Genomic DNA, 288,358 nt, shown 5'->3' on the forward strand with positions numbered 1-288,358 from the left:
CAGAGCAGGAATATATATGCAGCTTGCGGTGAGATTAAAACTACCCGCAGGCTATTCTGCCCTCTAGTGGTACGTTAAAAGCGGCGCACCGAGTGCGCACATCCTGAACTTAGGTCGTGAAAACTCCACGGAGAAACGCGTCTTGGTTAACGACCCAGGGGCACAGACTGGAACAGCCCGTTTCAACATAAAATGAGGATATCCTGTTACAACCGTCATTTTCATCTTTGAGTTTCACTGTCGTCTGGAATGTTTCTAATACATCATTTTATTATTTATTTCAATTTAATCAAATCGTACGTTTTGACATCTATACTTTATTGTTGTATCGTCACCCACCATTGCTTAACATATGATTTGGTTGTCATAATAAATTCGCAATTTATTTATAGCATAATAATATATTAGACAATCATTTCGCCTGGAGAAAACAGTGAATCTATTGTATCTAATGAAAAGCGGATTTTTAAAAAGATTCTTGTTATGAAACGATTACAGAAACTTCTCACAAAACAATTGAAATAACTGAAGAAATATTTTATCGCCGTAACACAATTGACTAAAAAATATATTTTTAAATAATCTTTATATTTCCTGCACTCAGGTTCTTGACTACTAAGATTTGTTCGGTTATGAAATGTAATGACAAGTTAACGAATTAATAAATGAAACAAAGTATTATTCGGTTTTACTGGGAGAAATTGTACGAAATATTTGTAAAAATATGACCATTCTAGAATAGAAAACTAGTACAATTGGTCATTTTAAGAACAAAAGTGTAGGCCTATTTTTAGTGATTTTAAATTTACTGAACACTGAATAGCGAGGTGTTACATTGTACTTCTTGTGAAATAAATGTAGTGTTAATTTTGATCCTCGAGCTGTTAAAATATTTCATATTTCTGTTTTATATTGAAATGTATAAATGTCTGTATGCAGAATACCGCGTTATGTATTCGGATTAGTCATCTTAACAAGTGAGTATCTATGAAGACGCCGGTTACCGTGGATGCAATCGGTTAACCTGAACTTCTCTCCGTGTCGTTACACCTTCTTTTCTCAGCCGTTTGCAACCGCGTGTTTTCTTGTTGGGCGACGGATCGCCGGTTAGCGTTTTATATTCCATCCATCCAGTTTCTATATCCGCTCTTTCAGATTAACTCTGCGTCTTGTCATCACACAAAAATGGGAGGTTCGATTAACGTTCACCTTAAATATACTTTAAATGTTAAACCAGTGGTGTATCGTAATAAACGTGCAAAGGGAACGAACCAATCACAAGTAATCGTTTTACTATACTAAATATGCAATAATCCCGCGGAACGTATATGAAAGACCGAAAATTGTGTGAAAAATGCTAAATGTTATTCCCGCTGATTTCCCCACTCGTAGCAACAAGTAACGACAATGGGTACGGTACCAACATCGTTCCTACCGCATTGTGCTTGTTTATAGAGCATAAAAAACTGCCGGTTAGCGCAAACGTATATCGGTAGGTGACAAATCACCGGCACAGTGTTACATCCAAAGACCGAACCCAGGAGACAGATCACGCCAGACACAGCAGTGTACAGTTAGAGTCTTTATTTACAGCCAATCCTTCGCCCTATCAGACGACGCCTTTAGGGTCACGTGACCGGGATCCATGCCGCACATATTCTCAATTTTTTTATTTTTATTCCGCGTTAATTAAACAGAGTCCATTGAAATAATGGCGATGTTCCAGAGCTGGTGCCCTCTGTTGTGAGGATGGGACGGAGTGTAACGAAAAGCCTAAACTATAGCACAAAGACAAAGTGAGAACACAATACAAATAAGAGTTTTTTTCTTTAAAAAAAAAAAAAAATCATTTTAAAAAAAAATCCATATCTTTATTTTGTCATTACAATGCCTACTGCAGTGAGAGTCCATATGTTGTTCCCCCTCCCCCACCCACTTCTGGAGGCCATGACAGCCAGTGTGCAAAGGGCTCCATTCGCAAAGCTATGACCCAGGCTTAGACACGGCGAGCGGCACACACCCGCCCATGACTGGGGCGTGGCAGGCGGTGGGCCGGCAGGTCACGCCTGGACAGGGACAAATTCTGATGACTGGCGTCACCACTCACTCCATTTGGCACCCCCCCCCCCCCACACACTCCACACACGCACACACTTTTTTCTGGTCTGGTTCTCTTTCCAACGTCTCCACGCCGCAAAACGGCTGCAAAGCTGTAAAGGGGCTGCGGAAAGAAAGGGCGGATTCAGCCACCGTGGTGCTGCTGCTGTCCCGGGTGCGAGGCAGACGGGCATCACGTGACCCGCCACATCCTTCGGTCCTTGTTTGAGCAGCCGAGGCCACGACGCACAGGAAGGACAAGCATTTGGGCGGGCCACCCACACAGCACGCTGCTTCACTGCACATACGAGCACAAGCACACACCTGTGCTCCAGGAACAACATCGACTAAATAAAAGGGAATTATGAAAAGTATCTCAGGAGGAGTGTCATGGAAATGTTACAGAAATTAAGTTGTAGAAGTTCTGCTCTCCTGAATCCCTCTGCTGGTCCCTGACACACACACACACACACACACACACACACACACACACACACACACACACACACACACACACACACACACACACACACACACACACACACACACACACACACACACACAGCATGGTCCCACTGTCAGCTCAGCCTGGAGCACGGCGGTTAAATGGGGAAGAGAAGAATAGCAAAATTAAAAACACCCCAGTTGCGGCCGGTCCCACTGACGTCCAACACGGCTGTCCGAATGGCCTCCAATGAAAAACAAAATGTATATTTACTTGTTTTTGTTTGGATGAAGGGTGGGGTTTATGTCTGAGGATGAAAACTCCCCGATTAGAAACTGACTTCCGGTCAAAGTGACAGTCACACACCAAACTGATGACACAGGGTGGATTAAGAGGGGTGGGGCATCCAGTCGTCAGATCCACGTGCAGGGAGGCGTCCTGCCCAGGGAAGGGGCGGGGCCCAGGGGGAGCCCCACCCAGTCCGTCTCTCCTCTGTGCACTCCCAGAGATCCTGGACGCCGGATCATACCTCCAGGAAGCGGGAGTTGCTGCTCTTTGTGTGGAAGGGCTCCGACCACATGCGGCGCAGGTCCCCCTGCGTGCACAGAGACACAAGTCAGCAACACTGCCTGCCACCAGGAAACATTTCACTACGCTACTGTGCTGCAGATGCACCTTCAGGTAGGCCATGGTGAGCAGGGGCAGCAGGGTGAAGGGCACGAGGTACAGCAGCGCAGGCTGGGCGGCTCGGTGGATCCTGGACGCCACGGTCGCAGTCAGGAGGCCTGGCGGAAGGAGAGAGAGCGGCATGGGAAGGAGGCGCACCAACACAGCTCCCTGCGGTTCTGACTGTACTCTTCAGGACACATGAAACTGCTTTGAGGGACAGGGCAGAGCCTTTTCACAGAAATGCTATGATCATGGCCAGAGCAAATCCTAATACTCCAAACCACGTCCTTCTGGAAGGTTCTCCCCTCTATTCATTCCTCAGCAGCAGCCCTTTCATAGATCGAACAGCAGCAAGATGAGTCTTAAACAAGCAAGAGTGCTGATGAACCCGCGGCGTTACCCTGGCGACGCTCCCCTCCCTCCACAAACTCACCCACGAAATATCCTATGAGTGTGCAGTGGAAGTAGGAGACGCGCTGCATGCGACCCGACATGTTGGGGGGGCCCAGAGGATCGCTGCCCGCCTGCTTCTTGTAGTTGTCGTAGCGCAGAACGAAGCAGAGGAGCAGGCCTGGCATGACAATGTCCCCGATGCCCAGCATAGAGAAGTGGCTCCCTGTCGAACTAGGGGGCGGGGCAAAAGTCAGAGGGCGGAGCAACAAACCGAAGAATGCATCTGACTGATCCCCCAAAGAGCGTTTTGTGTACGAATTAACCCTAAGGTATGAATGCGTGGCACAGACATTTAGCAGTGGATACAGTGGATAAACTGGGGCAGCGCTTACTATGGCTGAGTGATGTGTGTGTTCTCCGTGTTCAGTGGTGTTCCTCAAGGTTTCTCCTAAAGCCCAAATTAGATGCTGGTAGGAGAACAAGCCTCTAAACAGGCCATAATGTGTGAATGTGCTCAGCATCCTGCCTGGGGCGTCCCTGGCCTTGTGCCCGCTGCTGCCCTCTACTGGGTGAACGGCCGCACGGTCGATATACAGACTGCAAAGCGAGGCGAGAAACTGCGACGTCTTTCGGTCACGGCCGGCGAGGCCGGGCCGGGCCAGAGGCGGCTGCCTCTCCTACCTGGGGAAGACCAGCTTGCCGGGCAGCGAGAGGCGGGGCACGTCCCGGCCCACACTGGGCCCCAGGTGCAGCTTGCGGGACAGAACGTCCAGGGGGTTGTCGGCCGGCTGCGTGGCCACCTTCACCATCACATTGCTGTTGAAGATGTAGGCTGAGAAGAAGACCTGGGGGCAGAAGGGGTGGTCGTTACCCCAGGAGTGTGGCTATCGGAGCCAAGGCCCCCCATTTCCCCACGTCTGACACCCCAGGTAGTCTTCAGCACAGCCTGCAGGCTGACACCGCAGGACAAGCTGAGGCCTGGTCCAGGCAGCCCCGCCAGGCTCCTCCCCCTTCACGCGCATGCCGCATTACCCATCAGCACCCATTGGCTGCAAATGGTTGCGGTCTGTGCATGAATACAGCGGTGATACTCCACCAGACCAGGAGAGGGCAGATGTATTGCAAAAACCACAAATACAAGCAGTAAAGTAGCGAAACGATTAAACTTTGAACAGTTGTAAAGGTATTCAAGGCTTTGGTAGTATTAAGGTAACTCCGCATATCAAGGTATTCTGAAATCCTTACGACAAAATTAGCTGGGAAGACCCCCCCCCCCCTCCCCCACAGCTCAGTGAAGTGTTTCGCCAAAATATTGGATTGCCGCTGCTTTTTAAAATAGTGTATAGCGTGGTATAATATCTGGATAGTATGAGAAATTAGATATGTGGGTAGCTTCGCACCTCCACAACTACTACTATAACTACCTCTACTCTTTCTTGGTTGACCACTGCACTGTGAAAGTCAGTGCTGCCACCTAGTGGAAACACCTAGTCAATTATTTTGCACACGCGCAGTCGACTCGCCCGGACGTGCATCTCTGCCGGACAAAGTTCTCGGCTACACAGGCACCGCCTACAGCTATCTGGTGCAAAACCCGGATGCAATGTGTCACGTCACCCTGTGTGCGGCCAAAAGCACATGAAGTATGAATTGGCCTTCGCAGCGCTATGCGTTCAGCTACAGAGGCCTAGACGAGGATGGTCAGCCATTAAGATGGTGGGGGTTCGGTAAATTAGAGTCAAACATGCTAATAGGCAGGCTAATCACATTGCTAACTCCTGCCGTTAGGATGTGCGCATGCTTTCCATCACCTGTTTATTAATACAGTGATCCCCTGCTATATCGCGGGTCAGCTATCGTGCCCCCACTATAGCGGATTTTGATCCGACGCGTCACTGTATATACATATGTAGATACTAGGGATGCAACGGTACTCGGTAAAATACCGGACCGTTCGGTACGCGCTGCACGGTCCGGTACGGCCTTGTGTACCGCGGTATTTCGTTTTTGCACTTCCTTTTGAAAATTGGCGATTAATGCTTATCAGGCTCCAGTTAAACAGTAAGCGCCAATGAGCGAAAGCCCTCCACCGTGAGTTAGTGTCCAATCACTGGTGTGGCTCCACCCACTCGCCCTCTCACACTGACGTAACTGGAGCTGAGCTCGCAGCTCGGTACGCAGACGCAGAAAAAAAGAAAAACAAACAAGTATGGCCAGCACTAGCGGAACAGTTGAGAGGCAGAAGTTTGAAGAAGCACCGGCTTCGTACAAATGTCCAGTATGGATTTTTTTCGGGTTCGCTGTAGAATACAACGACCAGGGAGTCAAAACAGTTAATAGAAATGTCACTGTTTGTAAACATTGCCTAACACGTGTCCCATACGCTAATGGAAACACGAGCAATATGGCTAAGCATCTCAAGCGTAGTCATGCTGATATAACGGTTCCTGAACGGAGGACAGATGAAAAGGTAACTGCAGGTAAACAAGTGTCTATCGAAAAAGCTTTTCAACAGACATACCTGCCACATCCGAGACACATAAGAAAATAACCCGTGCAGTGGGAACGTTCATTGCTAAAGATTTGCAACCCCTTTCTGTTGTCGAAGATGCGGGGTTTTGCCACTTAATTAAAATGCTTGACCCACGTTATGTTGTGCCCTGCCGTACACATTTCAGCGACGTTATAATTCCCGACCTCTATGACAAGCACAGAGCCTCGAGTGGAATATAGAGTGTTTAGAGCACTTTAACATTTTTAAAAGTGTTTTTGTTTACATTTTGTAAGTTTGAATTTTATACATGTATAGATATTTTATACATAAATAAGAGGCAGTTTATTATTTGTTTTCTTGTGTTATTTGTAGTGTTGTATTTAAACTGAACCGAAACCGTGGCCCAAATACAGAGGTACATACCGTACTGTGGGATATCTGTACCGTTGCACCCCTAGTAGATACATATACATTACATATTATATTATTATTATTACTCGTATCCTTAGCCCGACATCCACATATCATATGTGTTTACAAAGTGTGTTTTAATAAGTGTACATGTGTTTAAAGCGTGTGGAAGGAGTATTTTAAGGCTAAACTATTTATAAAATGTTTATTTATATGGTCTTTTTATATCGCGGATTTTGACCTATCGCTGATGGGTCTGGAACATAACTTCCGTGATAGGTGGACAGGATCACTGTACTGAAATCTGTTAGGGAACTTTATAAAGGACACCAAACGAAGACATTTATGCCAAGACAGGAACCGAGCAGATCTTTGTAGGTCTTACATGTCGCGGTTTCTAATCGTACTGGTTTTAGTGATCAATAAACCCTGGTTTTGGGGGGGGGGGGGTGACGTACCCAGAAGACGTCGTAGATGAGCAGCCCCGAGAGCAGGAGGCAGGACACCTTGAGGCTGGGCAGGCGGACGAAGGCGATCATGGCGACGCAGAGCCCCATGGCCAGAGCTGTGGACACACTGAAGGATCAGGCACTGCCAGCGGTCTGTATTCTGCAGCTTGTTCTTTTGGGGACAGCTAAACCTAAGTGATGGACTTTGACATTTCAGACCTGCTACATATCACACAGCCGAAGATACACTCATATGTAGATAACCAGCAGGGGGGTGGGGGTTTATCGTGTGCATGCGGGGGGAATCGTCACGCACCGTCCATGAGCAGCCAGTGTCCTGTGAGCACCCAGATAAGCACTAGGGTGACCGACAAGGAGAAGGAGAGCAGCTCTGCCAGGGTGAAGCGTCCGCAGCAGCCGAAGGAGATTCTGCGGTACAAGCAAAGGGTCATGTGCAGAGCCCGTGTGAGACCAGCGGAGGCGCTCAGCTTCACACAAGTGCATCCCCAGACTCCCGGACCGGCCGGAGGCTCACGCGACTATCGGGCAGCGTTCTTACTTGTTCTGCGGGGAGCAGGGCCGGGTCAGGTACTGGCACATGGGCAGCAGGAGGAAAGCAAATGCTATCGTCGCCAAAACTACAGAAAGAAGGGGGAGGGGGGTCAGATAGATTCCTCCGGGGGGGATAGTGACAGGCCGGGCGGCATCACCGTGTGACTGAGGGGCTGCCGGGTACCTGCGGTGCAGATGGTGAAGACCACCTGGACAGAGTCGAAGAAGAAGAACATGACGAGCAGGGAGACAGAGGCACCGATGGGCAGGAAGAGGGCCTGCGTGGAGTCGATGGTCTGAATACCTGCAAGGGCCGAAACACAAAGGGAGAGAATGCTGAGAATACACACACACACACACACACACACACACACACACACACACACACACACACACACACACACACACACACACACACACACACACACACACACACACACACACACACACACACACACACACACACGTCTTTGTGGGGGCTGCTCAATCATCTATATGGGGGAAAACCCTAATCCCAGCAATGAGGACCCTAACCCTACCCAACCGTAACCTTAACCAAAAGTAAACAAAATACAAGACTTTCTCTTTTAGTCACAGATTTTCATAAAATTGAGTTTCCCATTGTGGGGACTGAAAAATGTCCCCACAACACCAGAATAACATGTTATGATCATATTTCGGGGACATTGGGTGTGATGCAGGCACACAGGCAGACAGCATAATGTGCAGGTCCTCAGCTGCCCCCCCCCACACTCACTGTTGCTGTTGTTGTTGCCGCCTGTGGTGCTGAAGCCCCCAGCTGCAGACCCCCCGTCTTTATCCTTCTCCTGGTTTTCACAATCCATGTTTAACGACCTGTGTGCAGCGGGAACACGGCTCAAGCGGACCAGTCATGGACCACGCCGCCCCCCCCACAGCGTAGGGCTCCCACACCAGCAGAACCAGGCTGTCAGTGTGAGCTGCCACGACCTCCCCCCCCCCACAGCGTAATGCTCCCACACCAGCAGAACCAGGCTGTCAGTGTGAGCTGCCACGACCCCCCCGTTTGGCTTCTCATTCAGGCCCGGCACGACGTCATCACACCTGTGTTGATTCCGTTCCCACATCCCAGTGATTTCAGTCCAGCACAAAATGGAAAGTCTGAAAGGTGCTTACCTGAAGCTGCCGTAGACGATGAGGAGGATGGAGATGAGGAAGGTGGAAACTTGGCTGGAGTCGACGAGCGAGTACGCCCTGCGGAGAGATGGGGAGGGGGAGGGCGTAAGTCTCAGGAAGGGCAGGGAGCCTCAGCACAGGCCGACAGACACACAGAAGCTGAGCTCAGAAGCATCTGCCTTCAGAGGCCGTTTTCAATGGATTCTTTAAAAGCCAATCTGGCCGATCGATGGGTTTCCAAACGGCAGATCTGAGAGGCTGCCTTAGCTGCAAGCCGTCAGACCACCATGTCCTCACGGTTTTGCAGGCAGGTAAAGGCGAACACCTCCGGCGATCGGTCATGGCGCCTGCAGACTGATTAAATCGCGTCTTTCAGTCCCGAAAGACTGGAACGTGCCTGACACACAAACGCCAAAAGCGGAACTAGCAGCCAAGTCCGACTGAGCCAGGCTGAGAGCATCCAGGTGCTTAGCCACCGGCATTCTGTCCCCCCCCCCAAACAGCCATGCCACACGAAAGATCTGCGTGTGCTTGTTGCCATAGAGACAGAGTCCGGCGACGGGTCTGATGCTCCTCCCCACTGCAGCAACCCGGCCAATGCAGTAGATGCACAACATACAGCCTCCATTCACAGCAGCCCTCCGGCACACAAGCAAACATTTTCTAATGATTAATTTGTATCTATTGTACTTTTGCAAAACAGGCAGTCCTTGGATTACGAACGAGACCTATTCCTAAGGGCCAGTTTATACTCCACGCTTGCAACATGTATGCTTACGCACGCTGTCACTCATACTTGCACGTAGAGGTAACTTTTAGTCCTCCAGATTTATGTAATGTCCACCAGGGGGCAGTGCTAGAAAACCCATCTTGGTCAGCTCTTTTGACTTCAGTCTTTCTTGTTTGGACGAGGCTGTGGCATGAAATGTTTTACACTAGCTACCTTCACAGCAAGTCACTAATTATGCAACACCGCTGCAGCATTCTCTGTATTCTAACCACTGCTCCACTTCGTACAGTACTTGTACTTTGCTCCGTCACATATCGCTTTACTGAATGTTGCATTATATGTTGAGAGATCTCTCACAGTAGCCAGTATTGCGTAGTTAGTATTACAGCCACACAACATTGGCAAAAACTGCAATAATTATGAAGCAAAAAGGAGTTCAAAGAAATATGTTTCTAACAAACACTTGAGTGAGGAAACGGCAAGGAGGAAATGGATTATGATGGACCTGCAAAGCACATGCAGAGCTCATGCATGAGTAACAGTAAAACTTTATTTTTAAATATATGCTAGATAATACTAAAAAGAAAAAAAAAATCATTAAATACCTTCATAATGCAGTACAAAGTATCCTTAATTCTTATACTGATCATTATAATGCATTAGGAAAGTATTTATAGTGCATTATTGATGAGAGCTTCATAGAGCAGTCATAATACGTAATAGACAATGTTTTAAGCATTTTAAAAATATTTGTAGCTGTCTTTATATTACTTTATGAAGGCATCATAATGCATTATGACGGTATGTATGCTTTAAGTAAAGTGTTACCTCTCTCTCACACACACACACACACACACACACACACACACACACACACACACACACACACACACACACACACACACACACACACACACACACACACACACACACACACACACACACACACCTCCGCGGCTGTGCATTTAAAAACGCATGATAGCTCCTTAAACCATGGTTGTTACACATCTGTCTTACACATTTGTACATAAAGACTGGCCTTTATGTTTGTTTGCAATTTCCAAACTAACGACTGGCTTATGGTCGCACCAATGGCGTACATCCGAATTTAAGATGGTGGCTCAGCTCATATACAACCAATACATTTAAATAGTAGCAGGTAATGTCTAATGCTTGATGACACCATGCAGACATGGCCACAAAATGCAACTAAATGGTCTGTGTGGAGCTCTGACTTCCAAAGACAGTGGAACAACATAAACGTATAGAGTACATAACAATAATACAGTAATAAAGTAGTAACTACATACAGTACAGACTCGTTTTACAAAGTTCAAATTCAAGTTAAATTTAAGTTGCACATTATCAGACATAGAGATCAGTTAATGTGCTTTACAGATTTATAACAGAATCTAAGACAATACAGATTAAAAAGGACAACAAAAAAAAACACGTGTTAAAATGATACAAAGTAAAACTCGTGTAAACAAATCAAAGGCTGTTAAAAACAGGAGAGATTTCAAAACTAGCAAGATTTGGGGCACATCTGATATCCAAGGTAGATGATTCCAGACTTTGGCAGCATAATGGCTAAATGCCATTTCACCTGGTTTGGATGCTACTCTGGGCACCACTAGCTGAGCAGCTCCTGTGGATCTAAGGCTTACAGTCAACGAGCATTTCAGAAATATACTTCAAGGCTGACCCTTTAAGTCAGGGGTGTGCAATCTTATCCGCAAAGGGCCGGGGTGTGTGCAGGTTTTTGGGATAACCTGTAGGTCAGCTGTTCAAACCCAGGTGTGAGGACTCTTCAGCCAATCAGTCCTCTAATTAGTAATCTAATTAGAGAGTTGCAGCGAAAACCCGCATACACACCGGCCCTTTGCGGATAAGATTGGACACCCCTGCTTTAAGTGATTGATATATAAATAAAAACTTTGAAACTGATTCTGTATCTGACTGGAAACCAATGCAAGGATCTAAGAACCAGAGTGATGAGTTCTTTTCTTGGGGTAAGCTGTAACTCTGACAAATACTAACTGCTAATGCTATAACTGCCTAATAGTCTTATTGGGAAGGCCAGCGAAAAGAGCATTACAGTGGTCAAGCCGGCATCTTACGTAATCTTACTTAGACAAAGTTTTCAAATTTGATCTAAACTATGGAGATGCCAGAATGCTGATTTAGGGCACTTCTCCATTGCACCGGTCACTGTACTTTTGGTACAGTACTTTCAGTACTTTCCCTTTTCCCACTGACTTCCGGTCGAGAACCTGTGCCAAAAGTTCCAGGACACAAAGTACCAAAGCAGCTGGGGTGCTTTTCAGGACTTTGGACTTGCAAATGTGTTCAGTGTCAATTGGTTATGCAATTCTCGTCACTTTCAGGCATAGTAAAGCAGCTGCGGCCTACATACTCTCCTTCTGAGTGTTCCTTCTCGTCTCCTTAAAGATGTTTTTGATACCGTTAGGCCGATTGTACTTCCTTTGATAAATGCCAGTCTCAGCTTGGCCCCTCTCATGGTTTCAGTCCTACCCAACTGGTCGAAGCATTTCCGTTCATTTGGGTGAATTCTCTTCAGCTACGCCTCCTCTTACTTCTTGAGTCCCCCAAGGCTCTGTCCTGGGCCCTATACTCTTTTTACTGTATTTATTGCCACTGAGGTCTATATTCGAAAAATATAATATTGCCATTCACTGTTTTGCAGATGATGTACAAATTTATCTGCCTTTAACTCTTAGCAGGAATGATTGTATTCAGCAATTGTTTGATTGCTTGGACGAGTTAAACCTTGGATGAGCTGTAATTTTTTAAACCTCAATGATAGCAAGACAGAGATTATTCTATTTGGCCATAAGTGTATGGATTGCTTTTCTGGTCTTTTGGATCCTCTTTCTCCTTATATTCGCTCATTTGTTAAGAACCTAGGTGTGCCCTTTGGTAATGCTTTTAAATTTAATAATCAGGTGAGCTCTGTCATTAAAACAAGTTTTTATCAATTGAGACTTATACAGTAGCTAGGGTTAAAGGTTATCTCCCCCTTAAAGTTCTTGAGAAGGTTATCCATGGTTTTATAACCTCCTGGTTGGATTATTGTAATTCATTATATTTTGGAGTCGATCAATCGCTAATTCTTCATCTGCAGTTAGTGCAAAACGCAGCAGTTTGTCTCCTCGCTGGTAAGCGTAAGCATGATCATATTTCTCCAATATTGGCCTCACTTCACTGGCTACCTGTGAGGTTTAGAACTGAGTTTAAAATGTTGTTGTCTGTTTTTAAAGCACTGAACGGGCTGGCACCTGAATATCTCACTGAACTGCTACACTTTTATACTTTGAGACATTAAACAAAAATGAGAAGCGAACAAGAACTGGTTACAAAAAGACATTTGTCTTCCGCTCTATGGAAATATTCAGTGTTCCACAGAGATAAAACTGAACTAAAAGCAAGTGATTTGTCAGCACTGCTGTGTATCCATTGGCACAACTAATGGCCATACTATATAGCCAAACAGAGCTTAATTTTAAAAACTCTTAAATACTGCAAAAATGTTAATATCACAATGTGAACTTTTTTCCCCCCCAATATCGTTCAGCCCTATGCAAAAACACGCAATAGCTCAAAACATCTGGTTATGCACCATATTACGAAAAAAATTTGGCTAAGTGACAGGGTTATAACCCTGGTTTTAGTGCTGATTATGTTGACATAGAGATTGTAATTTAAGCAAAATGATAAGTCATGAGTGATGACGAAGACAGGGTAGGCTACACCGAGAGTAACAGCACACATCTATGGGTAACCTCACATTACAGGGCGCGTCCGTCGAACCAGAATGTCTTCTTTTAAGATCTATTTGTAATGCAGTAGTGCTGGAGTGATATTTAAAGTCCGCTCCGCAATACTGACAAACGACTGCAATTTCATTCACTTTTAACGTGAAATGCTTTCACACCTGATGCTTTTGCTGTTTATTTGGACCCTTGACCGCTTTGCACTGACTGTCTTCTGCCATACTGGTGAGTAATCGAGAAGGAAACTTTTAATTGATGCTTTTTAATAAATCGGGTAAAATCGAGCTAAGAGTAATTGTGACAGCTATAATATGGTCCCAGTCCCAAAAGCAGACAGATCTATAGATACCTGTATTTATATATCCTTGAGCTTGGAAGTCAAAGCTTTTGTAAACAAGCTGAGAAACAATGTTGAGCGCAGGCAGAATCTGAAGAGACAGATGTATGAAGGACGAAATGTGACTTAATTCCTTACATATGTTCCACGTAAATAAATTAATTAATCAATCCTTGGCATACATAAATATTTTTTTTTCTATTCCTTTTGTTCATTTCAAGTTGAAAATATCATTTCTCTTTTAGAGAGCTTTGACAAGGACAAATGTAAATGTATTATAGCAGGTGTCCGTTACTTCTACATACAATTCAGTGTTTCCCCTAGGTTTACAGCTTTGGGGGTGGGGGGAGGGGCAGGGGGGGCAAACGGACACCGACAGGATTCATGGTGTTCATGTGTTTTCTTTTAACAGCAGTCAATATAAACAACTGAACTAAACATCACATTTCTTTTTATGACAATTTATGACAATTCACCTCCCTGGGAGCGTTTAAGAAACACAGCTATTTTTGTCTGCTTTTCAGGTGGTTGACGCGACATATTTTCCAACGCGCGCTCTCTGTCCGCTGGTGGGGGTGTGCTCACCTGTGTGCGCGCAAGTGTCTGTGTGCGCCCATCGGGCCGGAACTACGCCATGCGCGATACAGAGAGCAGAGGAGGATTGTAAACACGCGACCGTGTAGAGACAAAAATGACAAGCTGGTGTGTAAATAAGATAAATAACATACGGCTATTTAGTTTGTTTAATAAAAGGACAATGTATAGACATGTTCTATCGGAAAGGTAACCTTAAATGGCTTCTATTGTGAGTTGGCGCTATATAGAAAATAGAATTAAATTAACTTGACCTTCGAGGGGGGGGGGGGGGGGCGAGGTGCCCCCCTAATATAATGGTAGGAGAAACACTGCAAATATGTTTTAAATTAATTCATGCATTCTAGTTTTTAATGCTTTACCTAATCAAACTACCAGTATGTGCCGCCTTTCGAAGCCAGACCCCCAGGTCCTTCAGGGAAAGGGAGCCTGGCAGCCGACTCATACTGATAAGCAGAGATACCTCTGACCATGCAGCGGCTACAAGGCGGGTTAGCAGGCTGCAGGGGGTGATTAGGGGCCAAAGGGTACGGGATATGAAATTTCAGTCCAATACATTGTAGATCTGATACCAATCTGTTCATGCTATAGGTGGTGTCTCTAGGATTAAAGGGTACATGGGGAAATTAAAAAAAAATATATATATATATTTAAAAAAATAAGGTCAGATCTGAGGATATAGAGAAACAAAACTTGCCACATACAAGGCCAGTATGACTGCAACTATCAGAGGCAAACCCACATCCTTTTGCAATATCGCATCAGCATCACAGATGACTTGCATATTAATAGAATGAAATGGCTTTCTGTCGAGTTAAATACCTTAATTAGAACTCATTTCATTACCTTATGTGGACAAGCATTCGTTTTACCTAGGGAGGTTCAGTATGTAGTTTAAGTGATTTGTTTGGCTGATTTGGACGGGATAAGAAACACGTCATTTCCGCAAATTACCAGAGATAGCAGAAATAAAAGAATTCCCGTCTGCTGATGTTAACGTCAGAGTTTGCACATCTAGAAAGCAAATAACCGAGTTCTATTTTCTGTGCGATATAACCCTTTAACATACTAAGGAAACTAAGAAAAACTTTTTCCCCCTCCAACACATATGGTAGCTTACAAGTCGATGTGTGTTGCTCTGCACATACAGAAAACCTTCACGCAGAAGGAGGTGTAAGTTGGCGGACATATAGGAGGAAAACCCAACACCCACAGAAGCTCCATTTTTAGCATACATTTCCATCTTAAAAAAACTGGCATATGGTTACAGATGTCACTATTATCTAGATGACAGTTCATACTGGACTACCATTACCGAACGCGGTCCGTGTTCGTTGAAATACAGAAGAACCTACTCCTGAATTGTTACTCTGAAGGCTTGTAATAATTATAGGCATGGAGATTCAGGACGGATTAAAATTACAGATCTCTTCGGTAATTGCTTCAATTACATTACGTCCCCAGGTAAAACTAATCCCATCCAAACAGTACTAATAGCGGCATCTACTGCTGTCTGCTATATGGTTGTGCATTTGATAAATAAACTTTGGTTCGAGTGCCATTAAGTAATGTCAGTGCAGTCGATTGCTCCGATCACTTTAGGAAAACCGGATCTCACTGCAAATGCAGTTATGTTTGCTTTATGTAGGTGTTCACCCACAACGTAAGGAAACATGCAAATATTGCAAAACAGACAAAGTGCAGAGACATTAAACGTAGTGCTAACTTCCATCCATTTCCTGAAATCGCTTGTCCTATTCAGGGTTGTGGGCGGCCAGGAGCCTATCCTGGAAGCTATGGAAACAAGGCAGGGAACAACCCAGGATGGGGCGCCAAACCATTGCAGGACACACTCGTACAGTATTCACTCACATATGCACACCTATGGACAGTTTGATAACTCCAATTAACCTCAGCATGTTTTTGCACCGTGGGGGGGGGGGGGGGGGGGGGGGGGACCGGAGTACCTGGAGGAAGCCCACCAGGACACGGGGAGAACATGCAAACGCCACACACACGGAGCCATGGCAGAGACTGAACATAGTGCAAACACAAGTAAAAATAATCATGGTGGTCCATGAAAACTCGTTCCCGAGGGATTTCCTAGTTAATCTGCAGTTATTCAAGTTCTTTTCATTAAGTTTACTAATTCACAGCTTTTACATTTCTTCCTCTTTCCTTCCTTTTCTTGCTAGTTGCTTCTATCACCTATTTGTTCCTCACATAATGTTCTTTCCATTTTATATGCAAACCACTCTCAAAGCCATCTGACCCCCTGGCTCAAGGAGTCTGTACAAAGACCATACATAAAGGGCCCGTTTCTCTCAGGGGGGGGCAGAGGCAGACACAGACAGACACTGAACCGGCCGTGTGAGAACATCTTCCTGTGACATCTTCATTCTCTCTCAATAAACTGCTTAAGGAACCTGCCTCATCATTCGACTCAAAGAACCTGAGGTTTCATTGAAGAAATCTATCAGGCCCAAATCTTCCTGTTTATATAGTCACTAGTAAGAAAGCTGTATCGCATTTTCATGAATATAAGGCTAATTTATATGTGGATCCATTAAGGGCATAATGATTCTGCAAATCCACGGTTCGGTTCATACCCGTTTCCGTTTTGCAAGAAACAACAGGGGAAAAAAAATTCTGGGTTTTATTAATCACCAACAATCTGGAAAACTAAACATAACACCACTAAAGAACACGTGAAATTTACATTTTTTAAAATTAAAAATACTGAATAACCAAAATGTTGCCACACTGCTGACTTTCATGTGCCTGGGGACTCAAATAAATGGACAAAATAAAAATAAATCAATTATTAGATTTACTGGTTTTTCGCGTGAAGGCACGTGTTCATGGTACGAATTGTCAGCCTGCAAATGGTCATTTTGCTGCTTTACCTGCAGTTCCCTGCTTTACAGTGGGTGCCGCCTTTTCCCAATTTGTGCAAAACATTGCGTACGCCTTCCCGTGAGCTTCCTGTTAGAGATGCACCGATTGCAATTTTCCTGGCCGATTCGGATTTCTGATTTTTTTGCAAGTGTGATCTGCCAGTACGGATTTGCGCTGATTCCGAATTTTATAAAAGAAACTTAAAACTTTGCAATTATCATTAAACCGTTACAGGTTGCTCTGTGACTGAAAGAAGGTACAAATAATTAATTAACTGAAAATGAGCTGCTGTACACCCAACTTTATCTGACATATATTTTACTATACCAAACAAGAGCAGGTGCAACAGATTTAAATAACAAAACAAATGTCCATAGGTTACAAACCTCCAAAGAAAACTGAAGTGTAGTATTCTCTTCCAAATAATAGGCGTAGGGTAATATTGTTAATAGCAACATTGCATGTTATGCAAATATAATTCTTACATCGCTAGTAAGCTAGTTTAAGATCAGGCTTTTTCCATACCTTCATACTCTACAGACATTATAGCGCAGGGGGTCAAAGTTTCACTAAAACGTTTTTACTATGCTCACAGGAAAAAAACCTTAGCTAGCTTCGCAATTTTAATGATCATTACATTTCAAGATCACCTAGTATATGTTTAATAATCAGTTTACCTCTGATGTTTCACCACGTTTTTGCGGCGGCTCCCCCACGCTTACTTTAGTTCACATTAGAGCTGGGCGATAAATCGATTTAATCGATTAATTCGAATTTACAGTTCAGGACGATGTGTTTTCATGAAAATCGATTTTATTACTTTTTTTTTTTTTTTTTTTTTTTTTTTACACACGAGCGCCACATGCGGAACTAATGCGACGCACCATTCTTCACGGGTAAATTAGCGCGGCGCACCCAAACACTGTAGCAGATTCACTAACAAACATAGCAATGACAGGGGAAAAGCTGGCGCTTGTGCCCAAGAAAGGTGTTGCTACATCTGTAATATGGAATTGGTTCGGTTTTGCGAGGTCGGACACAGACCAAACAAGTCCTCGTTGCAAAGATTTTAAAAACTGTTGCAACCAAAGGAAGCAGCGCGACTAATGTATTCCAGCATGTAAAGCAGAGGCGCGCAGCGCAGTGGGAGAAGTGCCGCTCCCAGCGAAATTAAAATACCCGCAGCACCAGCACAACAAACAAAGATAAGCAAGCAACCGTCCCTGACACATTTTCGAACTATGTGCCATATGATAAGAATCGGGCACGATGGAAGGCGAAAGCAAACACTGTCGCGATGTATAGTGCAAAAGTCATGGTGCCCATACATACTGTGGAAAAGCTGGGATTCATTAACATGCTAAAAGTTTTAGACCCGAAGTACGTGCCTCATTTTTCTTAATTTTTCAAAAGCTTTCTTTTGCACTGTCAAGCCCAATGGCATAAAGTATTTACTTAATACCAAGCTGACATGATAATGATGAGTGTTTTTTTTATTATTATTATTACAATATTACTTATTAATTTTATTTATAAGTTTGAGGGTGTATTGTGTTGTTGCCAGTTTGAAAATAAGCTATAGAGAAAGCTTTCTAAAAGTTTTTACAATGGCGTGGTCTGCCATCTCACAAGCATCTGGTCTGCCATCTCACTTACAAGCATCTTTTATGGTTTGTCAGATTGCACTTTAACCCTAAAGTAAAAAAAGCTAAATAAAGTTAAAACTTGTTTTGAACCATTTTTGTCATCTGTAGTTTGATCTTGAGTAGGGGAGGGGGAAAAAAATCGATTAAAATCGGAAATCGGATTTTTTGTGAAAAAATTGGAGATTTTATTTTTTTAGGCCATATTGCCCAGCTCTAGTTCACATGTATTACGAATTGCAAGCTTTGCGTCGTCTTCACTCACACTGAAGAACTTCCATGCTGAGGACATGCTAGTGAGTGGCTGCGAGTTTGTACGCGGCTGTGAGGTAAAATGGACCAGTACGGTACCAGAACTATGTGAGACTGACCACAGCACAGTCCGGTCCGGTCCCTGGCTGGTCAATAGGTGCAAAGGACCAAAAACACCAGAAATGCGCATATGCGACCTTAATAACTGAGGCCCTCGAAGCGCAAATTACATTCGCCAGCACGCCCATATAAACCAAGAGAGAAAGTGAACACCGGAGGGCATACAGAATCAACCAGTCTCAAAGTGCATCGCCCGTGTGCATTACTTGCACCATGCTTCAGTACACCACCCTGCAGGGCAGTACATTTCCTGCGATTCTGCAGTTGCTACACTGTCAGCTGCGCAGCTCCTCCCGGGTCAGTAAGAACGGCACTGCAGTCTGCATTCATGCCTCCGACAGCTTGCCGATCACCTTACAGCCAACGTGTTTGGTTCAGTTTCTGTGCAGTTCACTGGCTGCGCATCACTGCATTTGTGCACAGTGATGCGCGGTTAGCATCTCTCTCTGCCTGGGCATTCGCCCATGCGCCAAACCACACAGACAATCCATTAATAAACCCCTGCAAAATTAACCGTCAGCCAGCATCGATACTCAGGTTAGGGGTGCGTGATTTGATATTTGATCATGAATGATTAAAATGTGTCCACAATCTGCCTTTATGGAGAGATCGCTAGTATTGCGCTATAGTATGCACTTTATCAGTTGCAGTTCTGTTGTTCATGCATGCATCTTGTCAGCCCAATCCATTTCAACACACCGATAAACCAGTGACAGGAAACAGTAGGTAGTAGGGATGTTACCAGAACTGATACTTACAATATCGTTCGATACCAAAATTCTAAAAAAACATGGCGGTACGAGTGCCAGTATATTTACTGAGGCTGCAATTCTTCCAGAACTGACGGGGGGCAACATATACTTCTGCAGGTGTTCTAGTCCATCCTTACATGCTGAAGGATGCTCACAAGGCCAGGAAAAATTATATATGGCTAATCATTTACATTTAGCTTGATGGTACAACCAACGTTTTATAAGACTGATGTATATTTAGCGCAATGGCGATGTTTTATCCCAGAACACAATTATCTAACAAGACGTAATTGTATATCAAGCCTAATGCAAATGATTTCTTAATAAATTAACACGTAAAAAAAAAAAAAAAAAAAAGCACATTTGTAAACATTTTATTGATGTGAACTGTTGCTGCAGCAGTAAGGGTAAACATATTACTATTGAGCTAAATATACATTAACGATCTAATAAAAGATTGGTTGTACTATCAAGTTAAGTGTAAATGATTACTTAGTAATAAAAACACTTTAAAAACAGTTGTAAACGTATTTTAGTGATGGGAACTTGCTGTAGCAGTAAGGGTAAACTTGAAACTTAATGGACCGGGTATCTTCACACTGCAGCATCACAATTGTGTGGTCGGCCTCAAAGCGGAGTGATACGTCACAGGGGGAAGGAAGTCAGACAGTGGGAGAAATCTGCCATTGCAGTTCTAGCCCGTCTAATTGTTAGCCATAGTTAGCAATAGCAGTTGATAACACATTATATGGTATTTTGCGCATAAAACTTTGTATGACAGATGAGCCATAAACAAGACACAAGTGCTAATAAAAAGACTGAAATCTACAGCTTTCAACTGTTCAAAAAGCCATAAAAAATGAATCTACGAAAAATTGTCACACTACTAGCACATACAGTATCTTACAAAAGTGAGTACACCCCTCACATTTTAGTAAATATTTTATTATATCTTTTCATGGGACAACACTGAAGATACTAATACAATGTAATCAGTATACAGCTTGTATAAGTGTAAAATTTGCTGTCCCCTCAAAATAACTAACACACACATTAATGTCTAAACCACTATCAACAAAAGTGAGTATACCCCGAACTGAAAATGTCCAAATTGTGCCCAATTAGCCATTTTCCCTCCCCAGTGTCATGTGACTCGTTAGTGTTACAAGGTCTCAGGTGTGAATGGGGAGCAGGCGAGTTAAACTTGGTGTGATCGCTCTCACTCTCTCTCATACTGGCCACTGGAAGTTCAACATGGTGCCTCATGGCAAAGAACTCTGAGGATATGAAAAAAAGAATTGTTGCTCTACATAAAGATGGCCAAGGCTATAAGAAGATTGCCAGCACCCTGAAACTGAGCTGCAGCACGGTGGCCAAGACCATACAGCGGTTTAAAACAGGACAGATTCCACTCAGGACAGGCCTCACCATGGTCCACCAGAGAAGCTGGGTGCACGTGCTCAGTGTCATATCCAGAGGTTGTCTTTTGGAAACAGACGTATGAGTGCTGCCAGCATCACTGCAGAGGTTGGGGGGGGGGGGGGGGTAGGGGTCAGCCTGTCAGTGCTCGGGCCATACGCCGCACACTGCATTAAAATGGTCTGCATGGCTGTCGTTCCAGAAGGAAGCCTCTTCTAAAGATGATGCACAAGAAAGCCCACAAAGTTTGCTGAAGACAAGCAGACTAAGGACATGGATTACTGGGACCATGTCCTGTGGTCTTATGAGACCAAGAGAAACTTATTTGGTTCAGATGGTGTCAAGCGTGTGTGGCATCAACCAGGGGAGGAGGACAAAGACAAGTGTGTCTTGCCTACAGTCAAGCACGGTGGTGGGAGTGTCATGGTTTGGGGCTGCATGACTGCTGCCGGCACTGGGGAGCTACAGTGCATTGTGGGAACCATGAATGCCAACATGTACTGTGACATACTGAAGCAGCATGATCCCCTTCCTTTGGAAACTGGGCCGCAGGGCAGTATCCCAACATGATAACGGCTCCAAGACGACCACTGCCGTGCTAAAGAAGCTGAGGGTAAAAGTGCTGGACTGGCCAAGCATGTCTCCCGACCTAAACCCTATTGGGCATCTGTGGGGCCTCAAACGGAAGGTGGAGGAGCACAAGGTCTCCAACATCCACCAGCTCCGTGATGTCGTCATGGAGGAGTGGAAGAGGATTCCAGTGGCAACCTGTGAATCTCTAGTGAACTCCACGCCCAAGAGAGTTAAGGCAATGCTGGAAAATAACGGTGGCCACATAAATATTGAGATTTTGAGCACAATTTGGACATTTTCACTTGGGGGTGTACTCATGTTTGTTGCCAGCGGTTTAAACATTAATGGCTGTGTGTTTAGTTATTTTGAGGGGACAGCAAAACAACACTAATACAAGCTGTGCACTGAACACTTTACATTGTACCAAAGTATTATATCTTCAGTGTTGTCCCATGAAAAGATGTAATAAAATATCTACAAAAATTGTAAATACTTTAAATCATATTGCATACCGCATTCCGTTCTGTACTGTTGTTGCTTTCATCTACAGAAGCGCCATTTTTATATGTTCAAATGTGTTTAATAAAGGAATAAAAGACTGACTGCTACATTTCTGGTATCATGACACCCCTAGTAGGTAGGGCCTCAGATTTCTTCCTCTCTCCCTTTCACACATGCACAATGGGTGACACATTCCCAATTGGACAACATCGCGGCATGGACGACGTGGAGGAGTCAGTCCCTAAAAAGAAATCGACATCAGTAATATGGAACTTATTCGGATTTTATGTAAGTGACACGGCACAAAGTTATATAGAAAAGATGTGAATACAAGTTTCACACGTTGAATGGCAACAGCAAAAAACCTTTTTAACCCCCAAAAAGTATGCTGAATATGAATCTTTTAGGTTTTGTTACCTTATAGGGCTGTATTTTTTAAAACAGGGGAATTAGTTTGGTTGTACAGTTCAGTAACTTGCAAAACAGCCATAAAGACCAACATGAAAAAGAAATGTACTAAGATCATGGATGGTAATCCTACTTGAGAAAAAAAATGTGAAAATATTTTTGCCATATCTCAGGTGATATGTAACTTCACACTGGAGAAGGGTGGGGGGGCACGCAACACAACCGCTTATCCGTGAGAGCCTTTCCAAAAATGTCATGGCACCTTTGAACTGAATTACTCCATATTGTATTGAATGGAACCTGATACTATGAAAGCTGATGCCTTTGTATAAACGCTGCAACATGTCATCATTAATTCACACCTATTAGAGACACACTGCTGAGCACTGTGTTCTGGCCACTGCCTCCACCTCATTGGTTAGCTATGACACAGCTTAAAGGCTAAAGGCCTGGAGGCCTTATTTTAGGAACCCTTAATACACATAACCTGAAACTGGGGATCCACCGACACTAGTTCTTTCGGTACCAGGTGTGATACTGTGCACAAACTCATCCTCATGACAATACAGCAATACCTATAACCAATTCTAAGTAATGACAGATCAGTAATATCAATATAAAGCCAAGTAAGCCAGACAAAATATGCGCTAAAGGAATGCTCCAATAATGAACTATGAAAAAAGCATAGGTGGACTGCAATCAGTGCTATTAAACTATGAAGAGGTACAAAAGAAGGTTCATGCAAAACTAGTAATCTAAAAACAATATATAAAAGAGTACGACGAAATTGCCACCAGCAGCACTGCACAACAACCAACTGTGCAGCAAACACCAGCACGGAAAGAGAAAATGTCAAATGATAACCTTTGTGCAATGAAAATAACAAAAGGTCTTACCAGTATGTTGTTCTTGACAATTAAGAATGATGTCGTGATGGTGGCATGCAGAGGGTGTAATACTCTGATGTGGTACATGGTGCAAAAACTTTGTGATCCACCGCTTTAGACGGCTCACTACATGTTCTTAAATTGTAATTAAAACTGGCCCAGCGGTCCACCGTTTACCACATACTAAAAAACAATGAGGAGCAGTGCTAATTAGCTACTGCCCCAAATTAATGCTGGCTGTTCAACAGATAAGTAAACAAAAGAAAAAGGAAAACATGCACCGTTTGCTGCAATTAAACAAAAGGAGACATGGGCTGTGGGGAGCGCACAAAAGCTGCGAGTGAAAGATGGAGCGAGGTCAGGCATGCGAGAATGAGGTACACAGCTCTGGCACACATAAATGCATGCATGCATGCATGCACGCACGCACACGCAGCGTGATGCAGCCCCCACCCAATGCCAAAACAATAAGCCAGCTGCAATATTCCCACCTCCCCACCTTGCACTGACCCGAACCCATCCCCTTTCCTAAAAGTGGGTCAGTGAAACCCACTGGGACTAATCCCAGGTAGCACTGGTGCCAAAGCAAACTGGCACAGACTCAGACACACTGCAGAGACAGGGAAGGGAGTGACGGTAATAAAAAGCGAGAGGAATCGTGGATGACATTCTCGCTACACCCTCAGATTAAACGACAGAAACACCTCTGACAAAGTCACATGCCTTGATTAAGAGACCGGTTGATGCAGTCTATCGTCTATCACACAGCTCCGCAGCTGCTTCTCCTGCAAAACCATAAAGTGACCCACCCACCCACAGTAAGCAGCCATTAAGCAATGCAAAGCACAGCCTCAACAACCTGTCCCCAATGCATTATTCTGTGGCCAAATTCATAAAACAGCATATTTCACTGACGGGGGGCGGGATACAGACCCTCAGTGCTGGTTCTCATACCTCAGAGCTGGAGAAACTCACTACCCTCATTGTTCCAGTTAGAGAAAAAAAAGCATTTCTGGTTTCTGAAGTGTCATACAGTTCCAAGACCCTTTCTGCTACCCTGCCCACTTTTCTGCCTTTTCAAAACACCAGGGACTGAGGATAATAAACCAGAGAAGAAGGGGCTGAGACGGCCCCCATTTAATACAAGCTTCAATTTGGGTACTCATCAAAAGGTGGAAAATGGACAGGAGCGCAAGGGGCAGCTGTTAGGGAGATGGGACCAGCACTGAGGGGTGTAATTCTACTCCAGCTCCTGACACAATCAGGATAGAAGTGCTACCGACTCACAATAGATGTTTCACATGGGGTTTAGTTGATAGTTCACACAAAAAAAATGTGTCAATCTAATGACCTACAGTATGAATGACATTTGGGGGGGGGGGGATTTGTGCACATGTCCAGTCGACAGGGGACGGCCCCCTGTGCCCCGCATCGGCCAGTCCTTCCCTTGGCTCCTGGGGCCCCTTAAGAGCAGCTTCTTGTGACGCCCCTTCGCCTCCCTGTTTGCCTCCCTGCTTATTCAAACATCCAGGAAATGTGGTTCATGGCTGACAATGTCAGGTCCCCTCTGGATCGATCGAATTCTCCTGAAAGGGGAACTGGTGGGCGATCATGAGGGGCGTCCCAGGATTTGCACGCGCGCAGAGAGGTGCCTGAAGGACCTCGAAAACCATGCCCTCTGATCGAGCTCCTGAAGTGCTAACAGGCAGCCGGGGTGTCACCTTCCTGAACACAGGAATCCGGTCAGTCCGCTCCGCCTGCCAGCAGCAGGCCCTCAGCATTGCTAATCTTTAAAACCTCTCTTGTGATGTAACAGGCACTGCACTGATGTTATTAATAGCACTGCACAGGACTGGAAAAAAAAAATCACTTTGCAATATGTAACATTTTTGCAATTAATATTACAATATTTATAAAAGTTAGTTGAAATTTACCTAAAATAAACTATAACCAAATAGAGTTTATTATCCAACAGTAGAGAGTACCGAAGTCTGACTTGTCTGTTTGGTTCTATATGCATGTTCATCTATGCACCATGTTCTTACTACTGTATGCCGCAGAAATTTCCCCCGGCATCAATAAAACGCATCTTAATCTTAAATAAGTTGGTGGCGTTGCCACAAGTGCCAACAGACACAGAGCAGGGTCGACAAATGCCCTGCTTTTGGTCAATATGTTCTCTACGGAACCCAAAATATTTTCATACAGCAGAAAGCAAATGTCTTTTGTTGACCAATTCTTGTTCGTATTTCTTTGTTTTTGTTTCTCAAACGCTACGCTGTCTATGGTCAAGTCAGACGGCAAGGACGAAAACGGTTATGATGAGCTCTGCATGTGCTCTCCGAGCCAATGCAAAAACAGAAAACTTTAGATTGCTTTTTTAGAAACATATTATATCATATTATATATAATGTTGAAAAGGACCCATAATTAAAACTGCAACACTCACTTTGTTTGCTATGGCAAAGTAAAAACGTTATTGTCTTAACTCAGCTGACTACAGCAATGCTTGCGATTTGACAACTGCATATGCATAACATGCGATGATGATATTAATATCACATATTTTGCGGCTCTTGTCCTTAAGCCCAAACACATCCGACCAATGGGTGGCCTGGTAGGAATAATCACTGGGGCTTGAGGGCAGGATCATTAAATAGTGTGGCCAGAGCAGTTGGTGCTTTCCAACCAGTGCGAGTCTGAAATCCAGCTGGGGCTCCTTCTGGCAATGCTTGTCGCATGCTAACGACATTCCCACCCCCCACAAAACGGAGACACCCTGTACAACTGTTCTTCGATGCTCCTCAAGATCGCTCACTAGTTCCCCCTTCAGGAGAATCTGACCGACCCAGAGGGGACCTGACGTTGTCAGCCATGAACCACATCTCCTTGATGGTAAGAATAAACGGGGAAGAAAAACACCAATCAGGTCCTCACTCTGTCAAAGATGGTTTTTAAATGTTCTTCAGATGTTAAATGATCCATCACCTGCCACCATCACCATATTAGCATAACATCTCGCTCCAGCACCATAATACCCCATGTGTGTAACCACTTGCATCCATTTCAGCTGCCTGGCAGCCTGGTCTCAGACATGGAACAGCTAATACTCGCTCCACCGCAAGGCCAGTCACATGACGCGCCCCTACTGATGTGGTACGACCACAGGATTCGCTCACAGCTAAGCTGCTCTCGGGCTGCGCAGGGACCCAGCCGACCTCCAGCTTATCCTGTTTCTGTTACCGCAGCAACACCTGTGAAATTACAACGATTATGATCGCCGGGAAGCGAGAGGCTTAGAAAAATCCAGAGTGGGTGGGATCATTGTGTTCCGTGAATCACTCCCTGGCATGCAACAGAAATCAACAGTAACCAATGAGAAGCTGGTAAAACTGATTGACAGCTGACAAAAGCTCCACCCACCATGACTCCTAAAGCTCAGATTCTTTTCAAACTGTATGTGACCTATATGATGCAGTCACAAGCTACACCTTGCAAGACAGCTAGAAACTAGTGTGTCGCTCAAACCAAGGTACCTAATTATCTCAGCCTCACTAGTATCTCAAGGTCCCTGGGATCGCAGATGGACACCAGCATCCCAAATTCAATGCAGAGCCATGACAGGCAACCATGAGGTCTTCAGTGATGTTCCTGGAAAGTAAGTCACAGCAGGACTGCTGCCGAAGTTTTGCCATCGGATGAAAATAGGAGGATGCTCAAGTAAGTCTGGCTCAGTGGAGATACCCAGGCCAGAGGGCTCAGCACCAGGCCCCCAAAGCATTTGCAAAAATTTCCTCCTGCCAGTGTCTGCCAATAACCGTAAACAGACACAAACAAAAACTATTCTTTTAAAGGAAGTTGAAAGTGCTGGTTGAAGGCGAACACTACAGGCCCAACTCTGAATGGGCCCAAAACCTGCAACTGTCCTGCTCTGAGGATGAGTCAAGGAGGATGTCAGAACAGCCTCTGTACAGTTTGTACACTGCACACACACATAAAATGCAGCATTTCCGTGACTCTTTCAGGAGCCGACTGAATTGGAGAAGCACTTCTTCTGTGAGAGCTCAGCAGCGCTGCCCCCTGAGGAGAGGAAGAGGGGGAATTCAAGACAGCGTTGCGCCAGACGCCCTGGCTTCTGCGTGGCGTTTAATCTTTGCGCCATTATTTAATCACAGCCTTGCTGCCTCCAGTGTGGGAAAAATCAGAGATTTAAGATGGTGAGGAAAGGGAGCACCCCAGACCATCACAGCCCTTCCAGGACCTGTGTCACACAGTGGTCAGCGCCGGTCACCACTGGAGACCACGGGAGCCGTGACGAAACGGCGTCAACCCAGTGCAACCTACAAACAAGGGCAGAGGCTCCCTTTCAACCGCAGGGCCTCAGTCATGCAGACATCCGCAATTAAGAGTTTGTTTTGACTCAATGTTGTTATTGAGAGTGGTTTGCAATGGCAGCTTGATAGCAGCCTTGGTGCAAACTTTTCTGGCCGACATCTACTCCCAAAAAATGATGTCAACCTTTCAAAATACTACAAAATCAATGGTTCTTTTTCCTGGCCGGAAACAAAACAGGATACAACTATAATAAAAATGTCAGAAACCCGTTTTGTGCCCATTTTTTATGCCACTCACACAGACGGGATCAACATCGAAGAAAAAAAATACGGCTTCTAAAATGTCAGAACCATTCTTCTCGTCTCTTCAAAATGTCACCTATGGCTAGGATCTATGCGCATGGGAGACAACAAAACCCAATCTATTTCGGGTTGGACGGTAATTAACTGCTGCAATGTGAGACGGGGGCTCTCCAAAGAGACCAATTTCACCTTTATTTTCCACCAGGCCCCAAAATGTCTCCCCTCCCAAACTGATAAAACCAAAAGCCGGGTTGGTCTACTATTATTTAGCTGCCAGCCTGTCTTGCTAAGGACAGGGGATGCGATATCTTCACAAAACTTTAATAACCACGGTAAATAAACACGCAAACAGGAGCGTAGTCACAGAAAACACTCCTTAGTGTAACCACACGTCTTCGTTGCAGATTCGATCAGCGTTTAAAAATGTAGAAACAATCCCCATTTCCAGCCTGATGGACGAGAATACAAAAACTGCATAGTTTATAACCTGAAAGAGAAAACCGACCGGCTCGCCAAGAAAAGGGAGTATTTATCGGGCCAAGGGAGATGTTTCAGTCTAAGTATACGGTAGTGTAGCCGTGCTTAGTAACAAAAACTCTTACAGTGCCTGGACTTTTCAAATACAATAAAGGGATGCGGTCAATGGCCGTTATGGACATTATGCCATTAATTGCACAAGACAACGAACCTGGAGGCCGAATAACATGCGACGGGCGGCGGGTTTCTTTTTTTTTTTTTTTATTTGACAACATTTGTTTGTCATTCTTATACTTTGCACTAAACATAATACACAGGGAGGACTGGATTACCTGCAAGAACACCGAGAGAGTGCTAAAAAAAACCACATTTTTAAAGTGTAGAGACGCGTGCGGTATGAACGCGGCCGGTCCGGCTCGTCGCCGTCACTACGCGACCCCGCCAGGGCCGGCAGCCCATAATAATAAGTGCCGAGCACTCGGCCGTCGCCGCGGACGGGCAGCGACCTCATGTCCGCTGTATTCCGAACGGTTTCGCCCGGTATGCGCTCACTCACCACGACGAGTAGCTCTGTTCCGCCATGTCGCCGTGCAGCTGGGCTTCCACACGGCCTCGGCGCTGTGCTCCGGCTCCCCCCGCTTCCCGGACGGCGGAGGGGAAACTCCGGTTCGGTGTGAGGCGTCGGCTACTCAGCGGGCGCCGTTCGACGGCGACATGGCAGTTTGGTGGCTCGCCCCGGCTCACGGGCGTCGCATAGGCGGCCTTGCGTGCGCCGGAGGAATGGCAGCGATGTCCGGTTAGCTAGCCAGCTAATGTAACAAAGCGCTCCAGCGGGGCGCAGAGAAACTCAAAAATTCCTCCGATTCTGGGGGTGTCTTGCGGTACCAATGTCCTCCGTGCTGCCACCGGGTCTCGACGGCACCTAATATCGTTCTATATCCATAATTATCCTCCTTTTCTCTGCCCTTGTCTAAGCAGCTCTCGATGAACCTCTCCTCGGTTATAATAGAAACCACGCAGTTAGCTTTGTTTTCAATGGCCATGAGCACGGGAGCGCGCACCCCCCCTGTGCCTAGACGCGTGCACGCGGAAACGCGCACGCTGCCGAGCGTGTCCCTGTCAGCACGCTGAATTAAATAGCATTATTTATATATTGCGGTGTTCACTTTCTATATTTACGTTTTTAATCATTTGAGGGGGCAGTAATAATTACGTAATTTACGTAATTTCTGCCATGTAAATTTGCAAATGTGTGGTTACACAAGATAACGTGATGTTGCCATCTGAAAAGAACAGGAGCAAACGTGATAAACAATCCAAAGTACATGTCTTAGAGATTTAAATTGTTAATTGAATATGCTGGTGGTGCTTTTATCTAGAAGAATGCCATGGAAAAGAAGGCCCACACAAGAGTTAGTGGGTCTCTGGCAGTACCAGCCAGGATTACAATAATCCACAGGGATCTATTGTTATTGCAGATGATAAGCAATCTGTTTAAGGGCAGCAGGGTCATGGATTAAAGGTAAAAGGCTTCCCTCGGAGAGTGATAAATGTCAGCGAATCACAGTCTTGCTATAATCCACTTTCTTATGTCTTCACCAATCAGGACCAAGCGGGTGGATGCTGTCAGCGTGGGGATTTGGGTTCCTCTTTGTGTGTTATGCTGATTGGTCATGGTCACTTGGAGTTAACTCAGGAGACAGGCGAATCAGTGCCAGTTGGTGCAGACCGAGTGAAAGACCCATCGCTTAACAATTTACAAAGCATGCTTAAACACATGCTAATTGGGCCTTAATAAATTGAATGTCACCCTTGTGTATATCAAATATAGGTCACCCCCTTACCAGAAGGGGCTGAGGGCATCAGCTCCCCCTATTAGAAATCCCAGCGATTTGTGATGGTATGAGTGAAGCCTTGTGTTTTCAGCATGCTTTGACCACTGTCTGTCAGTAGGTGGCTGTAGTGAGTCCATTGTGTAAGCACAGCAGCTGTAGCCTGAGTTAGAACTGAAATTCAGTAAGACAGGAACCACTGCAACACAGTAACCAATGGGAAGTTGGTGAAACCACCGTGAGCTCTCAGATAAGATGTGCTTTTGTGTAAAGCATTGTTCGTTTTTTGGTTTAAAGTTTAGCTTTTCTATAAAGAACACTGGCAATATTTTAAAACAGAAGGCTGATTCTTAAAGGTTGGAGGCCTTAAAACCCAAGGGAGATGGATGGATTATCCTTGTGCTGTCAGTCACACATAAGTTTAACTAAATTACTATTGGCTGCTTTGCTCTTGATTGGATTGAATGAGCCAGTGATTGACTGTACATGGTTGTTCCACCCTCCACCTGATTCGTATCTTAGCCATTACAAGGCTAGCCTTTGTGAGGCTGAGCTTTGCTGTTGGGTTGAATTACCATATTATCATAACTTGTGACTGATGGTGGTCAGACAGTGTGAGATAAAAACAGTATTATTACATGGCTGGAGTTAGAAATACTATGAAGTAAATATTGTTTTTAGATTGGAAAAAGCCTTATGGGTGCTCAGGGCTTTATTGTGTGCATTGCCATTTCCTGTTTTGGTTTCCTGTCTGCTGATTACCCCCCCCCCCCCCCCCTCCAGAAAAACCCCTCACAGACTCTGTCGGAATTCCTTCACGAATGCTCTTTGTTGTATCATTGCCTGTCCGGGTATTCTTACACTCACAGACAGTTTCTGCTACAGGCAGGGAAATGTCTGCAGTCCTCTCTCTCAGGCATGGGGGGCAGGGAACAGTTTTTTTCTAGTCGTTTTATAGAAAACCTTGTTCCTCCTGCCATGACCATGTCCCTTATCCCTTATCTAGGGCAGGCACCCCCAAAATAAAATAGACCAGAACTAGAGACTCTCCCCCAGGGCTGGACTGGCCATCTGGCTGGCAGAGGGATATGGGGGACGGGAAAAATAATTGTGGGGGACCCCCTGGTAGGCAAAATTAATCTTTAGGCTAAAATTATCACAGGGAACCCCTCCCTGGCTCGACAAAATGCATCGCTGGGGACCCCACCCCAGTTGGCAAAATTAATTGTGAGGAGCCCCCCCCCCCCCCGTGGAGAACCCCATAGACTAAGGCTGATTTGAGTCCCAGTCCAGCCCTACAATAATATGTTTTTCTCTGCTGGGGAGGGGGCCATCTGATTATTTTTTGCTCTGACCGGTCCCTCTGTAGTATTTCCATAAGCACCTGCTATGACTATTCTACACTCCCCCAGGGGGTCATGACCCCCCAGGTAGAAAATCAGTTCTAGGGAGTGAACGTTTTGTCCATCAAACGTGTCTTCACTTGCAGTGGTTTGGCTCAAAAAGTCCAGGAAAAGTTGAGCTATTCATGTCATTTTAATTGAAACCAGCCTGTAGTTGTACCCGGGTACTGTGCTGTGGAGATGAGCCCAGCTTTCCACCATTTTGGTTAGTATAATTTAATCTGTCTGATGATGCTTTAACATGTAGGGACCAAACAGGCTATTCTGCATTACTTTTACTACAAGGGTAGAGACATGCTAATCAAGCTATCAGTAATTTGGCTTGTTTACATATTACATGCCTTGTGTTTTTCTTTGCACCTCTTAGGGAGTTGCTAACTGTTCTTGTCTTGTACATTGACAACAAAGAATTGAATCTTGGATCTTGTAGAAGATAAAGAGCTGCATCACTTGACCAAAGCAGAGAGGAACACCTCTTCCAGAAACAAAAGAATTTAGTAGAAAGGTAGCCATAAAAACTGTAAAAATGAGTACCGGTATTTGTACTTGTACAGTACTGAAGGGTATCCGTTTTCTGTTTTTATTATTTTAACTGAGTATATGTGACAGTTTTCCACGTTGTTTTGGGATTTTCTGGGAATTGATGGTCCACGGGGTGACATGAGCATTTTGCAGGAAACACACTCTAGCTGTCAGTGGCCAGCAGTGATTCGCTTTCACAACCCAACAGCCAAAACTTTCTTCTCCATGCCACCAGAACCCCCTGGTGATTGTGGTATCTGGGATGCTCTGGCCTTCTTGACATCTCTCCAATCGTAGGGTCACCGTACAACCAGGTTTCCTCAGATACGTCCTCTTTTTGGACCCCTGTCCGGGCATCCGGGCGGGTTTCAAAAACCAGCGGTCTGTCCGGGTTTTAGCGCTGCAACCCGCATGACCCTGTGTTGCACGTTACAGTGCAGTACCAAGTGAAGGAAAGGGCAGCAATTTTCAACATACGGCAGCCACTCAGTATCATTGCACGGCGTTCGCAAGGCTTGTGTACACATTTACTTTAAAAATTAAACGATGTGCACATCCCTACGTGTCACTCTGCTCACGAATGACATCAGCTTCTGGAAGCCGTTGACACTTCGACACTTTGTTTTTATTTTTGTGTGAACAGTGAATCTTGAGCCCGATGTCTGCCAGATGTAGTAAAAAGGTGGAGTCCTGGTATACTCCTTGGCATACCCATTTGACTGTGAGCCAGCACCCTGGCACTCCCTGCGGGCAGAGGCTGGTTTTCCGGAATGCACTGCGTTGTGTTAGTGTACTCAAACTTGGCTCAGTCGCCTTGTATTGTGCCCAAGCAGGACTGCTTACCCTCCCCCCCCCATTCGCTCACTGCTCTGCGCTCACGTTGCACTTAATGACACTGCCCTAAGGATGCTTTCGTCATCACCGGGCGACTATTTTGTGTTCTAGAAAACAAAGGAAGGAAAGTGCTATCGCACAATATAATGGAATTCATGATTTATGTCCTTATTTTGCGGCCTATTTGGAGCCATTTTGGGCTTGATGACAAACATACACTATATGGACAGAAGTATTGGGATACCTGGCCATTACACCTACAGGAACTTTAATGACACCCCATTCTAAATCCATAGTCATCGTGTATGGTGTCTGTGGGAATCTTTGCCCATTTATCCGGAAGAGCACTTGTGAGGTCAGGCACTGATGTTAGACGTGCAGTCCTCACCTGGAATCTCCATACTAGTTCATCCCAAAGGTGTTTAATGAGGTTGAGGTGAAGGCACTGGTTGGGCCAGTCAAGTTCACCAGACACACCCAACCATGCCTTTATGGACCTTACTTTTTGCACTGGGGCACAGTCATGCTGGAACAGAAAAGGGCCTTCCCCAAACTGTTCCCACAAAGCTGGAAGTATAGAATTGTTCGAAATATCTTGGTATGCTGAAGCATTAAGAGTTCCCTTCACTGGGACTAAGGGGCCTCGCCCAACTCTTGAAAAACAGCCCCATACCATTATCCCTCCTCCACCAAACTTCACAGTTGGCACAATGCGGTCAGGCAGGTAACATTCTCCTGGCATCCGCCAAACCCAGACTCACCCATCAGGCTGCCAGACAGAAGCGTGATTCATCACTCCACAGAGCACGTTTCCACTGCTCCGGAGCCCAGTGGTGGCGTGTTTTACACCACGCCTGGCATCGTGTTTAGTGACGTGAGGCCTGCATGCAGCTGCTCGGCCATGGAAGCCCATTCCATGAAGCTCTCAGCACACAGTTTTTTTCCTGGGGTTAATGCCAGAGGAAGTTTAGAACTTTGTAGTTATTCAGTCAACAGAGCATTAGCGACTTTTACGCTCTATGCGCCTCAGCACACGGTGACCCTACTGTTACTTTACATGGTTTGCCGCTGTGTTGTTCCTAAACACTTCCACTTTGCAATAATACCACTTACATGTCTTTGAAGATTCTCAGTCATCCAGGTCATGGTTATCATATTATCCCTTGGTTATTCCACTTACAGTTGACCATGGAATATCTAGCATGGAAGAAGTTTCACGACCTGACTTATTGCAATCCCATGATAGTACCACGCTTGAGTTCATTGAGCTCTTCAGAACAACCCCATTCTTTCACAAATGCTTGTAAACTTGACCGCATGGCTAGGGGCTTGATTTTATACTGCTGTGGCAGTAGGTCTGAATGACCATATTTGTCCATATTTGTCCATATTTATCTTTAGCGATTTTTATTTACCTGTTCTTCACGTATAAAGATTTTTACCAAATATTTTAACAAATATTACCAAGTATTTGTGTGTGTTCCTGGATACTCTTGTCAGCCCAAATTTCCAGCAAACACTGCATCTCTGCCATAGACTAAAGTGATACTTCATAGTTATGTTTGTAAAATTTTTGTTGCTACCTGATCTGTACACATCATCATCTTTGCAGAACAGGTTTGTGGAAAAAATGACATGAATCATGCTACGTACAGCCTAAACGATCCGTTCCTTCCAGGTCCAGTTCATGTGTAGTGTACATGTGCGTATGCATGTGTCAGTCACATTGACGTCATGTCCGTGTTCCATACTCAGGCACGATTAGCAATCACACTAGACACATACTGTATACCCGAGTCCAACTAACCATGCTCACACCCACCCCTTCAAGCAGGCCCCAGTGCAGGTCACCATACTGTGCTCAGTAGAGATCATACCAATCACATGAACTGGACTTTGGGGGTTAAATGTGCTTGGGCACAGTATGGATCACCTAGTGTGAATATACCCCCTCACTAAAACCCTGAGAAAGATGTGTCTCTATCTATGACTCCCAATATCCATAATGTGAAAATATAATTTTTCTATGAACAAATGGTTTTTCTTTTAGTGTAATTTTGCATCTTCAATCCCATGGTGCATTGCAGTGACTGCGAGCCGGCTGACGCCCTCACTAAACACTCCTTGCAGAGATGGCCTTCTTAATGCTACGTCGTTCGTTAGTTCTATCTTTTAACACAGAACTTAAGAACGACGTAGCGTTAAGAACGCTTCGGGAAACTCACCCCAGTTAAGTACTCTGTAACTGTGACACTAGATTCAAGTAGTTGGTTGAAACAAAATCTTGGTCTGGATTTTTACTTCCTGGACCTGAACGTTCCACCTCTGATGAATTGAGCTCTTTCACTGAGTCTTTTCGGTGATTTGGCAGGAGTGATTGCCACAGGTGTAAGACAACACACCATCCACATGCCTAAGTGCTCCCAACACGTGTGCCCCAGGATTCTGTGTGTGACAGGAGACGCAGGCCATTTCATGTACACCCATGCAGCCTGGAAGGGTGGCACCTCCCCTGGTCTGTTGAAAAGAACATTCCAGAAGTCACAAGATAAGCCTTCCGAAGCTCTGGCCTTAATAAGACTATTATGTCATTAGTAGTGTCTGTGGGCTCTCTCCCTGCCGCGTGGGCACGAGGGTGCCTGCCATTGGGTGCCTGCCATTGGGGCAGTGCCCCCCCCCCCCCCCCCCCACTTCCTCACGAAGTTATCATCAAACTGCAGTAATAAAATACGAACTGCATCCTCCCGGGACTTCCACATTCGCACCATCAGTTATGAAGTGGGGGGGATGTTTTATTTTACGATGTTTTTTTTAAAACCCCATTCATCTTTATTACTTACTATCAAAGCATTGGCAGCAGATCTCCTATCCTGTAATGGCTCTCCGCCATAGTCCCTGCAAACAGCATGGGCTTATGCTGCTCCACCATGCACAGGTTCTATTGGTCCTTACAATCAGAGCCTTACATGGCCAGGCCCCGCAGTACATAATGGACCTGGTACCTCCCTATGTGGCTGGTCATGTTCTAAGGTCCTCTGATTAAGGACTTATTGCTGTTCCTCTAACAAGACTTAAAACACGGGCATTTCAAGTTGTCGCCCCAGGATTATGGAATGATCTTGCTCCATCGTTGCGTCTTGCAGATTCTAGTGAAGGTTTTAAAGGGCAGCTTAAAACTTACCTTTTTTCTCAAGCTTTTGGTACAATGTGAGTCAATCCTGTGTAACCGTGTTTTGTTATGTGTTGTCTCTTTTTAATAGGTTTTATTCGTTTTTTGTTTTATGCATCTTAGTTTTTTGCAACGCTTTGTGACTGCTTTGCCTGTGAAAGGTGCTTAAAAAATAGTTTACTTATTTACTTGCTTTCTTACAAACATGTCAGCTTCACTTTTATTAAGTAAATTTCGCCGTTAGCAGTTAGTTGTTCTTTATTGGAATAATGGCCAGCACCTCTTAATGCGTCTCCCTGCCACAGTGACTTCTTCTACCACAGTGTTTCTCAACCCAGTCCTCAGCGAACCCCAGCCAGTCCACGTTTTTGCTCCCTCCCAGCTCCCAGCGCACCTGTACCAGCTATTTGGTGTTCCTTATTGGCTGGGAGCTGGGAGGGAGCAAAAACGTGGACTGGCTGGGGTTCGCTGACGACTGGGTTGAGAAACACTGTTCCACCAGATCCCCCGACGGATGTGGAACGAGACCTTTTCAAAGGCATAGATAACACACTTCTCTTTCATTGTGGTTGCTTTATTGCTGGGAAAAAAAGAGCACTAAAATAAATCTAGTTTTTTTAATGTAAATGTTTCTCATTTTTAATGCTGTTTCTTTGTACTTGCCTGACTTTGCATAAAACAACGTGACCTTCATGTGCAACTATGGACTTTGATTAAAGTCGCTCTTTTCTGCTAACAGCCATTGAAGCTGCTTCTGAAGTCTTACTTGAAGGATGGCATCTCAGTCTGTGAGATCCTGACAGGCTGAACCCTCGACATTGTTTTCACTTCAAGTGACAATCAAGATAACGACTCCAAATATTTAGCCACGCCCACCACAGCCCATAAACTAATAAACTAAGCTTTATTTAGCTCATGTTTGCTAACAATGTGTTAATTAATTTCTAGAGCAGAGTTTTTTTTCCTTAGACACTTCAAATTACATACCCGATTCACGGGTACTACACCAGAGCTCTCCTTAATCACCGTCATTCAACACCACTGCAAGACTGTGGCAGAATCCTGGATCTATTGTGACATTACTGTCAGCCCAGTGTCTGGATTTGTTTGACGATTTGTTGGATCAGGGTCATGTGGCCCCAAGCAGGAAGGACAAAAGATGATTATTTAAGACAGGTTTATGTAGCTGGAAGTTATTTTCTGAAAGAGCTTCACCAGATGGCGCCATTGTGCCAACTTTAAAATGTGTACCATACTCTCTCCTCCGGACCTCCTAGGGCGTATGAGGCCTCTTCAGATCTGTTGTTTTTCTGTACATCAAAGGCTGGCATAACAGTGATCACATTGATTTGCTGTGTTGGTTTCTGCTGGTACAACTTTTGCTATGGTCTTATGGATACATTTATTACTTAAAGACGCCAATATAAAATGTTGTACCATAATTGCTTGATGTTTTTGACTGGCCCACACAGAACCCTGAACTCAACCCCATCGAACTCCTTTGGGGTGAGCTAGAATGGAGATTGTGAGCCAGGCCTTCACATCCAACATCAGTGCCTGAGCTCACAAATGCTCTTCTTGGATGAAAATTCCCACAGACACACTCAATAATCTCGTGGAAAGCCTTCCCAGGAGAGTAGCAGCTGTTATAGCTGCAAAGGGGGGACCATCTCCATATTTAGAATGGGATGTCATAAAAGTTCCTGCAGGTGTAATGACCAGGTGTCCTAATATTTTTCATATACAGTAGTGTATATCATGCCTACTTGATGCACCGAGATAAGTTGCATATTCTAACTTAATTCCTTCACTACTAATCCTGATTGATTACTCAATAAGCAATGGAAATTCTGTACTAAGACTTAATAGGTACAAAGCATTTCTATAATAAATGTACCTCCATTAGTCCATTATTGTGAACTTCACATGGAGACATGGTATTAGACCCAAAATAACAGCCCGTTCTGGCCTAGTGACTGGAAGGATGTCTTATATCACACACATTACTCCCAACACAGCAGTGTTGACCAAACAGCCTGTGTTTGTTAAACTACTCTGTGTTTATCTCATACAGTGAGCTTGAACCAGCAACAACCTGATCAGGGGAACCAGAACTGGCTGACACTTAGAGCCGGCAGTGAGATGCACGATGGAAGCTCAGACTCAGAGGCCGAACACTTTGCCATTTTAAATGTTGCCCATTTAATTTTTTTTTTCTATAATTGTCACTCTCACCCCATTAAACGTGTTCAGGGTTGAGCTGCCGAGGATGTGGATTTAGATGCTGTGTTTGTGTGGATTGCTTTAATGAGAATCCAGCTGTGACTGACGATGTAAAATTGTAATCCGTGTTAATCGGCCTCGGTTTGGAAGCAAAACAAATCCTCAGCAGTGATCACGCCAGCTGTCGGGGGGGGGAGAGAGAATTTTGGACTGTGACTGTGCCGGTCGCCCTCACTCAGCGCCGGTAGCCCTCACTCAGCGCCGGTAGCCCTCACTCAGCGCCGGTTGCCCTCACTCAGCGCCGTTAGCCCTCACTCAGCACCTTTAGCCCTCACTCAGCACCTTTAGCCCTCACTCTGCACCTTTAGCCCTCACTCAGCACCGTTAGCCCTCACTCAGCACCGGTTGCCCTCACTCAGCACCGTTAGCCCTCACTCAGCACCGGTTGCCCTCACTCAGCGCCGTTAGCCCTCACTCAGCGCCGGTAGCCCTCACTCAGCGCCGGTTGCCCTCACTCAGCACCGTTAGCCCTCACTCAGCACCGGTTGCCCTCACTCAGCACCGTTAGCCCTCACTCAGCACCTTTAGCCCTCACTCTGCACCTTTAGCCCTCACTCAGCGCCGTTAGCCCTCACTCAGCGCCGTTAGCCCTCACTCAGCGCCGTTAGCCCTCACTCAGCACCGGTTGCCCTCACTCAGCACCGTTAGCCCTCACTCAGCACCTTTAGCCCTCACTCTGCACCTTTAGCCCTCACTCAGCACCTTTAGCCCTCACTCAGCACCGGTTGCCCTCACTCAGCACCGTTAGCCCTCACTCAGCACCGGTAGCCCTCACTCAGCACCGTTAGCCCTCACTCAGCACCGGTAGCCCTCACTCAGCGCCGGTAGCCCTCACTCAGCGCCGGTTGCCCTCACTCAGCACCGTTAGCCCTCACTCAGCACCTTTAGCCCTCACTCAGCACCTTTAGCCCTCACTCAGCACCGTTAGCCCTCACTCAGCACCGGTTGCCCTCACTCAGCACCGTTAGCCCTCACTCAGCACCGGTTGCCCTCACTCAGCGCCGTTAGCCCTCACTCAGCGCCGGTAGCCCTCACTCAGCGCCGGTTGCCCTCACTCAGCACCGTTAGCCCTCACTCAGCACCGGTTGCCCTCACTCAGCACCGTTAGCCCTCACTCAGCACCTTTAGCCCTCACTCTGCACCTTTAGCCCTCACTCAGCGCCGTTAGCCCTCACTCAGCGCCGTTAGCCCTCACTCAGCGCCGTTAGCCCTCACTCAGCACCGGTTGCCCTCACTCAGCACCGTTAGCCCTCACTCAGCACCTTTAGCCCTCACTCTGCACCTTTAGCCCTCACTCAGCACCGGTTGCCCTCACTCAGCACCGTTAGCCCTCACTCAGCACCTTTAGCCCTCACTCTGCACCTTTAGCCCTCACTCAGCGCCGTTAGCCCTCACTCAGCGCCATTAGCCCTCACTCAGCACCGGTTGCCCTCACTCAGCACCGTTAGCCCTCACTCAGCACCTTTAGCCCTCACTCTGCACCTTTAGCCCTCACTCAGCACCTTTAGCCCTCACTCAGCACCTTTAGCCCTCACTCAGCACCGGTTGCCCTCACTCAGCACCGTTAGCCCTCACTCAGCACCGGTAGCCCTCACTCAGCGCCGGTAAAACGGTGCATGCGGTAACACAGCTGGGCTGTAAATGTGAGAAAACGGTGTTAATGAAAGTTAATTATAATGACTGAGAAGGATCTCTTGGTGTCCTGCCTTGAGGTCGTGCAGGGGCTGGGTCCACTGAGGTTGGTCCCTGTCAGGCACAAGGAAATGGGCCCCATGGGAGTGGCTGTGCTGGAAACCGGCCTGATACTAAAGCCTGATCAAAGCAGCCTCTTTCCACCTGACACATTTCACAGGATTTACGGATTAGAGAGGGCAAGCCAAGGGAGCGAACGGGGGAAACAGGGAGGGGGCAGCTGGAGGGGGCGAGAAACAGAAGAAGCCCAGAGCACATGCACAGGTCCCCATCACCAGAGGTGGAAAGTTCAGATCCAGAAAATACAAATCCAGACCAAGGTTTTGTTTCAACCAAACAGTTGAGCATAAAGAGTCACAGTCACAGAATACTCAAGTGGTTGGTTGGGGGAAAAACGTGGACTGGATTTGTACTTTTTGAAACTGAACTTTCCATTTCTCTGCCCATCACCACCATGATCTAAACAGAGTCCTGGTTACCATCAAAGTGCAGGTAATGTTCTTTTGCTGTACAGTTGCGATTTGGTAGTAAGAACATATACAACAAAAAGATCCAGATGGTATGACAAGAAATGAAAAAGTATTTACCGTATATAGCATGCTGTCCTAGCAGTGTGTTTTTGTTGTAATAAATATTGGGGTATTTATAAAACAAAAAAGGATTTCATAAATTTCCCACAAACTCGTCTTTGTGCGATGTAAATGGCAAGGATGAAAATGATTACGATTGTCTCGGAAAACGCATGCAGTGCTCATGTAAAAGCAGTGGAGGTAAACTTTAAACTATTTTTTATCCATAAATTAGATAGTTTATAAAAGGAATAAAATTAAAATTGCAAACCTTGCTAAGATTTTTTTTCCTATGACAGATTAACAGAGTAAAAATATATTGATCTATACGGAGTCCAGGTTATCACCAAAGTACATGTAATGTGCTTTCGCTGTGCGATTAACATAGGTCACCAAGGTCTTTTCTGACTGAATGGCCCCTGTCATTCTCACAGGGGATTGGTTGAACCGTAAGCATTTACTTCTGCCAATTAGTTGCCGAACAAATGTTTCTGGGATTACCAAACGGGGCTCTATTTTTAACTCACCCACATACCAGCCTAGACCTGCCCTAATCTCCCTTCTAAGTTAGACCTGTAATTATCCTCATCCTTTCCTTCCTCATCGTCAGGTTCCTTATCAGTGACTCAGCTTCTTCGGTTCTCACGGTAACATCTCCTGTGGTAGATAGACAGTGCCCATGTGCACCTGGATGTTTTGAAGTATCTTACGTAACCTGGGTCTTACACATGTCTCTATTTCAGCAGCACGTACCTTTTATCTGCAAGCACAATCAGACAGCTGCTCTCCCAATGATTTATTACCCTATCGAAGTCTGGTATCATGTCTACGAGTGTTGGCACAGGGCCTTGCAGATCCAGGGCTGAGCGTCTGAATCCTGCTTCTGCTCCCTGTCTGTGTAGAGTTTGCATGTACTCCCTTTGTGTCTCTGAATTGCCTATGACTGTGAGTATATGTGCCCTGTGACGGACTGGAATCCCATCCCTGCCTTCTCTTTCCCGCCATAAGCTCCAGACTGACCCCAGACCCTGAGCTGTCTCAGTGCTTAGAAGTTGGGTGGATGTTGGATTACATCGTAACAATATATACAGCTTATCTAGCTACAAGCCCTACTAGTCAGTACGTCCTTTAGTGTCTGAAAAGCCTTTTCCTGAATAACCTTCCTTACAGATGTGAGTAAAGGTGACAGTATGTTAAAAAGAACAGTAAATATGGAGATTTGTCACTTATCTTGTTGAAGCTTGATGACTGAAGTGAAGTTGTTTTTCCACTAGAAAACCAGTTAGCTGGACAGATCAACAGACAGGGAAGGCCGATACTTTAATATCACATGTGCAGCTATACTGGGAACATTTTATTATTCATTATAATTGATCATCAAATGCAGTTTTAAGGATTGTTACATGCTGGGCTTATTATAAATTTTATCGAGGACAAAAGCATAGGGACAGAAAGATCTGCAGCCTTTATATACCCCCAACAAGGACAAAAAAGTGGTACAAGTGCACACTGTCAAAATGATTGCAGTTATATTTCAGGTTCGACCCAGTGGCACAGATCAGCATTTAATATATTATCTCTGCACTTTTTGATGCCATACGGGGCCCTTGCAGCTAATGTGCAGTGAGCACTTGATGCGTGAAGCAGATCGGGGTGTAGATATGAAATGTCAACTGACTGCCTTCCCCTTTGGTAGCAGGCTGATGCGGTATCTGCAGGCATTGAAAATCCCCAAAGCTGAGCCAGTATTTCAAAACGACAACAGGAAGCCTTGCAGCTGTCCCCCCACCCTGATAATGCATGACTGCGCATATCCGCTGCCACTGCGGCAGTTTCTTCACTGTCTCCCCCCTATTGGTGTTTGCTGTGGACGATTGTATCAGGTGAGCTCGCTTCTCATGGCATGTGACTGCGTTCCAGCCTCATGATAACGCTGCCCATCAGTGGGGGGTGGGGGAGGGGGTATTGGTCAGATAGGTATGTGGCACGTGTGGCACATCACTGAATTGACCATGCAGGGATGCCCCCACCAAGTTTCAAGATGGAGGATCTACAGATAACCATGACCCTAACTCCCTTCCAGTAGAGCCTTGCCAGGATGCCCCATGCAGGCTGCAGGGAGATGGGGGGGGGGCTGCACATCTCTTCTTGTCTGTTCATCCCATCCATCCTTGTACATCTTTATCTATCTCTCTGTATCCCTGCCCATCCTTATGCATCTCTGCTTATCCCTGTGTATTCTAACTCATTCCAGTTCCTATCTGTCTAGTCATATACATCCCATCTGTTCCTATGCATCTCTGCTTTTCCCGATACATCCCTATGCATTCCTTTATGTCTTTACATATCTCTGCTTATCCTGATGCATCCCTATACACCTTTGTATGGCCTTACACATCTCAGCTTTTTCCAATGCATCCCTATGCATCATTGTATGTTCTTACACATCTCTGCTTCTCCCAATGCATCCCCGAATGGCTGTACACATCTCTATTAATCCCTATGCATCCCTAAGTATCCCTGGATATCCTACCCCTCTGCTTTTCCCAATGCATTCCCACGCTTCTGTTTTTATGCGTATCCATCTCTGTTTCTCCAAGGGCATCCATAAGTATCCCTTTATGTCCATATACATCTTTCCCGAAGCATCCTTATGTTTCACTGTATTTCTGTACACATCACTGCTTCTCCTACTGCATTCCTAAGCATCCCTATATGTCCTTATTAAGGCTTGGAAAGTTTTAAGCATTAATGCATAGTGTTCATTTTAAAGCCATACCGCCTTATTATTTCTTTGGTCGCATTAACGCATGCAGTATTTTGATACACAAATGGGAGAATGACCAATGATTTTTAGAGAGACCTGTAATATGCATTTCTGGTTGCAGGCAATGCAAGAGCTTCAGTTGCGATGTTTCACAGAATCCCGGAATTCACAGCATCTCACGGGAAATCTGACAGAGGGAGATGGCGAGAAACCATTGTTATTCCGTTCATTTCGTTTACAAATTGCCAGATGGAAGCATAAATCGGATAAAAATATTGTAACTTGCAATATTTGTTTTATTTAATTGAAGGCTAATGCCTTAAAAGGAGGATTCTTCCAAGTCCACTTTCAATGGTTGTCAGGCTTCCATCCTTAAAAACAATTTGCAAAATGCATCTGAGATGTACATGACTGTATAGGCCAGGGTTTCCCAAAATTCACCACATAAAGACTGTTAGTCTAGCACTAGTTTACAGTTAATTATTAGCTAATTTTGTGATATATGTATGTGAGACTGATCATAATTAAGAAATTAATCATTAGCACTAGTCCTTTTACATCTGTACATGGTACATGCATCCCTGTATATCCCTATACATTCCTATATGTCCCTATATATCCCTATACATCCCTGTCTGTCCCTATACATCCCTTTATGTCCCTATACATCCCTATACATCCCTGTCTGTCCCTATACATACCTGTCTGTCCCTCTGCATCCCTGAATGTCCCTATACATCCCTGTATGTCCCTATACATCCCTGTCTGTCCCTCTGCATCCCTGAATGTCTCTATACATTCCTGTCTGTCCCTCTGCATCCCTGTCTGTCCCTCTGCATCCCTGTATGTCCCTATACATCCCTGTTTGTCCCTATGCATTCCTGTCTGTCCCTCTGCATCCCTGTCTGTCCCTCTGCATCCCTGTCTGTCCCTATACATCCCCGTCTGTCCCTCTGCATCCCTGTATGTTTCTATACATCCCAGTCTGTCCCTCCTTGGGAACTGAAAGTCCTCCTTATGCATAAATTATGCAATTTTGGGTCATCGTGGACAAAAAACTTCCTCTCCATCCTCTGTGAGGTTCATAGGACTGATTTTATGGGCTTTTCGTTTGGCAGCCCTGTATTAAGGTCACTCCAAGCACTGATACTCGAAGATCTGACTTTGTGGAGGAATTCTATCTACTTGACTCCTAGCTCCTTGTTAGGGGTAATTTTTACTCAAACAGAACTAATTTGTTAGAACATAGATTTAAGATGGACCATGGACTGATTTATGAATTTCCGAAGACATCCAACGTTTAAGACCAACACAAACAAATAAATGCAGCCGAAACCCTGGAGTGCTTCCTGTTTCCAACTTCCTGCTTCATACGTGGTCCGCAGTGTCACTGCCCACAAAAACACATCTGAGAGTAAAGTCATGTTTGCATCATTCATTTTATTCATTATTGTTCTTTTTTAATTAGACCATTTCTCAAGGTGACCCTGTTTGTGGAGGCTTGGCAGAGTAGCAGGTGGAGCCGCCCTGGTGGACAGCAGGAAGAAAAGACACCTGAACGGTTCCCCTTCTTGTACACAAATGGCATCACACAAAATGGCCACGGGAACGACACTAAGAGATAGAAGGTTGATGCTTGTCATTAGCATTTTTGGTTTTGGTCTCTATCCCCCCACCCATCCCGAACCCCTAACCCCTGCATCTTATCATGCTTGGTTTTGGAATGACACCATTTTCCTGTGATGCCTTCAGTATTCTTAGATCATTTCAGGAAATCCTTTTAAATCCCACCCAGCATCAGTCTCATCGTTGTACATGAACAACCAACGACAAAGTCTTCAGCATCAGCATCTATACAGATACTATTACTGGTGTCAGTGATGGAACCAAAACCAAATATCAAAACGTGTCACAATACTGCCATCAGTATCAATGTCTATACTCATTGTCAAGCTCAATACCAATATATACCTTTCAGATTACAGCTGTACAATTCAGTGTTTGTTTTCTGATATTACATCTTCAGGACAATTTGTTAAAGTAAAACACAACAAACCAAATTAAAGGGTAAACGTCTCAACTGTAAGACATCATGCATCCCCCCTCCCCCGTCCTGCCTTATCAGATTAAAAAACGATTTCCGGGACGTTTGTGTGGCTCCCTCTGGACGTGGAAATTGGCACTTCTGTCTGGTATGAGCTGGAAAGCACTAGAAGAGGACAACAGAAAGTCAAAATGAAACTGAAAAAGGCAGGTCTGATGCACATCTAAGTAAAAAAATTAAACAAAGGTCAAAGGATTGAAAAAGAAAAAAAATCTCCCAGCATCCTTTGTAACCTTCCACCCAAATACGTGTCCGACGGTCGGCTGCTCTAATTCTGGATTGCCACGGATATAGGGGGGGGGGGGATGCGGTCACATCTGCAGGTCTGCTTCAGACCTGCCCCCCCTCCCCCGTGCACCATGACAGCCTGTCCTCCTTTGCCACCTGAAGTCAAACGAGATGTCCGACGTTAAACAAAAAGAAGTCCTGTTTTTCTGTAAGGCAGCACTGATTTAGTGAGATGACCCGAGCTGCAGGGAGGGCACACGGTCGTCGGCTCCCACTCCATCCAGCAGGATGAAAGGTCAGGCAGCATGTGGCTGCCTTTTCGACAGCACTCTGACCCCTGACCTTTGACCCCTCCAAAGCCCAGTCAGCCTCCACCAACCCAACATTCATTTACAGACAGGACAACTGCATGTGACACTGTTTAACCTCTGCTTCACTCCCCCCCCCTTGACCAGTATGATCCCCCACCCCCACATCAACCTGCCTGCACCAAGGCCAGGCTGGGGCTATTCCATTTCCCCCCCACTGTGCTCCTGTCCTAGCAGAGTCCAATGTACTTCAGATTGTTCTGGATGATGACATCGGTGACGGCATCAAACACAAACTGGATGTTGCTGGTGTCGGTGGCGCAGGTGAAGTGTGAGTAGATTTCCTTGGTCTCCTTGTTGCGGTTCAGGTCCTCGAACTGGCGCTGGATGTAGACGGCCGCCTCCTCATAGCTGTTCTGGCCCTTGTAGTCAGCGAAGCCGACCGTCAGCGGGATCCGCTTGATCTTCTCCGCCAGCAGGTCCTTCTTGTTGAGGAAGAGGATGAGCGAAGTGTTGATGAACCAGTTGTTGTTGCAGATGGAGTCAAAGAGCCGGAGACTCTCTGCCATGCGACTCTGCGGGGGTGAGGGAGGAACATAGGTCACTTGTTGCCACTATTCACTTCCTGTGTCTTTCGATGATACTCAAGGATTATGGTTAATGTAGTATTTCCCTCCCTGCAGGGTAAATTTCACACATGGGTCATGATTCAAGATGCTCAGTAAAATCTAGTGAACCTGAACTTCTTCAGTACATTATCCAGCTGTATAAACAGGCATGCACTTGTAAGCCATCAAAGCTTTGGCTAAACCATGAAATAAAATGGGATTGGAATTTATACAATCATACATTCATCTGTCTTGTGCCCTGGGCTTCAAGGGATAAAGCTACGGACTCAGAATCTTGGTGGGATGGGTGAATGGATGGATTCAATGCCAATCACTGCTCCAGGGTAATACTTAACATAGGAATTTACCCTAAAAAAAAGGGACTGTTTAGCCAGCCTTTATGGCAGTGTTATTTAACCCGGCCCTCGGGAACCCCCAGACAGTCCATGTTTTTGCTCTCACCCAGCTCTATTCACAAAAGCTAATTGGACGAGTGTTAAATACAGCCCCAATGAGAACAAAATAAAAGAGATCCATCCATCCACTGGGGGGTTGTGGGGGAGCTTAGGGTCTGCCCAGGGTGCAAAGGGCAGGGCTACACCTTGTACGGGATGCCAGTGCATATCACACACACACACACACACACACACACACACAAAAGAGATTAAATGGCCAAATCAGCAGCAAGGATATTCCATCAAAAGTAAAAAATGAGATTAAAGTATGAAATATGTTTTAATGACTGTCACAGCTAATGAAAGGCCATGCGAGCATGCTCTGGTGTCACATCTGCGGCGCCCAATAACATAAATGTTCTTCAGCCATGAAGGAGATGCAGGCCTGGTCCACTTGTACGCAGAGAGGTGCCTGCCGTCCTGCTTCAAAGGCTACAAGCACGACGAGCCTCCCTGCCCACAGTCCCCCCCCCATTTGCATTTAGACCTTCCAATTAGCCTTTTTTATTTTCAGGGGAGCAATTCAATCAAATTCTGTCTCGGTTTCTAAGAGAACAATAGATGCAAAGATGTATGGGATATATTCAAAGCGTTTGTGTGTTTGTGTGTGTGTGTGTGGTGTAGGTATACCTTATGTTGTGGGGACCAAACGTCCTCACAGTGTGATAAAAACCAGTTATTTTGATGTTGTGGGAACTGTTTTTTCAGTCCCCATAAGAATATCCTCAATTTTATAAAAATCGGTGAGTGTAATCAAGAAACTAAAAATGCCAAAAGTCTCATAGTTTGTTTGGTTACTTATGGTTAAGGTTAGGGCTGGGTAGGGGTTAAGGTTGCCATGTTGAGATTAGAGTTTTCATCATACAAATGAATGGAGAGTCCCCACAAAGATATAATTACAAACCTCTGTATGTGTGTGTGTTCTGTGATGGATGGCACCCCCCATACTGATAAGCGGCGGGAGGATTGATGGATTTAAAGCACAGGGCCCTAGAACTCACACAGACACCTTCTGCTTGTTATCTTTCATAAAATGAAACATATTCCTTTTAAATTTAGAACATTAAAGCCACAAGCCATTTTATTATACAGATTAACATCAGACGATGCTGGGTAATCTCTATGAATAGACCTTTCACATTACTGGAATATGCACTGAAATCAATGGCCTTGTGGAACTTGTCCTGCAGCTGTCTTGCAATGAGCCCTGAGTCCTTAGCTCACAGTGAAATAATGAGAACAGGCTGCTCGTTTCCATACTCATATATTCTTGCTTTTTATTCATTAGCAATGTGTCTGGATCTGATGACAATTCATCCAGCAAAACAGGCTTCGAGTGAAAATAAATTAATCAAGACGGCATAAGTATTATTGAAATAAAGCGGTGCGGAGTCGGGGTTAATATCTGTCCACATCACGTCTGAGGCGGCAGCAATGTACACAGTCCCCTGAAACCAATTAGCCGAATTCCAAACAGAAAAAACAGGAAGGTTATACACCCAGAGCGAAGAGGTTTGAAACAAGTGTGAAAACTGATTACTGTGCTTCACCACATTACCTAGCAGCAGTAGCAGTAAATAACGTTGTTATAGAAACAGAGGATTTCATTTAACAGCATTAAACTCTGGTGTGATGCTTAGTTGTGCTTGCCCTGTTTACCTGTCCATCCATCCCTCCTCCAAGCACTTATCCTGCTAGTCACAAAGCTGGGGTTCGCCCTGAATTAAATTCCTGTGCATTGTGTACTAAATAAATACTGCTTTGCTGTAAATGTGTCACAGTGACCCTCAGCAGGAGTCCCTGTGTGCACAGAAGCAGTGTGGCGGCTGTGTGCTTTCACCCCAGCCTCATCCATCCCACTGCTGTCCACACCCTGCCCCCCCAGTCCCCTCAGCTAGAACGCCATGGCAACATCGCAGAGCATCGGGCCAGCTAGCTAAGCTGACCGCTGTTTTGTGGTTTATCAGAGCTGCTAAATGTTGACTCTGTGTGGCATGACCACAGCTTCAGAAATGTGCTACCGCCCCCAGCATCACATGGCTACACATGTGATTCCCGTGATGGGTGGACCCTTATCTGATTGGTCGGTCCCGCCTCCTGTAGTTGCTTGGACCCACCTCCTCTACAATCTGATTGGTCATCTCTCTGAACCAATGACTTTTCGTTCTGCCCTCAGAACATAAACGTAAAACTCCCATGAGCGAATCGCTGAGAGACAAAGCTCCCAAAAACAGTTAGAGGATGGAGAGCTTGGAACACGACTGGCATGAGAACAACAGCAGGTTGTGTGATCAGTGCCCTCAAAGGCCGGCTGCGGGGACTCTGGATCTCCCATACAGGAGGGGAAGAGCTGCTATTCATGGCTGCTCAGCTCTTCGCCTCTAAGTGGCGCCGCTCTCTTGGGAACCATGCCCCTGCTTCCCTGGAGTTCATCCGTCTCACTCGGAAACGGGGTCATCGATTTCCTGTCACGCTCTCTTACCCCCGACGTACTGTGTGGCGTGCCCATAAAACCACCCGGCTGTCCCTGCTGGGAGAGGCGCAGGCCGCAGCCGGCCCAGCACTGCCGCCGCCGTTTGGGATGGGGCCATCTGCTCCCCCCTGAAGCCCCTCCTGGCGGGAGAGAGGAGAACAGGCCCGCTACCCCTTAACTGACCCCTCCAACCACTAGCCCTCCATCCATATCTACGCCAACACTGCCTGCCCCTGCGCTCCCGGTCCACTCCCCACTCCCTGATCTCCTGCGGATCCAGACGCTGGGGTCGCTGTTGCAGCATCAGCACCCTCCTGCTCATCATGGCCCGTTCAGCTCCTCTAGCTTGATGTCACAGATCCCGGCTGCTTCGCCGCATCTTAATCAGACAAAGTTGCAGTTAACAGTGTGGTAAACGGAGGGCCATGCTTGGAAGATGTACTCTCCTCGGTGGACGTGGACCAAATCATCCCCGAAAAGCGAGCTCTTCATCACCTCAGCTGTCCTGGGAGATGCTTCCACATAATATTCACATAATATTAATGGGCATAATTTGGAGAATTAATTAGTAAGAAACCAATTAGCTGAATTAAACTGGAGAGAGCACTAATTTTATTGCGTAATGAAATAAATTATAATGCAGTCCAAGAAAATAAAAATTATTGAAACACAGATAATAAATGGTAGTCAGTTAATGTTTCAGCTGTTCTATGGTTAATTATCTCCATAACATAAGATGTTAAAGTGGTAACGTGGTCGTAGTCGTAATTAAAAAATGGATACCGCTGTGATATTTCTAGATCGCTGTCTGAATTTAAACTACGTTAATCTGATAACAGCTGATGCGGACACATTTGTTCGATGTAGACGCCTATTTGCAAAGCTCAGGGTGCTTCACCCACGATGAAGTCATGCTTCTCTGTTGTGAATATTTATAACATCACCACTGCTTCCTACTGGGTGCCAGGGTAGCGGTTGGAGTCACATGGTGGCTTGTGATTCGGGGGGGGGGGGCTCGCCTTAGGCCTAGGGGGGAGCTGTTTGAAAGGTTCAACAGACCAACATGATTCTCCAGGGGAATCACAAGATCCAGTGACTTAGTGCTACCACTGTCTGACTGAGCTTCCCAGAGCCAGAAGGGCTGACATCACTTTAAGATGAACACAGCGCTCCTGCCTTGGCAGGAAACGATGAATCTGCACTCCCTTCAGCGCAGACAAGGGGTGACTGCCATGGAGCCCCTCGCTGAGCATTATGGGATAGCATGCAGCCCGAAACACAGCCCCATTCTCATCAGAACTGAAGAGGACAGCCCTGGGCATTCACCAAGGACACAGACCAAGCCCTGTGAAAAATCCTTTTCTAGTTTCAGTGGCTAAAAATAATAGCAAAACCATTTCGAAAACTGCTGCATCGATCTATTTCATTAACCTTCACAAGGACGGGCCCTGCTGTTGTACCCTTATGCAGGGCATTTACTCCCTTGCCCTCCCTGCAAACCCATCAGCCGTGAACACAGAGAGCAGGGTAAGCCAGCCTCCCTGTAGCAGTGCCAGGCACAGGATTTGAACCCACAACCTCCTGGACCCTTAACCTACTTGCCGGCTTATATGTTATTTATTTAGCAGCCAGTCCCTGAAGCAATCAGGAGTTAAGGGCCTCACTCAGGGACTCAACAGTCACATCACTCTGTCAACCATAGAATTTGAACCAGCAACCTCCTGATCCCAGGCACAGCATCCTAACCCACTGAGCCACATCACTGCCATCACATGTGAGTGAATACTTAATAAATAAAAGGAGAATGCAGTGCAGGGAATAGTGGAGAGATGGGGGAAGTATGCAGTGAATTGTGTGTCTCAGTTCTCTTTACCTTTGAGTTGAAGAAGAAAAGAAGTAACAGAGAAGACTGGCTACCCCCCCAAACCCCCCCCCCCCACCAGTGTCCAAGTGTCCAGTTAGCAGGGGGGGAGGGCAGGCCATCTGCATCAAACAGCATGTTAGTAACCCCCCCCCCCCCCCACACACACACACACACCGTGCATGTAATTCTCTCAGCTACACTCTCTGACATTTCACGTCTCTTGTATCATCCACTTGGGGGGCATTTTCGACAGATGTTGCCCCCTCCCCCTCCGACACTGTATCCAGATTCCATTCATTTATTTGCTGTTAGCTTCAGAGCACAACGATGAGGCTGCAAATCATGTAAAAGACGACAAGAATCTGCTATGAAATCATTTAAGAGCAGAGAACAAAAAGGTAACCGGACGAGTGTAAGTGAGGGAGATTAATCAGGGTGAAGATTTCATCGCTCCGCCGACATTAGCGCTCAGACAGGCACTGGCATCCAGAAGGACCCCAGACGCCGTCATTTCCTGCTAATTCCACCCTCCATCCTGCATCATTTCCTCTACATCTCCAGGAAACACAATTCTGAGGAATCGACTTAATGAAAAGCTGATATAAATAATAATATAGGGTGAAACGGCAGGATGTGGAGGGCACCCTGAACATGCGTGAGTGCGAGGTTCCGCCCGGCCGACACGAGCCCCACTTCCTGCTCTGAACTGACATGTTTTTTTTAAGCTGCGATGTGGAAGTTGTAATTTTGGCTACTTCCGCTCTGCATTTGCAGAGAATCAGCTCAGCCCCCAGGTATAATAATAATAATAAGGGACCCCCCCCCATGAACCCGATTATTCAGACAGCGATGCGAACCTACGGACACACGGTCTTAAATTAAACCCCTGAAGCTAATTAAGCTACATGCTAGTCCTCTCAGTCCCACTCTCTCTCCATCTCTCTCTCTCTCTCGCCTTCATTGCCATGACAGCAGAAGGCTGCACGCCCTTACTCTCTGCCCCCCTGCCCTTCTGGGTTGGAAACCCCTTATGGCGGAGGACCGGTCCTGGAAATCGGCCACAGAAGGATGGCGAGAGTGAGGCGGTCAGGCACACGTGAGTGTGAGAGTTACGCAGGGGGAGTGCAAAGCCGACCTATGGGGAGCAGCCAGTGACTCTCTGTGTTCCTACATCCTCCGAAGACGCTTTCATGGAGAGAAGCCTGTAGTTGTTAGCTGGGCCGTTCAGGTTGGGCTCCTCAGCAAACCCCCCCACTTTCAGAGTGCGTCCCAGATCACCACAGCGACCTGCTGCCATAATTACCCTAATCACTGCTCCCAGAAAGTGAACGTGCCGTGAGAGGACAGGTGGGTCCGTCCGCCCGAAACGTGATGGCGGGCAGCGTGGCAGGTTTGCCGGGTCACCTCTGCCGGGTCACCTCTGCCGGGTCACCTCTGCAAACACTGCAGATTAATAACAGGCCCGTTTCAGGATGCGGCCCAATTCCGTAAGACTTTCATACAGATGCACGTCCCATGTCAGAGGCACACGTCTAGCTACTGGGGAGAACCTCAGCTGTAGGAAGCTGCCCCCCCCCCAAGGCAGTGATGATGGGGCAGGGTAGGGCCACTTCTCACCTTGGCCATGTGTTAGTGAAGGTGCTAACGCAATGTAGACCCCCTCCCTGAAAGCAGCGTGATTGGCGGGGTGGGGATTGCTGTTTCAGCACTGGGTCTGTGCAACTTACTGTCAGCACCTCCCAACTCCCCCCCCTCCACCCCCCCTCCCCCCACCCTGCCACCACCCTCTCGAAGTCAAATGAGGACAGTAACTGTGACCCGCAGAGAGATAACATCTCGTCTGCACTAAGCGCTGGCGGCCGATGGGAGGTGAAGCCCCTGTGTGTGTGTGTGTCTGTGTGTGTGTGTCTGTGTGTGTGTCTGTGTGTGTGTCTGTGTGTGTGTGTCGGTGTGTGTGTGTGTCTGTGTGTATCTGTGTGTGTGTGTGTGTGTGTGTGTATCTGTGTATGTGTCTATCTGTGTGTGTATCTGTGTGTGTTTCTGTGTGTGTGTGTGTCTGTGTGTGTATCTGTGTGTGTGTCTGTGTGTGTTTGTGTGTGTGTGTGTCTGTGTGTGTATCTGTGTATGTGTCTATCTGTGTGTGTATCTGTGTGTATCTGTGTGTGTGTGTGTTTATCTGTGTGTGTATCTGTGTGTGTATCTGTGTGTGTGTATGTCTATCTGTGTCTATCTGTGTGTGTGTGTCTGTCTATCTGTGTGTGTGTGTCTGTCTATCTGCGTGTGTGTGTGTCTGTACAGTATGTGTGTGTGTGTCTGTGTGTGTGTATCTGTGTGTGTCTATCTGTGTGTGTGTGTCTATCTGTGTGTGTCTGTGTGCGTGTGTCTATCTGTGTGTGTGTGTGTATCTGTGTGTGTGTGTGTATCTGTGTGTGTGTGTCTATCTCTGTGTGTGTGTGTGTGTGTCTCTGTGTGTCTCTGTGTGTGTGTGTGTGTGTGTAAGCCTCAGGGCTCCACGCACAACCTGCTGCAGTACTCAGCTCCATGCTCGGCTCTGGATCACCAGTTCCAGCCGCGCCCACCCTATACTGCTGGGAATTCAGCCCAGGAGACTCCATGCAGAATCACGTAGAAATGCTGCACACGGCGGGGGGGGGGGGGGGGGGGGTTTAGCGCCTGGGGTGTATCCATCCTATTGCTCTAGATAGCAATATCACCATAAAAATGATGGCAATAATTGTGCTGGACTAGGTATGAGATCCAATCCCCAGACACCCCTTTATGCCCCAGGGTGACGGACGGGGGGGGGGGGCTCCCCAAAATCTTTTGCCTTTTTTCTGTCCCCCATTGATGGTACACTCATCTCATTTGCTTGGCTCCCACACCCCTTTTTCCACATGGGGAGGCTGTTGAGTAAGTACAGCCCCCTGCTGCAGTCTGCTGAGGGACCTGCCCCTCCCCCCTTCTCCCTCCCCAGTTCATTGTCAACAGGATCAGGTGCGTGTGTGACTGGCCTGTTGCTAGGCAACGGCCTCCATGGAAACCTGCTCAAATTGAAGAGAGGGATAGGGGGAGAACACACTGATGGGGTGAAGAGGGGAAAAAAGACAACTTTTAATGAACGTCTTTTAAATAGGATGAGGATGTGTCCTTCGGTGTGAGACCGGGTCTGTCTCTTGCCGTGTGACAGCTCACAGTAATGACACTTTCTTCCTGTTGCTCGAGACCCCCATCACCTACTGGAGAGTCAGTGTCAATGTGCACCCTAGCGACGAGACTCCCCACGTCAGGAGGAGAGCCGGAATAACGCTGAGTCGCGCCCTGGTCCCTTGCCCTGGTCCTACCCAACATCCGGGGCGATGAAACCTCAGGCTGTAAAAATCATACCCATGACCTTCCTCCGGAATTACCCTGCTGCCCCCCCTCGCCGGTCCTTGGAGGCGGAGTCCTGGTGTTACTGGGAAGGAGCCATGGCATCTGGCTTTCCAATTACACCGAGTGGCTGTCAGCGGATGCAGGGGCCCAGTATGCTGACTGCCCACCCCCTGCAGCCGCATTACCCCCCAAAAAACCGAGATTCGACCTAAACAGTGTTAGTGATTATTCAAAAATGATTCGTCAACCAGGATTTTTGATTGAAGAAAACCAGATGATGATAAAAGTATTTATGATGCCAGAAACGACGAAATGTACTTTCATCAGCAAATAAAGACAAGACGAAAATGTCAGAAAGAGTCAAATTTGAATCAGAAGCAGAATCTTTAGTTAGTGTTGCCGGTCGTTGAGGATGATTGGAAAATGTTGATGTAATCAGATTCAAGCACGTAAACTGTGCAGTTCTGCCTCTAATGTCTATCTGTAATCTCGTTATGTCTGTGCTTGGCTTAAACGACTTTTATTGTTGGCGACTATATAATCTCTACATGGTATAAAATATTACAGTGGTCTGTGTCACGATCAGCTTTAGGTAGTAAAAATCATACAAAGGTATGGATAAATTTCTCAATAGATGCAAAAGAAAACAAGACTCTTGTGAAGTGGAGGGGATAAGCGACACAAACTTGAAGCACAATGAAATGAATTGGAAACAAATACTTGTTTTTTCTTTTGATGTGTTTGAAAAGGTCACTGTCATGAACTGAACAAGATGCAGAATTAAACACATCAATGTGGGTTTTCACTCGTCTGGTATTTGTTTACATTGTGTAGAGGTCACTTGAGTTTTCATTATTCAAGTTCTATGCACTGGTATTTTTCCTTATATGAATGCAGATGTGTCATATGCAGTATTTTATTTGCGAGTAATTATTGGTTTTATTTATATTTTACCTTATTTTATTTTGTTTTATTTTATTTTATGATACATGTATGATACAAGTTTCAATAAAGCCACATTTGAATTAGCCTAGTGTGATGTTTTGTATTACAAGCTTTACAACAGTTAAATTTGTGTCCCTAAAGATTGTATGCTCAAACATAATGCCATGCCAGAACAAAAGCTCCACATATGTTTCCTTCAGGAATCTCAAGTGGATAGAGCTAGATCAATCTATATCTCTGTGAATACAGATAATTAAATGAAATTTACAAAGAGACTATGATTAAACCTGTTACTTTCATTGACAGTATGTACTGTATATTAACTAAACTTAGGTAGGTTTAGATCACTAAATATCCTGTAATTTTTGTAGACTAAAACTAGACTAAAATGAAAATAAAAACATATGACTAAAAGATGACAAATTAAATTGCATTTTTGTCAAAGGACTAAGGACTACGATTAAATCAAAATGCGCTGTCAAAGTTAACTGCCCCTAAGGTGCTGCTCTGTATGTTATCCTGGAAGGTACCGTTTTCCTTTTCTGGTCTCACACACACATACACACACACACACACACACACACACAGGCCCATAGCTGCTCACCATGGAGGATTGTTGTGCATCCTTGGTGGGCCGGGTGGTGCTAGTGGTGGTATTTGAACCCACAACCAACTGTCTGGCCCTTCTAGGAATGTTGGGCTCTCATCTCCACCCATGTGGTAAATATAAAATGACTTTGACATTTTTGTCTGGTTGGGGGGGGGCAGGGCTGAGCCCTTTGCTGTATGGCAGAGATTTACTGCAGCCCTTTCATCTCCCTGCCAGTGCTGTTCCTCCACCCACAAGCCCCCTGCTGGCGGCCGCTGCGCCTTGGCTTCGGCGTGGCCGCATTTGGGTGGCTGCTGCCACCGGAAGAGCTTATTACCCACGCAGAAAGGGCGAGAAAAGCAATTACAGCATCTGCGGGACGCGTAGCCCTAAGACCACCAGGGGCCTGTTTCCGAAACGCTGATTAAATATTCTCTCCAATTTATTAAAATGCTCCACGTAACTGTGAGAGTCCTGCAAGCCCTGGCCTTCAGGTTCTGCAAAATTATCTAGGTGACCCCCCCCCCCCACCTCCCAAAATGGATTTACTTCATTTCACTGTGCAGCCCAATGCTGGAGACTATCGCTGACTTATTCTGAACCCTGGACCTGCTTCATGAAGTTAACCTCCCAAGCTGAACACTGTGGCTGTTTCACTGGCACAAGAGCGTCTTGCACGTTTGCACATTTCTCAGTGCAGACCCAAGGAATCGCCTGACATACATCTGGTGCATGGTACCATCACAAAATAGATCGTGCGTGAGCTTTTTGGCAGCCTTTCCCAGAACGCCGTCGTAGACAGAACGACCTCAGGGGTACAATCAGACTGAGAGAGCAAACTGCGAGAACCTGAGACTCAGCGATCTTCAAAAAATGTATCAATTTCTGCCTCTATAAGGCTGCCTGTGCTCATTAATAGCTCTGCTGTGAACAGGGCCTCACTGTCCATAAACACCCTCTAACAGCTTTCTGTCAATCTAGCAAGCTAAGGACCGTGGTGGGTGTACCAGTCAGGTGATCATTCATGTGACAAGTCATGTGACAAGTCCATTCATTTGAGTGTCATATTTTTTAACTCAGCTACCATCCCCAAATAATGTCCCCGTTCCCTCCATCCTCCCAGTCATGTGGTTCTGTCCACCAACCCACCCACAAAGAGTCTTACATTTTATACAGCGACAAATAGTGTAGAGTGTTTAAACCATTCATACAGGGGATCTATTACCCGTTTAAAAAAACAAAACAGCTATCAACCATGAACAGAAAATTTTATATCAGGCAATATAAAACTTTTTTGCTCTCAGAAAAAATATTCCTCCACTGTTTCCAGGAAATGTTTGTGCTTGTGTGGGCAAATTTATTATTATTATTTATCATTATTGCCAGCAGCATCACCCTGAAATATGCCAGTTTTATTAATCACAAACACTAAAGCGTTAATGAATGTAGCCTGCTAATTCTGTAAATGTGGCCACCTACATGAAAAAAATATGTGCAAATTACATATATGATTTCATTTTCACTGGTATAAAAATGTAATGTTCCACTGTTAAAAAAATGTTACTTGGAAATAATAGCTTCACTCACGACTCAATTGAAGTTGGGTGGATCTTATTGTGTCTCATTTAGGTTGAACTCCTCTTTAAGGGATGGGCCTGTAGCACTACCCAAGCCCCACCCTACACCCCACCCTAGACCCCACCCAGACCCCACCCAGACCCCACCCAGGCCCCGCCTCTTACCGTCTGGTTGTCCTCGTACAACTTGAGGTCGTAGCCGCTGAGCTCCACGCAGAAGATAATGGCCGTCACGCCCTCGAAGCAGTGGATCCACTTCTTCCTCTCGGACCGCTGGCCGCCCACGTCCACCATCTTGAAGGTGAGCTCCTTGAAGGTGAATTTGTTCTCCACGATGCCCGTGGTCATGTCGCGTGAGCGCAGGATGTCCTCCACAGTGGGGATGTAGTCGAGGGCGGCGATGCGGTCCAGATCGTTCAGGTAGTAGGCGGTGTTGTCCTCCAGGTGGTACTCATTGGACCGACAGAAGCACTCCTGGACACCGGCGTCGGCCCAGAGGCGCTTCATGACCCCCAGCAGCTCGGGCGTGATCTCGCCCTTGCTCTCCGCCGGCCCGGTGAGGGCAAAGAGCTGCACGGCATCATAGGCGCGGTCCTGGTTGTGGAAGTCGATCTTGAGCGTGCTGAGGGCGCGGATGATGCGCGTGAGCGAGTCGATGGCGTTGTAGAGGATGAGCGGCTTGTACTCCTTGCAGGCCTCCAGGTTGAAGCCCCCGCTGTGGATGATCTTCATCTGCTTGACGATGGTGCTCTTGCCCGAGTTGCTGGTGCCCAGCAGGAGCAGCTTGATCTCGCGACGCTGCCGCTGGCTCTCCGAGCGTAGGTGCCGGTCGATGCGGCGGGAGCGCCGGGCCGCCTCCTTCTCCTCCGAGCTCTGCCGGCATCCCATGATGCTCCTCTTTATGGGGAAAGGGGCGTGGCCAACAGAGCACGGTGGTGAACAGTAGATCAAAACAAAAAAGTTTTTATTTATTTTTTTTTTAAATGATACAACTATTGCTTTTCTGGAGGTGTGGAGCACTTGGGAAAATCAGCAATTCTACCCAGACTCCTCTTACATCTGCTTTTTTCACCCCTTTATTCCGTTTCTTCCGGCCTTCCGGGCCAGTGTAGGAATGCGGTCCTACTGGGATAGGATGGGCAGCTTGGGTGGCGCTCTCTGGTGGCCAAAGGTCATATCAGCGGCCTGCGCCCCGTCAGAGGCCTCTGGTTGCCCTCCCGCATGGCTCCTCTGGTGCCGCTTTGGGTCGCCCCCGCGGCGCTCATCTGCTCCCCTCCCTCCTACCCCCACCTCCACCTCGGAGTGCTTCAGAACGCCGCCTTGCGTGGCGATGTGGAGGATCCTGGGAGTCTCTCCTCACAGGGCTCCTGCGATCTGGGTCCCTGAAGGTTGTGGGATCTGCTGACCGAGAAAGTGGGAAAATTTGAAATTAGGGACAAAAGGACTGGATTGGACCACCCCCCCCCCCACCCCCCCGTCTTCCCTACGGAGGTCACTGGTCATTCCTGCCCTCATTTATTACAGTAGCACTACGTCCAGCAGGTCACAGTTTCATTACAAGGTCACGCGGGGGGGGGGGTAAGGGTCAACCAGCAAGCACCTCCCTAAAGCATGCACTCAAGTGACCTCAACCGACCCACTGGCATGATCACATGATCAGATAAAAGGGGCAGCCCAAGCTGGGAGACTCCACGACAGCCTCGACACCTCTGCGCAGGTTTGGGAAGGGCATAGAGGCTGTATAACCCCATAAAACATAAAATACATCAGAATAATGAGAAGATTAGATCATGCTTCCCTGTTCTTTGCCTGCTGCAGGGCAGCCAAACAGTACGGTTCCTCTCAAAACAAAGACTGATCTGCAGAAGTGCCCTGCAGGGAATGCACAATAGTCACATGAAGTAATACAACATGTAACATCCAGTGTGATTAAAGAGAAACGCCAATAATGACACATGCTCAGAACAGACATTCCTTGTTACGTTAAACATGTTTCATGTTTCCCAGGGGGTTATCGCTTGTCCTGCATGATAAGCTGCGAGGCATTTTTCTTGCAGCTAAAGGGTCGCATTAAAATCATTCCAGGAATTGCTGGCCCATGCAGTGAAGAGACCGCTGAAATGCATGCCCCCTCGACCACGGTGTGTGTTTTTACGGCATCTTACTCAGCCGTCCTTATGCTTTCATGTACAGCGATGCCATTCCTCTTCTTTATTAGGTTTCAGACTCAGCATGTCCTGCAACGTGTGAACCAGCACCTGTTGGTCAGGCATCCAAACCTTGGATCAGCTTCTGCGATAATTGATCTGCTCTAATTCACTATCATGGCACCGGACAGAGTACAATTACTCTGAATTACCTTGAATAACACTGCTCCTGTCCAAACTGATCACCCGCCCCCCATCTCACGCTCACATTCCACTCAACAGCGTCATACGATCAACTAGTTCAGACCCGGTAAGGCGACCTCCTCGCAGACTGGAAATGCACAACTGCCTTTAATATCGCAGACATTTTTCAAATTCCCCATTCATCTTCCCGAAAAGAGTGTCTGCGGGTCACTTCGCAGCAGAGAAAGCGACGCCCTCGGATTCAGCACATTCCTACGCAACTGCGACTTCCGGAGATCCAGGCCAGCTAGTAGGAAACATGCCCTGTCATGGAAGCAGGAGGCCCTATGGAGGGAGACAGTGAGCGTCTGCAGGACTTGGGGCTGGTATCAGTTTGGACTCGCCATGCGGTTCCTGCCCACGCTGACTGCTTTTTGACCTTCGCACATTCTCTCTACTGCCTTTTAATAGCAAACCCATATAATAAAAAAAAAGGAAAGAGAAAAAAAAAATAATAAAAAATAATTAAATAAAAGCAAACCCATCATGTGTGAGCTGTCCGAGAGCAGGGGCCTGATTCGCCAAGCAACCGGACCAGACCATCCCAAAATCTAACCTGTTCAACAGCAAACAAACACCCTTGTCCCTGTTACTCCTCTGACCCCCTCTGCTTGGCCCCTCAGCCCCACCCCCCCACGATCAGCAGCCAGGTGAGTCACTGTTTATAGCCAACTTTACCTCCTAAGCATGCGGGTGAACATGTATATCTGTGAGGGTATATCTACAAAAGCACTGTAAATATCCCTGCTTTAGGACTGAATGGCTGCCTCATCACATGACAATCAGGAAGGAGTCAACCAGGGGAGAAAAAGACCATCGAGCTAAATCAAGAAACGATGCTTTGTGGATGTCCGATTAGTGATGGATGAGTGATGACTGTACAGCTTCACATTTTGTTTGCCCAACAATTATTTGGACACACCTAGCTAGAAAAGGCCACTCCTCTCCTCATAATTTGTAGAACTTTGTACACCACATTGTGCAGCAGGCTGTGAAAATTCTGCAGAGACAGAATGAAGTCTATGCACGAGGTGTGGTATCTGAACCCGGCAGGAAGCCCCCTCGCAAAGGTCAGCAGGAAATCAACCCCCAGATTAACAAGAAAGCTGACGCAGCTGAACGTGGGATTATTATAATTTTTTGCTAATTCTTGCCAATTTATGTGACCTGAAAAAAATCTTAGCTTTCAGAAAATATCAGAACATCTAATAGTCCTCTGTCGCATGAACAACAGCAACTCTCTAATAACACGAAACTGTAGGTCTGTTGAAAACAAACAAACAAAAAAAACCCAATTATTAGTACCCAAAATAAGCTGGGATTTGGTGCGAGGTCACTCAACGGTATTTAAAGAGACTCACCCACACTTAAGATGTCTAGACAATGAAGCTGCACCTGAAGCTAATTATCCATTTAATTCACCAGCCTGGGAGAAATAGCAGCATGGCCTGGACAGATATGTGATTAAGCAAACCAGAATTAAACCAAGACACAATGAATAGAGGAGAACATGGTTACATCTGAGCGCAAAAAGGGTGTAATTCCTATATGCAAATGGAGGAAGGTTTAACTGTAACAAACGACCTAATCATGGTTAATGATAGGTGGGGATTCTCGGAAGGTACGGATAGCCGTGACGAGCCTTGGGGTGGGACCAAAGTGCACTGCTGGTGACACACTGGTTTAACCCAGTTCCCAGTGGCACATATGACTGGCAGTGTGGCTTCTCCTGTCACTGGGGGAGCCTGATCTAATGGTTAACCTTCCTAGAACAAAGGTCAGTTTTCCAAAACATGCATCGACATTGCGGAATGAACAAACCAGCCAACCAGGACGTGGAAAAAGAGAATCGGACATTAAAAACGCCAGATGGGGGCGCACTGTTGGCTGGGATGGACCAGTGCTTTGCCCACCTCTGCCACCTCAATGTCTTCTGAGCACCAACACTGCCCCCTAGAGGGTGGGGGGGGGGGGGGCTTTTGTCTGCAGGCTGCGCTGGGGGCTGTGCATGGGAGACAGGCCAGGCGACACAGTAGGTAAATGCAGGGCAGAGTTTGATTTGTGGGTTTGACTTTAAATACTAAACCCATTCAAGTTCCATTTGCGATCTCCTTATTCCCCTGTAAGAGATTATAAGAAGAGACTTCAATCAAATAAAAGGATTTCAAAGAACAGAACAAATTATATAAAGTACATTTTAGCTATAATATTAGTCCCTACATGCAATTTTTAATGATTTATGTGTTTTTACAAACCATTTACTGGTATGTATAAATGAGGCATATATGGACGTTTGAATACTGTCTCTGTGCTCTAGACTTGCACGGCTGGTGATTCGATGGTCTATCTCGAAAAGTGACAGAGGCCCAGCTGGGAGTTGCTGGGAATCCTGTACACTAGTGTTTCCTAGGTCCGGTCCACAGGGACCCACAGACAGTCCATGTTTTACCGGGAGCTGGCAGGGAGCAAAAATGTGGACTGTCTGGTAGGGAGCTCGGAGGGAGCAAAAACGTGGACCGGCTGTGGTTCTCTGAGGACCGGATTGGCAAACACTGATCTACACACATGACTGTCTTTCTCATGAACATAAGGTATCCCTCAGCTGTGTGGCCAAGACCTTCTGGCGGTGTGCATGACTTAGCAACCAAAAAATGCCATAAACACAGACCACCCCCCCCCCAGCCCCCTTTTGTCACATAGGAGGGCTGTGTATTGTGTCCTGCTTGGTGTGTAGCTCGCTGCATTTGGTTGCTATTTGCCCACACCAGTTAATAAATAAAATGAACCGTTTGGCAACTCAGACTGGCGGGGGCCCGCATACACAGCATGGTGCGTGAAAGCCCCTCCCCCCAACTGTGCCACATCAATCCACATCCAATAGAATCGCCACGCTAGGGGCTGGGAGACAGCCAATCACAAGATTACAGGCAAAACTCTTTAGCAGAATCTCTCAGCCTAACACAGTCAGACACAGCACCCACAGAAGATATACGTGTTTATTTCGAATCTTTTTCACAATACATGCCTTTTCTTAAAACGTTCCTGCAGTAAGAACTATATTAACTATAGGGAATAAGTAAAAAGTTTAGTCAAAAATATTTGTTTCAACTGGAATGCTGAGGACTACAACCCCATAAAAAGTATTTTTTAAACTGTTTCAAAAACTACAATTTATTTCAGAAGTTTATTTCTTGGTGGCTCGCAATTTATAACTTTGCCCGTTGTAATGTAACTTATTTCACAATGTTTATCTTATTTAAAAAAAAAAAAAAAAGTAGTATCAATGGACTTTGACACAGAAGGCAAACTGGACTTTCTGGTTTTGATCGGAATGAATGAGGTCCCAGAACACGAGACTGTCCCCCTTGGTGTGAAAGTCAGGACACTGTGGGGTTTCTGAAGGGAAAATCACATTTTCAATGGATGCTTTTTAAACCACCCCCCCCCCCCATTAGTGGGAAAAAAGTGTCAGGGAGACAGATGGGGGTGGTTTGCATGGAACACCTGACCTTCCTGTGAGGGGGGAGGCAGGTGTGTGTGTTTGTGTGTGTGGGGGGGGGGATCGGCGCTTTTCAAACAGATACTCAGTAAATATACTTTAATGGGTACACATTACATCATTACAGGGTAAACGGGGTTTTTCAAAACGTGTTACACGGCTGTTCAGAAAGATTGATGGCACCTCAACAAGTGCCTCGCTCTCCACGGAGAAACACTGAAAGTTCATTAAGCGAACAGCTTTTTTTTTCAGCAGAGAACTCCTTTGATGAACACTTCTGTGATTATTTTTTACTTTCTGGGACAGCAGCAGACATATTCACCTGTAGTAAAAGGCCAGCTGGCTGATCAAGGCACTGCACAGGTGACCATACCTAGAATCACGTTCAGCTTGACCATTTTGTGCAGCTGGGTGTAGCATTGAAGTGATTTAGCATCTTGCTCAAGGGTCCAACAGCTGGACTCCTCCCGGCAACTGGGACCCATCAGCATCAACATGCTTGGTCTTTAGTTGAGATTTCACTGTAACTGTAAAGCAACGAGTCCAGGTGCTAAAACATTGCTCTGCTAGACTGAAGTCACTGGCACTGGGCACTGGGATATGAACCCATGACCCCCCTGGCATCTGAATGAACCCATCAACCCCCCCAGCATCTGTGTGCTGAAATTTATGAGGATGGCAGAAGGACACTGTCACAGAGCCGAGCCGGTGGGGACAGTGGCTTTTCATTAAAGTGCCCCCCCCCCTCGCGGCGATGCTATCTGGCATCTATAAATGATAGAGCAGACTCTGGGGTTTAACGTATCGCCAGGGGACGGGACCATGCCTGTCCACATGACCCCAATGACCACATCAGCACTATAAGCCACACAGCTGCCATCTGTCCGGAAGTAACAGTACGACCATTAAAATTTCAGGAAGGAGATCCACACCAATGCAAGATACACACCAAACACAACTGGTGGGTCATTGCTGGCTGTAGCAGACATTAAGTCTGCTGTACTGGACAACCCAGGTTTCTTGAAGACTAAAACCCGGAAGCATAGAAATGAGTCAGAAAGCATCTCCATCATGGTTGAACAATACATTCCTCCGCATCTGCATGCAAATTTTATTCACTTTGCTTACTTTTTACCTGATTATTTATTCTTTCATGTGGGACAAGTTCCTTGTACATCCTGTACTTTGCAAATAAGGATCTGATTTGGAGAGGCTGAGACTAGCCAACCTCTTACGGAATCCTGGGCGATAACAAACTCCTAAGCCAGCGCGGAGAGAGAGGGAGCTCTGCTCCGACATCCGTCAGCGTTCTCACACCTGTGTGCCAAGTAGGGAATTTTGCAGGATTTTCTAATCTTCAGTGGGAAACTGAAGCTGTGTTTTCCAGTTTTGCCAAAACAGCAGTGTGGAGCAGATATTCTCCAAACAGCTGGAGGAGACCACATCCTGCGTGAAGATCCAGGCAGGACTGGGCTGCTGATGCACATCTGGGACACTTATTACCAGGAACCGTGCTGGGTGAGCTGGAACAGAATCTTCACAGCATGGAATTCCGGGTTCCCAGCTAGACCAGTGCTTGTTGTCCTTTTACTCTACCTGTGACCATGAACCTGGAGACCCTTACAAGGTGAGGGAGTTTGAAATAGCCCAGTGAAAGGCATGTTGTAGGCTGCATTTAATGCACCTGGGCCTGTTTATACAGAAAACTCAAAAAAGGTTTGTGTTCTCAGAGAAAAGGTAACGACCCTGCAGCCCCCCCCCCCCCCAAGATCTACCAAGACTCCTAAATCCCTTCTCTGAAGCTCACAGCAACCGTCAGCACCAGCAGAGCCCTCTAACGTGACCAGCGAGTAAAACGGAGAGACTCCATTGAGTGCTACGGTGCCAGTGAGAGTAAAGGGCATGCAGGGACCGCATGCTCGCGAACGCGTTAGCAACCCGCATGGTCAAGGTCCTGGTTAGCGTGTACCAAACAAAAGTGGGAGCATCGCCCCCCCCAGCACCCCCCCCCCAACCCCCCAGAGCTGCTCTGACGCACAGCATCAAGCCGGGTGCGGCGTCCTGCTATTCACATGCCAGCAGTGTCTGCTCGCGCCGGCTAATGTGACCCGCATCCGTCCTGCGGGAACCAATAAAATAAGCAGAGGCTGCGGGCGAAAGCCTGGGGCGCTCCCAGAGCCAGTGCTCCTCCGCAGGGGCCACTCTGCTCATTCTTACCATCGACGTATTGCACCTCCTGCTGTCAGAGCGATCTGGGGCAATGGCTGGAAATTGAAATGCTTTGTTTTATAAGCTACTGATCTGGCTGGTTTACGCTGGTATGTCCTGTAACGCCTACGTATCACTTCCTGACGATGCTGTCCCCCCCCCAGCCCCCACCTATTGCTTTAAACAATAAATTTTGAGCGCAGTGAGCCAGCTGCCTCATTCAAGCCTGAGAAATCTGGGGAAGAAAATGAGAGTCTGGACAGTGCAAATCCGGAGAGTTTTCATGCGAGGGCCGGTCATTTATGCCGCGATAATGCTGTCAATTCCAGTGGTCACCCACGTGCTGCAGCCTCGCTCACCATCACACCCCGGACTCACCTTTCCACTGGCACCTTAAGGTCTGTGGGCAGCTTCCATCACACCAAGTCACACGCTGAAAGGGATTTGCCAAAGCCACACCCCCTGTGCCCCTGGCATCACCTGATTGGTGAAGAGGCCATGTGCTCATCCACCCTGCTGCCAGTCCTGGCAGGTACAAAAAGACCATCCAATAGACTCCCCCACCCTTTACATAAAGTGATTGGCAACCTCTGAGCTGCTTTTTGTACACAAATAAGTATAATTTTGCTAGAAACCTTGATTTTTCACAATGTAGGTTAAACTAGAAATCTGTAGAAACTACAATCCAGGAATACACACAAATGTTACATGTGTTTACTTACAAGATGATGTTACATCTAAGCGCTTGACCAACAAAGTCCACATCACCGCAAAATGATACATGTTCCAACCATTGGTGCATTTTCCCAGAGAGGATCACGGAGCCTATCCCAGGATGCACTGGGAATAAGGCCCTATAATTGGATGCTTTTCAACTGGGGGACAGACACTCAGACTCACGCAGTCACACACCAGACTCTAATCCATCTAACCGCATGGTTTTGGACTCCAGGAGGAAACTAAAGCACCCCAAAGAAACTGGTGCAATTTAGACCAAATGTGCACATTCCACACATGGCAGGGGGGGGGGGGGGCTCAAACCCACAGCTCACTGAGTGAGGTCACAATGTCACCCACTGAGACACCATGCTGCACAGTGGCATACTGCCTCAAACATGCGAAACAGTCAAATCTTTTACGGTGTTACCCACTGAGTGTAATACAGCCTGAATCTAGACCCAGCCAAAGGCTATTAAACCGCCCTTCTGAGAACATACGCCACTGCCCGGCCAATCACCATACAGCTGTGTCTGTTTCCTTGGTGACCAGCTCTGGGTTTGTCGCGTGGTCCCAACGGAATGTCCCGCGCTGCTGGCAAAGGGCCGTCCCAGGGGAAAACAGGGATAATCAATATGACAGTCAGCTGCCTAAACACCCCCACTCACAAACGGTCAAGTCCCAGTTGAGCCATATTGATAGCTGGGGGTACGTGAGCACAACGATCCTCACAAAAAAGCTGTCACAGGGAGTCGGTCCTTGTGTTCTGGATTTGTACAAAAAACAGGAAGAAATATATGGAGATGGTGTGTTGCATTGTGGGTAAAACATGTTTGAAGAGTTGCTGCATGTTATTGCTTATCATTATAAATTTTGAGTGGTCTGCTTGATGTTTTCAGACGTTTACTGAAGCACTCCCTCTGTGGTACGACAGTGCATCGCTTCTTAGGACAAAAGCACGGAGATACCTGCTGCATCCCAGAGACGTCCATCCGCATTACATAACTCGCCCCTTCCTGGCTCCATCCCAAAAGCCACCCCCAGATAGGCAAACTCCCGTCGCGGCGTGATATTGGCATCTAATATTAGACTTGTCCCGTACTGAGAAGGTAATGACCACAGATGGGCAACAAACCGGAGATGCGAATGACTCTCCGGAAACTGCGGAGCAGGATGAACAGGTCGTCCTCTCAGTTGGTCCCATTCATGCCTCCTAAGTTCCACTCTCTTCTAAGTCGGCAAATTAAATAACTGCATGGTTGATGTGACATGTTTGTTCACGCGGTTACAAAACGGTTACTCATATCCCACTACAGTCTAGCTGTTTCAACTAGTCTTTGAATGATGTCATCCATCCATCCATCCATCTTCCAACTGTTTATCCTAGAGAGCACTAATCATCATGCGCATCATATAAGAATGATCTCCAAAGTCATGATGGACTGCTGGTCTGGAGCTGGGAGCGGATCACCAGGAACGCATTCAAATGAGTCATGTGACAGGGAGTGGGCGGGATCAACAGTCTGTTGGCGGCCCCGACCCATGCCCCGTGGGAGGGCAGAGGTGGGTCATACGGTCATATGCTTGTGTACAATAGCATGTCTGTGCAGGGGCTGCGGGGGTGTCTCGAAGGTGAGCTCCCGGCATGGGGGGTGTTTGTACTGCAGCGGAGCAAGAGACAGCTCCCCAGGCTCACCATGTTTTTAGGGAGGAGACTTTTCCCGTAAAGCAGAGCAGGCAGAGAGGGAGGAGCACTACTGTCAGGCCAAAAAGAGAAGCAAGGAGACAGAGAAACACTCATGGTGTGAGGGAAAGGCACAGCCAAAATCACAGGGATTCTATCCGAAACACAGGCAAAACCACAGGGATTCTATCCGAAACACAGCCAAAATCACAGGTCTTCTATCTGAAACACAGGCAAAATCACAGGTCTTCTATCTGAAACACAGGCAAAACCACAGGGATTCTATCCGAAACACAGCCAAGCCCAAAAAGTCTAACAGGAACACAACTAAACACAGAAAGGTTATATCCAAAACACAGTCAAACTCACAGGGTTGCTATATGAAAAACAGCCAAACTCACAAGGTTTCTGTCCGAAACACAGCAAGACTCACAGGGTTCCTGTCCAAAGCACAGTCAAACCCCCAAGGATTCTGTCTGAAACACAGCCAAACCCACAGGGATTCTGTCTGAAACACAGCCAAACTCACAGGCTTTCTGTTAGCCGTGCAGGTGACATGCATGCTGTGTTTGTATTATAGGTGTCTTTCTCAGACAGAGAGTAAAGGGACTGGTTCCTGCCTCCTACAGCGTGCAAGATGCTGACTAACTAATTAACCGAGTCAATCCTCTTATCCAGTGAGTGAAGTAATCCCTGGAAATTATCTTCACACGAGCACTGTACACAAGAAGCACAGTGGGCATCACAGTTTAACATGAGTTCGTATTAGACGATTAAAAATAGCCATTTTATTTTTCTTACACCTGGAAGTTGCCAGAAAGATCTGTGTTCTGCCCCGGGGTGTCCTGGTTGGAGACTAAGGATCACACTGTAATGCCTGAGTTTGCACTGTGAGTTTGAAACCTGATAAAAATGTCGTTTTTAAGGACAGTGACGTTTCAACTGTGATTGTTAAAAAAGTGACGGCAAGAATTAACAGCAATCAGTGGTCAAGGCAGAAGTTCCGTGCACCAACAGCAGCAGCATTAGCAGAAGGAGGACACTGGAATAACCAGGATGGGTTGGTGCTTCAGGCCACACCACAAAGCCCACGATGGAGAGGAGGATCTGCTCAGCTTAATGCTAGACCTTGATAAACACCGATTCCTCTCACAGAGTCAGCTGAGAAAAATGTTTTAAGAAAGAGGAGGAGTGTCTGTTTCGGTCAGAGAAAAAATAACAACTGTGTGCTCTATAAACCGACCAGAGGGAAGCTTCCGAATCTGGATACGTGTGACTAGTTTGCTTGCGGAAGCGTCTGTGCTCCAGGCCTGGCCAAATCCACCCTTGCCCTCAGCCCAGATGATTAAAATGTTAGTCAACTTTGTCGCAGGCTAAGCCGCTGATATAATACCACATGTAACTAAGGCTCAGGTCCTGTTACATCTGTTCGCCAGTCAACACTTATCCACTGCGAGTGACGGAGCTCACAGTATGGCCATGTATGTGTTAAACATCTTTTCGGTTGTATAACAAACTTTTACTGTTGAAGTTTTCATTTTCAACTGCAAGAGAGAAGGAAAAATCATAGCAAGATTCCCTTTTCATCTTTACTAGGGGAAAAAGCTCACTGCACTACAGAACTTAGATGTGATTTATCGTTGTTTTCTGCATCTCAAACGCTGCTGGGCTGGATCTAAACAACAGATCTCTGCAGAGTGTTGTAGAAGGTCTCACCCGTCCTCCCGATTTTGACCAATCTCAACCTAAAACTCTATTCTCAGATTTGACAAACTTCTTAATTTCCTCAGCTATAAATAATTCAGGCAATTCAAACAATGAGAACCTTCTGGAGATCGTGTACCATCACCTGCACCTCTGATTTCTTTTGAGACATTCTGCTTCATCAAACCTAAAGCCCATGATGGAGAGGAGGATCTGCTGGTCGCCGTGGTGACCAAACCAGGGTTTTCTCAGGGCTGACGCACGAAAGCGTGTCATCAGCAGGAAGTCTGGATTCGGGAACATGTGCATGACCCATCTGTGTAGCCTCCACTCACACGGATAATTCATAATCACCGTCATCAGCAATAACAATGACTGCTTAGTTCAAGAGGCAGCTGCAGCCACCTACAATAAGAGTGGGCGGGGAAAGGAGCGACCACTTCAAGCGGCTCTTCAGTGAATTATGTGGTGCACCAAGATTGTTCATTTGCACTCAGTGCACCAACAAACAATTATAAGATATCATCTGATTATTAAGAACAGAAAAACATGCAACTCAGGCGCTAAGACCTGGGGTGCCAACACATGTAACCAATGTGCGCAGATACACACCAATAGTCACGTGGTCATAACCACCACCCCCCCACAGCCTCCGACACATTTACATTACAGGCTACGCAGCAGAACCCTGGGTGAGAGAGTAGGAATATACCAAGTCTTGGGGGGGGGGCAACCTTGCGTGACTCACCATGATAATGAATACCCCCCCCCCACACGCACACACAGATAAATTGGACCAGTCCAAAGCATGCTGTTGTTCTCAGGCTAGCGCTTACCATGTTCGGCCAGCAGGGTCACGCCAGGGCTGCCAGAGGTGTGTCCCAAAGGCCTCCGAACGGCCAATCACACGCCTCCATCAGCGCGTGTTCATGGCACAGAGTGATACGCTCCGTCTCTTCATGCCTCCCCAGCCCCCACGGGCCGCATGTTGTGATGCAGTCTCAAAAAAAAAACAAGCCCTTAATTTGTTTTGCACTCTGGACGCTGATTCTGCTCCTCAATGCCCCTCTTGTGTGGCCGGCGGTCAAAAAACAAAAAGGGGTGGGGGGCACAGGAAGGGCATGTGAAGGGCCCCCCACATGCTTCCTGTAGGCCCTGACGTCAATGGGCCGATTAGGACGGGCGTCTAAGACAGGGCGGGGCCAGGGTCACCACCATGCCGTAGATGCCGTAAACAGCAGAGCGGCCCCCTCAATGGGAGCATTGTCACCGGCAACACCCCCCCCCCCTGTCTATCCTGTAAGGTAGCAGCTCCCGAGGCAAGAAAGGCGCCCAGATCCCGCCAGGGCACAGCAGGGAGGGTGTCACGGCGGCTGCGAGCGCATTATGCCGTGTGCCAGCCGCATCTGGGGGTGTTAGGACCCTTCAGGTGTCAGTGGAACCCGGCGCTGTAGCCGCGTAACAGGGCGTCCCGGGGGAGGGGGGGGGGGTGCCACTTCTGGGGCGCCTGCATGCTGCACCGAAAACAAATACTGATATCACGCCCCCCAACATAACTGACTTTCTGCCTCACCCATTCTGGGTGGGGAGGCTTTGAACACACAACCTGTATGTAACCTGTATGTGAGCACATTTGTCTAGCAGTAATATAGGATGCGCCAGATGAACCTCCTATCAGAGGCAACCCCCGCGGCCAGATCGCTGGCCTTGCTCACTCACGATAACTAGGTGTGCATTTTCTATTTTTTTGTGAAAAGACAAGCAGATCAAAAAGTGCTTATGTTTTTTTTTTTCCAGATTTTGTTTCTTTGTGACAAACTGTTACTACAAAATTACTAGGTGATCTAAAAAGGTTTACAAAGTATCAATCTTTATCGATCTTCACAGACCTGCATCTTCACTTTCACTCACTTCGGCCTCCTCGTTTTCACCTCGTCTGTCTGTGTACAAAACAGATTCTTTTTCCCCCCCGATGCCCATCCAGAAAAACTGATTACGTCTGTCAGAACGGGACACCGCCATCGATCACAATCCCTTATGCTGTAACTGAAATATCACACATATCGTCTCTCATTCTGTCCATTATGTAAATTTGCAGCTTAATACCTGCTGGATACAAAGGAAATTTGGATCAGATAAATGGAACGGAGGGTCACCGTGGTCAAAGCGTAGGTTTGCAGTCGCCTGCTAGCAGGGTTAGGTAATGTCAGAGGTAGACTTTTGCCCAAATAGTGCCCTGGCTCACTGGCACGTCGAGCTGAACGCCTCGTGTTCTGGGGAACGAATCCTGCCTATGTGCGCAAAAGCAAGGAGAGCTTAGCAAGTTCCACGGCTCGGAGAAGAAGCGGAGTGCAGGAGTGGGTGGGGCAGGCAGGGTGGAGAAGGCATGCGGACGGGCCCCTGGGCACAGCGCCCAGCGGCCCCCACCCCCAGTCTTGCGTTATGGGCTGCAAATGAGTACAAGCCCAACACAGAGGTGAGGAAGCACTGCACTGAGGAGTGGCCCACAGAGTCCCGCTTCAAGCGCTCAGCTCTGCTCGATCCTTACGGCCGTCGCTGCGACCTCTGTGTCTGGAATCCACCTGTCCTCACTAGGTCCAAGCTGCGACCAGGCCTGCTTGCCGGAAGCCCGCCACCTGTTTCCCTGGTTGCCAGCTGGGCCGCAGTTCTTCCGCGTTGGACAGAACTCGTGGCCTGGTGCCTGAGGTCGCTGACATGCTTCTCCAGCACTAGCAGAGCGAGCCCTTAATCACTTTAAAGTTGAAGCAAAAAATAAACCATGTGAGTGGAAATGTAAACCCAGGGAACATGTTTGGTTGGACAGCTCTTTTAAATCTGATACACATCACCCGAGACAAGTGGTTCAGGAAAATGGATGGATGTATTACCTAGATGACAATAGCATTGAAGCAGCATGCTCTCTTGGGCTCAGACTACACATGAACTCAGATGGATGCAAACATAAACATCGATGCTATGGCCTTAACAAGCATGTCGATCCAGAGCTACTGACCGCCAACCGCACACATCCTGGGAGGCAAACTGCACCCAATGGTGAACACAGCTAACCAACTATGGACCCTCAAAACCAACTTCGTCTTCTACCAACAGACAGTCTCAGCCAGGCTACCTGAACAACATTTCATTAGTAGAAAGACAGAGGGGCCGAAGAGCTGAAGTTTGCGATTGAAACATGAATGCTGTTCCCAGGGGGCTGACATTATTTTTAGCTTCCTTCAAGCCGCTAATTCAATTTATTGCCCAGCCATGACGAGGAGAATACACTGACCTTTTATCGGGGAAAACGGGAGTCTTCATGGCAAAGGTATACTGTTCACTTCACAGCCCAGTTCTTCCAGTTCGTGAACCACCCTCTCATGTCCCTGTGTTGTTCAACCATATCAGTGGTGCTGGAAAGCCAAATCACTGTCGAGTTCAGCGGCTTCTGAAGTTCATGCGCCTTATTTTCGCGAGTGCCATGCGGTATCAGAGACTGAGCTGCTCCTCCTCATCAATTCAGGTTTTTTTTTTTTTCTGAAATTACAGTTAAAATTTAAACAGCTGCAGAGCGACCGGAATTCTCAAGCTATCAGAGAGATGCACTGCAGGGCATAGCGGCGATTTGCAGCTTCACAGCCTTGTGTGTAGACCGCGAGGGATAAAATACGATCAGCACTGCGATAAGACGGCAGTCTGGCAGCACGGCTGGCCGGCATAATATCCCTCCTGTAAACCTAACTCTCTAACATACAAACAGAGAGGAAACTTCCCCTTTAATGACAAAGACTATTTCTGATGATTATTTCAAGAGACCATAAGACTACTTGACACCCCAGTTTATTCTTGAAGAAATAATATTATGTAATTAATATGTAATTTCACCTGCTCATCTTTACTGTGATCAACTAACTTTTAACTTGGTTAAAGGAATTATTTAGGTCAGGACTGGGTTGAGATATATACAGGAAATTAGGAAATGTGAAATAGTTAATTTCGAAAAGCTGTGAAGTCACAGTGAAATTATTACACATACAGTGCTGCCTAGTCTACAGATACTTCTTCATATCACCATAATTAGTGTATTTCGGAAGCACCAGCTTCTAAAATGAAGGATGACAGTTTGGACATGATTTGGGACGGACGTGTCAGTAAACATTGGGTCAGCACCTCAGGGTCCCCTGGCGGCCATGCTGGATGAGAAGCTCGACGTCCAAACGCATTTTGGCGCAGTCCGCTGTCTCTCTGTCTTCTGCCGCTCCCTGATTTGCGTTGCCGTTGAATAATTCAGAGATGCCAAACGCTGGCCATTATGTAACGTCTTCTGTCATGTGCCATCCAGCCTGCCCCCCCCCCCCCCCCACCCCAAGTCTTGTATGTCTTCCCTCTCCCACCGCATCCCACTGCACGTGCAGCCCCTGGCATTGCCTTCCCTTTGCTTCCTGGACACTTTACAGGGGGTGCAATCCTGGTGGGGGGGGGGGAGCTGTGATCTTACACTTCCTCCATCTCTCTCCACGCAGGTGGGTGCCGGACCGGCCGATCCCCGAGCCTCCAACCACACCCCTTCTCACACATGGCCGCACAGCACCTGCCGAGCCCCGACCCCTGGCACTAAGCAGCTCAGCATGTCCCCCTGTGCCCACCCCCTCCCCACCCCGGCCGGCTCTGTAGAGTGGCCACATACGCACGCAGATACACATAAACACGTTCGATACCCTCGTCCAACGCGGGCTGCATCCCGTCGTCACGGCGACCGTTTCCCACGAAGGACGCATCCCCGTACAGGACAGGCCCCCCCAGCAATCCTGGCTCCGTCCATCGCCCCCCCGACTTAGTGAGACCTGCCGCTATTGCGTGACAACAGAACAGCACAGGCAAAGGGAGGGGGGGACGTTCCCATGGATAAGTTGTCTAGGGGGAGGGGAGATAGAACAAAGGTTTCCTTACTCTGTCAGGGTCCTCTGTCCATCGGTGACTGACGAGCTGAGAAACGTTCACGGGGAAGCGGCGGGCGGCTTGCTGCTCCAGCCCAACTGACTCTCTGACATCCTCAGCTCTCTCTCTCGCTCTCTCGCCCAGCGTGTGCCCTCCCCTCCCCTCCCTCTCTCTCTCCTTCTCTCTCGCCTAGCATGTGCCCTCCCCTTCCTTTCTCTCACTGTCTCTCTCTCTCTCTCTCTCTCTCTCATTATGGTCCATGCGCCACTTCCTCCCCTAGTAGCTCTGTAGCAGTTGAGATACGATGGCAGTGGGGGGAGGAGTGTGTGCGTGTGCGTGCGTGTGTGTGAAAACGAGCGGAAGGGAGGGAGGGAGGGGGGGAGATGGGCTGGGATTGAACCGCAAAGAAAAAGACAGATTAAAAGGCAGAGAGGGGTGTTGACGACTGCAGCCGGTCAGAAGCAGCACACCAGCTCATGCTGCAGTGGGGACGGCGTGGAATGAGCTGGAAGGCGAGAAAGCGGGCAGGCCGCCGGGCACCAAGGCGCAGCCATCAGTATGAGGAAGGAGCTGGACCCACCCCCCGAATTTCCACACAATAAGGAGCAGCCATTGAAAGCTGAGAGATGAGGTGGGGGGGGCAGGCAGAAAAAACCAGGCAGGTGACACCAGAGGACAGGCCCGGACACACTGCGCTGTTACCGTGCCAACCGTTCCCACAGAATGCCCGCCTCCCTACCCCTATTGGCCCCCTCGCTGCACGGACGGGCATGCCGGCTAATAGGAATGGCTGCCTGGCAGATGCAGAGAGCTCTGGCAGCCAATAGGTAAGCAGGAGGCTGAGAAGGTCTTCATATGGGGGCCGCCTTTCTCGCTGCGCATCTCAGGGATACAAGGACCGGCCCGAGTGTGCTGCTCACACCTGGTGACCCTGAAACACCCTTCAGCACTGAAAGCAATGGCCCGGGGGGGGGCTGTCCGGGCACCACACCCCCTGCCCAGACTCCCTGGTGCCCTGGCCGCCTTCCTCGACGGCACCCGTAAACATGGTGACCTTGGCCCTCTCTGTTCACCCCTTAGCTGTCGGGGGAGAGGCCCAAACTGCCCCGTCAGTACTGCACCTATGTCTCCCGCTCTACACAGGGAGCTCCACCTTATTTTTTCCCCATACTTGACCATTTTATAAGATTCTCTCATTCTCAATACCAGGTCCGAACCTGACACCCAGTGCTGCTCTATTCAGATACATGTCCAAATGCATAAAAGTGGATTCTGACTGTCGATTGTTTTACTGGAATTAAACAAGAAACAAGAAAGGCCACCATTACAATAAAGAAGCTCCTCTACTTACAAACTTCCAGACATACGAAGGAAGAGGACTGAATATCCAAATTGTGTTCATTCGGCTCCCGTTTCCTGTCCGCAACATCAATTTTTTTTTCTGCGTGCCAATTCCACCTAGTACAACTTCTGGCCGCTACTCCCGCCGCGCAGCAACATAACGTGCGTACTCCCAGCATCCTAGTTCTTAGTACTTGCGCATACCCTTAAAATGATGTTGAATAATGACTTACGAACATTTCAAGTTACGAATGGCCGTTCGGAACGTAACTCATTCGCAAGTACAGGAGTGTCTGTACTATGGTTAATAAAAATGTACTTCGCAGGTGTTACATTTAAATGTGAAAAGGAATAAGAAAGTCTTCTGTGATCCTAAGACTGAGACACACACCAAACGTGCCATTCTAGGATCTGCAACGCAAAGGTTTTATAAGTTTAACGACAGAGACACCTGGTGGTAGCAAATATTATTGCAAGCCAAACTGTTCTGGATTTCCAAACTTCCCAAACTTGTCTGGGTTTCCAAAATGATTCATTTTAATCTAAAATATATTTTATAAACGAATATAACAGTTATATAAACAAAACAGCGTGCTTTATAAAATGTCACAATAGTGTCTCAAATTTAGAAGACTCGTCTGCAAGTTCAGTATACTTCCTGTGAAGTGCGTCACGTAGAGCATATAGGTTTAAATTAACTCTATGATCAAGCACGCAGTGCGCTCTGTAATTTACACCAATCAATGCCAATCAGCAAAATTTATCGACATAAGTCATGTGAGATCAAGGAAAAGACAAGGCAACAGGTAACCAATATGCACACTGGACAGGGGTGTCAGTTACTTAAAGTTAGTAAAATGTCAAATGCCTCAGTCAAAATGGCTTTCAAATGATCCCGTCATTAATCAAAACTTTCCGTCAATGACAGAAAATATTCGGTTAACGTGACATCTTGTCATGACACAACATCATTATGGCTTCAGCGCCTGTAGGATAAACAGACATTACTTTGTAAAGACGTGCATAAGATCTAACAAGGAATGAAACAGTAACTCATTTAATGGCTGTAAAGTATACTTATAAATTTCCAGTTATTCATTTTAGGCGATCTATTGTATGAAGTCTATTTTTGTATAACTCAAAAGATGAATATGATTCTTATTCAGTTTGCAACATCCATAAAGACAAAAAAATAAATTGTAATTAAAAAAACTGCTCAGGATTAATCATTTCCAGATGTTTTTGTAACATTGAGATTAAGCTGCCGTTCATCGTGGCCATGTAACCCTCCTCTAAAAAGTTCACGTTTTGATGTTACTTTATAAAGCACAACTAAAATGAGACCTCAAATATCAAAATATATATGAAAGTGAAAAATGAACCATACATTAAAAAAAAATCCAGAGATAAATCAAAATTATTTCTAATCAAAAAACTTTCAAATACGTGTTTTTAGTTTAAATACATAGATGTTTATTTAAAAAATCATCATCAAAAGTGGAGCTTTCAGTTTCAGGTCATTGTTTTCAGATTAAACAAACTAAACCTGATTTAGCTCAGAGCACGAGGATGAAACACATACCTAAGGAACGCTGTAGTCCTTCATCAGACAAAATCATTTTATCATATGGGTCAGTTATTTTTTTTTAAGTTATGTTTAGTTGTGAAACGGCGTCCTAAAGTGTTAGTCTTATTTGATGAAATCTTTATTACTGTAAAAATCTTTCTTACATTGCATGCTTTGGCAGTGTAACTATTGCATATGTGCCCATTGCTATATGGTGATATACATTGTGTCCCCTCTGCCTCAGCACCCCCTCCCCCCGCTGCCAGCACTAATTAGGTTCCCAGAACTGAAACTCCTCCTGATACCAGTGAGTATACTAAATATGGTCAAAATGTCAGTACCGGCACTACTAATTCATGGACTGGAAGCAGAAAAAGCCAAGAGTAAATTGGTTCCTGTACACACATAAACATACCATCCATCCATCTACTAACCATTTATCCTGGTCAGGGTTACAGGGGGGCCTGAAGCCTGTCCCAAGCACTGCAGGGCACAACACTGGGGTATACCCTAAATGAGATGCCAGTGCACCACATGATGTGTAATTCAGAGACATCAGTCTAAGAGAAGGAGGTGGGACAGTGCTACCCAGAGCCACCATGCCGCTAAGAAACATTACAAAAAATTTCAAAATGCGAGGTTGGAGCCTTGGGGCTGATGGCATTGCACAAACTCGCCCGTATAACCCTGGCGTTTTGGTTTCCTGTCAGGCTGCGGAGTCTCAGCCTGGAACAGAATGCAGTGGATCAGGACATGACTTCGCAGAATATTTTTAAGAAGAAAGGAGATTCACACTCATAGATTGAAAGGCTTTACTAAATTGTGTTTATTAGTCAGTAAGAGGTGTCAGTCCAGTGGGCCACTCAACATGAAGACCTTCTAGTTCTGCATAGTGAGAGGGTTAAAACATGGACTTTGTACCAGCATTCACCCATGGAAATTCATGTCTTTGAGGTACCTGATGATGGCAAACGAGGAGTTGAAGTTCTTGCAATCTTTATTTTTCTCTTTTTTATTTCTCATTTCCATTATTTAACAATACAAACCAGAAAAAAGCAGTAACAAAGAGTCATATCAATGTATACATACATATGCAGCTAAATTATATGAGCTTAAAGAAAGACAAAATACAGGTGTATAAATTAAATAATTACAATAATAATAATAATAATGGTAAATAATAATAATTAAAAAGATAATAAATTAAAAGGATTAAAGATAAATAAGTAAGTAAAAGCCACGCATGTAATCAAAGTGTGAAGTCTTGTCACACTCGCGGGGGTACAGAGCGGGGAAGCAGGAGCAGGACTCAAGGAATCGGGGAAACGAGAGATTTAATTAGCAGGAAGACAAGTAGCGTTCCTTTAAATGTAAAATGTTTCCTAAGTTCTCTATGCTACACATGAGAGAAAAAATAAAAATAAAAAAATATATATATATATATATTGTTCTGACTGGAAGGTAGACAGGAGGCAGACCCTGAAGTGCAGGAGAACAGGAGCTTTATTAGATAGCCAGGTGAAGACAAAGCCAAGTCGGAAATCCAAAGTCGTAGTCGGGAAGGAAGCAGGAGGTTGAAAACCGGGGAGGTCAGTCCTACAGGTAGGCATGGGACGAGACGATGAAGGGGAAGGAGGGACGATGGCGATGGGTTGGGAGCGCAGGACAGGGCAGGCAGGCAGGGCAGGCGGGAGAGAACAATACATCGCAACATTTGTGAGGAATCATCCACTTTAAGAAGCGGAGCTAATGAGAGGAAATTGCCTGCAACTTCTACATCCCGCCCGTGTGAGCGTGACAGAACCCCCCCCTGACGGCCGCCTCCTGGAGGCCAGAAAGATCGGCGCGGACGGCCCCGTGGCTGGGGAGCGGATTTGAACGGGTCTGTGCGGTGGAAATCAGCGATCATGCCAGGGTCCTGGAAGTCCTTCGCAGGCATCCAGTAGCGTTTCTCCAGACCAAACCCCTCCCAATTCACCAGATATTGAAGAACTCCCGCACAAACATGGTACACCATTGAGCTGTCCTGTAAGGTGCGAGGTGGTGGAACAGCCACGTTATCAGATGGGTGCACCAGGCTGTACCACACTGGTTTCAGGAGCAAAACGTGGAAGGTTGGACAGATGCGGTACATGCTCAGAAGCTGAAGGTGGAAAGAATTCGGACCACTTGCCGCATAATCTTGAAAGAGCCGATAAAGCGAGCCGACAACTTACGACATGAGGGGAGCTTGAGGTTGCGGGTGGAGAGCTACACTGGATGTCCTATGTGGTAAGTAGGGGCCGAATGTCGGTGTTTGTCTGCGTGGACCTTCTGTCAATTAACCTGGTTGGAGAGAGCAAGCTGGGTTTATCGCCAGACCTCCTTACATCCCTGAAACCAGCTCTCCACCTGAGGCATGTCGCTGACCGTAGCGTCCCATGGGAAGAGGTGTGGTTGTTGCCCTAGGACACACTGGAAGGGAGAGAGGTTGGTGACCGGGTTTACACAGGTGTTCATTGCATATTCAGCCCAGACGAGGTCAGCGGCCCACTCGGAGGGTTTGTCTCTACATAGCAGTCGTAATGCTATGGACACTTCTTGATTTGTCCGTTCAGCCATCCCATTGGACTGGGGATGGTATGCTGACGTTAGGCTGAGGGTGATATTTAATTTGTTACAAAAGGCTCAGAATACCTGGGATGTGAACTGAGGGCCACAGTCAGATATCACGTCTTCCAGGATGCTGCAGTAATGGAAATCCCACGTTACCAAGATATCTGCCAGGTCCCAGGCATTAGGGAGCTTAGGGAGAGCAAGTAAGCGGCATATCTTCAAGAATCGATCCACCACCGTGAGGATGACGGTGTTACCTTTGGTGATGATGTCCAGGGCCAGATGTGACCAGGAACAAGACAGGACAGGAAGGGGCTGCAGCAATCCGGCAGGAGGTTGATGAGATGACTTCAACTGAGCACACTCAGGACATGAAGCCACGTACCTCTCCACCTCCGTTCTCCACCCTGGCCACCAGTATCATCAAGCAACCAATTAAATGCCGGGTAGCAGAGACCCCCAGGTGTCCAGAACTTCTGGAGGTGTGTACCCAACGTATAATGGCAGAGCGGTGTTGGTCAGGCACATACAACTTCCAGTGGGAGGAGGATTGCGCTCATTGGCAGCTCGGATGGTCTCGTCGAGTCACCAGGTTATAGTGGCAGTGAAGCAGGTGGGTGCCAGAATGGGTTCGGTTTTGTCCACAGCCTCTGGGGGGTTGAACTGTCGGAAGAGTGTGTCGGCCTTGGTGTTCTTACCAGGTAAGTAGGTGACTTTGAAATTGAACCGAACAAAGAACATGGTCCAATGTGCTTGTCGGGGGGGTTCAACCTCTTGGCGTTCTGGAGGTACTCCAAGTTGCGGTTGTCTGTGAAAACCAGGAATGGGTGTTGAACCCCTTCCAGCCAGTGCCTCCACTCCTCCAGATCGAGTTTGATGGCCAGGAGCTCTCGATCCCCTGCATCGTAGTTGCACTCAGTTGGAGAGAGTTTCCTAGAGAAATACGCACAGGGGTGTCGGCAACCAGTTACTTTATGTCTCTGGAGGAGGACAGCTCCCACTCCTGCTTTGGAGGCATCCACCTCCACCTCGAAGGGGAATTCTGGATGTGGTTGCTAGAGGATGGGAGCGGAGCAGAAGGCATGTTTCAGTTTCTGGAAGGCAGTCACAGCCTCTGGAGTCCACAGTAGACTCCACGCGTGAGGGAAGTAAGAGGTGCCGCCGCCAGGCTAAAGTTCCTAATGAATCTGCAGTAGAAGTTGTCAAACCCCAGGAACCGCTGAAGCTCCTTGATGGTGCATGTTCGGAGCCACCATTTAAAGGCAGTCACCTTTCCCTCATCCATGCCCACTGTGCCTGGCTGAATGAGGTAGCCTACGAATTTTACCTGGGTCCGGTGAAACTCACATTTTTCCTCCTTCGCGTACAAATGGTGCTCTCGCAACCTCTGCAGGACCAGGCGGATGTGTTCAACATGCCGAGGAAAGGAAGGAGAGTAAATCAGGATGTCGTTGATATAGACTACCACAAACCGGTTAATCATGTCTTTGAACACAGTATACATGAAAGCTTGAAATATGGATGGACTATTGGCTAGCCCATATGGCATCACCTAATATTCATATTGTCCTGTGTTGGTAATGGAGGAGGTCTTCCATTCATCCCCTCGCCGACTCCGGACCAGATTATAGGCGCTGCATTGGTCTAGCTTTGTGAATACCTTTGCCAGTTTTTCCAATGCTAAGGGGATCAAGGGCAATGGTTCTTGATGCTTAACAGTAATGGCGTTGAGCGCCTGGTAATCAATACACAGGTGTAAAACCCCGTCCTTCTTCTTTACGAAGAAGATCTCTGTGAACACCTTTTGGAAGTCTCGCGCTGAAGCCAGAAAAGGGCTTTCATCGGTCCATAAGGCAGTAGCCCAATGGCGTGCTTGTCCGGTTAACAATGAAATGACCAAGCGAACACGAGCGGCATCATCCACAAAACGGTCAGGATGTTCTTCGATGAACAGCCCACACTACATTAAGAACGCCCTACAGTGATCGAGGTTACTATCATACTTCTCCGGCATAGCCACCGGAACCGGAGCAGAAGCCTTTAGGGGGGGAAGCGGGCAGATAGAGGGACAAGCCTCCTGAGTCAATCAGCTGGGATACCAGGCAAGCCTATCTGATCTACCTGCTGCTGGAGTTGCTGGGTGTCTGCGGGGTCCATGCTTTCTTGGTGAAGTATTCTGTATAACCAGAAGGTAGACAGGAGGCGGACCCTGAATTGCAGGAGAACAGGAGCTTTATTAGATAGCCGGGTACAGAAAAAGCCAAGTCGGAAAACCAAAGTCATAGTCGGGATGGAAGCAGGAGGTTGAAAGCCGGTGAAGTCAGTCCTACAGGTAGGCATGGGACGAGACGACGAAGGGGAAGGAGGAGCGATGGCGATGGGTTTGGAGAGCAGTACAGGGCAGGCAGGCAGGGCAGGTGAGACAGGCAGGCAGGACAAGTGGGAAAGACAAAAGACAGAATAACGCTCGGTAATGCCCCTAAACATGGCAACAATACTTCGCAATGTTTGCGAGGAATCATCCGCTTTAAGAAATGGAGCTAACGAGAGGAAATTGCCTGCATCTGCTATGTCCCGCCCATGTGGGGGCAAACATACGTTATTTTATTTATATATATATATATATATATATATATATATATATATATATATATATATATATATATATATATAGGAAATCTGTAAGATATACTTCTTCTAGGGTAACAGGAATCTGCATACATATCATATCCACACTGAACATTTAGATGAGACATACAATGTGGAACCTTTAAACACAAACTCAACACACATGAAGCATTTTCAGGCATGCATGCAAATAATGAAATTTTCTGAAGAGCCTCCAAGTGCTCGTCTAGTGCCTTTCAACTGTGGCCCTGTGCACTACTTACCCGAAACGTTTATTAATAGCAGTGCTTTTCATGAGTCTGTTGAACTACAACTCTGCTTGTGTATGTCTATGTGAACGATACTTCCTGATAAGTGAAATGACTCACTACTGCTGGACCAGGAGTGCCAATTTACATACTAATGGTGTTTACTGAAGGGTGAGGAACTGGCCTTGCTCATCCTGAAGCTCGGGAAATTTTCCATACCTTATTCTTGTAAGTTATTTCTGAAGAGGTGTTATGGACAGGGGCATGGTGCGGGCGGGAAAAGGTGGTGATGATCCACTTACGACTGAGACAACAAGGGGGGTTAAAGAACGAACTGGGATAAACTACAAAACAAAAGGACCACGAGGGGTTAGAACTAAACAGGGGAAAATATCTAACAGGACCATACATACACCAGCTAATGGTACAAGGCAACCACAGGAACAGGACTAAGTAACAGGCAGGATACAACACACAATAATTAACACACAGTATCTTCTCACTGTGGCCAACTGAGGGAAAGAACACAGGCAGGCACTAAAAAACAGACAACTGGGCTAACGAGGGGGCAGGTGTGGCACATGATGCAAAAACAACCAATCAGCAGAGAGAAAAGGCACGACAATAATCAAGTACTGGCACAGGAAAACGGGCGACAAGTCGAACTAATAACAAAGACGATCACTGAACTAAAAAGTTAACGGACAAACTAGGAAACCATTTGACACTAGGAAACTAAAGCAAAGTAGAATAATTACAAAATCATGAAGGCACAAAACACATGTTTTATACATTGACGATTTGGCTCCAAACATGGGGCAACTGAGTTCACCTTGGCTGTTTTAAATGAAGGGATACTGACTAGAGATGGAAGGACTTAGCGTTACTTCTGTTCTGGATCAAAGTTAGGGATGGGCCTGGTCCCTCATTGGAAACACCGGAGATCACATCGCCTATGGATACAGAGCAGAGCAGCGGCTGGAAATGGGGATTTAATTATGCGTGTTTTTTTATTTTAATTTTGGGTCTGCAGTTCACAAAATATAAATAAAAGTGTCATCTTTATTCAAACAAAACACAACCCACAGTTTTTAAAGTGTTTTAAAATATTTAAATAAAAGGCAATAGGGCTGTTATTTTTCTACTCTGACAATTTAGATTCCTTACCTGGCTACAGACAATTCAGTTCATCTGCCAGCTGATCCACTCCTTTGCAGCACACCTTCTGAAGTCCTCTAATGTGTCCTCATTTATGTCCAACAGACATCCATTAGAATGCCACAAAGAATGCTGCAACCTTCTGAGTAGTGTTCCACCTGAAACGCATTTTCAGCAAAATCCAAATGTCCTTTCAATTACAGTACGTGCCTAATTCTGATAATGGACTTGAAAGATTTGTTCTTTACTTAATATCTATTGTTTTTCTTTTGGTGTTACAATAAAACAGTATTGTGGACCAGGGGCGTTGCTAGAGATTTTGGGCCCCATGAAAGCATATCATATTAGGCCCCCAGTCCAAACCAATCCAGTTATCTCCCTAATTTTTTAGGGCCCCTGTCACTCAGGGGCCCTTGGAATCGTCCTAGCTTTCCTCCCCCTTACGGCGCCCCTGTTGTGGACGATAAATAAAATCAACATCTCCAATAGCTCCTAGTTAAGCCACTTAGAATAAATATATATATTCCCGACTATATATGCTGAAATATGATAGCTTTGCAAGCCATTTTGGAAGAGGAGTCTCTGCAAAGTCTTTGGTGGTCCACCCCAAGTCTCACTTCCAACCCCACAAAGTCCAGTATCCTTTATCTAGAGATGTTGAGAAAGGGATTAGTGAAGTACATGCAGGTGGGTAAAAAGAGGGCACTATTAAGGAAATAGCCTATTCTCTTGTCAATTCTCCTATCCTACCAGTAAAAAAGATGAATGGGACTTGGGGGTTTGTGCAAGACCTGCTGTGTGTTAATACAGCTACTGTATATACCCTTGGGCCCCCATTGTGTCTAACCCAGTGACAATACTGGCCTCAATTCCAGCTGAGGATAAGTTATTTTCAGTTGTTGACCTACAGCAAACACATCCATTCCTGTACACCCAAACTATCACCCATGAAAGCAAACTGGTTTGCTTTCATGTTCTTTGGAAAGGGATGGACCTGGACTATGATGCTGCAGGGATACTTGGAGGCTCCCAGTGTATATGGACAGGAAGTGGCCAGGAACCTGGAAGGGTTCTAGCCTGAGGGAGTGTGTTTGTGCGTGAGTGTAGTGTGTTTGTGCTGTAAGTGGAGGATCTTCTTCTGTGTTCCTGAACCAGAGCTTTGTTAATGTTCTTGGCAGGAAATGGGCATAGAGCCACAAAAGAAAAGCTGCAGCTGGTGTCACAGAGTGTAAAGTACCTGAGACTGTGTTGCCGAGAAACGGACGATCTCCAGAACTGAAACAAGTGGCCTCTATACAAGTGATGCCCAAGCCAGAAAACAAATAGCAATTGCTTTCAATCCTGAGCATGATTGGCTATAGTAGGCCCTGGATCCAAGATTATGTGCAGAGATCTCAGCCTTTAGTGGATTTGATGATTGGACTGGGACTGACACACAGACTGACCTGGAGGCCCAAGGCAGAGGATGCCTTGATTAATTTGATTGTCAGCCCCAGCTTTGGGGACTCCAGACTACAAAAAAAAAAAAAAGTATGTTGATGAAAAGAAAGACTTTATGACATTGGTATTGATGGCATGTACCATAGGGGGAGGTGCCGACCTGTCACATACTACTCAATGCAACTGGAGTCAGTGGTCAGGACGTTGCCACCCTGTGTTAGAGCTGTAGCTCCAACAGCTGAAGCAGTGATGGGGAGCTCATACCTGGTACATCCCAACTCAACGAGCCATGCGCTACCTAAATGTGTTGCTAACTTTGGCCAATGTGACGCTAGGGCGTTGTTCTACTTTGGATCCTGTCACATTGCTGCCCACAGAGGAGGACAGAGAGCCAAATGACTACCTGCAGGTGACTGACACTGTAAGCAGGCTGCAACCGGACCTGACCAATATCCGCTTGGAAGAAGCACAAGGTAGATTCCAACAACTAGAGGAGGCAGGACCAACCAATCAGATGTCTTGGTCTTGCCTCCTCTATTTGCCAACAATCTCATTGGTTATCTCTCTGAGCACAAGGGATTTTGTGTGTTCAAAAGAGGAGAATGGGAAAGAAAAGTTTTAGTAGGGCCAGGAAGAGGTGGGATTGGTGTCAGTGTCTTACACCTTAGGCAAGAAGAATGTGTATGTGTACGTCATGAAAGCAGTGATGGTTCTTCTAGGTTGCGAAAAAAGTATTTAAATCCCAGCACAAACAGCCAATGACACAACCCAAGGAGGAAGCGTCTGCGTTACATTAAAATAGCCACTTGCCTCTTTGGATGTGTGGCTGTCATTAAGCTGAAGGGACTGTCTCAAATGTTTCTTCTTTAAGCTTTCCTCTCTTGATGCCAATGTTGTTGTGTCCCAAAGTCACTGCTGGTGCCCAGGTAATGTTGCCTCTGGCATACAAAGTGGCTGGTTTGCATAACTTGAAAGGATCAGAATGGCATTTAGCATGTTTCCAGGTCCAATTTTTAAGAAATGTTGCAAGCCCTGTAATGATAATTTTCATTATTTATGAATCTGTTAATTTTTAATGGGAACTAAATAATTCCTATTTCACGGAGCACTGGTATTCTGGAGTTTGTGCTAAATCGTATTGGGATGATTGAGAATGGTCTGGCTGCAGATCCACTGAGAGGCACATCCACTGACAGACTGGAAGTCTACTGTGGTGCTAGTTTTAATCAATTTACAGCTGTCATTGTGAGCATAACTGCTCCTTTTGGAGAAACACTGCAGTTAGCAATCGAAACAATGAGCTAATGCAGGAAAACACACATGACCTGCACAAACACAATCAACCTAAATGGTTAACTCAGTTCCCGGTTGAGTAAATAAACATGACACAAAGGGTCGTGGAGCAAAATGGAACAAGATACAAGATACAGTTCAGAACATAAGACAGAGGACAAGGAAGAAACAGACCTGTTAAATGAGAACAGTAATTTTGTGTCATTAACAATGTCATGACCATGTGAGAAGTTGGGCCATTTTGAGTAGGTATACTGTAACTGGAAATATTTGTATGTTTCACAACAAAAATGGGTAAATCTCATGGTAAAGTTGTGCAATTGTGGCTTTTTTTAATGTCTAGGAGACACAGTAACTATTTTCACCAGACAAAAGTCATAGAAAAACCATCTAATGATAGGAGAACCATCTCTTCAATTCAGAACAAGAATAGGAAATTTTTAAATAAGGTATTGATGAATAATTCCATCAGTCTTATGACTGTCACACAACAGAGCAGGGATTCTCAACATTCCCAACCACAGGGCCCAGCTATTGACCATCACAAACAGTCTGCAGCCCACCAAGTCAGTAAATTTCTTCGACAAGGGGGATACCCCTTGGTAATTTTTCTGGTGATTTTTTTCTGCCGTGGTTTACGTAATATAGATCTACACCACTAGATTCCACTCCAGTGATTGACAAACCCTGTCACAGAGGACATGGCATATTCCTTAATGAGCAGAGTGATGCTATATCCACTACTGTGTATCACTTTTCAGTGATTTGTAATGTTATTCTGTTGTTGCCTATGCAGACCACAGTCTCCAAAGAACACTTCATGTGAATGCTGAGCTGACTGAAGATGTGTATGTTGCTGGAGCTAAATTCAATTTGACCAAGACACTGCAGAGGCAGGAATATCATTTGATAAAGAGAAATGTAATTTTTCTCTTGATGATCTCAGAGTACCACAGCAGCACAGGTAGATCTTCCTCTATCCTCTCTACATATCCCCAAAGAAAACATTTTAACTGTTACAAAGGTTGTAGTATGAAACATTGCACTAATTCTCAAATGGCCTTATATAAATTTTATTTAAATGAAATTTTGGATACATTTCAAAATGTGAGTATAAATGGCAGTAAGTTTTTCCCTACCTAAGCCAGCCATGACATAGAAATAATGACAAAACAGTTCACAGATAGACTTCATTGACAAGACTGCATGGTTTCTGCCTGTCATATGGATGCGTCGTTTACAAATCAACATTATCCAATGAACTGCCACTGCAGTAAACTAAAAATACTATTTATGATTAGATCACTTTCAAATTCATTGCTTCTTGAAATTTTTTGTCTCGTTTTTATTCATTGACAGAAGTGTCTGTCATGTGCCATTCCATTTTATTTTGTCTTTCTCAATGACGATTCATTTTTCTCACAGATTTCATCAACTTGTTTCACATCTGCCAGCAGCCCTGTCATCCGCTAACATCGACAGCCCCCCCCTTCCTTCAGAGATGCCGCACTGGTGGCTACCACTGGACCTGGGGACGTGGCCCAAAGCAGGGGTGAGGAGCCTCGCGAGCGCGTGTGTGTAGCACCCTTTCCCCGGATACTGCGATTAAGCAAGGGTCCTGAGTACATTCCAAAACCATAAGAAACTCAATTACCAATCGATCGAATGCAAACTCCCTGGTACATACATAATGATTACATGATTGATTAATTACCTATTGTTCAATCATTACATGTTGTTTGTACTGACAGCGGTTATACAAATGCACCTGTGATATCCTATAATGACGGTAAGTATTTCATATTATTAGCTCATATTGCCACAAACAGAATTAAAGCAGAGTTCTCCCCTCCCAATTGCTCATGTGCAGTTCATTGTTAGCATGACAGTCTTCCCTCTCAAACCCAACCAATGCATTCCCTCTTCCCAATTAGGACAGTTCCTTGACTGGCACCAGATCTGCATGTTCTACAGTGTGTTTTCTCCAGCATTATTCCTCTCTTGAATTTCGCCAAAACAACAACAACATACTCTGGCCCGCAGCCTAGGACAAAGTGTTGTTCCTACATCCCCAAATCTCACAACATCTTCTTGCCTAAGGCCAAACCACAATCCCAGAATGCAGCAGCATCTTCTTGCCTAAGGCCTAAGACAAAACATTAACCCCATAATTCCCCCTACCCCAGTACCATTCTTCCAAATAGGAGAAAGCACATCGAGTGTCTTTAATTTATTCATCAAGTGTGTACTTTGTGAAGAATAAGCTGCATGCATTACTAGATTGTGTGGGCTTTTTGCCATGAAGTGCTGTTCTGGTGAACACAGTGTCACATTTTGAGCAAGGTTTGATCACTTCTGAGAACTATTTGTGGATTTTGTGCTCATTGTTTTGAGAAAATGAGCCAAATATGTGCAATCAATTGATTTTATATATAATTTAATTATCTTTCAAGCTTTAAATAGATTGGATAACTGTTAGGTGACTGTGATGGTGTGTGACTTTGGTTAGGCAGAGTGTAGAGCGCCTCATTCAGGGCTGATGAGGACATTCTTGGTCGAGTCTCGGACGCTCTTCAGGAAACTGAAGGCATTTGTGCCACCTGTGCCCTTTTCCTCCCTGGGGGTGGGGTCGCCGCTGTGTGCACTCTTACTGGGTGCAGACACATAGCTGGTTACAGCCTGCAGGTGGTAGCATCGCAGGTCCACCAGGGCCTTAACACACTTGTCGTAGGTGTCTATGAGATCCTGCTCGCCAGAATTGCTCACGTACGAACGTAAGGGTTTCCGACTCTCGAGGACCTCGATCAGCTGCCGGTGGGCTGGGGGCATGTAACTGCGGATATCCTTCAGGTAGCTGTCAGCTGAGAAGAAGCCAGAACAGTAGGACAGGAACGTTAGAGCTGTGGCTGAGATACATTTACAGTAGGTTGTTGGATCCAAACCCAAGTAACATGTTTTTAAATAGTATATTAAATGTACTGGATGTTACGAAATAGCACTTAGCTAAACCAGCCCTTCTTGCTTGTTTAGATGTTTAATATCTGCCAGTTAGTAATGTTAATTGATTAAAAAGTAATAATAATCCAGTTAATCACAATAATAGGCTGTGATTAATCATGATTAATCACAAGTTTGAAATGGTAGTATTTGCTTGTTTTTTTTGGAATATGAAACTACATGTGTGGTCTTGGAACAAAGAAATGCATGACATAACATAATATATATCAACATAATATCAACTATGCTTTTGAATACCCCTTCTCTGCTTTTATTTCTTTATTTTGTGCCACAGCTTCTCTCCTTCCATTTTTGAATGAACAGAGAACACGTAAGTTGCATAATTTATGTGAGTACAAGTGTTTTTAGTGCAAACGTTAAGTCTCATAAACCTAGTGAAAAACATTAAAAGAACAACATAGATACCAACTCTCCTCGGTCAGTGCAGACAGAACCCAGACATGTACTCTTGTCTATGTGAGTTTTCATGTGTTTTCTTGACCCAATAACAACTGTCGGATTATGTCATTATCGTAGGAATAGAGTTATTTGCAAATGGGTGGCCAGTCAGAACTGCTTTGTGACTCAGGCACTCAAGTCAATGACAAATTCTTTTTCTTCTCCTAACAAAGCTCTAAAAATATGCTTAGTTTCTACCTATATATGACTTATTATTATTATTATTATTGTTGTTGTTGTTATGTACTCTATTATTATTGTTCCGACTTACCAACAAATTCGACTCAAAAACATATTTAGGGAATTAATCTTGTTTGTGATCTGGGGACTACTGCTAGATTGTTCAAGGTTTCTGGTTTAGTGTTTTTTATGTGTCTATGACAAAAACTCAGTTTCTTAGATAGCTGGCAAGATTTCTGTTTTATCCCGGTGGCAAACTCCATAGGGTTCATTTGCATCAAAAACAAAATTTCGCATTAAGGTTTCCAGATTAATTGCAAGCATTAACGCATCAAAAACATTGATCGTACTACTGCCAGTACTTCACTAAATAAATAAGAAGAAGGGTTTCAGTAACTCAGCAGGCTCACCTGAAGCTTCCATTTGTTTAACACCAAATAAAGCATCAAAACATTGGATGCTGGAGCTCTGGGCAGCGCTGCCCCCCCTCAACTGCCGAGAGTCTGTGGAGACCCCCTCGTAGAGTAGCCCCCCAGGTAGGGCGGGGTTGTCCTTCCACCTGCAGTCACAAAGCAACAGCATCAGAGTTATGGTTCTCATGAAGCTTGAAGAGCCCTCTACTAAATACTGGCTGTGCCTTTGACTCTCATCTGAGTGTGCTGGGAATCTGAAGTGCCTTCAGCCCTTCCCATTCTCCTTTCTGTCACCACAAAGAATTTCTTTTTACTGCATTTCTTACGGGAAACAGTGAACGTAAGAAGCTTACCCAGTAAAGAAGATCCGCAGTGTGCCATAAAAGACATTGGGCTCCACATGTTCTAAGAAATAAATAAACAGGGCAATTAAAATTCCAGCAGACACATTTTTATGAAAAGCAAAATTCCAAAGCAAAGATGGCGGAACAGAAAGTGAAGAAATGTTAAGTCTATAGATAAACAATGACAGCCTCCTGTAGCTGGGCTAACTCTGCTTTAGGGTGTCCAGTTACTGCCCGGAGCAGGACTGTAACCAACAGCACGCTAGATGATGATGACACCTAGTACTTGGTTTGCCGTCTTTGATAATTTTGCTTCTGAAGGGTGATTTGAGACTTACTGCGCATGAGTCTGAACACCTCCTTCATCTTCAACAGAGATTTGTTCACCATCTCTAGGCCATCATGCACACCACGATTGTCCTGGGTCAGCATGGAGTTCATCGCCATGACAATTCCCTGATGGAATGCAAATGTCTAACTTAACTCACAGCTTAAACACCACAGGCTTCAGCTGTCCCAGCAGACCATGGTGACATCTCCAGCAATTACACAGACATGCACCTGCTGTCAGGTGATGCAGGCATTCCCAGGGGGACAGATCCTACCTCCATCCCTGTGCATGCAGCCTGTTCCACCAGCAGGGAGACCAGGAAGAAGCCCCTGCATGATTCTTCCCCAGGAAACTTGAATATGGTGTCCAGGTTCCTTTTGGCCCATAAAAACACAAAACTCGAAACCTTTTCCACGCCCACTGCACATACTGAGAACCAATTCTATAACTGCACATACTGAGAACCAATTCTATAACTGCACATACTGAGAACCAATTCTATAACTGCACATACTGAGAACCAATTCTATAACTGCACATACTGAGAACCAATTCTATAACTGCACATACTAAGATATGATATTATTATACTAAACGGCTTTATCCAATTCACATGACTTGTAGTTCATGTCCTCATACCACTTATACTGCAGGATCTTTTGCTCACACAGACACACACATGTTCAAAAATAGTTAACATATTAGAACTTACTCAATTTCGAACGGGCTGGTGAGCGGCAGAGATCAAAGGTGTTCATGACATAAGAGGGGCAGAGATGGAACATTAGTAACCGAAAACTTTCTGGGATTCTGCTTTTTGCATTCTGAGCGCAGGCATGTAACACAACGTAGCAACAAACAATACAGAAACAAATAACAATAGCATTTAAGAATATGGTAATCCTTACATTCTTTTCATCTCTAGTAAAACATTCACGATGGCACTAATGAGAAACATAATGGCTCTGAAGTATGAGATCAGATTATGATGAGATTATGAAGGGGGCTGGGGGAGAAAACAAGGACAGAGAGAGAGAAAGGAAAGGTGAGATATGGGGCCGGGGGGGGCATGGAGAAACAGACCGAGCAGGATCCCTCAGCTTCCAGTTAGCCAGCACACAGTCTGCATAGAGCAGGATGGGCGGCATGTCCAAGGCCTCCGACACTCTGCAGTACGGCTCAGCCAGCTGCCTGGGGAGCGTCTGCAGGCAGCAAACAGCACCAGCATCCGTAAGCCGTCTCTCTCACTTTCATTTTTACTCTTTTACTCAAAAACCTCAGGTAGATGAGGGTATGACAGGTGAAGTATGACCTTTCTAGTCTAATTTCAAGTGATTTATTGTGATGTGAACTTGGTACAACACATTTCTTACCTGCATGCTGATTAATGAACACAACACCAAATAAATGCAAAACACATAAAGCAGCTGATGATGAGTAACAGTAAACCACAAAGAAAATAACATCACAGTAGACAAACCCTTAGCACATACATGCGCTATAGAACCCTTAGATATAGAACCTGGAAATAGAGGGCTAGAGTATTAATTATAGCAGGATCTGGTGTGCAGGTAGCTTTTGTTGAGGAGCCTGACTGACTGTAGGTTGTGGAATCTTGTGGTCCATCTCCTTAAGGTTGTATACACTAAGCGATCTCGCAACACTTCCTCCTACCATCTCTCCTCCGAAGTCCTCCACCTGCTACCATCCCCAGTCTGAACTAATCCTACTATCATATGGCTCCACTCCTCCTCTTATTTTCCACCTTCTTCCTTCTTGGCCCCCACCTTACCCACCTTGACTGGCTGGTGCTCTCCTTCCTGCCACACATAGCCCATGGTGATGAAGCCCAATGCCAGGTGTGCCAGCCTCTGTTCTCTGTGTCCTTCGAGATGCGTGATGCTCAACAGCGGCATCTGGTGGCCGGAGGACAGACACAGGCTGCAGTAGGTCAACATTACCTCAGCATCTCTGCCAGCTGCCATCCATTTAACACCACTGCTGTCCTGGTTAACTCTTGGCGAGGTATTCAATACAAACAACTTCCATATCTGTCTGTACAATTAGCTTAAAGAATACACCTGAACACTGACTTGTGTGCCATGCCACGGTCCTTAACCACAATGCCTCCTGGTGCTCGATGAGACTTACCTTATCGACCCTGTCCCAGAGCTGATGAGTTTGGATCAGGTGGGGGAGGTCCATGGCGATGCTCATCCATGGATGGTAGTACTCTGGGAGATCAGTCTGAAAACGACACACATGAAGTGACCCATCATCTGCACTAAAGTCTGCTGTGACATCACCTGCACTCAAGAGGACATGCAGCTGTCACTTTACAGTCAATTTACTGCAGCTGTACATAGAAAATAGAAACAGCAAATCCCTTCCTGCAAAGTACTCGATATACATTATAATATAATATAATATAATATAATATAATATAATATAATATAATATAATATAATATAATATAAAAATAAAGGGTTAATGCAAGACGTAAACATGCATTAAATGTTTAGAAACAAATGGCTGCGAAGGCAAAGAACCACTAATATCATAGTTATTACACATTTGGCTGACACGTTTGTACTTTTTCATGTTTTATTTTCATATTTATGAGCCAAAAACACAGTCCTGCACTGATGACACCTTTTGCTTTGACGTGACCAAAGCCAACGTAGTTATTGGAAAACAGCTGGCTAGTGGCTCACTGACATGGAAATAGTGACTGATACCGATATTTGTGCCTAATATCGCAATACTGATAAACGGCTAACTTCTCTGGCACTTGCCTGGTGCCGATGTAGGAAATTAATTAAGACTCTGGAATTCAACAGCATCTTTGTATGATTAATATATAATGTACTGTATTACATATAGTTAACACACACACACACACACATTGTGATGTTTCTTACCTTTGGATCATCCAGGACAAAGCCCATGGTACTGGACACATGGAAAGATTCCAGTTGGATTCCAGATTCCATGGTAGCGATCACAATGCCTGTATGTTTGTTTGTCTTTATGCCCGTATGTCTGTTTGTCTTTATGTCTGTATGTCTGCTGCTGTATCTTCCTCTGCTTTATATTCAGGACCCCAGGCTCCGAGCACCCAGCGCCATCACCTGAAAGGTCATATGATTGGCAGGTCCTGCCCATCCTGTGATTGCCAAAAAAATGTTTATGTAACTGGTTATCTTGCCACGTGATAGTACGCACAAAAAAAAAACCAGGATGCACAATCGAGTTATTCATCTGAAGACACACCCAGAAGAATGGGAATGGAAATAATGAAACGACATGGTTCCTAAAAGTTCAGAGATGCTTATAGGTTGTGCACACAAGTGTTTAGACCATCCTGCACTGTCATCATGCATATATCATCATGTTGCCACCACAAGGCGACTTAAGAAAGAGCTGGTGGAACCCCCCCCCCACCTCGCTATGAGCCACTTTCTGTTTCTTTCTTAGTGTGGGTGTAAAACTTAGGGTGAATCATCACTCAGGAATTCCATCATTACCTTCAATAAAAGTATCTTACTATTCTATCATTTGTAATAGTTGTCTGTAAATGCAGGATATTTAAAAAGCCAGAGTAGTGTTTATTGGTTTTCTTTGTAAACTTCCATTATACATGTAAGTAATACAGTTCTAATGGTCTGGCAATAACCCTGACTGGAACTCGGAAACTGACTCAAGACGATATTATTAGATTGCTTAGATCACTTTAGAGGAATCCGGTGAGACTGGTTATCCATTCTGGAAGGGCCAGCCTATCAGCACTCATTCAACATCAGAATGCTGACCATGTCCTCCTGCTAAATGCCACCAGTAAACTGACAGCTGAAATAATTTTAATTCATAGTGTGAAATTCAGGGCCTTTAAGTAAAACAAAATACTGGTGGACGTAGGGGAGGTTGGGTATGGCTTTCACATTTTTTGCTTGTGTCATTTAAACATGACAGTTAAATATTAAATACAAATATTAAACAAACAAAAGTTTAAGTCAATCCATCCATCCATCCATCCTCTAATCACTTATCCTGGCCAGGGTTTGGGTGGGATGGCTGGATCAGAGAAAACTTGTAGTCTAGGGAAAAAATCAGCATCATCTTACTTAATTCATCAAAGACTGAATGTCAGACACAGCCTAATGTGTGTCCAATGAATACTGTGACGAGCTGACAAATAGCCATGTGACTAGCTACTCACATATAGTGCTGTCCCAAACGATTATTCTTTAAACAATTAATCTAGCGATAATTTTTTCGATTATTCGACTAATCTAACAACAAATTTTTCGATTGATCTGAGGATAGTAGATTTAGGCTACAGTGTGTAAGAGTAGTCGTAATCGATAATTTGTCTCACTCTTACATGACAGAATAAGTAAACAGAAAATATAAAGTGGCTGAAACTGCGTCATTAACGTCAGCTACAGTAGAGGTGCAGAAAATGTCTCAAGCCTTTTTTGCCACGTGTTTCTCCAGAGGCTCCGGAGCTCTGCTGGTAGACGCAGCCATGTTGCCTTATGTGCAGGAGGGCGGGGCGGGGCGGGGCGGGGCGGGGCGGGGCAGGGGGGGAGGCAAATTTCCTTTTTGCAGGGTGGTAGGAGATGCCTCATTAGTATTTATGAGAGAAGTGCTACATGATTGGCCAGTGCATGCCTTACAAAATTGTGCGGCTGTATTGTAAATGAAATCCATGCCGCTGGTCCAATAAATAAAATATTGTAGCTCTCAAGTGGTGAAGAGATCATCAGGTGGACAGTAATGTTCAGCTATTAGCACTAACCATTGCACCACCGCGCCGCCCAGTGGTGTGACCTCAATTTCAAATTCGCTCGCCATCTCGCGTACGGTCAAATGTAATATTACACCAGTTTTTTTGTTAAAGTACTGTGAAGTACTCCTAAAGTAGCAATTCATTTTCCACATCAGTCGGTTTAAATCGTTATAAATTTACATCGATTTTTAACCGATTCACGATTCATCGTTACATGCCTAGTAAAAATCTGTATAACCGATACATCAGTCAGGGATATTTCCAGACCTAAAACACACACACACACACACACACACATTATAAATTATCTGTATCTTTGTGGTGACTCTCCATTCATTTCTATGGGCATTAACCCTTTCCCAGCCCTGACCTTTACCATAAGTCACCAAACAAAATGCAAGACTTTCAACATTTTTATTTTTTTTGATTGCAGTCACAGATTTTTGTAAAATTCCACTAGTGGGAAACGAAAAATGTCCACAAAAGGTAAAAATAACAGGGGAAATTATGTAACACGCGTGTAATTATGTACGTAATATATAGATGACCACACACACTTATGCAACAAGGTCAAACATCCTTCCCTGTTATTTTGAAGTGCTGTATTTTCTTGTAAACCCAACGTCACAAGATTCCATCCATCTATATTATCTGCAAATTACCCCAAGAAGCAGGTGACGTCCTGTACAGGATGCCAGCCAAGCAGGATGATAATCTTTAACCAGCAGTGGTGGAGGAAGTACTGAAGCTTAGTACTTAAGTAAAAGTACAAATATCCTGCAAAGTATGTACTCAAGTAAAAGTAGAAGTGCTACATCAACAATCTTACTTAAGTGAAAGTACTAAGTACTTACTTTTAAATTTACTTTAAAGAATTTTTTTAAGTAAAAGTACTCACACAATGGTTTGTCTCAACATCTGGGGTGTGCCATTTTGTAAAAGAATAGTAGATATACTGACTTACGCCTCTACCGATGTCATTGCTCGTAATTATTACAAGCAACTACTGTATGTTACTAAATAAGTTAATTCAGTAAAACTTTGTGAAGTACTGAACTGCCTTAAATGCCATGGGGAGATTAAGGCCCAGGACACACTGACTGCGTGGCATGTATGTCGCACCTGTGGCTACTGCGAGCCCTGTCTGTCTACATTGAGTTTACCTTCGATAATGGCTATCAGTAATAGAAATAACTGCAAAATGCAAATGAAATGGAACAATGCAGTGTAATGTGTTATTTCTGTATATGGTTATATAGAGGAGAGATTGGAGAAAAAGACGGTCAGGGACGTATGGAATGGGGATGAGAGAGATCGCCAGCTTCCAGAAGAAAGGGGGGGGGGGTACAGCTGAGGGGGATGTACAACGAGCAAATGACTTGAACCAGTTTTTGAACAGGTTTGATTCTAGCTCCCTCACCCCCAGTGGCCCCCTACTGCTCTTCAGTAAAAACTCTAGGACACTTTCACATCCCCCACAGCCTGCCACCAACTCCTGCAACAGACACCACTTTGCTCCGCCCATGTTCCCTCCACCCCCAACCCCCTTCTGACACCCACTACAGACTTTACTTCAGACTCTGCCACATCCCCCTGCCCGCCAGACTGGACTAGACATCAGAGCCAGCCAGGTGAGAGGAGAGCTGGAGAGGCACAACCAGGGGAAGGCTGCTGGACCAGATGGTATCAGCCCTCGTGTGCTGAAGGCTTGTGCCTGCCAGCTATGTGGAGAACTTCAGCACCTCTTCAACCTGAGCCTGTACCTCCAGAGAGTCCCAGTGCTATGGACAACATCTTTCCTGGTTCCAGTGCCCAGGAAGGGACATTCTGTACCACCGAACGACTACAGGCCCATAGCATTAACCTCTCACATAATGAAGCTCATGGAGAGACTGGTCCTGACATACCTCAGACTACTTGCGCACTCATCACAAGACCTTCTGTAGTTCGCATACAAGCCCTGTGTGGGTGTGAAGCATGCAATCATATATCTGCTGGAGAAGGCAGACTCCTTCCTGGACAGACCCAACACCAGTACACATCACGTTCTTTGACTTCTCCAGTGCCTTCAATACCATCAAGCCCAGACTGCTTAGGGCTAAACTGCAGGACATACAGGTGGAGGCTTCCCTGGTCACATGGATTGGCGGCTATCTGACAGGCAGGCCACAGTCTGTGAGACTTCAGGACTGTGTGTCTGACCATCTGATAAGTAACGTCAGAGCCCCCCAGGGCACTGTGCAATCTCCCTCCCAGACTTTCAGTACTGCACTGAGTCATGCTATTTGTATGTCTAATTTATGTATATATGTCTAATTTATATATAATGTACATATGTCCATCCATCCATCCATCCATTAACTTCCGCTTATCCGAGGTCGGGTCACGGGGGCAGCAGTCTCAGCAGGGAAACCCAGACTTCCCTCTCCCCAGCCACTTCCTCCAGCTCCTCCGGGGCAATCCAAGGCGTTCCCAGGCCAGCCGAGAGACATGGTCCCTCCAGCGTGTCCTGGGTCTTCCCTGGGGCTTCCTCCCAGTGGGACGTGCCCGGAACACCTCACCAGGGAGGCGTCCAGGAGGCATCCTAAGCAGATGCCTGAGCCACCTCATCTGGCTCCTCTCAATGCGGAGGAGTAGCGGCTCTACTCTGAGTCCCTCCCGAATGACCGAGCTCCTCACCCTATCTCTAAGGGAGAGCCCAGCCACCCTGCGGAAACTCATTTCAGCCGCTTGTACTCGCGATCTAGTTCTTTTGGTCACTACCCACAGCTCGTGACCATAGGTGAGGGCAGGAACGTAGATCGACTGGTAAGTCGAGAGCTTTGCCTTTTGGCTCAGCTCCTTCTTCACCATGACAGACCGATGCAGCACCCGCATCAGTGATATCCAATCTATGCATATTCCCCCCCCTCCACCTTCCCAGTCCCCCTACGTCCCACATGTTCTGGTGAAGCCACCACTTTCTTTTCATTTACATATGTGTCTGCACAATAAAACTTATTATTATTATAAAACAGAAGGCATAAATTTTATTTTCATCAAACCAAACAGTGCAGTTTTATCTTTGGTTCTGTGCATTTTAACATGACAAAGTCTTTATAAACATGAACTTTATTTGTCTATGTTTAAAATGGTGTTTGGCATCATGTGACAAAGGCACCAATGCCAAAAGCATCCAGTCTCTATGAACGGAATAAGGTATAGAAAGTCCTGCAGGGTCACGCCATGCAACTCCACACTCAGGTCACTCAATCACTGCTAGGTCAATAAAAGCACAAATCGCCAGTAACTGCATGATGATGATACTCGTAGGTTATGGGGTACGAGCTTCATGTACAGTCAGTAGTTTGACTGAATGACAGTACGACAAGAGTAATTTCTACTGAAGCAATGATCGCTACTTCTAATAATAATAATACTCATATTACTGTTTTGAGTGCTTGGAAAACACATTTATCCAAATCACAACGGTGTGTCTCTATTCATACAGCCTGATATTGCTCCTGAATTGTAATCTCATGTATGATGCTTAATACTTAAACAAGGATTCTATGCGATTTAAACAGCCCTTTGTTTGACAGTCTAAGCCATTAACCATAATGTCACTTGCTGGGTGTATTACTGGTTACATGCGAGTCAGGATCCCAGATGCAGTTTGGGAGGAAACACAAATGGATACTTCTTTTAAACATAAGCAAATGAGTAGATAGTATTTCAGCAATGATGCATTAAAATACATACAAAATGTGGGAACTCAAACATTATTTAAAAAAATCACTGATGGCTGGTAGGAGTAATAATATCAACATTTCAAATAAGAAAGAAAATTCAAACCAGACCAACACATTCTACATCAAGTAAGGATCATAAAACTGCTGAACATCCTCTCAATAAAAAACTACAGTGATGTGAAAGTGAAAGGATGTGCTCATTTGTTTCTGTGGTTTTGCATAAACAGAATGATATCTCTAACTGCAGATAACAAAATGCAACGCATTTCAAAATGTCATTGCTTAACAAACACAATCTAAGCCATAATGTAGAAGCCTTGGGGGGAACAAGTAAGTGCAGCCTTACTGAGAAGCTAACTGGCGGCTAAGCACTGCTAATGAAATGCACTTCATTGTTTGATCATTAGAAAGTGTGACCACTTCTATTTAAGCAGAACTTTTGGCAGTTTGCTGGTCTGGAGCATTCAGGTTTGTGTCAAGATCATGTTAAGGAGAAAAGACATCAGCAATGATCTCAAAACAGCAACTGTTTCTGTTCATCTATCTGGGATGGATTAAACAGCGAAAAAGATTATTTAAAATGAGGAATATTCTACACAAAGACAGTCACCTGTCTTCCCAGAAATGGACATCCCAGCAGTTTCAACCTAATTCTCAGCAAAAATTAGCACGTTAGGCATTTGAGTTCATTACTCTAAGTATGTAGTAAGTGTAATGGAAGTATAATGGAAAGGTAGCCAGGGAAAGTCTGTACTGTCCAAAAAAATCCTCTTAATTCTGTAATATTCTATAGGAAAATTTGAGGCCATTCTGTCTGGCAGCTAAAGCCGGCCTGAAATTGGCCCATGGAACAAGAAAGTGATCACAAACACATAATATATGAAACGAGTCTGGGTTTTGGAATGGCCAAGTCATGGTTCAGACTCAAGTCCCCTGAGATGCTGAAGCTGGACTTTAAGGGAGCTGTGCCAGTAGGAATTCCCTCAAACACCAATGAGCTGAAGCTGTAAGGAAATTGGACCAAAATTCTTCCAAAACAAGAAACTTGAGTGTTTTCTGTCGTGACACAGATAACAGGTAACAGACAACACCCAACTTTGTCTTCCTTTTTTCCCAGTTTTTAAATTACTCTGTATAAATGATGCAGCGATTACACCCATGTAAAGCTCCTTGAAGCAATTCTGATGTGGCAGGTGCTATATGTATATAAATTAAATTGAACTGAATAAACATGCAGAAAAGAATTACTTAAACTTATCGCTGCTAAAGGTGGTTCTTCTTGTTACTGAATCATGGGATGAACTTTTCCACACATGAACATAAGAACATAAGAACTATACAAACGAGAGGAGGCCATTCGGCCCATCGAGCTCGCTTGGGGAGAACTTAACTAATAGCTCAGAGTTGTTAAAATCTTATCTAGCTCTGATTTAAAGGAACCCAAGGATTCAGCTTGCACTACGTTATCAGGAAGACTATTCCATACTATGACTACACGCTGTGTAAAGACGTGCTTCCTTAAATCCAGTTTGAAATGTTCTCCCGCTAATTTCCATGGCTTCTTCTTGTTGGCTTTTTTGGGTTTTTTGACATAGAGGAATTGGTTTTATGTCACCTGAGGTTAGATTTATCTAATTTTATGACCTGACAGGGACCAGATGATTTTATGTTATGTCCTGATATATAAAACTACAGAATTCACAGAGGGTGCAATTACTTTTTCACTGTACATTATATACACACATTTTATCCATGCGTCTTGGCATTTGTGGAAGATTGCGTGAGGCAGCTGCTGAGTCCTGGGATGAGGCCCGAGGCACCGTGTGCTACACAGTTATTGCGAGCAGATACTGTGGCAGGTGTTTCCGGTGTTTAGTCCAGCCTGGGGGGGCACATTCCCAATATGGTGAAGACACTCAGACTTCTCACTGCTTCCAGCTACTCAAGCCCAGTCTGAGGACTCGTCTCTCAGTTGGCACATGTCATGAAAGGTCAAGGGTCGTAGGAATTTTTTTGCCACTGATCCTCCTTGCCCCACTGTGTTGGAGGCAGTGGAGCAGGCCTCTGAGGGACTAGATGAGGTATCGGTGCAGGTCTGAGGAAAGTAAGTATGGAGAATAAGTCATAATATGATCACAGTTCACCATCCTTAATGAGGCAGACACAATCCGACACCTTTAAAAACACTTAAATCCTACAGTGGAGTGTTTTTCAAACAGATACTTGGGGACCCCCAGACAGTCCATGCTTTTGCTCCCTCTTGGCTCTCTGCCAGGCAGTCCACATTTTTGCTCCCTCCCGGGAGCTGGGAGGGAGCAAAATGTGCACCGTCTGGGGGCCCCCGAGGAACGGTTTGAGAAACGCTGCTACAGGGAACCAAATGGTCAGACACCATCTCATGGGTTTAACAGGGACACAGAAAGCTGGCGTGTATTTACCGTGGGTGCGGTGGCGGTGGAGGGGGCTTGGCAGCGTGGAATGGCGCTGCGGACCTGCTGCCCATCTGCGTGACCTGTGTGACACACAGCATGTACAGGACAAGTGAGAGAAAATGACTGAGATTATGGGGGCATCACCTGCAGATGTCACATGGCCAGACCCTGACATTACAGACAGGTAATGACTCTTTAGAACAGAAATACTCAGATGTACATTTTCTATCAGCAAGGCCCATTCTAGAACCCAGTGAAAGAAAGATGGAGGCTGCACTTAGAACTTAAAAGTTCTCAGCTTTATGGATGCCTGTTCCATAAGTGATACACACTCATGTCCCCGTGATGCAAGTGACACACAGAAGTACAACACGGTGGTCATTTTCCCAGGCCTTAAACAAACACATCCACACTTGTACGTAATATATAGATGACCACACACACAAACACTTATGCAACAAGGTCAAACATCCTTCCCTGTTATTTTGAAGTGCTGTGTTTTCTTGTAAACCCAACGTCACAAGATTCCATCCATCTATATTATCTGCAAATTACCCCAAGAAGCAGGTGACGTCCTGTACAGACTGCCAGCCAAGCAGGATGATAATCTTTAACCACACAATTACACAACTGCTCTTCAAATTTATTCTTCACCAGTTATTAAGAATATTTTATTCTATTTTGTAGTATCGGTGGAGAACTCATACAGAGTTTCATTGTGAATGACAAAGATATTCTGCTCTGTATTATTTCTTATTTTCTTTTTATTACCACCATCATAAAAGTAATAAATATGTAAATAAGTAATAAATAAATTTGTATTTCACTGTAGACTATTTAGCAATACATGCATGGTCAGATACCTTGCTCTCCATGATGAAGGTCACTGCCCAAAATGTAACCAATGATGTTTTATTCACAAGCTGTCAGCAGTCCTGCTGGCCTCTGCCCCAGACCTTACACTACTCATACTCATACTCATACTCATACTCATACTCTACTCATACTCATACTCATACTTCCTGTTGCGGTGATCGTCTGAACACATGTGAGTCAGTAATCCGGTCCCAAGCAGTGATCAGTAGAAAACAATCTGATGCGTTTTTTTAGGTCAAAACGAAAATCACCTGATATTTTTGTGTTTCTTTTATGTGCTTTCGTGCTTCAGTTTCACTTTTACTTCAGTGAATCCCCAGTCATCAAAAACTAATAAAAAAAATTCCCATAAACTCACCCTTTCCCATAAAGTCATCAGGTTCACCTGTATGACCTGCAGAATATCCCAAGAAGCACACGGCGGAGGACACCCTTGTACCGGATGCTAGCCGAACATGCTGCTAATCTTTGGCCATATGACTGAACATAACAAAAAGAGGTCAGACTTTGCTTCAATCTGATTTTATTAGACGTCTTTACACAAAACAGACGCGTTTTGGCGTAATACCTTCTTCAGTGAGCTACTGACCACGTGCAGTTCCCATTTAAAAAGACTCATCCCTGTGGGACAACCAATGATACCAGAACAAGTGTAAAGGTCACCACCAGGGCATCAGCAGGCCACAGCGCAAATAAGTGGGTTAACTGTAGATTGAACTATATATATAATGAACTGTAGATCATTATATACACGATATAACAAAAGTAATCGGTAATATGTATTTGTGACAGGGATGATGTGTTTGAGATGCAAGTGGAGAGTTGTGTGAGAGATTCTTGAGCAGGAGTTATAGTAATGCATTAGTTCGTGTCTGCTTTGATCGAGTATTTAATATTGAATGCTCTGAAATGATGAACTGCACAGCACGGTCTAATGACCCTAATACCTCTGTTACATTCGTTTCCACTTTTGGCCATATCTCTATCCATCCATCCATTTTCCGACATTATGTGGTGCCCCTGGCATATCGTACGTAGTGACCCAACTTGAAGAAGGCATTACGCTGAAAATGTGACGGTGTCTAATAAAATTGGACTGAAGCAAAGTGTGACCTCTGTTTGTTATACTTGATTGATTCTCTCATTACGGTCCAGCACTCTGACAATTGTGCTGCATTACCAGAAGTGAACAGAAGTGAAGCCCATTTTCCTGTACTATAACCATATGATTGCACAACTGCACTTTAAGTGATTCTTCGTTACATTTTCTGTTTTATTTTTAATCCACAATCATGCACCAAAAACTTATGAAGACTATACCACTGGTTTTCTAGCCAGGGTCAACCTGACCCTAACTTGACCCCAAGTGGCGATTCAGTACCCTCCAGAATTATTGGCACCTTTGATAAACATTAATAAAAAACGTTACAAAAAAATATGTGTTTATGGTCAATTAGCTTTATCTCACAGTGAAAACAAAATGAAAAATACTATCTTTAATTGAAGTAAAATAATGTTTAAATTATTTTTATGTGTGCCCTGCGATGGGCTGGCCCCCCGTCCAGGGTTGTTCCCTGCCTCGTGCCCATTGCTTCCGGGATAGGCTCCGGACCCCCCGCGACCCAGTAGGATAAGCGGGTTGGACAATGGATGGATGTATGGATTATTTTTATGTTGGTGTAACCCTACATTGTGCCTTTGAAACAGTCAGCTTTGCCATTTCAAAACCTCACTCAAAGTCACCTCAGTATTTGCAGCAACCATCCAACACACCCATGCATTGTTACTTTCTGTTTGATTTAGAAAAGTAAAGGCCATAAAGTTGACCAGTTCTAACAGGCAGGCAGTTACGAGGTTTTCGTTTACCCTCGTTCAGAACGAGAGAGATGGCACACCTAAAAACTACTGTGTTCAGCCAATGTTGTACTTATAGACATAATATAATTACAGCCTACACTAGGTTTACTGCTCTGACAAGGTACAGTGGATATAAAGAGTGTACACACCCTTGAGACCATGATAAATAACATTTTTCCCACCTTTAATGTAACTTATAACCTGTACAACTCAACTGAAAATACAAATCTGTTATGGGGAAAAATATATATGCTGGTTGCACTCCTGTAAACTAATACTTTGCTGAAGCACCTTTTGATTTAATTACAGCATTAGTAGAAGTCTATCAGCATGCTACACCTTGACTTGCCCACCCTTCCTTGCAAAAGTGCTCCAAATCTGCAGAGGTGGCAATTTCAGGTCCAGAAAGTAAAAATCCAATCCAAGATTTTGTTTCAACCAACCAGTTGAGTACTCTGTGACTGTGACTCTTTATACTCAACTGGTTGGTTCAAAGTAAATTATGGTCTGGATTTTTACTTTCTGGACCTGAAATTGCCAACTCTGCAAATATGTCGGATTGTGGGGGCATCTGTTGTGCACAGCCCTCTTCAGGTCACCCCGCAGATCTTCAGTTGGATTTAGGTCTATGCTCTGGCTGAGTCATTCCAAAACATTAAATTTTCTTCTGATGAAGTCATTCTTTTGTTGATTTAGATGTTTACTTGGGGTAATTTATGTGCTGAAAGGTGAAATCTTCGTCTTCAGCTTCCTAGCAGACAACTGAAGGTTTTGGGCCAAAATTGACTGGTATTTGGAACTGTTCATATTTCCCTCTACCTTGACTAGAGCCACGGAGATGGTGTTCTTTTGGTCATGCACAGCATTGTTTTTGTGCCAAACATACCCCTTGGAATTATGGCCAAGAAGTTTCTTATGACCCCTAACACAGTTGGGGTGTTGGTGGTCTAGTGGTTAGGATGCTTGCCTTTAGACTAAAAGATCATGGGGTTGAGTTCCACCTCAGCCGCTACCATCACTGGGTTCCTGAGCAAGAGCATTAATCCCAACTTGCTCCAGGAGGACTGTCCCTGAATTAAAAAAAAAAAATGGGAGTCACTCTGTATAAGAGCATCTGCTAAATGCTCTCACATGCTTTTGGGAGATGATGTATTCTTTGGCAAAACTTAGCTGGGCCTGGATGTTTTCTTTATAAGAAAAGGCTTCTGTCTTGCGACCCTCCCTCATAGTCCAGACATATGGAAAATACAGGAGATTGTTGGTACATGTAGTACACAACCAGTACACAACCAGTACTTGCCAGAAATTCCTGCAGCTCCTTCAGTGTTGCTGTAGGCCTCTTTGCAGCCTCCTTGACCAGTTTTGGTCTTTTCATCAGTTTTGGAGGGACGTCCAGTTCTTAGCAACATCACTGTTGTCCCATATTTTCTCCACTTCCTGATGACTGTCTTCACTGTGTTCCATGGTGTATCTAATGCTGTGGAGGTTTTTGTACCCTCCTCCTGACTGAAACCTTTCAACAATGACATCCCTTTGATACTGTGCAAGCTCTCTGCAAACCGTGGCTTTTGCTGGAGGATGCAACTGAGTAAATGTCAGGAAAATCCTACTAGGATGGCTGAACTTTATTTGTGGTTAATCAGAGTCACTTTAATTGATGGCAGGTGTGTACCCAAAAAGACTGAATGCAGGTGTGTACCCAAAAAGACTGAATGCTGTAACTGAATCAAAAGGTCCTTCAACAAAGTATTAGTTTATGGGCGTGCACATTTATGTAGCCAGTTTATTGGTTGCTTTTTATTTTTTATATTTTTCTCCCTAACAGATTTGTTCATTTTTCAATTGAATTGTACAGGATATAGGTCACATTGAAGGTGGGAAAATTTAGTAAATGATTTATCGTGGTCTCATTTTTTTATATCACAAAAACCAGGGGTGTGTACACTTTTTATATCCACTGTAGTACACATATAGCCTCCATGTTCTCTTTTAATAACATGCAATTAAAATATTTCTATTTTTTCATGTCTATGGCGTGTTTCCCTGAGGGTGATCCGGCTCGAGTGGCTCAACCAGGCCGAAGGGAAACCCACGTAACACCTGACTGCGGCAGATGGATAGCCACTTCAGGAGGGTGGGACTGGACCGTGTGTCTGCCTGGGGAGTCACCGGACGGGATCCCGAGGCACTTTGCCGTGTGGTGGGTGTGCCGACACGCTGCATCAGCGCATGCTCCCCAACCTGACCTGACCTGACCTGACTTACGACATAAAGCTTAGACAATGAAGTGTCAGTTACGTAATGTTGTTGGTATGACGTCAGTATGACTATCAACACGGCATTTAAATGTCTATTTTTGCTATGAACTACTAGCATGAGCAAAATAGGCGTCATTCCAGATGTTGCACTGCTGCTGCGAGGTGTACGCTGCACCTGAGATACGTCTCACATGCCAAAATGAAAACCAACACGTACTGCAGCTGCCACGCAGCCAGTGTCGCAGGCTTAACTCGCTCCGGTTGCTTTGTCTCCAATGGGTTAGCATGACGGATGCATTTCAGTCCAAGTTTGGTATAATAGAGCTGACAGACAGTCTTGGTCTTATCAACAACTCTCTCTTCAGTGATGGTGGTGTCATTCATTGGGGAACCGAAATCTTCCCAAAATACTGATTTAAGTTACATGGGAGGGTCTTTGAGCTCTCTAGCAGGAGCTGTAACCAACTCAAAACCACAATTAGCACAATATTTTCAGTGTTGGACACCGGTTTGTGAACTTCTGCCCCTGTCAGAAAATGCATTCCTTCATTTCATTGTTCCAGTTGAATTGAAAATGACGTAACTGAAATGCACGAATACGTGTATCATTTCAGCTCTTGTCTTTACTTTAAATATAGACCTGAAGTGCTCTTCAGCAAAAACTATTTTGCAAATCGTGATACACATCGAATCGGCAAACGAATATCGGCATATCATAGAATCAGGAGATCTCTGGCAGTTCCCACCCCTACTTGTTTAGGACACATGGACTCCTTAAAGTACAGTCGAACTTCGTTACAACGTACCTCGGGGGACATTAAGAATTTGTACATTATAACCATAGTACGTTGTAAGCAAGTCCCTCAAAATGAATGATAGAAAACAAAATGTATATAAAAAAACTTTTATAAAACACCCCTCAAGTTGACACTATGACATACAGCTTGTGTAGTTTGAAGAATATAGTTCCTATTCTGAATAGGAACTATATTCTTCAAACTAGGTTAATATCAGTTACTCATAGACAGCCGACATAACGCAAAATCCACTGCCGGCTTATCGTTCAAATCGCCTTACTGTAATCTAATGTCAAACCAAAATTATGCACCTGTATGATTCAATTGGCTGAAATAAATTTCGATACCATGACACCATGCAAAACCATGAAAAAACGGGGGCTGCATGCAAGGAGTCCGGCCGGCGTGGAATGCTTCGTGAGGATAGGTTCATACAGTTAGGCGTTGGTAAGCGATGTAGATGGCCGGCAACAGCCGATTCTGAATTGTGCGCGCGCTCGGAAGATGAGGCTGTACATTGTAACGAAGGTCAGTTTGCCTATTTTCCTCTGAAAATCATACGTTATATCGAAGTTTACGCTGTAAAGGTGTACGTTCTAAGCGATACCGGCAAATGGTATAATGCATTACGCGAATTCGGGACATTGAAATTTGAACGTTGTATTGGTGTAAACGTTATAAACGGGGTACGTTGTACTGAGGTTCGACTGTACCAGGAAATTTGTAATCAAAATTCGGTTGCTTCATCTAAGAAGCTAAAAGTAGGATGAGGTTGGATCATGCAACAGGAAAATCATACTTCAAATGTAGACAAAAATGGCTCAGTGACTCCAGAAACTGGCTTTTGCCTGACCTAAACCTCACCTTTCATTTTCTTTTTTCTTGTGATCTTTTGTTTCCTGGAATCTCATTTCCATCATCCCCTTTACTTCAGTTGACGGCTGGGTTTCTCACGAAATTCAGTGTGAGCATAAGCTAATTGAACCAGAAACATTTTTTCATAGGCTTTTTTTTTTTTTTTTACTCAATTTTAACAAGGGTGCCAATAATTCGGGGGGGGGGGGGGGGGGCGTCGGCGTCATATCTCTTTGGCTTTTTGTGTATTACAAATATTCACAAAGTATTCTGTGCTATGTGTCCATGGACAGAGTGCTGTCAAATGAGTTACACAGAATAACTGGCAGGTTAAGGGAGGCCACTAACTTGGCCTCATATAGAAACAGTTACTCACTCCTTCTCTGACAACCCGACTGGACCCGGCTGTCCTTGGAGGCCCCTGGCTGGTGCTCATCTGTGGTCCACAATCCTCTCTGTGAGCAAAGAATGGAAAGTCAGAAACAAGCCTCTGTCAGCTTCTGAACTCACACACGGCACAGAGGAGAGGACATGTCACAGAACAAATTGATACTAGGTACTTGACAGTAAGTGAGTATGTGTTCTAAGAGCCCTGAATAATACAAAGAAAAATTTAGACACCCCACCGAAAAATCAAGTCTACTGTATATTTTTCAGATTAACGCCATCTCTCTGAGCAGCATACAGAAAGGTAGACAAGCATCACATCGCTCAGAACTTCTCTAGATGAATGTTTTCAGTTTCACTGAGGTTTGGGAAAAAAGTTTCCACAACACAAATTCTGAGGTCACAGACTGACAAAAAGAACTGACCTAATGAGGAAAGCAATTTGTCACATATACTGTATTTGCACATATTAAAAAATACTTCAAGTACTTCTATATACAGACGCTCCTCTACTTACGAACTTTCAACTTACGAACTTTCAGACATATGAACGAAGAGGACTGTAAGTCCAAATTGTGTTCCTTGTGTTTCCTGTCCACAACATAATTTTTTTTTTCTGTGCGCCAATTCCGCCTAGTACGACTTCTGGCTGCTACTCCCACCGCGCAGCAGCGTAGCGGGCGTACTCCCAGCATCCTAGTTCTTTGTACTTGCGTATACCCTTAAAATGATGTTGAATTACGACTTACGAATATTTCAAGTTACGAACGGCTGTTCGGAACGTAACTCATTCGTAAGTAGAGGAGCGTCTGTACTACAATGTTACAAGTACTTGTTAATATGACGGGTATCCAGCAGGACTGATGCTGGTATGGCAGTGTACTCACTTTGAGTCCTGTACATTTGTATACAGGTATGATGCAGTACTCGTGCATTGCAGAACTGATGCTGGAGTGGCAGAGTACTCACTCTGAGCCCTGTAGATGTGTATACAGGTATGACACAGTACTCATGCATTGAAGAACTGATGCTGGTATGGCAAAGTACTCACTCTGAGCCCTGTAGATGTGTATACAGGTATGATGCAGTACTCATGCATTGAAGGAGTGATACTGGGATGGGAGAGTACTCAGTCTGAAGCTTGAATATGTGTATACAGGTATGATGCAGTACTCATCAGTGCAGGACTGATTCTGGAGTAGCAGAGTACTCACTCTGAGCCCTGTAGATGTGTATACAGGTATGATGCAGTACTCATACAGTGCAGGACTGATACTGGGGAGGACTCACTCGTAGGCTTGGGAGCTCTTTTTTCTGCAGAGCCGCTGTCGTAGCAGGTTCCTTCTGAAGAAGATGTAGAGGCAGAGACCCAGCAGGGGCAGGACCACAAAGAAGAAGACCAGCAGACCATCCCGCAGGGAGGTGTCATTCTCTGTGGGGGGAACCGGCATAGGCTAAGGGGAATCAAGGCGCTAACGAACACACAAACAGGGATACACACACCCCGCGGTCATGCTCACGCACTCAAACAGTTTACGGGAAATTAATTTTAAAAAAGACCCAAAACCCAAGCTCACCGTTCCAGGTGGGGCCGCTGTCCACGCTGCCCCCGTAGCCTTTGAATTCACAGGTGGGTGGGGTCCAGCCATTTTCACAGTGACAGTTCTTGTTGCTGTTGCAAACCTGAGAAGGTCCGAGACAAAGTCGTGTGAAATGCCAAAACTGACAGCACTGTACAAAAAGAAGCCTGCTAGTTATAATCAGGTTAATTATGAAGGCAGCTTATAGGACGAGCTTTTTCACTAACTTTCTCACATGTGATGTTCGACCAGTCCCTCAGCACGAAGCCTTACCCCATTGCCGTGGCATGTATTCTGGATGTCGCAGTCGTATTTCAGCTCATCAACGCTCACACACTGGTAATTTAAACAGACCTAATGGATTGGGGTTGAGGGAGAGAAGAGGAGCACATCAGTGTTTTTGTGAAATACAGTACAGAGGTGTCGCATTGCTGACTATCACGGCTCAGCAAACCTGCCATCCCAGAGGCAGGAACCGTACGGCGAATGCAGGCCTCTGTCAGCAGACCGGGAACAGGGGCGGACGGACTTCTCTGGGGGCCCTAGGCTGACGTGGGTGGGGTTTTGTATCATAGCACCATTTTCTTCTTCTGTGAGGCTACTTTGTGTTGATTCCCCTAGCAGTCAGACAACCAGTAGCCTACCATTAAACTCCAGTGTGAACAGAAAGCTGGGTAGTGTTAAGTCTCAAAGGAGGAATAGTCCATTACAGCTGGACAGGAGGGCAACTTTTTCTATCCTGAAACTGTTGCTAAAAATGTAAATAAGACTTATTGCTATAATATAAATTATCATTTATCTTATATCCATAAACTTTTGGAAATGCTGTCTTCATGAGGCCCCTAGTTTTCGGGGGCCCCAGGTGATTTCAGGGTTGAGTGATTTCCGATCCATTCCCTTCCCAGAGTACATGGAACAGCTTTCTGACGTAATGACATCTGACTAGACTTATGGTAACCAGCAAAGCGACATTATGAATCACATCTTCATGCCAACGTATTCCTGTCAACTTTGTCTTTTCTTACGGTAACTAATGAATGACTCATTTTTTTCTCCATTGGCACCTCCCCCCATTTTGGGGTTTAGCATGATGTACATCTGTTAGAACCAACCAGCACAGAGTTAGAAAGAGCAAAGAAAGGTCTGATGATGTAACCTTGGAAGCCTTAGTCTGATTCTGGGAAGAGGGATATTTCATAGGCAAAGCTACGGTCAGCATTGACTGCTGGGGTCATATTAAGTTCTGCTCTGGCTCATGCTGGACATACTGAGGATTTTCGGAGTACCTTGTTCTCCCCGCAGCGGGTGCCCTCGTTAACCATGCCCGGGTCTGGCACGTCCGAGCCCAGCAGGAAATCCACCCCCCAGCACTTGGTGCCGGCGATGGGCGTCTGGATGATGGAGGGCTCGATGCCGAACACAGTGACCGACTGCACGTTTTCGCACTGCAGCTTCCCGCACATGGCGTTCCTGGAGCAGAGACGGCAGTAGAAGCACTGCAGCCCACTCACAGCAGACATGTGCAGGTAATTCCTGCCCAGCCGCCGCAGCACTAACAGCCTCAGCTGGTGCTGGCGTTTCTACATTCACAGACATTATTCTTCAGTCACCTTCCAGTCCATCAGCTGCCTTCAGGAAATATGCCAGCTTTTCAGGTCCAAGTCTATTACATGACTTTGGTGACTTTGGTTATAAGCGCTGTTGTAAGCACATGTCACCACAAGGGGTTGCTGTTTAAACATAGAGCAAGCTCTACCAGAACAGTCTTCAACTGTGGACGTGAAACACAGCACACACACACACACACACACACACCTGATTTCACACTTCTTGTAACCCATGCCCTGGTAGCCACAGTTCCCAAACCGATCCCCCTTCAGGTTGACGTCTCTGAAACAGACCTCAGGTGCCGCTTTCGCTTCTGTGTGGACAAGATCATCCTGTTAGTTAGATTCACACCAACCGTGACTGAGCACCATGATGCCTCAGATAAAAACATCAGCGAAATAAAATGCAGCGTCTGTCTAAATAGATATTACATACAGTATAATCCCGTTATAGTGGACTCGCTTATAATGGAATATTGTCTATAATGGACGAGGTTCGCTGGTCCCGGCCGCGCACCTTGAAGAACATGCAGAAAAAGCATCGGATATAGCGGACTCTCATATAACGGAATTTCGCTTATAATGAACAAACAATTTGGTCCCCAGGCCGCTTTTAGCTGTAGTTTTGTTCGGCTATAACGGACATGCAGCTCCGCCTACAAGGCGTGTGGCGTGCCGGTGATATCGCACTCGGGATTATTGATAGTCACGTTCTAAAAATAGGCATGATGTAACAGCAGGCAACACTGATTGGTCTGTGTGGCTGTCCATCACCAGGCACGATGTATGTCGGCAGATGACGCTCGCAGCTGGAGGGATGCAGTAAGCACTTATAGGCCATATATACTTCCAACAGTCAGGTAAAGTTGGATTACTACACGTACAATATAATAATCTATACCACAAGTGTGTCTGCTGGGGTGTGGCATGAGTAAATGGTGTCCTGTAGTTGTGTTCTGGGCAACTCTGGATATAACGGACTGTTTTGCCAGGTCCCTTGAAGTCCGTTATAACGGGATTGTACTGTATTTGCTTCAATAAGCAGTTGAACAGGTGTACCTAATAAAGTGGCCAGTGAGTGTATATTCCTTTGATCGAAACCTTACTGGTACCCAAACACTGATCATTGTGTTTGTGGATGAATTATCTTTGAGATCAATTAGCAAAGTGCAGATTAATCATTCTGAGAGCTGTGGTCTGTCGCTGGCCAGCATGAGGGTAATGGACTTACTGGGTCCAAAGATGGCCTGGCACTGCCCGTCGTAGTGCCGGCACCGACCATTATAGCAGTAGGCCCCGCCCTCCCGACAGAGGTGCCCGTTCTGCTTGAATACGTCTGCCTGGCATAATGGTGAAGAGCCGTTACAGAACTCGGGTAGGTCGCATTCGTCCCGAATGGAGCGGCATTCAGAGCCAGCGGGCGTGAACTGGGAGGAGAGAGAAGGAGGTGTATGAACGTGGATGAGGGTATGGCCTGCTGCACTGATACGGTCTGTGTACACCCAGCAGAACGGTCACAGGAGATCGGATCGGCTGAATGCAAGGAAACACAAAGCAGGTGCCCACCTTGCAGTTCTTGCAGCACACGCCGTCTGCGCACTGAGCCCCGGACTTCAGTTTACAGGTCTTGGCCTCACAGCAGGGGTCCTTCTCACAGTCCTGCCGTGGCAATGATAGATGAGAGGGACAAGGATAATTGTTAAAATGAAAGTGATTATCGGTCATTGTTGACACACCACAGCACACAATAAAGGAATGAATCCGCTGCATTTAACCCATATGCAACATTCAGATCAGCAACCTTTCAATCACAAACACACTTCCCTAACCATAAGGCCACCACTGGCCCAGTATAAATTGATACAAATCCCTACAGTTCAACTTATCAACAAGCCCCCCCACCCCCCCGACTCCCGCTGACATAGTCTCTGCCTCACATGCATCTTTGTCGATCTAATTTCATCTGCTGGGCATCATATATTTTCAGACTTTTATATTCTAGCATTCAAACACCTCTGTTCCCCTTTATGCCTTATATTGCACAGCTTGCACTATTTTATTCTCTTAATCTACAATTTATACTTATCTATTTTTCTTAATTTATGTTCCTGTCTATGTTATTTGTGAATGTAAGCGCCAATACTGCCAAAACAAATACCTAGTACATGCAGCTGTACCGGGCTAATGAAGTCAATTCTAATTCTGAAATATGATCAGAACATCTGAGCACAGACTGAGTTACTCAGATACTGGTTGGATTAAGCTGACAAGTTTATGTCCTACCCAGACAATGAGCTAAACAGAGGACAAGGTGCTTTCTCTGTTTTGAATTACCCTGCATTTTTAGAGTTGCCTTTCACACTGCAGGAACTTTTTCGGGAATCAGAACCTTTATCCAGAACCTGTAAGTTTTGTCGTGCTCACACCGCAGGAACCCGGCCCGATTGTAGTTCCTCGGGGGCAGTTCGGAACCATTTTTTAGTCCTTACTCCAGACTTGTTACTTTTTGTCTAACACAACCTACTGGGGAGGGGCTTACAGAGATACGTTGCTGATGGTGTGACCACAAGCACCGACACGAACTTGGAAATTACACAGAAGTGCAGGGAAAAGAGATAAAGAGGGGCGGAGCAAAAGTCGAGCAGATGGAATTACTGTTGTACTTCAAAATACCTTTTTGTTTGTTTTCTGCATCAGAAAATTTGGTGAATAACCAGTGTACTTTTCTTTAATATTTTTTTCATTCTGTAGAAAATGAAAGATCAATCTGCTGGCCAGATTTAATAATAAATAAAATATAAATAAAAGGCTTCATCCCATTTTGATTGCGATTGATCCTCCCAATAACTAACAGAATGACTTGTTCATCCCTCCATTGTTTTAGGAGTGGTGGTGTCGTTTCATATAAAATGTACAGTAAGTTTAACCTATGAACTTTTTGCGTCTCCCATGCTTATTTTTAGCATAATAGTCACTGTAGCTGTTGTGCAGTGTGAAAGCGACATATAAAAGTGGGCAGGAGCAACAAAAGTATAATAAGTTATAATAATAAGTAGTTTTTAGCACAAATGATCATTTGAGGCCACCTTACCTTTTCAGAGCCACAGTCACACTCCTCCCCAACATCAAGCAACTTATTCCCACAATAGGGGGCACTGTAGGCCTCGTCAGGCCTTGGCACATTCAGCAGGCAGCTACCACCACTGGTCAGAATCAGCTTCTCAAAGTCATCGGAACTGCAGCTGCTGAAGTTTCGTGAGCCACTGTTGGGGAGGGGGGAGGCCTTATTAAGGATTGAATTGACTGAGATGAAATCCTGTTACCTCAAAAAAATGTCCCAAAACACAAATGGCTTTAAGACTAGAAGTATACAACTTTCAAGTGTCTCTGCATAAAATATGACATAATTATGTGACGTTATCAAGGATCAGGGTGTGAGGAGGTGCTGGGGGAATGGAGAGATCACCAAGGTCGGTAAGGTCTTGGTCACCATGCCGACGGAGGCTCACGTGGTACCGGAGCTCATGATGCAGCTGGATGTGTCGCACAGGCAGTTCCGCCCGTCGTCGTGATTCATGCCCAGGTTGTGGCCCAGCTCATGGGCCACAATGGATGCCAGTGACAGGACATCGGAACCAAAGTACTGGTTGGGGTCAGAGACGAGAAAGCCAGTGAACACCACAGGGAGAACGAGCAGAAGAAAGGCCCTCCCAATGAGGGTGAGGCTCTTTTATTGCCAATCCCCCAGGCCAAATGCAGCCCAGGGATAAGGAAAGGGGGGGGGGGGCGCATACCGCATTGATTCCCCCTCCGTGGCTGCGTGAGCAGACTGTGCTGACAAAGGCCATGCCTGCTGTCCCACCAAAGTTTTTCTTCCTGGAAGAGACACAGCAATGAGAGGGCTTGGGGCTCACATGGGACTCACGAGATTCACATAGGATTCACACGGTATTCATGCAGGACTCACACAGGGTTCTTATGAGATTCACACAGGACTCACATGGGACTCACGAGATTCAGACAGGATTCACACGGTATTCATGCAGGACTCACACAGGGCTCTTATGAGATTCACACAGGACTCACACAGGGCTCTTATGAGATTCACACAGGACTCACATGGGGCTCTTATGAGATTCACACAGGATTCACACGGGGCTCTCACGAGATTCACACAGGATTCACACAAAACTTACATGACATTCACGAAGGTTTACAAAGGACTCACATTGGGCTCACATGGAACTCACATGAGATTTACACAGGATTCACACGGAATTCACATAGGACTCACACAGGACTCGCACGGGGCTCTCCCGAGATTCACACAGGACTTACATGACAATCACACAGGGTTCACAAAGGACTCACATTGGGCTCACACAAGATATACACAAGATTCACAAGGAATTCACATACAGGCATGGTAGCCTTCCACAAAAAACAATCTCTGAAATAACTTGAAACTGACAAAAGTTTAATGGGATTGTTTATTTCACATTTAACACAAATCTAACTTTGCTTTTGATTATTGATTCAGCTGAATATTTTATATAATTAAACAAACAAAAATGACACGAATAAAAAAGATGGTACCATTAATTTAATATTTAGTGGCACCACCTTTTGCAGCAATCACTGACAACAAACGGTCTCTGTACTTCACAATGAGACGTCTGCATTTGCCAACAGGTAGTTTGGCCCACTCTTCCTGAGCAAACTGCTCAAGCTGTCTCAGGTTTGAAGAAATTTTCAAAGTCCAATGTTTTTCTCAGCCGTTCTTGAGTACTTTTAGCTGTATGTTTTGGGTCATTATCCTGTTGGAGGACCCATGACCTGCGACTGAGGCTGAGCTTTCTGACACTGGGCAGTATGTTTCGCTCCAGGATGCCTTGGTAGTCTTGAGACTTCATTGTGTCCTGCACAGATTCAAGGTTCTCCGTGCCAGATGCAGCAAAGCAGCCCCAAAACAAAACTGAGCCCCCTCCATGTCTCACAGTAGGTATGGTTATGTTCTTTTCTTTTAAAGCTTCACTTTTCCTTCTGTAAACATAGAGCTGATGTGACTGGCCAAAAAGCTCCTGTTTTGTCTCATCAGTCCAAAGGACATTATCCCAGAAACATTGGGGTTGTCAACATGCATTTTGGCAAATTCCACTTTGGCTTTTTTATGCTTTTCTGTCAGTAGTGGAGCCTTCTTGGGTCTTCTTCCATGAAGCCCATTATTGTTCAAAATATGACGAATGGTGTGATCAGAAAGTAACATGCCTTGACCTTAGAGCTCAGCTTGAATGGATGTGGATGGTTTCCTTGGCTCTCTTTCTATCATTCACACTCTTTCTGATCAACCTAGGGTTGCATTTCCGCTTGCATCCATGTCCTGGGAGGTTGGCTACAGTCCCCATGAACCTTATATTTTTAAATAATATTGGCAACTGTGGTCACGGGAACATGAAGCTGCTTGGAAATTTGTCCATATCTGTAAGACTCACACAGAACTCACATGGGGCTCTCAGGAGATTCACACAGGACTCATGCATGCCCACACCAGACTGACATGGGATTCACACAGAACTCACATGACATTCACACAGGGTTCACAAAGGACTCACATAGGATTCATATGGGGCTTACACAGGATTCACACAGGACCCACACGACATTCACACAGAGTTCACACAGGACTCACAGTATGAGCTGTGCACTGTCATGTCGACGTCGGGATCCTAGAACCTGTTCCCTCCACTGGACGAAGCGGCCCAGAACCTCTCCGGCACCACCCTCTGTGTTGATTAGGTTCTGTTGGGTCCAGATCTCCAGCCCGACCAGGACGACGCGGATGTTCAGAGCCACATACATCTGCAATCAGGAGAGATCTCAGCATTCAGCTGGAATTTACAGATACTGCAATGCTGTATACCAAAGCCAGATTTCTGTCAAGCTGCCTTCCCCACCACAGGAGCAGAACTTACACTGTCCACATAGCTGGCGAGCTGGACCATTTCATCCCGCACAGCCGTCTGGTTCCTGGTCATGTACGTAAACTGGGGGGGGGTTGTTATGGTTAGGGGTGTTTTATTCACACTTTTTAAACAGTTCAAAGCAGATTCCCGCAATATTTGCATGTTATTTACAGGAGAATGTCAGAAACAATGTCTGTATTCTAGTGCACCAGTGACAATGCAATAAGGTTAGTGTGACATTGTGGCCATCGTGCCCTGAAAGCTTATTGTTCCCCAGTGCTTATCAACAACACAATTTGAACAGTCAATGAGATTCTATTCACCCTCTCGTTGTCAACCACGACAAACAGCTCCACAAAATGAGTCTGGTGGAGCACTGCTCTCTTACTCTGTAAAGAGAAAACACACAGTCAAGCAAACAATGTCCCTCACACACACACACACACACACACACACACTCACTGACCCTGCGCGCTTGGCTGATGGGCTGGGTCTGCGTTGCGTTGGAGTGGCCATGATCAGGGTGTGGCGTTCCACACATCAGTGGTACATCTTGAAGTCTGTACACCAAGTGCTGGAAGCTGCTGGAGTTGGTCAGGGGTTCCATCCCATAGCTGCTGTTGTCCACATGCAGAACACCTCTGGGGATGTGAGGAAAATATATATATTACCTTTTATATTAACTAAGGGTTTTGGAAGAGAGTTGAAGAAGAAGCAGGAGAGACACTAGCAGACTCTTTTCTGGGGTGGATTAATTTTAATTTGTGGTGGGTGGGGGTGGAGAATCTGGCTTTGAGCCCAACATGAAGACATGATCCAGTGGCACTGACCACCCTTGCAGAAAATCCTTCTGCCAGGGTGGTTCTTACTGACCTCCTTAAAGTGCCCTAACCTTCCCTGGAAGGTTGTCCTGGCCTCCTCACCTTAGGCCAGAGCAGATACTAAGGGCCACAGCAGAGCCAGGAGTGTCCTCCACATAGCCCTGGTAGTGACAGTGGTGCTGGAAGGGAAAGATGGACAATGAGGTCAAACATCTCGCTGAGGAATACTAAGCCAGGCATGGTATTCTCACACCAATGGAGCATCTGGCCATACGTCAATGATGAGGCTAATTAGTAAGGTTAATAAAACACAGTATTAATCAACGTCTACATATAAAATACTCAGTGCCTCATCTGCCAGAAAGGGTTCCTGTTACTTCATGGTCTGCCACTTAAGTGAAGCACTTCCTGAGCAGCTCCCAGTGAGCCACACCATGGTAATGATGGGCAAATGAAGCTTCATGAACCATTTGCTGTATTTTTTGACTCCACTAGATGGTGCTCTTGCCTTGCTTTGGGGCATGCTTTGAGCCCTTTTTTGAACAGACAGCACCATCTAGTGGAGTCAAATGGTTCATACGGTATCATTTTGCCCATCACTACACTATGGCCGATGCCACTGTTTTACGTTAACGCTCACATATACAGTTGCTGCCTTTCATGCAGACATTGTATCACATGTGTAGCTTGTAGTTTACAGGCCCCACACAATGCAGTATTGATCCCCACTCAGCAGGGCTTTTAAAGCGTAACTCTCACTATATTTATTTATTTCCCAGAATCGCCTGCCACTCCCAGCTTCTGAAACATCTCCTCTAGCAACCATAACCCCAGCAGATGACAGCCCTCATAGTGCCTTTATCATTCATAAAAACAGACAGGTGAAAGAGCTGTTACATTTACATTAAATAGGTACTGTAGCTGCAGAAGGAACATGTGACAAGAACAAACTATTATAACAATTAAAAAGGTTAATGCTTTACATGAACTACGCCATCACAGTATATTCATAATGCATTCACAGAACATTCATATGCAGCATGTAAGTATACCTGTAATTATATGATTATAATGTTTGTTATTATCATATAATGTTTATTAATGTATATTAATGCTGTTAAAGTATGTTAGGATATTAAGGTATACTTACATGGTGCTTATGAATGTTCTGTGAATGCATTATGTATGCATTATGAAGGTGCATTGAATGTTCTATGAATGCATTACATTAAAAAGGCATTATGCAGGTGCAATTAATGTAAAGTGTAATGTAAAGTGCGTGTCATTGTGTCACCCCCAGCTGGAAGACCCAAGCCACACAGGTTAACAGACAACTAACTATAAGGCTGTGAGCGTGGTCCACTGGGGAAGGAAAGAGGATGCAGCTTCCACCACAGGTCAAAGCGCAGGCCCCAGTGTAAACAAGCAGTGCGAGATCAGCTGCAGGGTGTCAGGCAAACTGTGCAGTGCCAGCATTTCAGGGGGTCTTTGATAAACTGCATTAACAGTCAGTGTTTATTGGTATTACGAAATCACAATTAACACATTATGATGAAATAATGAATAGGTGATGAATGATGTGCACATCAAAATCAGTGCGGTTAGTCAGGTCACGTTCATACACAGTGATATGGCGTTGCCCAAATCCCGCTAAACCCAGCAGTGCTGACACAATAATAGCGGAAATAAATATTTCAGCTAGATCAACATCACTTATGTGGAAAGAGAAGCCTACTCTGTGCCTCAAGGCTTGCTTTGTCTTCATGTGTAGCGGGAGTGAGTCTAAGGATGGTTTATTGCCACAAAACCAGGTACAAGAAGGTACAAGCCCTGCCCTTCCATCTCAGTCTATGCCAGTTTACATTTCTACACTTTTCTGTTTTCCCCAATGTCCCTGATCCCATTGTCTTGCTGTTTCCCTTCCACATCCTCTAAAGTCACCATCAAACCACTGACTCCCAATTAGCTAATCGCTTCTCATCGCATGACCTTTACCTGCCCCCTGCGTGTTCTTGCCGTTAATCTGCATTGTGATGTGATTCATTATCTTACCGTTCCATTGTTTTACTTTTTACCCATCCAGATAGCTAAGGGCTGCTCTGGATATTTCTATAGAAAGCATTACAATATGCCGGGAAGGTTCTACCTATTCATAAAAGCACAGTAACAATAAAATGCGATTGGTCGAAAAGCACAGAAAAGCCCTTATCAGCGGTATCCAAGGAAGATCTGTTACATAAATCTGTTAAAAGTAAAGAAAACCTGTATCAGCAGGATTCACACATTGTAATCTTCAGTGTTTAATGGCTCCCATAGTTTAGTGTGTCTCGTGAGGCACCCATTTGTAACTGGGAGCATTCATGTCTGAATGGAAGCTCTTGACCGTTTCCGGAACATTCTGTCTATGAATGACACACCTGTTAGTACTCAGGAAACACACAGGAGCCAGTCTTATAAGGGGGACCTGAACATCTAATTATTGTCCAAGTGTCCAAAAATATAACTTCCCTGCAAATATGATCTGCTCCCATCGGCTCCTGGGCTCAACCATGTTGCCTCACAATGATGAAGCACATTCCCAAATACGACAAAGACTGCTTTTTCCCTGTTCACCGATACCTCAGCAAAAATTGCTCGAGACCGTTTCCTTAGGAACAAAGACCCAGTTCAGGCTGGTTTTGGGCCATGGAGGCTCACGTTTCCAGGGAAACAGAGCAGGATAAAGTTCCATAGTGCTGCACCGCTTAGATGGACTGAAATGTTAGTAGCACCTGGGAATGCTGGCTGCAGCTGTCCTAGAACCACAGCTTACAACTGCTCTGAATCACATCTGCCATGAATCACCTGCTATCTCCACTTAACACTCTATGTGGTCCTAACCAGTTTTTACTGAAATAAGTCATCAATCACATTAACACAATACTTACTGCTATTACATATTTTATAAAAACTCTGTCGCACAGAGCACAACCAGCAGCAAGCTGCAAACAACAGACTATTAGCTACAGGTAGATACACATTAAAGGTGTTAAAGGTACAAAGGCCAAATCTTCACCCGCATTGGAGGCCTTTCTGTCACCACGGTGCCGTCTTTGGCGTATGTATACACAGGGAAGTCCTCAGGAACAAGAAATCTGCAAGAAGACACGTGATTGGTGACCACAAAAAAATATCACTTGCGTATTTTTCCAGGGAACCTGGACACTTTTAGAGAGCTTCCCTACCACAGAAGTGAGCACAATCAGCCTTGCTGAACAAACTGGTATCAGGAAGGAGTAAAAATTAGTGAGGCAGCAATAAGGAAATTTCTGCCCGATACCAATAGCCGATTCTTTCAAATGCTGACAACGATACCGATTGTTTGGGAGGTTCTGCTTAAATATGCTTAAATGGACACCCCATCTAAATAAATTTAAAAATAAATTAATTACATTCCAAAAATATAAAAAAGTATTTATTTCATGGTAAGAAAACACCAACTCTGGCATACAAACAGTCTCAGAACACTATTTTATGACTGTATACATCTTATATAACATATATAAAAGAGAAGGTCTGATCAACTGTAATAAACTCCATACTGCAATTTTCCAAGTAATATATTTTGATTTCACACTGTCTGCACTGAATTGTCTTTTGCTATCAATTGCTTAACCTACAGACGGACTAACATTACTCAGCAGTGCTGCAGCCGTGTTTTTTGGAACGGATTTGCGTTCAGAAACTCTTCGTACTCTTCCCTGTCTCGCCTTAAGGTGAGCAATCTAATTTGTTGTGTTGAACTGTTTATGAGTAAAGTAGTGTAGGAGAACATGGGAGTACAGGACGGGAGGGTAAGTCCTCCGTAAAGCCCTTTGCCTTCATATGCTGCAGGGTCATAAAGCCTTAAAAGTTACAGTACACAGTCATAATCTGTATGCTTTATTTTTCCCAAGATAGCTTTTGCAAGCAGTATGTGCAGACCGCTTTATCTAATGTGCTTTCTGTTGTTGCTTAGGGAAAATTAAAACTTAAAAAAAAAAAATCTTTTTTTTTTATTATTATTTTACTGTACATCCACAAAATGACTTCAGCAAAATGGACTGAACCACTGCTGCCAGCTGTTTTTTCCATCACCCCACCCACACCAAAAAAAGAAACTTACTCATTTCTCTCCAGGACCACAACGCGGTCCTTCCCCTGGATGCTGATGATGTATGACACCTATAAGAGAGAAGCTGACCTGAACACAGGGAAGATGCAGGCAACACAATCGTGGCTGTCACCATAGCAACATCTCCAAGAGGCACCCTGCCTTAACCCGGGGTAAGTGATAGATACAACAAGCCCAAAGGGTCACGCGACCCTTTTAAGACAACTTTTAGAAACGCCTCATAAATAAATATGCTATAATTTCATGCCAGTGAAATTGAACTAGCTGACCGGATTTGGAGAGAAGCTAAATGACCTTCACCAGAATACCCCTGGAAATTTGGGGATTCTATTTTCTCCTCATTGCAGCTATTACACTGCCCCCCCCCTCCCCCCCCACAGCTGTTTTATGTGGCTGTAAACAAGATCTAAAACCTTTAGATATCAGCTGCCATCATTCTGTCCTCCGTCTAGATGGAAGCATAAAGTGCATAAAGTGCCCCCCCCCCAACCAATAAAACACCACTCATTGCAGAAGACTGCAGCAGTAGAGGAGATGTAAGTGTGTGTGTGTGTGTGTGTGTGAGTTAATACTATTTAAGGTCTGCAAAGAAATGGTCTAATCTGTCTAAGCAGACCATCTGTCTGGAGTTTGGCAGCCAATCTCAGGCTAAGATTCCTCTGATATTGACTAATGCTTTTTTTTCCCCTCTGAGGAAATTCTCCATAAAGGCCCCCGCCCCCATTTGTACATTTTGGCCCCAAAACCCTTATCAGGCACATCAAGGAAGTCTATCCTTCAACATGAACTGCTGGGGGCAGGGGTAGGGGTTTACAAACCTGCTTTGAGGCTGCCTCGTCCGTATCTCGCCTCTGCCTCTCCACCTTCCTGGGGATGGTCACTTCGTACCCAGTCACCTGGGAGGTTGGCTGGCAGCTGGAGGCTAAAAGCAAAAGAGACCAATGTTTGTGTTTAAAGGTGACAGAAACTCGTAAAGTCATAATAATATTGGCCGTTCAGCCAAATGACTATTTCAATATTAGTCTAAATACTAGAACTCGTGGCCATAAGTGGAAATTAGCGGGAGAACATTTTAAAACAAATTTGAGGAAGCACTTCTTTACACAGCGTGTAGTCAGAGTATGGAATAGTCTTCCTGCTATTGTAGTGGAAGCTAAAACCATGGGTTCCTTTAAATCAGAGCTAGATAAGATTTTAACAACTCTGAGCTATTAGCTAAGTTCTCCCCAAACGAGCTTGATGGGCCGAATGGCCTCCTCTCGTTTGTAAATTTCTTATGTTCTTATGGAAAAGGCGTCTACGGTCTTGTAACTTTTTCCATGCTTTATGGAGATAGAGAAGGGATATAGGATAAGTGTATTTTTGATGGGGGTGTTGTTTAAAACAGCAGAAAATTACAGTCATGGCGGTGCTTGAAATGCAGTGCGAGCCGCTGGTCAGGGACAAAAAAAGCCCAGATCCGAAGTGGCAGGAAAATGTAATGCCCGGCACGGCGAAGAAAGTTCGTGCAACAACGAGCAAGGCGCTGCGCTAAGATCAGACCAGCCAACGGCATTGATCCCCATACAGTCTCCGAGGCATCATTCCAGCTGGCGCTCCGGAGAGGAACCATGGCAGCAAAGCCTTGAACTGGATGCAACAGTTCATTATAAATGCACGGCTACATTAGGCTATGAATGAGAAAAAACAACGGGAGACACAGCACGACTACGGCAAGTCCGGTAAAACATGTTCAGACACAGCGGCAGACCTATAGAAGGAGACTTTACGCCTGCAGGGACTTGCAGTACCTCACCACTAAGGAATGTTTTAAAAGCACTTTACGTTTGAATCGGTTCCCGTTACTGAGAGCGGGCGTACAGAAAGCCAGAGAAAGGCGAATGTAATATATTCCTACACACAGTCCTTTATACGGCGAATAAAGGAAAACACAAGGAGCGGGGAAAGGGAGGGCGCTTTGGATGGGAATCGAACTCCGATTCCCGGATCGGCGACTGCATGTATAGTAATGGGCCGACATCCAGTCCGTCTCGCCCATACTTTCCGCAATCCTGAACTGGTAACTGGCAGTGGGAAACTGATGCATGACTAAGCACAGTAAAAAAAAAATACACACCAGACAAAAAGACATCGACTGAAACACTTCATCATGCTCGGAACAAAATGGAAACATAAATCACTCAGTAAAGGCCACAACTGTGACAGGAGAACAAGACGACCCGGTAAAAGATCAAAGTTTGTTATGTGAAATAAATATGTTATTTGGCAGAGAAAACACTTTTACTGAGCAAACTGGTACGTCTACGATTCATGATAAATCTGATATAACAGTAGAAGTCTTGAGTGGTCAGGAAACTGGCTTGGGACCAAAGGGATGCATGTTAAAATCTTTGAAGGGTTTCTGCTATTGTACCCAAACGTGATATAGTATTCTAGGCAAAAATTGTACTCAAAAGTGCGCTTGCTAGAAATCCAATGCAAATCAGCGAAATAAAAGCGGAAACAAACGAATGACACGTTTATACATTATAACTGTGAATAATTAGGTTTGTACGTCGTATCCACAGCTGGTTTTCAAGCAGTAATAAAGCTGTCCAGTTCCTAGAGTCCCTCTCCCCGCAGATGGCAGCTGTGACCCGCAGCCCAGCCGGCTTCCCCAAACCTGCGTGTTTGAGGGCACCACACAATACATGGATTAAATAAATATACACCACTAGCCTACATCAGGTGGTTTCTTATGTGGACGGCAATTCGCGCCCTAGTCCGATCAAGAAACCAGCGCAAAGTTGCATAAGCTATCCAAAGCGTGCATAAGCTTTTTCACAAAAATCGTCCCCGCTATTAATTCAAGTCAAAGTGATCCTTAGGGAAAACAACGGTATACAGTCTGCGAGAAGTTATTAACAGAGTTCATGAAGGGTGGCATGTTCTTATGTAGGAGACATGGACTGACGGAAAGAATGACAAGTTCACCATGTTCTCAGTGCGTATTACGAACCGCAGCGCTTTGCACACTACGATGCAGGAGCGGGGGCTTTGTCCTGGTCGAGCTTATGCACACACAACGAGTCCCACTTCAACACAACCTAAAGAAATAACGTAACAAAGCACTGCGTACTTACTCCCACCCCAGAAGATAAGACCACACAGCAGAGTCCAAATACCAGTGACTCGCACGTAGGCTGGGAGGGACTCAGTCCCCATGACTGTGTGTTGAAGGGCAGACTCTGATTTTCCGTTATGTCGCTCCCCAGTATGATCGCCTTTTCCTCATAACCAGTCACGCATATATATCGTCTTAATAGCGGCGATGCGCAGTTTATAGCTGCCCTGATTTCGTGCTCAGTCGCCTAATCGGATCGCGAACTATTCGTTCAGAGGCTTTAGGGCAGGAAACCCATCGGAGTTCCCATCGGCGGAGCGCACGGCGCATGCGTCAGCAAACAATCCCCCCGGGATGCGTTAACTGTTTGTCTGCCCACCCCCCACCCCCCCACACCTTTCAAGCCATATTTAACGATGCGCCTGTGCGATTTATTGTTCCTACTGTAGAGTAAGATTGTGATCGCGATGATAGGTGTCCGTTATGCTTAACGGTAAGTCATATATGGATGAAATCCATAAAGCGGCGATTTGTTAATGCATCTATCTGAATTCATTTACAAGTGAGCGTGTTCAACATGTGAAAATGAACATGCGTCTTTGATGTTACGTGATATTATCAGACCTAGCCCTGGACAAGCCCCAGTGTCAATAAGGGATTTGCGCATAATTAGGCCTAATTATTGTTTAATTGTGCTTTTATCTAAAATGTACTTTGAAACAGCAGAAAATAGTATAGAGATAATAGTATATACTAGGCCTAGCTTTTCTCAGTCCTAGTCTGCTGTGTAGGTCTGTGTGACTTTTCGGTCCAGCTGTGACCTTAACTGGGAATAATTGAGATATTTCAAATCATCTTGCACAATAAGCCTTTATTGCGTAAAATGTGGTATTGCACTTCTGTTAGTAGTATATGTTAACGTTATATTATATATTATGGAACAAAACCCAACAGGCTTACCTTACATTTTGTAATGAAGATAGATTTGTATGCGCGTAACTGAAAATACAGCCATCGGCTCATATAAATATGGCTCACTGCTCCTTTAAATTCGCAGACCTCGAAGCGCTGGTCTACTTCGAGACAGGTGGTCTTTCTGTTTATTTATGTTTGTTCCACCATAAGCGCACCGGAGTCAACTAATGAAGAGGCTGATGAGTTGGTTATTTACTATAACAGGTACGCAGGTGGTGGCCGAGGGGTTCCAGAGATGTTAAAAAAGCTGCCTTATAGCATTCAAGTATAATTAACATATCATATAATCTAATATATGTTTTTAAAACACGTAAATATAATTGTATATAGATTTTTTAAATACAATATTTAAAAAATAATATTTATTTTGCTTGATTGAATAATGTAATGAAAAAACTACTTTTTACCAATCAGAGCGATTCCAAAGATGGAATATATTCACGGTATTTTACAGTGCTTTTCCTTTGCTGTTCATTATTATTTGTAAAAATGATCCAACTTAATTCAAATAAATATACACGTTTAAAAGAGCATATAGCCTACTGACACAACGCGTTTTTCTCTCGGTAGTTCTCTAATGTAAAAAGGCATTTATGACAGCTAGAGTCCTGAGACTGTTGGTAAATGTAGTAACATATTTATGATAACCAACAAGCCCTAGATCTTACTTAAAGAATTAGAAACATCGACGTAGGCCTAAATTACGGAAGGGGATTAGGGCCACGTGAAATAAATTCCAGAGAATTCTGAGAAAAAAAGTCAGAATCCTGACATTATAGTAAGGGACTGGCTGCAGACCTCAGGTCACATGCAATACGCTGAGTTTAGGGGCAAAATTGTTAGTGTAAAATGACAGAACTGGCAGCATTCCTGTGAATTCGTGGAGTTTCAGAAGAAGCCATTGCACATTTGGAAGAGCAAAAGGTAGGTGAAAAAGTAAACCTTGGTTTTATCGTGCCAGCAGGTCTAACATTAGCAATAGCATTTGTAGCAAGCACTGTTTGCAAAAGTGGCTTTTCTACTGGCCAAGTGACTGTAGACACCAATGCTGAGGTGAGTTGAACAGGTGACATTCGTTCATGTGATGTCTGACAACCAATTATTTTAAATTAGGTGTATTTCATGTGACCTGAGGTCTGCAGCCAGTCTGACTCTAACGTTAGGAGTTCTGACTTTTTTTTCTCAGAATTCTGACTTTTTTTCTCAGAATTCTCTGAAATTTATTTCACGTGGCCCTAATCCTCTTCCGTACTATATGGTCTCGGATGAGGAACTGCTTCTTTTACGTCTGAGTTCAGCGAAGTGCCTTTAATTCACCTCTGCCTCCGTGTACTGCCCTCTAGTGGATAGCAACATTAATTCAGCTATTTGTCGCACCATAGAGCTTGTGTAAAAGATATAAAATGAAACATTAGTGTTTACATAAAAGGACAAGAGTGTACTGAAGGATCTGTTAGCACATTTTTAAATCCCAATGAAAGCACGTGTGTTTGATAAAAAAACTTTTGCTGCTGATCTCTAATTTGTTTAGAGCTGCAAACTACTGAAGGAGTAGCAGGAATCCTTTTAAATGACACATTAAATGGGTAAATTCTTTATTGGGGTTTGAAATGGAACACAAGAGCTACCCATATGAAAAACACACGAAAGACAATATCAGAGCAGACAAATTAGCCATTTCCAAACTCATGTGCACTGTGTACATGAAAAGCCAACACCCCACCTCCCCCCCCCCCGCACACACACACACACACACACACACACACACACACACACACACACCCCAGGACTTCTGCAACCTCTTGGTCATGATACCACATCCCCTGAACAAAACTCCACTTACTGTACAAAACTGTATAAAACTACAACATGCGCTCTGCATTGTGTGTGTTTGTGCAGCGGTGTCACAATGCAAAAAGATACAAAACTAAAAGCTAATTAAAAGGCACGATCTCTACGTGCACAGCAGTGTGATGCGTGTTTCCAGAGATCAGGAAGTGAAAGCAGCTGAACTGTTGATCAAGCAGGGACCTTCATTTCCTGTAACAAAACAACATGAACACATGGAGTGACCACGGTGATTCATAGAGTAATACTGTACAAACCAGGGTCTAAAGTGACCAACAGAAATTCTCCCAGCTTGTGGTCACTTCTACCAGGTCCGACAGACCCTGCTTACCATTCTGTGAAAGAGCCTGTGATTCTCCACAGGAAAGGCAGGTTACCTCTTCAAGGAGCTGCAGGCAGAGGTGGTTCGGCGCAGAAGGTTTAGCCACCCCACCTGCAGGAGATTTCAGGGAATTGTGGGAATGCGGAACCAGGGCCCACCCCAAGTTAGAGTTACTGTGACCTGGAAGTGGACAACGCTAAATCAGTCTAGACCAGGGTGATGTTCCACAAAGCAGGATTTCTCAATTTGCTGGGTTAACTTAAGGTAGCAGTCATGATTGCTCCTTACCTAAACTATCATTGGACAATCATGACTTATAGCTTAGGGCAGCATTGTGGCACAGTGGTTAGTTCTGCTGCCTCACAGCAAGAAGGTCCTGAATTCGGTCCTGGGTCTTTTCTGTGTGGAGTTTGCACGCTCGTCCCTTGTTTGCATGGGTTTCCTCCCACGGTCCAAAAGCGTTCCAGGCAGGTTGATTGGCGAGTCTAAATTGGCCCTTTGTGGGTCTGTGCCTTGTGGTGTGTTGGCGACTACCCAGGGTTGGTTCCCACCTGCATCTCTTGTTCCCGGGATGGGCTCCATGACCCCAGTTGGGATTAAGCGGTTATGGTAATGGATGGATGGACTTTTAGCTTAAAGGGCCAGTTTTAGAGAGGCTTTATTGCTATCTATCCATCAAGGTTGTTCTGCTGGGAGTTGCCTAGTTTTGGAGAAATAATTGGATTCTTTCTGATGGTGATTAAAAAGCGTCAGAAAAATACATTTGAAAAAAATCCAACAGCAATGTCTCTTACCAGAAATCATGACCCATTTATTGAAGATAATCCTGACTGCTTAGTAAGCTGTTTGATGTAGGAACTGTTCTGTTCTACCAAACTCCACACACCGATCGTATCACTGCGCAGAAGATACGAGCACCCTGGCACCGTCTTCTCCACAGTGATACGACTGGTGTGTGGAGTTCGGAATATGCTATGCAAACTCCCACCTAAAGGATATGGTAGATTTTAAGTGCCTCCCCTCCCCCCTGTTGTGAAGGAGCATGCTCTTTGTGTGTGCAGGCAAAGCCAGAACTGAGTGGCAGCCTGGTGGTTTTTGGGATGGGGAGGGCGCTCTCTGGGAATATTTTTGAAAGTGTCTGTTATGTTTGGGGAAGGATCTGGCTTTGTTATGGAGGGATTTCCTGTAGGGCGAATGAGACAAATTGCACACCAAGATAACTAAAACCTGGAGACGTTTCTTCTGGCTCCCACATTAAACAAACCACTGGACCAGCCTGAACACTTAACGATGAGCTGCCTGCCTTTGATTGAGTCGCTCGTAGACTTACTCGGCCCTTTGGCTGCCGTAACTGGCTGTAGCACGTAGCACTGGAGTGGGAAACGGTCCAGTTAGAAAACATATACAGGTTTGAGCCATCTGTAGACACTTTTGAGTAAATGGGATGGTGGTAGTTGGGGAGGGGGGCTCACAATGAAAAAAACGCAGATTCAGCTTTCAGTGAAACAAACATGGCCGCCAGCTCAGAGTATGGGGCAGCTTTTATTTTAGTTGCAGCTGCTTCAGTTGCCCCCTCTCCTCCTTTTATCGCTCTCCTCTTTCTCACTCTCTCACACACTCACTCTCTGCGTCTTTCTCTCGCTCTCCTCCTCTCCCATCCCTCCTTCCTGTGACTGTGAGTAATCCCATGTTGCGCACACGTGTCCCAGAAAGGTCATGGGTAAGGAAGCCTGTACTGCTCTGATCTGGGCCGAATCAGGAACAGCTCTCTCACCTGTGACTCTCTGCCAGTGTGTGTGTGTCCCAGCACAAGTGATCACCTGTGTTCAGATGCGCGTGCATATTCATGCATGTTTGTCTACATGTGTATCTATGTGTGCATGTTGGTAAATATCTGTCTGTGATGACAAGTCTGTTTATGAACATCAACAGAATTATAGGCACCCATGACTGGAGATGCACTAAAATACCATAAAACTAAATTATATACATCATTGTTATTTTTTTAAAGAATTTTTAGTGCATTTCCAGTAAGGGATGGTAATACTTCTGGAGCCCACTGTATACTTGCATCTGTACACGCATGTGTTTATATTCGTGTGAGTAGTACCTGGGTCTTGTCGGAGCAGATGGTCTGCAACTTCCTCAAGGAGGCGGTCTTGGGCTGTCTGCCTTCCGTCAGCAGGTTCATTTTGGACCCGACCTTGGGGTGCAGGTCCCTCGACCCGGGAATGTGGTGCGTCTGAGTCTTGCCTGCAGAGGCTGTCACCATGGTCCTGCCTGAAAGCAGACGATACCATCAGCTGCCCCACACCTGGCAGCGGCTAATCTGACTGCAGCTGTCGCCAAGCAGAAACTGCTGCGTCACAGAGCAACAAACGTCCAGGTTCTGAAACCCAACCTTGGCCTTGTGCTTATAAATCACAGCACCACAGATGTGAGCAGTAGTAAAGCAGGATTACAGGTCCACTGTGGAACCTCAAGCAGAAAGTTTAAAATGCATATCCCCTGTTATGCGCACCTTATACCTTGGGTTCAGTCTAATACATGTGCTACTAAAGATTAAACCATATAATGGTCAAAGAGCAGTACTCCAGATCCCTGAGTACCCAATTCGTGTCCCAGACGGCATCATCATGTTTAATTAAATTAAGCACAGTTTTCAAACTAATGAGGATAACGTCTCATATAGGAGGGAAGCTTTTGCTAAAAGTATTTGCTAAACATTAGAAACTGAGGCGAAGTGCTTTTCACCAGCCGAATCTGAGCTGTTTTGCTCATGGAAAATGTTTCTCCCTGCTGTGTTTAATGAATAAAAAGAATGACTAATTGCTAATTACTGGGGTGTTTTGTGGAGTCAACCGTGGAGTTCATTTCAAAATAAGAGCCCCCCCACCCCCCCACTCACCTTGGCAGAGATCTTTAGCACTACTGTACCGGTTCCAGTTCTCTGGTTCTCTTTTGACGGCACTTCTTGAGTGCTGGACCTAACACAGATGAGACTGTGGTTGTTTATTATTCTAGATAAAATAGGCCAGCTTTTCATCTGGGCGCGAGCAGCAGAACGTGGCTGGTGATTACACAGGGCTTTTAACTGCAAGATCCCTCCCTCCCAGGACGGGACGCACCACAGATGCATCACAGTGGACCAGCTGAGGTGGGCTTGGGCTTTGCCACTCAGGGATGGAATCAGCAGTGTGCGTGTCCGGGTTGGGAAGCGTGTGATTCCTCAGGCTTCTGTGGGACAGCAAGAGCACAGAGGCTGTGTGAGCCGGGATTAGCCAGCAGGGTCCTTGGATCCAAGTCCCTCCTCCCATTGCAGCTGCGAGTTAGATGGGGTCAGAAGGCCCCATGGCCATATGTATTCCCAGGGGCGGGTGTAGTAAGTCTATGGAAAGTAAATCTGTGTCATCGCAATTTGAATTTTATATTCCACTGAAATTCTAACATTGAATATTTATGCATTGGAAATATGCATCGGAAATTCGATGGTCCGAATTCACATGCAAAAATATGAGGTTAAAAGTACAAAGACAATATTTCAAAGTTGCTCCAATTCGACGGTCCGAATTCATATGCAAGAATACGAGGTTAAAAATATGAGTTACACATCCGGGATACCAAGGCTACGAAATCGAATCTGTGGCTGCGTTCGACTTCATGCAGCCGCTTACAGCACAACAGCAATGCATTCAGGTCCTGACGTTTGTATCCCAGGCAGTTCCGAGGCGTTATCTGCCATTTCTCCCGAATATCACGTAAAGCAGTTATAACTGGTTTTCAGTTAATTTACCTGGTAAAATAAACTTTAAATAAACGACATAAATGCTCTAAAAATACACGTAAGTTAGTGGTTTATTTATTGTTAGTTACTGTAATGTTGCGCTCCTAGTTTGTGAAAAAGGCATTCAAGTAAGAATTGCATTGTATTCAGTACATGACAATAAAAACTTTGATTCCTTGAAATTCATGTATTTGATCTTTTTCCTGGCAGCTATCTTTTTACACAGGGCCACTATACACAATAGTTTATTTTTTTCCGCTGCTAACAGTTTGTATCAGGAGTTGGTTATTGTAAAAGAAGTAATGTGCCTGCAGGTGATATTTGTATAGATTTATCTACACCCTTCTGGCAGTGCTGCCATTGCAGTCAGGTCTCGCAGACTATGAGGAGAAGAAGTTGTCCGACTTGGCTGCAGTCAGTTTATACTCCACCAGCCAGATGCTCTTGTCACGTCAGCTGCAGACAGACCAAAGCCCAAGTCGAACGCAGCCACAGATTCAATTTCTTAGCCTTGGTATCCCGGATGTATAACTCGTATTTTTAACCTCGTATTTTTGCATGTGAATTCGGACCATCGAATTTCCGATGCATATTTCCAATGCATAAGTATTCAATGTTAGAATTTCAGTGGCATATGAACTTCAAATTGTGATGACACAGATTTACTTCCATATAAGTCGGGGTGTGGCCTGTGTGCCCAAATGGTCAGTGGGTGTGGCGGCACATCAGCTCGCCTCAGTGCATTGTGGGGTGACAGTCTGTACCGAGCGGCCCCTTCCTGCAGGAGAACAAGCCACCGCTGTCTGTCGTCCTCGCTGTTCGCCTAGGGAAACACAGAAAGAGGTCCTGGTTTGGCTCATAAGAACATAAGAACATAAGAACTATACAAACGAGAGGAGGCCATTCGGCCCATCGAGCTCGCTTGGGGAGAACTTAACTAATAGCTCAGAGTTGTTAAAATCTTATCTAGCTCTGATTTAAAGGAACCCAAGGATTCAGCTTGCACTACGTTATCAGGAAGACTATTCCATACTCTGACTACACGCTGTGTAAAGAAGTGCTTCCTTAAATCCAGTTTGAAATGTTCTCCCGCTAATTTCCACCTATGGCCACGAGTTCTTGTATTTGAACTAATGCTGAAGTAACTATTCGGTTGAACAGCATCCAAACCTGTTAGAATCTTATAGACCTGGATCATGTCCCCCCTCAGTCTCCTTTGCTTGAGGCTGAACAGATTTAGCTCAAATAACCTTTCCTCGTATGACATTCCTCTAAGACCAGGAATCATTCTTGTGGCCCTACGCTGCACCTTTTCTAAGGCCGCTATGTCCTTTTTAAGATATGGTGACCAAACCTGTACACAATATTCTAGGTGAGGTCTCACCAAGGAATTGTATAATCTTAGCATTACCTCCCTTGACTTAAACTCCACACACCTGGAGATGTACCCCAACATCCTATTGGCCTTTTTTATTGCTTCCCCACACTGGCGAGAATGAGACATGGAAGCATCAACATACACACCAAGGTCTTTCTCATAATCAGCTACCTTTATTTCAGTAGGTCCCATAAAATACCTGTACTTTATATTTCTGCTCCCTACATGGAGTACCTTACATTTGTCTATGTTAAATTTCATCTGCCAGGTGTCAGCCCAGTCACTAATTAAATTAAGATCCCGCTGTAGCTGCTGAGCCGCTAGTTCAGTATCTGCTACACCACCCACCTTGGTGTCATCTGCAAATTTCACCAGTTTACTGTATATATTGGTGTCTATATCATTTATGTAAATTAGGAACAAAAGTGGTCCTAAAATTGAACCCTGCGGTACCCCACTATGAACGCAGGCCCACTGTGACATCGAGCCTCTTATAACTACTCGCTGCTTCCTATCCGTTAACCAGTTATCAATCCAAGTCGCTACAGTTCCTAAAATACCTGTCGCTTTGAGTTTAAGTGAGAGCCTCTTGTGGGGAACAACATCAAAAGCCTTTTGGAAATCTAAATAGATGACATCATAGGCCTTCTTATCATCAACTTCCTGAGTAGCTTCCTCAAAAAACTCCAACAGATTTGTTAAACAGGATCTACCTCTCCTAAATCCATGCTGGCTATCCCTCAAAATGTTATTTGAGTCCAGGTAATCTACCATTTTCTCTTTGATTATAGCCTCCATAACTTTACCAGTTATACAAGTTAGACTGATTGGCCTATAGTTTGACAAATTACTTCTATCCCCTTTTTTGAAAATGGGCGTTATGTTGGCATGCTTCCAATCAGAAGGTACCACACCTTCAGATAAGGATTTTTGAAACAGTAATGTTAAGGGTCGGCAAATAATATCCCTCATCTCTTTTAACACTATAGGTAAGATGCCATCAGGGCCCTGTGATTTATTTATTTTGAGCTTAGCTAGGCTTTGCAAAACATCAGCTTCAGTTATATATATATTAGTTATAGACGATGTTGAATTAGTAATAAGAACTGGTAAGTTACTAGTGTCCTCGACAGTGAATACCCGTGCAAAACTATCATTGAACTCATTTACTATGTCAATGTCGTTTTCAATTATAAGACCCTTACTATCCTGCAGATTAGTAATTTCAGCTTTTAGAGCTCTTTTAGAGTTAAAATACTGGAAGAAACTTTTAACGTCATCCTTAGCCTCCAATGCGATCTTCCTTTCGACATTCCTTTTAGCTCGTCTAATGTCATTTTTTAATTCAGCCTGTAGATTTAGATACTCTTGCTTTATTATGTCATCATCAGTTATTTTCCATCTCTGGAACAAAGCCCTTTTCCTCCTTACTTTATACTTTATGTCCCTATTAAACCACCTAGGTTGCAATTTCCTAGATTTATTCTTGCTAGAAACAGGTATGAAGTCCTCTTGTACTTGCAATAATGTGCTTTTAAAAAATTCCCATGCCTCTTCAACAGTTTTGTTATTTAACTCCATCCAGTTCACGGTTTCTAGTTTTAATCTCATACAATTGAAGTTAGCCTTCCTAACATTATATATTTTTGATTTGGACTTTGCTCTTCGGGCACTAAACTTAACCTCAAATTTAACCATGTTATGATCGCTACTGTCAAGTGGTTCTAAAACATCTAATTTACCAATCCTGTCCTGGTTATTAGACAAAACAAGATCAAGAATGGCATCTCCCCTGGTAGGGGTGTTAACAAACTGAGTAAAAAAACAATCCTGTACTAATTCCACCATCTCAAGTTCATTTTCAGAAGAGCCAGCAACAATGTCCCACTGTATCCCCGGTAGATTAAAATCACCCATAACTACCACATCATTTTTATTGCTCATAATCCTAATATCACTGTATAACAATCTGCTTTCCTCAGCAGCTACATTGGGTGCTCTGTAACAAACACCGACAATTAGGCTATTTGAGTTTTTAGCATCTAATTTTACCCATATAGCTTCCGTACTTTTACTTATATCAGTAAGCTCCCTTGCCTGCAAGATTTCCTTTACATATACTGCAACACCACCTCCCTTATTACCTATACGGTCTTTACGGAACAATGTGTAACCATCCATATTATATTCTTGTCCATCCTTATCACTCAACCACGTTTCAGTTATTGCTATAATATCATAAGAGTCCAATGAGATAAGAGCCTCTAAATCATGAATTTTATTCCTAATACTCCTGGCGTTTAAATACAGACAACAAAGGGTAGGCTTATTACAGTGCCTACTTATAATATGATTTTTTTGGGCTTTCCGTTTCCCCCCAGTTACATACTTAACTAACCTCCCTGCCCCCCCAGTCCCTAGTTTAAACATTCCTCAACTACTCTACAAATACGCCTTCCCAGTACACTGGTTCCCCTCCGGTTCAGATGCAACCCATCCGGCTTGAACAGGTCCCACCTGTTCCAGAAGGTCCTCCAGTGCCCCATAAACCTAAACCCCTCTTTCCTACACCATCCTTTTAGCCACGCATTTAATCTCCTTATCTCAGCTAACTTAGCCTCACTTGCGCGTGGCACGGGGAGTATTTCGGAAAATACCACCATGGACGTTCTGCTTCTAAGCTTATTGGCGACTTCTATAAATTTATCCTGCAGAACAGCCCTTCTACCCTTGCCTATGTCGTTGGTGCCAACATGCACCACGACAACTGGATCCACCCCAGCTGGGGCCAAAAGCTTGTCCACACGATCTGGAAGGTCTGTTAGACACAGACACCTCAGGTGATGCCGCCTCTGTAACGTGTGTACGCCTTTTCCTGCGTCTACGACCTACGGTCACCCAGCTCTCTCGACCTCTCTGCTCTTCATTCTCCCTCCCCCCCGTTAGTGGCGTACACACCGTCTCCCTAAACGGCGTATCAACTAGCTCATCTAACTCACTGTTGCATTGGATGCGAGCCAGTTGCTCCTCAAGGTCGCGAACCTTGACCATGAGTGAGTCCACTAGCTTACATCGCTCGCAGATGAAGTCCGACTGGACACTAACGTCCAGAAGGGCAAACATCTTGCAAACGCAACACTGAGCTGGCCCCATAATTAACTAACTCACTATGACCCCGTACTCCCAGCCCAGTAAATTTATATAGTGTATTTAACTATAAAGATTAATTTGCGTAACAATAAATGCAGTAACGTGCGGAGTACACTAAAATAAGTTATTACTTGTGTTAAAACGGAACTTAATTATTATTTTATTAAAAATTTTAAACCTGATAAACTTACTACTACTTACCAGAAGAACTTCTGCCTGAACCAAGTATGAACTAAAAACAAGGCGAAATCGAAGTTGCTCTTGGGAGGTCGAAAAACCACAAAAACCCCCTCACAGCAGGCTACTGCCGGAGCGGGAAAAAAGTGGAAAATGTCCTCCCGGCCCCGACTGGCGACCGAGCAAAGCTCAGGAGCAACTGTCCTTTTCCGACGCTTGGTAGCGATACCGACGTTAGATGTTGTTAGTTATAATCGCCCCGCGGGTGTTCGTTACGGAGTTTAAACGCGGACAGAAAAACGCCGCGCACGCGACACCCGCAGCTCTCCGTCGGTAATAATCGCGCTGTTGATTAACAGACAGGACAGACAAGCACTCACGCTGACCGAAATAAGAACAATAAATAGAAATAAACAGCCACCCACGTAAACAGGTAAAGCACACAAACACTCAAAACACTCCAAAAAAACAATCCCAAACAATCGCTGCAGCTCAACACCACTCTCTCGCAGCAATCCCAGCAATCCTCGCAGCTCATTGACTACTGAATCTTGACTATTCATGTGGACCCCCACAGTCACAGCCCAGCAGTCTCATGAATCAGGGGAGTGTGGCTCAGTGGGTTAGGGCCCTGTGCCTGTGATCGGAAGGTTGCAGGTTTGAGGCTCAGTAGAATAGTCACATCTCCATTGGGCTATCGAGCAACGCTCTTAACCCTCCAAAATGCTCCAGGGGCACTGGATGAACGGCATGACTGTGCGGTCAAAGCCCAAGAATCACTCTCAACACTATATATCTGTGTGTATGCTTCAAAGGAGAAGAAGATGGGATATGTGAAAAATGTACAAATGCTAAATGTTATCCGTCAAGCTGCCGTCCACAGTACAGGCCCTTTGTTATTTAATCCAAGTCAGTTACACGCTCTATATTTAAATACTATTCCTTTGTGTAAAGCTCAGATGAATATGAGACTCCTTCCCTTAACTGAAATTACTGATGAAATGGTTTAATGGCAGCAAACCCTTGAATGCAGAAGGTGAACAGGAATCAAATAGCTGGAGGGATCCTTCATTTACATTCTTATGCTTTACCAGTTACACCTGTTTTAATCTGGGGATTCGTACCTCTAGGATAGCGAGCTGGTCCCCACACCGGGTCACGGTGATGCGGGGGGCGAGGGGGGTGTCTGGGCCGGGTCGCACCTCACAACCGCGCAACGGGAGGCTGTGCCATGGACCTGCCTCGCTGGCCTCGTCGCGGGACATCCGCAGGGCCCCAGCCTCCATCCGGCACCACAGCGTTTGCCACTGACAGTGCATGAACACACTCAGGAAGCCAGGGGGCGCTGTGGGAGACATGCACACACACATACAGTTTTACTCCATGTGTAAGGTCACCCCCTCCCAAACACATTCATGTGACTCACTCCTTTAATTGAATTTCTGCTGCTGGTCCCATGGTAATGTAAGGTTCAGCAGCATCTCTGGGCTTACCTGTGGGCTTTGCACTGGGGGCAGTTTCTGCTGAGCAGGAATCGTCAGGATGTGCTGCCCTGATCTGTAAGAGTTGGTGTATGGAGACACTCAGGGTCATTGATACACCCAGGATCACACATGTCAGCTGGAAAGCTGAAAATCAAGACATGGACTGAGGACAGCACCATCACGCTGGACTGGTGGTGAAACGGACCCCGTTTTTATCAATGCAGGCCAGCAATTAGAGTATACTTTATTAGAGTATACTTTATTAGAGTATACTTTTACATGCTTCTTACAGACATACAGGTCCTGAAACAGATTGTACTGCTGTAACTTGCACATCCCTTCTTCAAATGAGTAAAATTATAAGATCAAAAAAGCTTTGAAAGCTTTGCAGATAAATATTTATAGATGCAGCAAGATGAAGGCTACACTTTATTACTGTTTTCTTTTTTCTAAAAACAATTTGGACAAGGACAGAACCCAGACTGGAAAACATATGTGAAGGAAACAGAAGCCTATAGGAGGGTGTCAGGGTGAGACAAACGATAAGGAAATAATATACAGTATAATCCCGTTATAGTGGACTTGCTTATAACGGGGGTGTGGCATGAATAAATGGTGTCCTGTAGTTTTGTTCTGGGCATAACAGACTTTGGATATAATGGACTGTTTTGCCAGGTCCCTTGAATTCCGTTATAAGTGGATTTTACTGTATATTAATAAATTTCAAGATTTATTAATCAGTTACAGTAATGATGGTTCAGTAGCACAAGACCCAATAAAAAGTTGAGAAGGAGCCTAATGGAGGAACAGACGTCATTACCCTGCTGGAGTGCTGCCAAACAGAGACGCTGTGTTCAGTGCTGCTCACCTCCTCGATCACCTGGAAAGGGCGTGCAGAGAGGATAAGGACTCATTCAATCAAGGATACATGGAGAGGGCAAGGACTCGTAATCAAGGATACAAGAAGAGGTTATTTTAATATTAATAATAAACCATTAATACATTTAATTATAATAATATTGTCGTGCCCAGAACGGAGACAAAGGTGCAGACGTCAGTGTATCGGGGAATACGGGGTTTAATTACAGGTAAGGCAGGCAAAACGCAGACAGACAATACAATGACCGGACTGGGGAAACAAACTGAAACGCGGATGAAATACAGAGAACTCATGACGACAACCAGAAACAGCTGATCACACGGGGATTCCACATGGGGTTAACGAGGGGGCGTGGCACACGGAAGGAGCGGACGATCGGGGCAGGACACATTGTTTGGATACATTAATTTTCTTACTTTACAAATTACTGTTTTGATAAATGTGCTTAGATATGTTTAGTACAGTATATGCTCTTCTTGTTCTATCCGGTTCATTTTGTGTTTAAATGCTAAAAAAAAAAAACATATTTAGGTGTAATTTTTTGGGGCCGGGAACCAATTAATTGGTTTTCCATTATTTCTTATGGGGAAAATTTGATCACAATTCAAACTTTTTAGGATTCGATCTGGAGTTCTGAATGGATTAAATTTGAGTTCTGAGGTACCGCTGTACATTTAATCAAGGGTACGCAAAGAGGGCAAGGACTCATCTAATTACATGGAAGGGGAGGGGTTGCATTTAGACACAGCGAGAGGGGTTAGATCTATTCACAAAGGTATTTATCTGTCTATGGTTGGGGTCAAATGTTGCTGCAATGTTATGGTAAACACCTCCAAACCTTCCGCCACTCCTGCGCCTGCAGCCAGTTGTGGAAGCCCAGGACCAGGGTTTGGGAGCTGGCCAGCAACTTCAGCTGGTGTGGCACCCTCCTCCTGGGCTTGGACCTGCAGATCACACGACAGCCTGCCAGACTCAGCTCCAGCAGAGGTCGAAGGTCCCTCATACACCTGTAGCACTGGGAGAGAGGGGCACAGACATTGGTGGGGGTCCTCCATGTAGTTCTGTGTCAAGCTTTGTGTTTAAGTTTGGGTTTGAGTAGATGGTGCGAGGGGTTACCAGCAGAATGCGGCTGCGAACGACGAACAGCTGTTTGCTCCACTGGCCAAGCCAGCGCCTCCTCCATAGAAAGCCAGAGAGGCGGGCCTCCAAAACAGGATGGACACAGGGCAATGAGGTGGTCCACTTCAGGTAGTGGGCCCGGTCCTTCACTGAGTCCTCCTCATCATCATCATCTTTCTCCTCCCCATATGACTCATACAGACTGGCACTGGAATCTGCCTCAACTGTGGGGAGAACAGGGTTGCATGCTTACTTCCACACACATACACAGGTTTGTAATTATATCTTTGTGGGGACTTTCCATTCATTTCTATGGGGAACTCTAATCCCAAAATTATGACCCTAACCCCTACCCAGCCCTAATCTTACTCATAAGCAACCAAACAAAATATGAGACTTTTGGTATTTCTAGTTTTTTGATCTCATTCACAGGTGTTTGTGGGGTCCCCACAACGTAATATATAAACATAATCCACACACACACACACACACACACTTTAAAAGGCACTCAATGTTCCCCACGAAACCCAAAAGAAAGGAAAATTACTGAGCAAAGAAATGTGCTGAACTAGATGACGGAAAGTTTGCAGCATCCAGAAAGCTAATCACAATACGAGAACCTAAGAGAAAACACGGTAAAACCATTTTACCAAACCATCACTGAACTAAACAAGCTAACCCACACTATATTACAAATGGTAGGCATGGTGATTCAGGCGACCTCATAATACATACCTGTCATCCCAGTGACAGGGACAACCAGCTCTGTCCCCTCATGGCAGAGTCTTTCCAAGCTGATATGGAAGAAAGATGGCTCCACTGGATCTGGGTTCTGAAGCAGTGAAGTGGGAGAATATAATTATTTCAGAAATTTGAAGTGAAATCAAGCAACAGCTATGCAGAAACAAACTCATCCAGCACAGCACTGGTAGGAGGCCTGTGGTCTACCCTAGGCAGCACAGGAGTACCCCGGGATATCAGTCCATCGCAGAGCACGTGCACGTACTGCACACACATGAACACACACACAAAGACACATACACACACACAAACACAATATTCCATCAGATAGAGAATAAAAAATACAAAAATAGCAAATCAAAAACTGAAAATAAATAATTCATCGATTTTTTAACTCCTAGAAAGTTCCTGAGAGTGTTTATAAAAGCTTGGACAGCGTGGGACAGTTTTTCTGAAGAAAGTGGGGTGAGGGGGGGTTTCCTGTCATGGGTTTGATATTCTTCCTGTTACCCTCCCACCCACCCATTTCCCTTGCTCTTTCCCGTGACCTTCAGCATCATGCAACTGGGGGCACTGGATCCTTCATAACCCTAGAGTGACACAGCAGTATTGCATCATCTATGATGGATAATATAATTCAATAATGAATTTGATTCAGCTAAACCTGTGACTGTATTGTGGGGTTTGGGTATTAAGGTGTTTTAATTAGACAATTATTTGTAACGGTCTGATTACTCAACCACAGAGATATTGCGAAATGGTCATTCATTATTTTGTGGACCACTACAATGGCACCACTACAATGGCACCACTACAATGGCACCACACAAACAATACCACTCCAACAACTAAGATCCACACGATGCAATGAATAGACTGCACCTGACTTTGTAAATAAACAGCAATTCTAAGCCTTCGGAAATTCATGATATTTATAAATGGTCCTCCAGTGGATACTCTGTGTACCAGCAGGGGGCGATCAGCACCATAGGCTGACGGTAACCATGGTTTCCTCATCATTGGCCACAAGGAGCACCAACAACTAGCACCCAATGCCCCAACTAGGGGGCAGTTCAGCTTAAAGCCATGCTGGGAACCTGGTGACAGAGACAGGAAGGGCGAGCTGTGGTGCCCTCTGACTCTCGGCCTGAGAATACTGGAAGAAGGCTGCTCTGAAGGGACTGCTGCCTCCTGACTCACCCTTTTTGTGTATATTCCCCCCCCCCCCCTTTTTTCCTCAGTAAGCCTCACCCCTCGAGTGGGACATGCCTGCACCCTCGTCTCCACACGGGTTACAGTGCTGCAAAACCTTTCAAATGATCTAAAATAAATGCTAATGTGCATCCTCAGCATAAAAGATTCTGCAATGAATTCAGTAACTAACTTTAAGTAATTACGCAGAGTTGAAAGAACTTTTGTTAACACTTTACTTGAGGGGACACGAGTATCTTAGTAACTCAGTTACAAATCATCAGCAAATATAATAATTGCATGAAATATATGATTGATTAATGATGAATGAACATGGTGGCAATTACGTTCTGGTTAATTAATAAATTAATTTAGAGTGTGCTACTACATTATTTGTGTTACTGACATTCTTAATTCTTGACATGCTTCTTCATGGTTAAACACTACATTCCTTTAGTAGCAATGGGAAGACATTCTGATGTAATATTAGACAAATAAACGTAACTTCTGATGTGTGACAGGCAGAAATGCCAGCAGAACTTGGTCTAACAAGCAGCCAGAGTGGAGTCTCAAAGTCCCACAGAAGAATTTGTGCTGGGTATACTGGAAAAATTTTCCAGTGGCCAGGCAGCCCGACGGCAGAGATGGGATGCGGAAAAGTTTGCTGGGAGTTACTGCCTGTGTCCTGGTCCAGGGCCAGAGATGATTCTGTGCTTCTCAGAAACCACACTAAGCAGTGGTGGGTGGTGTGGTGCTGTTTTATTAACGTTCCGATAGTGTTCTGCTAACAGCGCTTGGGCCAGGCTGAAGGACGGGACAAGACAATCGCGCCAGGAAACTCTTAGCCCAGGTCACCTCCATCGATTTGTGCCTACCATCAGGAAGAGTCTGTATGGCTATAGCTTTTTTAATTAATTCAGATTAATACATATTAATATAGTGGGGCAGTACAGCTAAATGACACCCTCGTACCTGCTCATACAGAAGCTACCAAAAATACATTAATTTACAATGTTTTACACCATCCTGTTCGTGGTGCCAGCCTCCTCTGTTGCTTTGTCTCATAGAGGAATGTTCGAAAACAAGCCATTTTTCATCAAGACCTCTGTTCCTGTGCATCATCATGAGCCAAATGCTCTGGAGAGCAAATAGTCTGTAAAACCAGCTGTTTATCAGAGGAACACTTCAGTCATATGCCCTGCCTTTTTTGTCAGGGTTTCATAATGGTTTATGTGTTTCTGTAAGTGTTTTTCTCAGAAGAAACCAAATCATTGTTTTGGAACTCTGCGAGACGCTATTAACTGGATTCTGTTAGCATGTGTAGACCACTCAGGCAGGAATATAAAGCAAAACAGAGCAGTGATTGGCTCACAGCACGGTTGGGTTTTTGGCAGCGAAATGATCACGGCTGTCAGACTATGCTGGTGGGATGGGGGGAGCTGTGTGGCTCAGTGGCTTAGGACGCTGATCGTATGGCCAGTTCAGCAAACTGATGTCACCAGTGGATCTTTGAGCGAGGCTCTTAATCCCCAGTTGCCCCAGGGACTGTCTAAACCTGCTTTCTCCGCCCAAAATGTGCTGCTTTGGGATAAAAGCATCTGCTAAGTAAGATGGAACATGATGGACCATCTCTTCTTTCTTATTTCTACCTAAAGTAGGAATGGGTGTCATAACCTTGCAAATGCCTGCTTATGTTACACTGCCTCCTAGCGGCTGGGATGAACTACTGCTTTTTGACAGTATTGGTCTGGGCCTTCAGGGTATTCTTCTTACATTTTCTGCATGACTTGTTTGACTAAATGCGGCACCTCCTTCTTTTGATGACATGGCGATCTCACTCTAGAGGATTCTATGAGCCCATCACAATATCAATGTATAGTGCAGAGTGGCAGTAAAACCGACCAATCAAATTGGGTTATGTGGGGGGTGGGAACTTCACTGTGTATTCCGGATATTCTGTAGGACTTATGACAACCAGTGGTGGATACTGTGGTAGGTACACACAGGTATTTAAGGTATACCTACGTATAAAACAATGACTGTATACCCACATAAAAAATGTCAAAAATGCGTATCAGTCATAGGAGGGTATATGTGCAATTATATTGTATAGCAGTATACCCACATACCAAGATACCACTACAGCATTGATGACAGTGTTTTTATATGACCATTCAGAGACTTGTGGCGATCATAATGAATTTTGGCGAAGTTGTCGAGGCAGAGACTGATGTCATAAGTGATTTGTTAACCATGCTATTTAGACGCAGAAATTTCAATATCAATGTATAGTGCAGAGTGGCAGTAAAACCGACCAATCAAATTGGGTTATGTGGGGGGTGGGAACTTCACTGTGTATTCCGGATATTCTGTAGGACTTATGACAACCAGTGGTGGATACTGTGGTAGGTACACACAGGTATTTAAGGTATACCTACGTATAAAACAATGACTGTATACCCACATAAAAAATGTCAAAAATGCGTATCAGTCATAGGAGGGTATATGTGCAATTATATTGTATAGCAGTATACCCACATACCAAGATACCACTACAGCATTGATGACAGTGTTTTTATATGACCATTCAGAGACTTGTGGCGATCATAATGAATTTTGGCGAAGTTGTCGAGGCAGAGACTGATGTCATAAGTGATTTGTTAACCATGCTATTTAGGCGCAGAAATTTCACGGAAAAAAACAGAAATAATACCTTTCAGCTGGAAACATTCGGAAAGTTGCTGAAGTAGTTTTTTATGGCCGGTTGCACATGCACCCTATGCACTCATGTGTGTGACCATGCGTGTCCTCGACAGAGGACTCACCCCTCCCAGCAGCCGCTCAGGAGAAAACGAACAGGAGGATTCTTCAGCCTGACTGAGGCCCGCCGCAGGCGAGAGCACGCCATCTGCAAGCAGAAGACCAGCGCAGATGCTGCATAGTGACCACAAATTACCCTGAGCCATGCAGTGCAGCCATATAACAGAACGACCAGAAGAGGACAGACAATGTAACCCAGCAACGCGCCATGGAAACACACCCGTGTCTGATCTTCCATTTATCTTCATCTGGCTGGTTGAGTTCCCTGAAGGACAAGTCATGATCATGTATTCGGCATCCTCCACTGGCAAAGAAACAAACAAAATCAAGAATCATTGTGTGAAATCAAGAATCGTTTTGTGTCCATTTTATCTGGTTATAGGGTTATTTTCCTTGACGTAGAAATTTGCATTTTCTGTGATACCAGATCTTTCACAGTCTTCTCCCTAAAACCACATACTTGGTGCATCTTCCAATACGGTCAGGAGATCAGAGATGGATGTCTTTTGTTCCTGAGCGAAGGGAGTGAGAGTCTCTTTGTCCAGAACCAGCAGGAAGGCCCGGAGGTCCAAGATGAGCTGGTTCAGCACTTGGGAAAGAGGGATCAGATAAGATTATGGGCATTTCTACAATGTACATTATGATGCTCAGAGAACCAGAGTCAAATCCTCAGCAATGTGAGTAGAGGGTGGATTTAGCATTTCCAAAAACCTACAGTCTGACAGTCACTTTGTTCATGATCAAAGACAAACATGATCCTAGACTCCATGTCAATACAGACAGAAGCCTTCAGAACGACATCAAAGCTGTGTATCTCAAACCATCAGAAAGTCTCGCAGACGCTGTGTGGCTAGAGACAGAGGAAGAACTTCGCAGCAGACGGCTCACACAGAAGACAGAGAAAGTCTCGCAGAGCACAGTGCCTGCAAGCTGACAGTGTGCTCACTCCAGGCAGATGGCTGGGTGAAGGTTTGGACAACCGGGCCTGAGGGAATGTTATTGTTCTGATCCCAGTTAGAAACGAACCCAGCAGCTAAGTTTTTATTGGGCGGCGTGATGGAAAGCAAGCTGAGTGTGTGTTCGCACTGACAAAAAATGGAAAAAGGAACATTAGCAGGGAGAGAAAAACCCAGCTGGGATTCATAATTATTACCTGAAAGCCGTATTCCAAGGAACTATTTTAGAAATTACAGAAATTACAAAAATTAATAAAAACATTGTTTTAGATACTTTCACAGCAGTAAAATAGCTTCACCTTGTCACTCATTCAAACGGGTTTCTGTACTGAAGCTGCACGTGCCTCTTAGCAAACCCTATGCTGTGGAAGATATTAAGATCGCCGCCGCCCTTGACCTCTGACCTTTCCCCATGCTATACTGGCCCAGTTGTTCGGCTGTGGCTATAGCAACTGTCGGCATGCCAGACGTCAGTTGTTGTTACCGAGCGAGTGTGAGGCGTGTTGGCTACACCCTTCAGCAGTATCCCAGCATCCCTTTGGGCATTGAATTTGTCTGCAGCTAATGCTACTATCAGGGACTAACTACTCCATCCACAGAGCGTCAGCTCCACTGCCTGTGACTCCACCCCGCATTTTTTTGTCCACTCCCTTTTCATTCTTGACCCTACAGCAAAAGCCTCTGACAGCTACGGTGCCCAGATAATCCATGTCAGGGAGGACACTTTGAGCTACTTCGGGTTTTACAAACTAATTTCAAACTGAAAGGCTCCTGTGCTCGGCTAAATAGTTAAACTCTTCTTGTGCTTTGACTGGTTTGTTTCCTTGACTGAAAGACTCATCCAGCTGTTTCACATTAGCATGAGTGACACGTGCATGATTATAGGAGACTGACCAATCAGCACACAGCAAGAACTCAGTGCTCAAGTGAAATCCAGGTCCTTTTAATTGAAATGGTAATTTACAATTCCTGTCCTAGCTCAGAGTGTCCTCCCTGACATGGATTATCTGGTCACCCTATCTGAAAGCTCTCTACTCACCCCCAAGCCATAGGCACCTTACTAGGCATATAGAAGTTTGCACTTTTCAATGCTACACAGATGCGGGCCTTTTTGGACTTGCTACATGGCTTGTTGGTGATAAAAATAGAGAGCTGTAGAATATTACAGACCGCAGAGCTTCTGAGTTTACCCCATTCCAAGCAGAAAATAAACTGATGGCACCTTTATACCTAGAGTGGTGACCTGAGCAAATACTGACCAATCACAGCCTGCCAAAATTCCGGAGAAAGCCGTCCATCCAGACACATGGTTTTTTTGGGGGGGCACTCCTCCAGATGGGGAGGGTTATTGGGTTTTGTGCTGGCTTTATTTAGGGCCTCCTTTTGGTTTTTGTGTTTTCGTAAAACCTAACAGTTTGTTTTCTGAAAATATCTGATGACAAATGACGTGAGAGACCCCTGCTGACCCCCAAGTATTATTCTCCTTTAGTTTATAAAAGAGGTTTTTTGGGGGGGGGGCATACAGCTGTGAGCAGGCTCATTACAGAACCTACCATCAAAGATGCTGGGAACGTTTTCACATTTTCGCAGTTATGATGCAGGCCTGTTGCATAATTTCTCACATCTGAATAGAAAACGCATGCCGGCTTTAGACTGTAAATTACTTGGTAAAAATGGATATTCAATAAAGAAATTTCTCTGAATTGAATTCCCTGAATGGTACTTGTAACTAATCGTCCTCGATGGATGACTAAACTAATATCATGGACTCAGTGTTTAGTAAAGAAGACTTTCAAGCTATCAGTGATAATCGGTGGACTCCATGGTTTGGGACCTGCCTGCTCAGGACCTGAGACTGACCAGGGATCTGTTTTTGGGCACCATAATCCTACAAGGGCCCACAGAACTCTGATTTGGGAAGCGTCCCACTGATAGGACATGTCTCTCTGGGTCAGGAATTCTTTTAAAAGCCTGCCAGCTGGTCCACTGATGAAAGTTGAAATGGTGATGAGCAACACGTTTACTTGGTGAGTCACAGGGAGTTAGGAGTTAAGAGGTCTGATTTCAGCTCCCCCTCAGGATGTGGGTCAAGCTTAAACTATCAAATACACAAAGAGCAATATGATATATGCTATAATTTATAGAAACAGATTTTGAGGGTTGATTTGAGATATGTTTTGAGTAACTAAATCCTATTTTAGAATAGATTTTAATTGCCATTATTTTCATCTCCCCGTGACCCTGACCAGCATAAGGAGATACTGTAGAAGATGGATGTATTATTTTCATCTGTCTATTTCATCAAGCTGCAAAACATCCCTATAGAGAGTGAATAAGTGACACAGAGTGTCACACTTATTGCTGCTATACTTCAGGGTGGGTTACTAACAGCCAGACGTAGTGCGGTGTTTACCTGTCCATCAGACGCCGCGAGTAAGCAGAATGGGCGGGGTCTGACTGAGGTGACGTAGACAAACACGGAAAATGAGAGCGGAGCTCAGAATTATCACTGACCGAAATCATCGAGGATGGAACCGACTCCCCTGCTAGGTGCTGCATAACTTACTTTTGTTTTACTTTGTTTAACGCTATATTCCTTCATCAGCCGCAGCTGTGCAAATATAGCAGTGCTATTACACCGTCCAGACCCCGTTTAAACCGACTGACATATTTCCAAGCCAGGAAAAAAAACTTTCACACTGATACAGACCTAAGTGTGGCAGTGTGAAAGTAGTGAATTTAGGCAGATATAACACCCCATTCATAATAATAAACGCCAGTTTACACGTTATCTTCTGCTTGCAGGAATAATTTCATCACTGAGTTAACGCAATATAGATATATTGGTTTTATAGGTGTCACGATAGTCGTAGTTACTCAGAGCTTTTTTACTGTGGAGTCGTAATTTACGAGTATTGTATTGTATTGTATTTAGGCTTAAATATTAAATATATGCCTTTACACACTTAGGTCTGTAATACCGTTGCTGTGTTTTTGGTACCATATACTAAAAGCCATGCAATATTAACAAAATTAACAGGTAAACAACTTGTGCAAGTTATTAATGTTATATTGGCCTGCTAATAATAGGCTAATTAATTACTAAATTAAAGGGAGGGGGGTCCTAAACCTTATTGGTGATCGTTGAATGCTTACAGGCAGTTCAGACACTTAGATTAATTACACTCTTCACCAATCTAGTTTAATGATTCACATTTATGCAACTGTAATTTACAAATGCAAATTTTAATGACTAACGGATACTCTAAAAAAAGTTCGGCAGACACTATAACTTTGTAAATGAGTGCATATAAATAAGGGGTGTGCTAACTGTAACTGAAGTAACAGTTAATGTGTGTGAATAATTCGGCAAAGCGCCGATTGAGACTGTACCGTTATTCACACAGGAGTAGCCTCATGTTCACTTCCTTTTTTTTTTAAAATGAGTGCTGTGTTTTACCTATTAAGCATCTTAAACCGCAAGTAACAACTTCAGCAAGTAAATACTGTATTTGACATAGACTGAAATGGGATGGTGCATACCTTCCGGTTTGTCCATTTCCAGTGGCGCTCGGTGGTCTATAAGCGCGCTGACTGTATCACTTCATATGTCATAGTCTGAATGTACAAATGCCGTCTCTGTATCCACAGACTTTCCACTTTCTGAATGAACCGGGCACCGTAATTACTCCGAAATACTCCAGGAACACACACACTCCCTCTCTCTCTCTCACTCGTTACCTCCCTCCCTCCCTGGCGCTCTTGCAGCAAAATTATTAAGTGCAACATTTTAAATACTTGCACATTACTCGAAATACATGCGCCGCATATAGAACAAATTTCTACATATACATACATGAGAAAAATAGGGTGAAATGTATTTTGAGGTGCATTTCTGATATATTTATATTTCAGAGGAGCTTTACTACAATGACTTATTTTTCAAGTCGACTGTCGATTTAAGTGAAATACGTGGCTTTTCAGCTGGAATAACAGCCTTCAAAGAACAGTGTGTTGCTGCCATGAACGCTGCATACAGTATATTGCATTTCTTAATTGGAATAATGGTCTTCGTAAAAAACTATATTCTCCTTTAACTGTAAAGAATCTCAAGTATTGTGAAGCCGGGGGAAAAAAATCACAGGGACATCACCTCACGTCAAAAACAAGTTTAATCATCGATCAATGTTAACTGATGTTATTTTAAATAAACATTTTTTAGTCTATTTTGTAGATGTAAATACACATCAAAATCAGATGAACAAACAGAAAGTATTCCACCAAGATATGAATCCACCTGCATGAAGTTGTTAAAGGTAAAGACGCGTGTGACTGCGCTGAGATTTCAGGTGTTAACAACAGAACTATAGTATAGTGCTTTATACGTTTCAGCCGATGCACTAACACAGAGTCGCTAAGCTAGATATTTTAAAGGAGAGGTCCAGCGTTTTCATCGCCCATTCCCTTACAGTGGTATTACTCCGGATGAGATGCACTGGCTGCGGACCAAGCATTGTAGTTGGTTTGTGAAACCTTTAAATTGAGGCTTCTTGGCTGGTCCCCTCACCTTTCATTACTCCTACATGCTCTGCCAGGGAGGGCTGGACAGACGTAAAGCGCTCTCAGCACGACAAGGACCTATTATTCCCATACGCCTGGCAGCTGCAGTTACACAGACAAGAAACAAGATACAGTGGCGTTGACCTTTGATACGACTGAATATGGTTGTTTTCTATATAAATGTCTTTTACAAACCCATATTTAGTTATTAATGTGTTATGACTTGTTGAATAGGGCAGTGCCACCCAAGATGTCTTGTCCTTTTCCTGATTTTGCATTGGGTTTTAAATTTGTTTGACCACCCCCCACCCCCCCACCCCCCCCAACCCATGAAAGAGTCGGAGGTGCTTATGCGGAGCAAGGCCTCCACTCCAGTCAAAAGAGTGACACTCTCTTCTTGAGGTCGTTCCGTCTCCAGAGTGACAGCCGGTCGAATACCTCAATGCACATTCCGAACAGCTGCTCAAACTCTTCAGGAGCCAGATGTCTCTGGGGGAGACAAGCGATTGGTGCACATTTGCTGTCTCCAGACAAATGCAGCTTTGATGTTAAACCATGAGAAATTGATTTCATGCAATTTAAGCAGGTTTCATTTTAACAAAGTTTCCAATAAATGTTACATTGTAGTATTACACTGACTATAAAATTTTCAAGTATGACTAAAAATCAGAATAACCTAATTACACACACAGAAAATCATAAACACGCTAAGAACGGCCTATGTCGTTTTGTAGAAGAGAAACTACCTCCAGTCTTGTCCTGTCAACCCCAGGTGGGAGCTTATTGCGCCCCCTGTTGGTCACAACCAGCATTTCATAAGGATAGATCTGTTGAGAGAAAATTGGATTTTACTGCAGTCTGATAAAATGATCTTCACCATATATGTCTCTGTAATCTAATATGACAAAATCACAACAACACAGGATGTTCTCTGCTTGGCTACTAAAGACAATCATGTACGTAACTACAAGCTCAGATCCCATCAAGACCACTTTTCAGCTTAGAGCTTCTACATTCTTCCCACTTCTGACTGATGCATCTTCACGCACACCTTGACTGGTGCCTTAAACACTGCGCCACCCACTGGTTCGCTAACACTCTGTTCTCACCTTCTGTTCCAGTATGCTGGGCAGAGAGTTTCCTCTGTCCATCCTGCCCCTCTGAGACTCTCCATTCTACAGACACCCCCCCAAAACAAGGACAGAAACAGGAGTGAGCATAAGGCACACACACCTGGTGATATTTTATAATAATACAGTAGTGTTACATCAGTGTCAGTTTGAATTTATGGGTCATTTTAATCCGCTTCATAATTTTCAATAGTTGCTGATGTGCAAGGTTTATCTAATCACATATAATCACAGTATGTGTTAGACCTGCGTGTGTCACCTATTTACAGTGGTCATAGCAACCAACATCCAGGTCACACTGTACTATGACAAAACCTAATAAATGATTCTCAAGCAGAATCTATGAGCACTATGGTTCAGCTTTACTAAAGGACTCTACTTATCAGCAGTTAGTAGTGTTTTTATGCACTGATTCCTTACCTGTACACCTGTGGGATAAGAAAAGAAGACATTGGTGACCAGGTTCAGTATTAATGTCTGACATAAAATGAAATCTGACTGTAAATCAGTGTTTCCCAATGTGGGCCTTGGGCACCCGCAAACAGTCCATGCTTTTGCTCTCTCCCAACTACCAGAGGGAGCAAAATATGCAAGGAGCCGGGAGGGAGCAAAAAACACAGACTGTCTGTGGACAGGGTTAGGAAACACTGATTTAGATAAAGAGATTCAGCTTCTGCATCTGCATCAGCATCTTTGGGGAGGGGACACATCCCCTCCCCAAATATTCAGACGTGCTCACAATGTCCCCTCCAATACGTATTATAATTAACAGCCCCCCAGTGTTGACTCAATGCCTACAACCTTGCATTCTAATCTCACATCTTATCATTGTAACATGCTGTTCATTTGTCATTCAAACCTGAAACACCTGTCACAGACGGACAGAAATGTAATTTGCTCCATCCAATCACTGAACATAATAGTCTGTATACACCTACTCATGTTTATTAAGTAAATAAATCCCACCTGATTGCACCTTTTCACCAATAGAGGACGCAAACTCAGCAGACTGAAGCTGAAAAAGGAGTGGAACACGCTGTTAGGTTTAAAGGCCAAGCTAATGTCCTGTTTCAGGTCAGATTTGAACCAACTGGACCTTTAAAGCAACTTCATATGTGTGTGGATTTTGTTCTTATTTTATTTTATTAGAAAACACTTCCATACAGATAATATTTTCTAATCAAATTCATCTATGTGGCTTCTGGGACTTAAACAGTAGTGCTCCGCTAAATATTCCACATACCACCTGCTGTTATTAAATTCTTTTTTTTACAGCTCTACAGGTTTGATTTCAGTGATAGGGTGATTTTTAAAGACAGCGTTCAGATTCACACAATATTGACCCAAATACAGTGGCGCCCCCTGCTGGCCCCACAGCTCAGTAGAACCCACCCGGGTGAGACCACCACGGTTGCAGGCGGACTGAGAGGAGCACTTGAGAGAGCTGGCCGGCTGTCCTGTGAACGAATGCAAAAGTGGGGTGTCAGAGGTCGCGAGAATGGGGGCAGCCTATCCACACTAACACTCGGGACAGAAATCTCAAGCCCCGCCCACAATCCCCTTGGTGATGTTGGGAATCATATCAGTTTAGTATCTGGGTGTGATCCTGCAATTACCTTTTATTCTCACACATACTTGAGTGTCTTTGCAGCATATGAGAAAATGTTATTCTCATAAACACTTTTCACAGCAGTATGTGCAATTGTTTAAAAGCAGTGACTCTCTCCAGACAATTATCTTAACAGCCCTCTCTTGGACTAGAAGAAGGCAGACATTGCTGCTCAGGTCTAAATTCCCCCTTTCATCAGCTCTCCCTTGCCTGATTTATTGCGTGATGCATTATGCATTACATCAGATTAATGCAAATCCTGCCTGGCTCCGCTATCCAGCCCCATTTCTCAGGCTGCTTGCCAAACAGTGACCTTGTTGCGAACGAGGCAGACTTCATAGTGTCTGAGAGAAAGCAGCACGATCGCGTCTCGCCAGGACCTGGACTAACAGCACGTCCACTCGCGGTACATCCTCGTCTTCTAAACCGCAGATAGAGAATGAGGAGGGACCTGGTTGCCAAGCAACAGGCCAATGACAAATGGAATCAGTATGGTAGGACAGTCTTACTCAAAGGCAAAATACATTTATTACACAAGCAGTGAGTAATGTTAAAGGAATTGTAAAAAATGTTTGCATTCAGAAATTTCAGACAGCCTGGGATAAGTTCCAGTCCCTCCATCACACTGAGCAGGATACACAGCTAGAAGATGAACAGGAGGGAATTACAAACAATAAGCTTATTTAGAAAACTAAACCCTCTGAGCAATGACTGTACTACTGTCCACCAAATAAGCAATGTCATATTGTCTGAAACACATGAGCTATTTGTATATAAACAATTACATGACACATCTTTATATAATCCAATTGTTTAAATAAAACATAAAATTACAAGATACGGCATTATTGATTAGATGATATATTTTAATCTGGATAGTATGTTATATATGCACGTTTTTGTCTGAGCGCCCAAAATGAGTATTTCCCTTCTGCAGGTAAGAAACAATGTGAATATTACAAAGGTGCACTGACTGGGTCTGACCACAAGAGGTCTTCAGAGGCCTTGCCCTCTTCACACACCGTATGGAAGGATCAAAGATGTGAGCTTATCTTCATGTCTGACTGCTAATATCCTTTACAACAAGAGTTTGGAGACGGAGCACAGGATTCGTCATTTATCCGGCCCCCCCGGAGATGCTCAGGGCCCTTGCTGGGGGGCCAGGAGTGATATGATCACAGGACAGGAACCGGCAAGCTTCCGTTCACGAGTGCAAAGGTTTAGCCTGCAGAGTCACACAGAGGACAGGTTGTGTGTGTCTATCCGGAGGGTTCTAGCCCTGCTGTTAGGTGGCATCTTTCCTCCAAGACTGTCCTGTTGCTACCGTGTCTGTGGCTGTTCCTCCGCTCATGTACAACGCATAGAAACACACATTCCAGAGAGGTAAAGCTTTACTCCAAGGGGCATCCCTTTGATGTTCAAGTAATTGATGATCCCAAACCAGGAAAAGGTGAGATGAATACTTACGTGAAAAGCAAGTCTCCTCAGATACATGAACAGACGTCATGCACACACGCATGCACACACGCATATACACACGCATGCACACACACTCACGCACTCGCTCGCCTGCTCACCTCCTGCTGCAGGTGTCCTATCGGGCAGCGAGCGGGTTTTTCTGCGGATGGGGCCCACCTTCTCCTTTTCCTCCTTCAGGATCAGCCTTCCTAGGTTGGACTGGATCTGAAAGACATGTTGCATGTATGTCAGCACACCAGGCCCAGCTTCCTATAGACGATCGATACATCAAGACGGCTTTGGTGCTGTGGAAACCCGTAGTGGGCTGGATTTAGCACCTCAATCACTGCCACTGGGTGTTTGACAGAGAAGAGCAATCACACCCGCTAGCCATCCAGGCTAACGCTAACCTACCTACTGTTGCTATACCAGGCCAGGCCCCCTAGTGGCCATGCTCACCTTGCTAAGCTCCTCTTCTTGCTTCTTTCTCCTTTCCATCTCCATCGGGTTGTCCTCATCTTCCTCCTCCTCAGTTGTGCCTTCCACAACCTTCTTTCTTCTCCACTCCGTCTCTGTGGCAAAGGAGAAACAAGCCTGGATGAGGGAGCCGTTCCCAGCCTGCCGTTCCCCCTAACTCCCTCTGTCCCTTAGCGGCATGACTGGGCTGTTCCAGTAAACCCCCCCCCCCAGCATCTGACCGTAGATGGTCCAAGTGAATGTGTGGTGTACAAGTGCGTCGGTTGAGGATATGAAAATGTGCAGGTCTACCGATAGCAGCCAGTGAGGGGGGGCAGGGCCAGTATTCCGTCTCGATCTTGGAGGGCTGGTTGGGGTCAGGAGGTTGGGCAGCAGGGAACTTGGATGACTCGATGATGGTGTCCTCCATGTGCTTGCCGTGTGCGGCTGTAGCGGAAACATCTGCAGGGTGAGGCGGCTTCAATGTGCGGATGCACATATTCATTATCATATTCATTCATCTAATTGGTCAGCTAGTCTAAAAATCACAGAAAAAAAAGCCTTTACCATGCTTGTAAATAGGGGGCTTCTTGTATAAGTTTGTACCGTTATCTGGAAAGAACAAGACGGGGAGAGAAAAGAGAGGCGGAGCATGAATGAAAATGCGGGGTCTCTGTAACATTGGGCATTATATGCCAGGTGGGGGCCAATGAGCACCAGCTGAGCTCTGATGTCACAGCAGGTGGGCGGAGTTTACCTGGCCTGTGGAAATGCTGCGGGGGGGCTTTGGTGGCGCTTACTTTGCGGATCTGGGTTGTAGATCCCGCCAAAGAGCCCCCTGGAGATCCCTCCTCCACCCACTCCTTGGACTCCTTGCATGCAGATACATGCTGACATTGATGGGGGGGGGGGGGGGTGGGAATCACGTTAGCAGGGTCACACACTAAACCAAGGAGGAAGTCTAACCTGAAGTGCTGTGTGCAAAACCAGCAAGCAGCGAGTGCCGAACGAACAGCTGTCAGTCCCCCACTGCTGGGGGGTCTGGTTTACCATCAGGCTGTCAGCCTTTCTCATTAGCGGCTAACCGGGCCTTAGCTGTCAATAAGACGTAGACGGATCTAACACTGATCTTCGCCTGCCAAAATCCGTACTGGTTGATCGATTAATTAATTAATTGATTGATTAATTGATGTTTTTTTTTTATTCATTAATTGTATGGATTCTTGCAAATTGAGGATACTTTTTAGATTTTTTAAAGTAAATAAATAGTTCTGGATTTGTGCACAAGAGGGTCCCCATTTCCCAAGGGCACGTGCACAAGGCTGCGCTTCGACGAGGCTGTTTGAGGACGGGCTCCTGTGCTTGTATCTCAGCACCAGCCATTTCCTCCTTTGACCATAATTAATTATTAATAAGCCTTCGGGTAGCAGAGGAACCAAAGGAGGCACGTGTCCGGATGGACGGGGCCTCGGCGTGAGTTTTGTGTTTTGATAAGCGATTTGAGGTCTCTCTGCCCAGGACAGATGAGCAGATGTACAGTAAATCAATATGGCCGGCTTCCCACAATGCACTGCGAACCTCCGGCCTCACTCACTCCAGCAAAATGTCTGAGTGACCTTCTTCCTGATGGTAATAAAAGCTCAGGGAAGCCATTTAAATGGTGTAGCATGTCAAACAATGACCGATTACTAAATCTACTGGTTGAAACACAGAGCGTGTACAACTGGTCTAAGCTCAGCTGGCATCAGTTACAGCTGTTTTGTCATTATCTTCCTAGTGTAAAAATGCTTTTGATACACGTACAGTATATCTGTAATATTATCTAAATATTTTATTATACATCTCTCCATTCAACTACCTTCTATAACCACTTATAGCAGGGTTGGGGTAATCCTGGAATCTGTCTCAGGATGCATAAGGCATGAGGCACCCTAGAGGGGATGCATTATATCTTTAAGGTATGCATTTTTTTTCTAATGTTTTTCAATATGCAAAGTACTTTAAGGTTGAAGAGTGCATCAAAAGTACATATACAATGTACTATTGTTATTGAAGTGTTGCTCTTTTTTTAACAAGCCCTCTGTATATCTACAAGATTCCTTTGTAGACATCTAAATGAGCATGGATTCACATTGGGACTGCACTCCAAGCATGTGCGGATTGATACTGAAATATCAATTCTTTTGATCTGAATGGTAAATTTTAAGAATTGATCATAACGTTAAAATATTGATTTGACGGGGTTAATTAAATGTTTATATTATAGGATGGGGTTCTTCAAATTTGGACCTCGATTCCAAATCCAGGCCTTGTTTTCAGTTCTCCCAGGTAGCTAGTCTAATAATTACTGATTCTGATTGGTCAGAGGCTTCACACCTGGCTCACAGGTAAAGGAAGGATGGAAAACCAGCAGTGCTTGGACCTCGAGGACCGTGATTTGAATAATATGGTTATAGGACATAAACTGCTACCAGACAGGGCCACCCATCAGAAGGGAGAAACAGGAACACTTTCAGAGCCCTGGACCACTCGCCAAATTTCATTGTCAGCACCCCCCTCCCACCAGCCAAATTAAATTCCCGAAATGGGTTGGCCTGGCATCAAATTTCGGTATCAGTATTAAATGGCATTACTCGGTGTTGGATTGAAAAGAAAATAAGTGGTAGCGTCCATCCATACTGCATACAGTCTATATATTCTCCTCCTAAATGAGCCCCTCTACTTACGTAAACATTACCCGAGAACACCTCTAATCTGAACCCACACACACAACAAGAGAGCTAGAATGAAGAGCTCCCCCTAGTGGAGACGACTTCTCCAGATTAGGGGGCAGTAGGGGGAGCTGTGGGCTGGGAGCATATTGAGGCCATCAATCTCACCTCAGGAGAGGGCGGGGGTGAGATGGAGTGGGGCGACATGGACCTCTAGAAAGAGCAAAAAAGAAATCAGAGTTGGGTTCAGACTCAAAACGTTGTCCGACAAGGTGAAGCAGCATGCATGCATGAAACTGCTATAACTGGAGCAGTTAGAGTGAGAAGCCCAGCGTCAGGGCTGTGACTGTGCATACTGACCTCCCGGCTCCGAGACACATCGGTCCGGTCCAGTGCAGAGAAGCTGAAGTGGGGCTCGTAGGTCATTAGGTCTGGCCGCTCAACCTCCAGGATGGCTTTGTCCTTTGGAATCGCTGCCAGGTCCTTGTAACCTATGACTTGATTGTCCATTCTTGCCTGGAAGGAGAAGGTGGGAGGCAGGAATTGTGAGGACCAATAGCTTAAGATGTGTGAGCATCCAGGGTGAGAGCAGGGGCCCAGAGGAAGATCATGGTATTCAGATATAAATGGGAAGGACTGAGAGACTCTAACCCTAATGGAACCAATCCTGCATGATCTCTGTCATGGGTGATTAAAATATAATTGCCATCATCAACATACAGTAATTCATTTATAATAAATGTCTGTCTTCAAATTGCTAAATGGTATCATGTTATTGATGTAACATCCTGGTCAGCACATTGGACCACTTAGGCATTGACGTCAGTGGACTCACCACGATGGAGATAGCCGGTGATCCAGGGAGACTGGGACCGCGTGAGGAAGAAACGCTTCCTGGGGCCGTGTCAGAGTGTTGCTGTTCAGGAACAGAGGTCAGGGGTCAAGGTCTATGGGCGAACACAGCAAACAGCTACGAAGAACCAAGCTAACTGAACTCCAAGTACACTGTTTCGTGGCAATATGTAAACCCAGAAAGATCAGGAAACATCATCACTTCCGATCATTGAGAAAAATTAAACAACCAAAACAAAAAAGAAAACCTACAAAACACGTTAGACTAAACAACACAAAACAAAGGCATCAGGCAAAAGCACAACACAAAGACACACATACACAAAGACAAGAGCAAAGTATTTTCAGCGCTTTTCATAACATGTAATCTGAAAACGCTTAGTGGTTTGGCGTGATTCAGTCAACATGGCCTATCCTTAAACAGACAGACCATCCAAGCACAGTGTCAGCAAACCCTAGAAGATGTCACATCCCTCTAAATGCCCAAAAGGCAGTGAGCGATGTCTGATAGGAGTTTGGAAATGCTGGGGTGCGGCCATGGCCCCGGCCAATCAAGTGGTTACCTTCAGCATCGTTCTACGGGAAAACAAAAAGCAGAGATCTTGCTTTTGCGAGTGCTGGGTGTGTGTGTTATTTTCTCTACGGGAGAGAGACAGAAAAAGACAGAAAGAGAGAGGGGAAGCAAATCGTTAAAACTGTGGAAACAGAAATTTAGTCAGCTTGGTCCCAGACATGAAAGAAGAAAGAACAAACAGCTTAGCAGAGAGATTTAGCTCGTGCTTTTTGGAAACAGAACCTGCGGTTCACTGGCCCCTCATCAATGTGTCTCCTCCAGGCGGCCGCAGGCAGACGTGATGAGGTCACATGATGTCATGTATACCGAGTGAGAGGTAACGTCTCCACACGCACTGACCAACCTCAGCACCAGCCAGTGATAAGAGACGCAACAAACACAGCAGACATGGGAGCAGACACTGGACTACAGGTACACTGTGACTGGTAAACTGGGACAACAAGTACAGTGCGAACACAAAGAGTCAGACTTCAAATAATTACACAGGACCCCGATTCAGGAAAAACCCAACATTCTTCGGAGATCAAGAATAGGGCCTAGAATGTACATCTATGCCAGTAACCATGTCGTCGTCTTCATCACAGGAATGTGCATGATGTTCCTCATGTGGAATCAGGCATGTTATTAGAGGTTCTTGGAATGCAGGTCCTGGGTTCCTACCTCAGAAGGCCTGGGGGGTCATCTCACTGGGGCCACGGCGTCTGGGCTCAAAGGCAGCTCTGCAGCACGGAACACAGCAGAAACAATAATAAACGTAGATCCCCACCCAGAGCCTCCTCCAGAGTGAGTGGAAAATGGGAGTGGAAGCAAAGGAGCGAGATCAGAATCACCATTAATGAGTTCAGCTCTAGTCTGCATTGGCATCAGTGTAAGTCTAGTCAGACTTGCCCGTATCTGATTTTTCTTGTGCCACGATGCGTTGGAAATGCAATACTAATTTAATTTAAGTGACACTGCCACATTTTCCTGTCTGGGATGTGCTCTACCTTACATGCTGAACTTCCAGGCATCAAATCACATGTATTTTTAATTACCGTCTAATAAGTTCAGATGAGAATTCTGCCTAATTAATGAATGTAGTGAGAGGGCAAAGAGAGGGTGAATGAAAACCAAAGCTTTCACTTTAGCTGAAAATTGGAAGTATGGGAAAAATAAGGCATCAAAATGCACATTGGGTGCCATTTATCCTGAGTCACCCACTGTCTGCTGTCTGCTGATGGGAGTCAATGAGAAGCGGCTTAAACCTGTCAGTGACCAATGGCATGATGATCCCACCCACTGTGGGTTTCAAAGCAAAGCTATCAGTAAATCTGATCCAGCCATGAATATTCCTGACATCTCCATTAGAGGGAATATGCAGTGGAGGTGTAAATGAACAAAGTACAAATACCTTGTTTCTGTACTTAAGTAAGTTGTTTTCCAGACTTTACTTTCCTTAAGGATTTTAAATTGCTGCAACTTATACTTTAACTTCCCTACATTTCTGAGTCAAATATTCTGCATGACCCTCCCCAACAAAACAGCATTGCATGCAGCTTATTGCATAGGTCTCCTTGATTCTGGGTACAATATGAATCAATTTTTTTCCACTTAGGATGAAGATTGCAATTTTCTCTCATGAAAATGAAGATGGAACAAACAATATGTAGAGATGCACGATATATCGGTTAACATACTGAAATTGCCATCTGATATTTAAGCTTTATCAATATTCAAAGCTATCAGCACTAGAGCTGCTACTGAAATAATAATACAGTAGCTGCACTGGATGATCAGTTATTGATGTTCATGGTCAGTCATTGACGGTCATGGTCAGTCATTGGCGGTCATGGTCAGTCATGATGAAGGTTTTCATCATCTCATTCACCACATATAAGATGTTTACCGGCCTGCAAAAAGTACCAGCCTGCAAAATATTTATAATCCATATTTCCCATAGTTTGATCTTTCATTTCCCACAAAATAAAAATGTGAATTTGCTAATCTGCACAAGCAAATTTGGCAAATTTCACCATCATCTATTAATGAAAAAAATATGTGACTCAGTTTTCCTTCTTGTGTTGTACTATAACTTACAATGATACTGTATATTCAAATCTGTCTTGAGTGAATTTTCAAAGGATGGGTTGGTTTTCTGTAAGAACAACAGGTTTGAATATATAATACTTTTTACTTCTTTTAGAAAAAGGTATTCAGAGTTGCCAACTCGCTCGCATCGGGTCTGACACTCTCGCTTTAAGCCTCTCACGCTCATACAAGAAATCTTACAGCAAATCTATATTATTCCATTATAAACCTAAAATTACACAACGGGGTAGTTTGAAACCGAACAGACTGTTTACAAAATAATATAGCTGTTGCATACATGTAAATGCGTGTGCAGATTTGTCTCAGACTGAAAATCTAACTCCAGCTAGCTGACCAAGTTAGCGACCCTGGCTAATTTTTAACTTTTACTTGAGTAGTGTTTTACTGGATGACTACATTTTGGTGTGGTATCTGTACTTTTACTTAGGTATGAAAATCGAGTACTCGAGTACACCACTGACACACAGCCCCCTATGGTCTGCCATTTTGGGCCTTTTACAATCACAGTAATACCATGCTTGCAGGGATTAATTAAATCCATCTCCGGAACAGAGCAGCACCAGGTGGTGGTTGGAAATCATTCACACCTGAGTGGGCAGCAGAGATGAAGACGTGTCTGAACGACACCCTTTAATCAACTGAAATTAGTCAAGCAAGACACACAGGCCAAAATGCATGATTTCACTGTGGTGACCTCAACCTCATACACTTCAAATATAAATCTCAAATTAGTATGAAAAGTAACAATGATTATATTAAATAATTAGGGAATTAGCAAGGGCACCATGATGGCGATTAGCGATTAGCATTGTTGCCTGACACCTCCAGAGCTTTGAATCTTGTACCCATTGTGAAAATGCAGCGTGCATTTCCTCTGCTTATTCATGCAGGCGTCCTTATAACTGCCACGTTGCACTCCAGCTTCCCCCTCCCCCCCGCAGTCCAAAACCATGAGGTTAGATTAACTGGACTCTCTACATGGCTAAGTGTAACAGGAAGTAATCCCTTGCTTTGTGCCCTGTGCTTCCTGGGATTGGCTGATGGCTCATAGCGGCCGTGTAACGGATAAGTGGATTTAGGAGGTAGATAATAATGTAAATAAAACCACAAATAAATGCTGAAGTCATTTCAGTGTCCTACAGCCCCATTCTGCCTCTAAACGTTTACTACGGCAGGGTCTGGGCTACACACCCACGTCCTCCATCTTCCTGACCCATTTTTTTTTTGCCTTTTCAAATACACTTAAGCTTTTCCTTAAATAATTCATGACCTACGGTAAGTGCAGCTTAGAAACCGCAGCGTTCCCCCCTTCCGGAGTCTGAGAAAGTCTCAGAGCTGGAATAGTCACGCTTCACGCTCCCTGAGTTCATGTGTGAGAACACCGTGTGAGGAGCAGACGGGGTCGGCAGGGGCAGGAGGCAGCCATGGTAGGGTTGGGATACACCTGTCCACCAAGACCAAAGCTCCAGCAGACAGCATTCTGCCCCAGAGGGCTCTGGTGGTCCTGCTGGTGTAGCAGAGAGTCTCGGCCTCCCGACGAAAGGCAACTCCTTCCGGCCGCCCGCTAATCTCCTTGCTAACAAGCAGAACGCTGTCAGCATGAGTTACTGACTGCCTCCCAATATAATCTGGTTTCCAGGCAACTGGAGAGGTGGGATGGATCACCTGCCCCCCTTAGAGGGGTGGCTGAAATTCATTTCGGACCTTCTGTTCCACGCGCTCTATTTTAATGCTGAGGAACCTGACACCAAGGTGAGAGCCTTTATCTTCAAACGAAAATCCGGCACCGTTCCTGATTTTTCACAAATCCATTTAATACGTGCAGCTCTCTGCGAGGCTCAAGATATCAGGCCATATGTGCGTGCGGAGGAGTGTGTATGCTTTTTGTTGTTGAGGTGTACATGTGGGCAAAGGAGCTGTAGCTTGAGTGCTTGTGTACCTTCAGATGTCCTTGTGTGTGAGGGGCGAGGAGCCTGGGTGACAGTATCTAAGCAGAGGCCTTGGGTCTGGGCCCACTGGGGGACCACCTTGTATCCTAGCAACAGCCCATGGCCGTTAGGGTTCCCCTGGGGGACATTTATTTACCCATAACCCCACCTCAACACACTCGACTGGGTTTGGCCGTATCGCAGCTCGTTAAAAAACGTGACGGTGAAAACTGAGAAAGAGGTGAAGGAGAAGTCCGTTTGCAGAGCTGAAGTTAGTGCTCACAAACACTCAGCAGATGCTTCAACCTGATTGCAGGTTCTGCGCAGAAACAGAAGAGATTTCTGCGAAATATGAAACATCTACCAGTGACCTGACACAGCATGAGGCGTAGACATAAGGCCTCACCACTAGGTGGAGCACTTGGCTCTATGAGTTCCATTCAGGACCCCTAGGACACTGTCCTGTAGTCCCTGGTGCACACCTCTGGAAGAAACAGGCTAAGCGTGAGTTTCCCAAACCCTAGAGGATCCTGCTATTACACCCTTGAGCGATGCATGTGCCATAGATCACGTCTGAAGCATCTCCAAGCTGTGAAAATCACTTTCGGTGCAGCAGGAGTCAATAAGTAATGATGTACCTATGACCAAAACATGCCCCCCCCCCGCACCCGATCTGGCTCCCACAGCAGACTAGGGAGCTACACAGGAGTCATTCGATCACCCTGTGAAGGCAGTGCAGGGATTAGGGTCCCTGCTGAGTAACAGGCATCTGAGCCTCCCTGTGCGGCAGGCAGGCACCACCAAGCTCCTTACAAGGGAGCCCCTCCCTGGCTGCTCTGGATCCACGCGTCTGCACCACTGTCTGAGGTTTATTTGATCACCTTTCTGCTGCACGCGCTGCCTCTTCTATGCTCACTGATGTTTTTAATATTTTTTCCCCAAGCAAATTCCTTTACAAGACCATTGAAAAGCCGGAGTAAACACACAGCCGGTATCTCCTGTGGTATCTCCATGTAGGTCTTCCAGCTTCAGCAAACAGGTATTTCATGATGGTATGTTTTGAGTGTCTTTGCCATAAGATTCTGAGTTTGCTGCCTTTCATGAAGGATTGAGACCCATGGGCAGGGGTGGATTAATGCACAGGCTATGCGAGGGGACAGCCTGGGGTTCCGGCGAAAGAAACAGCTCCGGCTGTCAGAACTGGGGACCCGCCTTGGAAAACACGGCATGGCTAAGCATATATCTGGGTGATTGATCCGCTGGTGCGATAGCGCCTCCAGCTGGCTAATTTGATTGGCCGCAACCCCCCCGTTCTCTATTGATGTTGCATCATTCTTACTTCTCTCTCATTTCTCTTTGAGCTCCAAAAAGCTTCTCATGTCAGCCTAGGCCCCCCAGAGAGGTTAATCCACCCATGCATGTAAGGGGGAGGGCTGTGGGCCGGACCTAGACTCATACCTGCCCCTCATGCAAGGCTTCTAATGGAACAAGGACCCCTTCTGTCTGTGGTATCAGTGAGGAAAAGTCTGGTTTGACTTTAGGCACGGGACTGACCAATTTGCTTGGTGCTGGTCTCTGTTTTTTATGTGCTGGGGAGAAGGTATCCCCACACCGTTTACCTAGTATCACTGAAAAACCTCTGCATCATGTTAGTGTAAAAATTACTCAAGTCGTAATTAGACGTTTATGCTACATTTTGCTGTTAGCTCACTAGAAATAACTATACTGGTTCTGACTTATGCCTCTAGAACACGAACATGTAAATAAACAAATAAACAAACCATAAAACCCTTTTTCACCATGTACTCTCAAACAAACAGGCAAGACCGGAGACAAGAAAAATGCTGTAATATAGTTTAGGCTGAGCAGGAAGTTTGCAATGCAATCTTTTACACAATGCAGTCTGGCAACCTTGGGAAGCCTTGGCAGCCTTGGGAAGACATCTGCATTGACTCTGCATTAACTTTTGACCAATAGCAGAGGGTATTTACTAAATTTATGATGTCATTAAATAGGCTGGCCAATGAGAACCTACAAGCCCAATAGCAGCTGCTCCTGTGATGTCATTCACATCCTGCATGACCACAGGGGGACCCCTGTTAGACACAGCAGCATTTTGGAAACTTCTCCTCTCATGTAAAGAAGACTGTTGAGAGAAAGGGGAAATGTGGACCAGCTGGTGTGGTTAAAAGGTTTGGGTATAACAGGATGTCACAGGAAATGGCAGAAAATAAGATAATCAGTTCGATTACAGTTCATTAACAAATGAGTATTTGACTATCGCTGACATCCTCTGCTCCAGATTATAAGGAGATTTAAAAAGTCCTTCTTAAAAAATTCTCGCAAGCCACAAAAATCCAGGGTCAAGCTTTCATACTATATAACATGTGCCTAACATCCCATTCATTCATTAAATGAAGGTGCCTGAAATGTCTGTGACATATCTGAGGGACAGCCGGTGCATGACAGAAAGATCCCGACAGGGGTTTCGCTGCTGGTGGGGTCAGCCTGCCAGGACCAGGGGGGGCAGAGGAAGTAAAACACGCAGCAAAACTGCAGTTTTCTTCATCAGATAAACAGCTTGAAATGAGAATGAGAAATTGAGCTATGCAGACCAAGGTCAGACTCTGTCATTTATGTCTCTCCGTTCCCTCGTCCCCACCCTGTCTCTAACTGAAATGCACTTATCTCAGCCCAGCAAGACTGACCAACACCCATCAACCTGCTGCTGTTGCCTGACTCCAGACTAACAGGGGGTGTTGGCAGGTCTGCTGAGTGACAATGAAGGCGCGTTTGCTCTACGCCCTCTTGCTGTCTGACCCCGGTTATTCCTCCCTCTGCTGCTGGACATTAATTATCTTACACAACAGCACCCCCCCCCCCACACACACACACAGACAGACCTGTACTCATATCTTTGTGGGGACCATCCATTCATTTCTACGGACAAATCCCCAACCACAACAACGATAACATTAACCCCTACCCAGCCCTAACCTTAACCACCAGTAACCATTTTTACTTTTTTGAGAAAAATGGTCCCCACAACATCAAAGTAACAGGTTTTTACCAGAAATGTCCCCACAATGTAATGTATATCTGACTGTCACGCACACGCACGCACACATACACGCTTTCTGGAGGCCCTATGCTCTACCCAGCTCCAACCCCGTGACCGATGCACTCTCCAAGGCACAGCAAAGGCTCCCCAGTCGCTGGAGGCTGTCCCACACGCCCTGCCCAGTCCCATGCGAGGGCCCAGCCTGTGCATGTCCCCTCCCCAGGTGCCTCACAGCTCAAACCTCTCAGCTGGTTCAAAACAGCAGAAGGCAGGAAAACATCTCTCATTATGCTCACATAACGGATACATCTCACACGCTTGCTGCACGTCCGTGTGCCTGCTGGGCTTGCAGCCCAAAGGCTTTCTACCCAGCTCGCCTCTCCTTCGCCACGAGAAAGTCACTAACTGAGTCTTTTATCTTACATAAGGAATCACTTAGAGAAGGGTTCCTATTGAATCCACTGAGGGCCCTGATACACTCACAGTTCAGCCTTCTGCCTTATTATTGCATAATGCAACCATAAGGCGTGCACACCCATAACTTCAGTGCGTCCATTGGGTATGTCCCCGATTAAAAAGGCCCCATAACCCTTTCAATGACATGTCAAAATGTATAAAAGCCTATATTATGTGCATGTGTTTGTGGGGAGGGATTAAGCAAGAAAATGAAAGAGAGCTTTCTGATTCACAGCTGGCTAAATGTTCTTCATTGCCTGGAAGAAGTTAGATCAGGGTTGGATCTGGACCATTTGTGGTTCAAATCAGGAGCATCACATGGGATTCATGCAAAAGGTGGCTAGTTTGGGGCTGAAATCCCCTCTAAACAGCCCTAGTAGTAAACATGGTTCAACGCGTCAGTCTTTTTGGACAGGAGCTCAGTGTTTCTGTTAAAAAGAATTAGGTAAATTTACTGCCAGGATCACAGATAAAAGGCTGTTTTTTATTTAGTATCATGTAAAGAATGCTGCCCAGTTCCATCTCCGGTAACTGTGAGCTGAGGACAATGGCGTAAGCCATTAAACCAAATCAATACTGCAGCGAGCCCCTCCTTCACCATGCCGTCTCTGCTGGCTCCGGCGGGGCAGACAGGGACACTCGTGCAGACGTGCCCTCTCTGTGTTTACCTGAGGTTTCGTCTCCTCTGTCCACGCTCACATAATCAGCCCAGCCGGGGGTTCGGACTGACTGGAGAGCATGACTCAGCCTCTTCAGCAGCCACTCTCAGAACTTCTAATCAAGGCAAAAGTCTTGTGTTTCGACACAAGCCTCTAGTGTGCAACCAATTCGGTCTACAGTGTAGGACAGCAAACAAATCACTGAAGCAGAAGCAGGTCTGAACAAAACTCACAGGACTACTGGCAAATGCGATCACACAAACCTTAGCTCACTGGTTACCAGCTGGAATGGTGGCTTGTATTTGCACTGAAACACAATTTAATCCAGACCAGGCAATCAACTCCCCCACCACGGTTGGCAAATTTTATATATTTTTATTCAAACGCAGTGGACCTTGGCTTTCTGTTGCTGATATAATTTCATCCTTGGGGAAAAATAGCTGGGGACTCCTGCTGTAGCCCAGGACCCTGTGCACAAACTCCCATAATGCATTAAGCTCAACTGGCCCTGACCACTGACTGTCTCCCCCTCCCCCCAAAAAAGAAAAAAATGAGATAAGAACCGAACCATGGATTTGAAGAATCGTTACACTGCTGCTCCTTAGTTTACGGTCATAAAGAGCCCTGTCCCTGTTTTATTTGCTGTGTCTCAGCATGAGACACCCAGGTTTTCAGCCAGCATAAGACCACAATCACCTGATAGTGTAGGCAGGATGCATCAGGCCAAGTGGGACACTGCGGAAAAACCGGGATCACGGCTGCACACTCAGGTGGTCAGCTGGATCCTCTCCACATAGGTGCATGTCGCGGTTAGGCCTTCAAAGAGAGTACACTCCCAGCAGCCACTGCAACAGCTAGAGCAGGCCTCTGGTGCTGATGTCTGCTTGCTAACTGACGCAGATCCTTAACAGGACACATTGTTCCATGACACACCAGAGAAAACTCCTTGCGTTGGATTCCTCAACACAATATTGCATAAATATCTCATTCTGATGATATTTTAATACCCTGTAGTTCATGGTTGATGTCTGTACGACAAATATATAACAGATGTGCTGGGTGTGGCAAGTCAGCTTAGAATGATCTCGATCAAAACATGGCTGAGTGTGATTCTGTATCTGCCGTTTTGCTGATCAGTAATTCTGTGTCCTGTTTAAAAGCACCGGCACCTAACATTATTATAAAACCCCAGAGGTAGGATGATGGTTTTCATCTCTTTGTTCTGCTTGCTGGAGGATGGGGACTTATAGGGGGATTTGGGGGGGGGGGGGCGTCAAGTTCTTTACATGCTCTTGCATTAAGGCGGGAATTGCTAGCATCTTGTTCTTCTGAAACCGCACTTTAAAGTAGAGCCATGTTGCCATTTGTGATTACGAGGCGTTTCTTATAATGGGATTCAAATTTTGTAGCAACTATGGAAAATAACTAGATGCACAAAAAATGGATTTACCTCAACAGACTGGTGAATTTTGCATGCTTGTCTAAACTTTAACCTCAATAAACACTTGAAACATTTTTTAGAAATAAGAAATCTAAGTAATAAACGGCATTTATATGTTCAATCTGTGTTTTGTTTTGACAACGATACAATAAGAACATAAGAACATAAGAACATAAGAACTATACAAACGAGAGGAGGCCATTCGGCCCATCGAGCTCGCTTGGGGAGAACTTAACTAATAGCTCAGAGTTGTTAAAATCTTATCTAGCTCTGATTTAAAGGAACCCAAGGATTCAGCTTGCACTACGTTATCAGGAAGACTATTCCATACTCTGACTACACGCTGTGTAAAGAAGTGCTTCCTTAAATCCAGTTTGAAATGTTCTCCCGCTAATTTCCACCTATGGCCACGAGTTCTTGTATTTGAACTAATGCTGAAGTAACTATTCGGTTGAACAGCATCCAAGCCTGTTAGAATCTTATAGACCTGGATCATGTCCCCCCTCAGTCTCCTTTGCTTGAGGCTGAACAGATTTAGCTCAAATAACCTTTCCTCGTATGACATTCCTCTAAGACCAGGAATCATTCTTGTGGCCCTACGCTGCACCTTTTCTAAGGCCGCTATGTCCTTTTTAAGATATGGTGACCAAACCTGTACACAATATTCTAGGTGAGGTCTCACCAAGGAATTGTATAATCTTAGCATTACCTCCCTTGACTTAAACTCCACACACCTGGAGATATACCCCAACATCCTATTGGCCTTTTTTATTGCTTCCCCACACTGGCGAGAATGAGACATGGAAGCATCAACATACACACCAAGGTCTTTCTCATAATCAGCTACCTTTATTTCAGTAGGTCCCATAAAATACCTGTACTTTATATTTCTGCTCCCTACATGGAGTACCTTACATTTGTCTATGTTAAATTTCATCTGCCAGGTGTCAGCCCAGTCACTAATTAAATTAAGATCCCGCTGTAGCTGCTGAGCCGCTAGTTCAGTATCTGCTACACCACCCACCTTGGTGTCATCTGCAAATTTCACCAGTTTACTGTATATATTGGTGTCTATATCATTTATGTAAATTAGGAACAAAAGTGGTCCTAAACTTATAACTTATGTTTCCTTCAAATAACGGTACTTCTTTATAGGAAACTCGACCATACATCTGGCCATAGGTCTGCACTAATGTTGTTCTACTTAAGAAGCATCAGCTTACAACATCCTGGTACTTTGTCTTCAGTTTGGACGGCACATTGACTGGAAAAATCAACCTTTTCTGTTTCCAGATGTTAAACATTGGGACCCTCTTGCTCCTACGTCAACAGTGAACGTGAAGACATCATTTTGAGGGGGTCTGGTTTTAATCAGGAATACTCGCCTTCCTCTAGCCCCCTGTGTTTTGTGTTTACTCTTGATTGTCTGCTCAGTAGTTTAGGAAAACTTGGGCCAGAAAATTATCTAAGCCAGGAAGGAGGATCAGTCCAACAGGCCCTGCCCTATGATAGCACCCAAGGACTATGAACAAACAGCCACACAGATATCACACTGGTTCTTCATACAAGGGTGCTGCATGGGTAGCTCACATGGGAACCCATGTCTTTGTGATGACGTTCAGCGTTTGCTGCTTAATGTGTTTATTGTCGATAAATGTTCCTGCCAAATGAACCAATGTAAATATTAATCAGAGCCCCATCTCTGGTACTGTGATGACAGGCTCTAGAAAACATCCATACAATGTGGATTGGCTTGAGGACACTGGGAACTGTGGACTGAAATTTTCATGTCGGTGGGATAGGAGGGAGGGAAAATGTGGAGGGTGAGTTGTTATGATACACGACGTCACAATGTCAGAGAATGCAATCAGCATGGAATAAACAAGATAATTGAATTTATCCATTAGTCATGAGTGGCAGCACCAGACCATCCCAGTAATGGCCAAATAAAACCAAGATCTAATATGAGGGATGGATGCAGGAGCCCAGATTACCCACAATCCCTCTGACAGCTGCCTGTGGGCATTATTCTTGGGTGAGTGGAACATCAGGCTGATAGGAAATGTAGGCAAACTGCAACAGCCAAAATAGACGAAGAGAGGGAAATACAATATTATCAGAGGCGGACAAACCTATCTGGTAGACAATGGTATTGGAGTGTTTGATATTGGGGGGACAACTTAATTTAAATACAAAGATCTATTTATAGGTAGGGGACATGAAGCCAAATTAAATATTAGGGGGGTACACACCCCCCAGTTTCCCCGGTTCCTATGTCCCTGCTTGTACTAAATTCTTTGATCCTGTTCAATAAAAAGGCACTGCTTCATCAGAGAGCCATACGTAAAACTTGGTCCCAGAAATAACAGCTTTAAGCAAGGTGTTTAAAAAATCTGAGCCATTTAAATGAGTAAAAGTGGTGCACACCAGGGTGCCCTTCACTGGACAGCGTCACCTGCAGTGTTATGCTGATTTGCACGTTTTCCAGCACTGCTGTGAAGGATGTGGCACAAAACTGCACGGACAGTGAGGGGAACAGAGAACATCTCTGAGGAGACACTCACTGAGTGGAGTGCACCTGTTACCACTGAGGAACGAGCAGTGAGCAGGGCTGAACCGCCCTCATCCTCGCACAGTATATTTTAGTAAAAATACAGTATTCTCTCTTACGCAATCGATGCATTTGGCTACTGCAGTGGCATTGCTGTGAGTGGGAGTGACAACTTGCCCACAGATGAAACCGTTTGATTCGCTCTGTTCCCTCCCACGCCAGAGCCTGCGGGGAGGCTTGCCGGGCGACAGGAGGGCGGCGTCCCATGTGTCCATTGTCACTCCGAGGAATAAACTCCTTAGGGACCTTCTGTGCTAAAAATCTCAATGAATGCTTAATTGGCATTGAGGACATAATCCTCTTTTAACAGGAAGTTTGCTCGGTCTAACGGCACTGGATTGGTGTTCTCTGCTTCCAAGCACCAGCACGGGTTCCAGAGTCCTTTTTGGATGTACACCAGCATATGCACATGAAGGCGTTTGCCTAGAGATCCAGAAACATCTGTGGGGAGCTGGACCATTACGAGTGCCTGAAGACCAGATTCAGTCAAAGATTGCACACCGAGACTCATAAAACAAAGAATAAGAGTATTTTGTGGACCAAAACGAAGCGTCTCAACAACCAGTCCTCTCCTGTTTTTCGTTTTGTCCACAAAAATGACCACAGACACATGACACCAGGTGACGTTTTTCCTCCAGCAGGCCGTAGGATTTCCTGTCGCCTCGGACAGGAAAGCGGTGCTTCACCAGCGAAAGCTCACATGCTGCGCTCCGCTTCCTTGGCCTGTACCCATTGTGTTCAGGGTGGGGACAAGCTGTTGATTTAAACTTCGGCCGGGTCCTACTCACATGCAAGCTACGAATTCCCGAACTATGTACACATTGAGGCAGAGGTCAACAGCAGACAAAACACTGAAAAAAAAAATACACAGCTACAACTCAAACACAACAGTCACAGTTAGTGTGTATCTTCTAATCCATCACCGCATCACCTGCTGGAAGCGGGGACACGATTGTATCATCTCGGCCAATTACGAAAGCATCCTGCATGACAGCTTAGCAGGCTCCCTAACCTGCCTGGCGTATGAAAGCTGGAACCCTTCACTGAAACGCAACACGCCCACCACTGATGTGGGTGCAACTTCCCACTCTTTGCTCTAAAGGGCACATGCATGCCACACGACGCAGAGGCGGCCCAAGGCCGCCAGCTCCCCACAGAAACGCTGAGGCAAGGACACAGGAAAGGAGGAAAAGGCCAGATGAATATGGATTCATATCACCGACTGAAAGGGCACAGCTACGTTATCCTGTCTTCATTTTATCTGCCTAACAATATTCTTAGCTGCTATATCAAAGCTCAGCAAGACAGACAGACTAAAGTAAATTTAAAAAAATGTACTGAAATGAAATGAAAAATAAAGAGAAGCTCCGTACGGAACTCCCGAACATCAAATAGCAAATTAAAAATGTTGGATTTTATAAATTATAGGAAAGACTTTGAATCTTTTTTTAACACACACACATATATATATATATATTTTAAATATGTGCAACAACAAAATATATGCTAGTGAACTTCAACCACACGCGACTCTTGAGATCACGACTGGATGGATGCCTGTCTTTTAATAGGGACATCTGCGCATAATTTTTTTGTTGTAACTCGCCAAAAACATGCTAATTTCCTGCATTTTATATCGGCAATAAAACGACATTTTTCTTGCTACATTTCTTAATCTACGCCAAATCTGTCAAACAGCGCATGGCGACGAGGCGTGTTTGGTAGTGATACGGCTGCTTCACTGCGCATATGATGCGCTCCGCTACATATCCGCACATATCAAAATATACATCGGTCATGATTTAATATATCCTATGTGATCCTGATTCAAAGGTCAGCCGGTTTAACGGTCTTTGCACGAAATAAGCGATGTACGGAAGGTGAGCCCTACCTTTTCCACGCCTGAAAATACTGTCCTCTTCTATACAAGAAGAGAAATCCGCTTTCCTCCTTATTCCACAAACCAGCAATTGAATCCCTTCTGCCTTTAATTCCCCGACCAGGGCTCTGGAGCCGGGCTCCGTTAAGATAGCGGCGGTGCGCGTTGCTCCCGTGGCCGCCCCTCGCACAGCTGGCCCAGTCAGCTCCTAAGGAGGAGCATCGGGCGGTGGAGAAGCGGGGTGTGGAGGGCGTTAGTCTGGAATCATGACATTGCACAATTCCGTAAACCCTCACTGTCACCAAAAACAAATATGCACACAAAAATGTCACTGCGTTTCTGCTTTGCTTATAACCAGCGCTAAATGATCTCCACAGCACACCGTCCACGGAATGTACGAGGGGCTGACGCTGCTTAGACTTTTATCACAAGGGCTTAATAAAAATAAACACATCAAATAAATTACATAAATAAAATACTCCCCCAAAAGCGTCTACTCGGATACCATAAATTACATATTTAGCATGGTTAGCGGGAACGAAACACTCCTATATTTCTCGCGGACAGTATAAATCAAATTACATTCCCAGGAGGTTTTATTTTAAACATAATTTTTGCTATGCCAGCTATTGTGTACAGCAAGTTATAATATTTTCAAATGTTATTCTGAGAAAACTGCACAAATGTGGCTATAGCATCAGCTCTAGAAGGGGTTACCGAAACTACAGACACAAATTTGTTTTTGTAATTATGTAATAATAAAGACATTAAATTTTGTATTGGTGGAGAATTTATATAATTTAATATATTTTTTTCCCATTTCCTTACTATGTTGCACACACAGGGAGCAGGTACATTGTCAGAGTTGGAACTTAAAAGGCGATTAACGTAAAGAACATTTAGTGCCCTCAAACTTGCAGTGAAACAGGCTTTAATGACTCTATCTCTAACTCTAAATGCGTGTAGGTAGGTATACGTTAGTATGTATGTATGTAAATGGAGACCGGTGGTTGAGGGATTACTTTACGACAAACTTATCTTAATATGAAAATATCCTAAGGTGAAAATGCATTTTAATACAGAACACCTAACAAACCTAGCCTAGCCTACCTTAAACACACTTAGAACAATTACACCAGCCTATAGCTGGGCAAAAATCATTAACACAAAGTCTAATTTAGGCTTATAAAAAGTATTTAATATCTAATATCGTTTATTGAATAACGTACTGAAATTGAAAAATATTTACCCCATCCTTAGTGAAAATACGGTAACACGGACCATAGTAAACTGGGGGTCTGTAATCTTGTAGGGCGGCGTTGCTGTGGGTGCCAGGGCTGCCTGTACTGTATGTCTGCAGTTTGAATGTTACCCTCATGCCATGTGAAGCTGTCTGCACTGGCATGTATTTCGGCTATTTAGCGATTCCATATTGCCCATAGGATGCCCCCCGTAAGCAGGTCCAGGATAGGCAGTTAGAATTTAACTAAAATGCGCTAGTTAAAAATGTAGATAATACTTGTTTGCCATTTGTACAAGGTGCATAGGAATTCTTTGGTTTTTGCACACCCCAGTATTACTTGTAAACAGAGTTTTGGGTGTCAGAGCACATGGTCAGGCGACATGCAGTACCCCGAGAGCAGCTGGGGTAGAGGGCTTGGTCATGGACCCAGCAGTGGCACGATTACTCTGCTGCACACTGGATTCAAATCCACAGCCTTCGGGACATGGACACAAATTCCTAAACCACTGAGCTACACAACGTCCCCAACTAAAATTACTCTCTAGTAATCTGTGAAAGACAAGACAAGTCAGAGACCCCCCGTGGCCCTGCATAGGACAAGGAAAATAAATGGATGAATGAATGAATGAATTAATGTTTTAACTCATTACAAAGAAAAATAACCTCAAAAGCCGCAAGTTTGCATAAGCTGATTATGGTACACAGTCACCATCTGCTGGGAAACATGATAACTGCATGTCATTGCATGTCGTGTTAAATACTTACAGTTGAATTACTACATTGACATTTAATATGACGTCCTACGAACACATATAAATCACACAAGTCAATGAGCATTGCTAACCCTGATCATTCAAAAAGTTATAGCAGGCTTCAATTAAAAAATCGTGCCGACTTATTACAAGAAATGCCGGGATGGTTGTGATATCGGACCAGTGAAACAGGAGGCAGTAATACAAAAAAACAATATAACCAGTGTAATTTTCAGTGGGTTTAATCATTTAAACAAGTGGAAAACTGCTGTAGAACAAGAGAAAATACAAATTTAATTAAATAAAATGTAACATATCTCTATGACAACAAAGCTACACTTTTAATTTCAAATAACAACACCCGCTTTGAACTAAGTTAGAAATAGCCCAAAAATAAAACTAGGGTGTTTAATCTGCACTCTGATCACTGAGGTGAAATACTATTCTTCTGTGATTCACTGTTGTGTAATACTGATTCTATCTGCAATATTATTCCTCCTTACCTACTGCTGTACAATACAACATTCCATTGACCCAGTGCAATACTACTCATGTTGTAGCATCTATTCGGATGCTAATATCTGATACATGTGCAACAATGCTAAGTACAATGAGAATGTGTAAAAGTTATATCACTGTTTTAATTATTCCTATAATATTTAGTAATACACTTGCTGTTTTAGTGTCATTATATATTTATATATATATTTTTTAGATTGGAAATTAAGTTGTTTGTTGTTAATGTGTCCCTCTGCTGTAACAAAGGAATTTATCCTATCGTATTTATTAAAATGAATAATAAATGCATATCGATATCAACAGCTTAAGGCATTATGATTTATATATACACCAATTAACCATAACATTAAACCCACTGACAAGTGAAGTGAATAACATTGATTATCTCATTGCAATGGCACCCGTTTAGGGTGCCATTATATATTAGGCAAGTGAACAGTGAGTTCTTTAAGTTGATGTACTGGAAGCAGGAAAATGAGCAAGTGTAAGGACTCTGACAAGGGCAAAATTCTGATGGCTAGATGACTGGGTCAGAACACCTCCAAAACAACAGGTTTTGAGGGGTGTTACTGGTCTGCAGTGGTCAGGACCTATTATAAGTGGATCAAGGAAGGCGAACTGGTGAACCGGCGATGGGGTCATAAGCAGCCAAGGCACACTGATGTGCGTGGAGAACGAAGGATAGAAAGATGTCAGAACACACAGTGCATTGCAGCTTGCTGTGTAGCTGCAGACCGGTCAGAGTGTTCATGCTGATCCCTGTCTACCTCCAAAAGCGCCTACAATGGGCATGTGAGCATCAGAAATGGTCCAATGGAAGAAGGTGGCCTGGTCTGATGAGTCACATTTTCTGTTACATCATGAGGACGGCTGCGTGTGTGTGCATTGTTTACCTGGGGAAGAGATGACACCAGAATGCACTATGGGAAGAAGGCAAGCCAGCGGAGGCAGTGTGACGCTCAGGGCAAAGACATGCTGGGGAACCTTGGGTTTTGGCATTCGTGTAGAAGTTGCTTTGACACGTCTGCAACAATTTTTAGACAGGTGGCACTACATGCCTTCCGAAACGGCAGTGGCATCTTTTAATAGGATACTGCCACACTGCAAAATTTGTTCAGGAATAGCTTGAGAAATATGAAAAAGAATTTAAAGTGTTGATTTGGCTTCCAAATTCCCTTGATCTCAGTCCGATAGAGTATCTGTGGGATGTGGGAATTCAATCCATCGAGGGCCCACCTCGCTGCTTACAGGACTTAAAGGATCTTCTGCAATCGTCTTAGTGTCAGATACCACAGGGTACATTCAGAGCTCTTGTGGAGTTTATGCCTCGCCAGGTCAAAGCTGCTTTGGCAGCAAGAGGAGGACCTGCACAATATTATAGGCAAGTGGTTTTTTTAATGTTACCGCCAGTACATGACCGTATAACACATGCTACGAAAGATGCAACCATCTTTAACGTTACGTCGCGTTCATTCGACGTCACTGCTGAGTCGAGAGGTGAAAGTGCACAGCAATGGCCGCGGAGAACGGACTTGCTTCGTTGGTGAGAGATTTTATGATTGAGTTAATTGCGTTGAAATTTCCCATGGAAGCCCTTCACAGGTGTAACCATTTTAGTTATTACGTAGACGGTGCTTTTTGGTTTACACAAAACCGTAACTGCCACGACAACTGCAGCCACGCTTCAGCGTGCACGCTAAATAATTGCGTTACGTTACTTATTTCTAGAGATCTTTGATTACCATTAACAAGGGACTAATCCTATTGTACATGTTTGGCGACTTTTACATGGCTTATGATAATACGTCGTATGCGGTTCGCCCGCTTATGTCCGGTTACAGTGATTAGCGTCTGTTTTTTTGGGATGTAATGCTTGAGCACGTGCCGTTGCAGGGCGTGGACGGCGCTACGGCGGCCGCGCATGCTCTGTCGCTGCCAGCAGAGGCATATGACAATGATGTGAGTACCATGATGTCTGTTTGTTTACTGATGACCCACATTTACAACAGGCTCTCCTTGAACAGCATTAAATATAACCCACCACACTCCCCTTTATTATAGTCCATGGAAACGAGGTTTGGAAGTGATGACTTATAATATATAGGGATGTAGCGCTTCTAACAAAAAGTCCAGCATGAGAGAGAATTCTAAGCTGTACATTTCTTATGTAGTTAGTGAAATAATATACACCATAAGTACCTGCTCCAAAGTAGCAGGACAGGCCCCTAATTACAGGCAAAACTGTGTGATTGTGTGAATGTGCATTGTGAAGAATATCATTGGAATAATACAGCACCCATCATAGAACCCAGATCAAACCACAGACATCTGAATGTCGTGTAATGTGGAATTAGGGCAAGCTCAAACTGCAGCAGGACTGAAACGAGGCCCAAGGTGGGTCATGATAATGTTTGGTCACTGCAGGTTTTTATTTTTGTGTTTAATGCCAAACGTTTCTCTTGTTTTAGCCTCAGCTGGAAATCATGTGGGCGATGAAGGCATACCAGCATGCCGAAATTTACTTCAATGTGAGTAGCACAGTCTTAAACATCACTTTACATTGTTAACAGAGGTCAAAGTAAAGAAACAGCAGAAGTCTTGCTAATTTATAAAGCCGGATAATTCACAGTGAAATTTAGGTTAAGTGTTTGTTAAGGGTTCAGCTGCAGGACATATTCAGATGACGGGGCCCTCAGCCGTTATGGTAACACTTTGGATGTAACATGCTGCTTTTAACAGTTGCTTTATGCTGGTTAACTTGTTGGCTCTGTTGAAATGAAGCTCAGTCTCGCTGTCATTGGATGCTGTGGGGATGGTACTTACTTCCTGAGGTTTGCTGATCTGTTAGTGTGTGCGTGCCATGATGATGCACTTGTTGAACAATCGCAAAGCCGTGCGCAGCGCATGTGAATTTTTTTGGGCGCCAACTCTGAATGATGAATCTTGGCATGCAAATGGTTTATCAGCCTTTTGCTTTTTACTCTCCTCATAGCTCATCTCTTCAGTGGATCCAGTGTTTCTAAAACTTACTAAAGTTGACGACAAAATTTATACGGCTTTCAGAGAGACCTTTAGTGAACTAAATATTCAGGTTCTGGACCCCGAACAGCTGAAATCGACAGAGGCTAAAGAGGTAAATTTTAACAGTATTGTTTTGCTTTGCTTGTGTGGGCTCAAACAAATAATTTTAAAAGTAAAACATTTATTTATTTCAAGAAATGGAGGCCATTTTGCAATCAGTTTGATGGGGTTGTAGAAGACTTCAACTACGGAACATTGCTTCGCCTTGATTGTCAGAAGGACTACACAGAAGAAAACACCATCTTTGGTAAGTGCTAGTGTTCTCTTATGTTATATACCCTGCCTGCCCAAAAAAGAAGTTGCACACTTTAAAATTTCGGTGGACCGAATTTAGTTTTGATTATGGGGCACATTTGTCCATGCAATTCGTCAAAAAAAAATTTTTCATCCAGATTTGCATTCATTTCTCATTGAGATCTTGTATTGATGATAGGTGATGCAACTCCATAAAGTCTTCTTCAGCACATCTCGAAGATTTTCAGTGGGGTTAAGGTCAAGACTCTGCGGTGGCCAATTCATGTGTGAAAATGATTCCTCATGCTCCCTAAACCACTCTTTGACTATTCGAGCCTGATGAATCTTGGCATTATCATCCTGGAATATGCTCATGCTGTTGGGAAAGAAAAAATCCATTGGTGGGATATCCTGGCCATTCAGGAGATTCAGTTGCTGAGCCGTAATAATGATCCAATCACTGGCTCTTAAATACTTGCTGATTTAAATTCAAATGGTGACAATTTTTTTGGCCGGGCAGTGTAGTTTGTTTGGTCAGCCATAAGGTTTTCACTATGCACACCTTTGACACCTATGCCGTAATTGCCGTTACAGCCACCCGGATCCAGTTTTTCGCCATTGAGATCGCCAGGAACAGGGAGGGTTACAACACCGTAATCTACAGCACTAAACAGCAAGCTAAAAAGGATGAGAAGAAATGATGAAGCTCCCCTTTGAGTGGCCTCTTTACGCATATGTCAGGACCATCTTTCAGGAATGACCTTCCATATGTGTCTTCAATTGGGGATGTTGCTTGTTGTCTGGATTTCTGTCTTGTTTCCTGTGGAAGTCATAGGAAGCCACCTGAAGGAGGGGAATCAAATAACTTATTGTGTGCTTGCATGCTCCATGACGAGCATGTGTCCTACATTCAAACTGCGAAGAAGATTTATGATTTAGCCACATTAGCTTGGCTGCACCCACTTATTTATGTGGTTACCATGGCGTAAATACCAATAGCTACAGTTCATTTTTTGACTGATTCTACCCGTTTTATATGAAAATGCAGCTGTTCATAAAACAGTATGTTCCTGGAAAGTGTGAACTATCATACACTGGCACTGTAACACACATTTTCCACTGAGAAGTTATAAGGGATCGCTAATGTTTTTTTTTTCTTTTTCACCTATAACTTGGGGCCACAACCATGTGGAAAACATACATCCCATAAGCCGGACACATTTGTCTCTATTTTACATCTTGCAAGGAGTTCAGTCGTCATAAGATGTTACTCCATAACCAATAAATGCAAGTGTGGTAGACATTGTTGTATCTGGTATACAAAGATTCAATGGTTTTGTTTAGAATAAAAATCCAGCGAAAACAGGAAGTGAAATATACAGATCCAATAATCTGCACCGAATGGTAATGTGTGTTTTCAGCTTGTCTGTGACGGTTTCTTTTTAACATGGGTATTTCCAAATTGTTACTACAATGGAGCAACTTTGCATTGATTTATTTAGCACAGACTTGTGTCCAATTTAGAAAGCAAGGCCGCCAGCCACTGGACCCATAGAGGTTAAGGGCCCAATGGTGAAATCACTCTGCAAATCATGGCACTTGAACCGCCAGCCTTCTGATCTTGGGCATCCACAGAGCCACATGTCACCCCTAGTTTATCTATAGATGGGCACATTTATAATGCACAGTAAAACCACACATTTTAGTACAAACCAATGACATTTATTTTGCACTCACAATGCAAGCTTACACTATATGTAGCAGACATCCAGACAGTTCAACCAGATACCTTATCACTCGATGGACCCAACACACAGTTGCCAAAAAGACACATTCACATCTGGAAATGGGGGGGGGGGATAAATGAATATCCATGAGTGTTGAACATAATTACTTTCTTACAAACTATTAGTAGCAACACATGTTGAGAAGAGCATATGTTGCCAATATAATCCATTCTGAATTGTCTTTATTCCCCTTAAATCTACCATAATTTTTTTTTTGCTCTCTTTTGAAAAATAGAAGTGGGATCCTTCAGAGATGAATCGGTAGGGGGTTTGGAGGTGATTGGCAGGAGCTCAGGTGAGATTAGACCACTGTGACAGATCTGCTTGTGGGGATGTTGTACCAGGTCTTCAGCAGTACACGACTGCAGAAGATACTTTAGGCTTTGCTACCAACATGCCTGCTCAACAAATAAGTCACGAGACAGAAAGCCTGGGAGATTAAACTCTGTAGCCACCAGTTAAGAGTTCATAGAGAACCATGTACCTACATCCTAAAGACTTTTTAAACTGATTTCAGGAAAGATGTACAACTTTATGAGCTTATGGTTGGTATGTATGTCTGCACATGTAGGTGGAGTTACTGCACCGGACCCAATAAGCCCTAATCTACAACTATGCCACACATTCAGCCAACCACAGATGTGCAGTTCAGCATCCAGACCAATCAGAATATTCAAAACGCAACTTGAGGTTGCAACTAAGCAGGCCCCAAAGCTAGACCTGCACTGCAAGCAGAGTGCTCTGGTTTTGGGGTGTGGGGGGGGGGGACACACCCCCACAGCTGCCTCAAATATCACTCTGGCAAACCCCAAGGAAGGAACAACCAACCAACTCCGACTCCAATCCGCACCAGTCTGCCGAACTCCAGGAGTTTATATGTACAGATTCTTCCACACCTGGATCATCCCAAAGTTAACAGGAAAATATACAACAGGTTAAATGATTACACCCGCATCGGTACCCCCCCCACCCACCCACCCCAGCTCCATTGTTCCATGCATTCGGAAATCGGACACATCTCACCTCCCAGATATAATATTCTTCATACAAACAAACCCGCACTGTTGCACTAACTTACTGTACTGTAAAAATTTCAATCACACTTTTTTCCTTTTTTTTTTAAATTGAATTAATATAAACATTGTTCAAAATGTTATGAAAAAATGTACACTTTTTTTCCTTGTGATTTATTTTTTTTGTTTTGTACAAGGCAGGCAGAAGCAGTGTTCTACAGATACCAGCACCCCCTTCCCTGTCTGTCCTTCTCTCACACTGTCTCTCATACATGAGGATGCTTCCCACTCAGGAAGTCCCTAAGAATTGTCACACAAGCCCCACCCCCCCAAACTCCTCCCCTCTCTCTTTGGACTTTGAGCCCCAATTGTCAGTACGGTCAGAACAGTGACCTCTAGAAACTGGCTTTAAAATATATAAGTATATATATATTTATATATATATATAAAAAGGAAGGGTTGGGCTGCGGGGGGAAGGGGGGTGGAGGGGGTTGAGTTTAGGGGAGCAGGGGATGGGCTTAAGGTCAAAGGAGCAGGAGATGCAGGTCTGTGTGATGTGTTCCCCTGGCATCCAGGCCGAGGGGGTGGGCCAGGAGACGGCTGCGAGGGGGGGGGTGGCTTTTCCGAGGCAGTGCAGCCCACGGAGGCGGGGGCGGGGCCAGGAGGCTTGCCGTGAGGGCGAGGCCCAGTGCTCTGTGGAATGTCAGCTCATCATGTCGTTGCTGTTCACCCCGTACGTGGAATTCTTCATAGAGTCGTTGACTTCTCTTCTAAACACAGAGAGGTTCTGCGTAAACCTGGAGGAGACATGGAGTGGTAAAAAACTAAGGAGTATTTCACATTTTTAAAGAGTATCATTAGGGCATCTACCACAGCAGGCTGCCTGTTGCTCATGTTCCTCAAATAGGTTCCCCTCCCTCTTTTGGTTCATATCTTCTAAAGTAATTTCATTTACTTGCCCACTGTTGTCTTCCAGAACTTTCCACACTGCTACTTCTAACTACCTGTCCTTGGGTTTGCCACTGGTGTAATTGTCAATTTAAAAAGTTTGTCTACTTCAGATGTTTTTCGTAGCCATGCTGAGGAGGGTAATATAATGATTTATTAAAAAGAAACGAATACAGCGTCATGCTGCTGCTCTTTTTGTTATGAAGAAATCAGCAGTCTTTGGTCATTCTAGATAAACCACGATTCAAGGCAAAGAGAATAAGATTAAAAAAGGTAGATTAGACCTGGATGGAAAAACGAGTCCTTAGAACATTCCGCGGGGTGATCGCCCGTTGGTCAGATATTCCCGATGTTCCTTAAAGCCACGACTCCCTCCCAAACAGGACGGACATGCCAAAGGTAAAGCATACATACCGGTCCCTGTTTTTGGTCAGCAGGTTGCGCTCGATGCCTTCCATCAAGTTTTCGAAGCACAGATGCATGGCCTGCTGCTTTTCAGGGGGCTGGCTGTTCACGATGCTGTTCCGCAGGTCAGCAAAGTACTGAGGGACACAACAAAGGAGACCTTCAGGGTGGGACAATCCTGGACAGCAGTCAAAGCCTGACACAGCGTTCCACCGGAGAACACATTGTTTGAGTAGTTTGGAGCGACTACTGATTTACATGAACTTCTATGCCAGGGTATATACCCTGAATGCCTGTAATTATTCTATACCTGAGCCACCAAAAATAAAATCATATCCAAATAATACAGGAAGAGAAAATTGATGACAGAATTAGAGATGATCTAACTTGTACCGCACATCAATTGCAGGCTCCAGACAGACCATGTGATCATTAAAACACATCAGTTTCCAGAACTTTATGAACATGCGGCGATGGCTGAGGAGCAAAGCGCCTGATAGCCGATTATGTTTTGCCGCACGAGTACTTCCAAGAATGCAGTGATGATGTCTGCTTTGGGTTTGTGTGTTTTAGAGGATTACGTAAGATCAAATGCAGTGGCTGCATAATGATACACAGCCTCTAATGGCTCATTAGGGACAGAAAAACCGAAATATGCCTCAAAAAGTTTGGGGGGGGGGGGGGGGAGAAAGACTTTCTCTTAGTGCAAGCAGTGCAATTACCTTCTCGTTTAGCAAGATCAAGCCAAGCAGAGGTCTGGACATTGACCACTGATTCCGACAGTCTTCAAAAATGATAATGTTTAGTACGGTTGACAGCATCTGAAAGAAACAGACATTTTTAAGTGGGATTTCCTGTCAAAGGGAAAAAACGGTTACAGACATCAGTGTTATGGGGCAAACGGAACAGTTTCCAGAGTCTGGTTCTCATGTGCTCTTGTTTGTAAAGATAAGTCGCTAAAAGAGGTTCTGCAGCCACCTGCTGGATCATCTCAGGATGCTGCTGCATGATGTGCAGGAAGCGGTCGCTCTCTTGCGTCATGGGGGCGGGCCTCTTCTTAGTGCTCCGTGACAGCTGCTTGAACAGGTACGTGACTATATGGTCCAGGCTGGAGCAGCATCCTGTGCACACCATGGTGTCTGGGGAAGGGAGGGAGGTTCAGTTACATGAATGACAGCAAATACGATAAGCCAAAGATAAGCTAGCCTCACCCCCACGGCTACAAAGTCTGGCCAAAAGATGACTAGGCAATATTTCCTCCCTTTTCTCAGTGTGAACATTCAAGACAATTAGCAGCTAATGCTTTCTCATGGATGCAGGACACCTACAGCAGCAGATCTCTTACCAAGGGCTGTCAGTCCCTCTGAGATGGAGGACAGGATGTACATGATGACATGGGGTTCAAGACTGGCGATGAAGTTCATGTGATCCTGCGTCAGAACCTCCAGTAAAGAGTAATAGGACTGACTGAGCTTTGGGTAGTCCTGTGGAAGGGAACACAGAATAGACCGTCAGTTAAACTACAACTGCATGTGGGAGGAGACCAAAAGGTTTTGTAATGGAGTTACTGGAACCACATATACATATATCCACTGCTGCTTCATTATGCAGAAGCAATCAGACTTATTCAGAAGTAATCTGAGTAACCATGCCCATCATCGAGCAAGGCCACACCCACTGACACACCCACACCCACTCACAGACACACCCACATATGACCACACCCACTTCCAGACACACCCACATGTAACCAAACCCACTGTCAGACACACCCACTGTCAGACACACCCACTCACCAGCAGGTCACTGTGTGGTATGGAGAGCAGCAGTTTGATGAAAGTCTGCAGGGCATTGTCGAGCGCATCGTCCCCGTATAGCCGAAAGACGCCAAAGTTGACGTAGTTGCCGCTCAGCACTGCCTTGAGCATGGAGAAGCAGATGGAGATCCCTTTCAGCTTGAGAGCGTACACCTGATCCTTCGGCACCTCCCCTAGTGTAAGGATACGGTTTCCTGTGGAGGGAGGAAATAAATTACTCAACGCTGGAAGACAAAGGGATCGCTTGTGGCCGCTCCGAGTAGCCTTGGAAACTGCGGCCCGAGGAGGCATTAGCTTACCATTCCCACGTAAGCCATTTCACCGGCTTGAACAGAAGTCTGCGACAGTATGAAGGCTTTAACAAGGAACCAGGAAAGATGCATAAACTTACTCCACCTTTATTCGTTTATGTTTGAAAAGGTTTCTATCCAAAACACATGCACAATTTCTATAAATACACTTTGTTCCTCAGTAGCCCCTACGTAAAAATGCTTTTCCAATTTAGGGTCAAGCAGAAGGACAGCAGGTCACGGAGGTGCCGGCCAAGCCTACCGTATGTGGTGATCATCTTGCTGGTTTCCCGGAAGAGCAGAATCCCATTGGGTGATGACACGTCGAACTGCAGCCTCTGTGACCTGGGGACACGGTGAGCGGGGCAGGTCAGCACAGCGCGCCGTGACTCGGCCTCAACATCGGCTACTGCAGACCGATCTGAAGCCCGATCCGTTCCTACCTCTCGCCAGATTTATAGGTTCCGTCACACTGCAGTAAGCCTGAGGCACATGGGCTTGAAACCACAAACTATTGAGATGTCAGCCAAGTGGAAAAGGCTTTAAACTGGAAACTAAAAGTAGCCCAACAGCTGCATTAGTAGCATCCTTTCGACAGCAGGTAGCAACAGAGTGTCAATCAATACAATAAATCTAATTAGGCACTTGCAGAGACATAAGGAAGAATACTGCGGAATTGTGAGGAATGCCCTGACGCCTACCGTATGTGTAAGTATATTTAAATATTTATTAAAAGATCATATAGGGCAGTGTTTCTCAACCCAGTCCTCAGCAAACCCCAGCCAGTCCACGTTTTTGCTCCCTCCCAGCTCCCAGCGCACCTGTACCAGCTATTCGGTGTTCCTGATTGGTTGGGAGCTGGGAGGGAGCAAAAACGTGGACTGGCTGGGACTTGAAATTGGCAGATACAAATATTGAATGGATCAGAGTAGCAAAAAAAGGGGATTGGTGCATCTCTAGTTCCATGTAAACCAACAAAAGCAGGAAGTTGTGTGAGGAGAGGAGTTTCTGGTCAAGAACCTGGCAGATCCCTCAAAATCACAGTTTATTTTTATTATTTTTAACTTTTACCGAAAAATTGAGGGATTTTACATGTGAGAATTGAAGATCATAGGAATTCCAGTTTAGTATCTCACTCAAACTGTGTAACTGATGCCGTCATAAAACACCAACAAAGTTTCTGAACCACAAAAAGATTTCTCATCAAAAGATTAGTGTAGGATCGGTAGTGAAAACAGACTCATCTGTTCATTAATCAGCCAAAGGGTCCAAACATGCTACAATGGCTACCATTGCTGCAACATTCCTATAACATTGTCGTAATGTTAGAGCCCTAGCCAGGAGTTTGGCGGTTACCTGTTGTGCACCAGTTCTGCCATCAGTTTGAGCACAGGCGTGGTGCATGCAGGGACATGGTACCACAGCTCAACTGCCCTCTGCAAGATAGGCATATAGGTGGGGTAGCTGTGTGAGGGGCAGAGAAGTTAAGGGCAAAAATAAGGAAAATGCAGCAGAGAAGATCCACTCGGGAAGTAGCCTTATTTCAGCCACTCGCCAAAAAGCTATTTGAACAAAAGTAAGGACTGTCCTTGAATAGCAGACACTGGACTGAGCCTAAAAGCCCACAGGAGACACCTCAGTCATTCTCAGCTCTAACTGCCCCATCGTGCTGATTATGTGAAACATAAATCCTCTCTGTCGGATGCCTCTGATGCAAAATGAGGTGCTAATTAATATCCCCTGGGACCAGAGCCAGGTGAAGACTGCGCCAGGGGGGCTGGAGGTAGAGCTGCTATGGCTGGCCAGGTCCAGCATAGAATGAAAGGATACATCCAGTCAAAGAGCATCATGAAGCTGGTCTTCGCGTTGAACGCAAAGGCGATGCCCCGCAGGTCTCTCACCAGACCCACCAACGTCCTCTGGGGTAGGGAGGGAAAGCAGTGGTTGAGTACATCGGGGTGGCAAGTGGGGGCAGTTGATGCCTTCGAGTTCCTCTGAATAAGGGCTCTACTACCTTAGCTTCCTGTTCGTTGAAGGTGTTCGTGCTGAACATCTGCGCCACCGCCTCAAACGCGGCCGTAAGGGGCAGCATGAACTGCTCAAACTGGTCCTCATCTTCACCTGCGAAGTCGACGTGTGCAAACGGAGACAGTCAGGACACACTCGGCCAAGACAGCGGCCACCGTCGCAGGGGAGAGAGCAAGATGACAGTCCTCACCCAGGTCCACCATGAGCAGCCGGCCAAGTGCTGTGTAGAAGGTGGTCCGGCATCGCATGTCACTCAGGTTTGACTGATTGTTCACGCCCAGGAAGGAAAAATGCTCGCTCTGCCCGGGAAGGATAGGGAAGGCCAAGGGTTACAAGCGACCAGAGCAGACAGTGTAGGGGAAGGGATGACGGGCGGTAGGAGGCTCGCTAGGAACCATCTGGGGAGGTGCAACATACCGTGTGGTTGTTCAGCATGAACTGAACAGCACTGAGCTTCACTAGCTTCCTCACGCTGCTGTAGGTACACGAGGGGGTCAAGGAAAGATGCCACTCAACGTCACTGACCCACAACACTCAACACCACCTCCATCAGGAAGTAGCTGGAGGATGATGATGATTTTGATGGACCAAACCAATTTTGCTTCAATAACCCCGCATCAAATGAACTTAAAATGTAGTATCAACAACAAAAAGCATAATGCTTGGGGGGGGGTCCTCTATTTTTACCATTAGCAAAAATGGCTCCTATAATGAACATGTACACGAATAAGACCATATGTGACCAAACTCAGCTGGGAAGGATATCCAATGGAGAGGTCATTTAGGAGCTGCAGTGTCTTGGAGGTGATGGGTTCACACTGCCCCCAGTACTTCAGGTTGGTGATTCTACATTGTGAGAGAAAGAGAAGGATCCTGGTTAGCATGTAGCATACGCGCTGCTCCTGTCCCATTCGGAGCAGCACACCAACCTCCAGCTCACCAGGGAAATAAGTAGCATCCGATCTCCACCGAACAATGGCCTGTGATTAAGTACTGTAACACCTAAACAGGTACGCTAGGTATACTGCACTGAAAGGGACTAGGCCATACTTGTGAGCTTCTGTCAATTTCAGAGCGGTGTTGGTTAGAGACAACTGCAACATTTTATTGGTCTGCAGTGCTTCATTCTTCTGTTGAGAGACTGTCACTTTCTCTGATGGCTGGTTTGTGAGTAATACAGCAAACTCCAGCCAAGGTCAATGGGACAGACATCCTCCCATGATCAGAAGAGGGTTACAACAGCAACCAGCATTAAACACTAAAACGGCTCATTGGTTGGCAGCAGGTGTTATGGACACCGCCTACTGAGCCTTTGCTGTAACGCTGTACCTACATCTTCCCGATGAAGACGCTCAGCACCATGGTCTCGTCGTTCAGGCCCAGGACCTCCGACAGGCGGCGGTAAAGCTGAGAGACGGGAGAGCAGAGTTATGTGAGCACAATTCAGAAGCTCCACTTACGAATCAACGGGGCCACACCCACACAGGGAACAAGCCCCTCCTCCACGCGGCACAAAGGGTGCGCCTGACATCCCATACTTGTTTGCTATGTAGGAGGTGAAATATATCAGGCAACGTGAGCAGTTATGTGCGAAACCTCAGAATGGATGAGACGGCGGGCGAAGGATACCCAGATGACATCCGGGTACATTCTGCGAAATCTCAAACTGTACAACCGATGGACACTATGCTATCCCAACAAGGCCGCTAGAGTAGGGAAAATCGTTGCTGGCTCAGAAATTTTTGTAAAGATGGCAGAGGAAGTGCCGTCTCTGTACAAATTTAAGTAGAAAACAATCCCTGGTTACATCAGTTGACTTGAATGTATTTTTTCGCCGTCTTTAAAAATTTTTTACTTTCACAGGGGTCAATTACATCACTGGAAAAACATCCGGATCAAGTAATATGCGACTGTGCGCAAATGCATGCATACTGTTCTCATGTTTACATACAGTACACACTGCATTAACAGTTGAGTAGCAGGCTTCTGATGAAGCTGATTACCTACTGTGTAAGTATGTGATTTCAGACACAACCAAAAAGATTCAAACTGAGACCAATACATGGTATTAAAACCCGGGAATTCAGACAATCTGCCAGTGGCTCAGCTTCAAAGCCTCTTCACTGCACCTCATTATGAGCAGAAACAGGGTGGTGGGGAAGACTGGGATCGAGCAGCTGGGCTGCTGCATTATTGACAGCGTTATGGTGACACATCCACCTCCCCGAGCCCAACGATGGCTCCAGCAAAGCCAGGATAGTGGCAATGACTGGTCCTGTTGTCAAGGCAACAGGGGCTTTCCAGTAAAATTGGAAAACTTCACAGACCTGTCTCCCCATCAACTTGACAGTCTGACTTGTACCTAGCTGTAGTTGCAAAAGTCTGGATTATATGCTTTTTTTAGTATTAGTAACTTAAAAACAGAATACAGAAAACTACCAATAGCCCCTTACAAGAAAAAGTACCAGGACAGAAACGACTCCTGTCAGCACTGGGCCAGTAACCAATAAATGGCCATAGTACCCTTTATTGGCCGCCGCCCACATGGGCCTTAGCCAATCCTTACAGGAACGGCAAGGTGACCTTCCCTCAGAGCTCTTCCTTGCATTTGGGTTGTTTGTTTCCTTTTGTTGCTCTTGATAAAGCATCTGGCACCTGGGTCAACCTCCCCCTACCTCAAACCAATCCCTCATCCTTCCACATGGTTTACAAGGACATGGCGCGAAAGATGCGACTACTTTCTTTAACAGCAAAAGTACAGATCACTGCTACATGATGTACGCATTCATGGGCAACAGGGACATTCACAAATGGCTCAGCTAAGTGCCATTATCCATTATCCACGCAGCAGGATGCTAACAGTCTGCACCAATGCCACAACACAGAACTTCTGGACTGAATGCCTGAACTCAGATTCAGTATCTCACTTGGATATTTCAATACTACTCTATATTTTTCAGACTAAATATAAGAAATTCTTGTGGTCAGCTCACCGTGACGTCGACATCATTGTAATGGCTTGCTCTATGCCCTATTATGCAAACTAAACTTCCTCCATAGTAAGTTAAACCATTTAAAGGGGATGTTGTGTCATGACTGGTATTTAGTTGTGGGGGCAAGATGTACACAGGACCAGGAAGCTTTGCAGTCTGGTCTGTGGGAGGCTAACAGAGTTTGAGAGACTGCACATGTTCTAGTCACACAATTATGACAGTAAAAGTCATAAAAATATGCAAGCAAAAATGCTACAACAGCCATATCTCACAATGCTAAGCGCCAACAGGCAGTCATGTCATCTGTAGACATAAGACGATAGCAAATCTGTCCACAAACTAACACCACAAGCTAAACCAAAGCTCTCCCAAAGCTGGAAGTCCCCATGCAGGGCTCCAGATGGCCACTAAAATGCTCACCAATGCGACTAGATTTATAATTTTGCGACTAGTTTTTTCATTGCAGTAGCCAATGGCGACTGTCTCTCATGATCCAAGAGAAAATAAAATGAAAACGTAAAAGGCAAGAAAACTGCCAGCTTTTAATTATGTGTGTTCTTAACCCACATCTGCCTTTCCTGCTGCATTATTACGTGATTAAAGCGTGGATCGATCCACAGCAGTGTTCACAGATTGGGCTGCAGACTCTTCACGCTATCTGGCAGCTTGATGCAGAGGGTATGGAGCCCAGGAAGGGGTATGGAGGGAAAAAATGGACTCCTGCAAAGGTGGGATGGACTTTTGCGAGATCCCGCATTACCATTAATAACTGCACTGTGTCCGTTTAAAGTGCAAAAGATTTTATTTATGGATTAATAAGTATAAACCTAAATTATAGAGACATGTCCTGTAAGAGCTTTAAGTATTAAACTATGGGGAACAATGCACACCATGTAACTTGCATATTATGTGTTTTTAAACGCATTTATTTTTTAATAATTGCAGTGTCCATCCACCACAAATGACTTTGAGCAAGACAGCTGGACTACTGAACGCGAAGTGCACACATAAACATTGAAAAATATTACAAACAGTGAAAGATTTTACAGCTGGAAAACTGCATATAAAGTTAACTTTACTGCGATGTTGGGGTTAAGGTTTAAACTCGAACCCGCTTACTGGAATATTTCAGTATAGATCTGTACATCCCCACATGCATCATCAAGTGAGAATAGCAAAGAGGTATACCCGGAAGTGGGTTCGGGATTAAACAGCAGGGAGGTATACCCGGAAGTGGGTTCGGGGTTAAACAGCAGGGAGGTATACTCGGGAGTTGGTTCGGGGTTAAACAGCAGGGAGGTATACCCGGGAGTTGGTTCGGGGTTAAACAGCAGGGAGGTATACCCGGGAGTTGGTTCGGGGTTAAACAGCAGGGAGGTATACCCGGAAGTGGGTTCGGGATTAAACAGCAGGGAGGTATACCCGGAAGTGGGTTCAGGGTTAAACAGCAGGGAGGTATACCCGGGAGTTGGTTCAGGGTTAAACAGCAGGGAGGTATACCCGGGAGTTGGTTCGGGGTTAAACAGCAGGGAGGTATACCCGGAAGTGGGTTCGGGATTAAACAGCAGGGAGGTATACCCGGAAGTAGGTTCAGGGTTAAACAGCAGGGAGGTATACCCGGGAGTTGGTTCAGGGTTAAACAGCAGAGAGGTATACCCGGAAGTGGGTTCAGGGTTAAACAGCAGGGAGGTATACCCGGGAGTGGGTTCGGGGTTAAACAGCAGGGAGGTATACCCGGGAGTTGGTTCGGGGTTAAACAGCAGGGAGGTATACCCGGAAGTGGGTTCGGGATTAAACAGCAGGGAGGTATACCCGGAAGTGGGTTCGGGGTTAAACAGCAGGGAGGTATACTCGGGAGTGGGTTCAGGGTTAAACAGCAGGGAGGTATACCCGGGAGGGGGTTCGGGGTTAAACAGCAGGGAGGTATACCCGGAAGTGGGTTCAGGATTATATAGCAGGGAGGTATACCCGGGAGTTGGTCAGCTTTACCATGTACGTAGCACCAAAACAGACTGGACTTAAATATTCTCCTGAAGTTTACTGGTTGTTTTAGAAGACTGAGCTGGGTGCTTCTATAGATCACACATCAGCATGTATAAATCACAACACCCCTACACTACCTGCACGCTTTCCCATATATTAGCACTCAGGGATGGCTGTCCATTTACCTTGGAAGATTTCTGCACCTGGTCACCGATGTAGATCTTGCGAAACTGCTCGAAAAAGCTGAGCATGGCCAACTCCAGCTTCTCATTGCCGGCCTGCGCCAGGCGGGAGTCAGTCAGGTTCATCAGCTGTAGCACCCTGTGGAACCAATCGGAAGGAACACCAGTGTCAGCAGATCACAGCACATGTTCGGGGGATGCAAAATATGCATTAATACTGTGCATGTCTGGAGTAAGCAGGTAAATCTTCACAGCGCTCAACGACATGCACCACAGTACGCTGACATTCATACAAACACGGATTATTCTGAGAAACTCCAGGTCCTGTTAAAGTCATCCATGTTGGTACAACCAGGGTAAAACCGCCATATTTCGGTCACTATCTATTAGCAGACACTTACCTGCAAACTAGCTCTCCATCCATGGCGTCTTGCTCATCAGTGCTGGCGAAAGAGACCCTTCCCCCAATAACGGCACCAATGATGTAGACCAGCCACGTCAAACGACCTGCAGAAGAAAACCCAAATCATCACCATCATCATCTTCGCCAGTCCATCTGTACCCTGATAAACCACTCTGGGAGCAAACAGGTGAAGTTTCGGATAGTTATGCTGTGAGTCCACACTACCTTCCTGTACGGCAATGTCCATGGCACTCGAGTTGGTGGACTGCAGCAACTCCTGGTAGGACTGGGCGGACTGGTCAAAGAGCTGAACCAGCAGGGCGCACGTCTTCTCGTACTCACAGCGACCAATGGTGGACAGCTGGTCCAGTTGCTGCTGGACCAGTCCCGTGTCGTCCAGAGGATCCTCCAGGCCATCCCTACCAATCACATTGAATGGTACAGGTCAGCACTCATGCAGGAGCTTACAGACCATGTCCATCTCTCCATGCTGAATTTTACAGCACAAAAAAAGGTAATGGAAAGAGTTGGGTGAAAAGTCAAAGGAGGAGGAGCAGGGAGTTGCCATCAGCGAAGGTCATCACCTGAGGATGATGTGTACAGACTCTAGGCGTGAGGTGATGTAGGCCTTGGTGACCTCGGGTGTGTAGGTCTCCAGCAGGTGTGGTTCCGTGGCTTTAACGTAGGGCACAGAGGCGGCCAGCCGCTGCCATAAGCTCAGCAGGTAGTGCACGCTGTTGGGGGCGAATTCCCAGTGCTGGGGGGGGTAAAGCTGGTTACCAACAGCGACCAAAATGCAAACCTAGCATGGTGTAGCACACAAACTCACTACACCTCCTCAAACCCCCTCCCCGTCACCTTCTAAACCACCTTTGGCACAGCATGTGGATAATACTTTAAGAACATAATCAATTTCTAGATAAAATTCTAGACAGCTGATTTCCCCCATTGAAGACCCAAGATAACAGATATCATATGAGAACGATAGGTGGCTTCCCTCACAGAACACAACGACAATATGGGGCTTTTTAACAATGACGAAAAAGAAAAACATTCTTTTTATAGCTAGACCGAGCAGAGACTGACACGAACATCGGCCCACTTCGATAAATTACTAATATACTGCAATCTCCATGGCTTCAGAATCACCCCCCAGAAAAAAAAAACCTGGATGAATACCAGTTGTAACAAGAAAAAGCACCTTAATTCTCAAGGCAGAATTTTATATGCACCAAGTCAGTGACAGATTTAATGTTTTGAGTATTTGTGTACAATATTCCCAACCTGTGGTATATGTCATAGCCCAGGAAAAACTATCAAAAATAATCAAAGAGTCACTCTGGCAGGTTTTTGACAGGAATACTGCGGAGAAATCTAGGAATAACCCAGGCGGGATTCTGGGGGCTTTGGCATGGACAAACCTGTAGGCTGGTTACGGTGAAATTAGCTATTAGTCTTATGACTTCTGGGTAGTTCTCCACCTTAACCAGCTCACCCAGCTGGTAGTTGCTCTTCAATCTGGCTAACAGTCGACAGAATTCATGATAGTTGTTGGGATCTGACAAACTCTGAAACAGAGATGTGGGGAGGGAAGGAGAAAGAATCCATGGTGAAATTAGCATGTGCATCAGCCCATCACGCTGGCAAAGTAATCTAAGAAAGCAACTGTTCCACAGACTCATTACGTTGGTCTGTAATATTGGATCAACCCATACTCATGACAATGGGATTTTTTGTAAACAAGGCTTTAGAAAATGTTTGACTTTTTGCTAGTACCAGAAGATCAAACTGAATCACGCATGCAATAGAGTGATCAGGCCACAGAGGCTGAGATACCATCAAGCAAAGAAGCAGAACTAAGACTGTAATAAACTAACAAAACAAATTTAAAAAGTAATTTTTTGAGGGGAAAATGTACAATCATTACCTGCCCATGAGGCACCGGAACAAAATTACAGAGAACTACTGTTAGCAGGTGCTAACAGGCTAAACGGGGGTTTGAAAGCACCCCCTGCTCGTCTCCGGTTCCTACAACTAGCAAGGCAAACTCAGCAGGTACCTGTGGGTTCTCCAGGATCCTCTTTACTCCGTCCACGAGGTGGGACAGGAACTTGGCCCGTTCTGCATTGTTGAAGAGTGACCTCCTTACAGATGCTATTTGTACCAAGCACGACAGGACCTGGGGGAGGGGAGGGGGGCACAGTGGTCAATCGACAAAAAGGAGGGAATCAAGCAGGGAATCGGGATCCAGGCAGAGAGGCAGGAACCTAGGCTAGGCGGTACTCACTCCTTTTCCTCTGACAAACTATTCCCAGCCCATATGGTCAGACCTGGAAGACCTATTTCCTCTTTGTGTGGTTTATGCAGTTTGACATTTACACAAATGGAAAAATTGCCCTTTCATGCATCCCATTAATCATGAATATATCACAGCTGTGTCTCAGAGGGACTCATACAAAGTCCACATGCAAACTTTCACTACATCTATGGGGTCACAGCTGTGGTGTGATTTTGGTACCACAACTGAACAATGGTTAAGCATGATGTTAAAGGCTCTGTTTCCGGCCCACCTGTCAGTTGACCGGAAGACAGCCAACTGACAGCTCCAAACCTTCTCTAGCTCAGCCAGCAGGGGGCAGCGTTATGAAGGATCCATCCTAAGCTCACCAGAGTAATTACAGGACCCCAGAGAGGTGCTCCCACTCACCAACGGAGAAAGGGATGGAGGGATGGAATGGTACAGATCGAAGAACAGCTGCAGGGTGGAGGAATCCAGGAAGGCTGCAATCAGAGTGGAAGGAGAAGTCAGCATGGAGCTGTGGGTCTCAGCGCCCTCACCCCCAACCCCGGCCTGTTTCACACTCCGCCCACAGAGGAAGCCCTTCAGCAGCACAGGTGCTGGACCAAGGAATCCCAGCTCCCTCACTCTGGCTGGATCATTTAACGACCTGCTCGTTTCCAAGCAACTTTGACAGAATTATGTGGGGGTTATAATTCCCGGTGCACCCCCCCCCCTCCCTCCGAGGGTCTCACCGGATCTCCAGCTGGTGGGAATCTGCACCGTGCACAGGTCGTCCGAGGACTCGTCGGTGGAGGTGCCGATGAAGTCGAAGTTGAGGCAGTTGTGGGCCAACTTCAGCAGCTGCATGAGCAGCCCATGCTGGCCCTCATCATTTAAGTTAAGGTTCTTCCCCGAGGCCTGAAGAGACGCAGGGAGACTGGTGAGACAGGCAGCCCCACGGCAAACCAGAGCAGGGGGTACAACATAGAAGACAAGCCTGTCACTGTACACAGCAGCTGCATACAGGGGAACAACTGACCCATTCGCATACAACAGAAAAGGGCGGGATTTACAGGCTCGGAATAAGCCTGACCTGGGATCAGCTCAGGCCGCAGAGAGAGATGAGCCTCACCTGTTTGAGAAGGTTGCATGACAGCGTAAAGATGTCAAAGAGCGACGAGTCCCGAAAAGAGGAGGCGATCTTCCTGTGCTTGGTTAGCGGATGCGTCGCGTCTGCCTGGGAAACCAGGACATGTTTACGTTACTCATTTCTGCAGCACCTCCTGCCCAGCTGTCTCAGACTAAAGAGAATCTTCTGCCTTGAAGATCAGGACTACGAGGCTGTACGGCTCTGGCCTACAAGCCAAGTTCATTCTTCACGGTTTGTAATAGTTACTTAATATTGTTGGTCCACCATGTTCTTAATGGATTGGGTTTGAGTTTTTAATTGCAAAGTGCCAAACAGCTATTACAGTAACTGAAATGCACCGACTGCATTACTGCATGCATGATCTAATGGGCCGCTTACTAGGCGTTACCGTTACTAGGAGATGAGAACAAGCTCTTTGGAAAATCTGCAGACGCACATTTCATCGGGGTCACGGCTGACACGCCCAGCTCTGAACCGCCCCCCACTAACAGCAGCCCTTTAAGATTGAAGGGGGGGGGGGGGGGGCGCCTTCCACTGCGCGGTTTGCCCCCGACTCCGGCAGTCACAGGGAAGCTTCTCCCCCACTGGCCTCACAGCATGGGCAGCTTGGCCCTCCGGCTCAGCACCAGCCCCCGAGCGGCAAGGAGCCGCAGCAAACACTCTGGGTGCACAAGTGCTGCCTGTGGTATAACAGGAAGCGGTCACTATGTAAAACGATGACTTCGAAACGGCCACGGCAGCAGGACACAACGGTGTAGAACAGAGGTGCAGAGTTGGTGCCTTTGGATAGATCTTACCGACATACTGAGATGCATAATCAAAAATATGTAATATAAATTAAAGTTAATAAAAGGCAGCACAAGAATATGTGGAAAAGGTGCATATTAAGCAGCAAAATTAATCTGCCCTGAGCTCCTATCAGTAGCTGTGTAAGCTGACATCTTCCCAAGCTCTTAGAATTATTATTTTTTTTTAATTGTTCATGTCTGTTTAGACTTTAAAGCTGTCCCTTCTCCGTGTAATCCCTGACACCCAAGGAAAAAACGCCAGCAAATCACAAATCGCCAGTTTAGTTTGCCCCCCTTTATACTTAAGCTGGCCGTACGGTCGAAACGAAAATCGAACACATCGGCAAGAACAATCTTTCGCTGCCACCTCGTTCATTTCATATCACGCCACAGCCATAGAGGGCGCAGAATGTTCCTGATCCAGCAGGGCCCACAGACAGAGTGCAAACGAACATATCAGGACGAGTAGGTGGGTCATTGTAAGCTCTTTTAAAAAATAAGTTTTTAACAGCCATTATCGGTTGAATACTAGCAGTGGCCCAGACAGGTCATACACTAACAAAGCACACATTCCACAGCAAATATCACATGGTTACGACTATTATTAACAACATGAATACACAAATACACATAGTAATTTACACTATTAAAAGTGCGGTGCGATGCAAATTATATATTTTGTATCAGCCAATCGTGGACAGTGGGTGGGATCAGAACAAACTGGAAAGTTTGCCTCGGGGACCCTGCGCAGGCAGTGTGCTAAGGCAGTGAGCGCCGCAGTGACTACAGCTCATACATCATTGTATTGCCGAAACTGCGTCGATTCTGTCAATTTTGTGTGAAGTATACAGCCACCTTTAAGCACAGGCCCAAGAAAATCCTTTGGAGATTCTTCGGAGGCCCAGTCATTCTGATGAAACCAATATGAGCAGGCGGAACAGGATTTATGCCTCCATTATGCTATCGGGCATAAATCAGAGGCTAAGCCTGTCCGCGAATGTGTGAGGTGAAGCAGAGGATGTCAGGGACAGGAAGCTCTTCATCACTGGGCAGAGTGTTGGCACTTACCTGGTTAATCTCATTGGTTAGCTGGGAGAGAATGGTGACTCCTATGATGCAGTGCTCTACGCTGTCCTGCAATGGAAAGTGGCCATTAGTGAATGAGGCATATTTCTGAGATCCAATGGGCAGCAGGGGGCGCAGTGGTTAAGAGAGGAAACCAAAAGGCAGCACAATGGCAAGGAAATTTTGTTGCTTGAATAATAAAACGTGACGTTGTAGGCTGTAGGAGTAGCTTCGAGGAACGTGGCCCTGAGTATGTGACAAAAGCCAACACCTGGCTGGGTGGGGTTTAGGGTGGGGGTACTGCTTCTTATTATTATATGGCAAATGGGTCATAGCCTACCTTACCAGGATACAATCTGACAGTACATGAGCTGTAGCTGGCAAATTCAGGTCTGCCTTTCTCCACCAGCAGACAGCAGGGAGGTACCATCATAGAACATTACTATTTGAAGAACTTTTGCTGTCCACCAGAGTCTCCTCACCCCCAGGGCTCAGAGGGGAAACACTTAACCTTCAAAGGGAAGCAGCCCCACCACAAGTCCCAGGAGTGGCCTGGACCTTTCAGAGAAGGACCGAAGCACCGTGTCCCCCACTGCAGCCTGCAGTCTGTCGAGGGACAGCAGGTTGTTCTAGAACGGTGCCTTCGTGGGCCCGGCGGGAGAGACCTAAGTGACCCTGCATTAAAACGCACCTGCAGGAAGCGTGTGACATCAGCGATGGCGTTCCTGAAGGCGTAGTCATCCTTCTGACAATCGAACCAGCCCAGTTTGGTGATCCTGGCGTAGAGCTGGATCAGGGCTTGGGTGACGAAGGCCGCCAGCTTCGGCCTGGTCGCCAGGTAGTTGAGTACATAGTTCCCTGGAGAAGGGGCAGAGCGGGCTCAGCCTGGCAGAATCTCACACCAGAAAAACATACTTGTCACTCAGTATTGCGACTTTTTCCCAATGAAATCCTACTGCTGTGCACTTTATCCCCAGAAGGGTGTGCCATTTGTACGCTGTAACCTGAACAGTTCGATACACAATTTTTAAAAGTATATTATTGATTACTACTAATACCCAAAAGGACCCTTTCCAGCACATTTGTAGCTAAAGATTTTTGAGGGCCCCACTCCCTGTCCCCCGTTTTAAAACTTACGAATATCAACACGCTGTTCCAAGGGAAGAGGATTGCTCGTCCTCGACACCAGCTTGGAAAGACACGTGGCAGCAAGCAACTGGGAATAAGATGACTGAGGAGAGAGATGAAGATGAGCGAGGTTAAGACAGTGACAGTAAGGAATGTGGGTCACATGACCAGAATCCACCAATCGTGAGGGTTATAGGCCATCACACTGGTAGACCAGCAGAACGCGTTAACTCAGGTGACAATGTCTAGGCATGGTGCCAGATGACGGCGCCATTATCCCCTACAGCAAACGACGTAAAGTAAAAGGAAAAGCAGAAACAAGTCTGCCTTTTTCTCACACAAACAGAGTTTGATTTAACCCACCAGTCTGCTATATTTCGATTCTTTAATACAGGCAGTCCCCAGGTTACGAATGAGATCCGCTGCTTAAGTGTGCCTTTAAGTCGAATTTGTAAATAATGGTGCATAACATAGTAATACAGTACAATAACAATAATAGTTATTCAACAATAGTAAAAAGTCACAAAGTAGTGTATGCGTTCCCTATTATGAACCACTGTATGTTACTCTAATTTTGAATATAATAGGATTCTTGATAGTCCGTTTCTAAGTACGAGTTGTCCGCAAGTAAGTTGTTCTTAACCCGAGTACTGCCTGTAAGCACAGGATTTGAAATTTCACCATGGTGGCTACAATCCCGCCGGATGTTTTCCTAGACATAGATAGCACCAGGGGGAGTCCGGGGTGGGGGGGGGGGGGGACTTACGCTCCCTCTCTCCAACAGCAGCTGGCACTTGCTCAGGCAGTCTGGGCTGTTGGTAAACTCCACCAGGGCCTTCTCCGCCTGAAGCCGAGTGCTGGTGTCCGTGGTCTCATACAGCTGCTTGCACAGGATCTCTAGCTGGGCTAGGCTCTGCGAGACACACAGGCAGGCGGGCAGAGAAGAGCTTCAGAGAGGGCCAACCTCCAGGAACACTGCAGCTAATTAGCGATTGCTCAACATCAGTCTTATTCAACATGGAAACGGTGCACAAGTGTTCGGCACATTTTTATAAAGCGCCCATCCAAAAACTGATGCCCCAGAGGACGTTACGTAAAGTCACACAGCACATGTGTAACCAGAAGAAGCCAGATGATGGAGAAAAGTAAGAAACGCTAGTATGGAAAGGAAACCTCAGCCAGGGCTCAAAGGTCAACTGGCTAACTGCCCGTCCATAGCAGCTTAAACATGAAGTTACTGGTCGCAGTTACTGCATTTTAGTAACAGTTGCAGCCAGTAACATACATCAACCAATATGGCCCAAATGTGTGAGAGCACAGTTAGTGTGAAAGACATCTGCTGCACAGACCATCACTGCTGAACGCAAAGGATTGAGAAAATACGACAGGTGTGCAGCTCCCAAATGGAGAAGATGTCACACAGATTTCAACACTTAATCCCGTTTAACAGAACAAATAAAGGAAACTGCAGGGAAGAAGACAAACGTGCACAGATTTGACCGCTCTTTGGAAGAACTCGATACGGCTTGGTTGTTAATAGCGTAATGATTACAACTATTTACAGCCATTGCTAATACATATGAGGAGGGCAAGGACCTACGACACGAGCGAAACATCAGTGGCGTCAGGAATCTCGCTGATGAAAATGTGAGCCAGCTAAATTCAGCACTCAGTAGTGAGTCATCACCTACGCGGGGTGATTGGACTCAGTTTCATAAGGTACTTGCAGAAAGAGAGGAACAGGTCATGTCTGAATATTAAACCCAGGCTGGCAAAAAAACATACGCCAACAAACATTTCTATTTTTAAATAACAGACGCTAACTAACACGAGAGTAAAACTGATTTGCTTCATACATTTTTAGTGAAATGGTTTGGAAAGGAGCTGAACATTGATCTGCGATACACGTGTTGGGCACCGCAACAGTGGAGGTGGAGGAAGAGCGACGGATTCCGCCCGATAAAACAAGCACTACATTATCGACAGAGCTGCGCCTCCGAGATAAGGCCGTCTCTGCCTCACGCCTGTTGGGGCCACACTGCTGGGGTGGAACAGTGTGTACTGACCCCACTTTCCCAATGTCCAGGCAAGGTGTGAACTCTGGGAGGTGTCGCCCCGCCAGTCGTCCGACCTAACTTTGAGAAACTCACGAGAACTCAGTGTTTCCTAAAAATACCCCAACACCAATCTCACTGCCTCAGGCAGAGGGCGTAGGTGGATGGGGGTGGGGGGGTGGGGGTGGGATTATGTTTTCTTGTAATGAGGATGTTTCTCTGCATTTCAGTCCAAAGCGGGTGCAAGTCAGAAGTAGCAACACAGATGAGAAAAATATGTGTAACAGCCTTAATGATTCACAGGTCTGGAGATGAGCAGACTGGCGCTTTTTGTAATAAAGGAACTTGCCTTATACGTTAGAACCCAATGCAATGCCTATGATTTGTATAAGAAACGGAACCGACATCATGCCTATAAACTACTGTGGGGGTGATACAGGTGACTGACGAGAACCTAAAAGCAAACAGCAGGGGCACAAAGAGTAACCAATGCTTGTAATGGTGACACCAGAGTCGGGAGTTTGTGTGGAGTACTGTGATGAAGAGGGGTGTACTAGCTATAAACGAGATTAGGGAGGAAGGGGCGGGGCAGGGGCATCTCGGACTAAGGTCGCTGTACTATGCAGAGTCACTTAATAGGGAGGCCCCTTCGGAGGGGGGGGGGGGCACCTGCACATTTCCCACCATTTAGAACAAGGTAGACTGAGACAAAGATGGCTCACTGCCTGAAGTGCTTCTCTGCCTGCAGATACAGCGAGCGTTCGATGTGCCCTCTAATGAATACCTCATCTGGGCTGCTGAGGGTGGCATGGGAAGGATGTGGATCTCATATTTACTGACAGTAATATCCTCAGAAGAGCAGCCGGCTACTACAGCCAGTATTAAGGAAAGCCAGGCCATCCTTTCAGCAATCAAATTAATTAATAACATGCCCAAGAAAGGAGCCATATTAAGCTTTTCCCTTATCATGCCTGTTACACCTTAGTGTCAGGTGGTAAGAAGCAGTAGGTACAGCACAATGTTTTTATAAAGTTCGTCACACTGAAAGCTGGCAGTGGGGAAGACATCCCTCCAGGACTGGTACTAAAAAAAACACAAGCTTTTGTAGACACTGAACTCCAGTTCTGTTTACGTCTACAGAGCAAAACGCCAGTATCATTTGAAAACAAGCAACATGAATAAAACATTTCTGGGGTGAAACTTCTATCATGACAAATCAGCCGCTAATATGAACACATTAGTATGAATATTTAATCGCCAAATAACGATTCAAGCTATAGAAACATGGGTGGAATTTCATTCATCATTTACCTCCCTGTCAACCCATAGAGGTGGAAGGAAATGCAGAGGACCCACATCACACAGAGGTTTAAGAAACTGGCAGAGAGATGAGACATGAAAAAGAGCTCGATCATTTCAGCGCTCACTTATCTGCAAAGGCCAACATTATTTGAAGACACAAACACAAAAAAGTTCACGTTAAATTCTGCCAGTGGAGGGTCTGAGGGAATGTGTATACAATCGATTCCTAAAATGTCAATAATGGGGAGTGAAACGCGGAAATTAACGAGCATGCGGGTTTGCTGCCTGGATGTTTATGCTCTCCACAATACCATATGAAGCATATTTAAACTGCTCACGAGATCTATTTGCAAGACGAGAAGCTGTTAATTCCCCACTTCTACTGTCATCAATAAATAATAATACCTAGTTTACATCAGAACACAGACCGAAAATAAAAGCTTCAGAGGTGCAGCTGGAAAAATACATACCAACATTTTGACCGAAGCTGGCCAACATGATTCAGATAACCTGTCTGGGCGCTCAGTTTGTGCAGCAGTGTGCTCAGTGAAAATCCCCTTAACACCAGCATCTGACAGGCAGGGGGAGCGGACAGCTTTGGGAACTAATGGCCAAAGCCAGACATCAGCAAGTTTAAAGTCTTTGTAAACCACACATTTCCATCTCTGTGTTGATTGCCATCTTAACCGTCCCTTCCAGAGACAGCTTGCTGTCATGCCGGGAATATGAACGGGATACAAACGTGGTCAGAGTGGGGAAGCTCTACTTTACACCGAGGGACGCTGTAGGAAACAAAACGCACACATATCATGTTTCCAGCAGCGTGCAACGGTGCTGCGGCCCCGCGGTTTATCTCGGACAGTGGATTTAGCGCGGCTACACGTGCACGGCCCGCTCGGGGGGGGGGGGTAATAAGATTATCGGGGGGGCGGTATCTCTGAAGGCTCGCTAAATCCGCGAGTATGGGGCTGTACTATTAAGAAGTTCGGGCCGCATGGGCCTCTCGGGCGAACCCCTCCCCACATCCCCACCACACAACATTAATGACAAGATGCTAAGCGCCCACGAGGCGCAAAGAACCCAAGGCGTGCACACTCCATATATCAGAACTTCAAATTAAATACTTCTCTTCGCGCGCAGGCTACCCTCCCTCCTAAAGGGTGTGACAGCGGCCGGTGAGTCGGACGCCACCTGACGCGGTGTCAGGGCGCCCTGCCGAAGGGAGAGGAGGGGCCGGCCGGCCGGCTAGCGCTGCTAACGCGACTAGCATCAGGCGCTCCGGGTTGGCTGGGTTATTAAAAATATCAAACAACCCCGCGGAAAGTGGTGCAACCCTAACACACGCCGGCGGAAGCTGAAGAGGTGGGACGGGACTTGGACGCTGTGCTAAGGCCGTGGCCCGGGTTTGGCAGCGGGACCAGCGGGGATGCAGCCAGACCAACGCGGGGCGCTTGTTTACTCCGCAGCGAGCGGCCGGCCGCGGCTCGGGCGGCGTGCACAGGCACTCACCCGAAGCCGTTATTCTCAATTTAATTTTTTTAAAAAGACAACGCGTCCGCCTCCTCCCACCTTGCACCATCAACACCACGACGCGAAACGAGGCAACAAAACACGACGGCAAGGCCACAAGTCAACATCAGCCCCCGGGCGATGGCCAACGATGCACCGCGACGGCCCCCGTTGCCCCAGGTTTAACACGGCCGCTTGCAGTGCAGCGCCCCGATCCCGCATGGTCACCCGCCGTCGGACTCCCGCAATCGCCGGGGCGCGCCGCTCTTCGCACGTCCCCCGTGTTATGAAAACACAAACCCCCGGTTACCTGCACATGATCCGCCATTTTGCTCCATTCATGCTCCTCTCTCACTCCCCCCTAGCAATGAGCATGCGCGACAGTCGCCCAGGTTTCGTACGGCGTTTACGCAGTTTGCGCGCGGCGGCGGCGCCGGCCAGACGCAACGTAGTTTAATTTCAGAATACGCGTACGTACGAAAAGCCCGCTGCGTCTCGACGCCAAATAGTGGGTCTTTGTTTACATGGTTCTTAAAGCAAAATTGCTGCATTCTGTCAAACCCCGCAACGCCATCACGATATTAACCTGTTTGTTCACCCGACGAACATTTGAATAATCGACACAAACGAAAGACAAAAATCTGCATTTAGAACCACGGTATATTCGTTTAATTATAGGAATAAAATATTGTAAATTATTGGATTTCACTCAAACTCGCTTTGTGAATAGCGTAATGAGCAGTTTGTGTTCATGAAATAGTACTACATCACCAAATAATGCTTTTATTATTTACTGGGTATACCCGCTAACAGGGATTCTTCACGTGTCACAATATGTTTAATTTTGCTCACATTTATAATAAACATAAAGTTGATCATTCCTGATGATATCCCATGGATATTAATCATGTCCTTTATTTAATTAATTCCCAACAAATCCTCAGACATTCCGGCATGACTCTAAACTCATCTATTTGACGTCATGTTATACAAATGAATAACATTCAACATCTCTGCGTAGCCTACTATCAAACAGAGATCCAGCTAACCTCTGCAAGTATACATCAGCATTCATACAGCCTTTTGCTCTGCCAAACAGCACTTAGGGAGCTGAGCAGTTAGGTAGTATATTACATTATCCCTTCAAATAGGAGCTGAACCAGCAACCTTAAGATTGTTCTACCTGTTGCTTGTATTACTACTACATAGAAGGGAAGTCATACAATTTAAGCTTATGGTAGGCCTACTAATTTTTTCCATTATCTTATCTAATGCAAGGGCTACAGGCTACACTGTTATTACATCCATCTTCCCATCCTACTTATACAGTCTTGATGAGCCTGAAGCCTACACAGTAACCGCAGATCATGAGGCTGGCGACGGACACCACGAATGGGAGGCCAGTTACTCCATCATTTACAGACACCAGTTCATCTAAACTGAATGATATTGGAGTGCAGGTGGAAACCGGAGTACTCCGAAAAAAAACCTGCACAGACATGAGGATAAGGTGCGGACTCCACACACATAGGGTTGCGGGCAGCTTTATAACCTCACACCCTGGAGGTATGGGGCTATGGCGTCAACCCCTGTGGCACACGGCTGCTGTCTCCATTTAAATGTAGTCTTTATACACATTACTGTACAAGAGTCCTGCCAGTTTAGAATGGCAGATCACAGGATCTGACCACAATGCCATGGCCTATCAGGGCTTCATCTCCGCTGAAAGGGAAACTAATCCCTGAATACTTGTCTGTGTGCAAGGCTTGTAACGCTATACAAGTCACAGACAAAAAGGCTTTGGAAAACCAACTGCTGTGTCCATAACGTTAATGGATTAGGGATTTATATAGCTGATGCTGAACCTTTCCTGTCACTGTGTGACTATAGATTATAGTTATCTGACCTGATTAGTTTGCTAAAAAAATATTGAACCAGAAAACAGACAACATGTAATTTCTTCAGCAAAAATAGTGTATATTTACAACCTCAATATATTCTTATTTTATTAAATGTAATTGATACTGATATTTTAATGAGCTATAATTGTGATAACCGATCATACCAGTTCATATAATTTCATATGATAAAAATTAAATGGACAGTCTTTGTGAAGCAGTGCGTTACTGACTGTTATGATTATTTCATTTTCTCAAACTCAAATAAACATCAGTAGCTCAGAAAAACAGTATAGTTTATAGTACCAAATATTTCCATCCAACCATCCATTTTCCATTGTGCTATTCAGGGTCATTGGGGGTCTAGGGTCTATCCCAGAGGCTGCAGGCCCAAAGCAGGGAACAACCCAGGATGGGACGCCAACGCATCGCAGGGCACAAAGCAGGGAACAACCCAGGATGGGACGCCAACGCATCGCAGGGCACAGTCACACACCATTCACTCACACTGCCAAAAATGTTATAGTACAAATTAGTATAAACAGCCACTTTAAAGTCACTTCATCACATCAAGCAAGTATATAACATGAAATCTCAAAATATTTGCTTTCAAATAGAGCAAGTTTAAAATAGTTTGTTCTACTTAACAAACACATACTGTAGTCCATCGCTATCAACTCTTTGGCCAAACATTATCTACCAATAATACATTTATGATAGACTTATTTGTTATTTACAACATTATATATACACCAGGTATCCTCTAATTTCTTATCCAGTACAAATTCCTATTCAGTTAAATAGACCAAGTGCGCAGTTGTCGGCCTTGTGCGCTACTTATGTAGAACTTAATATTCGGCTGCCACCTGGTGGCAGAATATGTCCTTAGCACACTGTGCACAAATTTCACTTTAATAATGACAAAATCATTAATCAATGTTCACAGCATTAATCATTCAGTAGATAGATAGATAGTGTCCATATTTTCTCTGTTTTATGATTCTGGTCTTTTTTTTGACTCATTTGTATTGTTTATCCATTATAAATTAGTAGTAATAAGTATAGATTTGTACTCTGTGGACCTGAAATCTCCACCCCTGACCGTGATGTGTTTGTATTCATTTGAGGCACAGTGTGAAACAGTCAAACAGTTCTGAATCAGCTGATTGAAAATGTTAGTCATTAGCCACAGGTTTGATGAAGCACAGTTAGTTAAGGCTGTTGCAGCATGGGATACATCCTCCAGGTTGTAAGTAAACATCTCATTATATGTAAAAATGTACTGCTGTGAGTAATGTGATGCTGAGTGGAAAAAATTATATTGTCAGATGAGTCACAAATCTGACACCCTGAATAAAGTAAACAACTAAACGCGTGGGGTGAAACCAGATTACATTTTTTCTCTAGCTGCTGACTGACTCTCCATCTAGTACAGGATGCAGCTGCAGGACTTTAGATCTGACGTGTGAACGTGCCATTTCTGTGCTCACCCCCGGATGTATCTGTCAGTCAAATTTACAGCAGTTTACAAAACATTATTTAACATGTCAGTGTCCGGGGGCTGATGTGTGGCTCAGCAGGTTATAGCTCTGTGTCTATGATTAGAAGGTCACCAGATTAAATCCCAGGGCCAGCAGACTGATGCTGCTGTTGAACCCTTGAGCGACATATTTAACCCCCAACTTTATGGACATTGCATGCTGGCTGACCCTGTGCTGTGACCCCCAGTTTGCTCTCACCTGTATGTGTGTCTGAGTCTTGTGGAGAGATGATGGGGCAGGCAAAAAAAAGTTTCCCTATGAGAATGAATAATGTATCATTTTTCTCTAAAATGGATTTGCTCCCATGTGTGAGTTACGATTCTCTTTCATACACACAACCCTGATTCTTTTCTTCATAAGATGGGTATCTTGGTTATCTTGCTGAGCCAGGACTCAATAACAGAATAACCTTTAACAGAGTCTCTGTTGCATGCGCTCATCTATGTGCATGTGTCCAGGATTCAAACACAATCTATAATACAGTCTAGAAGAAAACACCTACCACTTGAATAAGGAATGGATCCTGATTAGGGAGCTGTTTGTGAGCTAAGAAGCCAGTTCTGTCACATGAACATTGCATTTATGTGTTTATCCCTATTAGGTGATCAGAGCTTGGTATTAACATTGGCCATCACTGATCTCCATCATGAGATCTCTCTTTCTGAGGTCTCTCTTTCTGAGATCTCTCTTTCTGAGATCTCTCTTTCTGAGGTCTCTCTTTTTTTAAATTCAATTTTGGTCCTAGTTAAAAATTTGTTTATTGCTTATAAACTGCAAATGACTATACTGTAAAGGGCTTTGTGACAAGTTCTTTAGAGAGAGAGAATGCTGAATTTCCAAATTGCCCGTAGGTGTGTGTGGGTGAGTGAATGGTGAATGAGTGAATGGTGTGTGAGTGTGCCCTGCGATGGGTTGGCACCCTATCCTGGGTTGTTACCTGCCTTGTGCCCGTAGCCTCCAGGATAGGTTCCAGACCCCCCGTGACACTTCTGAATGAGACGACATTGATTGATAAAGTCAATGCAGCTTCTGCGTGTCATTTGATGGTCTGGTACAAGTCTTGTGTGAGAGAGACACAGTGTGGTGATCATGGATGATGCTGCTACAGGCAGCAGATGAGCAGCTTTAGTATTTAAGCATGGGAATGAACGTTACTTTATTTGTCAATTATTGAAATACACAGGAATTCTTTGATTTTCACCTGCCCCATTTTGGCTTCTATAAGACCCTCAGTATCCACAGGGGATTAGTTCCAGGACCCCCTGCGGATACCAAAGTCTGTGGATGCTCAAGTCCCTATATAACCTGTGCACCTGTGCACATCCTTCTGCGTACTTTAAATCATCTCTAGATTATTTACAATACCTAATGCTATGTAAATAGTTAATGTCAAAGTGAAAAGTTTGTACAGTGTGTAGTGAAATGTTGGTCTGCCTGGCTGCAAGATTGCGATGAGATGAGTATGAGGACATAGAAACATGATAAACATCAACTTAAAACTAGATTATAAATAACTATAAGCAGCTGTAAATATGTGCGGATGATGCAATAATGTGACGGAAGTAGTGCAGTGCACTGATAAAATGAGGTGGGTGTTTGCATCTCAACTGTGCAAAGGGGGTAAGTGAGGGTGTACAGGAGTAGCACTGGGGGGGGGGGGGGGGGGCGGATGTGGAGGCCTTGTTTAGGATCCAGATCGCCTGGGGATAGAAGCTCTTTCTCAGCCTTTCAGAGCTGCTCTTCCGGCAGCGATAATCTCAGCAGAGAGAAGATACAGCTGGGATTCTGAGAACTATGTAAAGAGGACTTGCTTAAAAAATCTGTTCATGTTCAGTACAGACACAACCATCGTAGTACATATACTTAGCATAATTATTAATATATTTTTATTTCTGTCTCTCTCTCTCTCTCTCTGTCTCACACACACACACACACACATACACAGAACTACATGTCACTTCACTCGCATAGATTCTGTGTACTGCACAGCTTGTGCCTAATTCAAGTTCTGCTTTTTGGAAGTTTCAGGATATTTTTTTTTTTTAATGTTCTCAATCCGTGGTTAGTTGAAATCACGGATGCGGAACCTGCAGATACGGAGAGCCGCCAGCACAGGTGGGGCCGGGCTGGCCAGATGCTGTGCAGGGATGGCACAATTTCATCATAGGTATGGATTTGTGATGGGCCTGCAAGGCCAAAAGTCCAGGTTCCGTTTTTAATCCCAGTCCAGTCCTGCATTCATAGGGAGAGCAGGATTTGGTTCAGGGCAAACGGTCAGAAGATACAACGGTGTCATGGTCACTCTATTAATAAGGAATCTCATCTTCTGGACAGTTGAACAAGGACACAGTGATATAAAGCGCAACAGTATTTAGAAGATGCTGTGCAAAATGACAGTGAATCAGGTAGATGAGAACTGAATAAATATGTAAAAGGGAGGGATTGTTGGGCGTGAGGGGGGGGGGTCAAGTGTGGAATGACTGACAGGTTCCAGTGCAGGGAGGCGGGGGGGGGGAAAGAAGTCTGTGAATTGAGGAGCCCTGGGAACGAAGGTCACTCTCCTCCTCTGTGTCCTGCAGCCGGGACAGTGGAGCCGTCGTCCTGAGGGGAGCCGCTCAAACTCCGGGTACTGAGCATGGGAGGGTCCTGCAGAATCCTGCACGCTGCTCTTAGAGTTTGCTGCTCGCTCAGGGAGGAAAGTGCTCTGACCGGGAGTCCGATGATCTTAGAGCAGACTTTCACTGTGTTGCCAGGCGGGTCCTGGTGCTGCAGGCTGGTGGAGTGATACCAGCAGGTGATGGAGAAACAGTAAAAGGTTCTGAGTATGACCTTGTTGACCCAAAGCTGTTGAGCTTCCTTAGGAGATATTGCCGCTGCTGACATCTCCTTAGAATGTCCTCGGTGTTGGAGGCAAACTTTAGGGTGCAGTCGAGGATAGTGCCCAGATATTTGTACTCCTCCACCACCTCCACTATCTGCCCATAGATTATGCTGACAGAACCTGTCGTCCAGCTCCCTCTGTTTACTAGAGAAAGTCACCACTATGTCCTTGGTCTTCTCCACGTTAGCTCCAGGGAGGTGTTGTCACACCACTGCACAAACTCACTGAGCATTGAGCTGTGGTGATGTGAGGAGCCAGAGAGCGGAGACAGGAGAACTGCGTCATCCGCATACTTCACTGGCTGACAGTCTGGGTGGGAGGACCTGCAGTCATTGGTGTACAGGATGAACAGAATAGGTGACAGGACGCAGCCCTGGCTCGCATCTGCCCCTCGTTTACACCATGTGGATATGTGTTCCTGGCCCGCATCTGCCCCTCGTTTACACCATGTGGGTATGTGTACCTGGCTTGCAATTGCACCTCGTTTACACCATGTGGGTTTGCGTGCCTGGCCCGCATCTGCCCCTCGTTTACACCATGTGGGTATGTGAGCCTGGCCCGCAATTGCCCCTCGTTTACACCATGTGGGTATGTGTGCCTGGCCCGCATCTGCCCCTCGTTTACACCATGTGGGTATGTGTGCCTGGCCCGCATCTGCCCCTCGTTTACACCATGTGGGTATGTGTGCCTGGCCCGCATCTGCCCCTCGTTTACACCATGTGGGTATGTGTGCCTGGCCCGCAACTGCCCCTCGTTTACACCATGTGGGTATGTGTGCCTGGCCCGCATCTGCCCCTAGTTTACAGCATGTGGGTATGTGTGTCTGGCCCGCATCTGCCCCTCGTTTACACCATGTGGGTATGTGTGCCTGGCCCGCATCTGCTCCTCGTTTACACCATGTGGGTATGTGTGCCTGCCCATGCCCTGTTTCTCTCTCAGCTATTTTACTGTGTGAATCTGCTTGTCTGTATTCTATCTTGGATGCCCCTCGCTGCAAACCCTATTACAGGTCTTGTTAGATTGCTCTGTGTTTCCTTGTTTTCAGTGAAGTTCTTGGTAGTTCCAGTTTTTTTCTGCCTGTCTTTTTTTAGACTCCTTCTGTTCCCTTTTCTTTCTTGTTCTTTTGAGTTTTGCTCGTAATAAAGTTGCTTGTGTCCGGAGCCAGCAATTATGACTCATTGTTACAAATAGCCTTTTCAAAAGGGGACCCTGTGTGTTAATTCCACTGGTTTGGACATTACATGTTTCCAATCTTGTTTCTGGTTATTTTTTATTTCTTTTACCACAGTCACCATACTTCAATTAGGATTTTCATGAGAGTGTTACCTTTTGGCTTTCTGGAAGGGGGGGGGGGGGGTTACCTTCAAACTGCTCACCATTGGATATTTTTTTAACTTTGCCAGGGCAACTGTGCCCATTTCTGATTGCAGGGCAGAAAAAACTCAAACACAAATGAGCTGAGCTGTGAAACCACATTCAGACATATCTTCGAATAAGGTTGCCCTCCACAGAACTTTGCTGAGCTTAGTAATACAGACGCTTGACTCAAAAAAGGTTGATTATTGGTGCTTAGGGTATAGCTTTGGGGAGAGTGTGTCACTGAGTGCCGCTTAGGAGAGCAGATGGAGACACAGTGGATTTGTTCTCGTACCGCTGTCTCCTAATAAGAGGAAGTAAAAGGGCCTCTTTCTGCACATGTCCATCTATCATGTTCGTAAAAAACAAAACATGAGAACCAAGCCTAGTCAATATGCTTAGACTGCTCCCAGTCAACTGACCATTTTAGTGTCCAAATGGCCCCTTTAAAGGGCTGTAGCATTGGGTTCATACAGTATATCAAGCAGGGCACTAAAGCTGGGGCTGTGTGTGTGATTCAGCACACTATTTACGTCTACTTTATCTGACCTTCTCACACACACACACACACACACACACACACACAAACACACATGTAGGGTAAACATATCCTTATGGGGACCGCTCATTCATTTCAATGGGAAAAATGCTAACGCTAACTATGACAACCTTAACCCCTACCCAGCCCTAACCATAACCATAAGTAACCTAACAAAATACAAGAGTTTTTGCATTTTAATTTTTTTTCATAGCAGTCACTGATTTTTATAAAATAGAGTTTTCCCTTATGGGGACCAGGAAACCGGTCCCCATAAGGGAAAAAAAATGGATATTTATCACGTTATGGGGACATTATGTCCCCATAAGGATAGGTAAACCCGCTCACACACACACACACACACTTACACAATGGCGGAGTACCTAAAAACAGTACTTGTGTAAAATTAGACATGGAAAATGGCTCTGGTAAGAGTTAAAAAACACCCATTAAAATACAAATTTAGTAAAAGTTTTGAAGTATCTGATATGGACAGTATCAAAGTAATTAGTCGGTATCAAATGTAGGCTTAATGTAATACACAAAAAGTGTAGGTAAAATTTACTCAGTTAGATACAATAGGAAACCGGTCCCCATAAGGGAAAAAAAAAACGGATATTTATCACGTTATGGGGACATTGTGTCCCCATAAGGATAGGTATACCTGCTCGCACACACACACACACACACACACACACACACACAAAATGTGAGTACATCTGGACAGAAACATTAAAATAAAATGTGTTCTCTCTTCTGCTTAGCTTACAGAGAAAAATCTGCATCCACTTCTGCATCTGCTGCTGAAAATGTTACTGGAGACTCATACATAGCACACGATTTAGAAACAAAGGTATTCAAAAAAGGCAAAGCTATTTTTGAACAGGCTTGCAGGATGGAAGGGGGCGGCCGTTTTGTCTTCCTGTGTGAAAATGAAGACGGAAAAAAACTCCTGATTGACATGACTATTAAGCTGAAAAGTGCACAGGAAACTGTACTCTTAACCACACAGAGCTGTGGTTTGTTAGATTAAAAACTGAGCAAAATTTTTTTTAAAAAAAAGAGTGGGGACCACAAGGTGACTGGACCAAAAGAGTAACGATTTAGATTTAGAGGAGCTGCCTGTACCGACATAGTCCCTGCCAACCCACGCACCATGACTTCTGAGGCTGGGCATGTCAGGAGTGACGTCGTACACCAATGTGGTCAGACACCCTCACCCCCAATGTGCTCACACGTCATGGGAAATGAACAATCACTAATGTTTCATAATGTAACAGTGTTACAGTTGCCTAAAATACACATTGAGCCTCTACTATTTCCCAGGCATTTCAATGTTGCATTAGATCCTTTTGCAAGGACAATAGTTATACATCAGGTTTCATTGACTGTAAGTGCTCATTTAACTGTGGTGGCAGCAGACTGACATTTACACTGTTGTGCTCTACAGATTGAAATGAGGAAGTAAGTTCTCAGAACTGGAGTTCCACACAGGGGCTGCGTCTGCTGGCAGGAACACACGTGTTTTACTTGATGTGTCCCTGAAGTCAACTGTACCTACGGATTGCCCCGCCAAACACGGTCAGGAGGCACTGTGACCACTGGGGTGGAAGACAGTCCGGCTAGAACTGGTACTGAGAAGATCTGGCAGACGGTGGTGGGACAGAGCCTAAGTGGAGAGAGAACGGGGACGCCATGGATGAATTCATCCAAAAGCAGGGGCCCTTGTACATCCAGCGGAAGAGGCTCAGGAGGGTAGGCTCCCAAACTTCATATCAGGTGTTCAGGAATTGCTTCTAATGGTCTTGTATGTGACAAGCTTGTATGAAGCTGGGGTATTTATTAGCATCGAGGAGTATTTATTATTAAATTTATTAGTCGAGTAGGCCAATATTTCAATCCTGCTGCTGTGGTCTGAGTTCTCTCAGGAGCTGAAAAGTCAGCCTTTGGTTAGACCCCACAATGTGCCGCGAGGTGTTATGTAGGCTATGTATGGGTTTGAAACCCCGAAATATTTTTAATTACTAATTTTTATTACCTGTAGCCTGGTAGTAAAATTGTAAGTCTAAACGCACCTTGAAATTTGCGCTAGCCCGCTACCACAGTTTATTTATTGCTATGGGCCTTGGCAGGGGTGAGTTGTTCCTGTTTCTGTAGTTTGAAAGGAGAGACAGGGAACTGCTGTCAGACAGTTCATAGCAGGATTTCCCAATTCCGGTCTTGGAGGGCAAGTATGCAGCACATTTTGCAGATTTCCCTACTCAGACACACCTACTAAACTTGGCAATTGGCTGGTGAGCTGAATAATGTGTGTTTGAGCAGGGAAACTTGCAAACTGGGTGCAGACTGGCCCTCCAGGACTGGAATAGGGGAACCCCAGTGTAATGCCTCTCATTTCGCCGATTGGCCGAATGGCCGAATGTCCTCATATAAAGATGAGACAGCCATATTGGAAAGTAAGGAGGGAACCGCAAACATGTTTTTAATTTTCTTGACAGAAAATAGAAAACAGAGGCATTTTAAAAGCGTGGAGCGTTTCGGCTTGGTGTTTTCGTGCTTACAGAAATGCTTCAGCTTATGTGCTCGGCATGTCTGTTGACGCACTTGAAGATATGTCATCTGGAAACCCAGTGACCCACAAGAGATGGGTGATTTTCTAGATGCCCTCCAAAGTATGTTCTGCATACAGTGCTGATTTGAACCGATATCATCATGTCAAAAATGTCCTCCTGCATTGTACCTCACAGTGAAGCTGAAGTCCTGCCATGAATCAAGCAAAACCAGCGAATTATGTTAAACTGGTTTCCTAACCCACAGAAGGAGTGATCCCTTCTGGATAGTATTATGTCATCAGTATATCTACTCATAGGAAAAACATTTAATAAAATATATGCAAATGAGCAGTAACAAAATTAAAAATCTATTCCGTCCACCAAAAAGTTACTGTTTTCCTCTTGGATGACTAGATGAACACAGCTTTGGGTTCCCTAACCTCTTCTCAGTGGCACCACAGCCATCCATGTATTTGTTACATTTCACCACCTGAACGTCACTTAATTAACTTATAAAGCATTTCATTAATAGGTTAAACCATTTAATGAGGTATTGATTAGCTATATATAGTATACTAGTCCTCAAGTTAACAAATACATGGATATATAAGATGGTTACCACAAATTCTAGGGTGATTTTTCGGAGAGGTGTCGAAATGGTAACACACTATGACAGATACAATATCATACTTATACACCAACATAAATTTCTTTGGCAGCTTAAGACTTTCTCACAGTGCTGTCTGCGATGCAGCTGGAGATGCTAACAGGCTGAAATTGCTACTTGTACTAAAACTTCCAAAGTAAAAAGGTCAAACTAAAATATTTCAAATGTACAAATTCTGCACTCTTTTTTGAAGGAAACCTTGTGTAGAAATCTGAAGACATTACATATTTTAGTTGCTTTGGGCAAGGGCGTAGGAGAATCTGATATTGGGAGGAACGCAACTTAAAATTTAAATTTAAAGGTCTACTTTTTTTGGAGGGGGGGGGGGAATGAATGAAGCCAAATTAAATATTGTTGGGTCCATGTACCCCCCATCCCTGGTCCCCATGCCCCTGGTTCAGAGACAACTTTACCTACAGGAACAGAAGCAACATAAGGAGAGTTTTTAAAATAATATGGATTTTTTTTATGAGTTTTTGTATAACGATTTAAAATAATATGGATTTTTTGTATAACGGAGTTATGTAGTTACCCAGAATGACTTTCCAAGCTTACAACATGACATACCACTTGCACAGCAGGATACTGTTGCCATGGAAATTGTATTTAGGCAACTTTCTCAAGAGTTTACAGGAAGTGTCCATTGTGGGAACTGAATAGCATCTTTTTATAGTTACCAATCAAGGCCCTTAACCAGTAGTCTACCTGCAATGGAACTAAAGCAGCAAGAACTTTAGCTACATAACCGCAATACTTGCTACCTCCTCTTAACTCATGGTCACATGGCTGCTGCTGATGAGCAGAAGATGACTGATTGTTACTGATGCTTTGTAATCCTTATGTGTCCCCTGGCAGAGATGGGAAATGGTTTGGGCCATCATTCGACAGGAAAGCGGGTCTTCTCCAGCCCAAATGGAGCTCTTCGGGTACAAGGCACAGAGCACAAGCTGCCTGGAGGATTCTGGGAAAACCCTGGGGAAGCTAGACAGCGTGATTGTTCTGCGTGATGATGTCCATGTGGCGGCCGTGAGGTCAGAGGTGCCAGACTGTCCGACTGGGTGTACACCTTTTGTGTTAGATACTGCTGAAGACTCCTTCATGTTTGCCGCCTACTTCCCCGAGCTGGAAGGCTGGATCCAGAAGCTGCATCAGAAATCTTTCCCTGTACGTCCAGATTTCCTCTGGTAACTTTGGTTCCCATGTGTCACTTAATATTACACATAGGGCAGCACTCAAGACAAACACTATAAGAGAAAAAAAAATCACAAAAGCAGCAAAACCAATATAATGTTGTTTAGTCCTGGCATTTACTAAACTAATTGAATCCGGGATACTTGGCTGTATCTGAAATCTAATTAATATCACTTTTAAGTAGAAATGCACGGACTGTATCGGTCACCTATCGGTATTGGCCCGACACACAACAATTAGCCGATGGTTAAATATTAGTCGACATTTACCCCCGATAATTCCCTTTAAAATTGTGACACATATATAGATCCGTGTAGTAACAAGTTAGAAAAATGTATGATGTGTGGAATTTTAACGTTACCGAACACGACGTTAGAAATGCATTTTGCAGGCATTGCTCTGCTAAAATTATACGAGCAAGGTCGACTAAAAAATATTTAAACACAACAAATTAGATTGCTCACCGTAAGGCAAGACAGTGAAGAGTACGATGAGTTTCTAAAAAACGAATCCGTCCCAATAAGGGAGGCTGCAGTACGGCTGGATAACGGTAGCATTTGGTAGCAAAAGAAACTTAATGAAGACAATGCGAAGCCAAAGGATACTATTGAAAAATGAATCAAACTGTTATAAATGTTAGAAATATATAAGATTATAGACAGTTATAAAGTATAGTGCAGTGCTCTACGAATGTTGTTGTATGCCAGAGTTTGTTTTCTTGTCAAAAATAAATACTTCATATTTTTGGAAGGTAGGCTAATCAATTTATTTTTTTAAATTTATTTTGGTGGACTGCCTCTTCCAAACAATCGGTATTAGTGTTAGTTTTCCAAATAATCGGTTTATGTTTTTTCAGTGGCGCTGTTCACTAAGTTCTTTCTTACTAAACACGCCAGTTAATGCTTCTGTACGCCGTCTGTGAGCAGACGGCACCACCCAGGATTCACAGAAATAGCCATTTCAGCACAGACACCACAGTGCTGCAGGTTCTCCGACGTTCAAATCAGAGAAACACAACGTAAATAAAATAAGATTTAAATAACTGTTTCTGAAAATAATATTATATTATATTATTGTAATAATATTGAAACATTATCAACCAACTCATAAATTAAATTTAAATGCCGGCTATGTCTCGGCTCTTGTCCCTAAATTAGCACTTGTCATTTCCAATTTCATTGCAGTTGAGCTACCTGGAGTGTGGCAGGCAGCCGGAATTTTCTGGAGAAAACTCAGGGATGAGGGACAATCCCATCTACGACACGTACAACAATGGTAGGAGATGCTGTTTCACACCCAGGGGACAGAAACATAACAGTTTTATCATAGTTTTATCTAAAAAAAAAAAAAGTTGGGATTTTAAGTTTGTTTTTTTATCTAGTTTTAGTTAGTTTTCAATGTGGTTTTGTTAGTTTTTAGTATAACGATATATGTATATAGGCCTATATAGTTATTATATGGTGTACCGCCGGTGGGTTTTGGATATCCGTGTAAATAGCCCCTGTGTATGTATAGTTATAAATAACTGCTCTCGAGGATCGCGTGTACCTTTACCTCTAATCATGATGTGCTCTAGTACGTGTTGTATGACCTACAGCGTGTGAACCTTCCTGTCTAATGTGTGACCCCCCGGTGTTTGCAAACGCATTGCGTGTCCGCGGTCCGTTTAAGTGGCGAGTCAATCAGCGATACACGATAAAATGGCCTCTTCTCATTTTTCCGCCGCAGTACTTCGGTCAGTTCAGGGCCGCGATGTTTCATTTTCGGTATTAGTCATTTTTAGAGAAGCAGTGTGTGTGAGAATCCTACATGGATATGCAATGCACGTTAGGTACTAATGTCCTCAAATGGGGAAAAACATGTTTCAGATGTTATTAATTAGTAATTAAATATAAACATTACGGTAACTTTACTGTACTGGTCAACAAATAAGCATATATTAATAAATGAACTAATGCCAAAGTAACCATGAGTTAATGCATTTATTAACAATGTACACATCAGGAAATCAATAATTAATTTGGTCAGAAATGTAATAGGTAAGAAAGACATTTAGTAATGCTTAATCTTGTATGACTTCATTGGGTGTTAAGGTGCATGCTTCATGATTTCCTGATGTGTACATTGTTAATAAATGCATTAACTCATGGTTACTTTGGCATTAGTTCATTTATTAATATATGCTTATTTGTTGACCAGTATTGTAAAGTGTTACCAACATTACTTTAAGTAGTTAGTATTACAAATGACAATGGAAAGTATTTGACAGTTGTTTTTATTTTAGTTAGTCGGGATGCAATATTTATAGTTTTCGTGTAGCTTTATTTTCATATCTTATTGCATTTGTTTAGCGTTTTCTTGTGGTTGTAGTTTTCGTTTCCATAACGATAATATCCATGGTCCAGCACCTGTGAGTTCCCTGATCTACTCTTGGTGTCTCTAGTCAGTTGGAGTTAAGAAGGGACCTGTAGGCTCTGTGGGGTTTGTTCTGGTTTTACACTTATTCCGCAGACAAAGAAGGGACTTGGATCTCTGTGGCAAATGTTAGCAGTTGGTCTTCAAGTTTTACCTCTGAGAGTTTCTTTATATTTGGTACCAAGCTCTTTGATGTTGCCAGCATTTTCACAGCTGGACAACATAATATGCATTGTACTGCAATATTATTTCCATTCTCTTCCTTAAAAACAAAATAATTGCAAAATTTCCGCAAACTAAGTGGATTTTTTTGATGGGCATCCACCAGCAGCAAAGTTCTTGTCAAATGGAGTGAAACTAAATAAACAAACAAACAAACAAACAAATAAATAAATAATAAACAGTAGCAGAGTGATCTTGTGAGAGATGTTGTGCAGGAAATATCTTCCTATGACTTTATAGCAGTATAAATGCATCAGAATACCATTCTTCATTTTCAGATTTACTATAATATAACACAAAAGTAATCCTGATTTATTACAAATGTAACTGTAATCTGGTTATTTTTTTGTAACCAAATTCTTAATGCAATTCCTTGTTTTCTGTTACTCCTCAAGCCTGGATATAGGTAGCTATCCAAACACATGAATATATATATGTAGGATGAGAATGCTCATACATAAAGATTTATATATTTATATATCTTTTTATTTTGAAAAAGTTGTTTGCAATCAACTATAGAACAAACGCTTAACAAGAAGTTCTCGAATGAAACCAAACCACTATGATGTGAAAAATTTTCCTGCACGCACAGTCGGTGAGGTGCAGGACTGAGACCGCGCGTGGTGATAAATGAAGCGGCGGTTTTACGAAGCTCCTGAGAAGCTTCCTGGGAGTTCAGCGGCTTCCTGCTGTCGTAGCTGCTGACCACCTTCCCCACAAGGTGCACTAAATACCCAGATGCTCGCTGGGCTGTTTGCAGTAGCTTTCTTCCTGGGCCTTGTACATTATTGATGCAACTAAGATATCCCTTTATATGAAGAGACATCATATTAACTTTAATAGCTTTAAATTTCGCCCTTAATAGAATACCATATATATATGTATAGTACAGTATTCATTAAGTTCTCCCAGCTAAAGTGCCTGTTAGGTTTTCCTTCTAGAACATCAATATCCAGCGTTCTTCCTAAATAGCTGCATGACCTGCTGCCCTGAGTTGCTGACCACTGTACGTCTTTCCGTGTGCTGTGGCCTCCAGTAGACACAGACTTCGCGGCCAAGGTGAAGAGGACAGAAGCGGCAGTCCGCTGCGGTCTTCAGGGACCCTGTATCCTCACTGTCGGACTCAGGGACATCCTGCTGAAGAACCCCCTTACCCAGGAGGTGCAGTTTGCCTGGCCCTACCGATTCATACGCTACTTTGGATATTACAAGGTAAAGTGGAAAAAAAAAACAAAAACATATCCTTCCTACGGCCACTAGATGGTGCAAAAACAGCTTATTTTTCTTTTCTCGTATTGTCACGCTCGTGTACACACATTACTCCAGCACATCCTGACACTAACCATCTCCCTCCCGCCTTTCCCAGTCAATATTCTATTTTGAGGCAGGACGCCGCTGTGATTCTGGGGAGGGCAAGTTTAAATTCCAAACCAAAAAAAACCAGAGAATTTCAAAGGCTGTCAACACCGCCATCAACAAGCAAGTACAGGAGAAGTGTGTGAAGTCAGAGTCACCCATGCGGGACTTCAGTGGTCCTACTCAAACTTTTACTGCCACTCAGCAGCCACCTGCTGGGACCAGGGGCAGCAGCACGGATCGGGACAGACCGTATGTGCAGCAAGCAGAGCTACTTGCTGAAATGGCGCTTCCCATAGAACTTGGGGGCCTAGTGTTAGATAGCAAGCTGCCGCTTCAGCTTGACGGCGCCACGAAGCTGCTGCCAGGGGATCCTGACATGGTCTGCACTGCTGTGCCTGCAGAAGAGCAGCACAGTGGAGCAAACGCCTGGGGTTTGGCATCTGGGGAGGAGGAAGAAGAAAGACGCACGAACGAAGATTCGGCCACGGCTTGTGGCCAGCATCCCCTCATGTCTCAGGACGCGGGTTGCCAGACGCAGGGCCTGCAGGTCGCAAGGGAGAGTCTGGATTCTCTGTATGCCTCAGTCACAAAGAAAAAGGTCAGGGGGAGAAAGGAGACCTGCATGCTCACCAAAGCCGAATCTGCTTGCTCTTTGGGGACCACAGACTTCACCGAGAACCACGTGGCGGTGGAAGGCCTTGCTTGTAAGGTTCTGCTTCTGGAGGAGAACCTCATGGAGCCCTCAACGTCTCGAGGCTCCCACTCCTCAGATAGTAACTGAAATGACGATGGACTAATGTTGTTTTAAAAGGATGTGGTTTCGCAACTGTGTTAAATAAACACAAAAGAGAATAGTTTATGAGCTTTGGCTGGTATCGTCTGAAACCAAGAGGCACTCCAGTCAATAAAAATAATTAAAATATCAGCTGAAAACATATAAGGGCTTTCTGACCTTGGCTTTCAGATAGAAACTTAACAAATGGATTACTAAAGTTTTTCCTGTGGGTGGATTTTGCTGGCGGCCCTAGAGGAAGGTTTGTAAATCAGGCAACAGATCAATCACGTTGTAAGGTCATCGAAAATAACGGGTTGGTAAAGTTAACAAATCCCTTCAGAGGTGGGCAGTTCAGGTCCAGGAATTAAAAATCCAGACCAAGATTTTTGTTTCAGTCATCCAGTTGAGTATAAAGAGTCACAGTTAGTGCCACCTCTGAATCTCTTAAACCACAGTTTATGATGCAAGCATATTGTGTGATTATTAACTGGACAAAAAAATATTGAAGACACTGAAACACCTTCAGGCATCTACTCAGGATCAGGCAGATGATCCTCAGAAGGACAAATTTAGTAAATACTGGTTAATCCCCAGAGGCCTGCTTGCCACAGACACATTTAAAAATGATTATAGAAAAATTAATAAAAGTAAATACAGATATTTTTGTGACAGACAGCTTGTTGTTTAACAAAACCCAGTTTCATGAAGAGCGCTTTTATTTGTAATGTCTGTTTTTTTTTTGTTTTGTTTTTTTTTTTTAAATGCTGGTTGTCGGTTTCTCTTTGAGATACTCTTTTACTGATTCTGAAAATGCATAAACGTGGCCACCCTCTCTGCGTCCTGGGGCTCCTACGTCGGCACAGAGATGACGTCAGTTGTTAGTAACAGGGGAGTTGGGGCCACATGTGCGTGTGGGGAGGGGGCGTCGAAGAAATATGGCCCATCAGCACTACATTAAAGCAATTCTCTGCTGCAAACTAGTTAAGACACACAAAAAGCGGCATTTAGTAAAAGGTCACATCTCTTCATCAAGCACTATATAAATGTATATATAGAGTGGTTATCAATAAACCTAATGCTTTACTCTGTCCCCTGGTCCCGTGCCAATGAAGCTCGTCTGAGTCACACAGCCTTTCCTTCTACCTTCTCAAGGAGTCACAAATGCCAAAATGAACATTGTCCTTCAAAGCCAAAACATATGTAGCGTTACAAACTTGTTACTTGTTACTGGTCCTTACATGGTCTGAAATTTCACATCGATTTCAATGAAAGGTGACCCTCGTTTTAAGTGTGAGGACAATTTTTATGATTACGTTTGAAGTCAGAGACTTATGTCTGCATGTATTCGTTTAATGTGCTGCCCTTGTTCATGTTTCATAAAATGCGCTGCCTAAGGACCGTGTGTGTCTGTGTGTGCGTGTGCCATGCGCTGACGTAAAAGGCCTGATTTGCAGGCATGCAATGTCACCGAGTATGTGCTAGGGGGTGCTGTCTACCTTCAGAAGACATGGCACCTTCTTAGCCTCTGGAAATAATAGCATATGGTGCTGGATACGTGGTAAACTTTAGGGATGAATGTCAGATTCATTATGAAGTCATTACTCAATCGCTATCTGTGTTCCAAGTCACCGTTTAGCGAAATGCACCATCAGACACTTTGGGATTGTTGGGGGGGGGGGGGGGTTTGGGCTAACCCTATTGTGTGTATCTCAAACACATGACTGCATCCCAGGTTCCGTATGGAGTGTGTGAGGTAGCTTAGCTTTTTTACGTATGTGACTTAGCACTGTGGAGAAAGACCCCCCTCCCTCCCTCCAGTAACTTTCCCCTAAATGCTTCTGTGTTACACAACCATCTGCAATGGGAGGGGCTGATCCGCGCTGGAGGCCCAGTCCCCGGAGCTGCCTGGTATGAGGAGTGCCAGGTCCCAGTTAAAAAAAACGAAATGTTCAGTCCAGTTCGGGCCTCCCACAGATCTGCCCAGATTTCCCCGTGGTCGTTTCTCAAGGTCGAGCGTGAAGCTACCGTCCTCCTGTGCTCCGGCTTCTCAGAGGAAGCCTAGCTGAGCGGCGCTGGCAGAATCTCAAGCAGCGTCAGGCAGACGTCACGCGAGGAAGCCAATGCGTAAGTGGACAAGGTGGGGAAATCAAAGTGGCAACAGGCAAACAGCCCCCCCCCCCCACTCTGCCCCCCTAAACAACAAGAAGCATCCTGATTTGGTCTCAGTGGGGGCCCCGCGCTGCTGCTACCTGCCAGCATCACAGAGGCTCTGCTCCTGATGTGATTTCTAACTCACTGGACTCTTGACTCAATCTCCCTGAACCTCCAACCCCCCCCATACATTTCATGGCAGTTCTCGAGCGGCTGCACGGGTGTCGTGACCTGTTTCGGGCTTGTAATTTCCTTCGGCAGGGGGAGAGGGACACCCAAAGCTCCCGCCAAGCTATTTGGTTAATGCTTCTAATGTTTGACAACTTCGTCAGGATTTGTCATCAAATTCAATCATAAAATTCCTACTATGCTGTTTGGGTTGAGGGATGCTTTTACTGAAAATGAATCGGGTGAAACGTGGTTGCGGCAGGACAGATCAGGGCTTGATTACGGACACTAAGTGCCCCTGGGCGACAGTACCGAGAAGGACCAGTGACCCACCAAGATGTGGCTCTGTATCCCTACGCATGACGTCACGTCAGAAATAAACAGAGCTGATTGGTGGAAAGGCATCTAATGCAGGGAAACCATTGCATTGGCTTTTCAGTGAGTTCCCTATTAAAAGAACGATAAACAATCATATTAAATACATTAGATATTAAATTGCATTACCTTGTTTGTGAATGGGACGGGACGGGACGGGGGCTGGTGCCCCCCGAGGATGTGCCCCCAAACATCCACATGGTTAAACCGGGCCAGAGACTGGAGAATGGAACCCAGTGGCATGGGGGCATGGCACCGAAACAGGTTTTATGGTTAGGGTTAGGGTTCAAGATGGGGGGGGGGGAGTTATGGTTAATGGGAAGAAGAACTCAAACCACTGTCAGGGTCCAGAGAGACTCTGGGAAAACAGTAACTGACCATTTATGATAAAAAACACCCTGGGTCTCATTTTGGGGGTGTTTCCCCCCAGGGAAACTGCACCGCCAGGTTCACCCCATCGGAGGTGATCCCGGGGGGTGGGGGTGGGGGTTGCTAATTCTGTTCCCTTAGGTAGCCAGCCAGACACCAGATTCACATGACTTTGTAGAAGGATGATACACCCCCCCCCCCCCACCGCCACTGCTCTAAGGTCGGGGTCTGTCCTGATACTGTTCCGTGGCCAGAATTCCACTGGGCCGCAAAACGCCAGGGATTTTGCAGAGCAATTGGTTAATTTCCAACACCGTATGTTTTCATTTTTTAACGCTCCCTCACTTGTGCATTTTGAAAGAAATGGAAACTAGTATTAACTATTAACACTACTAGTCGCCCCACCCCACCCCCCCATTTTAACCAGCCTGTGAGTTTTTTATACAACATTAACTGGTGCACGGACATCAAAACTTCAGGAATCCCTACTCTAAGGTCTAAGAGAGGTTTTAAAAATCTGGGCATTTTTCAGGTCAGAAACCCATTGTTTGAAGCTGCATATCAGCAGCTAACCTCAGCCGGGGTGGTGGGGGGGGGCTGACCCTCAGTTCTGCTAAAAGATGAAAGACTGTAAAATGTGGGGAATAAAATGAGAATTTCCAGTTTTTATTGCATTAGTCTTTTAAAATTATAAATTCAGCAAAGTGTCTTTGGATGTTTAAACGAGTGACTTGAACCAGATATTATAAATGGGATACCATTTAATTACAGGCAAATAATTATGATTTCAGATTAACCTCAGTGGATCAGTGAGGCTCTTGAGAAGAAGCGGCTCACAGCAATATGATTTCATGAGATACTGGAGGTACAAGGCTTCAGCACCGCCTTGCATAGATGCCCTCTGTCCTCTGATATGAATTAGCTTTTCATACCATTATTAGTTAGGAGAAAAATCTGTGGAACACGGGTGAGTAAACTGTAATTGCTATCAGCCTGGTCTTGTTGTGGTGATCAATAAAACCAGTGTCCCCTCAGTCATGTGTTCTTTGTTCTGGTTGGGTCTGGATGCAGGAACCCTGGGAGAATACAGTCCTCCTTAAAGCCTGGTTGGATACCATGTTTGCTTCACCTTTATTTTTGGTGCTTATTCCCTCAGCTCAGCACCCAGCCGCAGACACCTGCAGTCTGTTGCCACTTGCAGCTGAATTCAATCCCTTTCTGTCTGCTTGTCAAAATGATAACAACGTAGAAACTCATACATATGTGTGAGCTGTGTGTTTCCCTACCTTCTGTCTGCAGAGGGAACCATCGCTAGAAGCCAAGGCAGGTTGTTAATATCTGGGTGACATAAGTGGAGAAGAGCAGCAGAAGCAGAGGGGGTTGGAGAGCCTGATGCCAGGCGTGAGAAGCCTATCTAGAGCTATGAAGGGCTGCAGAACGTCAAATTCCTGCATATAAAACCATTTCAGGGACTAGCGCTAAGGTTCCTAGGGACCGTCTGCAAACTCCCCCACCTTAATTTTCTTTGATTTAGTTGTTGGTCAGGTAGACAACTGGAGCTCTGATGAAATGTATGACGTGTAGCGTATGAAGACCAAGTACAGCTGTACTCCAGCGCAGAAGGTTTGTGTGGTGTGCTCGTGATATTCTCGCTGGTTATGTAAGAAGGAAGGGGCTTCTTCAGGATCTGTGACAGGATGAGGTATTTTTATGGAGCTACAAACAGACGACTCTGCTGTTTGGGTGTCATTAGTAAATTCTTTGTTAGCTGAAGCGCCATCTCAGAACACCAAGTGTCAAACCTGATCACCTGACCCAAGGACAAAGAAAATATGCCTCATGCTGTGAAAATGGTTGGGAAAATCTGGTTAGTCATGTGACCAATGCACATAACACCTTCTGTAAGAGTCATGAAGTCCCTCCACCTGTCCTGCTCACCCGCCCTCCCCCCGAGAGCAGCCCTCCGTGTTACTGATCCTTCCACACCATCTCCCATCAAGAAGAAGCTGTGCAGCAGCTCTCCGCAGCACAACATCCAACCGCCCTTTCTATTGCTCTATCGCTTTCCATTCTGGCACAGCAAAGCTCTCGGTGACTCAGGTCTAAGAGAGGCAGCAGGTCCCAATCAGCTCCCCCTGCAGTGCTGCTCTGTTAGCACAGCGAGAATTCAGGAGTCTTCTCAAAAAAGCCAGCCGCATAAAATCTATGTGAATTCTGAAAGGGGGGGGTCATTATCTTTGGGATCTTTGGGACTGAAGTGCTTTTCTGCTCAGCACTACTAGTGCACTAAAGTCTAAATCTTTTCTCCAATGGGGGGTGACACACCCCCTTCCCTTTAACTGGTGAAATGATTCTGCTTAGCTCACAGATGACATTCTGGGCAAACGGGGATGCCGCTGTGTCATCTGTTTACACTGCTGCCTGAGACGCGGCTCCTGCCCGGAGTTCCACACATCTCCGGCCCAGAAGCAGCAGTCAAAGGCATGTCTCAGCTGATTGACGGCACGTCGCGATCCACATGCAGTGGATGTGTCCATCACGGCCGAATCCGGGGTATGGGATTCTGCGATCCCAGCATTTTTTACACCTTTCTTTTCTGATCCAAGAATGGGAATTGCTGGAGGACCTTTGAGCGTGAGTATGGCGCAGGCGTGAGAATCTGAGTGCAGCCGTGCAGTGGGCGATACCTCAGCTCCACACTGAGTGTGAGTTCTGTCCAGTGGCTGGACTGCCAATCCTGCCACCAACCCCCAGATTTCCCAGTATGTTGGAGGACCTCAGCTATAGAAAGACTAATAAAACAAATTTACAAAAATAGTGGGGAGATCCTATCAGCAATGCTTGAGTCTACACTGGTGCAGAAACGTATATACTGTAGAGTAGCAGAGATGTCTCAGGACAGCTCTGTGTTTTGACGCAGGACAGCTCTACACAGGAAATGCTGTGTAATGAAGCCCACAGGGTGATAAACGTCCTCCTTTGCCCTGCCAGGCTAATTGTTGTCCTGTGCAGGTACAGCGCTCATCCGCCCTATATCATCACCCCTCCAGTTTCATTACATCAGTGTGTGTGTCCCTCTGTGTGTCTCCAACTTAATTTGATCATTTCCCTCACATGCAAATCATGTACCTCCTGCCCCTACCCAGATAACCCTAATTAACAAGCTTCACCCTGACAGGAAAACGCTTCGCTGACCTCCTGGTTGCCCAGCCCCAGGGCCAAGGCCTGGTCTTATGATTAATTCAGTCCTCCGGCATGGGAACGGAGGCAAGTAGGGCTGCCAACGTGACGTGACGCATCTCTGTTTATTTATTTTTTATTGCAGAGGGTCATTGACGGACACGAACATGACAGACTTACAGAATTTTCTACTTTTCATTATTCCACGAAAAGGCTTGAAAGCTGGCTGTGTGAATAAGACGAATAAAAGAGAGAGTAAACAGACCCAACCTGGAGAGCGTAAGGTGTTGTAATGGGAACATCGCCAGTGAGTGTTCTGTGCGCTTCTACACACCATAAATATGTTACATAAGACATTTCCTTAAGGTAAAGAAACATTTGGCTTGCCCACAGGTGAGCTCATTAACTGTTTAAACTGCGTGCTGGGTGCTGGCTGCCTTTACGATTCACTATCCAGATACAAAATATCACAGTTACACAATAAGACCCACAATGCACAGGTATATTATACAAATGTTAACAATGATTCGATGACAGCGCGTGATTAAATACAGAATTACAAACCAAATGACCCATAAACAGTACCCTCTTACCAGAAACAGTTATAGTCCAAAATGAAGTGATGATTACAATAATGATTTCAACAGTCTAGGGTAAAAGTGCAATTGTGTAATCATGCAAACAATAAATACAATGAGAAACACACAAACAGTAATAATACTGGAACATTGCAGAGTAAATAAGAGACATTAAATGGCAATAACCCAATATTACAACATTTAGGATGCATCCGAAATCGAATACTTACACAGTAAACACTGAATTTTGTTACAAGTTCGTACTACTCGACCGTTAGTGTAGCACGTATTACATGCATGCACGAGAGCAGTACTATTGCACTCGGACATACTCTGGTTGCAGTTTTGCATTACCTGGCCTGGATGGGTACCAAGGCTGTAGCTTGACCTCCTTGACACTTAAAAACTGTTTAAAAACTATCAGGTAAAAAAAATCCATTCTCAGGTCAACTTATGTAACTTGGCTTTATGTTCTACCGATCTTTGTAGAGAGCCGGCATTTCCTGCACCATCTTTACTCCGATTTCTTCGTCTCTGGTGGCAGCTGCAGTGGCCTTGTGGGATAGCGTAATCTCCACCGGCTGCACACTTGGGAATTTCCCAGGATGCAGTGTGTCATCTGGGTATCGTTCTCCTACTGTCTCATCGATATCAAGGATTTGTATGTACTGCTCACTTCATACACTGCATTTCATCTACTGTAAAGCAACCAAGTATTTGATTTGGGACAGATGCTTATTATATTACTCCCCCCCCCCCCCCCCCCCCCCCCGCCCACCCCATTTCCACTTTCAGCCACTGCCTTTTACACCTTTCACTTAAACGGGGTATTCACCTTAAACACACATGACATGCTCGAGGTTGTCTTACACCCTGCAGTTCAGTCCTTCCCATGTGGTATAACAGCAGCATGCCCTGGGTTTGCTTTGGAAAGTGCCAGAAACCCCAAAGTCTCCAGTTCCTGCCCAGTCCTGGCTCCTAACTGGCTTGCCAGTGGTACTGAAATGCCCAATTCCAAAATCCACCCCTGGCCTGCTTTTCCCTAGGTCACCATGGTGACAGAGTAACCCTGACCCTCTGTGACCCTGGTGAGTCTTTTGGCCCCATTATTGCTCGAACACCGTCAATTTATCGCCTCAACTTTACTTCTCATGGATGCTGTAAGAATGGAACAGCCTGCCATATTTTATCTCAAATAAATCTGCCATTGTATGGAGCCCATTCAAGTAACTGGTCCAATTTATGGTTTGGGGGGGGGATTTAGTCCTTTAAAAGGTAAGGTCACACGTGCGGCAGTAAATCAACAGGTGACAGAGCATCTTTGGATCATTAAATGTCGCATCATCCGCATCAGCCTGTGTAGCTAAAGGTTTGTTCAATCTTGCCTGTTTGTATTTTCTACATAGTTTAATTCTACACAATTAAGGTTAATTACCATGCTCGAGAGTTCGACAGAAGTGCCTTTCCCGGTATTTAAACCAATAGTCTAATAGAAGTCCAATTGAACCCAATATCTTTAACTAGTAGTTACTGTTTATCTTCCACTGTTCCTGGGTTCTTTGAAAATTCCAGGAAAGCAGCTTCTTGTTGTGGGAGGAGAGATAAATTCTCTCTAAAATGGATCAATGGCTTCTTCAGGACGCGTACCGAACAATAAAATTGCATCACTCAGAAAATCTTGTGGTGAGACGTTTGTCATATAAATGGTGCTGCGACACAATGGTGAAGCTAATACACTCTGACATTTGTATGGTTATGTGCGGCCCGTGTGTCTGCAGATGGAGGGAGCATGTCTTACAAGAACAGTGCCTTTAAGGTAAGCTGTGCACTGGCTGATTAATGCAGTGTTTCACTGCAGGTATGTGTTTCATATGGGATGTCACCCCCAGCCGTGACAGCCCTCGGTTCAACGTAAATACATGGGAGTCAAGTGATAAAGCATTTGCTTTAGCTCAGTGTTTCTCATCCTCCCAGTTCCCTACTGGGGGTCCCTGGTTGAGAAACACTACTTTAGGTTATTGTAAGAATAGCATATCGTGCTTATACTGTATATAGGAGCCCTCAAATCCCCCTGATGGCGTCCCATTCACGGGTCCCCCATTACCTACAGTATCCTATAGGATCCAGACTCACTGTGACCTTATATATTATATGTTGGGGTGGTCAAAACCATGCAAGCCAACAGGGGACAGTGTCCCCTTGCAGGGCTTAAAGCCCATATTGGGAAGAAGCCAAGAGAAGGGAAAGGGAAGCCAAATGTTCATGTGTGAGGACAGATGAGGGCGACGACCACCCTGAAGAGCCTGCAAGGCATTCTGGGAGATGTCCATCCTGAATGGACCGTCACCTCATAACCTTTTTGTATTGTGTTCCCTGGTTGCTCAATAAGCCTCGCCCTTTGAGGGGTGTTTGTCCGCACCCTTGCATACCAAGTCTCCTATGCCCACCACATTATGTATAGATACACATTAACCCAGTGTCCTGATATAGAGTCTAATCAGCAGTGAGATTTATAGAAGCACATCTAGCTCAGTGCTTCACATTGCAGAAAGACAAATATTCTTCATTAGTAGTTTATGGAGCTTAAAGGAGAGATATTAGACCACACACTCTCAGTTTGTGAATCATCCACCACTTTCAGCATTTAATACAATTAATTTGAGCAATTGGCTTTACTGAAGCACCCTGTATCACTCGAGTTGTGATTTACGATATATAATCGTTTGTCACTGCGTAGAATGTTATGTTGCTGTAGTTCATTTGTTGTTTGGCTTTAAATCTTAGTGGGGGTGCTGTGTACTTCAATATAGTTAAAATGGAAAGGTGTTAAAAGTACTTTGACATTCTGCTTGCGTATCTACATGACAATGAGGAGAACTTAAAAAGGCCAAGTACACAAGCATTGTAAAGCTCCTACAAGATCCACAATAGAATGCAATGCTTTCTTCCAGGTGAGCCTATGCATGTCGTCTATGGTGTCCCACCAGTTTGACTCTAAAGATCTTTCCCAGCAAAACTGAGAAGCAGCCAGTTATATATAATGTTATATATTTAACAGGTGTGGTCGTGACAGAGAACACCTGTCCCGGGACTACGATACTCTGTAGGGTCATAGACTGTGATTACTGGAACAGCCACCCAAGGCCCCTCAACGATGTCAAGAATTCCCCTGCAATTGTAAATCTCACATGTACCATTTGTGAAGATGAAAGCACTGATTTCATATACTTTGTTAAACCTTGTGACGTGCTTTTATATCTCTGATTTTTAGCTATATAATCCCAGTATGGTGGGAGTCATAGCACAAAAAAAGTATTTGGTACAATTCTTAAAACAATTTTGAAACATAATAGCCTGTAATGTTTTGTAGCCAAACTGTTGTTGAGGCATCTATTTAACAAAAAAAAAAAATCAAGTTTGTGCAATTTGCTAACTACTGCAATGCATGCTGGGTATGCTATTTGGAGGGGGGGGGGGAGTGGGGGGGTAGGCATGGTCCATTTTTGCCCTGCCCCAGGGCCCAGTGTACAGTTATTCCGCCACGGAGCCAGAGCGTGTTAAAACTTGATGCGGAACATCAGCCACTGCCCACGTTAAACGTATCTAATTATTAAGCATTTTAAAGTATATTTTTGTGAGATGTTATGATAATTTTTAAGTTCATACTTAAACACAGTGAATCATGCACAGCAGTAGGCTAAAGAAGGGGTAACATTCTTAATTCAGCTCGGTATGCATCCACTAGAAATGCACAAATTTGCGGGCGAAATCAAAGCAGAAGGATTAGCATTTCTTTGGAAGAGGTAAATTGCACATTGTCCTCTTTTTAGGTTTGAGGAAAGGGGCTCACTGCATCCTACATGAAAACACAAGGCTGAAAGAGCTTCCTGTTTCCACACCAGCCTTAGGGCATTTACTGTGGGCTGCGTGCCCGCTCCTGTCATGACTGAATCACTTTGGCCCAACACATCTACACCCTCCTCTTTGTTTACACTCATTCATGTGCTTCCAGTCCATCCCGCTCATGTAATTTTAGCTCAAATAAATTGAAAATATTATATTTTTCATCTGCATATTTAGCAGACACATTTATCTAAAGCAGGATTCCCCCATTCCGGTCCTGGAGGGCCAGTCTGCACCACATTTTGCAGATTTCCCTGCTCAGACACACCTACTAAACCTGCCAATTGGCTTATTGGCTGAATAATGTGTCTGAGCAGAGAAATCTGCAAACTGTGGTGCAGACTGGCCCCCCAGGACCGGAATGGGGGAACCCTGGTCTAAAGTCTTTTTGGTGGGAGAGAACAGGGTCAGCCAAGCACCCTGAGGGCATGTGGCATTAAAGGCCTTTCAGGATACCAGCAGTGGAGCGATTACTTTTCCTGCCGCCGGGATACACACCCCCTGGGGCATACTGGAAATTCCATATCTTGCTTTTGCTGTATTTAAGATGGGAGCTCATGTCCTGATTAGCCTGTCCTCAGTTCACCGAAAGACCTTCTGCAACATAAATCCTGCTTAAGGGTGGCCTGGAGTGGGGGGGGGGGTGTTCCTGCTGAGCAATAAAGGAAGCAGGTCGTCGTTCAGGAGTTACACGCATGCTGAAGGGCGTGTGAAGGGCGTTTCATCAAGGTGGTAAAACAAGGCAGGTGATACCGTACACAGCACTGGCATCGTAAATATTCTACTTGCTAAAGAGCTGCTAAGGACTCCATAATGGCAGCCATCATTTTCCCAGAATGCTCTGCAAGGTTATCTGCTCCCTGCACAGTCTCATCCACTTCCTCCCTTGGAGGTTGCACTTGCTGAGCTATAAAGTGCACTGCAAAGCTGCTCCTACCTCCCAAAACATCTGAATTTGATCTTGGGGGTCCACCGAATTTGCTTGATTATGTTCTAGCTGAACTCTTAATTATTTATTGTTTTATGATTAAATTAAGACAAATTATCTTGACATAAGTGCTTAATTCGATTTGGTGCATTTGTACAGAATGAAAACTTTTAAAATGTGCTTTTGTGGCCCTTAATATACTACAAATCAAGAGGATTAATTGTTATATTAAGCTTCTCAGCTCCCAGCACACCTGTACCAGGCATTCGGTGTTCCTGATTGGCTGGGAGCTGGGAGGGGTTCCGGGGTTCCCCGAGGACTGGGTTGGGAAACACTGTATTAAGCATATTAGTAGACAGTTAAATGTCCATACACAATTAAGTAACCTAATAGCTAATTTAACCTATTTAAGTTAAACTTTTTTATTGTTGAAGAGCTGCAACTGAGTGGTAACACAGTGGTGCTGTAGTTAGCAAAACTGCCTGCCACTTCTAGGACTGGGTCTCAGATCTCTGCCCCGGTGCCTTGTGGGTATTGTTTCTATGTCCTCCCTGTGAGAACATCTGGCTTCTCTAGTTTTGCCCCCACAGACTTAAAACATGCCAAGGTGATTTGGAAGAGTCAAATGGTACGTGAATCCTGTCCTGGGTTATTTTGTCTTGCGCACACAGACTCCAGACCCCCTACAACCCTGCATATGACAAGCAGATATAGAAGATGGATATGTGGTTGAACTAAATCAAGTTAACCTACCGTGTTTTAATTTTATTCACCGTAAGAGATTTTCCTATCAGTGTTCTACTGTTCATTTTTTCCGCTGATTTCAATGATTATGGGTTATTGTTTCTACAAGTTTTTAGGGAAGAGGGAAGACAGGGGTCATTGACAACCAGTAGACCATACTTGTATTTAATGGTTGAATTGAGTATTATTCACTGAGGGAGTTTGTAGTAAATGAAAGAAAAGAGGTAACATCCTCTTTAAAAAACGTTGTTTAAAGTTGAATGGACTGAGTTGGACAGGGTTTCCGTGACCACAGAGTCAATGTGCCTTAGAACGGATGTGAGCAAAGAACATTTAGTATTTCATAGAAACCAGACTGAGTATAAACACCAGTTTAACGCAGGAAACCGCTGTTGTTACTGGGTGATGCTTCCGAAGTCGTGGGTTGTGTTTTCTGGGATCTGTTTTCACCAGATCTGGGTGGGTTTTCTCGCATGAAAGATCAAAGATGACGGATTCTGCCCAGACCTTCCCGGGCATTTTGCCGAATCTCTGTGACATTGTGTGAATAAACCCTGCATGGGAGATATTTGGAAGGTCATGTTCTGCATCACACAAGATAATTAGTATGATCATCTAGGTGCTGTTCCTCTTCTGCAATATAACTATCCTTCTACTGATGTATGAGAACTGTTTGGTTTTAATAAAAATCTGTTCAGTCATGGCTAATTAACAGTACTAATAGTAAGATCCGTATTACATCTGTATTAAGGAGAGATATAAGATGTTACTTGGAAGAGAAGTCGGGAACTTGGCTTTAAGGTGAATGAGATCATTGTTGAATTTAATTTAAAGACAATATTTTTTATTATGAAAAAAGGAAATAAAAGAGTTAAAATTGCCATTTCAGAATGTGAAGCTGCCCAATTAAAGTTTGCTGCTCAATTAAAAATCCAGGATGTAAATGGTAACATAGCGAGCCACTAGCATTTGGATTACACACATGAGCTGCTGCACCGCCTTTACTCACACAGAATACATGCGTTTTGTGGAAGAAGAGTTTGTGCTCCTTTAGGTCATTAACTTCAATGCTTCCTCGCTCATCTTCTGGGACTGGAGACGTTCCTTTAATTGGGATATTTTTGTTAATGACATGGGCTTGCCTTATCTTTGAGTATGAGGAAGGTCAGCATGCTTATTCTGCTCATTTTCATCAGTTAGAGTTTCTTTTTGGTTTCATTCGGGACGATCAGCAGTCCGCTCATCTTTGAATCCTGCAGATCTGGCATCCTTTCATTTAGGCTCCTTTACAATTCAGGACCAGCTGTTTTCATCTTATTAGAATTGAAATTTTAAGGCAGGATTGCTAATTGACTCCAGCATTCCCCCCGCCAAGGGGGGGGCTCCGTTTTCTCAGAAGATCCTTGATCTCGAGTGAGGAACCTCTTCTTTTTGCTTTTCGAGTCCTCATCTTGCAGTCCCATATAGGTGCATTGAGGTTAAACATATCACACTTTCAGAAAATATCTTGTGGGTGGCGGTTTACAATTATAAGTGTTTGATAGTATGTTTTCTTAGATTGAGTTACATGATTATAACGGCTTCATACCCTTTAATAAGGGCACAAATCACCTAAAGGATAGATATCTGACGCACTGTAAGCTCCTACAGCAATATTGAACAGGATTTGATGCTGACATTTCGGGGATGTAAATCTTTATGGTACGACCTTTCTGATAAAGTTCTGCCACTCAGATTCATTATTCCTACTTCCCCGGTAGGTGTCTGCTGACTGTGTGACATCTATGAAATTCCATGTGCTAAGATCTGGTGTCCCGTCTGTACAGTTAATCATGATAAAGCAAGAGGTCATCCATCATGGTACTAATGCTGAGCATTAGACAGAGTATGTTACGAATTCAAGATGCAGGCAGACCTCGGCAATCGGAGAACCAACGCCTGTAAACACACACAAACACACTTGCTTTCCTCATTCAACATCATGTACAAAGCAAATAGCCAAATAGCCACTTTGACTTTGGAAGAGTTTGTCCTCACCTGTTTCCACGCACAACATGGCTTTCGAAGCTCTACATCACACCTACAGCTTGTCCGTACCGTTGGTTTGTAGTTTCTCAGGCGAATCCCTGCTGTAAATTGTCAGCCGCTGCCGCAGCTGTACTCACAGTCCAGCGGCTCTGCCTTTCAATCCCTCTGAATCTTGGCCATTGGGTCGGCGCCTTGACTTTTGACTACCTCAGATAATCGCTAGTGCATCGCTTCCCACCATGAAATGCGGACACAATCAAAGGTGAGATTTACAAAAAAGTGACCTTCTTAAGCCATAAACCTGTTTCTTTCGGCCACAGCCTTAAATCAGCTGCTTGGGTCGCGATCTCATCGGCATCAGGGTGCTTTGTGCTGGTGTGATATTTCAAACCATTTCTGTGTTGAGCGCTGAATATCACTGTGCGCAAAATAAATAATCCTCGCAATACATTTTTTTCCTTTAATAGATATAATTGATCAGGAATCAGCACCTGCTCAGGAGATGAACATGACAGATCACTTGTACAGTGCTAAGACACATTGTCCCCTGCATCTGTGAGCTGAGCACTACGGGCAGAACGAATCCACCGCTTTGTGGGGCCGAGGCGTCCTGTACCTGAGAGGCTTTATCCCTGATATCCCTCCAACCTTCAGGTGGAGCTGATCACAGAATGATAACAGCTTGATCACAGACTGATTACAGAATGACAGGCAGATCACAGACTGATCACACGCTGACCTCGGATTGGCATCTGGTTTCTGATTGCCCTTGCTCTTGCTAGTGTGTTGCTATGTAATTATTTTCTTGTGCCCTGACCCATATAGCTGAGTGAGGTATTCACACTTTAACATTTTAAATTCTACCTTTCACAGTTGTATTTTGTTAGTATCTGACTTCAGCCAAAAGTTTGGTAACACTAACTTGTCCGACAACTCTTTCTGAAACCTTAATTATGAAGTTTGTCCCCCTTCGTTGCTATAATAACCTCTGTTCTTGTGGGGAGGCTTTCCATTAGATAATTTACAGTAACATTCTTGTGGGATTTGCTGCCATTAAGGTTGGGTATTGATGTCGGTCCCTCTCTCTGACATCGAGTGGCCTACCGCTTGGTAACTGAACTTGCTCCTAGCCATCATCCAGTTCATGGTCATTTCACTTGCAGTTGACGGGGCCGTTCTAGCAAGGTAGAACTTTGAGGAACTGCCTTACTGGAAAGATTGTGTCCTGTGATGGTGCAAAGTTGAAAGTGACTGACCTCACCCATCCTGTACAGCCACCCATTCTGCTGCCAGCGTCTGCTGCTTAAGATTACATGGCTGTGTGGTTTAGTGTACAGGTGTCAGCATTCGATGTGGCTCAATTAGCCTATTCCTGTAATTACTCGGGTCATATAGTGTAGGTAGATAGATAAATGCTTTTAAACCCAGAAGAAAAATTAAGGTGCAAACGACGACAGCATCAATCATCTGAAAACAAGGAGAGTGGTGCAATAATGAGATGAAAAACAAGCGACACAGGGTCAGAAGAGGATTAGGTACACATAATGGGCATATGCAAATACATTACCTGGTAATGATGTGACTGTTACAGATTACAGAGTAAATAAATACGGATGGTACATATAATGCTGAATCGTGTGCTGAATTGGCTAGCGCTTCTGTCGGCTTAGGCAATGTGAAAACCATAACCAGCAAATCAGACCAAATGATTCATATTTATTTACAATAATAAAAGATTAAAAGTTCTTTATAAAGGGATTAATTTATATGGGTGATTTTTTTATTAGGCTTTTTTTAGTCATTTTTTGAAGCAAAGTCTTTTTTTATTGTAAGAAAAGCCACGAGAATATTCTGTCAGATAGAACAAATGGGTTTCTTAATGCAAGCTGAAAGTTAGCAGCTTCAGGAAATGCCAAGTATTTGTCAGAGGGGCCGCCTCTGTGCTTAGGGCTGATAAAGCGCTTCATTTACACCTACGTCACGGCGCCTTCTGAACCAAACATCACTCAATGACTTTTAACGTAGCAGTGAATCATTTACGTTCGCATTTTATCCAGCTCATCTGGGCTGACGCTCATAGTCCGACTCACGTGGAACTCCAACATCATTCACACAAATTAGTCAGTTAGTGGTGACGTGGAGAAAATATGATTGTTTTTGGATGTGTCGGAACTGGTTTAGTGATTAAACAGTTTGTGACAGCTGTTAAGAGTTTGTGGGGGTGATGGAATAATATGTGCGAAAGGTGGAGGGTGAATTTGAAATGCAGGGTGATATTAAATGCCTCGACACTTTAGTATGGTGATCTGGGAAGGATGTGGGTGCATTTAAGATGCAGCACATTATGACAGCTGCCTCTCCTTTGCCGGGGCTGCTAGGCCTGATACAGAAAGCTGTTTGTGATTGTGTCCATGCCGTAAGAGAGGGAGCTCAGCAGACAGCTCACTTGTGCATGTCTGAAGAAGTTTAAGGCAAAATAGGCACTTGTGTTTTTCAGTCGATGGGTGGTGCCCTAGAGACAAAAGATAACAGCTTCAAAAAGACAGGAACCTGGACCAGAAGATGCAGGGAAAGGTCTGAGATGAACAAAATACATCGTCCACATAATTAGTGTTCCCACAGTCTACTCAAATTATACAGGTACAGGTTCCATATATATATACGGTGCTCAAAGGAAGTCTTGGGACACAAGCTTAATTCAGTAAAAATATTGCACATTTATTGTTTTTATAACAAAAAATATTATTAAAAAAAATTCATATCACATTTGAAAGAACCATTAGTATTTAGTAATAAATTTAAACCCAAATTATAGTTCTAAGAGAGCTCTTCCTAGTTAAAAGTTCATTGACAAGCAATCTTACTGGGTGCTTTTTTAATTAGTAACACCTTTGCAATAACATGAAACACTAAATATTTATGCCTAGTAAGCCAGCAACCACAATTGCAATTAATAGAAAAATGGCAAGAACAGAGCTGAATGAGTCAGTCAAAAAATTATGACACTTAATAAAAATAAAATGTCTGTGCGGAAGACATGGAGATATGTTAGACTGATCATCAATGGACTTTTGTTATGAAACCAAAAAACATTTTTGCAGAATTAAGCAAACGCCCCAGTACTTTCTGTGAGCACTGTAAATACTCATTCTATCCTTAGACTCTTTGCAGTTCCACCTGCCATTTTCCTGCGCACAGTTGGATATTTATGATTATTTGTTTAATGTCGGATGTCTTGTCTCTTTGTATTGTGTCCCCAGTGTGATAGACTTGGCAAAGGCAACCAAGCATTACTGAGTGCTGAGTGTAACTCTATATGTGACAAAAAAAACCACAATTGATTGAGATTATATAATGGAATAATCTATGGCTCCTATAAACAGTAAATTCTCTCAAGAAGTATTTATTCCACCTATTTGTACTTTCGTTCAACTAATTGAGCTTCTTATGGTCTTGAGTTTAAGAAATATGCATTTCATAAACAGATTCTATTCCATTCCGCCTAGCAGACGGTGGTGTGGTGCCAGAGACATACAGTACTCATTTGGTCAGTGTTATAATGGTAACAATCACTTTGTGTTTTGGTTACTCAGACGCCTGCTGAATGACGGCTTGATGTGTCAGGGAGAGTGATGGTGCTGCACAGGCGTTCTGTCAAGGTCTGCTCAAGGACCTCAGAGCGTAGCGTGGACCTCTGCTGCTTGTTCCCTCAGAAAGGACCGTGTTCATGCTTGTAAATATTCCAGAGTTCAGTATGTCATTGTAACTACAGTATGAATTTCAAGTTGTAGCAAGAGGTATCTTATTATCCAGCATGTTGTGTTTTTTTCAGCTCCCCCCCCCCCCATCTTTATGGGGACCGCTCATTCGTTTCTATGGGGAAAATGCTAACGCTAACTATAACAACCTTAACCCCTACCCAGCCCTAACCATAAGCCATAACCAAGTAACCAAGCAAAATACACACACACACACACACACACACACACTTTCATACAGAGCCATTACCTTCATTATCTGACTGAAATATTTCAGGATGCTTTAGCTAAAGCACACCAGTAAAGCCAGTAAATACGTCCCCTTGATATTCAATCACGTGATGCGACAGTCTCCTCTTCTTCTGGACGACATCACCGTTCCACTTGGTGGTACTGCTGGCCATTCAGCAATGGAAGTGGTTCCATAGTGACAGCATTAAGGAGAACACGTCTGAGGACATTAAACAGCATCCCATAACTTTGTGATGTTGACTTTTTAACATGAAGAAGCCTTATGTCTATCCCGCCCGCCTGGTTCTCCGTGTTCTACACATATGGCTTTGGAGACCAAAGCAGCAATAGAAGTCTTTGTGCACAGATCCCTCCTAAAGCCCTGCTCTCCAGTTTACGGTGTTCGCCGGTACCCTGCTCCTCAAGCAAGCCTGACAACGCTCACTCACCCCCAGGTTGGGCCTGAGAAGCACCATGGCTAAAGAGCCGCTAAGCTAGCTTGTTATCAAACGGTGGCCAGCCTCTAATGCCGCCGACGGAACTGCGAGTTTTACCTTTGATCCCTGAATATAACCACCCTGCTTTGAACGATCCTCAGCCATAATGGTGAATCAGAACCCACCCCCCCCCCCTCCACCCAGGCCCCCAAAACCATTTATCTGCATATGAGTCGTAGACACATCTGAGAAATAAAATGCTAATTATAAACATCGCCATGCAGAATTTCCCTCTAGAGGGTGTATCCTCATTTAACATCCCTGGGGATAAAGTCATCACTGAAGGAACAACATTCTGAGCAAACACTATTCTTTGAGTATTCAATGTGAAAATGTTTCCCCAATTCACTACTAGGGAAATGGCCCAAATAGGAACAGGGGTGCCTTTGTGCCGTCCCAGAGAGGTTTATCCCCCCCGAAACATGGGGGCACTGCAATGGCATGACCTCTAATATGGAATTCCAAGGTGCCCTGTGTCTGGAACGAGATCAGAATGTTCCCGATAACATTTAGATCTATAAGAATAAAAACAGCTATTTCCATGGCAACACACCATAGGAATACACAGCCAGCTTATCTGTATGCTGTGTGGACAGTTCCGTTGCATGCATCTTGCCAGCACACAGCTCAGCTAATGTAGCCCCAGCGATGTCCAGCTGAACAAGTAGCCAGACCCACTGGCACAGCAGGAGCTAGGAGTCCCAGCAGGAGCTCCTGGGGGTGTCGAAGCGCCGCTGGGCCACAGGCACAGGACCAGGAAATTTCCCAGAAAATGCAATTTCGAGGTTTGGAAGCACATATGAGTAGGACCACTGCTCAGGATCAGATGAGTTTCAGGCACATGTAACTTTCTCATCTGCTTCCATCGTGCGTGGTTAAGGATGTCTCTGTGTCAGATGCCACTATTGAGAGTGACACTGATTTGCACTGTCACACTGTTGTCTGATAGTCTTGGGTGAGTAGATACAACAGAGCTCTTACAGCACTGGCCACAGTTGGGTAACTGGCGAGGCAGGTTGTGATACGAGGCTATGGTACGGCACACATGTATGCATGCACATACATGCCCACACGCAAAGGGCCGTATAGAGCTAGGGGCTGGCATAGCCTCGCTCCTGGCTTCGTGCCCCTACTGCCTGGGATGACCTCCAGCAGCAAGGAATTGCTCAGCCGTGCTAATAAGCCCCCTCCCTCTAGCTGCTTCCAAACCACACACTCATTGTTCTTCGCCAGTTAGGAGCTAAACTCATTGTTCCTCCGACGTTAATGAGGTAGCGGTGTCTTTCCCCCTAACGTCTCCCCGCTGGTGCCAGATCGCGTCTCCACGCTTCCAGCTAATGGCTGCTTCCAGGCGATCGGACGCTGCTCATTTAACGGGTTCCAAAACGTCGTCAGCCCTCCCTTCCGCTGGAGCTGATGTCGTCAGGATGATTGTGACGTGTTAACCACCCCACCCGCCGATAGCCGGAGAGAATCACATCCGCCGGTCACAAAGCAAACACTCCCTCTGCAAAAGTGCATCGCGGCCCTCAAATTAAATTAAGACGTCGACTCGGCTGTTATTGTGCAAGGACTACGTCTAAGTATTAATGTGCCATTAGTAGTGTGAGCGTGATGAACACTGACCACGTTCTTATCCGCATTTGGCCATGCAGATAAGCGCACAGGCTAATTGAATAAAATACGATGTAAATGTGATGTGCGTATTCAGTGCATCACCTGTGCGAAGTACAGCCTTTATCACTTACAGCAGGCCATTAGCCCACAAAATGTAATGTTTGGGGAAGCAGATAGCGGCAGAGCGGCCTGCCGGAGTAGGTAACACTTTAACCACCTGCAAACACAGTGAAGGGAGCTTCACTGCGATTAAATTTGACATTTACTCACCGTCTCTTTGTGACCTTCATTTAGGGCCCCATAAAAAATACCATTTAAACACCCATCTCTCTGTTTACCCAACAGAATGAGGAGGCACGGATGATCTGCTCTACTAAGCTTCCTTATTTCTTACTTTTTTATTATCTATATCACATATTCTATATTCCACGTCAGCATTTAGCTCATGTTTGGAGTAACGGTAAACCCCCCCCCCCCCTTTTCTTAGAGACAGATGTCTGGTTTATTATCCGCAGCGTGAGAACATCAACCTTCCATTCGCCCCCCTTGGAAAAATGGGAAGGGGGGGGGGAGGTTCTCAGGTGTAAATTACGCAAGAGGTCGTCATCTCTTATTCCTGCGGCTACACGACAGGACAGTAAAAAATTAAGAAGACAAACTCCTAATATCTGTCTTTTCCAGTCTGTAGCAGCGCCAGTGACTTAATAAGCTTAATGTGTGTCCAGATTTCCCAGGAATCTGGGCACCCAAGCACTGTGATACCAGCCGACCTCAAGATGCAAACATAAGTCATTAACATTTTCTGACAAATGTCGATCACACACAAAGACCACAGTTGGCAGTGAAATTAACTGGCACACAGGAAATGTTAGCTAAAAACCACTGAAAATCAGTTGTGGTTATTAAGAAATTCCATCATCATCATCATTATTATTCCATCCACCCAGTTTCTGTACCCATTTATCTCATGCTGGGACACAGGGGTCTGGAAGCAATCCTGGAATCTACAGACGCAGTCAGGACAGAGCCCCAACTCATTGCAGGGCACGCTCACATACCATTCATACCTACGGGGTTTTCTGGATGCACCTGGAGGAAACCCCACAACAACATGGGGAGATCATGCAAACACCACATGCACAGAACGCGGGCAGAGACTTGAACCCTGATCTCCAGAGGTTCCCAGGGCCGGAACCCAAGTCTCCTTGGATCCTTATGGTGTACAGTAAGTTGTAAATATGCAAGTCACCTCAGGCAAAAGCATCTGCTGAGGAACTGCGATCTGATTGCTCATGTTGGTTATGGAGAGAAACTTTTCTGGACCCAGCCAGATGATTTCTACAGGGAGGAAGTTAATGAAGCTATATTTAAATGTTTGAATAAGTAAACAAGTTTGTGCTCTGACGCTGGGACTGTGCAGACAGTCGGCTTTTTGTGGGGAGTGTATTCGGCGGCCACCCCAAATCTACTCGCTGTAATGATGTTTAAAATTTCATTGGTCTGTCGCCCTGGGTTACAGCACACACCTCTGTAATGAGGTCGTTTGGGAGACACTATTGATTCCCATTGCCGGCCTGCCAGTCAGCCAGCCGATGTACTGGTGGGGGCACTGGGTGGGTGGGGAGGGGCAGCCATATGGGTGCCCTTAAACCTGTGCCCCTGTTAAACTATTCATAAAGTCTGAAGACTATTGCTAATTTACCAGTAAGCTCCATGTGCATATGTGAGAAGGGCTGGGTGGGGGTAAAAGGTGTGCCCCCCCCGACGCAGAATGGCTTGTGAATGCTGTGACGTCACCTGCCATGTCCAGGAGCCATTACAAATTCATGACAGACAGGCATAATGAAGGAGCGGCCCGCGGCGTTCCAGGCACACAGTTGGGGGTAGGGAGGGGGTGAATGTCACCACGGTTACTGCAGTAATGAGTTATGATTCGGCCTCAGCCGGGTCGAGCGGGGTGGGGGTGAACGAGTCCCCCTCCTGGGGCTGCCTGAATATTAAAAGGTGTCCCTGGCTGACAGAGAGATGTGCACTTTTGGGAGAACACATTAGGCGAATGGGCGGCGGAGGATGTGGCCCTCGACTGATGCATCACAGAGAGCTTCTCTGGTGCGGGATCAAGAGCCGGCGCCAGACTGCGGGCTCCCCGTCCGTTTGGTGAACAGAAACAAGTTCAACATGCACACTAATGAGACAAACACTGAACCTCTCACTCTTAGACATGTCAAGAACAGGGCTGGGGGGATGCTGGAACTTATCCCAGGAAATCAGAAGCAGGGGAGCAGGCAAACAAATTAGGGGAACCAGCAGAAGTGTTTCAATGGGGTGGGCAATGATTTCATGGGGCGACACAAATACCAAGATAATAATAATAATCTATAATAATAATAATAATAATAATAATAATAATAATAATAATAATAATAATAATAATAATAATCGAACTAGCTGTCTTTGTTCCATTCCAAAATGTTTAAAGTGGGACATTGCTAACTAATGTGAAATTTAGGTAATTAATTTAAAATGCAGCATAAATAATTAGGATAAATCACATTTAAAATCAGTCAGTTAAAGGTTTTACAGACCTGCTCATTCAAGGGCGCTCTGGCGGAAACAAATTAACCCTGCAAACTGCGGGCAGAACCGGTCCAGCAGAGCACCGTAGCTTTTGATGGCTTTGTTTCTGAAATAAAATCTCTACGGCTGGAATTGGGGGTGTCCATAGGGGTGGGGTGGTCAGAGACCTCCAAGGGGTCTCCATGTCCACTGCTGGCCATCCATTGGTGGCCCCCTTGATACATTTCCATGACACCTGTTGTTGGTCAAACATATGGACAACATGAAAACACACACACACGCACACACACACACGTAGGGTAAACATATCCTTATGGGGACCGCTCATTCATTTCAATGGGAAAAATGCTAACGCTAACTATGACAACCTTAACCCCTACCCTGCCCTAACCATAAGCATAAGTAACCAAACAAAACAGAAGAGTTTTTGCATTTTTAGTTTTTTCATAGCAGTCACCGATTTTTATGAAATAGAGTTTTCCCTTATGGGGACCAGGAAACCGGTCCCCATAAGGGAAAAAAAATGGATATTTATCACGTTATGGGGACATTGTGTCCCCATAAGGATAGGTATACCCGCTCACACACACACACACACACACACACACACACACAGACTGGAGAAATCAGGGAACCCTGCTACCCACAGAGTTACTGTGCCACTCAGCACTGATCCAGAGCAGGGCTAAACAAAACCTTTCTCTCATATACGGGATATTAGTGCTCTTTGGCCTTACTACTTAACTACTGTGCCCCCTGCTGGCCATACAAAGTACAGCATGTCAGCTGTATCCGCAGCATCAAACAACATTCATTCCTTCACACCGCAGTGCCGCTTCACCACCTTGGCTCCTCCAGCCTCTGACACATGCTTACCACATCAGGCCGTCGTATACAGCTGCAAAGAGATCTTCCATTGTAAGGCTCACCTCAGTGCCCCACGTGCCTCTACCTGAACTGAATGCTCCTCACATGCCAGTTAAGCAACAGTGAGAATGAGTTTTGTAGTTCTTTTTAAGTTCTGCTGCAGTATAATGTTTCTCCTGACTTTGGACAATGAAACTCGGTGATGATCTGTTTGACATATTCGTAATACAAGCCGAAGGTAATCACTCACCATTGAATACCTGCCACCATGACCAGTCCGGATAGGATCTGCATGTTTCTCACCTCCTCCTGTGGTGGTGAGGGGGAGCCCTGGCCCCAGCACCTCTCAGCAAGGCCACGTTATAACTGCGAGGTGCTTGAAGCGAGCCGCGATCGGCACAGCGTGCATGGTCATGCCACACCAAAGCAGGCACTTGTGGGCAGGGGGCACATTGTTTGTTAACAAACGTGGCGTTAAGTTGTGGCATTTGCAAAAGCACCCTGCCTGGCTTGTTCCTGGCATTCGCTGTGACAGATCACCACCCCACCCCACCCCCTCCCCACCGCATGCATTCCTCCCCTGTAATCAAACTGGCAATTTGTAACTGAGCTTGGGCGGAAAATTATTTTCTGAAGAGAGATTTAGGCTGCATCTAGCTGGAGAGGGTAAATTTATCCCATGTCTTTGTTCTGAACACTAATGGCAGATGATATTTAGAATTGTGCCACGTTCCTGATGAGCCACATATGTCGCTCCATCTTTAATGTTTCTGGATGTTTTACTCAGCCTCAGTGCTTCACGATTAATATACAATTTATACACAAAAGCATAATTTAAAAAGTGGTTATTAAATGAGCCGATCTGGCTTAAGCGGATCACTGAAGGATTCGAACCCATAACCCTCTGGTCAGAATGCAGATACCCCCATTATTCCCAGATCACGTTTCCCTTAAGAGCTTGGCAGAGAAGCCTCTGCGGCTTTCTCCATTAAAAATGCATCACAGAGAATGTTCTTCAAATGCTCTGCTGGTACTTGTGGAAACTCCAGCACTGACCCACTTCATTCCGGCTCTCCTTTACCAGCAGCTCCGTGTGGAACGATGCAAACCTACACCAAGTGGAGGCAGGACACGGTGACTTTAAGTGTTACCTGAACACGTTACTGCCCACACTGACATTTTTAGGCACGAATGGAATTATATATCTTTGTTTTTTTTTTTTGCTGTTTGGTTCCGAGTGAAATATCAAAGACCAAGTTAATAAATTTAGAAGAATAAATTTAGAAAGCCCCTAGAATGATACAGGAATCCTTTGTCCTTCACTTTGCTGGATTTGTCCCAGAGACAGGAAGGGGTTCTGTCAGGTTACGTTTCACTGAGCGGTGAGGCAGGCCTCCTTCCGGGGCCTTGTTTTTCATACCGCATCAAAAGCCGTGTGGCAAAGATACTCACAGGCATTACGGCTGCAAGATTCACACTCTCTGTCTGAGCAATTTAGCAGAAACAGCAGGAGGGGTAATCTTGCTTACTGGACAGTCTACTGAGCATAAAGACCAGACTGCTTTTCATTGAGGCCAAACTGTTCTGGCAGACATGGTGTCAGACATTAACATAAACCGGCTTTAATTTTACAGTAGCTATTCAATCTGTAGAAAGAACTGTCTGAGGCCAAAGAAGTATGTATTTGATGCTAAAAAAATGTGGCTGGAAGGGTTGCCTAACATAAAAGATTTAAAAAGTGTGTTTGTGTGTGTGTGTGTGTGGAGGGGAGGGGGGGGGAATTGCCATAGCGAGGGGGTATCTTCATGGGAAACGGGATCACAGTAGAACCCTGCGGTGTAACAGTGAATTGGGTCACAATATGCAAGGGAAGCGACACAGTGTAAGCTGGATTAGCCATAGGTAGCAGCAAGCAGCATGTTTAGTTGGTGACATGGTGCAGTACACTACAAGCTAGGCTACCCACCAATAGCATTAAAAAGAGATGCCACGGTTAGAGAAAGGGTGCAGCACATAGTGAGGTAAGCTAGGCACAGTTAGCGACACTTAACGAGCTTAGCCAGCTAGGTTAACCATAGGTAGCATCACACAATGGGCTAGGCTATCCACAGGTAGCATCACACAATGGGCTAAGCTATCCACAGATAGCATCACACAACAGACTACACTGTCCATATGTAACATCACACAACGGGCCAGTATATCCATAGGTAGCTTCACACAACAGGCTAGGCTATCCAGAAGTAGCGGCTGCTCTGCAGGAGGGATCATTTCTGTAAACATGTGGACTGATTCAGCCCAAGGGGGTCAAAGTATTAAGCTAATCTTTTCATTTTTGAAGTGTTCCTCAAGCCATTTCTCTTGGCCACTGAATTAATTCTCCTTCCTGAGTTTCTGGGTAATCAAACTACCTGCTGACTGCCGTAATAAAGCTAGGAAGAAAGACACAGAAAAAGACACACATGGAAAGTTTAGGACTCCTGCATTAAAGTCAGAATTCAAATAATATTTTCATGGTGGCCCTAATCCTCTTCCGTCCCCCGTCTCCCTCTATGGAGAACTGCTTTATTTTTACTCATAACTTCATCACGATTGACAATAGTTTCCATTGAAACTGCAAACAGGATTTGGTTAATGAATGTGTTAACAGTCATTGATGCATAAAGTTCAAAAATTGTCCCAACATTTTTCAAAGGACCTGCAGATCTCAACTGCTGCCACAGGTTGGAGAATTCCTTGGGGGTGTGTTTGTTGTGGTACAAAATGTATGCCTTTATGGAGACCATTTTTTTAAAAGAAAAGAATCTTTCAAGAATAGTCCACTGGCCTAAAATACTGGGTGTTTGGGGTTTCACTCTTGGATCAATGTTTGAAATTGAAATGGTTTGAAATGCGAACAAAAATTATATAATAAATATTAAAATGATGTACAGGAATATTATTGGTTATGCAATAAATTACATTTAATTTTTTATGTACAAAAATTATTCTAAAAGGTCAGTAGTAAAAAATCAAAATTATGAAAATTGTACTTTTCTCATCTACATTATTGACAATGTTGCCTTGCAGTGATCTTCTGCAAGCTATGCAGTGCTTGTCTGGTGTATTTCCTCTCTCTCCCTTAGCCTTGAGTACTGCTTTGTAATTATTATAGCATTTTTAATCTTTTTGAAACATATTTGTGCATGTGTGGATGCCCTGTGATGGACTGGGGCAGGATGTAACCCTGCATAGTGCCCAATGCTGCCTAAGATAGATTCAAGGTCCCTGTTTAAGTCGAAAAATATCAAAACACTGTGCTGGTGCTATTCACGAAATAGAAAAGTTATTAATAAAGTGGATGGAAGATGAAATCCAAAGACATGTTCCATTATGATTATTAAAACAAAGGCTGGAAATCTTAACAAAGACCATCCATCCATCCATAATTTGCCACTTATCCAGGTTTGGGTTGCGGGGGCAGCAGTCAAAGCAGAGATGCCTAGATTTCCCTCTGCCCAGCCATCCCCTCCAGCCCCTCTGTGCAATACCAAGGCGTTCCCAGATCAGTTGAGAAATATAATCTCTTCAGTGTGTCCTGGGTCTGCTCTGGGGTCTCCTCCTGGTTGCACATGCCTGAAACACCTTCCCAGGGCGTTATCCCGGAGGCATCCTTGATAGATGATTGAAGCACCTGAACTGGCTCCTTTTGATGCAGAGGAGCAGTGGCTCTACTTTGAGCTCCTTCTCAATGTCCAAGCTCCTCATCTCTAAGGATGAGCCCAGACATTCGACAAAGCATACTCATGTCTGCCGCTTGTATCCGTCATCTCATTCTCTCTACCTAAAGCTTGTGACCATAGGTGAGAGTAGGAACATAGATCAACCGGTGGGTGAAATGATAACTTTGCCTTCTAGCTCAGCACTCTTTACCACAACAGAATGGTACAGCATCCGTTTAACTGCTGACTCTGCACCAATCCCCCTGTCTATTTCCTGTTCCCTTCCACCTGCACATGTAAACAAGACCCCAATATACTAAAACTACTTCACTTGGGGCAGTAGCTCATTCCCAACCAGGACAGGGAGATCCACCCTGTTCTGGTCGTGAACTATGGCCTCAGACTTGGAAGTTAGGATCCTTCTCCTGGTCGCCTCATACTGAGCTGCAAACCGTCTGAGCGCATGTTGTAGGTCACAGCCCAACAACGCCAACAGGACCACATTATCTGCAAAAAGCAAAGGAGCAAACCTGAGGCCTCCACATTGGACCCCCTCCACTCCATAAAAGTTACACACAGAATCGGTGACAAAGGGAAGCCCGGTTCAACACCCACCATGAATGAGTCTGACTTACTGCTGGCTATGCAAACAAAACTCTCGCTAAAGTTGTACATGGACCTAATGGCCCATAACGACAGACCCTGTACCCCATATTCCTGAAGAACTCCCCACAGTACCTCCCAGAGGACCTGGCCTTGTGCCTTTTCCAAGTCTACAAAACACATGTACACTGTTTGGACAAACTCCCATGAACCTTCCAGTATCCTTGTGAGGGTGAAGAGCTGGTCCAGTTTTAATTCCATGACCAGGAAGGAATTCAAATGAATCCTCCTGAATCCGAGGTTCAACTGACGGATGGACACTCCTCTCCGGTACCCTGGCATACACCTTCCCAGGGAGGCTGAGGAGTGTGATACCGCTGAAGCTGTAACACATCCTCCTCTCCTCTTTCTTAAAGATTGAAACCACCACCCCAGCACTGTTCCCAACCTCCACGCAATGCTGAAGAGAAATGTCTGCTGAGACAGCCCAACAACATCAAGAGCTTTCAGAAACACAGAGTGAATCTCATCCATCCCCAGAGCCTTACGAAGAGTTTTTTTGACTATGTACTTCAGTGACCTCAGCCCTTGTGATGGGTGAGTCGTCCTCTGAGCCTTCCAGCTCTACTTCCTCCAAGGAAGACATGTCAGTGGTATTCAGGAGGCCCTCAAATTATTCCTTCCTCCACCTCACTATATCCCAATTTGAAGTCCTTGCTGTAAACAGCATGGGTAAAGCCCTACTTCCCCTGCCTGAGTTGACTGACAGTTTGCCATTTTCCATGGCCTCACTTTTGTTTCAGCAATTGGCAAGGCCACTTTCCTGTTTGCCCGCTGTTACCTGGCAGGTGTTTCAGGATTCACATAAGCTAACCAAGCTCGGAAGGTCTCCTTTTTTGGCCTGACACCTCCCTTTACTGCTGGTGTCCATCACTGGGTTCGGGGATTACCACCATGACAGGAATCATCAACCTTATTATAAAGTTCTGCACAGTCTACCTTAGCAATAGAGGCTTGGACCATTGCCCAATCGGGCTCAATGTCTCCAGCCTGACTTCGGATGCAAGAGAAGTTCTGCTGGATGTGCCAATTAAAGACACCTCTGCCAGACACTCCCAGCACACCCTCACTATGCTTATGGGTCTACCAGGTGGTGATCAGTTGACAGCTCAGCTCCTCTCTTCACCAGAGTGTCTAAAACATGTGGGCACAGATCCGATGATATGATTACAAAAGCATCTATTTGTGGCCTAAGGTGCTCTGGTGCCAGGTGCACTTATGAACACCCTTATGTTTGAACAAGATGTTTGGTGGGGGCGAACTGTGGTTAGCACAGAAGTCCAATGACAAGCACTGCCTGAGTTCAGATAGGACAGGCCATTGCTCCTAATCAGACCAGGTTTCACAGCCGTTATCCACGTGAGCATTAAAGTCCTCCAGTGGAACAATGGAGTCCCCAGAAGGGGCACCTTCCAGAACCTCATCCAAGGTCTCCAAGAAGGCCAGATACTCTGAGTTGGCGTTTGGTGCATAAACACAGACAACAGTCAAAACCCGTTTCCCCAACTTGAAGTCAAAGGGAGGCAACGCTCTCGTTCACCAGGGTGAACTCCAATGTAATGTCATCGAACTAGGGGGCTATGAATAGACCTACACCTGCCCGGTGCCGCTCACTAATGGCAACTCCAGGCTGGAATAGCACCTAGCCCCTCTCCAGGACTTTGGTTCCAGAGCCTAACTCATGTGTTGAGGTGAGCCTGTCCATAGCTAGATCTCCTGTACTAATCCTTTCCCACCAGAGGGTCAGGGTTGGTGCCCGTACGACCCTGTCCTACATGTTCTGTTTTGACCAGGAGGTGGCTAGTCATTCTGTTCCCTCCTCCATCTTTTAGTCCCTTAGCCCTAGTGTGTTTTCACCATTCCCCAAGTTGACCTCATAGCTCAGTGGGTTAAGTGACTCAGCAACCATTCACTCTCTGGGCATGGGTTTGAGGCTGACCAGGGGCTAGTTAGTGTTTTTGTTACTTTATTTTGTTTCCCAGTTATAGGTTTGCCTTGGTTTTTGTCTTGTTCACTTCCGGTCCTATTTGCATTTTAGTTCCATGTTGCTTATCCTAGTGTAGTATTGCAAGTGTGGTAAGTGTTTCCAGGTTTCATTGTTTTGTTAGAAATCCCTAGTTCTGTGCTCATTATTGTAACTCTCCCTACCAGTTGCTTGTTGCGCTGTCTCAGTTGATTGGTTAATTGTCATGTTCCACACCTGCCGTCTCATTAGTCAGTTATCTGTTTCCATTTATGTGCCTGCGTCTGCTCTGTTCTTTAGTTAGTCATTGTATCTGGTTCTGCGATTGTTATGCTGCCGGTTTAATGAGCTCTATTTCCCGTTGTAGGTATAATAATACGGTTTAGTTAATGGTGTTTTAGCCCTGTTTAGTTTTGACCCCTAGTGGTCATTCTGTTTTGTAGTTTACCCCAGTGTGTTCTGTTTTATTTATTAAACCCCTTGTAGTCTTGTGAGCCGACAGTGGATTGTCACCTTTTTTTCCCGCCTGTGACATGCTGCACCGTAACACAGAGAGATTACATTCCATGTGCCCAGAGCCAGATTTGGTAGCTGACGATCAGTCCACCGCGGCCCCTGCTTTTGACTGCCTTTCGATCTGCACCTGAACCCCATGGCCCCCTTGTAGGTGGTGGGCTCACAGGAGTCTTCTCAAAGACATAAAAGGAAAATATCCAATGCTTTTATGGCCAATACGTTTCAGTAATGCATGCTTCATATCAAACGAAATGACAAACAAAATGTTAAAGAGGTTCATTAACATATCTATGCACAGTAGTGCTCTACACTGTACTGTGAGTAGTACTGCACACAAGTATACATACCCTGTAGGGCATAATTAATAGGTAGTAGTTGGGGTACCTTTCGACAAAGGTAAATTTCTAGTTACATAAGGCTATGTGGAACAGGACTATTATGTAACTCACAGCAGGTCTGTATATTAGTATAACATATAATAACAATGTTACATAACAATATAAAATTAAAACCCACAGGCTATTCCATATCAGTCCCTGGAAACTGTGATCAGTGTCCTGTGTGTGTCGCAGTTTTCTCTTTAACCCCGAGCCTCAGGAGTAATGATCTGCAGCCCAGCATCAGCCACATACTTGGCATGGAGCTGAATTTAATATTAATTCTCTTAACATTGTTTATTTTTGGAACATCACTATTCCAAGCCCCATTAATACTAATGATAAGACTTTATTGACCTCTGTGGGGAAAATCTCTTTTTCCCCCCCACCCCATCATCTTCTCTGTGACACAGAGGTAGGTGACAGCAGGGTTAGAAGCAAAGGGTGACTCCACCCATGGAGCTGGGGGTTGAGGGCCTCGCTCAAGGGGCCCCAGATGTCCAGCTATGCTGCCGAGGTTCAGACCATTAACCAGCGGATTACATAGCCGACTGAGCCACATTAGCATTAAATGGTATTAGTTTGGTCTGAGAGCTTTCCAGTTATGCAAGTGTTAAGTTTGCATTGCAAACCTCGTACTGCTGCTTTACTGAATCCCCACGATCTATTTTTTCTGGCTTTTTCCCATTGGTGATTATCCGCCATTTTTAAATGTACCAGTCCAGAGAATGATTTAGAGATTTTCTATGTCTAAATCGAATTACAGTTATGACAGGAGATAACGATGAATACCACGCTGTATTTCCAGATTTCTGAAATGCAATTTTGTGGCTCTCAGAAAAGTCAGGGGAAGATGTGCTGAAAAGGTCAGTCTATTCTCAGCAAAACAAATAAAAGGCAAAGTGTCTCGTGCGACTGAAATCAAGGCCTGAAAGTAGGCCTGTGCAAAAATGGCGTGGTCATTAAGGAGACACTACTTAGACTGAGGGGCCAGAAAAGGATGCTTTATTAAAAGCCAGAGGGTATTGCTGTTGTACCATTGAGAAAATTACATTGGTGCAACAAAATGGCCAGTACAGTTTTACATCCTTACAGCAGCAGACGGGAAGCCTGGTCTGATGAGGTCCATATTGTCCGACGGTTCTCAGCTTTAATTAGAACAAGCTTTAAGGTCACCTGGTGCTGTGGGGTAAATCCATTACAAACAATGAAGTAAGTCATTGTAGAAATGGTTTTCCTCCCATCATTATTATCCTGAATTACTCCTGTTGCACAAAGAACTGTAATTTTCAAGACTGTGTGTAGAAACCAGAGATGTCTGAACTGGATCCTTGCTGATGGAAGAAAGAGTAGGGCGGGGAGCTACGGTGACTGAAGAGTGTCCATGTTGGACAAAGCGACTTCAGCTTGCGGTGGCGCAGGAAGTGACATTGTTACGTTGTTATTTTAACAACTCAATAGTCTCCTAACAAAAGATCCAGTGTAGCTGTTTGGGCGAAGTGCATGGCAAGAAGGTACAACAGCTACACCCCTGCTGAGAGCCTGAGAGCTATGGCCACCTTTTGGTAGCTACTTTCAAACAGTGTACACCAGCAGGGGAGCTGTGGATCAGTTTTACTGTGTGTGTCTGTGTGTGCGTGTGTTTGTCTGTGTGTGTGTACACAGCAGCCTTAAGCAAAGGAAAGTCTCTCCATGTTCCTTTATTGCTATGGTGTCCTTATCAGGCGTTCCCTCCCTCCTGGGGAGGGATTTACTTTTGCAGCTGGGAAACACAAGGTTTTATTGCATCAGTTTAGCGTGGGACACAGAATGTGATCAGACTGAGAAAACCATTGATACCAGACCTGATCCTCTCATACCTTTCCTGGGTTTTTGCTCCTATAATGCTTCGAAGATCGAGCATCGGGGATGTCTGGGGGCAGCAGAGATGGAGAGGAAAGGAACACCCTCCTTGATAAGGAAAGAGAAAGGAATCAATATGGCTTTTATCTGACTTTGGGTTCCAGGGACCCCCATGGCCCGAAAATGGGGACCCATGGGGGGGAATTGATGTCATCAAAGCCTCAGCCTCCGCGAGCCTGGAGAAGGTTCACCCAGGCTGTAGGCGAATCATCTGTGTTGCTCATGGGTATACAGCCCATATTCAGTGCACTCTGGGAAATCATGGGTCGGCTCATTCAGAAACATCCAGCAGGCCTGACCGCAGCCCTCCGCTGTGGGAGGAGCTTTCGAGCTGTCCCTGAGCATCCAGTGTACTGTGTGTCCTCCTCGCTGCATGTCAGTCAACATATACTTCCATACTTGGGTCAACTACCCAGTTATGCCATGTAGTTTTACATGCAGCAAAGGCAAAAGGAAGACACACATGAAAAAACAGGAAATGAAACTTGTTGCATTCGCTGCATTTTGTTGTGAATAAATGCTTCTATGTCTTGAGACAGAATGACAGAGGCCCATTAAAAGATTTTATCACTCTCTTGCCAAGCATTGCAGGTTATACTGGCTTCCCAGAAGAAGCAAAAGCACTTGGTGCAAATGGGACCCTGGTGATGTGGAAATGTCAGGGTGAGCCTCGTGGTGTGTTATGAACCTTAGCAGAGGTGGTTAGTTCAGATCCAGAAAGTACAAATCCAGATCAAGATGATTGTGACTCAAATGGTTGGTTGAACTGAAATCCTGGTCTGGATTTGTATTTTCTGAACTGTAAACTTTCCACCTCTTAACCTTACCAGTCACAAGTATTGATAGTTACTGTGGTGGCTTATTTGGGAAATCTTCTTTGGACTGCTGTACCTTCAGCTGTGTCGTGGGGTTCATGTCGGATCTGTGGAAGGAATGGGATCTTTTTGGGCCACAGATTAGATGTTAAAAACATTCTGCTCAGATATTCACTTGAAGCATTGCTTATGACAGATTTTTTTTCCAGAAGAGACAAGGTTCCCCTGTTTAAAAAACATACTTATATACAGTATATCCAGGGACAACAACAGTTAGGACCCTTTACCTCAGGTCTTCATCCATTTTGCCACCTGCTTATGCACAAATTCAGTGTCACTTCTATTTAGTATGGTTAGTGGTGCTAGCTTCTGAAACACACACATACACACACAGACACACAAGTTGGTCTTCCTATCTAAATGGGGACTGTCCATTCATTTCTATGGGAAAACCGATAATCCCAATCACGACACCCTTAACCCCTACCCATCCCTAACCTTAACTATAAGTAACCAACCCAAATACAAGACTTCTGGCATTTTTACTTTTTTGATTGCATTCACAGATGTTTATAAAACTGAGGTTATCCAAATGGGGACCTCAAAAGATGTCCCCAAACGTAGGAATATTTTAGGTTTTACTGCACTTTGGGGACAATTTGGTCCTCAAATGTGATCTATGCAAACCCACACACACACACACACACACACACATTTGTATTCATTTCCCTGTGGGGACCGTCCAAAATGCAAGAGTTTAGACATTTTTAGTTTTTTGATTGCAGTCACAGAGTTTTATAAATTTGAGTTTCCTATTGAGGGGACCGAAAAAACAGTCCCCATAACATCAGAATGACATTTGGTCCCCTGAATGTAATATATACATAACCCACAGACACACAAATGCACATTCCCTCAGTCAGTCCATCATATTTTTTTCCATTCATTTCGGCAACCTGGAACATGTTACATAAGAGGAGAATGATGAAATATGGAGTGTAACACAATTTTTAAAAACTGACTGAGTGCTTTAAAAAAGCACTTTACTTCTAGATAAGCAGTGAGTGTAAAATAAGAAAATGAATTCTGAGAACTCCAGTGGGTCACTGGAGATGTGGCCCAGAACATGGTCTCTGCCCCCCCCCACACCCCCCGATACAAAAGGGAAGCACAGGAGCTAAAATAACAGCTGTTTAAGCAGCACCCAAACCCCCCAAATTAAAAATGTATGCATGACTTTGCTGTAGTTGCATAACACAAGCACAAGCCACTAATTACTGAGGCACTTTGCTATTTTAAGCAGCTATTGCTGCTGACTATTTAAAAAAAAAAAATGTTTTAAGTTAATGGCCAGTGTTTCCGCATCAAGCGGATGACATTTCGACATACTGGACTGGTATGTCTCTCAGCCAAGGGAACACGAGGTAAATGGAAGTGCAGAATTGAAAAAGCCCTCAGGATATTTATATTTCACAATGCTAATGCTCAGATTTTACATGACACCTTCATTCTTTGTTGGAGATAATTAGGCTAAACCAGACTGACTGACAACGAAAGGGAAGATCCAGCTACTCTATACGCTTGTCGACTCATCACTGCTCACCAACTTCTTGATTAGGAAACTGTTCTGATGGAACTGAATAAATATGTAGAATGTCTAGAAGTCTATATGTCCTGGGTATGACGTTAAACTGCATCCGGCCCTGCAAGCAGTCCTTCAAATTGCAGGGAAACAATTTTTGGGGGTTGGTGGCGGGATTGGCACTCCATCCACCATAAAACAACTTACAGCTGCTTGATTAAAACAAGCTAGATACTCTTCTGCTCTCCGTGGGAGTAGCTCTGCTGCAGCTGCCCACAGGAAGGCTGCACGCACCATGAAGGGGTTGGGGGAAAGGCTTCAAGAGCCCCATCCTCGGACGAGTCGAAACCGTCAGAGAGCTAATAGGGTCAGGCCTGTTGGGGATCGGGGCTGGTGTGGTGTTGAGGCGGCGCCTGCAAATGGCGGCAGTCGGGTCCCAGTTTGACGCGACCCATCCAGGTAAGCACGTGTTACGTCTTGTCTCTCCAACAAGATGGCCATCTTCCTCTGCTGTTGGGGGAGCTTCATAAACTCCGCGTTTCAGTGACAGCACTCTCTGAGGTACACAGACCCGGGTGTGGTCAGATCTCTGTAGGTGGGTATACCTACTTTTGGTCTGGTTGGTCTAACGGCAGCTATACTCAGGGAGTAGCTGTTGCTGTAGTGCAGGGGTGTCCAATCTTATCCGCAAAGGGTCAGTGTGTATGCAGGTTTTTGGGATAACCTGTAGGTCAGCTGTTCAAACCCAGGTGTGAGGACTCTTTGGCCAATCAGTACTCTAATTAGTAATCTAATTAGGGAGTTGCGGCGAAAACCCGCACACACAGCAGCCCTTTGCGGATAAGATTAGCTACCCCTGCTGTAGTGGATTGGCTCCTTCCGATGTTGTCTGATGTCACTCCTTTCAACGAGCGTATCATGAAACTCAGGCTAAGGCACTCCTTGGGTGTCTTGTCTGATGTCTCAGTGTATGCTCCGACCGCGGTGAGTGATGTCTTGTTGAGGGAGACATTTTACTCGCAACCTTTCTCGGTGGTTGAAGGGTGCCCACAAGATGACACTCCTCTGGTCATGGGTGACCTCAATGTGACCACTGGCACTGACTGGGCTGGCTATGAGGATTGTGTCGGTCCCCATGAGTCCGGAGACCGGGGTGAAAATGGCTTCATGTTCCTTGACATTGCGAAAGGTCAGGGGCTGCGGGTCACTGGATTCTGGTTCCAATGCCCTGAGCCATATTGTTGAACTCAGTACTTCAATACTGGTGATGCAGCGAAGGAGATCGATCACATCCTCGTGGGCAGACGCTGGAGGCTCCTGCAGAATTGCAGGGTCTACAGAAGTGCCCATTTTGTGAATTCTGACCACAGACTTGTTGTTGCTACTCTGGAGATTCAGCTTAGATCCAGCAGGCTATGAAGTACTAGGAGAATGAGGCTGGAGTTAGCCAGACTCTAAGGTCAAGCTGTTTCTGATGAGTTTGCACACCGTTTGTATGAGGAACTTGCAAACTTGGGTGCGACTGCTGACTCTAATTTGATGTGGGAGACCTTCCATGATAAGACCCTGAAGGTTGCCGAGGGCTGTGTAAGTGCTGCCAGTGATCCCAGAAGGAGGTGTTTCATCTCGCAGGGCACCCTGCATATTATGAAGAGGATGCAATTCCAGTCTGTACCGGGATCTGAGAAGGATGGTTGTGAGGGCTCTGAGAGCAGATAAGGAAGCGTTTGTTAGATGAATTTGTGAGCAGGTGACACACCATCTGTGGACTAGTGACCCATGTCCTGCTTACAGAGGAATCAAAGCATTATGCACATCTGAATCTGTTCCTCGGAGACTTGCAGTCAGGGCAGGTGATAGGATGGTCCTTACAGATGACACTGCATTTGTGACCCGCTGGGCTGGTTACTTTGAGCAATTGTTTAAAGCTGACCCTCCAGCTAGGCTGTTGGATATCTCTAGGCCTAGGGTTTTCGAAGCTGATCCTCCGATCAGCTGTGAACCACCCTATCTCACTGATATTGCAAGGCTGGTGAATCAGCTGGGGGCAGGGAAGGTTGCAGGGAAGGTTGCAGGGATCTGTGGTACCCGGGGATGAACTTCTCCAGGCTGATGGTAAGGCTGTCCTCCTGGCATTGCAGGCAATCTTCACTTCCATTTGGCACTCAGGCGTCATCCCAACTGACTGGAAAACGGGACTTGTAGTCCCTATCTGGAAAGGGAAGGGGGATCACCTGCATTGCGGCAACTACAGGGGGATAACACTGCTTTCAGTTCTAGGTAAGATCCTTACTAGGGTCATCCTTAACATGATCCATGATCATTGTTTGGCTGTTAGCAACCAGAGCAGTCTGGTTTTACAGCTAAGAAGTCTACCATAGACCGTATCCTTGCACTAAAGGTTCTCATCAAGCGCAAGCGCAAATATCGGCAGAGGTTCTTTATAGGCTTTGCCGACTTTCATAAAGTGTTCAACTCAGTTGATCGAGTTGCCTTGTGGGACATTCTAAGACTTCGCTGGATCCCCCCGAAGTTACTGGATGTCTTGGCCGGCTTATACACTGGTACTGTGAGTGCTGTGCAGAGTGGAGGGAGAACCTCTGCATTCTTCCCAGTTGATTCTGGGGTTCGCCAGGGGTGTGTTCTTGCTCCTACTCTGTTCAATGTTTGTATGGACTGGGTGTTGGGCAGGGTCATGGGGTCCAGTGGCTGTGGGGCGTCTGTTGGTGAAGAAAGATTTACTGATCTTGACTTTACCGACAAATCTTAGCAGAGTCAATGGAGTCTTTGATTGGGGCTCTCGAGAGACTGAGCGTGAAGTCTGAGTGTCTGGGATTGCAGGTGTCCTGGACTAAGATCCAGGCATTTAATGACTTCTTTGGCACAGCCATCAGTAGTGTGTCTGTCTGCGAGGAGAATGTCGACCTTGTCTAGAGATTTACCTACCTCGGCAACGCCATTTATGTCTGTGGTGACTCTTCCTATGAAGTCAGCAGATGGATTGAAAGAGCATGGGGGGTCATGAGGTCGCTGGAAAGGGGTGTGTGGCGCTCCCAATATCTTTGCAAGAGGATTAAGAGCCAAGTGTTTAGAGTGCTGGTGCTCCCTGTCTTGCTGTATAGCTGTGAGACATGGACACTATCCAGTGATCTGAGACAAAGATTGGACTCCTTTGGTACTGTGTATCTTCGGAGAATCCTTGGCTACCACTGCTTTGACTTTGTGTTGAATGAGTGGTTGCTAGAGGAGTCCCGAATGAATCACATTACCTGCATTGTGAGGGAGTGTCAGTAACGGCACTACGGCATGTGGCGCATTACCTTGAGGGTGATTCAGCTTACAGGATCCTCATTGCTGAGGACCCAAGTGGGTGGACCAAGCCAAGGGAACACCCACGTAACATCTGGCTGCGGCAGATGGATGGCCATTTCCAGTGGGTGGAACTGGACCGTGTATCTGGCTGGGGGATCACTGGCCGGGATCCCAAGGAGTTTGGCATTGTGGTAGATGTGGCTATGCGCTGCATCAGTGCATGCTTCCTAATCTGACCTGACCTGACTAGAAGTCTATAAGGATATGGTTAAAAATCATGGTTCTATCAGCAAAGTATTTATTATATTGTCAGATAGATAATACTATGTAAAAATGTAGTGTAGCATTGGCTAACACTAGGGTCCTACAGATTCATCCATCCATCCATCCATCCATTTTCTCCTGCTTATCCGAGGTCGGGTCGCGGGGGCAGCAGTCTCAGCAGGGAAACCCAGACTTCCCTCTCCCCGGCCACTTCCTCCAGCTCCTCTGGGGGAATCCCGAGGCATTCCCAGGCCAGCCGAGAGACATAGTCCCTCCAGCGTGTCCTGGGTCTTCCCCGGGGCCTCCTCCCAGTGGGACATGCCCGGAACACCTCACCAGGGAGGCGCCCAGGAGGCATCCTAATCAGATGCCCGAGCCACCTCATCTGACTCCTCTCAATGCGGAGGAGCAGCGGCTCTACTCTTAGTCCCTCCCGAATGACCGAGCTCCTCACCCTATCTCTAAGGGAGAGCCCAGCCACCCTGCGGAGGAAACTCATTTCGGCCGCTTGCACTCGCGATCTCGTTCTTTCGGTCACTACCCACAGCTCGTGACCATAGGTGAGGGTAGGAACGTAGATCGGCTGGTAAATCGAGAGCTTCGCCTTTTGGCTCAGCTCCTTCTTCACCATGACAGACCGATGCAGCGCCCGCATCACTGCGGACGCCGCACCGATCCGCCTGTCGACCTCCCGCTCCATCGTCCCCCCACTCGTGAACAAGACCCCGAGATACTTAAACTCCTCCACTTGGGGAAGGATCCCATCCCCGACCCGGAGAGAGCATTCTACCCTTTTCCGGCTGAGGACCATGGTCTCGGATTTGGAGGTGCTGATTCTCATCCCAGCCGCTTCACACTCGGCTGCGAACTGTCCCAGCGAGAGCCGAAGGTCACGGTCTGATGAGGCCAACAGGACCACATCATCTGCAAAAAGCAGAGACCCAATCCTGAGGTCACCAAACCGGACACCCTCAACGCCCTGGCTGCGCCTAGAAATTCTGTCCATAAAAGTTATGAACAGAATCGGTGACAAAGGACAGCCCTGACGGAGTCCAACCCTCACCGGAAACAAGTCCGACTTATTGCCGCTCATGCGGACCAGACTCTGGCACCGGTCATACGGGGACCGAACAGCCCTTAAAAGGAAGCCCGGCACCCCATACTCCCGGAGCACCCCCCACAGGACTGCCCGAGGGACACGGTCGAATGCCTTCTCCAAGTCCACAAAACACATGTAGACTGGTTGGGCAAACTCCCATGAACCCTACAGATTCAGTTGCTATTTTATTATGTGCAATGGCAAGGCCTATGCAGGACAGCCAGATTAGCAACATTGATGTCAATGGAGGAAGAAGAAGGCTGCAAAGATGACCGATAAGAACCACAAAGACCAGATGAGTGATCATGGTGGAATACAATAGTGTCTATACACACTGCAGCTACTGTATATCCCAGTCCCACAGACTGCTGTCGACATTGCTGGACTGCATAGGGGATCTCTCTGGATTTAGGGAGTGGAATTCCCCATCTAGCTGACAAATACTGAAACAGAATTCATGTGAAACACAAGAACAGGTTTTCCACATTGAAGTTAATAGTTTGGCTAAAATCAATCAGTTGTTGAAGCTGTAACATCAAGATTCGGTTCCTGGTTTGTCGCATCTGCTTAAATTCCCTCTTCATTGCCCGTTAATTTGTGTTTGACAAAGAGCGAGGCAGACGGCCCAAGACTTTCCCAAGTAAACATTTCCGAAAGCACAGACGGCAGGATTGTTTAATTCGTAATGAAAAGTTCAATCTCTTTAATGAGGCATGCAAACAGAGCTTTTCCTGTGTGGGAAAGAAAATGATTTAATTCAGTGTTTCAGAATGCATTTCCCATTTCTTTAAGGTTCATTGAGTCTGGGACATCTCTGGAGATGGAATAGGTATTTTCAAAGCATTAAATTCAGTCAATTTGGAACATATGTGAGAAAGTGTCAGTGTTTTTTGAGTGAGTATGTTTTTTTCCCACATTTCCTAAACCCAACCCTATCTCAGTCATTCCCTTGAGAATGTTAAGGCTTTTACTCGATTTTCCACAGCATGCAATTCCACAGTCCTCTTAAATGTCCTCCTTTTCACCCTGTTAAGCCCTTCCGATATTGTTAACTTGTTGGTTAAGCTTGTTTCTAAACTTTAACCTGTTTTTCCAAGTTAAAATGTTGTTGTCAATATGAGATAATGTTAGGATTTTAAGCGAGACAGGTCTACTTATTTCTTTTATTTAGCAGTATTTAGTAATTTCCAGTCCAGTACCCTATGCTAAAACAGCACTTAGATTTGTATTATTTTTTTTTTACCAGAAAGGCTCAGTTGCTGAACTTGGTTTGTCTGTGTGTCCTGCCAGTCTCACCATGCAGGATAGGCCTCGCACATTCCGCTGGTCTGTCGCGCTGAGCTGCCAGCCACCCCCTGGAGTGCGGCAGCATTTATAAGCATTTCTAGCAAACTGTGTACGCTGGGGAGTCGGCGTGTGGCCAGCGGGCGGGTGAGAAAAGCACAAGCAGTAGTGGGTCACATTCCACTGATGTGATGAAAGTGGATGGATTTGAAGCTCTCTAAGGGCCATTGCTGAGGCACGGTGGAAAAAGGTCCTGACAAGAGTATTAAACGTTTAACCCCGGCTGCCCTCAGGGCCATAGACTGACCCCATATGTGTGAATGGCATCCCTTTTTGTTATACCCTGGTCTGAAATAGGCAGGGTGCTGTGCTCTGCAGGAATCTGGTCATGTGACCAAGAGGCAGCACTGTCCCAGCGAAGAGAAACCCAGGAAACCAGTTATAGTAAAAGCTTGATACACTGAACAGTGTACACTGAAAAACAGATGAACATTGATACATGTATATTTATGGGAATGAAGGTTCAGCCACTGGTGTGTGCTGTTTGCTTCACGTTTGGATCACAGTTGAGGTGAAGTATGTGATGCCAAGAAGATAACAATGTTTGAGTGCTGTTATAAAGAAGAATCAGTATATTATTTACAGTAATTCCTGAAATCACCTTTAAACTCTAAGAAAGTGGAGACAAGGAATTTTTATTCTTTATCTTTTGGACCGAACAGTTAATAATTCTATTAACAATTCTATTAGCTATGACAGTTTGTAAGAATGGAAGAATATAAAAACTCAAAAGAAGATTTTAAATCTTGTCTGTTCTGGATAACACTGGAGTGGATAAAAAGGTTTGCTAAAAAATGCCGTTGTACTGGCAAAGCCAAGTGAAAAGTCCTATAAAGAGTTGCCTGTAACCATTAATGTTGCATTATAAGCTGCAGCCTTTAGTTATAGTGGAGAGATTTTAGTGGAGATATTTTATCGTCAGGATAGACGCTACGGTCAGACTGCAGCAGACTGTGTTTTTATGCTGAAACACTTAGCTGCCTGATGACTGAGGCACATTTCTCGACCAGGCATTCTGGGATAATCTAGGAGTGTTACAGTAAGACTTGCTTCCATGGTGAAGTTTAAAATTGCACGTGACACCACACTGGCATCACCTGAACTGACTGTCTCAAACCGCTTTCAGGTGCTTTTAGCTTTAGAGCCAGAAGAGACTGGGGAGGTAGGTGGGCCCTTGGGTACCTAGGAGCCCCCTCCCCCCAGGAAGAGGGAGATTGTGGTAGAGGGGGATTCAGTTATTAGAGGTGTAAACAATTATGTGCGCATGCATGATAGAGGGTACCATACGATGTCTTGCTTGCCTGGTGCCCAGGTAGTGGACCTTCTGGATTGTGTGGACAGGCTTTTGGCCCCAGCTGGGGTGGAATCAATGGTCGTGGGTAGGATGCAAGGGTAGGAGAGTTGTTCTGCAGGAAAAATTTATAGAAGGCACAGATAAGCTTAGAAGCAGAATGTCCATGGTGGTATTCTCTGGAATACTTCCCGTGCCAGGCTAAGTTAGCTGAGATAAGGAGATTAAACGGGTGGCTAAAAGGTGGTGTAGGAAAGAGGGGTTCAGGTTTATGGGGCACTGGAGGACCTTCTGGAACAGGTGGGATCGGTTCAAGCCAGATGGCAGGAGCTGGAGGGGACACCGAAGGGGGTGAGGAGGAAGGTAGCGGGACTGACAGAGGAGGTCAGGAGGGAGGTGAAGGGGACAATGGAGGAGGCGAGAGGGAGGAGAAGCTACCGCAGGCAAAGGCACATCCACAGCTGGCGAAGGCAACCAATGAGTCAGAGCTGGGGGAACCACAGGTGACCAACGAGGCATCGGAGGAGGAACAGCAGCTGCTCGATGAGGCACCGCAGGTGGGACAGCAGGCGATCACCGAGCTGGAGCCGGAGGACCCGCAGGCGACCGCCGAGCTGAAGCCAGGGGCACCAAAGGCGAGCCAGCGGGCAGAGCGGGCTGGACCTGACCCTGGTACAGGTATCCTCTCCCTCTCCAGGAGACCGAGAGGTGGGGACCCGGCCGGGATCTGCCATGCTGGGGTGGTGGTTGGGATGACCCACTGGAGAGGTTCAGCGAGGCAGTCAGTAGGGAAACCCCAGAGAGGTCCCACTCGAGCTCCTCCATCTCCCCCAAGGGCAAAGGAGCGGTGCTTCAACGATCTGGGACCTCTTTGGGGACAGGGACTGGAGCCATGGGAGCCGGGGGCATGGAAGCAGGGTTTGTGGAATCAGGGACCTCCTCGGGGATGGGAACTGGAGCCGGAGGGTCTGGAACCAGGGGGGCTGGAGCAGGAACCTTGGAGGGTGTAGCAGGAGCTGCGGAGACAGGAACCACGGAAGGCGGAATAGGAACTGCCGGCGCAGGAACCACGGGGGGCAGAGCAGGATCCGCCAGTGCAGTAACCACTGGGAGCGGAGCAGGAACCGCTGGCACAGGAACCTTGGGGGGTGGAGCAAGTACCGCCAGCACAGAAACCTCGGGGGGTGGAGCCGGGGATTGCGCCTCGGCCGCCGCCTTTTTAGGGAATTTGGGGACCCACGGGATGGCATCCCCAATAGACCTGGCCCCCTTTGAGGCCAGGCATGTCCTTTGGAAGGGACTAGCTGCCGACACAGGCAGTGAAGCGGCAAGCAAACGCTTGGGAGGAGCAGCAGCGGCTTCGGGCGCTAATACCGCTAGGTTGAGAATTGGGAGGGGTTCCTCCCGAAATGCAGCAGGGCAGGCAGGGCAGAAGATTGAGACAGCTCCCAGGAAGACCTCCGGCATGCCCTCCCGTCTTCGGCTTTTCCACTTCTTTTTTTTCCCTGCTGTCTGGGGTACTTCTGGTAGCTCAAACAGCAGACCATATGGAAGTCTGCTGTCTTAGCCGCTGCAGGTTTACTCTCACTTCCTCCTCTAGATGAGAGTCTTTTGATGGGGAAATCCTCACCAGAATATCCATGGAGCGAGCAGCCAGGGTGCAAGCCACGGGGTCCTCCTGGACCTCGGGCTGTTGCAGCCAACAAATTACCTCATTATCTAGACTGAGGTATTCCGCCGCAGGCAGATGAGGCGTCTTCTTTTGCAGTCCGGTCATTGTGTCACAATGCACGGAGCGGGGAAACACGAGCCAGAATCCAGGAAGGTTTATTCAGGATCGTACACAGGGAAACATGAAAGTACGTTTAATGACGTTACAATGACCGGTCTGGGGAAACAAACTGAAACGCAGACTTAAATAGATTGAACTAATGACAGCAACAAGAAACAGCTGGTAACACAGGGATTCCACACAAGGTAGATGAGGGGACATGGCACATGAGAGGAGCGGACGAGCGGGGCACAACACATGTTCCACTCTCACCAGTGTGGGGAAGCAATTAAAAAGACCAATAGGATGTTGGGTTACATCTCTGGGTGTGTGGAGTTTATGTCATGGCAAATGATGCTAAGATCATGTAATTCCTTGGTAAGACCCCATCTACAATATTGTGTGCAGGTTTGGTCACCTCACCATAAAAAGGACATTGCTGCTTTGGAAAGCTTTTTTTTTTTTAGCATTTAAACACAAAATGAACAGGATAAAACAAGAAGAGCATTTTTTTCTTAATGGCTTCCAAAACAATAAAGATCTTATCCCAACATTACCCCTGTCCTGCCCCGATCGTCCGCTCCTTCCATGTGCCACGCCCCCTCGTTAACCCCGTGTGTAATCCCCGTGTGATCAGTTGTTTCTGGTTGTTGTCATTAGTCCTCTGTATTAAGTCCGCGTTTCAGTTTGTTTCCCCAGTCCGATCATTGGGTGCGTTTGACTTGCTTACATTGCTGGCTTAAAGCAACGCATTCTGATCCTGACGCAATGCATTACAGTTAGATGCATTGCGACCTCTCACCCGGCTGCACAAACTGGAACCGCCTCCGTGACAACACACCTTTGCCCTTATTGGCTGAAGAGTTTAGTTACACGCATGACGTTTGTATCCCAGGCAGTTCCGATGCGTAATGTGCTATTTCCCCCGAATATCACGTAAAGCAGTGAGAACTGGTTTTCAGTTCATTTACCTGGTAAAATAAAGTTTAAATAAATGACATAAATGCTCTAATAGTACACGTAAGTTAGTGGTTTATTTATTGTTAGTTACTGTAATATTGCGCTGCTTTATTTGGTTAATCGTCCAGTCTGTGAAGAAGGCATTCAAGTAAGAATTGCATTGTAGTATAACTCATTTCCTGGCGTGTACAATTTATATTAGGTCAGCGTTCACGGTTCGACTTCTGATATTCAGATCGAGTTCTAGGTCAAACTGGTTTGTTCGACTTTCAAGAAATTTGAGTTCTAGTGAGTTTGAGAACCGAGGTACCATTGTAGTTACTTCAATATTAACTCAAATACAAGAACTTGTGGCCATAGGTGGAAGTTAAACTGGATTTGAGAAAGCCCTTTTAAATGGTGTGTAATATGGAATAGTCTTCCTGCTAGTGTAGTGGAAGCTAAAACCTTGGGTTCCTTTAAATCAGAGCTAGATAAGATTTTAAAAACTCTTAGTTGAATTCTCCCCAAACGAGCTTGATGGGTCGAATGGCCTCCTCTCGTTTGTAAATTCCTTATTTTCTTAACTGCTATTGATAAACTCACAGGAGCTGGCAAAAGAATTCCAGTTGCAGTTTACTTACGTTCTCAAGATACCTACAAAACCTGGACTGTGCATAGCAATTAACAACACAGACCCAAACAATGGAGCCTTTGTGCCCCAGGAAGGTTGGGGGGGGCCTTAATAGGGCAGGTGGTAATAGTTATAGATGGGTAGAGAAGCACAATGTCAAGAAATTTTAATTTTAAAGTGAAGTATGTTATGTATGCTCTAAACTGGGCCATATTGCAATAGTTTGTCAGAATGAAAAGCAAGTAGAATTGAAATACCTGTCAGTTGCTGCAGTAGAGGCCGGATCAGTTGAGTCTGATTTGAGAGAGTGCACTCTTTCTGAAACCAGAGATATTGAAAAAAGTATCAAGATGCAGATATTCCGAGAATAACACATGTAGAGTACATACAGGATCGAGTGTCTCCATTCTGCCAGAAATGCTGTATAATATTTGTTTAGGTCACTGACCACTGGAGATTAAACGACTCAAACTAAGCATCATATTCTACAGAAGAGAAATTAGTCACTGGGAAAACTGAAGGTGCCTGTGCTATTCGAATCTCATCAGCCACTCTTCCCTTAATCATTGTGAAATGTGACAGGCCTGCACTTCTAGGCAGAAAATGGTAAAAAAAAAATTAGTTTCTATTGCGAATTTATTCTTCAGCTTTCAAACCTCCAGGTTATCTCACTGACTAAAGTTCTAGAGAACCGAAGGAACTGTTTCAGAATGACTTTTAAACAATAAAAGAATTCAAGGCAAAAAAAGATGAAAGTTGGTAGCCCAACATTTCACAAGGCAAGGCCTGTACTCCACGCAACATGGCAGGCAGTGGAAAAGGAGCGGAGCCATTCGTCAAAGCTGTGTATGATATCCAAACTGAAGCAAGCTGCTGGGCAGCTTCCACTGTGGTGGACCCTAAAGTCCCAGAGAATCTGTCGGGATTATAAAGTAACAGTGCACAGGGCAGAAAGAACAAGGACAGAATGTTTCAAAGATGCTTTTCAGGCCTGCGAACAGATGCACTTGGAAAGCCAGGCGTTGGTTCATTGTGAGGGTACAGAACTTTTGCCATGTGATGCTTTACCTTACGAGGTTGATGCAATATCTCATGTGGGGAAAGATGGGGAAGAGCGTCCAATAGCGTTAGCACCCAGAACCCTAAAGTAGAGAGTGAGAGCCAGTGACAGAGAAGGTGAGGATGTTTTGCATTTTACCTCCATGGATAACTTGCCAGCGAAAGTTACAAGCATAGCAAGGGACCCCATTTTGGCATAAATACTGGATTCGAGACTGAAATGTGGCCTGCAACAACTGTACCCGGGAAGTTCATTTTAACAAATGCCAACAACGTTCTACAGATAAAGGATATGTGGCTAAGGCAGAAGAATCTTAATACTAGAAAAGCATCCCAATCAACTTTTACACAAATTACGAGCAACACCTTGGGATACGTACAATGAAAGCTTTGATGCATAGTTATTTGTGTCTGAAAAATTTGGACTTTGGAGCAACAGTGCATTGCAACAATTTGTACTATTTGACGAGGCTGTGTTTGTACCAAGTACAGAAGCAAGGCTGCATTTTTACAAAACAGATTCTGACCAGATTTGGCCATTGTTACAGATGCCAGGCAAACTAAACAGAGGTGATATCATGACATGGTAAGATGCGCGGAAAGAACCGAAGCAGTGAACTGTAGAGTCTGGGCAAAAACTGGAGGGGAGAGAAGTGGATCAAAGGGGTAGTTTCCAAAAGCGAGGAATCAAGGACAGTGAGGTTGGATGGAAACCTTCGGAGGAGTGCAACTGGAGCATTTGTGGAAAGCTGGAACTGCTGAGCGCAGTGGCAGATGGCCACCTCCACCAGAATTCCCCTGGAGGTAGCAGTGAACTTTCAGCTGCCACAAGCATTGCCAGAGGCAACCCAGCAGGACCCTGAGGGAGATGTGGACAACAAACAAGCAAAGTCGCCATCAGTCCAGCAGAAACACCGACGGTGATTACTGTATATCCACTCAAAGGCTAAACGTCTGAATACATAGACGAAAAAACTATAATGAATTGTAGGTACGCACAGTGCACTTGAGAATATGTTGGAATGTTCCTAATGATAAGATTGTGGATTGGTTCTGTGGAGAAATTTGAGATTTAATGGAGTGAAGTGTCGTTGAAGCTATATTAATAAGCATAAGTGGGAAACTTCATGCAGTGGTGATAGGTGCAGTTTGATTGTAAAAGCAGCACATTCCCAAATGTGGCAGTGTGAGATATAACATAGCCTCAGTGCTAATAACAGCACAGTTAATGATAAAAATCATATGTAATCTTTCTTTCTTTGAACCACATATTTAGACTCCTTCAAAGATACCATATTACCATCCATAAGTTAGCATGGCGGGTAACAGTCCACTTTTGAATGTTTTTTGCAAAACATTAGACAAAGGATTAATACTTTTCTGAATGGGACATGTGATAACAGGCATGAAATACGACGAAATGAGCGGTAAGAAAACTGGGTTTTTTTTGGCCAGGTTTGAATGCATAACTGAGGGTTTGGGACATGGAGAATGCCTGATTGTTTTAGAGTTTTCCAAAACAGCAGCAGATGGTGGTGTGGTCATCTAGTGTGGTTTCTCAGTGACAGAGGACAGGTCAGGCTCACCCATGCTGACCCCCACTGCACACAGATCTGTAGTGACCCCCCACCACATGTATGTCACAGTGAGGCTCCCTAGTAGCACTGGACTGTGTGGAGACGCACACACGGCCTCTTCTCCACACAGAAACACACTGGGGACGTAGTAGGAGGCTGGGATTTTTAAGGATTACTGCCTGTAGGTTTCTGTTGTACAGTAATTGAGACAAGGGAGTGTCAGTGTTAATATGTAGCAGTCAATGTGTTTGGCAGTGTATACATATTATTGTCACTGCAGACCTTCAAAAGTCAGCAGGGTTGTAGTCTCTTGTACACATGTTCCATGCCCCTGCAGATGTGTGCAGAAAGGGAGCCACAAAGGGCAGCCCCGCCTCCTACACACATGATCTCGCATATGAATATCTGCATGAACAGTAGTACTTCATTCAGCCTGGACTTCCTAGAGGTAGAGATTTACCGCCATATTAAAAGGTCACTTATGAAATAAAGCTTTCTTCTGGAAGGTTTGTGCAAACAAACAAGACAGTCATGGCCAACCAGGCCACACACACCTCTGCTTCGTGCATCCTGACCAAAAGAATCTGCTGACCGACATCCAAAGGCTGCCGGATTCCGCAGAACCCTTTGATTGCTCATAAACGATTATGGATTAACCTTACAGTGAAACATGTTGATGTGCTGATTTATCCCTTTTAAAATCCAAATGTGGTTACATTCTGTCTCTTTGTTCTCTTTTTTTTTTTTTTCCATCTTTTCGGATTTTTTTTTTTCCTGACTGTTTCGCCTGATGTTCCTCGCAAGCCTGTGACTTCCAGACAGCCGCCGCCACCGCTGTTGCGTCATGGGAGCCATGAATTGACGTCACGCAGAGAGCCGAGCTCAGATTAAAGCGGCATTATCCGGTGCAGCCTGCAGGAAGGGCTGCGTGTGCAGGTGTATTCATGTGTATGCGTGTTAAAGCACACGGATAATACCCCATGATAAGGACAACATAAAGCCATACAAATTCTGCCAGATTTTTAAAGGGCATCTCCAGCTAATGACTGCAGACAAATGGAGCACCGCGCAAAGTCTTAGGCCACTGAAAATTATGTTTAAACTAATCTGGTATAAAACTATGATATTATGCCCGTCAGGTACCAGCCATCATGCTGAATATGACCACCAGCATCCCTTGTTTGGCTAAAAACATACCCCATGAAGTTAATAAACTGAATTAAGTGGGTAAAAAGTAATGTGTCGAAGGAAGGTGGCCCTTATCATATCATTTAATATGCCAGTAATGTTTTTGGCCAAAAGAAAAACATTCTTATGACTTTTTATTGTATTACTGTTTATTTGCATATATTGTGATACAGTCGGACCTCGGGCATTCGCGAGGTTACGTTCCAGAACGCGCCACGAATGTGGAGGATTCGCCGATGTTTGGTAGTCACTAAAAATGGTAATATGTGCTTATTTCTATAGTTTAAACCCTAATTATGACCCCAGCCATGCTCCCAAAACACTTTTAATTTCATTTAAAAGTTAGCGTGACACAATACCTTTAAAAAAAAAAAACAAATGTCTGATGTAAAAATAGAGTACAGTATCGCCTAACGGATATTTGTCACACTAGCACATTTACAGTACAGTATACTAATGTTACCTCTACTAATTCATAGAACACGGCATTGGCTGCCGTCTTCTTTTGCATTCACAGTAAGGTAAAATGAGTAAACGAATGGGACTGTAAACTTATTGACAGAAGTCATATACGTAACCAAGGTACAATTCAATAAAATACGTAAAGGAAACATGTACTGTACGTACAGGGTACAGGTAATCAATCAATTAAAAATTACGTAAAGACGTACAGAAATAATAAGTTGTAAAAATCACGAAGTGTGAATGCACGAGGGCTAACTGTATTGCACAGACCAAGATATTGTTTCAGCCAACCAGTTGAGTATAGTCTCAGTCACATACTGTAGTACTCAACTGGTTGCTTGAAGCAAAATCTTGGTCTGGACTTTTACTCTCTGGACCCAGACTACCCACATCTGTGGTACAGTACAACAATTAATAACAGGCAAGACAATTAGTGTAGTATGACCACTTAACAGAGTGTGAGGTCCTAAGGTGAGATCATCTGCAGCAAAGGCATAGACCTGCAGAGCTGCACTAAACAGATCAAAGAACTCTGTAGTTTCACAAATGCAATAGAGCCAATTTCAAAGCGAAAAATCAGACCCACTTGGCAACTCTCATTAGCACGTGCATGTGAGTGTGTGACAGCGTGCGTGTGTGTGTGTGTGTGTGTGTGTGTGGGGGGGGGTAGTCTGCCAAATGTGGTGCAGCACTTTCAGGAGACAGGCAAGCTAAATAAGAGTTATCAAGATGCACAGCGAGCGAAGTGTTACCTTTTTAATAGTACCAGGGCCGTCTGGCAGCAGCGATAAGAACGAGAGAATCGGGAGCAGATGGAACAGGACGGAATGGTGATGAATTTCATTTCTCATACAATAGACTGGCTTTTTTCATTATTTATTAAAGGAGGCCCATTTTCTCCGGAATATTCTATCCCACGTCGAGACGTCGTCCGCACAGTATAGGTCATCTTTGGGTAATTTATTAATTATTAGATAAGTCCGCCTTCAGTTGTTTAACAGATAGGTCAGTTTCTGGCATTTTGTCTTTGAAAAACTGGGTGAGGCATTTCATTTTAGCGAGCGCATGAACGCGTTAAGGCACAAATTTAAGTTTAAGTGCTGATCATGTGACTGTCGCCATGTGGAAGCAGGGCTGTCTAAGCCTGATGGAGGACTGATGATGTCAGAGGAAGTGATGTGACCTGCCTATTACATTGCGTGTCAAAATGATTGGCTGGGATCCTTCCATAAAAACTCACGCACAATTACAAGGACAAACTGATTAAACTCCCATGATGCACTGCGGATACAGACCTTAAAAGGGTGTCTCTTGTCCACACACTACAATATTCGTCTCCATTCTTTATTGCATTATTCGTTAGCAAAGCAGGAGGTCTTCATTGCATCACACATGAAAGAAACAAGAAAATCTTTTCATGTTAGCAGTTTATGCTACCACACATTGCCTACATTTATCTTTGAGCTCCCAGCATAAAGCTAATGCACAACGGCCATTTGGTTTCTGAGGCCTGAGCACAGTGCGTTTATTCAAAGGTCAATTCCGTTAACTTCTCACCTAGAGCTACTTTCAGCGGCATGTTAACATTCTTGAGCAAAGCCCATAGGTTCCCCAGGGACGGCACAGAGAGGGCAGGACCGAGGCAGCACTGTCAACAGGCATGATCAAACATGCACTTTTTTTCTGGGTTTTGATGTGCAGTAGTCAATCCACAAAGACCAACAAGTCGTCTACGCCACAAAATGCGCTCCATCACCCCATGCCATGTGTGAGAAATCCTGGTTCTGTCACAGCCCCACTGGGAAGTAGCAGAGGGTGTCTGCAGTCTCCTTGCTCTGAGCCAGCCGGAGCAGCTCTTCTGATAGTACATCTGCCTCTACCCCCCCCCCCCCCCCCATCTATTTAAGCCCCAGCTCCCCAACAGTCCTCATTAGGACCATGAACCCCATAGCCTCTGTTTTCTGTTTTCCTACCTGCCCCCATGTTTGCCACCTGGATTTCCTAGCTGCTGCCTCAGTCTCATCTGTGCACGGCTGTTCCATGTTTGGGTTACCTTTTCTCTGCTGTCCCTGTCCAGTGCCCTGCTTTTGCCTTCATCAAACTCTGCTCTCGTCCATCCTCGCCCTGTGATTTTCGCTCCTTCTCTGGCACCCTTTGCACCCAGTCATGACAGGATCCTACTCCATTGCAGCGCTGACTTGAGGGGCTGTTAATCGCTGATGAATCACTGATATTCTCATCACCCCCTGCCTCGGCCTCTCCGTACCTCAGGAATCACCCACACTGAGCCAGCGACGGAGACCTAAGGGGTGTGACTAAGCTCCCATTTAGTATCACCTTCTAGGTGTTTCTTCTGCTGCTTGGCAGGGATCCATAGCAGCGTACTGTTGTTTCATTTTGTTTCACATTTACAGGCATTTACATTTAACATTCCTTCATGTAACTTGCCTTATAAGGCTTGTGTGTGTTTGACTACATAGTCAGTCAACACAAGTCCCTGACAAACAGGCAATTGAATAAGGGCATCGTGACAGTATTTTATTGGGTTGATGGCTGCCTCCTGAACATCATAGGGAGCCGTGTATAAATGCGAGAGATATTTGAGATGCGTGCATCTGTGATGCATGGCTCCATTCATCAGCTAGTTGTCGGGATGCAGTGTCATATTACCAGAACAATCTCAGCTGCCCTGAATGTGTGTCAGAGCTTTGCATGCGCAGCATGCAAAACAAGCCTCTCTGGTGTACCAAGGATTCCCATTTCTCCTTGGATGTGGATAATTGTGCCTCTGACAAACTCTACCCACTTTAAGTGATATATGCAGAAGGAGATTGTGAAGTTACCAAGCTCTCCTGCTTGAGAAGCAGCTCAGAGAGCAAAACAAAAAGAGAGAACAAGCCCCCTGAATGAGAAGATGTAACGGGAGCTGGAAACTGTCCCAGCGCGGCTACGGCAAGACACACTTTGTGAAAGAAAAATAACAGCTCTTATTGTTCAAATGCTTAAACGAGGAAAACATATGGATTTGTGGATTACATCATGCCTGGGGGGGAAGTAAAGTCGGGACCTGAGAAGGCCTTGGAGGAAGCCGGCGGGAAACGGCGGCACTCTGGTTTGATTGGTGCCTTCAGAGCCGTAGGCGGTCACATCTGCATTCCCTCCACGTTCCCAGGTATCGGATTAAGGTGGGGAATCTCCTCCAAGGTTGTCGGAGGCTCGCGCTGCCGCCTCGACACATCGTGCCCGAACCGGAGCCTGTGGGACAAGCCTTCCCGCTGATGTTCAGGCTGAATTTAGCAGCTTTACTGAGCAGCTGGCTAACGTTCTCCTGAAAGGATGTACCACTCAACCGACCAGTGATGAGGCTCCCTCCAACACACGCACAATTAAACACCCGCCCCCAGGGCCAGCAGATCCAACTGCAACCAGTGTAAAATATCTGCTGTTTATAAACAGAGGTAATACAAGGAACACAAGGAAGTGACAGATTGCTGCTGGTGACTGGGCCTGCCACATCATGTCAGAGCCTGGCACGGCTGATGACAGGCGGGTTTGAGTTGTTTGTGGTTGTCCCCTGAGGTTAAGAGAAGGATCAGGGTAGGAGATGCAGTTTTGTGAAGGGTACACAGTGAGGGTAGGTGTATTCAACAAAGGCAGAAGGATACAGCAGGACTATTCAAATCACAGGCCTTAAGGACCGGGCACTGCCGATTTTCCTGCCTTCCTTTACCTGTGAGCCAGGTGTGCAGCTTATGTATCCAATTAGAATCAGTAATTCTTAAACTAAGTACTTGGGAGAATTGAAAACATGGCCTGGTTGTGTAATTGAGGGCCAGTTTTGAGGAGCCCTGGGGTACAGCATGAATTCAAAGTGGGTGATACAGTCAGGGGGGGAATGAGCAGTGTGGGCAGGGGAAGTAACATTATTATTGCAGTCATTATACGTAGCTGTTACCCTACACCCCAGGACACCATTGCGCATTTGCTGGAAGCAGGTGTACTGCCAGTCTTTCGCTGACAAGTGCACCGGATGAACGACCAACCGACCAAAAGAAAACAGAAGAGAAACAGAACCTGCCTCGATGATCGTCCCCACTCTGAGATGGAGGAGGGTAGAGTCTGGAGTCTGCAAGAACATTGTTTTCTGCGAGAAATACAGAGAACTCCAGTCTCAGCCTACTGTACTATTTAAGGATAGTGCCAATGGCACAGAATTCATTTAATATAAATGGTTTTTCTGGGCCTCATTAGGATCCTTTTCTCATTAGGGTCCTAATAGTTTTGTATGGATGGATTTCTGGAGAGTACAAGGGTCAGTGTTCTTTTAGTGCTTTTCTTTAGGTGGCCTCATTCCCGTTTTGTGTTATTATTTTGAACAATAACTCCTTTGTTGATTGACAAAACCTGCTGTCCTGAATTGTAGTAGAACTTCACCCCACAGGACATCACACACCAGGACCTACCAAGAGCATATACTGGTGGAGGTGTCTGTTGAGGAGCAGAGCCCTATATGAGCTGAGATGATTTAACGGCAAGAGTAAAAACATGTATTCTTTTTTAAAACAAACTTGCATTTATTTCTCCACTGTTTTTGATAATAGGTTCATTGGGTAAAAGAAGCACATTCTCATCTTGCGCTGTTGGATATAGTCCTGGCCAGTTGGCCAGCGTTTCATGTACAGTTATAATAAAAAAATAACAAAAGCACGGCCAACATAAAATCATCACAAAATGTATCACTTTTGATCATGGTTAGGTGTGACCCTTCATGTGCACCAGCAGCACCCATTAATCTGCTGCACATTCTATTTCTGTTTGGGGTTTAGTCGAGCTGGGGGCGGCGGGGGGGGGGGCACAAGCAGATTCATGAACAGAGGGTTGTGGGTTCAATTCTCTGGCAGCTAAAGTGAAGGCAAGACTGTTCCCAGAACCCCAGTTTCCATGTCCGTCAGATCCTTGGCGGTGTTGTGACTTCCTGCTCCACACTGTCTGGAGGAATCAGCAATGTTCTGCAGCCAAGTTGCCCTCACAGCAACAACTGAAATTATAATTCAAATTTAAAGTGAGATGAATGTGCACCTCCTAATATAATTTTTCTATTTTATCATTTATGACTGCAATTTATAGCCTGCCAGTCTTACAGCTTTATTTTATGGTGCGTTTCTGTACTTATTTGTATTCCAATATACCTGCTGGTTAAAGCATGTAATAACCAATCAGCCTGCTAATGCGAAAAGGTGACCATGTGGAGGTGACCTCATGCCGCCCCCTCACCGAGCAGACCCGTCAGAGACTGACTCATTCAGTACAGAGGTGATGTATGTATGTGTGTGTGCATACATGTGCATGCGTGTGTGTGCGTGTGTGTGTAAGCAGTGGGATGCTGCAGCTAACACACATCACAAAATGAGAGGGAAGAAGCAGCACAAAGAGTAGCGATGAATAATGGATCTGGCCTGGGTTAGCAGCTTTTCGCCTGTATGCTAATAAATCAGTTTCGATCTGCTGCTTTCCCAGGAACTGTTTTTTCACCCCCCCCCCCCCCCCCCCACTCCAGGCCCTAATGGAAACTCCCATCCATCGGGTCAAATATAAAAGTTCCAAAACGCAAACTGGTTTGGCTGGAGAGAATGGACCCATAAACCTTACGCAACTGGAAAAGATCGCTTCTGACACGTCCGCTTTTATCGCCCGCGTAACATGTCATCCCTGGGCAATTTCCGGACCTGCTTAAACTCCCCACAGGCCACTGTGTCGCTCCTTTGCAAGATCTCTCACTTACCGTCCTCCAGAGAGACCACAAAAAAAAAAGGCTTTGGAACATCTACGACCCAGTGGCATCGAGATCAGAGATTGTGCCTGTGTTGCAGTGCTGAATAGTATATGCTGCAACACCTATATCACAGTATGCTAATAACAGCTGGTCCCCTGTCTTTTATTTTAAAGTAAACTCCCCCTTGAGTGACAGAACAGGATTCAGGTTCCTGCCAACATGGAGATACTAAGTAATTAATCTCTTTTATATTACTTGTAAATTCCCTTTGAAGCAGCAGTTACTGTGAGAACCCCCGGACTGCTGAATAACACGCATCCATTCTGCTGACGGAGGCGCTGTGAGTGCAGGACCAGCGCTCCCAGTGGGCCGGCAGCTTGCAATATGCTGCTTTCACATCCACTAGCTTAACTGCTGAGCAACCTGCTGCTGCCAGAACTTGAAGAGTGGTTATTAAGTTGTTAGTTTGGCACAACCCAACTGGGCCTTGTGCCCCCCCCCCCCTTGGGTTTGAGCTCTGATGGTGGTCAGAAGAGAATTCCTCCAGAGGTAACACCACTACCATCGTGACAGCGTCGTACACGTACAGATAGTCAAGCGCAAATGAAGAAAACTTCACAGCCATGAAATTTGCATGCCTTGTCTTTGATAAGAAGCCAGGCATGCGAATCGGAAGAGCATGCTGGGCACTCTGACATGCTTGGAAGTGTGCTCTCTGCATGCGCTCACAGATCCGCATTCGAGCCGCTCCCTGATTGCTCCCTGATGACTGCCGTCCGACAGGAGAAAGCAGCCTGTGTCACACGGAGCCGTGTGACAGCGGAGATGGTGCTGTTGTGACTTTGAGATCTTCTGCTTCGCTGCTCCCGTACTGTGCCGTCTTCTGATTCGCCATGGGGTTGGACGGCGATGAGCGTAAATCACACCCCACATCACACTTACCGGCTTTCCTGCGGAAACACTCGCAGCTGGAGTGAGTCTTTACTTGTGTAAGTTGTGCAAACCAGGTTAAGCCTGTCGGTGAAAACTCTAATAAATACACTTCTCCTGGGATACAGCAGGATGTTTTTAGACCAAAGGCACATTTCTGTCACCACACTGCTGCCCGATGCTCCTTCCCTCAAGATCTTTCAGCAAGTTGTATTACGGAGTCCTTGGCTTCTCTGGACCACAGGAAGGCCCCTAAGCAATCAAACAGCAAATAGCAGCCTCAGTTCTGGGCTGAGGTTTCTTCTCATGGGTGGATTCTGCTGCCTAATACCAGTCCTTGTGTTGGCGGAGTAGGCAGAAATCCTTCTCTGTGTGCTTAGTTGGATGTCCAAGGTTCAAACTTACAACCTGTTTTTGACACACAATTAAGAAAGAGAAAGAGGTCTGCTTCCCCACTTCTCCTGCTTCCTTGGGTAGCAAGACTAATTGTGTGTGAAGTTGCTTCTGTGTTTGCTGCTCCTGGGAGGGAGGGATGCGCTCCAAGTGGTGGCTCTGCTGTCTGCTCATTGGATGGCTATTGTGGCAGGTTTGCAGTGCATGCTGGGTAGGGGGTCAAATGTTGTGGGCAGAGTACAGTTTGCCCAGTGTCAGTCATCCTGTTTGGGTGCATTACTGAAAGGTGACATGAGTTTTTGGTGTGCAAGCTTGTGTGTCCTTCAAGGATCCATAGTGATTGGGACCTCCTGAAGAGTGCATCGTTAAGGGTGGGAGAGGTGCCATGCAGGTAAAACTTGCAAATGAATCTGAAGCCCCTCCGCGTTGGATCGCACAGCTCAAAAGCCAGTAGGGTCTATTAATTTAAAGCCTGGCCTTTCTTACCAGATATTCCAGTCACCGATACATCTTCTTCCTAAAGAAATTGGGGTGGGGTTATGCTAATTCCTCATGGGATATAATTGCTTGAGAAATGGATGAGGGGTTGGGGGGGTTCTTGTGTCAATATTCATGAAGCAGGTATTTATCTCTGTGCTGTGCTCACAAATCGTCTGTGATCTTTCCTGAGATGTAAACAGGGAGGGACCATGCTGAGAGAGGCCCCTTACATCCATCTTCTCCAAGTGAGCTCTAATTAAATGTTATAGTTTTCTCCCCTGGGGGAGAGAGAAGGCCAAAGGTTTTACTCACAACACCCCTCCCCCCCCCCCCACACACACAGGCAAAATGCTGCTGATGCATGATTCATCTCTAGACCCATGTCTTTCTCTTTTTCCAGCGACCTAAACCTTTGTGAAGTGTGCACCATAAAACTGAAATAATCCCAAAACAGCAGCAGTAATAGTCATAATGCTGAAGAACAAAGAGATGTAATTCCAGAGATAAAAGCCCCCTGAAACAATGTCTGACAGGAGGGTGCGGGGTCATTGCATGAGAGTCACTCAATAACAGTCACCCAATAAGAGTCACTGGATGGAAATTAAAATAATTGAGAATATATACCTGTATAGGAAAGCCAAAAGGGAGCAATATTTTGTGAATTTATTTGAGCCTGGCTATACTTATAGGCTGTGTGACCCTCTCCTCACCCCCGCAAAGTGGGGCTAATAAAGATATCTGCTGTGGGTCTGCTGGATAAGGCCGGACTGCTGTCCATGGTGCTGATCTCCTCTGGCGCTGAAGCTCCCTCCTCGTGGCCGGGATTCACGCAGCGGCATGAACAGCTGTGTCACATGACGGCAGAGTCGTCTAACAGCTAACAAGGGGGAAATAAAATGCCCAGCAGGCCTCTGCAGGTCAGGCCGCTGCCACTTCATCGCAGGACCACTGCTGCCTGACCAGTTACAGCACTGTGAAGATCCCAGGTGCAAACAATTCATACCCACCTCCCAGTGCTGGAGAAACAGCATATATATGTATATAAACAGGAGCCATTTTTCAATGCAACAACAGAGCACAAAGCATTCAGCAGTGCCAAATCTCTACCGAGGGACTTTCTGTTGGACCACTGGGTACAAAATGACAAAAAAAATCTAGCTAGCCTAAATAAGGCTGTCTTGTTTTCATTTTTCCCCCACACCTGTAAGGTGACACACAGCGTCACGGCTTCACACACATGCGTCATGTGAGAATGGTGAGAGTCATGGTAAGTGTGTAGCTTCGCGGCTAACAGTCTATCTTTTGGCTTCAGTAGCGTTTTAACACTAGAAAGACTGACTGGGTCAATTGACGTAATGTCATGCAAATGAATTGGATAACCAAGTCATAATAACAATTACATAATAGTTATAACACCATCACCGACAGGGCAACTTGAGAGTCAGCTGTCAAGTCACGGTCGCTTGTAAACGCAACAAAACTGTCACTACCTGTGACACGTGCAAGTGTCCTGTTTGCGGCAAATGCTTGGCCAAAATATGCATGAGCTGTCAAACGAAAGCTAACTGAAGCTAACTTTTTTCAGATTTTTGTAGCAAGAACTTCAATGAGAAATAGCAGTGATTTTGTTTGATTTGGGTCAATTGACCCAGTCAGTCTTTCTAGTGTTAATCACTCGCCATCTTCTGACCATAGGGACCTAACCTGCCCCCAGGCCTGTCTTACCTGTGCGACAGTAATCAGATGTTTCCCAGCTTTGGATCCACTTGCCAACCCTGAGATTTGATTTCATTAAGACCGAGCCCTTAAAAATAATCTGGCGGGACCGTGGTTCAGACTGAGCGAATCAGTCATGTAAATCTAAATGCAGCGAACACTCTGGCATTAAAGCCGATTCGCTTTAATGATGAAACATTGATATGACTCAAACAACATCACCGCGCTTCCCTTTAAGATATAACAATACAGCATTCCTCAGTTCATCCAATCAATGATTTGATGGACTTAATGTAATGACTGCCGAGGGAGAAGACCAACAAGCTTATTTGAACGATATACAGGAAAAGGATCAATCAGCAGGTTAGAAGCGCATGAAGGCAAACAAACCCAAGCCGCGATCCAAATTCGTAGTCAAATCAGAGGCAGGAATCGATGCGGGTAGTAGAGGGGAAATAACCAGACCGACAAGCATGAAAACCAGGAGAGCATTCAGGAGTCAGACGCAACGCAAATGACGAAACAAACGCCCAGCGGGGGGGTGGGGGAGGGGAGGGGGACACTCAGTACTTCACAAATATGTGATTGAACACTAGGCGCTTTTATTCCCTGCTAATTAAATCAGCTGATGAGCTAAAGGTGTGCTTTAGTATTCAGGGGAGGTGGAGCGGGAACTGAGTGTGTGGCTGGATGGATGCTGTGCTCCAGGTGTGACACTTAACAATAGGATAATTAAAAGAATCCTCTAGGCTCCAGTTTATCGTCAAAACAAACACAGAACACAGTAATATGATGGCATATCATGCAAGAGAAATAGGCAGAACAAATACCAGATAACGGAAACCTTACTCACTCCCCTAATCCCACAAGCCCCCCATCCTCAGGCCAACCCACCCATCCTTAACCAAGGTCGTGCGGTGCGTGACAATAATGGCCCACTTAAATTAACCATGTCTGATTGCTCCACGTAAAAGCTGGAACTTCCTAAAAACATAAAGTCCAGCAATGTACAATATCCATCAGCTCATTGTCAAAAAATGATTGCCTTACTTATAAGAATTAGGATGCACAATTTGATCTCTTTAATGCAGGTTCTCTAAGATGCCCTTTAAAAACTTCATGGGGCAACTTCCACAGCGGATCAGGTGACCGTTTTTGCCCTTTTCTGCTTCATGGTGTGCTGAATTTTGTCAAATCTCACCCCTCGGTGGAGTGATTGAAGTCATTGTTTGGGAGATAATTCTAAGCTGACTCAATATATTTGATGCCTGCATGGACCCCCCCTGTGTTACCCCCTGCTGGCACAGAAAAACTGCCCGAGGTACCTTGAGAACCAAGGCGGAAAGAGTTCAGGGGATATTACATACAGCACTTCCGATTTCGAAGACTTTGTAACTGTGCCAGGATTTGTCCAAACCCTTCCTTGAAAAGTGCAAAAATCTCCTTTGGAACACAGTCAATCTACTTCCTCCCCCACATGCCAGACAGACAGTTTAGCCTGAGTTGTCCCATTAATTCAAACTTTATTTAGTATGCTGCCCTTTATAGCCTTGCCAAAGTATGCCACAAAGTGACAACGAGACGATAAACATGGAGCATACGATGAAAATGATGTTCTATGGGCAAGAAAGCCGCTATAGAAACGCTGTCAAGGGAGTGCTAGAAAACAGCCAGATAATGAACAGAAAAAGCAAATTACATTCACACAAGGAACTTGCAATTGCATACAGATCTAAGTGTCGTCAATGCTGAACGCGTCTGGCGTTTGTCTCACTGAAAACAGGAAGTGCAGCACGGGCCACCTGCACGGACAGCTACCTTTGGTGCCCCTCGACAGACTGGCCATTGGTTCACTTAGAACAAACAGAACCGGTTGTGAGTATCCAGGGAGATGCTCTGGGCTTGGGTGAACGAGGGAACTCATGTTTTTCAAGCTCTCCATGTGGTCACACTAGGAAATACGAACATGCGAATAAGATGAATAAGAAACAGATGATTCTGAAACACAATCATGCAGTTACTCTTAAACTGGATTTGTTTTTGGCTGCTTTCTGATATTCAGCATTGTACCCATGTGTCTATCTATCATTTCCAGCTCAGTGTTTCCCACAAGTAAATTTTTAAGTTAACCCTGTAATTTAATATACTAAAGTATATTCGACTGATTGATTATCAATGGGGAGCTTCACATGATAATGCTCAACATTCCTGCAAGATATATGTTTCACTCAACACCCCTGAGGGCTGATGCTTCTCCAGACGTAGTTTACATATTTCATACATTCATATTGACAGTGTATATAAACACATTGTGGATCAAAGGCTGAAACTCACTGGTCTCCTGTTGCTGCCTTGCATGTAACTATTCATCATGTTTTATTCATATCCCTACTAGGAATGGATCCTATACCCAGCCAGCCCTGTTACTTATTAAAGTTAATCACCTAACTTGAAATTCCGTTGTTAACTATTAGTGGGATTCTCTTTAACTGATGTTTCTCTAATTACACCAATTAAAGGAAATTTGTTTTCTAATTAATTACTGTACGTCAGTCATCATAGTTGTTAAAGAGCCTTGGTATTAGGGCAGATAGTAACAGCAGTCCCACACATCTCCAGGGTGTTCGGACGCCGGGGCTCTTATAGCACGTTCTCCTTGTGCCGCGTGGGGTTTCTCTGGCTTCTCTGATTTCATCCTGAAGTCCAAATGCATGCTGTTATTGGAACGGGTGTCTCTAAGCAGTCTATAAACTGTGGCAGTGTGTGCGTGTGTGTGCGTGTGTGTGTGCGAGCGGGTTTACCTATCCTTATGGGCCATTATTGTCACATAATGTCCCCATAACGTGATAAATATCCGTTTAAAAACTCTATTTTATAAAAATCGGTGACTGCTATGAAAAAACTAAAACTCTTGTATTTTGTTAGGTTACTTATGGTTATGGTTAGGGCAGGGTAGGGGTTAAGGTTGTCATAGTTAGCGTTAGCATTTTTCCCATTGAAATGAATGAGCGGTCCCCATAAGGATATGTTTACCCTACGTGTGTGTGTGTGTGTGTGTGTGTGTGTGTGTGCCGTGTCACTGAGTAGCACCATTCCTTGTGCCCTATGCTGCCTGGGATTCGTGCCAATTCCCTGATCCTATACTACATAATAGGGCATAGGATGGATGGAAGCAAGGTTTTGGATTGGGATTGTTATATCATTGTATACCATACCTTGCCATCCCTCATATTATCCAGTATATTCTTGGATTTACTGGAGAGTAATGTCTCCTCCATGCCAGTAAGTGTCATGTAGTTCAGGTGGAAAGTTCAGGTCCAGAAATAAATCCCAGGCCAAGATTTTGTTTCAACCAACCCGTTGTATATAAAGGGGGGCAGCACGTGGCTCAGAGATCTAAGATCTCAGCTTGCTGGCTCAAGCCCAGCCACCCTCCAGGGGGGGGGGGGGTGCCCTTCATGGCCCCCATGCTCTCATCTACAGAGGGCAAGCTGGGGGAGGCATAGCAAGAGTTTCCCCATGAGAGTCAATAAAGTATCAATCACTTAAAGAATCACACAGAACTCAACTGGCTGACTGACACAAAATCTTGGTCAGGATTTTTTTTTTCTGGACCTGAACTAACCACCTCTGGACATTGATGAGGAGAGATCTGGGGAATGCATGGCATTCAGTGCACAGCTGCTTGTAGGGGATTCATTTTGTTTGTGGTTTATTTGAAGTTCAATACCAGTTTGACACTATTTTATACACTGGTAGGTATTGGACTTTCAGGCCTATTTGGTGGATTTTTTTTGGAAAGCCAGCCTGCCCATGGGAGCCTCCCGGAGATATCCTTGCTGGTCTACATCCATTTCAGGTCTTCTGGCTTAAGCTCCTCCAGCAAAGACCAACCCCACCAGGTCAACTTCCGGCTTTCTTTGTTGTATGTTATTACGGACTGTTTGGTGACTGATTATCGCATTACTGTATTTTTTTTCCAGATGAAATAACAGTCCTGTCTATACACTGTATGTATCTTGCTACTGCGTTTATTTCTACGTATCGCTTTTCATCATAACTGTAAGTATTTGTAATGCCTTAATCGGTACAGGAGAATTCTGTGAAATTAGATTTGGCGACTGGCCTGAGAGTAAGTTATACTGTTCTGACCGGGAAGTGCAAATCAAGCGAGAGTAAAGTCAGCGTCCTGCTCTCACTCTGCCTGAAACTGCTGTTCCCCCTCCGAAAACCACCATGACATCTTAGTGCAGCACCTTGATAGCAGATAGCCAGGCTCTCCAGTTTAATTTCCATCCGATCCGACCCCATCCACCCGAAAAAGAAAAAAAAAACATGAACTGTCCCCGAATGGTTTGAAG

The 288,358-nt window shown here is 45.1% G+C and overlaps 9 protein-coding genes across 19 annotated transcripts; 2 read left to right on the forward strand and 7 right to left on the reverse strand.

The window, feature by feature from the left end:
• Positions 1 to 1,569: 1,569 nt before the first annotated feature.
• Positions 1,570 to 29,783, reverse strand: LOC111842180 (signal peptide peptidase-like 3). Its single transcript, XM_023808537.2, has 11 exons — positions 29,244 to 29,783; positions 8,666 to 8,743; positions 8,268 to 8,365; positions 7,695 to 7,814; positions 7,518 to 7,596; positions 7,275 to 7,387; positions 6,968 to 7,074; positions 4,286 to 4,449; positions 3,645 to 3,835; positions 3,218 to 3,327; positions 1,570 to 3,137 (listed from the first exon to the last, which is right to left on the reverse strand). The coding sequence occupies exons 1-11, from the start codon at positions 29,267 to 29,269 to the stop codon at positions 3,066 to 3,068; spliced, it is 1,158 nt and encodes a 385-aa protein (XP_023664305.1). The 5' UTR covers positions 29,270 to 29,783; the 3' UTR covers positions 1,570 to 3,065.
• A 15,395-nt stretch (positions 29,784 to 45,178) lies between these two features.
• On the reverse strand, positions 45,179 to 75,566 carry LOC111842240 (guanine nucleotide-binding protein G(z) subunit alpha-like). 5 transcript variants are annotated; one of them, XM_072714246.1, is made up of 4 exons: positions 75,431 to 75,566; positions 60,447 to 60,539; positions 58,447 to 59,679; positions 45,179 to 46,973 (listed from the first exon to the last, which is right to left on the reverse strand). In XM_072714246.1, the coding sequence occupies exons 3-4, from the start codon at positions 59,167 to 59,169 to the stop codon at positions 46,629 to 46,631; spliced, it is 1,068 nt and encodes a 355-aa protein (XP_072570347.1). In that variant the 5' UTR covers positions 59,170 to 59,679; positions 60,447 to 60,539; positions 75,431 to 75,566; the 3' UTR covers positions 45,179 to 46,628. The 5 variants fall into 5 exon arrangements, with proteins under 5 accessions (XP_072570347.1, XP_023664425.1, XP_072570345.1 ...); XM_023808657.2 differs by lacking the exon at positions 60,447 to 60,539; XM_072714244.1 differs by lacking the exon at positions 60,447 to 60,539 and having other exon boundaries at positions 58,447 to 59,682.
• A 13,168-nt stretch (positions 75,567 to 88,734) lies between these two features.
• LOC111842059 (indoleamine 2,3-dioxygenase 2-like) lies at positions 88,735 to 95,515 on the reverse strand. Its single transcript, XM_072714248.1, has 10 exons — positions 95,334 to 95,515; positions 94,564 to 94,659; positions 94,209 to 94,328; positions 93,496 to 93,614; positions 93,125 to 93,139; positions 92,687 to 92,786; positions 92,420 to 92,537; positions 92,091 to 92,142; positions 91,735 to 91,883; positions 88,735 to 90,549 (listed from the first exon to the last, which is right to left on the reverse strand). Exons 1-10 carry the CDS (start codon positions 95,403 to 95,405, stop codon positions 90,215 to 90,217), a joined length of 1,176 nt encoding a protein of 391 aa, XP_072570349.1. The 5' UTR covers positions 95,406 to 95,515; the 3' UTR covers positions 88,735 to 90,214.
• A 4,784-nt stretch (positions 95,516 to 100,299) lies between these two features.
• LOC111842101 (disintegrin and metalloproteinase domain-containing protein 9-like) lies at positions 100,300 to 127,959 on the reverse strand. 2 transcript variants are annotated; one of them, XM_023808397.2, is made up of 23 exons: positions 127,644 to 127,959; positions 125,340 to 125,443; positions 124,513 to 124,571; positions 123,424 to 123,502; positions 120,471 to 120,547; positions 120,014 to 120,188; positions 119,871 to 119,936; positions 119,557 to 119,628; positions 119,274 to 119,443; positions 117,379 to 117,460; positions 117,094 to 117,227; positions 116,676 to 116,847; positions 115,151 to 115,243; positions 114,816 to 115,011; positions 113,793 to 113,898; positions 113,264 to 113,447; positions 112,251 to 112,331; positions 111,975 to 112,080; positions 111,688 to 111,829; positions 111,285 to 111,374; positions 110,387 to 110,465; positions 103,374 to 103,447; positions 100,300 to 103,030 (listed from the first exon to the last, which is right to left on the reverse strand). In XM_023808397.2, exons 1-23 carry the CDS (start codon positions 127,723 to 127,725, stop codon positions 102,928 to 102,930), a joined length of 2,526 nt encoding a protein of 841 aa, XP_023664165.2. In that variant the 5' UTR covers positions 127,726 to 127,959; the 3' UTR covers positions 100,300 to 102,927. The 2 variants fall into 2 exon arrangements, with proteins under 2 accessions (XP_023664165.2, XP_023664166.2); XM_023808398.2 differs by lacking the exon at positions 111,285 to 111,374.
• Positions 127,960 to 130,358: 2,399 nt separating this feature from the next.
• Positions 130,359 to 152,418, reverse strand: LOC111842041 (actin filament-associated protein 1-like 2). 3 transcript variants are annotated; one of them, XM_023808273.2, is made up of 16 exons: positions 151,993 to 152,418; positions 147,954 to 148,082; positions 147,714 to 147,797; positions 147,499 to 147,581; positions 143,477 to 143,573; positions 142,739 to 142,965; positions 142,461 to 142,637; positions 141,563 to 141,622; positions 140,752 to 140,815; positions 140,383 to 140,603; positions 135,318 to 135,376; positions 133,898 to 134,006; positions 133,678 to 133,756; positions 132,880 to 133,049; positions 130,825 to 130,880; positions 130,359 to 130,639 (listed from the first exon to the last, which is right to left on the reverse strand). In XM_023808273.2, the coding sequence occupies exons 1-16, from the start codon at positions 152,006 to 152,008 to the stop codon at positions 130,633 to 130,635; spliced, it is 1,638 nt and encodes a 545-aa protein (XP_023664041.1). In that variant the 5' UTR covers positions 152,009 to 152,418; the 3' UTR covers positions 130,359 to 130,632. The 3 variants fall into 3 exon arrangements, with proteins under 3 accessions (XP_023664041.1, XP_023664039.1, XP_023664040.1); XM_023808271.2 differs by having other exon boundaries at positions 135,288 to 135,376; XM_023808272.2 differs by having other exon boundaries at positions 130,779 to 130,880; positions 135,288 to 135,376; positions 151,993 to 152,417.
• A 906-nt stretch (positions 152,419 to 153,324) lies between these two features.
• On the reverse strand, positions 153,325 to 176,314 carry dmtn (dematin actin binding protein). The gene is made up of 17 exons (XM_023808576.2): positions 175,935 to 176,314; positions 162,460 to 162,518; positions 161,789 to 161,864; positions 161,209 to 161,289; positions 160,734 to 160,889; positions 160,542 to 160,586; positions 158,420 to 158,552; positions 158,230 to 158,274; positions 157,975 to 158,124; positions 157,666 to 157,778; positions 157,326 to 157,431; positions 155,532 to 155,596; positions 155,106 to 155,154; positions 154,560 to 154,567; positions 154,119 to 154,184; positions 153,756 to 153,836; positions 153,325 to 153,498 (listed from the first exon to the last, which is right to left on the reverse strand). The coding sequence occupies exons 3-17, from the start codon at positions 161,795 to 161,797 to the stop codon at positions 153,385 to 153,387; spliced, it is 1,221 nt and encodes a 406-aa protein (XP_023664344.1). The 5' UTR covers positions 161,798 to 161,864; positions 162,460 to 162,518; positions 175,935 to 176,314; the 3' UTR covers positions 153,325 to 153,384.
• Positions 176,315 to 179,853: 3,539 nt separating this feature from the next.
• Positions 179,854 to 183,148, forward strand: pbdc1 (polysaccharide biosynthesis domain containing 1). Of its 2 annotated transcripts, none has more exons than XM_023808457.2 (6): positions 179,854 to 179,979; positions 180,330 to 180,395; positions 180,905 to 180,964; positions 181,429 to 181,569; positions 181,653 to 181,764; positions 182,346 to 183,148. In XM_023808457.2, exons 1-6 carry the CDS (start codon positions 179,950 to 179,952, stop codon positions 182,450 to 182,452), a joined length of 516 nt encoding a protein of 171 aa, XP_023664225.1. In that variant the 5' UTR covers positions 179,854 to 179,949; the 3' UTR covers positions 182,453 to 183,148. The 2 variants fall into 2 exon arrangements, with proteins under 2 accessions (XP_023664225.1, XP_072570350.1); XM_072714249.1 differs by lacking the exon at positions 182,346 to 183,148 and adding an exon at positions 181,951 to 182,323.
• A 303-nt stretch (positions 183,149 to 183,451) lies between these two features.
• Positions 183,452 to 207,304, reverse strand: xpo7 (exportin 7). The gene is made up of 28 exons (XM_023808456.2): positions 207,188 to 207,304; positions 202,779 to 202,925; positions 202,022 to 202,115; positions 201,576 to 201,742; positions 200,888 to 200,953; positions 199,014 to 199,118; positions 198,634 to 198,799; positions 198,308 to 198,381; positions 197,660 to 197,779; positions 197,022 to 197,168; positions 196,185 to 196,357; positions 195,826 to 196,019; positions 195,599 to 195,704; positions 195,201 to 195,336; positions 191,373 to 191,446; positions 190,805 to 190,885; positions 190,457 to 190,520; positions 190,230 to 190,338; positions 190,026 to 190,132; positions 189,842 to 189,930; positions 189,368 to 189,475; positions 188,274 to 188,356; positions 187,701 to 187,915; positions 187,250 to 187,388; positions 186,883 to 187,043; positions 186,627 to 186,725; positions 185,914 to 186,041; positions 183,452 to 185,348 (listed from the first exon to the last, which is right to left on the reverse strand). Exons 1-28 carry the CDS (start codon positions 207,203 to 207,205, stop codon positions 185,255 to 185,257), a joined length of 3,264 nt encoding a protein of 1,087 aa, XP_023664224.1. The 5' UTR covers positions 207,206 to 207,304; the 3' UTR covers positions 183,452 to 185,254.
• A 9,222-nt stretch (positions 207,305 to 216,526) lies between these two features.
• Positions 216,527 to 225,360, forward strand: dok2l (docking protein 2-like). 3 transcript variants are annotated; one of them, XM_023808277.2, is made up of 5 exons: positions 216,527 to 216,870; positions 219,166 to 219,474; positions 220,686 to 220,776; positions 223,178 to 223,350; positions 223,505 to 225,360. In XM_023808277.2, exons 1-5 carry the CDS (start codon positions 216,787 to 216,789, stop codon positions 224,276 to 224,278), a joined length of 1,431 nt encoding a protein of 476 aa, XP_023664045.1. In that variant the 5' UTR covers positions 216,527 to 216,786; the 3' UTR covers positions 224,279 to 225,360. The 3 variants fall into 3 exon arrangements, with proteins under 3 accessions (XP_023664045.1, XP_023664044.1, XP_023664046.1); XM_023808276.2 differs by having other exon boundaries at positions 216,529 to 216,870; positions 223,175 to 223,350; XM_023808278.2 differs by having other exon boundaries at positions 216,531 to 216,846; positions 223,175 to 223,350.
• Positions 225,361 to 288,358: the final 62,998 nt, after the last annotated feature.

Source organism: Paramormyrops kingsleyae, chromosome 7, assembly GCF_048594095.1.
Source record: "Paramormyrops kingsleyae isolate MSU_618 chromosome 7, PKINGS_0.4, whole genome shotgun sequence".
In the NCBI taxonomy this organism is placed as follows: Eukaryota; Metazoa; Chordata; class Actinopteri; order Osteoglossiformes; family Mormyridae; genus Paramormyrops; species Paramormyrops kingsleyae.

What these genes read in the sequence shown, in the direction of transcription:
- LOC111842180 (XM_023808537.2), bottom strand. Translation starts at nt 29,269, where the DNA reads ATGGCGGAACAGAGCTACTCGTCGTG. An exon ending in CTTCACCATCTGCACCGCAG is followed by an intron (nt 7,597 to 7,694) that starts GTACCCGGCAGC and finishes TTCTTTCTGTAG; the next exon opens with TTTTGGCGACGATAGCATTT. An exon ending in TCATCTACGACGTCTTCTGG is followed by an intron (nt 4,450 to 6,967) that starts GTACGTCACCCC and finishes TTCTGCCCCCAG; the next exon opens with GTCTTCTTCTCAGCCTACAT.
- LOC111842240 (XM_023808657.2), bottom strand. Translation starts at nt 59,169, where the DNA reads ATGGGATGCCGGCAGAGCTCGGAGGAGAAGGAGGCGGCCCGGCGCTCC. An exon ending in TGTACGAGGACAACCAGACG is followed by an intron (nt 46,974 to 58,446) that starts GTAAGAGGCGGG and finishes TCACCCCCGCAG; the next exon opens with AGTCGCATGGCAGAGAGTCT.
- LOC111842059 (XM_072714248.1), bottom strand. Translation starts at nt 95,405, where the DNA reads ATGGAATCTGGAATCCAACTGGAATCTTTCCATGTGTCCAGTACCATG. An exon ending in TCTGGGACAGGGTCGATAAG is followed by an intron (nt 94,329 to 94,563) that starts GTAAGTCTCATC and finishes TCCGGCCACCAG; the next exon opens with ATGCCGCTGTTGAGCATCAC. An exon ending in CTGCGGATCTTCTTTACTGG is followed by an intron (nt 91,884 to 92,090) that starts GTAAGCTTCTTA and finishes TTGTGACTGCAG; the next exon opens with GTGGAAGGACAACCCCGCCC.
- LOC111842101 (XM_023808397.2), bottom strand. Translation starts at nt 127,725, where the DNA reads ATGGGGACTGAGTCCCTCCCAGCCTACGTGCGAGTCACTGGTATTTGG. An exon ending in ACGAGGCAGCCTCAAAGCAG is followed by an intron (nt 124,572 to 125,339) that starts GTTTGTAAACCC and finishes TCTCTCTTATAG; the next exon opens with GTGTCATACATCATCAGCAT. An exon ending in ACGGAGGGGGAATCAATGCG is followed by an intron (nt 117,228 to 117,378) that starts GTATGCGCCCCC and finishes GACCCCAACCAG; the next exon opens with TACTTTGGTTCCGATGTCCT.
- LOC111842041 (XM_023808271.2), bottom strand. An exon ending in TTCGCAGCCGCATTCTGCTG is followed by an intron (nt 142,638 to 142,738) that starts GTAACCCCTCGC and finishes CCTCTCTCCCAG; the next exon opens with TGCTACAGGTGTATGAGGGA. An exon ending in TCCACTGTGATGCATCTGTG is followed by an intron (nt 133,757 to 133,897) that starts GTGCGTCCCGTC and finishes CATCTGTGTTAG; the next exon opens with GTCCAGCACTCAAGAAGTGC.
- dmtn (XM_023808576.2), bottom strand. An exon ending in AAGAAGAGGAGCTTAGCAAG is followed by an intron (nt 157,432 to 157,665) that starts GTGAGCATGGCC and finishes CATGTCTTTCAG; the next exon opens with ATCCAGTCCAACCTAGGAAG. An exon ending in CCAGCATACTGGAACAGAAG is followed by an intron (nt 153,837 to 154,118) that starts GTGAGAACAGAG and finishes TTCTCTCAACAG; the next exon opens with ATCTATCCTTATGAAATGCT.
- pbdc1 (XM_023808457.2), top strand. Translation starts at nt 179,950, where the DNA reads ATGGCCGCGGAGAACGGACTTGCTTCGTTG. An exon ending in CAGAGGCATATGACAATGAT is followed by an intron (nt 180,396 to 180,904) that starts GTGAGTACCATG and finishes CTCTTGTTTTAG; the next exon opens with CCTCAGCTGGAAATCATGTG. An exon ending in AGAAGAAAACACCATCTTTG is followed by an intron (nt 181,765 to 182,345) that starts GTAAGTGCTAGT and finishes TTGCCGTTACAG; the next exon opens with CCACCCGGATCCAGTTTTTC.
- xpo7 (XM_023808456.2), bottom strand. An exon ending in TCCCACCAGCTGGAGATCCG is followed by an intron (nt 198,382 to 198,633) that starts GTGAGACCCTCG and finishes CTCTGATTGCAG; the next exon opens with CCTTCCTGGATTCCTCCACC. An exon ending in TGATCTTGCTAAACGAGAAG is followed by an intron (nt 186,042 to 186,626) that starts GTAATTGCACTG and finishes TGTGTCCCTCAG; the next exon opens with TACTTTGCTGACCTGCGGAA.
- dok2l (XM_023808276.2), top strand. Translation starts at nt 216,787, where the DNA reads ATGGATGAATTCATCCAAAAGCAGGGGCCCTTGTACATCCAGCGGAAG. An exon ending in CTACGACACGTACAACAATG is followed by an intron (nt 220,777 to 223,174) that starts GTAGGAGATGCT and finishes TGTGGCCTCCAG; the next exon opens with TAGACACAGACTTCGCGGCC. An exon ending in GCTACTTTGGATATTACAAG is followed by an intron (nt 223,351 to 223,504) that starts GTAAAGTGGAAA and finishes CGCCTTTCCCAG; the next exon opens with TCAATATTCTATTTTGAGGC.